Raw genomic sequence first — 244,082 nt, 5'->3', positions numbered from 1 at the left:
CCCACCACTGGGCAGCTGAGCCTAGAACCTTCCACCCAGCAGACCCCTGGTGGCCCAGGACCAAGCAGTCTGACTCAGGCTGCCATCTCCATGGTGATACCCTGGGACAGGCAACCCCTGCAGCCTGCTGTCTCCCTCACTCCACAGCCCGACCCCTCACCACCACTGCAGCGATCAGCTCCAACACTCTGGCTCCCGTTCAAGGGAGGGGGCTAGAAGTGGCATCCCCCTGGCCCTGTGCCCTGGTGCTCAGGGCCTTGAACCTTCTGCCTGGAGCCCGAATGCCCCCTACCTCCCTGGGGTCAGCCCCAAACCCAGCCCAGCTGGTGGCCAGGACTGGCCAAGGAATCTGCTGCCCGAGGGCACTGGGGTTGGGCTTTCCTTGGCGCTCCGCACGCCGCCTTCTGAGCCAGGGCGGGAGGCCAGGCCACCTGTTTCCACGATGGTGGGTGGGCATGTTGCCCTGCTCGCTGATGTCCTGGGCATGGAGCCCACCACAGCTCCATCCTTGGCAGCATGGACCGTTCCTCCGGCGGGGATGGGGGAGGGTGTCCTGGTCCTTGGGGACACTGTGATGCGGGTGAGGCCGAGGGGAGGGTCCAGGCAGGTCTTGACTCTGAGCAAGATGGCCACGCAGGCCCAACAGAGGATCCAGCTGGTTCTGGGGCCCCAGTGTCTGGAGGCCCCTCTTGGCTCCTCTTGGTGACGATGGGATGACTCTCAGGGGCTCTGTCCTCTGGTGCCGAGGCACGCGGAGCAAAGACGCAAGGTCGGGTAGGAAAGATCCTTTTATTGGGGTGGACACGGAGCACGCACTAGTCCATGATAAAATGACTTAAGAGAAAGATCCAGAAGGGCTGACTTCTCCCCCTTACTCGAGCTCAGAGCAAGGTCTGGGCACAGAATAGGTCCCGGTGGAACTCGAGACAAGGCAAAGTCTTTAAGGCCCGGACCGGGAGGTGGGCGCTGGGAGAAGGGCCCCCACCCTTGCCGGCCGGCCGCAGCGGGGTCCTGGCTCTGGACCCTTGTAGACACGCTCCAGTTTTCCAGAGGAGAACTGGGGGGCAAGAGGAGGAAGGGGAGGGGACAGGGGGAGGTGAGTAACAACGTTTTTGTTTTTGTTTTAAAGCGTCTACCAACATCACACTACTGGGTCTGGCGTCCCCTGTAACCATCGCTTGGTGCGTTTTACAGCATAAATAAAAACTCAAGGAAAATAAATACATTGGCTCCTATGAGGTTGGAAGTGGTGTGGAAGGGGTATGGGCGGGCCGGCGAAGGGGTGGGGCGGGGTCGCTTACACAAGGCAGGTGGGCAAGGAGCAGACAAGATGGGAGGCGCCTGAGGGGGGCGTGAGTCTTAAGTGTCCTCGTGCATGTCCGGGCTGTCGGTCCGCGCGACCTTGCGGGGCGGCGCCGAGCTCTCGCCCTCTAGCTCCACTTGCTCCTGGTCTCTCTTCTTGGCGGCATTCTGGGGGGCAGGGGAGCAGAGCAGCCATGAGCTTCCCCATGGGGGAGCGCCTAAAGTCTGAGGCTGCTTCTGCAGCTCCAGGGCTCCAGTGCCTCCCTGAGCTGGGCCTGGGCTGATCCAGGGCCCCTGGCCGGGCAGACCCTTCTGTCCCCTGAACCTGCCCTGCCGAGCCACTGGGGACCCCAGCCTATGACAGGCGCATCATGGAGTCACCACGACGTCTCAGTGAACCCCCACGTGGCCCATTTCTCAGACAGAGATGTCACCCGCTGTGCCGGAGGGTGAAGGGCACTCAAGAGCCGCCTGGGGAGGCCCCCGAATTGCCATAGAAAAGGAAAGTGTGCTGACTTGGGAAAAGTTCCTTCCCTCGCTGGTGGGGAGCAAGGCTTGTGGAGCCCGGGGGCTGGGGTGTTCCGAGCAGTCACTGCATCATGGAGTCCCTGTCAACCTAGCCCAGAGCAGGTCACTGTCCAGTGGTCAGCATTAGAGGAAATAAGACCACCTGACCATGTGGCAAAACTACACAGGCAGATTTTCAAGACAGCAAAAAAAATCCTGTCCGAAAGATGGGCCTTTGTGGGGAAGATGACTTTTCACCTCAGATACACACCCCAGTGGGGCCTGAATTTCTTAATCACGTGAGCCTTTCATCATTGAATGAAGATTAAGTAACAGCACCCACGTCCACCTGCCACCGGTGCCGTGCTCCCCACACCCTCTGGGGAGCCAGGCCTCTCAGCACAGCTTACCAAGCCCCTGCCTGTCCCCAGGCACCAGAGCCCCATGGCCTCGGCACAGCCCTTCTCTCCTCTAGAGCATTCTTCCCTCTCCTGGATCATCTGGCAAACTCCTACCCAGCCCACGCGGCCCAACCTGAACACTCAGTCCCCTAGTCACCAGCGCTCTTCCCCAACTCAGCCCCCGCTGGGCACTGCGTCCCTCCCCGAGGCCCAGCACCCACCCCCACGCGCTTTACCTTTTTGTCCCATTGCTGATGTAGGTAGCGCAAAAGAATGTTTGTTTTCTCTGTCACGATGACTGAGGAGGAAAGACAAAGCTGTAGGGAGAAGCTGGCCACCCCAGCTGGCACCGCCTTCCCTTACATGGCCTCTGGACTGTCTGGGTGGACTCTCTGGGACTCAAGTCACACGCCCAACCCAGGAGCAGATTCCCAGAAGCCAAAAAGCCCCCAACCTGAGCACTGCCACTAGCAGCAGCCCGAGCCAGCTGCCGTGACGGGGTCCCAGCTTCCCAGGTGGAGTCTGAAGCGAGCTCAGATTCCACCCTCGGGCAGGGAACGAGCCCCGGCCTGCCATCTCCTATTTGCCCAGACAGACAGGAGCACAGATCCACGTGACCGAGCCCCAGTGACTGCAGAGTGAGCGGAGAAAGGTCCGGGGTTCTTTTTCACAGTTAAAAGAACACACCAGGACCACAACAAATAACCATGAGATCCCCCTGTTCTGCGGGCTCCAAGCCTCTCCCTGCAGGTCCCTCTTCCAGACACTCACTCCCCAGGCTGCCCACCTGGAGGGAGCCAGGTGGGGCCCATCTGACTCAATGGGGTCAGACTGTAGATGCCGGTGGGGAGATCAGGAGGGTCCCAGGGCAAGGCAGGCTTCCGGCTGCTCCCAAGGGCTGGGAGTGGCCCAGCTTCCTACAGTCCCCTCTTGTACCACCCCATGGCCTTTCCCCTCACCAGCTGGGATGGCACAGGACAGCAGCCACTTACTCTGTTCAGACGGGTACTCCCTAGTGGGCAGGTAGACTGAGGGACGTCGGTTCTGCAAGAGGGGTGGGAAGGCATGGGTTAGGAGAGTGGGCGGGTCTTCGGTCTCCACACACCTCAACTTGGCACCCTCACTCCCAGGCAGATTAAAAGACATGCAACGATTTCGAGTGGGGCTGGGCTTGAAGCTTGGTCTCTGTTCCAGACAAGACTCTGACCCTCGGGCTGCACGTCATCCCGACCCTTTCCCTCGAGGCAGCTTATGGCCTACGTACTCACCGAGGCTTTGCACACAGAGTCGGCATGAAATCTACTAAAATTGCTTTTGTTGTAGACAGGCAGTCCTTTCAGAAAATCTGCCTGGAAGACAGGAAGATGGTGAGTGAGAAACCGGGTGGCAGGCTGGGCTGCCCCCAGAGCACCCGGGGCAGGGCGGGCTACCAGACAGCTTCCGCTTCCTTCTTTCTGTCCCATTGGTCACGTTTTCTAGAACTCGCCCTTGGGCTGGCCACCTGATGTGTCTACTCTTAGGAGCAAACAACCCCGGGGTTAGGGCTCGTTCTCCCATGAAAGTGAAAGTGTTAGCTGTTCAGTCGTGGCTGACTCTTTTGCGACCGCATGGACTGTAGCCTGCCAGGCTCCTCTGTCCATGGAATTCTCCAGACAAGAATATTGGAGTGGGTAGCCATTTCCTTCTCTGGGGGACCACCAGCCCAGGGGTTGAACCCAGGTCTCTCGCACTGCAGGCAGATTCTTTACCATCTGAGTTAACTAGGAATGCCCAGTCCTCACACCAGCCCCATCACTGTGCGACCCCATGGACTATACAGTCCACAGAATTCTCCAGGCCAGAATACTGGAGTGGGTAGCCCTTCCCTTCTCCAGGGAATCTTCCCAACTCAGGGATCAAACCCAGGTTTCTCGCATTGCAGGTGGATTCTTTACCATCTGATCTACAAGGGGAGCCCAAGAATACTGGAGTGGGTAGCTTATCCCTTCTCCAGCAGATCTTCCCGACCCAGGAATCGAACCAGGGTCTCCTGCACTGCAGGCGGATTCTTTACCAACTGAGCTATCAGGGAAGTCCAAGAGGTGTGGGGAAATTGAGGCTCAAAAAGGAACAGACACTTATGTCAAGTCAGGAGTGAGCAGCGGGGTGGGGAACTGGTCCCAGGCCATCCAACTGCAGACCTGCCTTCTGTGCTTGTTGGAGATAAAACTCCTGGTCTCATCTCCATTTAGGCATCTCTGATAGAGTCCTGGGATGGAGAGAGACTTGTCTGCCCTAAGACACCCTGTGACAATGCATGGAGCTGGCGGAGCAGGAGCCTGGGCGAAGGGGAAAGGGCAGCTGGGACTCAGAGGCTGCATGCACACAGGACCCAGACAGAGCCCAGGGTCAACCCAGCTTCCAAGTCTTGTGAAAACTCAGAAACCTAAGTTTCAGTCTGTCAGTGCTAGCTTTTTAAACCTGGTTGAACTCTTTTCTTTGTTATGACCAGTGCATTTCTCAAGAAAATGCACTGGTCATAACAAACACCCTCTTCCAACAACACAAGAGAAGACGCTATACGTGGACATCAACAGATGGTCAACACCGAAATCAGATTGATTATGTTCTTTGCAGCCAAAGATGGAGAAGCTCTATACAGTCAGCAAAAACAAGACCAGGAGCTGACTGTGGCTCAGACCATGAACTTCTTATTGCCAAATTCGACTTAAATTGAAGAAAGTAGGGAAAACCACTAGACCATTCAGGTATGACCTAAATCAAATCCCTTATGATTATACAGTGGAAGTGAGAAATAGATTTAAGGGCCTAGATCTGATAGATAGAGTGCCTGATGAACTATGGATGGAGGTTCGTGACATTGTACAGGAGACAGGGATCAAGACCATCCCCATGGAAAAGAAATGCAAAAAAGCAAAATGGCTGTCTGGGCAGGCCTTACAAATAGCTGTGAAAAGAAGAGAAGCGAAAAGCAAAGGAGCAAAGGAAAGATACAAGCATCTGAATGCAGAGTTTCAAAGAATAGCAAGAAGAGATAAGAAAGCCTTCTTCAGCGATCCATGCAAAGAAATAGAGGAAAACAACAGAATGGGAAAGACTAGAGATCTCTTCAAGAAAATTAGAGATACCAAGGGAACATTTCATGCAAAGGTGGGCTCGATAAAGGACAGAAATGGTATGGACCTAACAGAAGCAGAAGATATTAAGAAGAGGGGGCAAGAATACACAGAAGAACTGTAGAAAAAAGATCTTCACGACCCCGATAATCACGATGGTGTGATCACTGACCTAGAGCCAGACATCCTGGAATGTGAAGTCAAGTGGGCCTTAGAAAGCATCACTATGAACAAAGCTAATGGAGGTGATAGAATTCCAGTTGAGCTATTCCAAATCCTGAAAGATGATGCTGTGAAAGTGCTGCACTCAATATGCCAGCAAATTTGGAAAACTCAGCAGTGGCCACAGGACTGGAAAAGGTCAGTTTTCATTCCAATCCCAAAGAAAGGCAATGCCAAAGAATGCTCAAACTACCGCACAATTGCACTCATCTCACATGCTAGTAAAGTAATGCTCAAAATTCTCCAAGCCAGGCTTCAGCAATATGTGAACCGTGAACTTCCTGATGCTCAAGCTGGTTTTAGAAAAGGCAGAGGAACCAGAGATCAAGTTGCCAACATCCGCTGGATCATGGAAAAAGCAAGAGAGTTCCAGAAAAACATCTATTTCTGCTTTATTGACTATGCCAAAGCCTTTGACTGTGTGGATCACAATAAACTGTGGAGAATTCTGAAAGAGATGGGAATACCAGACCACCTGATCTGCCTCTTGAGAAATTTGTATGCAGGTCAGGAAGCAACAGTCAGAACTGGACATGGAACAATAGACTGGTTCCAAATAGGAAAAGGAGTACATCAAGGCTGTATATTGTCATCCTGTTTATTTAACCTATATGCAGAGTACATCATGAGAAACGCTGGACTGAAAGAAACACAAGCTGGAATCAAGATTGCCGGGAGAAATATCAATAACCTCAGATATGCAGATGACACCACCCTTATGGCAGAAAGTGAAGAGGAACTCAAAAGCCTCTTGATGAAAGTGAAAGAGGAGAGCGAAAAAGTTGGCTTAAAGCTCAACACTCAGAAAACGAAGATCATGGCATCTGGTCTCATCACTTCATGGGAAATAGATGGGGAAACAGTGGAAACAGTGTCAGACTTTATTTTGGGGGGCTCAAAAATCACTGCAGATGGTGACTGCAGCCATGAGATTAAAAGATGCTTACTCCTTGGAAGGAAAGTTATGACCAACTTAGATAGCATATTCAAAAGCAGAGACATTACTTTGCCAACAAAGGTCCGTCTAGTCAAGGCTATGGTTTTTCCTGTGGTCATGTATGGATGTGAGAGTTGGACTGTGAAGAAGGCTGAGCGCCGAAGAATTGATGCTTTTGAACTGTGGTGTTGGAGAAGACTCTTGAGAGTCCCTTGGACTGCAAGGAGATCCAACCAGTCCATTCTGAAGATCAGCCCTGGGATTTCTTTGGAAGGAATGATGCTAAAGCTGAAACTCCAGTACTTTGGCCACCTCATGCGAAGAGTTGACTCATTGGAAAAGACTCTGATGCTGGGAGGGATTGGGGGCAAGAGGAGAAGGGGACGACACAGGATGAGATGGCTGGATAGCATCACCGATTCGATGGACGTGAGTCTGGGTGAACTCCGGGAGTTGGTGATGGACAGGGAGGCCTGGTGTGCTGCAATTCATGGGGCCGCAAAGAGTCGGACACGACTGAGTGACTGATCTGATCTGATCTGAGCTCTTCGTCAAACACTGTGGGGACGACGGTCAGTTCGGGAGCTGCTCCTGGGGTCCCCACATCCAAAGGCTGCTTTGTGAGGGAAGAATGCCTGGGGAGAGGGTGGGCAGAAGCCTAAAGGGAGCAGGTTGGCCACCCCTGCCCCCTCACACCCCACTGCCTGGGGCAGGGGCTCAGGCGCCAGAAGCTTTAGGTCTGCAAGGTGCCAGGGAGCCAGCAACGGCATTCACCCATGGCCCTGACTCGTGGAAAGTCCTTTTTCCCTGGCATGCTGGCACCAGCTGTGTGCTCCGGAAGGGGAAGACCCTGACTCTGGGTGGGGGTCAGGTCTCTGGCCACAAGATGTGAGGAACAAAGGCCAACAGAAGCTGTGTCCGCCTCAGAAAACCGAGGCACAAGAGCCTTGGGGAGAAACGACAGCTGAGAGCCTGGGGCAATGACTGACGTCCAGCAGAGCAGGACAGCAACACTGCCTTCAGGCCTGGAGGGGTACAGAGGGGGAGGACCAGGGCCCCCCCAAGCTGGAGGCACCCCCTCATACAGTCGAGGAAACTGAGGCAGAAAGCTCACATGACACTCGTCAGAGGTCCCCCAGCCCCAAAGGGAAACAAGAAGCTGGCTGAATCCAGGTCTGCCCAGTCTTGGAGGTAAGCTCCTGTTCCCGTGACGCCAGTGCCCCAACTTCCCCGCCTAAAAGCCGAGGCTCAGAGCCTGCAGGCCATGTGAACCTTCCCTCGGGTGTTCTGCTGCCGTGCCTGTCTCCTGCGGGTTGCGCCCTCGGGGAAGCCGCCATTAGGGGATCCCCCATCCCCCTCTGGGGCAGGCAGGAACAGGGTTTTTCACCTCGTGGGACCAACCTCTCCCTCTGCTGGGCCTAAGCAAGACGGCAGCGGGATGAGCCTCCTGCTCCCACCGAGGAGGCGGCCCTCATATCTGAGTGACCTACTGCCCCGAAGTCAGCCCAGAGCCCCTCACACGTGCCTTCCCTGTCCCAGGACCCCTGCCTCAGCTCAGTTCCAGACCATGGGATCTGCTTCATCCATCTGGCAGGCTTTTCTCAGGACCCAGCCATGTGGCGGGCCCCACGCCAGGCACGAGGGCACTGCAGGGAGCCACAGCAGTCCCACCCCCGGCCCCTGGGAACAGCCAGTGCATGGGGACACGGGTGTGGATCAAAGAGCGTGTGGTGAAAGCCGAGTGGCCACAAGGACAGGGCACCACGAGGTGCCACGTGAGGCCCATGACAGCAGCGGAGGGGGTGGGGAGGAGGCCCAGACGCAGTGATGCAGGCCTCAGACCTGAAAGGAGAGGACGGGGTCCCCCTCCACAGCCCTGGCGGGGCTTAGCCCATGCCAGCCTGCTGCCACACTCCTCCCCAGCCTCAGCCACCCTCCACCAATGCCCCTCCGTTTTCCATGGGGGAACACCCACCAACCTCTCCAGCCAGCTCAAACCCCGCCTCCCCCTTACCTCTCCCCACACCTTGGGAGCCATGCTCACACCCACCCCAACGAGGCCATCTGTTTACACGCCCAGCTCCTTCATGGACTGTCCCCTCCCTGAGGCAGAGGGCAGGGCTGGCTCAACCCTGGGCCCCTGACAGGGATCACATGCGGCCGGGTGGCAGAGTGGTGAGAGGCTCCGGAGCCCCAGGCTTGCACTGAATGCTGGACGGGCCTCTCCCTGGCTGTGTGACCTGGGGCGGGTGAACTCCCAGTCTGGCTGTTCCTGCTGTGAACCAGGGTTGTTCTGAGCTCCAGTAAGACAACATGGAGAAATAGCTTTATCCAGAGCAGCCCTGAGGTGGTAGCATCAACTGAGCATTATTAGCAGCAGTGCGTCTGTGCTGAATAAATTAATGTAGATGGGATGACCTGTACTTCCTGTTAGCTGAGCAGGAAAATGAAGCCTCAGACACAGGGAGAAATCCTCACCTCAGCAAGACAAATCCCAGCTACAGCTGGGCCCAGAAGCTGTCCACTGCTTCAGCAAACACTCACTGAGTATCGGTGCGCCAGTCCCTGTGCAGGCAGCCTGCCAGTGACCCAACCAAAGCAAGATGAGGAAAAGAAATGGTGTGCAGAAAACAGAGACACGGGGGTCTCCTGCAGTCAGAAAGGGGCCCTCTGGCGGATGATATTCCTGGGAGGATGAGAATTCCAGGCAGAAGGAGTAACAGGCGCAAAGCCCCTGGAGTGGCAGGGACTTGGAATGTGAAGATGTGAAAACAAGCCCACAGTGGCTGGAGCTCATGGGGAGAGGGGTGAAGTGGGTACAGATGAGGCCACAGAGGTAAGCAGGGGGACTTTGGAGGCTGAGCGGGGAGGTGGGTTTCATTGGGGTGACAGCAGGAAGCTCCCGGAATGTTTTGTAAGCGAGATGGTGGTATTATCTGATTGACATATTTAAAAGCGCCCTCTGGTTCTTGGTGCATTACAGACTGCCAGTGGGGCAGGATGGAGGCAAGGAGACCAGGTAGGAGGCTGGCAGGCGTTCAGGCGGGAGGTGGCAGTGCCTGGACCAGGGTGGGGAGCCATGGATAGATTCAGAATTGTTCTGGTGGCTGAGCCAACAGAACCCTCTTTAGGGACTGAACGCAGGCAATAAGGTTGCAGCGAGCAATCGAAGATAACTCCCAGGCCTGGGGACCTACCTGCTAGGAACCAACTTACCACTTTCCCATACTCTTCCTGACAAGAAGTCATGACATCCTAAGGACTACACCTTTAAGTCCAGGGATAGTGCTATTTGATTTGCCCTGACAAAAGCTTCAACCACCTCTGTCAGCCCTGGGGATGCCAAATAGTGGGGGGAATGGAGGGGACTTCAGCCCAACTCTAAGGCTGGGTCCCACTTCACAGGTGAAAAGACTGAACCCCAGAGAACCACCAGACACAAACCCCAGGATGACTGAGTGGCCCAAGGGGGATTTTAACCTCCCAACTACACGCTGGCATCATCCCCACTTCAAGATGAGGAGACAGCTGGGAGAGAAAGTCACCATCCCCGAGTCACCCAGCTTATCTGCTGAGCGTTTACTGTCCCAAGCCCTTTAAGACGTCAGTTCCCTAAATTATCACAACCCGATGAGGTCTGGACTATTGCTACCCCCATTTAGCAGGGAAAGGGCCTGGTGATTGGAGAGATAAAGTTGCTCCCTCTTCCAGCTGGTCGGGGCCGGAATGTCGGGGGTGGGGTTAGGGCTCTGAGGGACCAGGGCAGTTCGCGATGTCGCACTTCCTTCCGCGACAAAGCCCCGCTTGTCACTATGTCAAGCCCCCTCCCCGCCTCGAGGCTCAGGCCGGCCTCCCAAACCCTCCCGAACTGAAAAGGCCCAGGCCCGGGGCGCGGAGTACTAGGCCTGAGTTCCGGGGTCTGGGGGACCCCATCCCCATCCACCAGGCGATTTCCGGGGGGACCCGCGACCCGGAAATGAATGAGTTGTCAGGGCCTGGAAGCCTAAAAAAGGTCAGGGGTCGAAGATGGAGCCAGGGTGGGGTGAGCAGGAAGCTCACAGCAGGGTCCGGGGGGATCGAAGGTCACAGGTCAGATGGAGGGGCGGGGCCGGGCCCGAGGGGGCCGGGTAGGGCGGTGAGGGGCCTCAGGGATTACTGGAAATGGGTGGGCCCGCGGCGCCATTTTGTCGAGCGGAGGGGGAATACGGCCCTGCCGGCCACTCTCACCATCTTCTGTTTCCTCCGTCACCGCCTCAGCCACCGCCTCAGCCGCCGCCACCGCCACCACAGCCGCCTTCTTAGCCGCCGCCGCACAGTAACTTCCAGCCACTGCGCAGCCTAAGCTGATGGTGCGACCGCCCTTCCATCATTGGTCTGCCCTCTGGCTCCGCCTCCAAGTTACGCGGCCTTTGCGCCCCCCCATTGGCCAGATCCGGCCATACCACTCGCCCATTGGTCGTCACGCCTCCTCCTTCGTGGTCAAGTTACGTTGAGAGAGCAAAACCCCGCCCGAGACTTGCAAGCTGAGAGCGGTGAAATCGGAAATGGGTGGAGGCCGGGTCCCCAAAGCCCCTTGGGATTTGTAGTCCGCAATACCTGGAGGTCCCGCCGCTCTCTAACATTTGCTACGCTTTTTCATATGGTGGTTCATGGGGTTCTCACAGCAGCCCTGGAAGGATGGGCACCCGCCGTAACACTCCCAGCCTCTTCCCCAGGGTTCCAACCTTTTAGGTTTCAGCATATCTAAACTGGAATGTGAAGTCAAGTGGGCCTTAGAAAGCATCACTATGAACAAAGCTAGTGGAGGTGATAGAATTCCAGTTGAGCTATTCCAAATCCTGAAAGATGATGCTGTGAAAGTGCTGCACTCAATATGCCAGCAAATTTGGAAAACTCAGCAGTGGCCACAGGACTGGAAAAGGTCAGTTTTCATTCCAATCCCAAAGAAAGGCAATGCCAAAGAATGCTCAAACTACCGCACAATTGCACTCATCTCACACGCTAGTAAAGTAATGCTCAAAATTCTCCAAGCCAGGCTTCAGCAATATGAACTGTGAACTTCCTGATGTTCAAGCTGGTTTTAGAAAAGGCAGAGGAACCAGAGATCAAGTTGCCAACATCCGCTGGATCATGGAAAAAGCAAGAGAGTTCCAGAAAAACATCTATTTCTGCTTTATTGACTATGCCAAAGCCTTTGACTGTGTGGATCACAATAAACTGTGGAGAATTCTGAAAGAGATGGGAATACCAGACCACCTGATCTGCCTCTTGAGAAATTTGTATGCAGGTCAGGAAGCAACAGTCAGAACTGGACATGGAACAATAGACCGGTTCCAAATAGGAAAAGGAGGATGTCAAGGCTGTATATTGTCACCCTGCTTATTTAACTTCTATGCAGAGTACATCATGAGAAACACTGGACTGAAAGAAACACAAGCTGGAATCAAGATTGCCGGGAGAAATATCAACAATCTCAGATATGCAGATGACACCACCCTTATGGCAGAAAGTGAAGAGGAACTAAAAAGCCTCTTGATGAAAGTGAAAGTGGAGAGTGAAAAAGTTGGCTTAAAGCTCAACATTCAGAAAACGAAGATCATGGCATCCGGTCCCATCACTTCATGGGAAATAGATGGGGAAACAGTGTCAGACTTTATTTTTGGGGGCTCAAAAATCACTGCAGATGGTGACTGCAGCCATGAAATTAAAAGACACTTACTCCTTGGAAGGAAAGTTACGACCAACCTAGATAGCATATTCAAAAGCAGAGACATTACTTTGCCAACAAAGGTTCGTCTAGTCAAGGCTATGGTTTTTCTTGTGGTCATGTATGGATGTGAGAGTGGACTGTGAAGAAGGCTGAGCGCTCAAGAATTGATGCCTTTGAACTGTGGTGTTGGAGAAGACTCTTGAGAGTCCCTTGGACTGCAAGGAGATCCAACCAGTCCATTCTGAAAGAGATCAGCCCTGGGATTTCTTTGGAAGGAATGATGCTAAAGCTGAAACTCCAGTACTTTGGCCACCTCATGCGAAGAGTTGACTCATTGGAAAAGACTCTGATGCTGGGAGGGATTGGGGGCAGGAGGAGAAGGGGACGACAGAGGATGAGATGGCTGGATGGCATCACTGACTCGATGGATGTGAGTCTGGGTGAACTCCGGGAGTTGGTGATGGACAGGGAGGCCTGGTGTGCTGCGATTCATGGGGTCGCAAGGAGTCGGACACGACTGAGTGACTGAACTGAACTGAACTGAAACTTCCCCACTAGTCGTTTGACTATCTTTGAACTGACGGAATAGACTATCTCTGAAACACTTCCCATGGCTCCCCAGTAGCCCAAAGATCCAGTCCCGCCTCCTTGCCCCAAAATTCTGGGACTCTTCGGCCTCCTTCGTCCACCTTTTATCCTGACTCGTCCAATCTCTCCTTTTGGACCACCTTCTCGAAGAAGCCTTGTCTTACTGCCTTCTTCCCAAGGCAAGGTCCAGTGCCTCCTCTGGGCTTCTACAATCCTCACGATCATCCTCCCAGCCCTGACTCCATGGTGAACTGAGTCCAAATTGCCTGGGTATGAAGAAGCCCCACAAACCCCACCCCCAGCCTACAGCCTGGATACAAGGACTTTTTGAGGAAATACTCAGTAAGTTACAGAATATTATTACTCCAACAACACGGAGAAGGAAATGACAACCCACTCCAGTATACTTGCCTGGAAAATCCCATGGACAGAGAAGCCTGGCAGGCTATAGTCCATGGGGTTGCAAAGAGTCTGACTCGACTTAACAACTAAACCACCAACAACAACATAGCAAAGAAGAAATGAGCATCTCATTTTAAGGATGAATCTACTTTATTTTTGGCCACGCCACCCAGCATACAGGATTGAACCTGCCCCCGTGCAGTTGGGAAAGTTAAGAATCTTAACCACTTGGACTACCGGAGAAGTCCCTTTTTACAGGAACCAAAAGAACCTCAGAGGGCTAAGGTCTTGCTCCAGATCACAGTGCCCATACCCAAGGGGCATGTGGAGAGTTCAAACCCCTTCCACCGCTCACAAGCCTTCCTAGAACTTGTGGGAATTATGACATTTTATAAGACAAGTGAAAATTTGAACATTTATTAGACTTTTAACAACATAAAGGAATTGTTGACTTTTTTAAGCTGAGAAAAGTTTTGTTAATATGTGTTAATGGAACCTTATTTTGGAGAGGTGCATTCTGAAATATTTAGATCTGCCTCACAGGAGAGGGCAGGACGAATTGTGAATACAGCTATGTACGGGGTTACAAAAGTGTTCGCTGTACCATCTGTGGACTATTGCTCCAAAGTCTTCCTAATTCAAGAGCGTAAAAAGGCACTCTGGCAAGGTCTGACTTCCCATTCCCTCTTCGAGAAACCTAGAGAAGGATTCATGTCCGTCCCAGTAGTCCCTGCTCCCCAGTTCAGTTCAGTCGCTTAGTCGTGTCCGACTCTTTGCTCCCCAACTCTCCACAAAAACAGCCGCAGACTAAGCGAGGGAAATGCTTTAATGGGGAGATCCAGCCGCCACGTCGCACTCCTCAATGGCTCAATGATTTTCGACCCTTGTGCATGCGGCGAAGAATGACCTGGACGCCGTTTGGCGTGCTCAAGCGCCGGATCCAACCATGCTTATTCTTGCGTTTGATGTTGCTTGGCTGATACTCGTTCCCGCGCGTCCTGCCCCTGGTCTGCTGAATGACGGGGAGTCTCCGGGTGTCGGGGAGCCCCAGCCAGGCCCGGGAACCCTGGAGCCACCTGCGGGAGCAGAGAGACGGAGAGAAAGGTCAGAGGGGGCGCTGTGTGACTTCCGCGTGGAGCTCAAAGCCGGGAGGGAGCCTGAAAGGAAAAGGTACTCGAGGAGTTCGCAGGGCACTGGAAGGTCATGCGACTGGTAAATACCTGGAGGCAGCCCTCGACGCCGCTCTTACTCCCAGATTTGAGAAGCTGTCCCCATGAAGACTCACCTGCCACCCAGCAGCCCCGCTGACCTACTGACGGGGCCCAACAGGCAACCGACCGATCCGACCGAGAAAGCCATGTTCAGCCGCAGCACACCGTCAGTTTCCAGCTATTCCGCAGCCTATAGGCTCCGCAGCTGCGGAACGAGGGCTTCTGGGAAATGTAGTTTCTTCTACAGCGGAGCCCACATTTCCCTGGGCATTGTTGTAGTTCTACGTAGACTCAACGCACCTCTGGCGTGAGCGTCCTTGCCCTCAGGAGAGTGTAGTTCTTCTTCTGGACCAGCAGGCGGCAGGCGAACGGCGCCTTCTCCGCATGCGCTTGCCTACAAAACATTATTTCCCTGGGTCTGCTGGGAGTTGTAGTTTCTTCTCTGGTAGACCTGCAGAGGGTGCCCGGGGGCGACGGTGGCGCAGCTGGTGGCAGCCTCAGGAAACGGCTGGTTCAATCTCCCACCCCCAGAGGGAGCAAGGCAGATGGCGCACAGCTGGCTGGCAGCTTTCCTTTCGCCTCAGCCAAGTCTCCGCCCCTTGGCGGGGAGCCCAGGAGGTCTGAGATGGAGTTGGCTGGATGTCCTTGGGGTGGTCATTCAGTTTCTCAATCTGCAGAACTCAAGGATTGCAGGCTTGCCCTTGGTGGTGTCCCCGTTCAGTCTCTATTTTTCTAATACTCGTACCTGAGCTCTTTCCCTTCTTACGTACCCTCTATGGCGCCTTATTGCCCCAGGGAAAATATTTGACAGGCATTTGAAGCCTGCCTTCGACATACACACACACCCTCCCTCCTTTGCTTGGTGCTCTCCTGTTCATCTTTTAAAAATCCTCTTCAGATACTCTCCTTTCCCCGACTCCAGTCCCTCCCTCTGGTCCAACCCGCCCCCGCCCCGCAGCATCACCCACCTTGGGGAGGGGGCGGGGAATTTTTTTTCTGCATGAATAAAACTGTAGTCTCCCAGGAGCACCCTGAGTGGGCAAGAGTGGGTGGCTGGACCTAATCCAGCTCCGGCAGCAAATTCCAGGGGATAGGAGTGGGCAAGGGATGGTTAACCCCTTGTCATCTGAAGCCCATCCTACCTCCACCATCATTTAGCAAACCACTACAATACGACAGCAGTACAATAATAATGTCAATAACATATGGAGCACTTTCCTCGCTAAGAGTTTTAACACATGCGGGAGAGGGAATTAATTTCATAAAGAAATAAATGGAGTCTCAGGGAAGGGACTTGCCCAAGGTCATATATCAGCAAACGGCAGAAGCTGAATTTGAATTGTGGGCTCTCTGGCTCCAGCTGGGACCAGAGTCACCAGTTAAATTGACTAACAGTTAAAATGGCCTATCTGTGAAACTAATTCCTAATAGCTCCAAGATACCTGTTTAATGGTTTAAAGAACAACTATTTGCAGGACTTGGAGTCACATAGTCCCAAGTCCCATCTCTGCTCCTCCAGCTTACTTTGTGACCTTGTGCCCTTTATGAGCCTGTTTCCTCGCCTTTTGCAATTTCCTTTGCAAATGGCAAAGATCTGCGATATTGTAGAAAGAAAAGGTGAGCTTAGAGAAAGGGGCATTGGGGCGACGTGTAGAGGAGACAGGCCAGTACGGAGGCTGAGGCTAGCCGAGGAAATCCTCTTTGCAGCGAGGAGGGCTCCGGTTGCTACCTCCCAGGGGCCCGGAAGTCCTCAGTTTCCGACCCCTTCTCGGCTTTGGACCAGGCCCAATCTCTCCTTCCACCTCCGTAAACCCCTGAGCTGGGCGGGGCCGTTGCCCCAAGAGCCCGCCCTAATCCCGGAGCTTCCGAGTCTGATTGGCAGTCTAACTAGGCCAGGTCACTACGCAGCTGCGATTGGCCGAGACGCCAGTCAGTCGGCTCACGGTCCCGCCCAGGGAGACACTTAAAGGGCCGGCTTGCTCGGAGGTAGCGGGATGTCCCCGTGCTGACCGCCCCGGGCCCGTGCCAGCCCGCTTAGACGTGCCCGGGCAGACCCCTCGCCACCATGTAAACGGCGCCTGCAGGCGGACGCTGGCTTCTCTGCCCGGGACCCCTCTGCCCTGCCCCGGGTCCCAGGGCCCTCGATGAGGTGAGCAGGGAGAGGACCGTGGGAAAGGGACATTGAGGCCCCTAGATCTTTCACTTTGGAGGGGGTGTCCACAAAGCCCGCCCTCGGGCTCTTAGAAAGCCGCGGTGCCCCAGTGGCCTCGATCCCGCCACAGGGCTGACGGGCACCCAGGAGATGAGGGCCTGGCTCTGTGGAAGGGGGCTGGCATGGCGCATTTGCGCCCCCCTTCGCAATTCCGGGTTGGAACCCCGCCGGAGGCGGGGGGTGCGGCCTGTTCCCCCTCCACCAGCAAGTATGGGCTACCGCAGGCTGGAATTTCGGCGTTCATTATCCCCGCGGAGCCCAGGATGGGGACGGGGAAGGGTTGGTCCCATCATCAGGGCCTAAACAATGGGGGTGCGCTGCACGGGTATCCCCCTCGAGTTATGTAACTGCCTGCAGTTGCCATGGCCACGGCGGGGCGGGGGGTGGCCCAGGGAGCGGGAATGGAGGCCTGGAGGCCCCCAGCCAGGGCTCCATCCTCACCTCCACCACTGGAGGCTGTGTATCACATTCCCTAGAATCCAGGGTACTGACCAGTGGGGACATAGCAGCTTCTTTCCAGAGTGTCTGGGCCTCAGCTTGTTGGTCTGTGAAACAGACCCATTGCACCCATGATCTTAGGGAGCTGGGTAAGGCCTTCTGGAGCTCAGTCCTGAAACTCCTCTCCCAGGGACTTAACTTTAAGAAACCACGTTTAGAGGTCTGGGATGGGGGCTCATTGTTGGGATCTGCATATTTTTAAGGTATCTTTGGAGCCTTCAAGTTATGCTGGTTTAGTGAAAGTGAGTTAACAAAAGAGTGCATGAGTGAATGAATGGACAAATGAATGAACGGATTTAGGAAGGCATAAGTTATAAACCTGAGCTGGAGGGTCCTCAGGGATGGGTCACATTTGCCACAATGTCCCTTTCTCCAGGAAGCCCCCCAACCCCCAATTCTACCACCTTCCCCATGGATGCCTCTTGTTGTCAGCCATAGCCACAGCCTTCTCTTTGAGGTAGACTAGGCTGACCCACGGGGCTGGCTGACCACCACACAGGCACTGAACAGACAAAACATCTCAGTCCGTGCCTGGTTCTGAACACCCCTAAACTGGGGCCTAGACAGGGCCTCCCAGTGCAGCTCACCCACCCCAGGTATAGAGAGTGGGTAGTGTGGGCATGAAGGGCTTCCTATTCAGACAGCCTCTGACCTGGCTGTCACCCCCACTCACAGGACACACCATGCTGACCGGCGTGACCGATGGGATCTTTTGCTGCCTGCTGGGCGCGCCACCCAATGCAGTAGGGCCACTGGAGAGCGTGGAGTCCAGCGATGGCTACACATTTGTGGAGGTCAAACCTGGCCGTGTGCTGCGGGTAAAGCATGCGGGACCCGCTCCGGCCCCGACCCCACCTCCGCCACTGTCGGACGCCGCCCAGGGGGACCAGTCCGGCTTGGTCCGCTGCCAGCGCAGAATCACCGTGTACCGCAATGGGCGGTTACTGGTGGAGAACCTGGGCCGGGCACCACGAGCTGACCTCCTGCACGGGCAGAATGGCTCCGGGGAGCCACCAGCCGCCCTTGAGGTAGAGCTGGCGGACCCAGCGGGCAGCGATGGCCGCTCGGTCCCAGGCAGTGCTGGGAGCGGCAGTGGTGGCTGGCGGCGGCGAGCCCGACGCCCCAAGCGGACCATCCACATTGACTGTGAGAAGCGCATCACCAGCTGTAAGGGCGCCCAGGCTGACGTGGTGCTCTTTTTCATCCACGGTGTCGGCGGTTCCCTGGCCATCTGGAAGGAACAGCTGGACTTCTTTGTGCGTCTGGGCTACGAGGTGGTGGCGCCTGACCTGGCCGGCCACGGGGCCAGCTCAGCGCCCCAAGTGGCCGCCGCCTACACCTTCTATGCACTGGCGGAGGACATGCGTGCAATCTTCAAGCGCTATGCCAAGAAGCGCAACGTGCTCATTGGGCATTCCTATGGGTGAGCCAATGCTGCGGTGGGGATGAGGGTGAGGGGTGGGGACTGGCAGGAACCACACCCACTCGCAAAATATTGATTTCCCTTTTTGAAAAATCCCACTAACATCTACAACACATGGACTCCTGCCACAAATACTGTTGTTTCACGTTGTTTTAAAGCAGTGTCTCCATCCCTGAACTAGCACGATGGTCTAGTGATGACTGTGGCAATCAAAAATGCCTGTAGATAGTGCCAAGGTCCTCTGCTGGGCAGAATCACCCCTAGCTGAAAACCACTGTCTTCTATTAAATTCAAGAATTGCTCTGGAGACCCAAAGGGCTCTAAGCAAAGACTAATTGGAATCTCATAACTTTTGTTTACAAGGGTACAGTTTACTTTAATTCACTCTCCCTTAAGGGCTTCCCAGGTGGCATTAGTGGTAAAGAACCCTGGCTGCCAATGCAGGAGAGACTCAGGTTCAATCCCTGGCTTGGGAAGATCCCCTGGATGAGGGCATGGCAACCCACTCCAGTATTCTTGCCTGGAGAATCCTCCCAGACAGAGTAGCCTGGAGGGCTACAGTCCATAGAGGTGCAAAGAATCGAATCGGACATGACTGAAGTGACTTAATATGCATGTACTCTCCCTTAAAGGGGTGATAGATAATACCACCTGGGCATTTAGATGAGAGCCCACACCATGGAAGGCTCTGGGTCTTGGTGTCTGATCACTGCCAAGTGGTACCATTCTGTCCTTCACCTAGGATGAAAGGCAGGGTCTGATCAGCCAGCCAGGTTGAGAGCCATTGTTTTCGCGGTTGTAGTGCATGCAATTAGACAAGAAAAAGAAATGTTACATAAAAGAAAGGAAGGCCAGTAGCATAGCTCCTATTTGTTCATATGAAAACATACCCCAAAGCAGATGCTTACAATAATGACTCCTCCATTAAATGCGCACCCATGTGTGGAAACCCCTGTGACCCCATAACAATCCTATGAGGTCAGCACAGTTTCTGTGTCACAGATGTGGAGATGATATGTCAGAGGGGTTAAGGAGTTTGCCCGAGGACACACAGTGAGTCACTGGCACAGTCAAGTCCATTTTGACTTCTGCTTGTATCCTGTTCCTCTTTTTAGCAGGAGTCGGCGAACTTTTTCTCAAAGGGCCAAAGAGTAAATACTTTAGGTTTGCAGGCCTTATGGTTGGTCTTTGTTGAAACTTCACAAGCCTACCACTCTAGAAGGAGGAAAGCAGACATAATTGTAAACAAATTTACAATTGTTTGGGTGTGGCTTTGTTCCAGTAAATCTTTATTTATAAGCTATTGTACACATTTACAGAATTTTAAAGTGAAGTTTAACAACAGAAACAAGCAGCTAGCCCTCAGGCCGTCATTTGCCTAAACCCTGCTTTCAGGGTAATGAGAGGTACCTGCACCCTTCCACCTTGCATAAAGCAGGCAGATGAGACAAACCCAGAGGCCAATAAGAGAAGATCCTTAAAGGGAAGGTGAAGTGAAAATGAAAGTTGTTCAACTGTGTCCGACACTTAGTGACCCCATGGACTATATAGTCCATGGAATTCTCCAGGCCAGAATACTGGAGTGGGTAGCCTTTCCCTTCTCCAGGGGATCTTCCCAACTCAGGGATCGAACCCAGGTCTCCCGCATTGCAGGAGGATTCTTTACCAGCTGAGCCACAAGGGAAGCCCAAGAGTACTGGAGTGGGTAGCCTATCCTTCTCCAGCAGATCTTTCCAACCCAGGAATTAAACCGGGGTCTCCTGCATTGCAGGCAGATTTAAAGGGAAGGGATACACTGGAAACAGTGACATTCTCTGAGAAGCCAAAGGTTTTGTTTAATCAAATAGCTTTCCCAACACTTGACAATAAGTAATTCTCACCTCTTTGGGGGTTATGATGACTTTGAGGATCTGATAAAAGTTCTGTATTTGGATCCTTTCTCCAAAAGAAAAAAAATCCACCTTCAACACACACACACACACACAGTCGCACAATTTCAGGGCATTTGGGTTGCCCCTCCCTTCCCTCACCCCCATTTGGTGCTCATGCACCCCACGGGAAGAATCTTGGCCATCAAGGACCTGCCTCTGGGTGAGGGGAGGGCATTCACCCTCTCGCTGCTTGTATCCTGCTGACCGCTGCCTTTCGACCCTCCCCCCCATCTGCCTGTGGGGCAGCGTCTCCTTCTGCACGTTCCTGGCGCACGAGTACCCAGACCTGGTGCACAAGGTGATCATGATCAACGGCGGCGGGCCCACGGCCCTGGAGCCCAGCCTCTGCTCTGTCTTCAACATGCCCACGTGCGTCCTGCACTGTTTGTCGCCCTGCCTGGCCTGGAGCTTCCTCAAGTGAGTGACCCGGCCCTGCCCCAACATCTCCCCAAGCTGGATGGGAGGGGAGGCTACATGGCTGGGGCTGGCATGCGGAGCACCGCTGGTGGCTGAGATGGCCTGAGGGCTCCAGCGGTGCTCCCCACCCACCCCCCACCCCCAGGGCTGGCTTTGCCCGCCAAGGGGCCAAAGAAAAGCAGCTGCTGAAGGAGGGCAACGCGTTCAACGTGTCTTCCTTTGTGCTTCGGGCCATGATGAGCGGCCAGTACTGGCCCGAGGGCGACGAGGTCTACCACGCTGAGCTCACCGTGCCGGTTTTGCTTGTCCATGGCATGCACGACAAGTTTGTGCCAGTGGAGGAAGACCAGCGCATGGCTGAGGTATGGCACCCCAGTCACCACACCCCTCAAATCCCCCCTGCACAGCGCAGGGGGACTCTGCTCTGTGCTCCAGCCCCAGGGCCATCAGAGCTTAGATTGAGGGTCAAAGGTGGAGTCCAGAAAGTGGGGCTGCCTGGGACAGGAGTTTGGATTATGTGCTGTCCCCTCTGCCTGCTAAAAGGCAGCCTTCACCAGACCTCCCTGGCGGTCCAGTGGTTAGCACTTCACACTTCCACTGCAGGGGGCATGGGTTCGATCCTTCGTTGGGGAACTAGAATCCCACATGCCATGTGGTGTGGCCCAAAAGAAAAAAAAGGCACTCTTCACAGCTGGGATTTGTGATGGGCAACATAATCCTGCAAGAGAGTGAGTGGGAGTCTTTAGATCAGATTCCCCAGAAAGGGTCTTAGGATCCTTAGTGCTTAGAATAGCTCTGTACCATCGGTTCTTAACCAGGGAAGATTCTGCCCCACAGGGGACACTTGAAAATGTCTGCAGACATGTCATGACCGTGGGCAAGGGAGGTGCTTCTGGAACCTGGTGGGTGGGGGCCAGGGATGCTCTTCAGTTACCTATAGGGAGCAAGACAGCCCCACTGCAGAAAATGACCCAATGCCAAGTGTCTATCCTGTGGAGATTGAGAAACCTGACCTTAGCATGAGAGACTGTCCGTCTGTCACTCTCAGTGAGTTCCCACTGAGATGACTTTGCTCCCTAGAGATATTTGGCAATGTCTGGTTTTATTTTAATTTTATTATTATTTTATTTTTGACCATGCCATGCAACTTGTGGGATATTAGTTCCCCAACCAGGGATTGAACCTGAGCCCTCAGTAGTGAGAATGCAGAGTCCTACCCACTGGACCACCAGGGAATTCCCTGGAGAGATTTTTGTCACACTGTGGTGGGGGAGTGGGATGCTACAGCTGGCATCTAGTGGATTGAAGCTAGGGATGCTGTTCAACATCCTATAGTCCCCATCTCAGAGAATGATCCCGCCCCAAATGCCATGAGTGCCCAAGTTGAAAAATCCTGCTCTGGACATATTGTAGGCACTTAAGAAAGGCAAAATGAATGAATACTGAATTAGGCCCCAGCAGGGTGACAGGCCAAGCTTCATAGGCGGCGCTTGTGGTAAAGAACTTGCCTGCCAGGAGACTTAAGAGACACCAGTTCGATCCCTGGGTCAGGAAGATCCCCTGGAGGACGGTATGGCAACCTGTTCCAGTATTCTTGCTTGGAGAATCCCATGAACAGAGGAGCCTGGTGGGCTATAGCCCATAGAGTAGCAGAGAGTCAGATAGGACTGAAGCGACTTAAAACGCATGGAGGGTGACAGGCCATCCTCTAGCTCCCCCTTATATGGAAAAGAAGGAATATAGGGTAGATTGCAAGAAGGACTTCCTGATGCTGCAGGCCATACATAGATAGGGGTTGAGCGGCCCTGAGCTCCCGGGTCCTGGCTCTAGCCACTCTGAGCCCGCCTCCTCTGCAGATCCTGCTCCTGGCCTTCCTGAAGCTCATCGATGAAGGCAGTCACATGGTGATGCTGGAGTGTCCGGAGACCGTCAACACGCTGCTCCACGAATTCCTGCTCTGGGAGCCCGAGCCCTCGCCCAAGGCCCTGCCCGAGCCCCTGCCTGCGCCCCCAGAGGAAAAGAAGTAGCCACTGAGCTGGCCGGGTATCTCTTAGTGAGCCGAAGAACGGGAGGAAGAGTCCTGAACCGGCTTGGGTCCTGCAGCACGGACCAGGTGGGCGGGCCATTCGCTCCAGTGGGCGGGGTCAGGTCAGGGAGACACCCCCTGGCCGGCTGGGCCGGACGATGCGGCATTCGTGGGAGCCAAGTGGACACACTTGGATTCTGCTAGTCCTGTGGGGCCCATCGGTGTTTCGGGGCCGCAGCAGTGACCCCCGCGGAGGGTGACCTTGTACAGAAGCCCCCTCCCCCACAATGCCAGGGCCGAGGCAGGCCGCCACCCCGCTGTCTTCCGTGTCCGCCGTGCTTGATCCTAGGACCCACGAGCCCCACGGGGACTCTCGGGACCCCCGCCACAATGCCCGAGACCCCTGATCCCCCATTCCTTGGCGCTGGGAGCTATTGTTGCCCAAGTAGGGAGGGCTTGGGAGGGGGCTGGAGCCACCGAACCTGCACATCTCTTATTGTAACTCAATAAAAAGAAGTGACAATCTGAGCCTCCAGACTTGTGTTGGGTGACCACAGCATAGGGCCACCCTGAGCCTCAGTTTCCCCAAGTGTAGACTGAATTGACTCAAGTACCTCCCCTTCAGGGCTGACCCACAAAGACTTGAGGGTGTAGGTGGTCCAGGCTTGCTTTCCGAGTTCACCTCCCTTCTCAAAACACAGGGCCTGCTTGGGCAGCATTCCCGGAGCAGAAGACAGTCCCTGGAGAGGAGGAGAACCAACTGAGGTTGATGCTAAAGTTGAGATAAGGCTCAGTGGCCATTGCATCTGAATAGTGTAGCCATAATGGAGTGTCAGCTGTATGCAAAGCCCTATACTGAGTGCCTGATACCCATGGATTCATTGAATCCTCTTTACCTCACACCATACAGCAAGTTAGTACCTCTTTACTGTCCCATTTCATCTTATAACTTGGTTTTGGGTTCCTTTTGTCACAAAGACGATTTTTATTTTGAATCTATTTTTTGAATCCAGATTTCTCTGGATTTCTCTGCTCCATGGCCATCTATATTTTATTCTTAAAAAAAAAAAAAATATATATATATATATATATATATATATTTATTTATTTATTTATTTGGCTGCACTGGGTCTTAGTTGAGGCATGTGGGAATCTAGTTCCTTGACCAGGGATGGAACCCAGGCCCCCTGCATTGGGAGGGTGCAGTCTTAGCCACTGGACCACCAGGGAAGTCCCTATATTTTATTCTAATAATGTATGTATATCTAGGCTTACCATGTCATTTGTGTGGGTGGTGGGAGGAGAGATTTGTCACCTCAGTTGCTGCACCTTTGATCCTTTCCCCCCTGGTTTGCAAGCCCACCTTTAGCTTAAACTGGGGGTCTTCACAGGGACACTGTTGTCAGTTGGTAAATTCTGGAGACATTTTTGATGACCACAACTTGGGGGGAGATGTTCCTGGCATCTTGTGTGTTAATCCCAGAAATGCTGCCTGACACCCTACAGAACACAGGACATCCCCCAGTGCAAGGAGCAACTTGGCCTCAAAATCAGTAGGGCCAAGGTCGGGATACACTGTGTTAGACAAATTCCATCTCTTTTGGAACTTTTTTGGGGGGATGGTGGGGAGGGATGTCTTTGGATTCTTTCTGTGTATTCTTGGGACATGACATGCTGTTTTAAAGGGGCACTCAGAGAGAGAGATGTCATCAGCTCAGTTGAAAGAGTAGAGCCCAGGCTCAAGCCAGAGGCAGGTAGTCTTAATTATTACAACAGCCAGAGTAGCCATGGGCTCAGCAGTGGAGGCCAGGAGGCAGATGGACGCTTACCCCGCCCCCCTGCAGGGCCTGGTTGGCAGAGCCACAATGACAGGCAGGTGATGAACCCAATGAGGCAGTGGATCACTTCTGAAAAATTTAAATGACCCGGCCAATACCTCCCTAGGATAGTAGCTTGGCATTTACTGAAGCTCTTTGTGTAAAGTCGAGGTTAATCTCATTTTATAGCTGAAGACACAGATTCAGAGAAGCAACACAGAGGTTCCAGTCACACAGCGATCCAAGGAGGGCTGGTGTCTCACACCAACACTGTGACGACTTCTCCAGCTCTCAGTTCAGTTCAGTTCAGTCACTCAGTCGTGTCCGACTCTTTGTGACCCCATGGACTGCAGCATGCCAGGCTTCCCTGTCCATCACCAACTCCCGGATCTTGCTCAAACTCACGTCCATAGAGTCGGTGATGCCATCCAACCATCTCATCCTCTGTCGTTCCCTTCTCCTGCCTTCAATCTTTCCCATTATCAGGGTCTTTTCCAATGAGTCAGTTCTTCGCATCAGGTGGCCAAAGTATTGGAGTTTCAGCTTCAGCATCAGTCCTTCCAATGAATCTCCAGCTCTACCCACCCCTCAACACATAACACACCCCTCAGGAACATCCTGCATGCCCCCGCAACCCCGTTCCACCAGAAACTTTCCACCTGGGCTGCAAGGTCATCTCTGGGTCAGTAGGACTCAGAGCCAAACACTTTACCCCATGACGGTTTAATCTGATTCCCTCAATGACCCCCTGAGGTAGAATTTTGCACTTTCCTCATTGTGTACAACTTAGGAAATTGAGGCTCAGACAGAGAAATTACTGGTCCGAGGTCCCACAACTGGGAAGCAGCAACACTTGACTCTTGAGCTGGGCAGATTTCCTGCATATAGCTCAGGAACCCCTAGCACAACCTACACCGTGGGTCCTCTATATCAGGGAGATAAAAATGGTCACTTGTTTGCCCAGATAGGACTAAACTGCCAAAGCACTGACATGTTTCAAAGCACCATGTTCCAAAGAACCTTCTGGTCTACTTGTTCTTTTCCCACATCCCCTTATTCTCCTCCCATGACAGGGAGCTCACTATCTATCCAGCAGTTCCATCTGTAATAAAGTCCTCCCTTACCCCAAGGAGGAGATCTGTCTTGCTGCTCCCTTACCAGCCTTCTGGAGCTGGAGATGGGGGGTGGGGATGGGGGGCTGCTCTCAATGCAGGGGCAGCTGAAACATTCAAACACCTTGATCTCTACTTAGGTTACATGGCCAATTCCCTAGTGCTCAGGCACAAGCCTAGATGTCCTGGGGCCGTAGCTCTCGCTCACCCTCAGCCAGAAAGACAAGGAGGGCACGATGCAGCAGATGTACCCCCAGGCGGCGGCGCCGGGTCGGGGACCAGTCAGCCACCACTCCATAGCAGTGTCCTTGCTTCTGGTTAGTCAGCATCTGGATTCCTGGGGAGATTAGGAATAAGGTCATGACGGCAGCCTCCTGGAACTGCTGGCAGAAGTTTGTGCCAGGGAACCCACTGGGTACTGCCCTCAAGCAGGGATAAACCAATGGAGTAAAATATGTGCACATGCTGGTACATAGTTGGTGCTCAATAATTGCTCATTAGCTGAATGGACAGCTGTGATGGGGAAGGGGTCAGGGAATCAGTAGATCAAGTGCCCTTCCTGTGACCCCACCCCTACCCCACAAGCCAGGCACCTACCTAGAGCATCCACAAGACACGCTTCTCGAGTGTAAGCCTCTGCAGGGACCACATGCTGGAAGCAATGCAGGGAAACAATGCCACGACCAGTGGCCCAGATGTCCAAGATCCGGCGTACCTTGGGACAGGCCTGGAGGCAGCCAGGGCAGGGTCAGAGGTTTGCCCCACAATTCCCTCTACCTGCCCTTAGCTGGCCCACCCCTGCCACAAACCTGCTACTCATCCTCATACCTGTTTTCCTGGCCGTCTTCGGTGGCTAAGGGCCTCCCAGAGGTGAACATCTGGCCGGGCCCGTGTTCCCTTGCCCACGTAGAAGATGGCCTGGACAAAAATCCGAAGGCATTCAGCCAGAGTCATTGAGAAGGCTCGGGCTGGCAGGTCCTGAGTCTTCCTAGATGAAGTAGATGGCTCAGAGAGGGAAAAGTGACGAGAGTTGCCCCAGAGATAGTCCTTAATGACACAGAGCAAACTGAACCCATGTCCAGTGACCCCTTTTATAAAAGGCAGGGTGGGTAGCTGATCCCCAAGGACACTCAGCAGCTTGACATGGATCCAATTGCCTTTTACTGATAAGAAGCTGATGACCAGAGAGGGCCAGTTCCCTTCCTAAAGACACACAGCAGGACTTCCCTGGTAATACAGCGGATAAGCATCTACCTGCCGGTGCAGGGGACATGGACACAGGTTTGATTCCTGGTCTGGGAAGATTCCACATGCTGCGGAGCAACTAATCCTGGGGACCACAGCTACTGAAGCCTACAAGCTCTAGGGCCTGTGGGCCACAATTACTGAGCTTGTGTGCCCCAACTACTGAAGTCGCATGCCCTAGAGCCCACACGGCCCCAACTGTTGAGCCCGCATGCTCCAACTACTGAAGCCCTAGTGCCTAGAGCCTGTGCTCTACAAGAAGAGCACCCACTGCCACGAGAAGCCTGCGCGCCGCAATGGAGAGTAGCCCTGGCTTGCCACAACTAGAGAGAGCCCGCCTGCAGCAAAGAAGACCCAGTGTAGCCAAAAATAAATTAAAAAAAAAGAAAAGACACAGAGCAGGTAAGAACCAATCTCAGAATGTTCCAGCTCCCACTTCTGAGTCATTTCTGCTCCAAGTACCTGGGGTCCAGCAGCAGATATGTGAAGCTGGACTTCACGACCCCCTCCCGCCACCGTCTGGTGGGGTCTGGCCGCTCGAACTGCTGGGCAAGTGCATCTTCATCGGCTTGGGCATCTGGGATACGGCCTGTCCGCAGGGCTTCGGCCAGCTCTGGGCTGTGCCCTGAAAAGTCTGGGCCTGGGAAGGGAAACTGGGTCAAGAAAGACAAAGGAAAGAGTGGTTCCCAGAGATGAAGGGAGAAGTAGGTTGCACTCAGAGCCAAGGGATCTTGGAAGATTCCCGGAGACTCCTTGAACTCTGGATACTCACTAGGAGCAGCCTGGGCTTCTTTCAGCCGTCGGAGGTAGCGTGGCCGGGTGAAGGATGTGATGGGACCCGGGCTCTTGCCAAGCGCCCGGAGCCCTTGCAGCAGCTCCAGGTCAGACATGGTAGGGTCCGGTGGACACTGATCAGAGGGGCTGGGGTCCCTGCCCACTGTGGCGCTCGCCTCATCCTCTGTCAGCCAGAGGGCAGCCAAATCACCGTCGGGGGATAGCTGGTCCTCTCTTGTGATGTGGGTGTCAGAAGGTCCAGGCAGCAGTTCCCTAGGGGGACTATGGGTTGGGCTCCTGTCTGGGAAGAACTTGGGGGAGGGGGAATCATCTGGCAAGGTCAGAGTCAGAGCCTGCAGATGGGCATTTAGTTCTGCCTCCCTGTCCTCCATGAGGGGTTGATGCGCCAGCTGTAGGGTACCCAAAGACCTTGGCACCCTCTGGGAGAGTCGGACACCAGCCCAGGGGGAGGTGTGGCCAGTTAGGTCCTCAGCTCCTGAGGCCTCAACAGCGGTGACAAAGGAGGTCACCGAGCTGCAGTCCCAGCGCCCCAGGGGGGACTCCAATCCACCATCTGTGTCAGCAGTCTCAGGGTGGGCAAGCAGGCCGGGGGGTCCAGGGCCAGCCTCCAGGCTCACGTCCTTGCCGTCACCTGTGCCCAGTGTTGTAGAGTTCAGCATCACATGAGGAGGACCGGAGGGGCTGGTATCCAGCCTCTTTTCACAAGGGCCTGGGCCTGGAGCAGGGGGTAAGAGGGAAGTCAGAAAGGAGGGGAAGAGGAAGTGAGAGACAAAGATCAACGTCAGATCGGACAGAAACAGGAGGGTGCGATCACAAAGAGGAAGGAGCGAGGCAGAGGCAGAGACTGACCAGAGCCCCTGGTGGTGAAACCCTGGGCATTAGACGCAGAGATCTGCAAAGTTATATCAGAGGCTAACCACTCCCAGCCGCCCAGATACCACTCACCTCCAGGCTCTGGCTCGGGTTCTGGCTTCCGGGAGCCTTTCCAGGTCCGGGTTGGGGTCCTGGTCCGAGCCTCCAGCTCCCGAAGCAGACGGGCACAGTTCTGGTGCCCCTGCTGCTCCGCCAGGTCCAGAGGCAGGAATCCGTCCTGCAGGGGTGCGGTCAGTAGGGGGCGCCCCCTTCCCTCCCTCTCTTCCTCCTTTCCTTCCTCTTTCCCTCCGGGTTTGCCTTGCTACAGGCTGCGATGGGGCCCCCTACCTGGTCGCGGAGCGCGGGGTCCGCTCCCTGGCTCAGCAGCAGTTCCAGGCCCCGGCGACAGCCCCAGGCAGCGGCCACATGCAGCGGTGTCAGTGCCTCGGCCGATCTAGGGCATGAGCGGAGGAAGGGGTCAGTGAAGTATCTCCATCTCCGGGTCCGGGAGCCCTGGCTCTCAGCCCTCCATCTCTGCCCTCCAGCCTGAGATGCCACCCTTCGAACCTGCGCCCTCGAGCTGGGACCCAAACCTCTGCTGACTCTAGAGCTTCTACCGCCGGATCTGAAACTGATTCCCATTTTGACCCCGGCGCAATCTCATACCCTACCCTGGGTCTGGTACCCTGCCTCTGCCCTTGGACCCTCAAGATCCCTCCCCAGATCCCCTAAGCTTCGCTCCCCCGGGGATTGAGTCCGCATCCTTGGACGCCCTCTTCAGGACTGCCAGGTCTGGTCCTCGTACTCGGGAGACAGCTCTCGTTCACGGAAGACCCATCCTGAGCCCACACCCGGCCTCACCGAGCGTTGGGGTCCCCGCCTCGGCGCAGCAGGGCCTCGAGGCAACACAGACTCCGTAGGTGCTGGGCTCTGGCCGCCAGGTGCATGGCCGCCGCGCCATCCTCGAGTACCAGATTGGGGTCGGCACCGCGGCGCAGCAACTCCTCCACAGATCTAGGGACAGAAGGTCAGAGTGGACCTTGACGCTCGCCCCCTACCCCCACCCCTGGCCCGCCCACCCAGGCCCTGCCCTCACCGCAACTCCTCCTCCTGCAGCGCCGTCCGCAGCCGCCGCGCCAAACCTACAGCTGGGCCCATGCCCCGGCTGTCCCCTTGGGGCAGCCACCTGGTCACGCCGCCTGCCGGTTTCCAACTTCCCGCGGCGCCCTTGTGCGCACGCGCCGCTCCGCCCCTCGGCTCTCTTCTCCGCGCCTTGGTGCAGTGCAGCGACCCCAGCCAGGCTGACCGGCGCCGCATTGTCGCCCACATCGAGGGTCGGGAGCTTTAGTGCTGGTCCGAGCCCGCGACACCGAGTAGTGCCCAGGGCCAAGTGATGTTTGCTCAGGGCCAAATAATGTTTGGGGCCTCCGATAAGGGCCCGGGAGGGTGGAGGTCGCCATGTGTGCCCTATCTCTCAAAACGGTATAAACAAGAACACACCCTGTTGGAGGGGGTGGAGCTACGATCCCCGGGACCCGGTGGTGCCCACAGGGTACTGAGTCTTCCGGAACTGTCTGCCGAGGGGCACACAGCCCTGACAGTATGTAAGGTTTCAATTAACAGCTACTGCCTGCGGAGGCTCTGCGTCGCCCGTTTTCAGCCCTGCGGAGTCTGAAGTCCATTATTTTGGAGCCCTGGGCCTCTTAGGGTGTTAGTTTCCCTATATGCAGAATGGGAGAATAATCCCTTCCAGGCTGGTGTTAAGTTGAAAGAGGGGCCTGGCACACAGGTGCCCAGTAAATGCTCCTGGGAAGGTAAAGCTGTTTCTTGATAAAGCTATTTTCGTTTTATATGAAACTGAGAAAATCTAGCTGGTAAGATTTTTTTTTTTTTTTTTTTTCCACAACTGCTCATTATCCAGGAAGATCAAGTTGAGTGATGGACGTGTTATCTCTGTTTCCCTTTCTCTGGGGAGCACCCACACTATTTCCTGATGGAACTATAAACATCTCTTCCCAGAAAGGCTTGAGCGAGGCCTGGCCGATGAGAGCATTCCACAGTTCTGGTCCATGACTGACCCAAGCCAAGGCCTGTCATAGGGGCTGCTGTGAGAGCCCTCACGTCACCTGGGCTGGGATTTGCAGAGTGCTCAGCCATATTACCCCTTTCCACAGGTTGGGAGGAAAGCAAGGCACACTGAAAACCAACCATGCAGGGTGTTTCAGCTCTCCCCAAAGCAATGTCAGAGCACCTGGATACAGCCAAGCCTAAAGCTGCATCTCAGCTTCTTATCTACAAGAACCTAGCCATTCTCCTTTCAGTTCAGCGGGTGGGTTTTCTGTTACTTGCAACCCAGAAGATTTCAATGAACAGTGGACTTGGGTTAGGGAGTCTCAGATTTTTATTCTGATGACAAAAACACACAAAGCACAACAAAAATTACAGCTGAAAAACTTGGGAGTGGGAGGTGGGCTGGGAAACGGGGACTGGGTGTCTAGAGTCCCTGGGATGCTTCCTGGAATCTTAGGGTTCCTTCAGGGCTGCCCAGGTGCCTCAGATACTTCCTAGAACCCCCTCTGGGGGTCCCAAGGAGCCCAGTCTGAGAACCAGCGTTCAATGCCAAGGGTTTCATTGTACAAGAAGGTTGGATGTACAGAGATGGTTCAGACAGTGGCCTCAACCTCAGTGGCTTCATCATCCTCCTCCAGCAGGCTGTAGGAGGCATGGCTTTGGCAAGGCCGCTGCAGTGGATGAGCCAGCAGCTTGGCCATACAGTTGTGAAGCTCAAGGGCTGGCCCAGCCAGCGCCACTTCGTACTTATAACTGGTACCCTTGGTATCCAGGCTTCCCATGAAGGCAAACATGTCCTGTGGGGCCAAGGAAGGGCTGTTCATGCAGATGTTCTGCTGACAAGCCCTCCCTGTCTTGGAGGGCCTCCCAGGAGGGGCAGCAGGGATGAGTTCTGAAGGGTAAAGAGGAGTCTGCCAGGCAGAAACTATTCCCACATTCAGCAAACATTTCCTGCCACCCACCCACCCCAAGAGGTCTCAGAGCTGGAGCCCCTAGTCTGGAGAAGCACATGACCCCCAGCCCCCTGACACTGATCTACCCAGAGGAGCAGGGAAGGCTTCTCAGAGTAGGGACTTCCAGTTTGGGTACTGACATATAAGTAGGAGCTGGGCTCAACCCTCTCTGCTCACAGCTGGGTCAAGTGAGGCTCAGAGAGATAAGCGCCCGACTGGGGAAGCCATAACTAGTTCAGGGCTGGAATGTAAAGGACCAGCAGAGCCTGGCAAGGCAGGGAGGGAAGTGTGCTCCAGGCAGAGGGCACAGAGACAGAAAAAGCAGGAAGAGAGAGCAGCAGGGGATGTTGGGGATGAGGTGGACAGGACCCTACATGCTCCTGGGCCACTGTCTCAACAGCCCCATTAGTTCACTGCAGACAAGTGGGAAATCTTGGAATCTGACTGACCATGATCTAGAGGGGCCAGGGATGGTCAGGAGAAGGCTAATGGCAGAGTAGTCCATGAGTGGGCAGGGGCAGGTGGCTTCCCTCCTCCTGACCCCATAAGAGTACAGGCACCTCTGAGCCTGTTGCCAGGCACCACTGTGCCTGAGACATGCTGTGTGACCCTGGCCTGGTTTCTTGCCCTCTCTGAGCCTGCTCTTCCTCAGCACAGATCATAATCTAGGGGGTTGGCATCAGATGCCCTGAAGGCCCTTACTGAAAAGGGCCTCCTTTCCCTTAGGGCTGGGGCAGGTGGGTTCGGAGCCCTCCCACATACATCCACCTGCCGCCCACACTCGCGATGGCCTCTCACCTTCCAGCTCATTTCCTCCTCCTTCTCGTCAGCGCCGTTGTGGATGTAAACAACATCAAAGAAGAAATACGGGCACTGGAACATTTTCTGCAGGGGAAGAAAGGTAGCCTTCGGGACTAGGGTCACCCCATGGCCCCATGACCACAAATCTCTAGATTCCGGGAACCTGATTCTAGGTACCCCAGCACCTGTGGTCAGGAAGTCCCTCCTAGTATCTAACCACCTTCGTGCTGGCTGCAGGCATCCTTCCTTCTCCCGGGTCTCACTCACCTTCATGGGCTCTGTCAGGGAGAACTGGGGCTGGCAGGGTGGACGGCTATAGACCAGGATGGTTCGGACCACATAGGGCGGCGGGATCGTCTGCACGTTCTCCGTGACTGGCAGCTCAGTCTTCTGCTGGCTGTGCAGCAGGAAGGGGGGAGGGTCAGAGTGCACCCTGGTGGCCCACCCTTCTCGTCCCCCCAGGAGAGCCCAGCTCCTCACCAGCTGTGTGAGGTCGCACCTGACCCCTCCCAAGCTCACTGTTGCCTCTGAGCCTTTCCCCATGCTGTTCCCTCTGCCCTGGCACCCCCCCAGCCTCACCTTTCTGCCTGACCTTGCCTGCTCCATCAGAGATTTTGCTGACCCCCAGAGCCAGAGCTTGCTCGGATTACAACTGCAGAGTCTGGTCACCACGACAGTGACCATATGGCCCACAAAGCCAAAAATGTTTCCTATCTGGCCCTTTAAAGAAAAAGTTTGCTGCCCTGCAGTTAAAACAAAGTAGTGGCAGACCACTGGGCTGTCAGAACATAAGCCAGAGGAAGTTCCTTGGTGGTCCAGATGTTAAGAATCTGCCTTGCATTACAAGGGACACTGGCTGGATCCCTGGTCTGGGAAGATCCCACATGCCACAGAGCAACTATACCCACGTGCCACAACTACAGAGCCCGTGTTCCAGAGCCCAAAAGTTGTAACTACTGTGCCCACGTGCTGCATCTACTAAAGCCTGTCACCTAGAGCCCGAGCTCTGGAACAAGAGACGCCGCTGCAGTGAGAAGCCCGCTCACTGCAACTAGAGAAAGCCGAGACCCAGCACAGTCAAAAAGAAATACATAAATAAACAAATTTGAAGGGAAAAAAAAGAAAGTAACACAGAGGGCAGGATTGAAAAAGAACCTCTTTTGCAAAAATGCTTTCAGACAGGTAAGTGAGCAACTGTTCCAGGGGGAAAGGATGAGAAAGGAAGCCTTTCGGCCTCCCGAAAGGACTATTTCTGGGTTGTTTGGAGCTTTTACCCAGAAGGGGTTCTTCTCTTCAAAGGTGAGTAATAATTTCCCCTTGGGGGACTTACATGAGGCTGAAGAGACCTTCCAGATCTGGTGGGAATGCTAAGGAGAGCAGTGCAGTGTGGGTAGACAGAAGTGGGTGGTTTCCCTCCTCCAGAGCCTGGGAGAGTACACGTGCCTCTGAGCCTGTTGCCAGGAGACACGCTATGTGACTCTGTTCCAGTCGCTTGCCCTCTCTGAGCTTGTTTTCCCTCAGCACAGATCATAAACTAGGGGGCTGGAATCAGATGACCTGAAAGCCCTTAGTGACTCAAAGCCCCCCTTTCCCTCGGGACTGGGGCCATTCTCCTCCCTGCATGGAAAGGATACTGAAAGTGGAACAGGAAGCTGTTTCCAGGTCATAGAGGCAGCTGCAGAGTTCACGGGGGTCCGAGGTCAGGCCAGACAGCTGCAGGGAAGACTGAAACTCAGTGCGGTGCTCTCTCACCCCTGGGGGACCCCAGCGGAACCAGTCTTGCCCCCCAGCCTCACCCAAGCAGTGTCGTCGTTCACCACCACCAGTGCAAATTCATGGCTCTTGTCAATTTTGTGTTTTGTCCGCACGAACATCTCGATCATTTTCTGGGAGACGTTGAGGGCGTTGGTTTTGGAGCTGGGGTGAGAGCGAGGCGGTGGTTAAGGCCCAGGTCATGCAGCCGGGCAGGTGGTAGAGCCCAGCCACAAACCCAGCCCAGCTGACTCTCTCCAGCTCTTGCCCTCACTGAATGGGTCCCTCTGGCCAGCCGGGGCCTCACATCTGATCCAGAGGAGGCACCCCACCTTGGCTCAATCATGGGTCATCAGGAATGCCAGGGAAGGGGAGGTAGGCTTGTGCTCAGGCCCTGCTGCCTGATCCCAATGAGACTTGGCTGCTCACAGGCCAGGACTTTGGAGTCAGCCAGGTCTCACTCTGAATCTGGCTCTGCCCATTTGCCAGGAGGCCTTGGGCAATTAACCTTGCTTCTCGGAGTTTCCAAGTCATGGCTGTGACATGGGTGGAGTGTGACAGCTGTCAAGTGCTGAGAACAGAACCCCAGTGGGCTGCAGCGGTAACATTACCAGTTATCACGGTTACTCTCCAATCCCTCCAGGACCCAGGAGTTAGTCTCAGAGAGACAACCCTGCATTTTGGGGGCTGGGCTCCTCCCAGCCATGGTGGCAAACTCCAGCCCCCAAATAACCCCTCTTACCCATTGAATGACTCAAGCTTTGGCAGCGCCATTTCCTCTGACAGGTCCAGGCAGATGATCTGCAACAAATTTGGAGGCTAGTGAGAGCTGTGACCAGCAGTACCTGGCAACTGGATGTCATTGCAGGCCCCCATGCCACTCTGCTGGCCCTCTCCCTCTCTATGGGAGAAGGCTATATGATGACTCCCAGTTCCCAGCCAATCCATCCACTCTAGAAGGAGGCAGCTGAGGGACTTCCCTGGGGGTCCAGTGGTTAAGAATCCGCCTTCCAATGCAGCGGACAAAGGTTTGACCCCTGGTCAAGGAACTCAGATCCCACATGCCACAGGGCTACTGAATCCACTTCAGTTGTGTCCAGCTCTTTACGACCCCACGGACTGTAGCCCTCCAGGCTCCTCTGTCCATCGTATTCTCCATGTAAGAACACTGGAGTGAGTTACCATGCCCTTCTCCCAGGGATCTTCCTGACCCATGGATTGAACCAGCGTCTCCTGCACTGGTAGGTGGATTCTTTACCACTGAACCACTTGGGAAGCCCAGCTGCCCTAGGACACTAATAAAAAGGGACTGTTTTCCAGAGTGAATCCTAAAGACTGACATTTAACCCAAGGTTCCCTAACATCTCAAAGCCACAGGCCAAGCCTCTCACTTACCACTTTCTCTGGACAGTTGACCCTTGGGGTCCGCACCTGGACCTCTGGGGCTGGTGGAGGCACCTGCCACGGCTTGGGACCGGCTCCTGGAGGGTTGGCGGTCCCATCATCAGCACTGGCCGCCTCGCCCTCACCCTCACTGCGGCTGCCCACACTGGTCTGAGCCCCCAGCGCCCGGTCCTCAGCCCCCTCAGGGTTGGAGCGAGTGCGGGGCCTGGGCTCAGCTGACTGCTCCTCTTCCTCCTCCTCTTCTTCCTCCTCTTCCGTGGGACAGCTGGGCTCCGCCACCTCCATGGCTCCGGAGTGGCTGGATGCAGCAGGGATGAGGGAAGCCAGGATCCTTTCCCTAGGGCTTTTAAAAGCATTTGGTTACTGGGCAGAACAGGTCATAAGCCGCTTACTGACAATAAGTCATTCCGCTCAGGGACTCAGTTTTCTCATCTGTAGGATGGGTGCCTTTTACACTTATCAACCCAGCATCCACTCTGATTTGAGATAAGAGCCTCCCCCTTTTTTTCGTAGAGCTAACCCCTTCTCTCCCCGTTTTGGCTAGGGTGCTCATCTGGCCACCATGAATGGCTCAGAGATGAGGACATGACCCAGAACACGCCAGAGAGGGGCAGTTCCGAATTGCAGGACTGGGAGGTTACAAGTCCAAAGCTGCTAGGAGCCTCTCTTGCTTCCAAGAGGGGAAAGAGAGCTTGCCTGAAGTGATGCTCACCCAGAAAATGAAAGACTTCTCAGCGCCCGGATCCAGCTATGCCTAAATTCCCTTTCTTGCTTAAGCCAGACTGAGTTGGGGGTTCTGTCACCTGAAACTGAAAATGTCTTGGTGAAATAAGGATACAAACTTCCAGGGTTCTCCCCTCCGTAGTGACTGCTTAGGCGGTGTCTGCACACTGCAGAGGAGATCTGGGTGTTACAATTCCTTTGCGGAAAAACGGGGCGCCAGTGGAACAGTTTGCCTGTCTGGGCAATGGGTGAGGGGTGCCGGGGATGATATCTGAGCGCCTTGCAGCCCCCATAATCTCTAAGGAAAGCATAGCTGCAGCAAGAGAGATGGAGGTTAGACTGCAGGAGAAACTAGAGCTGAAGGCGGAAGCCTCAGAGCAAGTGAGGGGCTGAATTTCTGGGGCTAAGGAAGTTGGGCCTTTAAGGACGGATCCCGCACGCTTTCACCACCCAGCTTCTGCTCACCGTTGCCTGAGCCTCCTTCCTACTCATCCGCCGACCCGCTAGGAAGCCGCCATCTTTAGCAGCCGGAAGTAGTGCGGCGCGGCGCGGTCACACCTACTGGGAACTGTAGTTCAGCGGCCGAAAGCCGAGCGAAGAGATGAATGGGACGAGAGCCTTGAAAGCTGATAGGCTGAGATTGTGCTAGGAGGCGGGGTTTGGATTGTGATAGGCTGGAGTGGGAGTCGAGGGGGGCGGGATCTGGGATGCGATTGGCTAACGTGAGACAAGGAGGAGCTTTTATGTTTCTGGCCGATTCAGATTCGGTGGTCAGCCCTTCTAACGTGATAGGCTGAATCGAGGCAGAGTGGAGTAGGATTTACAATGGGAAAGGCTCAGAAAAATGGAGAAGACCTAGTTTACCGTGTGATTAAACAAAGTGGAGCTGAATTGGGCGGGATTTAGAAGAGGAGGGGCTGATTAGTGATTGATGAACTTGACCGAAACTCAGTGAGGGGAATTTTGCGGCAGAGGTGGGCGTGGTCCAGAACCCAAGGCCCCTCCCGATTATTTAAATCAGCTCCTTATTTTACAGATATTTGCAAAAATTACCAAGCCAGAACTATTTCAAGCCATCCTTCTTTTCTTCATGCACACTTCTCCCCTCAGCTCCATAACCACCTAAAAACTGAGCCTCAGTTTCTTGGTAAAATCTGTTAAGCCTGCCCACATCAGCTAAGCTCCGGTTCAAAGAGAGCCCGGAGGGGCTGTGTAAAATGAACCTTGAAGGATGGAGAATTTGCTGAAAAAACAAGAGGGGTAAGGTCATTCCAGGCAGAAGGAACTGCCTGGGCAACGGTCTGTAGGTTTTGAGGAGCTTTGGAGCTGTGAAAGTCTCTCATCAGCTAATGTAGCTGGAGCAGAGGCTAAGAGTGAGAATCTTTTTTTTTTTTTTTTTTTTAAGCAGGCCCGACCCTGCTTAGCCTCGGCGATCAGACGAGATCAGGCGCCTTCAGGCTGATATGGCCGGAACCAAGAGTGAGAATCTTAATGTTCACCCTCACGTCAGAAAATTGCCAACTTCTCTCGCTACGACTTTTGAGGGCACGGAGGCAGGAAGATTCAGCCTCGTAGAGTCTGTCAGTAGAACCAGAAAGGTTCAGACTACCCCAGGCTATGCACAGTATACATAAAAAGCACGAGAAAGGAAGGGGTGTTTCAGGCAATGGTTAAGGCATGGCCAAAGGCACCAGGGTGTGAGGGAATTAAAAAGCTTCAGCTGTTCATGGAAGAGGTTGTCGTGGCTAGAGACGGGAGTACACATTGGTGCCACCCGCAGGCATAATTTTGTTAAAGACCTTGAATGCCAAGCTGAAGAGCGTGAAATGTTTCCCAAGGGCAATGGGGGAGCCATGGAGGGTGTATGAACCAGGGAGGTGAACAGTGAGATGTCTGTCTCTGAGTCATGGGTGGGGAAGGGAGTGGAGGTGTGGGAGCCCTGGGAGGGAGCTGGGCTCGCATCCACGCTGGGGAGGAGAGGCTTGAGCTCTGACTATGGATGGAGATGAGGAAGAGGCCCTTTAGAGGTGGATGCAGGAAAAATGAGCAGGATGTAGGAATCATCTGGGATCTGAGGAATTCAGCATTTATGGAGGAGAAACATAGGAAGCAGAGATGGGGTGGTCAGAGAGGCAGTAGGGAACAAGGAGGGTGCCTTATGATTCAGTTCTCTGATGGTGCCTGCCCATATGCAAATTGGTTGTTAAAATGTCCATAACTCTGGTGTGTATATATATGTACATGTGTGTATATATGTGTGTATATGTATGTGTATGAGGAGGGCATGGCAACCCACTCCAGTATTCTTGCCTGGAGAATCCCCATGGACAGAGGAGCCTGCTGGGCTACAGTCCAAGGGCTCACAAAGAGTCAGACACGATTGAGTGACTAAGCACATATATGTATATATATATATATACACACACACATGTACATGTATACAATGTGTATATGTATATATATACTGGAATATTACTGAGCCACGAAACAGAATGACATTTGCAGCAACATAGATGGACCTGGAGATTATCATTCTACATGAAGCGAGTCAGACAAAGACAAAGATATGATATCACTTATAATGCTGTTTAGTCGCTCAGTTGTGTCTGACTCTTTGTGACCCCATGGATTGTAGCCCACCAGGCTCCTCTGTCCCTGGGATTTTCCAGACAAGAATACTGGAGTGGGTTGCCATGTCCTCCTCCAGGGATATCACTTATATGTGGAATCTTAAAAAATGATACAAGGCTTCCCTGGTGGCTCAGTGGTAAAGAATCTGCCTGTCAATGCAGGAGAGATTGGTGCGATCTCTGGTCCAGGAAGATCGACATGCCATGGAGCAACTGAGCCCATGCTCCACAGCTGAGCCCATGCTCCACTGAGCCTGTGCTCTGGAGCCCAGGAGCCACAACTACTGAGCTCATGAGCTGCAACTACAGAAGCCTGTGTGCCTCAAAACTGCTCCGCAACAAGAGAAGCCATGGCAATGAGAAGCCCACTCACCTCAAATAGAGGAAAAAGTTGACGCAGCAGTGAAGACCCAGCATAGCCATAAATAAATAAATAAAATTTTTTTAATTTAAAAATAAAATACAAGGTGTGCAGTTAAATTTGGGGGAAAAATGATTCAAATGATCTTATTTACAAAACAGAAATAGACTCACAGACATAAGAAAGCAAATTTATAGTTACCAAAGGGGAAGCGGGGGAGAGAAAAATTAGGAGTTGGAGATTATCAGGTACACACCATATACAATAAACAACGAGGACCTACATAATGCACAGGGAATTATATTCAGTATCTTGTAATCCTATAATGGAAAGAACCTGAGAAAGAATAAAAAAGAATTTGTAATGTTCTAAAAGAAAAGAATAAAAATAAAAAACTTTGCTGCATACCTGAAACTAATACAACATTGTAACTCAGCTATATTTCAGAAATTTTTTTTTTTGCTTTGAAACAAAACAAAAACCTCCCATGACACTGAAGGCAGACAAAGAAACTGAGGCTCAGAAGGGACCGTCGATTGCTCAGGGGTCCCAACCCCAGGTCTGTCTGTGACTTGGAGTGGAACGAGAACGCTGACACTGAAGGGACAGTCAGAGCAAAGAAGTTCCCAGGGAAGCCAGGTGAAGAGCATCAGCCCAGAGCGGTACTCTAGCTTCCAAGAAATAAAATCTAAGGGTCAGAGTTGGAGGAGCCATGGCCTTGGGAGCAGAGGCGAGGAGGGACTGACATCTCGGGAGCTGGCCTTGTGTCCTGTTGCTGGGGCTGGAGGAAGCCTCTGCCCTTGATGAGGAAACTACACAATAGCAAGTCACATGGCTGGGGATGGGGCTTCCTGTTTCCCGGCCCCTCCCAGGCTGGCCTTGGCCAGCCCGAGCTTGAGCGGGCAGTGGCCAGAGTGACCCCAAGAATGTCGCAGGACTTGGTTTTCTGACCAAGGTACCCCCCAGGAGGATAGGGGAGTAGAGCGGGCTGAGGGCACCAAATCCCAGGATTAGAATCTATGGTTCAGGAGAGCCCTGGGGAGGAGAGAGGACTGTTGAATTCCTCCCAAACCCGGATAGGGGAGGGAGGGCAGCAAAGAGAGAGAGGAAAATAAAGGAGACAGAAAAGAAGAGATTAGGGCAACCTTGAGAGGTAGTGAGCTGACCATCAGGGGAGGCATTCAAATGTGCCAAATCCACATTGATAACTCAAGATCCCTTTGGAGAAGTGAAATCAGTGCCCATTTCCCAGAAGAGGAAATTGAGGTTGTCATTTGCTTTGATCTGAAGTCAGGTTGTGGTTTTAGCGGGTGAGGATAAAGGAGGATTCAGAAGACACTGATTTCTGGATAACAATGAGTGCCAGGGCCACACGGCCCCGAAGCCGGCGAGGGAGACACGCTTTGCCCGTAAGTGTTCCCCCTTCCTGCCACACCCAACCCTGCAAGACTCCAGCACCCAGATCTGCTTGGCTCAGAGCTCAGCCCTGGGGATCATTTGTAGGGTGAGCTGGACCCTGTGGCAGAGAGTTCAGAGGAGGCTGAGGCAGCCAGTGGGAGCTCTGAGCCGGGCCCTGTGGCATCTCAAGATAGCACCAAGCTGGAACTGTTGGGCCCTGAGGTGGAGGTCAAAGGGCAGGGCTTGGAGAGCAGGTAAGGCCCACTTGGTCTGTGTCCCCCACTGCAGGCCTGGCACATCTTTCCGACCCACAGATGTTTTTTATGTCCCTCCCTGACACACACATGCCATGTCTCCCATTGCCCTTGGCCTGACTTTCAAGGCCCTGCAGCCCTAGCCTTGTTACGAACCCTCTGTGTGTTAGCTACCCCAGATGACCCCATTTCCAGAAATTTCCATCTCTCACCTCTTCACAGGACTGACAAAGAAGTTGATGGGGACTCTAGCAGGGGACCAGCCCCAGCCCCTGAGGGGCGGCCCCGTGAGGAAACCCACCAGGCCCCAGAGGCAGCCCCACAGGATGGGGAGGGCGTCCCCTCTGGACCTGATATATTTCAGACTCTCCAGCAAGCGCTGAGCTCTCTGGAAGCAGCCGCTGCTGCCTGGCGCCACCGGCCCCCAAACTGTCCTGGGCCAGTGGAGGCAAAGGATGGAAGCGAGGGGGCACCAAAGCCCTGCTTGGAGCAAGAGGGGGCTGGGAGTTGCCAGCGGGAGGCAGCCCGATTGGCTGAAAGGAACGCCTGGCTGCGTTTGGCCTTGGGCAGCCGGGAGGATGAGCTGATCCGCACACAGAAGTTCCTGCAGGCCTTCCAGGCTGAGAAGGAGATGCTGCAGAGAGAGGTGAGTAGGGCAGGGCTGCCTCCCAGGGATCCCTGGTGGGAGGGAGGCAGGCCTGGCAGAAGACACATTGAATCATTTGTTCATTTGTGAAGATTTTTTTTGAGCTTTGACTTGCCTTGCTGTTGTTCAGTCGCTTAGTCGTGTCCAACTCTTTGCAATCCCATGGACTGCAGCATTCCAGGCTTCTCTGTCTTTCAGCATCTCCCAGAGTTTGCTCAAACTTATGTCCATTGAGTCGGTGATGCTATCTAACCATCTCATCCTCTGTCACCCTCTTCTCCTCCTGCCTTCAATCTTTCCCAGCATCAGGGTCGTTTCCAATGAGTCGGCTCTTTGTATCAGATGGCCAAAGTATTCAACTTCAGCATTAGTCCTTCCAATGAGTATTCAGGGCTGATTTCTTTTAGGATTGACTGGTTTGATCTCCTTGCTGTCCAAGGAATTCTCAAGAGTCTTTTCCAACACCACAGTTCAAAAGCATCAATTCTTTGGCGCTCAGCTTTCCTTATGGTCCAACTCTCATATCCATAATTGACTACTGGAAAAACCATAGCTTGACTATATGGACCTTTGTCCACAACCCCAAAGAGACAAAGATCCCTTGCAACTTTAGTTAAGAGGATCAGAGAGGCCCACCGAAGAAATGACACTTGAATAAAGACCACAAGGAGGCAAGGAAGGAACCATGTAAGGAACTGGGGAAGAGCATTTTAGGCAAAAGGAACAGTATATGCAAAGGCTGGAGGTTGGAGTGTGATTAGTGTGTTCAAGAAACAGTGAGGAGGCCAGTATAGGGCTGAGCAGGCGGAGACAAGTGTACCGAGGTGTTGGGAGCGGATCCCGGAGGGCCTTGTGGGCCTCAAGGAGGATTTGAACCTTTGCTCTGAGTGAGGTGGGAGGCACGGAGAGCTCTGAGCAAACAAAGGTGGAGACCTAATGCAGGTGCTCACAGGCGCCCTCTGGCGACTTTGGGAGGAACAGCTTGTGGGGGGAAAAGGTGGAATCTTGGCCATCCAGGAGGCGGCAACGTTGTGGAGACTGTGAGAACTGGGCAGATTGAGGGGAATGCTGAAGATGGAGCTGGCAGGTGGGATGTTAAAGCTAGAGAGGGGCTGAGGACGAGACCTGGACTGGGCGCCTTAGAGACTGGAAGTGAGACGTAGGGAGCCTGTGGGAGGGGCAGGTTTGGAGGAAGGGAGACCAGAGCTCTTAGGCCTTAATCAGCTCAAGATGCCATGAGCCACCCACATGGGGTCATTAAAGGGACAGTTTTACGTCTGAGTCCAGAGCCCAGGTGATGTCAGGGCAGGAGGGACACAGATGGTGAGACCTGGGCTGCGGAAGCCCAGCGCAAGGAGTGGAGCCCATTTTTCAGCTGGGAAAGAGAAGTCTTTTTTAAAAAAATTTTACTTCCCTGACCCCTCCCCCCAAACTCTGGCAACCACCAACATGTTCCCTGTATCTGTGAGTTCAGTTTTTTAAAATTTGAACCTATCATCTATCTGTGCCCTGCTGCATGGCTTGCGGGATCTCGGTTCCTGACCAGGGGTTGAACCCCAGGCCACAGCAGTAAAAGCACCAAGTCCTAACCACTGGGTCACCAGGGAACTCCCTTGTTTTATTTTAGACTCCACTTATAAGTGAGATCATGTACTACTTGTCTTTGTCTGGCTGACTTAGTTCACTTAGCATGGTGCCTTTAAGGTCCTTCTGTGTGCGTGCTAAGTCACTTCAGTCGTGTCCAACTCTTTGTGACCCCATGGACTGTAGCCCACCAGGTTCCTCTGTCCATGGAATTCTCCAAGCAAGAATACTGGAGTGAGTTGCCATTTCCTCCTCCAGGGGATCTTCCCGACCCAGGGATCGAACCCACGTCTCCTGCGGCTCCTACACTAAGGTCCTTCTATATTGTCCCAAATGGCAAGATTCCTATTTTACAGATGAATAATATTTAATTCTAAAAGTATACTTACTACATCTTATCCATTTATCCATCAGTGGACACTTAGGTTGCTTCTGTGTCTTGGCTCTTGTAAATAATGCTGCAATGAATGTGCGGGTACAGATGTCTTTTCGAGTTAGCATTTCGGTTTCCTTCAGAGAAATACCCAGAAATGGAATTGCTGTATCATATAGTTGTTCTATTTTTACTTTTTTGAGGAACTGCCATACTTTTTTCCATAGTGATTGTACCCATTTACATTCTCAACAACAGTGCATGAAGGTTCCCTTTTCTCCACATCTTCGCCTACACTTATCTTTTGCGTTCTTTTTTTCTTTTGGTCATGCCACTCAGTAAGGCATGCAAGATCTTAGTTCCCCCGACCAGTGATCAAACCCTTGCTTCCTGCAGTGGAAGCACGGAGTCCTAACCACTGGACTTCCAGAGAAGTCCCTTTCTTGGCTTTTTGATGCTTTCCATTCTAACTGATGTAAGGTGGTATCTCATTGTGGTTTTGATTTGCATTTTCCTAAGGATTAGTGAGGTTTCCCCAGTGGCTCAGCAGTAAAGAATCAGCCTGCAATCCAAGAGCCACAGGAGACATGGGTTCAATCTCTGGGTCTGGAAGATCCCCTGGAGGAGAGCATGGCAACCCACTCCAATATATTTTCTTTTTTTTTTGCCTGGAGAATCCCATGGACTCTCATGCCAGAGGATCCTGGCAGGCTACAGTCCATAGGGTCGCAAAGAGTCAGACACGACTGAAGTGACTGAGCATGCACGCATGCAAAGATTAGTGATGATGAGCATCTTTTCATGTACCCGTTGGACATCTGGAAAGAGAAGTCTTGATTCAGGGACTGCATGACTGAATGGCTGACCAAGTCATGGCTGAATGACTTGCCCAAGGTTGTACAAGAAGCTATTTGGCAGGATGAGAATCTGGGGGGTCCTACCTTCCAGCTAGTGCTCTTGCCACTGCTCCAAGAACAGGTCTTAGGGAAGAATAGCAGGTGGTTGGAGCCACCCCAGTCTTACACTCCCCATTTCCCCACAGGTCCAGGAGCTGCAGGATTCCCTGCTGAGGCTGGAGCCCTTTTCACCTCCTTCCTGTGACCAAGCAGGTGGCTCAGGTAGTGGTTCCAGCAGCTCTGGGGCTGATGGAGAGACCTGGGGCTCACAGGTGAGTGTGTGAAGCTAAAAACCATGGTCTGTTTCAGATCCTTAGGATTTGGGGCCATGAGACTCAAATCCTGGTCATGTGATCCAATAGCCTCGGGGATTGCAAAAGGCCTAAACCCATGATGCTGGGCTCTCAATGAAAATTCTGGGTGAATCAAGTCACCCCTTTTTGACAGGATCCCTTCTCCCGGGCTCACCCCCTGCTCCGGCGCCTGCAGAGTGATTCCAGCACCCAGATGCTTGGGTCCCTCCCAACCCAGCCCCTTGCGCCTGAGATGCACGTCATGGAAGCCCAGATGGAGAAACTCCGAGGGTAAGAGTCACAAATGCTGAGCTCATAAGGGCACTGGTGCCGCCCAGCTGGGATATAAAGCCAAGAGTCTGGAGCTGGAGTGGGGGTGGGGTGGGGAAGGGTGGAAATCCATGGTGTCCTAACTGCCCTTCAAAGTCACTCACTTTTCCCTTTTCCCCCACCTCCGGAGGCAGGAACATTGAGAAGCTCAAATGCTTCAACCGTCTGCTGTCAGCTGTGCTCCAGGAGTACAAGGGCCGGTGTGAGGGCCTCAGCATGCAGCTGGGCCAGCAGGAGGCTGAGGCCACCGCGCTGCGTCTAGCCTTGCAGTATAGGTCAGTGCACCCCACCCACGACTCACTGCCTGGGAAGGAAATGGATATCCTCAAAGGACAGTCCTACTTCCCAGAGAGAAATGGAGCCCTCTCTGAAAAGTATTTGCCCTTGCCGTGGAAATTAACTTAAGCCAATTTCCGTCCCAGAGTGCTGAAGGAATTTACAAACTCCCAGGGTTGGGGTTAGGAGGAGGAGTGACAGTTCCAAGTGGGGATATCACCTACGTAGCAGGACGGGTATGCTGGAGTGCTCAGAACTGCTGTCCCACAGTGAACACTGTGAGGAGGCATATAGCGCCTTACTCACTCTCCGGGAGGCAGACTCAGGAGCTGGAAAAGAAGCCTTCGTGGATGACTTGGAGGCAGCTGAGAAGGAAGCTCAGAGGCTCCTAGTCCAAGAGAAGGCTGCCATGGATGGAGTGACACTGCAGGATCCATATCCAAGGTGCCCTTGGGAACCCTGGGGACTGGGTGGGCCAGTGAGTGGGGCTCTGGTTGCAGAATGGGGCTCCCAGAACTGGCCCTATATTGGGGGTTGGCGTGGCTCCTATGGTTGGCATTAGGCCTGCTGGAGTTGGCTGTTTTCTACTCAACAAAGTTGACATGGTGGTGACAGCCATTGGGGTTGGTATAGGACCCAACCAGGGTGGCATGAATATGGATAGTGGTGCCCACTGATTAGGTGGTATGATGGTACTTAATGGGGTTGGCATGATGATGGTACCCATAGGGGTTGTCATAATGCTGCATAACAGGGTTGGCAGGTTGAGCAGTGTTGCTCATTGAGTTGGTGTGATGGCTTCCCTGTGATGGTGTGAGTGACTGTGCCCATTGGCATGGTGGCTTTCATTCATCATTCATCACTGATGAATGATCATCAGTGGGCTGATGTTGCCTGTTTGGGTTTACATTATGGTGCCCACCATGTTAGTTTGACCATGCCTACCACAGATGGCCTTGGAAGGAACCGTCATGGTCAGTAAGATGGAAGATGACAAAGCCCACCAGGATTGCCATGAAGTTAGCGTAGCCATGCTGAGCAGAGTTCACACAGGCCTCTTCTGTCTTCCGTAGTCCCGAAGGCAGCAGTGTGGATAAGCCCACCTCACAGGAGGTAGCTTCCCAGCTCCAGGGCTATGTTCAGCGTCTCCAGGAACGCCGTGCTCTGGTGAAGATTCCCTCCGAGCCTGGCTCCACCTGGGTGCCCATATCTACCGTGCCCCATGCAGAAGCCATGGTGCAGGCCATTCTGGGGACCCAGCCTGGCCCAGCCCTACCCCGGTTGGAGAAGATGCAGATCCAGCAGGACCTGGCGGCCACACGGGTACACATGGGCTGTGGTCACTGTGTCAATCTTTCCTGGTGGGACCAAATCCTTTGCTGAGTCTGAGTGAGATGCAATTAGGGGACCAAATAGTAAGGAAGAGTTTTGCTGGATATTGTTTGAAATTTGTAACCTGGCATGAAAGAGCTGGGGGCTTTTCTGGTGACTCAGGTGGTAAAGAATCCGCCTGCCAATGCAAGAGACATGAGTTTGATCCCTGGGTCGGGATGATCCCCTGGAGAAGGGAATGGCACCCCACTCCAGTAGTCTTGCCTGGAGAATTCCATGGACAGAGGAGCCTGGCGGGCTACAGTTCATGGGGTTGCAAAAGAGTCAGACATGACTGAGCAGCTATCACACACATCAAAGAGCTGAGGTTCTGAATTTGGAGAAACTCCAGACGCTACCATTGAGTTTCTACTTGACTTTGTCTAAGACACTTGCTGTCTCTGAATGGCTATTTCTACAGCTGTAGTTTTTTATGGAAGGATTTTTCCTATCATGCAAGATCAAGGTAAGGGTTAGGATTCTTGCCTGAGCAGCCCTCAGTGGGCACCTCTTAGAGGCTCAGTTTTCTCAACAGTTGACCTTCAAGGCACAAATTTTCTACCCTCTCCTTGGTCTCTCAGGAGACTCTAGAGGACCTGATGCTGCGGCTACAGCTGGTGCGGCGGGAAAAGCGGGCTCTGGAACTGCGGGAGGCTGCCCTCCGAGCCCAGGGCCCAGCCCACGTGCTCCTGCTGGAGCAGCTGCGCTGGGAGCGGGCACAGCTTCGGACTGGCGAGGCCAACAGCAGTGGTGGAGACAGCAGTGGAGGTGGGAGCACTGGAGATGAAGAGGAGTGGCCCCAGGTGAGTGACCCTGCCTTGGCCTGGTAGGGATAGCAGTATACTACTGGATATGTGGTCCTGGTTAATCCTAGCCTCCTTGGAGCCTCAGTTTCCATTTCTGCACCAAAAAAAGGAGTTGAATGGTAAAAATGCATGTGAAAGTTCACGCTTGTACTTCGGAGTTTCTTTCTTTGAGAGCATTGAGCCCAATAAGCCCCAAGGGATTTAGTGTCTTCCAGTCACACCTGTCCCTTCTACTTCCCACCCCCAGGCTATTCATACTCCCCGTTTCCCACTCCAACAGCTCCAGGTCATGCTTCATATTTTCCTAAAATTTGGCTCCAGCTTACTCCCTGAGGCTTTCCTTCTTGCCCCTACTGTCTAATCATATCTATCCTCTGTTTTAAAGCCTTAGAGGCGTCTGGAACCCTCCTTTGAATCATCTCTTCTACCTCCATGCCTTTCTAAGTGCTATGCCCCTGCCAGGAACACCAGTCACTTTCCTCTTTATCTAAGTCCTTGACTTCCTACAGGTCTGAGGTTGGACATCACCTCCTCTAGGAAGTCCCTGTGAACTGCCTGAAAATGAGATCTCTTGTTATTTATTTCCCTTGTTAGGGAACAACTGTATCCTTATTGGGGTATCTCATAAGACTGGGGGCTCTGTAAGAGCAGGGACTGTAGCCACCACAGTCTGTGATGACTTCAGTGTCCAGCTTGGGCTGAACACACTCTCAGCCTAGGTCAATGTCACTACCCTCCCTTCTGCCTCCCTCAGGGTCCTCCTGCTGTCCCTGGTGGCAGCAGGGGTATTGATGGAGGCCAAGTGAGCAAAATGCAGGACCCCGAAGAATTGACCCAGGAACTGTCAGCATCACTGACTCGGTGTGTGGCCTGGGTACTGTGCTGGGGTGTGTTTGGCCTGGGTGGGGGTAATATGTGAGAGCCCACTGGGGTGTTGTGTACAGTGGAGGACCGGGTGTACAGTTGTATTCACATGGAAACATCTTGGGCAGGTGGGTGGGAGTGGGGAAGGCAGACAGGAGTGGCTATGTCTGTGAGCTCCTCTCTCTCCACCCTTGTACCAGGGCTCTGGGGCTGCGGGAGCAGCTGCAGTCTCTGCGGGAAGAGCTAGAAGAGGTGGCTCGGAAGGGACGAGCCAGACGTGCTCAGAGTGCTGAGCTGAACAGTGATTTATGCAAAGCTCACAGGTGGGTCTCTCTGTGTAACCTCAGAGGCATCCCTGGCTCTCTCTGGGCCACAGCTTCCCCCCGTAAGGTGGGTGGCAGGTTCAATCCATTCCACACCTCCTCTGGTGCCTGATGTGTGTCAGCCCCTGCTGAGTGATGCTGGGACCCCCGGAAGATCCAATCTCAAAGACTTCCTGTCTGGGGCTGGGAGTACATAGCCCTTGTCTTGGGTGGAATGGGGGGCTGTTTCCTGGCTCAGCCTCCTTCTCCCTTCAGCACCTTGGTCATGGCCTTCCGAGGTGCCCACCGGAAGCAAGAAGAGCAACGGCGGAAGCTGGAGCAGCAGATGACACTAATGGAAGCCCGACAGGCAGAGGAGCTGGCAGTGCTAGAAGCCACTGCAAGGGCCCTAGAGAGGTCCAGACTTCCCTGCCCGCCTTCGCGGCCTGGGGAGACCTTTCTCTAGGCCCTACTCTGGCTGTGTCTGGACATGCCAGATAGTTGTGCTAGGTCACATCATAAACTGTTCTGGAGTGACATTGTGTCCTGTGGCATGACTTTGCATGTTGAGGCATGTTCTGTGTGATGAGGGCTGATATATCTGAGTGTCTGGGGTTTGATGGGGAGAGGGCTGGCATTTGAGAAAGACACTGTATCTTTGGTCTGACCCCACGTGGCATGTGAAAAGACGTCAGAAGGATCATGGCAGAAGCAACTTGGGCTGTGGAGACAGGATTCCCATGACTGGCTGGGGGCATTCAGGGTTCAGTGAGGTTACATAGCCAGAGCTGAAATTCCAACCCTTATCTGTCTCCAGAAGCCAAGCAACGTGTCTACTGGGGCAGGGCACACTTTCCCCTGCCCGCCTGCTTCCCAAGGAAATGCTAGGTTTGTTCTGAAGGATATTCCCGAGAGGAAGATACCCATAACCCAGAAGGAAGACTGAGGCCTGAACAGTTCAGCATGTGAAATATTAGCTGGAAGAGCACTGATCCCTGAGTGGAGGGAGGGGGAAGGGGGAATCAGAGGTGGCCTTAGAACTTGCATTCAAAGAATGTGGCGCTAAGGTAAAGGGCTTTAGGGTGGTGAGCAAAGGGAAGAAACTCTGCAAGTGAGAGATCTCAGGGGCGTTATACAGTTGTTGTTGAGGAACTCAGGTTTGCTAACTATGGGCAAAGAAGTACACTGCCCTAGAGCGTCTGGATGGCTCTTGGCCAGTCTGAAAAGTTGCCAGTTTCACCTGCATGAGATGGGAGCTCTGGGAGGTGCCAGTGTCAGATTAATAGCAGGCAAGTGATTAGCATCTTATTTACATAGGCAACGCCCCCTGCCCTTCCAGAGGAGTCTGGCAGAGTTGGGAAAGGGGGTTAGGCTCGACACAGACGCCCCGGATTAGTGGCCAGCTGTCCCCTCCTGGGTGGTAGCTGAAATTCAAGACGCGGATTAGATAGATTTTCATTCCCAGCCTGGTGGGGGTGAGGTTCGTGGTGGGGGCGGGGGGGGGGGGTGGTGGTTCCAGGCAGCACCTGTGCAGGTGTGTGCGCGGCGCGGCTGCCTCTCCCGGCAGGGCAAGGCTGACCTGAGGTCGGCGCTTGTCAGCCGCCGAGACTCAACCTGGTCCTCCTCAACCTGGATCCACAGGAGCCTCGGGCCAGCGCTGGGGTCTGGTGACCTTCGAACCATAAGCACAATCTCCGGACCGAGGCAGGCTTTGCAGAAAGCAGGGAAACTCAGGCGGGCAAGGTCGCCCGTAGCCCGGCAGAGGACCCGACTGTACGACCCTCTTGTCCGTTTCCCCGAGTCTCACTAGGTTGCCCGTGGCGGAGGGTGGGGGGTGGGGTGGGGTGGGGCCGGGAGGAAGCAAGGTCACCTGTTGGAAGGTGGGGAAGGAGTTCGCCCCGGCGGTGGGGGCGGGAGCTGAGGTCGCCGTTGGGGGGCGGGGGCAGGTTCCCAGGCCACCGGGAGCCGGGTCTTGCTGTTCCCACGGGTGCCCGGCAGCAGATGGGCCCAGGCCTCTTTGTCCCTGGTCGCGGCCTCTGCAAGGTCAAATGTCACCGCGGGGCCGCGGGCAGGGGTCAGGTGGGCGGGGCCGGACCTCAGCACTACCCCTCGACCCGGGCCTCCAGGGGCTGCGGGGGCTATAGAGCTCCTGGGCGGAGGCGGGGCAGCCCCCCTGAAAGGTTGGATCACCTCGAGGTTCCGCAATCTGTGGCATACCTTCTTCCAATCTGCCCCCGGACCCCTCCCCTAGGCTTGTGTCCCTCAAACTCTAGTTCCCTGTCCCCTCCCTTCTCCGAGCCCCCTCTGACTCCTTGAGCCTTCTTTTCCTTACAAGTCTCTGGCTCTCATCTCTGAGACACCCACCTCCACGTCCGCCCCCATCGAGGATACTAAACAGTTCAGACCAGGGACCTAAGACACCCATCGTCACCCCAAATACCCAGCTAGCGCCTCCCATTCCTGGGCCGCCGAACCAAAGTGTCCTCTCTCTTTAAAAAAAAAAAAAAAAAAAATTTGGTTGCCCCGGGTCATGGTTGCTGCATGCGTGATCTTTACTTGGGACATCTGAGATCTTAATTCCCTGACCAGGGATCAACCCCATGTCCCCTGCAGTGGAAGCACGGAGCCCTAACCACTGGACTGTCAGGACCTAAAGCGTCCTCTTTAACCATTCAAGTCTAACGCAGGTTATGGGGCAGAGAACTCCACTCTAGTCAGACCCTTGGAAAGTCCTTCCTCATGTCTAACCCTAGTGCTTCTTGCTTTCTGTACTTGCTAAAACGTACCCCCCCCCGCCCCCCCCCCCCGGCCCCCCACCTCATACCCAGCCACACCCTCCCCAGGAGGCCCAGAGGCCCAGGGCTGGGCATCCATTGCCTGGCTTCTCCAGAACCTTGGTATCCTGTTAACTGCAGCAAGATCTCCAAACATCTCCAGCCCTTGTCAGGGAGGATGCCCCTCAGACATCAACTGGAGAGGGGGATGGCTTTTCTCAAGGACCCTTCCTGAGAGAGGAGGGTGTAGGGGCCGGTGGGGGCAGAGGACCTTTCTCTCCTGCCTGCAGCCCTTAGAGGCCCAGCCACGTGTCCGAGTGTCCAGCTTAGCCCAGGGCAGGGCGGGAGATAAGGCCTGGACCTTCAGGACTCCAAGGTGAAAGGTCACTGCAGGAAGGGCTTTTCCAGCCGGTTAAAGGTTAACAGGCTCAGAAGCAAGGCTCAGGTTTCTTTGCCCAGGGCGGCCAGGAGAGCATACAAAGGGTGTTTAATATATGCTGGCTGCCGCTACCCGGGGTCTTGGAGGCAGTGACATGGAGGCAGAGCAGCAGCTGGGAAACTCTGGGGAGCCTGGAAGAGACATCTGTAGTCCAGTCGGCCCCTGGTCAAGCTCTTTCTGTGAAGCATAGAAAGAAAAGGAAATTAAAGGGGAAAGGGGGCAGGCCGCCGTCAGGGGTGGTGGGCATTCCTGTTGCCTCCAGCCTCGCTGGGCGGGTGGGCGCCCTGCCCCCAGAAGCCTGAAATTCTGGAGAGGGGCCCCCTGACCTCGCGCCCCTGCCGGCCGCAGACCACAACATCCCTTCCCCCCCGGAGATTCCGAACACCAGGTGTTAGCCCAAGCAGAGAAAGGGTGGGGTGGGGGTCGGACGCCGCGACTTTCTGGAAGAGGAAGCAAACACAATCCATCATGCAACTGTGCAAAGAAATGCCCCAGGAGGGGTGTGTGTGGTGTGTGTGGTGTGTGTGGTGTGTGTGGTGTGTGTGAACTGCGTAGGGGCGTGCCCCCCGGTGCAACCGGCCCCCCATTATTGCTTCTGCCGGGAATGCAAGGGGGTGGTGCCGAGGGGCGCCTCGAGGGCGGTTGAGCTACACAACTTCCAAGGCCGGAGGTGGAGGGGAGGGCCTTAGAGAGACATCTTGGCGAGGCTGCGGAAGGGCAGAGGGCAGCAATGGCCCAGGCTCCCGCCGCGGCCCGGCAGGGGTTAAGGCTGGAGCCGGGCGAGGACGGGGGTGGGAGTGGGGTGAGCGAGGGAGGGGAGGGAGGAGGGTCAGGCCTTGCGGCCCCGCGCTCCGCCCTAGCCCCTCCCGCCGGCCGGGGCGCCGGGCGCCGCGCACGGCCACCCATGTCCTTATAAGGGCGGCCGTCGCCGGGGCAACGAGCGCCCGCCCCCAGCCCGCGGCGCGCGCCCCTGCCCCCGCCCCCGCCCCCCGCCCGCCCCGCGAATGGAACGTTGTGTGTCAAACCGGCCGCAGCGCGAGGCCGGCGCGCGGGGTCGGCGGCGAGAGCGAGGCTCGGGCTCAGGCACAGGCCCAGGCCGGGCGGGCGCGGCCGCAGCGGGGGCGGCAGCTCGGGAAGCGCCGGCCCGCGGTCCTGCAGGCCCCGAGCGGCCGCCGGGGGCCCTGGGGGACTCAGGGGGTGAGGTGACCGGCCCCGGCGCACGCTCGCCGCCCCTCCCCCCCGCCGCGGGCGGCCGCGCAACTTGCGGCCAAACTTTCCCCCCGGCCTCCCGCGCTCGGATGGCAGCCCGCTAAGTTGGCCGCAGCCCTTGGCCGAGCGGCGGCCAGGCCGGAGGGCACCCCCTGCGCTGCCTGGGCCGGGCCATGGCCCGAGCTCCCCCGCCGGGGCCCCAGGGCGGCGGGGCGCGAGTCCCCGGGGCCCCCGGCCAGCACCTCTAGCGCGCCCCCCCGGTCCGGGGCCCGGCCCCGCGCACGCGTGGGAAAGTTGACCTGGAACCGGCCCGACCAGTTCCGCCCGGGCGCGCGGACCGGCCGCAGGAAGTTGCTGCAAAACTTTTTTGGGGGGTGCAACCGTGTGACCCCCGCGCACCGGGACCGGATGCGCGCCGGTTAGGGTCCCCCGGGCCGAGAGGTGTGCCCCGAGGGAGAAACGCGGAGGGGGCGCCCCGGCCCCGCTGCCTGGGGGCTATGGCCATGGTGACCGGCGGCTGGGGCGGCCCCGGGGGCGGCGGCGACACGAATGGCGTGGACAAGGCGGGCGGCTACCCGCGCGCGGCGGAGGAAGATTCGGCCTCACCCCCCGGTGCCGCCAGCGACGCTGAGCCAGGCGACGAGGAGCGGCCGGGGCTGCAGGTGGACTGCGTGGTGTGCGGGGACAAGTCGAGCGGCAAGCACTACGGCGTCTTCACCTGCGAGGGCTGCAAGAGCTTCTTCAAGCGGAGCATCCGCCGCAACCTCAGCTACACCTGCCGGTGAGCCCCCTCTCAGCGCACCGCCGCCGGCACCCGGGCCGGGCCTCTGACCTGCTCGGTCACCTTGGGCCTGGCGCTGACCTTCCCTGGTTTTCTACTTCCCGTCAGAGATCGGGGCACAGGTCCCTCGCCCCCTCTCCATCACATTCCTGAGATTGTGTATACAGTCGGCGCTGTATCGGTGCAGGTCCCCCTATCAGGTGGTCCCTGGCGGCTTCCGCCCCAGTTACTCGCTCCTCCTTCCTCCCTTCCTTTTCTCCGGAGAGGGGTCAGCTCTGCGCTGTGAGGGGTTGGGGTGCTGTCAGGGGTGGGTCCCTAATCCCAGGGCATCCCTTCCCTTGGGAATCTCGGCGCGCCGGGGACCGGGTGGGGATCGAACGTGGAACTTGGACTGTGGAGCTCACAGCGTCCGGGGGCCATTGTCTGCGGCCGCGCGGATCGATACGGCGCGCCCTTGGGGTCAAATATCACTTCCAAAGTCGCCCTGACTACTGAGGCGGCGGCTGGAGCGAAACTAGGTGGCACAGGGCGGCTTCCTTCGCATGGGGCGGGGGGAGAGGGACACTTCTGCTGTGGGGGTTGGGCCTGCCCGTCAGGGGGAACCCCCATGGGCGCTCTCTGGGCCCTGGGTCACCGGAAACTGCTGCGAGAGAGGTCCGAGGTGGCGGCTGGATTTGACCGTATCTTGGCTGCTTCAGCCCCGCAACCCCCTCTACACGCCCCCAGCTAGGAGTAGGTGCAGAATTGGGATCCTGGAAAATCCCTGAAACTTTTGTCGGTTCTGAGACTGGGTGGGGATGAATGTTTCCAAGAAGCAGCCCTAGGCTGTCCTAGGTTGGAGTCCCCACTGGCCGGGTGTGACCTGGCTAGCTTTTCTGGTTCCCGACGGGGCATTACGTCTAGGGGAGAAGCTGCTGGCACTGGGTGTCCGGTCCAGGACCCCGCCTTTCACATCACTTTTTGCTGAGTCCCCTTTTCCTCCATTGACAAACCCCTACTCTGCATCCTCCAGGAACATGCTTGGTCTCTGGAGAGCCCGTTTGGAGGGTCCCATTTTCCACACGGGCAAAACTAAGGCCCAGAAAGCTCTTGGCACCTGCCCTGGGTCACCCAGGGAGAGACCTGCCCACTTGGGGCTTAGCAAGAGAACTGTGGGGTTGGGAAGGTGGGGAGCCAGGCAAGTCTGGGTCAGGACCTCCCCAGGGGGAGCTGCTGTTGGAGGGCTTGTTGGCAGGGCTACTGGGTGGGGCCCTGGGTACCTGAAGCAGGAATTTGGCCCCAGATCTGGCCTGTTGGGGGCGGCTCTGTATGGCGCGGAGCTGGCTTACTCCCTCCTCCAATGCTAACTGGGCCACCAGACTTTGGCCTCATTCTTGTTGCTGGAATAACTGTGTGCTCTCTGGCCGGGTCTTTAGGGAGGGCAGGGGAGGGGCTCAGGTGGTTTGGGGGTCCCAGAGGCTTCCTTAGAGTGGGAGCACCAAGGCCAGGGAGAGGGACCTGGTTCGGCACTGGCACGTTCTTGAGAAGGTCTGTGTTGTGTAACCGGGAGAAGTTACTGCTTCTCTCTGAGCCTCAGGTTGAATCAACAAAGACCCCTCGGGGCCTGACGTGGGTGGTTTGATGCCAGTACCCTAGAAAAGACCCCAGTTCCAAGCCCAGCCTTCTCCCAGTTTGAGGGAGATACAGTGAGACACAGGTGTCCCAGTATGTGGTGTCTGGGTTGGGCTAAAGGGAGGGATGGTCTGGGGTCCCAGGAGGAACAAGGAGCTCTGCCTGAGGGTCAGAGAGGAAGGCCACAGGAGGTGGACCTTGAAACATGAGGGGTTTAGCAGGTAGAAGCGAAGGGCACTCCTGCAGAGAGTGTGGCTCCAGCAAACACTCAGTGGCAGGATTGGGGATCAGTGATGTAATGTGAGACCACCCAGGCATGGGAGAAGTTAGAGCCAAGTGGGTCAGAAATTCTGGAGTGAAAGTAATGGGGAACCATGGAAGAAGGTGTGTAAGCAAGAGGGCAATGATCAAATGGGACTGAAAGCCAGAAGCCCAGGGAGAAGGCAGAGTTGGACTGTGGGGTCTGGCAAAGCATGTGCTGTTTAGGTGGGATAACAGGTAGAACTTACTGTTTTCCCATCTGGAGGGGCAGAAGATCTCTCCTGACTCTACAACTGGGGAAGTTGAGGCAGAAGGTTCAGGGCCTCCCCTGAAGTCTCCGGGACCCGAGCCAGGCCCCTGCCTGCCTGCCCCAAGCCTGGCTGTTTCCACCCGGCTGCCCAGGACCCTCCCACTGCCTGCCTGCTGGGCTTTGTTCTGGTTCTGCCTGAGCTCCCTTTGCCCTAGTAGGGCCTCTTCCTGGGGGCTCGGAGGCTGGTGCTGCAGGACACAGAGGCCCTCTGGAGCTTCACCTCTTCAAAATTGGCCACTGGGACTCCCAGGTGGGGCCTGAGTCTTGACACCCCCCCAACCTGCACTCCCAATTTTCTCCAGAATGAGTGCATCCCATATAGAATTGGCCTCTGGCCTCCCAATTCCAGATGAGGAAACCAAGGCTCAGTGGAGGAGTGGCTGCCCAAGGGTCAGGCCTTAGGTGTCCGCAGCTAAGATGTGTTTGACTTTTTAACTTCATTAAGTATTTGTCTTACCTTGTGACTAGCTCTGAGTACCCGATTGGTGCCCAGCTGGGACTCCAGCCCTTGGTTTAGGCCTCAAAAGGCTCAGAGGAGAGAGAGATGGAGGGAACATAGAACAGGGGCCAAGGGAAAAAGGGCGCTGGGGACATTGGAAGAACAAAGGCCTGAACCTTTCAACTTGTGACTGACCTTGGACGGAACTCGTTGCTTCAGAGGGCGGGGCCATGTGTCCTGTCCCTGGAAAAGGCACCAGCAATCCCCGAGGACCCCCTGGAGGAAGTTTCTTGGGCTCAGTTAGGTGTTGGATGGTCTTTCTAGAGAAGGGTTTGACATCTTGGAGGGGTACAGGAGTTCATTCATTCATTCCTTCGTTTGTTCTTACATTGATGGTGGCCTCGTGCCAGGCAGTAATGTTGGGGCCCCATGGTGCTGTGACCCCAAAGAGGACTGGCCTGGGTTCTCATCTCTTAGTCAACTCACAAAGTCTTGCTTGGTGACCATGTTCCTTCTCTGCTCTCACAGTGCCCTGGGACAAAGACCCTGTCCCCTGGCCTGACAAGGACCAAGTAAAATGTAACTGGAAAACTTTTGGGTGTCATTGTCATTCTGCCAGGAACTGCCTCTGGTCACCTGGGGAACTTGTATTCATCCTTCAAAACCCAGTTCCAACATAACCCTCCCTGGCATGCTAATCCACTTTGCCACAGACTGATCTTCATCTGTCTCCACTCCCCCAGATTGTCCTTTCCTCTTTGCACACCTGCAGGCTTAACCTTTGTGCCACTTTGGGGTCATCTGCCCAGCCCAGGTTGTTGGTAGGGATGGGGGTTGGTCCTGATGGTTCCCAGGTGCAACCTTCTAAGACGTCTCACAAAGTGGCTCCCAGGCCAGAATGTAGGTGTCATGGTGACTCCCTTGGTGACCTCTGCATGCCCACAGGTCTAACCGTGACTGCCAGATCGACCAGCATCACCGGAACCAGTGCCAATACTGCCGCCTCAAGAAGTGCTTCCGGGTGGGCATGAGGAAGGAAGGTGAGTACTCGCTGGGGTGGGGTGGGCAGAGGGTGAACAAGCAGCCTGCCCTTTGCTCCCTCTCTTGGGGTCTGGGAGCCATGGAGGGTGGGGTCTGGCGCCTGCTAACCTCGTTACCACCGATCCTGAGATCCCGTGGGCCTGGATCTGGCCCTGGGCTGGAGGAATCCAATTATCTGTGGCTGCCTGGTGGCTGAGGCAGAACTGGGCTGCAAGGGGCTCCCCGACTTTGGCCCATGTTAGAACCTTTCTCCCCACCACCTCTCCCAACCCGGCCTAAGGAACAGGGAACCTGAAGTTAACCCCGGTAACCCTCTGCCCTCTATCCTGGCCACCACTTTCTGAACAATGATGTACTTTTTTTTTTGATTTGCTTTCCCTCCACCCTCTCTGCCTTGTGTTTGCCCAAGGCAGGAACTCACCCGACTAAGGCAAAGGGCAGCTCACCCTTCCGCCTGACCGGGGATGCTGGGAGCCAGAGGGAGGCCCAGCCTCTTGTCCTTGCCCTGGGGACTTGGGTGGATCTGTGCAGGGCAGCTAGGTCTAGAACTCCACCGATCACTCTTAGAATTCAGGTGGAACCTATAGACTTCTGCACGAAGCACTGGGCTAGGGAGCAGAATCCGGCCCACTTCAATGTCGGCTCCAAGGCTGGACTTCGTGTCTCTGCCTGGACTCTTATCAGCCAGGCTGGCAGTTCTTCTCTGTGTCTAAAAGCTGAGTCTCTCCTGCTTTATTGTTGGTTTCTTCTCTGCTGAGTCTCTGTGAAAGAAGCTGGGAACAGCTGCCCAGAATCTTTCTCTTAAGATCATCTGATCACTCTCTTTGGTCATGTGAAGTTGGGGGTGACTGTCCATACCCCCACCCCCGCAACCTGGATTTTGTCTCCACTTGTGAATTTGACCTAAAATCCACATCAAATCCAGGCTTCAGATCTTCAGAGTCTCGAGGTGGAAATAATAAATCTCAGATCATGACCCGAACACAGCCCTCTCTTGGCCTTTGCACAGGTGGCTCCCTCTGTCTGGAACACCTCTCCCAGACACCTACATGGCTTCCTCTCTCACCTTCTTTTAAGATTTGCTGAAACACACCTCCTCCGAGAAGCCCTCCTGATTACCCTTTGCAACCCCTTTATTCGGGCCATCTATCTTGCTTTATAATTTGCTTGCTCCTCCATCAGAATGTCTGCTCCTCAAGGTCAGAAACTTTTGTCTGTCTTGTTTTCTGACACATCCCCAGAGCCTACACCAGGTTCTAAAACATAGAAGGTGCTTAATGTTTCTTGGCTTGAGTTACTATCCATTTAGCTCTTACTATGAGACCCTGGTTCGATTCCTGGGTTGGGAATATCTACTGGAGAAGGGATAGGCTACCCACTCTAGTATTCTTAGGCTTCCCTTGTGGCTTAGCTGGTAGAGAATCCACCTGCAATGTGGGAGACCTGGGTTCAATCCCTGAGTTGGGAAGATCCCCTGGAGAAGGGAAAGGCTACCCACTCCAGTGTTCTGGCCTGGAGAAGTCATGGACTGTGTAGTCCATGGGGTCCCAAAGAGTCGGACACGATTGAGTGACTTTCATTTTCATGTTCCAAAAGCTACTCCAAGCCGGTTAGATACATTCTCATTTAATTCAGTGATTGGTGTTATCATCGTCATGATTATCAACTGCATACTTTTATGGGTGGGGAAAGAGTACAGAGAGCAATCTAATTGTGGTTGGGATTTGAACCCACACAGTCTGGGCTTAATGGGGAGGAAGAGCTGGGAAGGGGTTCTCAGGAAGCAGGAACAGCAAATGCAAAGACCCTGAGGTGGCCGGGTGATGGATGAATGATGGCAGTGGGCTTTAGAACCAAGTGAGCCAGAGGTTAATTGGGATTCATTGTTGGAGAAGGCAATGGCACCCCACTCCAGTACTGTTGCCTGGAAAATCCCATGGACGGAGGAGCCTGGTAGGCTGCGGTCCATGGGGTCGCTAAGAGTCTGACACGACTGAGCGACTTCACTTTCACTTTTCACTTTCATGCATTGGAGAAGGAAATGGCAACCCACTCCAATGTTCTTGCCTGGAGAATCCCAGGGATGGGGGAGCCTGGTGGGATGACGTCTATGGAGTCACACAGAGTCGGACACGACTGAAGCGACTTAGCAGTTGGCCCTCAACCCAGCTACACCCATTTGACAGACAGAGGCTCCTGGGACTTCAAATCACATGGGATAAGGCTTGAACGCTGCTTCCCTGATCAGCTCTGCTAGCCCTCAGCTCCCACTTGGGTCCCTCTCCCGCTCTGCTCCATGGTGGGTTGACCAGAAGTTCATGGAGGTGATGAGACTTGGGCATGTCACCTCATTAAAGCTTATTAATTAGTCTCTGCTGGGCATCCAGCCCAGTCAGCCCCTCCACCCTGCCCACTGTGGCATGGGCCAGGCTGGCATGCAGCCACCCTTCCTCCTTGCACCTCAGCTTTCCTCTTGTCACCTACGTGATCCCTGGGGGCACTGGCCAAGGCCAGCACTTGGTCCTTCCCCATCACAGGCAAAGCTACTGATGGAATCTCAGGTTTACTGAGCACCTGCTACTGACCGGGTTCAATCCCTGGGTCAGGATCCCCTGAAGAAGGGAATGGCTACCCGCTCCAGGGTTCTTGGATGGAGAATCCCATGGACAGAGGAGCCTTACGGCCTATAGTCCGTGGGATCGCAAGGAGTCGGACACGACTGAGCAACAAACACTACTTTTTGCTAACAGCGACTTTTTGCTACTGACCAGGATTTCATTCTTAACATTGAGGTCACTGCAGAGGCCCAGGCAGATGAGACCTGCTCTAGGGGGCCATGACCTGGAGGGTGGGGCTGGGAGGTGGAGAAATATCCTACTTCCATAGGAGAGATCAGTGCCAGCTCCTACTGATCACTTGTTTGAGGGGTAGGCTGGCTATGTGCCCATGTCCTAGGAAGGTGCTTGCCCCCCCTAGACCCATTATCAGCTCTTAGACTCCTATGATTGACAGATGAGGACATGATTGATAGGTCTGGCTTCCCTGGCTGCAGAGGGGAGCTCACACAGTCCAGAAGAGGGGGAGGCGGGTATGTGAATTAGCCCTCACCCAGTGGTCCTATTTCCACCTGAGATGCCCCCCCCAACCCCGCACTTCCTTCTCTGAAAGAAGTAGCCTGATGGTGGCTGGACATGACCTCAGGGCACAAGGGTGGAGCAAGGTGGGGCCTGCAAGACCTTGGCCTCTGTCCTCCCAACAAGCATTGTGCCCATGAGGTAGGGATTGGGGGTTCAGGGAAAGGCTGAGTTGGGGTCTTGGAGGGGAGGGAATGAGTAACCCTCTGATAATTTTATCTCCAACCTTTCTTCCTCCCTATTTGCCCCACCCCATGACTCGGGGTACCCACTTTCCCCCTACTTCCTCCCCGCCTTCCTCACACCCCACGCTCCCCTCTCTGGTTTCCCGTGTCCTCACTCCCCATCTTCTGATTCTTGCCCCGCTCCCTGTCCCCACTCCCCTCCTCCCTCTCCTGTACCTTCCGCATTTCTTGCGGGCTGGCAATCTCCCTCCCCCTTCTCCTCCTCCCCACCCCCTCATCTCTATCTCCCCTTCACAGCGGTGCAGCGCGGCCGAATTCCGCACTCGCTACCGGGCACTGTGGCAGCCTCCTCGGGCAGCCCTCCTGGCTCTGCGCTGGCCGTGGCCGGCGGAGACCTCTTCCCGGGGCAGCCGGTGTCGGAGCTGATCGCGCAGCTGCTGCGTGCCGAGCCCTATCCCGCGGCGGCCGGGCGCTTCGGTGCAGGAGCCGCGGGCGCTTTCGGAGCCGGGAGCGGCGCGGCGGGCGCGGTGCTGGGCATCGACAATGTGTGTGAGCTGGCGGCGCGGCTGCTCTTCAGCACCGTGGAGTGGGCGCGCCACGCGCCCTTCTTCCCCGAGCTGCCGGTGGCCGACCAGGTGGCGCTGCTGCGCCTCAGCTGGAGCGAGCTCTTCGTGCTGAACGCGGCGCAGGCAGCGCTGCCCCTGCACACGGCGCCGCTGCTGGCCGCCGCCGGCCTGCATGCCGCGCCCATGGCCGCCGAGCGTGCCGTGGCCTTCATGGACCAGGTGCGCGCCTTCCAGGAACAGGTGGACAAACTGGGCCGTTTGCAGGTTGACTCCGCGGAGTATGGCTGCCTCAAGGCCATCGCGCTCTTCACACCTGGTGAGACGCCCTGGAATGGGGGGGCTCTGGCCTGGGGAGGGGCTGGGTGGCGGAGGGGAGAGACCTAGCTCCTGACCTTGACCCCCTTAGTCCTCCACTTCCGGATCTACAGCTAGCCAGACTTGCGTCCCTGCATGCGCCTTTAGCGCTGTTGGGGGACAGTGGAGGAAGCGATGCAGGCGGTCTGACACCGTCTGTGATGGCCCCACTCCCTGACCCCAGGCCTTCATAAGAACTTTGATCCCCCACGGCTCCATGTCTTAAGGCCCCACAGCCTCCCCCCTTGATTCTCAGGCTCCCTGAGACCCCCCCCCCTTCACCCCCTCATCAAGGTGTTCATCGTGCTCAGTGGGCACTGACGTGCTCAGTGGGCACTGACGGCAGAATGACAGGTGGGGGGCCGCGGGAGGGGAGGTCTGCCCACTTGGCTCTGTCCGTCACTTACTGATTTCCGTTCTCCCTGAACTCTGTGACCCTCATCTGCCAAATCAGGATGCTCCTCTTGTTACTGACCACTTAATGGAGGACTGCCTTCCACTTACGAAAGGCAGGGGTTCTCTGACACCTGGTTCTGGGGTCTCCTGGGCCCTTCGCTCCCTGATTCCTAGGACCCTAGACCACTGACCCAGGGCTCCCAACCTGCCCCCCCACCCCCGGAAGGCCTTCAGGGGCCACCCACAGCAGAGCTGGATCGGGTAGGGTGTGTGGCTTGAAGCCCCTCCCACCTAGGGGCGGAGGCATCTTAGTTCCTTCCTAGTCTTCAGTAACCGCCAAAGCCCTGCTTTATTGTGGTGGGAGTGGTGGCATAGCAGACTCTGCATTTTGCAAGGAGGTCCCACTAGGTGTCTCCTGGAACTAAGGATGCGGAGCCAGACCCAGGCTACTCTGGGAGGTGGCTTTTATCCAATAATACGGCTTTGCCCCTCTTTACTTACCCAGGACATTTTCTCTGCCCTGACATTCATAGGGCTCTCACCTGTCACCTTCACTCACAAGGGAGGTCTGTTTAGTATGTCTGAATACCCTCTCTAGGCTTTGCTTTTCTTCCCAAGTCCCCTTGCCAGCCCCCTCTTCCCCTTGAGCTTTTTGTTTGGGGTGTTTTCAGCCTCACCTCCTGGCATGCAGAATTTCCCTAACCAGAGACTGAAGGCAGCCCCTGCAGTGGAAGTGCAGTCTTAACCACTAGACCACCAGGGAATTCCTTCCTCCTCAAGCTTGATTAGAACCTGTCTCCCTGTTAAATGCCTTAGTCAGGGCCCTTCCACCCTTGAGACATCACGACCTGCACTCCGTGTCATCATCCTCAGATGAGGCCACCTTAATATCTCTTGGGGACCAACAGTGCCTTAGATATTAGACACCCCATTTGTGCGCTGGGTCCTGTCTCCCCTCCCTTGAGTGCCCTCCTCTGTACCAACAGCCCTGAGTGGTGTCCCCTAGCCCCGGTCAGCCCTGGGGTCCTGTGTCCTCCTGCCACTTCTTCTTCTGACCTTGCCCTTGTCCCTTAGATGCCTGCGGCCTCTCAGACCCAGCGCATGTGGAGAGCCTGCAGGAGAAGGCGCAGGTGGCCCTCACCGAGTATGTGCGGGCCCAGTACCCATCGCAGCCCCAGCGCTTTGGGCGCCTGCTGCTGCGGCTCCCTGCCTTGCGTGCCGTCCCGGCCTCCCTCATCTCCCAGCTGTTCTTCATGCGCCTGGTGGGCAAGACGCCCATCGAGACGCTGATCCGAGACATGCTGCTGTCAGGAAGTACCTTCAACTGGCCCTACGGCTCAGGCCAGTGACCAGACAGGGCCAGGTCTGCAGACCTCAAGGGACACGGATGCTCAGGCCTCCGGGGCGGGGGAGGGTGCTCCCCCGGACAGAGGACCCTGGCTTCCCTCCTCAGACTCCTATTTTTTAAAGACTGTGAAATGTTTGTCTTTTCTGTTTTCTAAATGATCATGAAACCAAAAAGAGACTGATTTGTCTAGACTCCAGTCAAGTCTTCCCCAGAAACCCTGATGAAAATGAGGGGTGAGACAGAGGGTCCAATCCCAGGACAGCCTTGTCCCTTGGTACCCCAAGAATAAACTCGTGGGGGTGTGGCTTCTCTGGTGTGATGGGCAAAGTCCTGGCGTCTGGACTGGAGGGGCAGCTGCAGCCAGGCAGGGGTGATGAGTGCCAGACTGATCCTCTGGACACGTAATCCATGTTGGACACTACATGATGGATGAATCACGGCCAATAATAAAGAAGTTTCCTACCTGCACAGTCTCCATCATCTTAGTCGGGGGAGGGATGACACAGAAGGCACCCTACCATGGGGACCCACTCCCAGCCCAGCTGGAACACCTACAACCTAACAGCCCTACTTGCTGGTTTTTTAAAATGTGTTTGTGTGGGATAGTTTTGTGTGGAAACAGGCTGGAAGGGGAGGCCAGAGGTCAGCCAATGAGTTTGTAGGAGTTGGGCTGAGCAGATGAATTTAGATTCTGGCCTATGAAAGTGAGCCTCATACATTCACACAAACCCTGGACTAAGTACTTTATTGTTCTTCCTTTTTTAGCTGCACCACACGGCTTATGAGATGTTAGTTCCCCGACCATGCCAAGGCCTAACCCACCGGACTGGCAGGGAAGTCCCTTTGTTTTCTTTGGTCAACCCTTAATCATGGTGTCTGGGCCCCAGTGTCCTTGGGAGAAATGTTTGGGGCGAGTTCTGTCCCTTGATCTCAGCCCAGATAGAGCCCTCCATTTCGCTGGCCACAGCGACTGGTTTAGGGAGGGCATGTGGCCCAGAGCTGGCCAGTGAGATTCAATGGCAGGATGGAAATTAGGATAAAGCAGAGCCAAAAAGGAGACCAATTTCACAGGATACTTTTGGAGCCCCTGGATCAAGCCACATCTGAAACCCTTGGGCATTTCAGTTCCATGAGCCCAGACTTCCCCTTCTGTGCCTGAGCCAGTTTAAATTTTTTTTGTTACACGTAATTAAAAAACTTTTAGAAATTGGCATTTAGAAGATGGAGACCTCTAAGGTCAGACCTTGAAATGTGGACTTAATTGAGGTGATATGGGGTGATGCAGGGCACCAGGGGGCGTGCCAGCCTGGCCTCAGAAGGTTGTGGCCCAGTTCTGTAGTAGGAAAGGCATCTGTGGAATTTATGCCAGGACTGTGGCTCTAGGGGATGGGTAGAAAGGGCCCAGATGGTGGTGTGGGTGGCACCTTTTGGCCCTGACTGAAGGCTTGTCAAGTGAAGACAAATTTATCAATCATGGTCCTTTGAAAACAGGGAAGAACCGGGGTCTCACCCTGTAGGTTGGGCTAGGGCTTAGCCATAAAGCAGCCTCAGCCCTCCAGAATGTTCCCCATTGGAACCCTCATCTCCCCCATGTCCATCTCGGGACATCTGGGAAGACGGAAACAAATGAGTGAAGGTCTCTTGGGTGTGCCCTGTCCCCAGAAGGGGACTGAGGTTGGAATGGGATGAAGCTCTCCCACTGGCAGCTGGGCTGGTTTCTGCCCTGGGTGGGTGTTTTCTGAGAGGTCCTGTGCACAAGTGAATGTCCACTCCAGCCGGCTGGACAGCAATGCACTGTTTCTCAGATTCACAGGACGTCTGTGGACTGACCAAGACCATGGTGTCTGTCCTGCTTCCAGTTGGTCAGAGACTTGGATGCTTGTCCAGGCCTGATTGCTGAGCTTCTACAAAACCCAAACCTCTGTTGCTGGAAGAAGACATCTTGAGCCTCTCTGGTTGTCAGGACACCTGTTGGGGTCCAGCCCCCTCTCCTTGCTCTATCACAGTGGGCTCTCTTTCTGAGGACATGTGTTCTTGAGGACCGATCCTGGGGCTGAGACCTCTCTGTGACCCAGTGGCTGGCACTGCCTTCCTTGCCTGCAGCCTGCCTAACTGCCCCTGTGCTCTGGGAGGCCAAGGCTCAAAGAAAGCTCCTGGGCTACCATCACTGGGCTTCACATGGAGCCTGGTCCTACCTGTGCTCCATCCATGCTACCCAGAGCCTGGCACGGCATGGACATTAGGGGACCCTCCTGGCTGAGGGGGTGACACTAATGGTTGACCCCTCAGCTTCCTACTCTTGGAGACTCTTGGAAGCCATTTGAGACTCTTGGAGCCCCCTGGATAGACTAGGGTTCACAGTCTACTCAGAGACCCTGGCCAATTCCCTTGCTCAGGAAGAACAATTTTTTGGTGACGAGTGAAACCAGGAGTTTTAAGTGGCAGTAGGTACTTAATAAATGTTTATTCCACTGGAATGGAGAGCAGGACCCACTTCCAGGGGATGGACTGGGATGTAGGGTCTCCATGGAAGTCCTGCAGGAGGTTCTGGGAAGCCTTGCTGGAAGAGGGGCCATCAGATCTAGGCCTCAAAGGCGAAGGCATTTAAAATCAGGCATGGCTACCCCAGGCTGGGCAACAGTAACAGCAAAGATCAGGAGGGAAGAAAAGAAGGAAGGGCAGCGTAGGGCCTCCCACTTCGTTGGTTCCCTCTATTCGCCAGGACACTCAGAAGTACACAGAGCCCTCGCTGTCTCCTTGGTCATCAAATTTCTGGATCTGTGTCTTGAGGTGCCTTAGTTTGCCCTTCAGGTAATGGCAGCGAGCCTGCTTGTCCAAGAAGCTGGGGTCCTGAGCAGGGTGAGATCCAGGGAAGTCTTTATGGCAGTCTGGCCTATGCCTCTCAAGCTGCTTGAGCTTTCATCTTTTCCTCTCTGAACCTTAGTTTTCTTTCCATGAAACTGGGCACAAGTGCCCAGCCTCATGGGAGTGTGAGTATGTGGAGGGGGGGGGGCGGGGGGTGGTGCAAAGGCCAGGCTGTAGGACTCAAGAGGCACAACTCACCATCTGCTTCTTCTCAAATTCCCTCCAGACACGGGCAGCAACATGGGCCTCCTTCTGCCAGAGGAGAAGGAAGCGGGTGCTCAGGGAGCACAGGACCCAAGGAGGGATGGGGAAACAGGTTCAGACAAGGTGGACCTTGTCAAGGGCTGACCTTGGCCCATGTGATGTGGTGCCCGCCCAGCCTGGACGAGGAAGAGGCCCAGAGATCTGAACCCATTGGGCTTCCAGAGGCCAGGCTTAGGCCACTTGCAAGGGATGTAGGGTGAGGGTTTCCACCTGGTGCTGACCTGGCTTCGGGGTCTGGGCAGTGAGTTCAGCAGGGCCTCCAGCTGCTGGAGCTTTGCCTGTGCAGAGCCCACCTCCTGCTGGAGCTCCAAGAACTCTGGGTACTGGTCCTGAAACACCGCAGCATAGCGGCTCCGATCCTTTGCAGTGCTCACTGGTGGGTACTTACTACCAGGTTGAAAGGGGGTCAAAGTATGAGTGGAAAGAAATCTTTTCCACAATCACTGTAATTTGCTTTTCTTTGTCTCTGTTGGGCTCCCTGCCCCAAATGCCCTTCTCTTTTTACTATTTGGTAAACTCTTACTCTTCCCTTGTAGCTCAGTTGGTAAAGAATCTGCAGGAGACCCAGGTTTGATTCCCGGGTCAGGAAGATCCCCTGGAGAAGGAAATGGCAGCCCACTCCAGTATTCTTGCCTGGAGAATCCCATGGACAGAGGAGCCTGGCAGGCTACAGTCCATGGGGTCCTAAGAGTCAGACACAACTTGGCGACTAAACCACCAAACTCTTACTCGCTTGTCAAAGTCCCAGCCTCAGTGCCCCTTCCCTGTTCCATGAAATTAGGAACCACTCACAGCTCATAGTCAGGCACGGGGTGGGGCCTAGGCACATGTCTCTCGCAGATGGCTCTAGTAGACTTCTTGGTGCCCAGGAGGGCCCGGGAGGGGAGTTCATCCTCAAATACAATCTTCTTGGGCTTTGTCCTGTGGGCTCCGGGCTGGGGCTGGTACACAGTTGGGGGAGCGCTGGGTTTGAGGCCTCTAGACACCAGCCGCTGCAGAAGGCGCAGGAATCATGGTTTGGAGTTAACGAGGGTTAGCCGGCATCCCTTAAAGAGGGGGAAATGAATCCTATGCCTGGGCTCGGCCTCGGAACCCTCCTCCCTTTTAGACTCACCGGAGGGCCAGGGCCAGGCGGACGGGTCTGCAGGTTCCCCCGGGAGCCATGGGTCCGGGGGGGCTCTCGGGTGGGCATCGGCTTGGGGACGGCGCCGCTCCGGCGTCCCCGGGCAGGTGTACGGGTCCTGCGGGGAGAGCCGTGAACAGCGTGTGGCGGGGATGGTCGGCGGGCGGACTGTGGACACAGCAGGGGGACATAATTGGAGGTGGGACGGTGGGAGGACTCACTGGGAGGCGGCTCCCGGAGCGGCCAACTACTTTACCCGTTACGCTTTCTCAATTTCCGCCCTCATTTGCATAGACGCACGCCATTGGCCTCAGGGAGCCCCAGGCCCGCCGCCGGCTGCGTAACCCGGAAGAGCGCTATGCAAATAATCCGTTACGTACCGCGCAGCCCAGGATTGGCTCGCGTTAACCCCGGCGCGGCCCGCAATCTCTCCCGCAGGGCGAGGCGGAGTCCAGGGACAGCACCCCCGAGAAGACCGTTGGGATCTCCGGTCCGGTGGCGGCCCGCACGAACCACTCCTGCCTGGGGTCACCTGTCCCAGTGTTTGGGGCTCCGACTCTAGGTCCGCTCCCGAAGTCCGTGTGGTGCATTAACTACAGGCTGGAGTCCACTGTCTAGGTCGCTCCGCTTGCCAGGGGAGGGGCCTCGGTATATAGGGCGGGGCTGGCGGTGAGGGGGCGGGCCGGGGGAACCCGGAAGCGGACCCACACCCTGGCGGTGAGACTGACGGAGAAAGCTAGCTGCTGTGTATTTAGGGCCGGTAACTCACCCTTTCTGACCCTCAGTTTATTTGGAGAACTTTCGGCAGAGAATGAGATGGTTAGACAGCATCACCGACTCAATGGACAGAAGTCTGAGGAAACTCCGGGAGACAGTGGAGCCTGGCGTGGTGCAATCCATGGGGTCGCAAAGAGACCGACACGACTTAGCGACTGAACAGCAGCACCGACTTATCTATTTACTTGAGTGAGTGAGTGAAGTCGCTCAGTCGTGTCCGACTCTTTGCGACCCCATGGACTGTAGCCCACCAGGTTCCTCCATCCATGGAATTTTCTAGGCAAGAGTACTGGAGTGGGTTACCATTTCCTTCTCCAGCGGATCTTCCCGACCTGGGGATCGAACCCGTGTCTCCCGCATTGCGGGCAGACGCTTTACCGTCTGAGCCACCAGGGAATCGCATCTATTTACTTAGCGGTTATATTTTTAAAATAGTTCTTTAAATAAGCACTGGAGGCATGTTTAGAGAATTCACATAGAAAAGAAGCGTAGCGCAGAGTGAATTTCTTACCCACCCTTATTCCCAGAGGCCACGGTTAATTGTATCTCCTTTCGGAGAGATTCGAAGTCAATGACAAATCTTCCTTACTACGGACAATACTATAGAAAAAAGATTCAAGGGCACATTTCTTTGGCCAATTGTGCAGGCTTATGTAGGATGAATTCCTAGAAGTGAAACTTCCCAGAATCCACGGGGGAAAGACCTGTGTATTTTAATTTGGAGAGAGATTGTCAAACAGATTGAACTGACTTGGAAAAGACTGTGAAGCTGGGAAAGTTTGAAGGCAAAAGAAGAGGGTGGCCGAGGATGAGATGGTTACATAGCATCACCGACATAACTTTGAACAAACTCTGGTAGATCGTGGAGGACAGAGGAGCCTGGCGTGCTGAAGTCCATAGGGTCACAAAGAGCCGAACACAACTTAGCGACTGAACAGCATCAATTGTTAAGTTGTTTTTCAGTGAGCTTCTGCCAATAATGCTCTAATCAGCTGGTTTTCCCACAACCTTTGCAACCTCAATGGCATCACAGTTTCCTGTACATGTACTTTCAAAGTTTTAAATCTTGCCTAATCTGGTGAGTGAAAAAATTCAGAAACCATTGTATTTGTTTTCCTGTTTATTTCCTGCAAAATTTTTTTTTCTTGTTGGCTTTTAGGAGCTTTTTATATATTAAGGGTGTTGATTTAACCAGATAGTGTATCTTTGCTGTTACTATTATAAATGGGATCTTCCAATATATTTTGCAACTTTGTTTTTTGCATATAGGAAGTTAATTTAAATATTCATTAACCCCCTTGTTGGTTTACTAAATTTTCTTACTGAAATAGCTAGCTGTTTTAGTTTGCTTGGATCTTTTTATATAGACAAATTTATCTTCTATGAGTAATTTTACTTCTTTCATTTTTTTTGTTGTCTACTTGCATTGACTAGCACCTCCAGACAATATTAAATCATTGGAGGAGATGGGTGGACTGTGAGTATCCCTCCACTCCAGCTCAGTTTAGTTTCTTCACTTTGACGGTAAAACTTCTAGTATTTGCCCATTAAACTCAACACTGCCTTTGGCTTGAGATTTTTCCGTTCAATGAGGAAATGCTCGTTATTTTTAATTGAGACTTTGTGTAATGGATGCTGTGAATAGTACCGTTTCACTCTGATTTTGCTTCCTGATGCATTAATACGGCTATTAACATGCTTCCTAATACTGAACCATCTCTGAGTCACAAGCAGGAGCCTCCTTCTTATGGTCTATTTTTAAAGAGTTGCCACTAGAGCTTTCATAAAGCTTTAAAAACTGCCACCAGAATTTTAAAAGGTATTAGTGGTGGTTTTACACCTATGCTGATGCAGTGGGGGTGGGGCCCACACGGACAACTCCATGCGTGTTCCACAGGCACCTTCTGTCCACCCTTCCTTTCCAAGCTTCTTCAGTCACTCCTCTCACAGACTTTGCTCTTGACATCTGGAGTGGGGATAAGCAGAACCCAGGACCCATAATTCCTCTGGACTCATACTCCATGATCCCTTCCAGGGTCCCAACTCCAACGCCCACCCAAACTATGACCTGGGCAGGCAGGGTCGCCACTGATTTTCTTGTGTTTGCTGAGTGACTGTGTGAAGCACCTGCAGTGTCCTGAGACTTTCGGCTGTGGCTGGGCTAAGCCTTGTCTCTAAATTACTACTTTCAATCCCAAGGAAAGCCCAGCACTGACACCCTGAGAGGGTAATAGGCAGGAAGGCTAGGGGTCCCCAGATGGAGGAAATAGGTTGCAAGTGTCAGACATTTTTTTTTTCTCTCTCTTAAGTGGCAGGAGGAAACAAACTACAAGTGTCAGACATTTTCCCCTTCTCTATGCAAAATTAAAAGGTTTCTTTAAAAATTTTGTGTTGCCATGATGACACCTGGTTCCACCTGAAATTAACTCTTCTCAAACCTTGAGCTAACCAATGCGTTTTTCTTATGGAAATGTTTTTCTTAAGCTATGTTAATGAACTATGTACTTACCTTAGACTCTGTCTTTCATCAAGTAGGTTCTGCCTAAGACTCAGAAAACCAGCATGTTTTACTCACGGAAATGTTCTCTTAAGCTATGTTAATGCAACTGTGTATTTGCTTGGAAATCTGCCTTTCTTCAAGATTCACGTCAATTTTTTTTAAGGAATTTATTTGGTCGCAAGAGGTCTTCGTTGAGGCGTGTGGAATCTAGTTCCCTGACCACGGACTGAACCTGGGCCCCCTGCATTGGAAGCATAGACTCTTAACCACTGGGCCACCAGGGAAGTCCCCATGTCAACTGTTGTATGGCCTGGGATGACTCACCTTGTGCCAGTGTTATCGCAAAATGCATGTTGTGGGTGAGGGGCCGGGTGCCACTCTGAGTTTTCAGACATTTCCTTTTCTCTAATTAGCAGCTTACTAATAGGTATATTAACTTCTTGCTGAAAACTAGCAAGTTAATAAAACTTTATTACACAAAATTTCTGAGCGGTCAAGCCTTGTCACTGGCTCTGGATCAAATTCATCTCCTCCAGAGGCCAAGAATCCCGGCGTCGTTCATAGCTCAAAAGAGACAACTTTTCAACCCTTCCTACAGGCTGACCTCCAGGCATGGGCCCACTCCTCCTCAACCCTCCAGACCTTACCTTGACTCCACAGGAATGTGTTTGGCTCTGACTCCATCAGATTGGGAGTTCTTGGGGCCCCTATGGGCCCTGCCTTGTCCAGTGTGAAGTAGGTACCTGGGGGGCGGGGAGCAGAAATGGGAGGCAGGCTTGTGACTCACCTCCCCCAGCTGCCTGACCTCCTTCCTCCCCTGGTCCTGTACTCTCTGCAGCTCTCATGGGGCTCCAAGGGCCTTCCCATCATGTTGCCAACCCCAAAAGGTATCACCCCTGGACAGGGTGGAGGGCAGAGAGAGCACAGGTGACACAGGCCGGGCCAAGTCTTTATTTGAGTTTGGGCATGATGCGGATGAAGAGGATCATGCTGATGAAGATGAAGCAGACGACTATGAGCATGGCCCAGAGCAGCCAGTTGACCGACTTCTGTGTGTGCTGCTCCAGCCGCTCGGATTCCGTCTTCAGCTTTTCCAGGTTCTGGTCAGCCATCTTGAGTGAGTGTGACAGGGTCTGTGGGTGAGGCAGGGGGAGGTGTCAACAGGACTGGGTCCAAGTGTTGCCTCTTTCTACTGCAGTGGGGTAAATCTATACTTCTTGGCCCTTGCTAGTGCTATTTCCTCTTCTGGGAATGCCATTTTTGACTTCTGCCAAACTCCTATTCATCCAGCTAAGTCCCAGCCATAGGGACCTTCTTCTGGGAAGCCTTCTTTGATGCCCCAAACCAGAGGCTCTAGGGTTCCCAGAGTCCTCATACCTGGTTGTCCTTCTTGATGACACTCTGGGCAGCCAGTGTGTTGGTCTTGAGGCTCCGGGCCAGGCCGAGCATCTCCTCTGCCAGCTTCTCCTGGAGGTTCTGGTGTCGCTGCAGGACAAGGTCTAGCTCGGCTGCTGACTGCTTCTCATCCCTTGGTGTGGGCCCTGATGCCCCACTGACCCCACAGATGGGTAGACCAGTGGGTATGAGATCAGGGGATGGGGGAAGGAGGGAAGAGACCAACATGTTTTCAAGGGACCTAGAGATTATAGTTCCAGCTACCGCGCTGCTTGGGGTTCTTTCTCCTTTTTTGCTTTGGCTTCTGGGAAAAGCATCCTCAGAAGTGGCTGTTCGTTAAGTGTTTTTTTTTTTTTTTTAATTTTATTATTATTATTACTGGCTGCACCGCTCAGCCTGCAGGATCTTTTTCTCCAACCAGGGATTGAACCCGGGCCCTTGGCAGTGAAAGCACACAGTCCTCAGTACTGGATCACTGGGGTTCCCGATTGGTGTTTAGATGCTCATGGTTGTGCTTTAGTGGTCCAAGCTTTGCCCAACTCCCCTCTCCCCACAATGCTGCCCAAGGGCTGAAGATACTCACGTTCTCTTCCTCACATCCAGTTCAGGCTCTGAAAGCAAAACAAGCCAAGCAGGCAAAAAGGAAGAAATGGTTTGCTGTTTTCCAGTTTACTGACCATTGCCCGGGATGTGTCTGCTACTCACAAGGCCATTTCCCATTCTGTCTGTCGCACAGCAGGTGCAGGAAGTCTTCCTCATCAGGGCTCCCCCAGGCCCCAGGTCCCCCCTCTAGCCAGCCTTAGTCACTTGGGCTGGGAGTGTCCAATTCTGTCTCCTCTAGGGCCCCTTCCTCTGTCCTGACACCCTCTTCAAGTATGGTAAGGCCCCTGGGCACAGTTTCCCCGGGCTGTGCACACCCTGTGGGAGCCAGGTTAGGCACGAGGGATGTGGGGCACTAAGAATACATGTATGTCCCAGGCCTTGAGTCCTGTTCTGCTCATGCTGTCTCACCTTCACTAGAGTCCTGTGGGAAAAAAGGAGAGGCACAGAATCACCAACCATGCCATGCCCCCAGACCTGTCCTTTCTGCTTTCAGAAACTCCCCACCCTCAATCAGGACCCTGGACAAGTCCTATGACCTTTGAGGCTCAGTTTCCTCATCTATAAACTGAAAACAAGGGTTCATATTTTGAAGGGTATTTTTCAGATCCACAGAAAGTGCTCATAGAAGTATCTGTCATCCTATTTCACAGCTGAAAAAACTCACTTATGTGTGGTGAGGCGGGGCCAAACCTTGCTCCGGGCCAACTCTGGGGCTTTTAAGTGTAGATGTGCCATTTTTGCCATGTACCAAAACTCTTACTAATCTAGTAAAGCCCTGGCCACGATGCCTGTCTGTTGGGAAGCCTTGTCTGATGGTCCAGGTCCTGTCTGTTGGGTATCCTAGTCCCTGCACCGGAAGTGTTTGTTGTTCTGGCCACCTCCATGCACAAAGTCCTGTCCCCAGCTGAAGTTTTCCCGGGACTAGGGAGGGAGCCCTACCGTGCCTAGCAGCTCACTCCGCATTTCACTGGTGTACCGAGCCCGTGACTGTAGGTGCACTGTCTTCGTAGCGGGTACCCGTTCCCTTGCTGTAGTTGGTACTCGGCCAGGGGCCAGGAACTGGTTGGCTAGTGCCTTCTCTGAGGAGGAGGTCTGCAGAAGCGGGAAGGGAGCAGTCACCAGAGGGGCAGGCCCCAGGTGAGCATGACGGTTGACCAGGCAGAAGTGCCCCTGCTTACCAGTTTCTCTGCCTGCAGCATTCCCTTCAGAAAATCTACCTTCCGAGAATATTCATTGAGCACCTCGGAAGCCGGTTTGCTGGAAGGGGAGAAGAGGAAAAGGAAAGCCTACTGTGCCCAGTTGAGGGGAGGTTCTTAGTGGGAACTTGGTCTCCAGTAGGAGACTCAATTTTGAACCACTTGTGGCCGCTTGCACTCACCTCGCCTGTGCTTTCAGGGCCTGCAGCATGTCCTCGAGAGCTCCCACGTACTGGGGACAAAAAGGGGGGGGTGTCAGCCCAGTCCTCCCCCCTACCCCGACATCCTGCTTAGAGAGATCAGAGCCAACAAGGGGCGAGGCCAGGATGGGGGCGGGGTTGAAACAGGAGGAGCCAATTATCAGGGGGAGGGACCAGCTGAGCCCCAGGGAGAAGGCGGGAGAGCAGCAGGTGGACGTGGCCGGAACCAACCGGAAGGGGCGTGGCCACGCTGGCTGGCGAGGCGGGGGACTCGGGCCCGGTGGCCTCTAGATGCGGGGACCACTCTCTTGGATTCGGGGTTTACGAGGAAACACGAGATTCCCTACCTTTTCTAGACGCCACTCGTCCGGGTCCCGTTTCTCCGCTGCCATCGCCTCGCAGCGGCACAGCAGCCGCACCAGGTTCAGCTCCAGCCTCGACGCTGCCATCACCACCCAGTGGTACTCCGCCCCTTCCGCCGGCGCCATCTTAAGAGATGGCGGAAGTGCCCTCCGTGGCCTCTTTCCGGTCGGAAGTGCCCTGTTCGTTTGCTGTCCCATTCTTGTTTAGGGTGGCGGAAGTAATGTCTTCTTTCAATGCGAGACACCATCCCGTCTGCATTTACTCCGGGATGAACCGCTTGCTTATTCTTGCGAGCGTCTTGATCCTTCCGGAAAGGTTGAAAGGATCAAGTCCTTCGGTGCCAGAAGACCCACATGCAAAGCGTGAAGTGCTCATTACTCCCCCTCCTCAAAATTCGTACCCTTCTCTCCACTCCTTCCTGAGTTTTTCCCACTCTGAGCCTTCTGCATCCAGGCAGTCTTCTCTGAATTCACGAGGAGAGGCCCTGACCTGGGATTTAGGAACCCAAGACTTAGGGGCTATTATTTCCGGTCCCAGCCCTGACCCTGACTCCACCTCCCGTCGTAGCCTTTTGCGAGTTTCTTAACTTTTTCTGGACCTGTTCCCCCTACGGTCTGGCAGTGACATGAGCTAAACCTGGGAGCGTGAGGTGTGGCTGGGTCACCCTCAACGCCCAGACCCCCGTGGACAGAACCCCACCCGCGTCCTCAAGAAGTCAAGGCCTCTTGTTCGAGTCTCCTTCTGTGGGCCCTCCGAGTGAGGATGGGGACATCATAGGGGCTGAAGTCTGGTGTACATCCCTCAACTATCTCCCCATCCTTCAGGTTACCTGTGTTCAGGTCACATCAGTGGCCTTGGTGCCCTGTAAGTACCGTGGATGAGTCTAAACTCAAACTCAGGTTATTGATGGGGTGGCGGGCTGGGGGTGGTGGTGCCGGGGAGCGGCTCTAGAGCCAGACAGGGCTTCCCAAGTGGCTCAGTGATAAAGAATCCACCTGTCAGTGCAGGAGACACAGGAGACGCGGGTTCGACCCCCGTGTCAGGAAGATCCCCTGGGGAAGGAAATGGCAACCCACTCCAGTATGCTTGCCTGGGAAATTCCATGGACAGAGGAGCCTGGTGGGCTACAGTCCATGGGGTGGCAAAGAGTCGGACATGACTGAGCACACATCCAGACATGCATGAACCAGACAGGGCAGGGTCTGAATCCCAGGCCACCCCATCCCAGCTGTGTGGCCTTGGACTAGACCACCAACTTCAGCATGTGCCACTTAAACTCAGGTCTGTCACAGTCTCTTAACTCCCCCACACCTACAAACCCCATCTGCCAACCAATTACAACTGCCGATCTGGTTGCAACCTGGGAGCTTCTCTACTGGTGGTGATGGTGGTGGTGCTGTTGCTTCAGGCTCTAGTGGATCCACCAGGACTGACTCCCCACCCCACAAGGCAGATGGCCCCTTCAGCTGACATTTAAGCCCCTGCTGGGGAAGGGCTAGGCGTGACAGGAGGCAGCTCCCAGGACAGCAGGCTGTCCTCACTTCATGTGACTCTACCATAAGCTGCCTGCTTCCGCAGCTTTCTGGATCAATAAGAAGCACTTCCAGGGATTCCCCTGGTGGTCCGGTCAAGCTTCCACTGCAGGGGGTGTGGGTTTGATCCCTGTCAGGGAACTAGGATCCTATAAGCTGCATGGCACAGCCAAAAAATAAGCCCACTTCGCTTGTGTTAAATTCCAACAGGACTTGGCTGGAGGAATGATGGAAGTCCTCCCAGACAAAGGGGCTCAATCCTTGCTCTGCACCATCGCCATTTTTGGCTGAGGCTGCATGCCTGACCCCCGCCCCCACCCTTGAGCCTGTCTGAGTAGGAACTGAATACAGACACCTCTTAGGCACTTTTTCTTTATTTCACATGGCCTGTGGGTGTCTCTTGTCCCAGACCTGGCACCGTGTGTCCAGGTGCTGGGAGAGTGGGCTGAGCCTGAGAGGGGAATGCCCCTCTCTGCAGATGCCCAGACTGTCACTGTAGATTTGCAGAGACATACAAGCCCAGGCCTTGCCCTCCCCACCCGTGAACGGTCCTGAGTTACGGGCTCCTGTTCTGCCACATGGGGCTGGCAGTGCCAAGGTGGTCTTCTCTGTCCGGGGCACAACAGACCGAGGAGTGATGGCCACATTCGCGTATCCCTGGAATAATGTGAGGTCTGTGGTGCCTGGAGTGGAGGCTGCCTACCATCGTGTGTCCTGGCTCTAGCCAACAGTCTTGATCACCACGGAAGGCTCCACTGTTCCCTTGAATGGGCCAGATAGCCACTGGCCGGGCCGCAGTACAGGGCAGTCAGGGGCCACAAGTGTCCAAACCCCTCATGCAGAGTCCTTGCCCTCGGCCCCCTCAGCTGTCCCTCAGCGTGGGTCTGAGCCTCCGAAGCTTGGCGGCTATGTGGGCTTGCTCTGAAGACTCACATCCAGGTTATAAGGAAGATGCAGGGAGTTAATATAAAAGTTTGTACATACACATATAAAAACAATTTGGTCTTCTGTTAAGGCTGTTACAGTTTAAACTTATGTAAACCACACACAAAGAAACAGTGACCTTGAAAACGTACAAAAGGGGAGCTGGGAGATGCTGGGCTGCCTGCCATGATTCGGTGCTCTGATCGGGCGCCTCCGTGTGACGTGGGGGCTCAGCAAGGGTGGCCAGGCCTCAGCCAGCCTCTCCCCGCCTGAATTCACTTGGAGCCAGTGCCCACCTCACATCACTCTCGGAGCTTTCCATTCTGGATCCTTCTCAGATTGCTGAATGCTGGCTCTGGAGCTCCGGTGCCCAGCTCGGGGACTGGGCCATCCTTGCATGTGCGGATGCTGGCAGCTGAGGGCCCTCAGCCATTGGCCTGGCCCGAGGAAGAGGGCAGGCAGTAGGTTGGGGGATCCGAATACCTCCGCTTGGCCCCAGGCGGCCGATCATCCTTGTCCAGGGGCTCCTGAGGGCCCTGAATGGGCAGGTGAGTGCCTGGCGTGATATACACGGAGTGTACCTGGTCTGGGCGGCGGGCCGGTGGCTCTCGGCGCCTCACCATGGTGGCAGCTTCCTGGGTACCAGGCGCCCGGCCAGGGAGATAGGAGGGCAGGCCAGGCGGAAGCTTGATGTTGGCCGTGGGCATGATCGGGGTCCGCCGGGGGGTCTTCACTCTGACCGTCATGAAGGACGACGGCCTTCGTCGAGGAGGGGCGGCCGCCTCGGGGAGGGGGCTCGGGGTGGGCGCGCCGGGGCAGGGGAGAGCAGGCGCGGGGGGCCCTTTTGAGAGACAGATGGCAGGGTTACTGCAGCTTCAGGACCGGCAGATGGACCCTCGCCCGGGGGCCTGCTGGGTGTGGACACGGGAAGGAAAAAAGCAGACTCTACCTTAATACTGACCTTCGGAGGCCCCCCGCCCAGCCCGCTCTTCCAACAGGCTCTCGGTGCTGGCCGACGTCTCTGAGTCCAGGTTCTCCTCATCGGAGCCCCGAGGGTCCAGCTCTGGCAGCCGATACGTGATGTCCTCCCTGGGGATGAAGGGGGCACAGTGTCCAAGCCTGCTCCATGGTGAAGGACTGCCCCGTGGAAAAGTGCCAGGCCAGTAGGGGACAGAGTAGGTTATTCTGCTCCTTGATGGGACTCTCTGCTCCCTAGCATCCCAAACCACACCCCACCCCAGATGCCCCTGGCTCAGTGAAGTTCATGTGAGCAAAGGGTCAGATTGGAGGGAAACCAGGCATCTGTGACTTAGCTAGCGAGGAGTTTCTGTCTCAGGACCTTAGCACATGCTGTCCCTTCTGTCTGGAGTGCCCCAGCCTACTCCTAAGGACAGGGTGCCCAGGTGGCCCGGATTACACCCGACCTCCTGGCATAATTTGTCAACTGCATCTCTGTTCATACTTCCACCCTGACTGGACAATAAATTGGTGGATCACCCTAGCTGAGGCCAACTTTAGGTTCAGGCATCATCCTTGTGTCCTCTCCTTTCCCTGTGGACCACCATGATGGCCAAGTGGGGGGTTTAAACAGTCCTAGGCTGTGTTATAGGACAGCAGTGCCCCAAGATTGGACCCTGGACCACAGGGCTGAGCCTAGCCCATCAACCTCCTAACAGCCAGACTCCCTCTAGTGGAGGGGCCAGTGGACGGAGACCAGATAGGGCAGCTGAGGGTGGTGAGGGATCAGAGCGACACTTGCTTCTCCTCTTTGATGGACTGGATCCGCTCGATTAGGATCTCCTTCTCCCGATCCTCATCGCCACCAGCTGCTTCCTCCTCCTGCAGCACCCCCAGCTCCTCCGGGCCACTGCTGCTGCTCCCCCGGGCCTTGGGGTTCTTCATCTGCAAAGAGATGCAGCATGTCTGGCCAGCCCCTCTGGGTGCTTGCAGATGCGGACAGGGTGGTACGAGCAGCTCTGGGGGAGGTTAGTTCTGACATGGAAATCTAGGCTTAGGCTTCTCTGGGGATCATGCGGGGACCCAATGGCCAGTACTTGGCTGATTAGTTGTCTTCAGCACAGGCGATCAGCAGGCAATGAGGTTTCCCCAGCATGCACTTCCGGAGGTTAGGACACGCTCGGCCTATTCTACGAGGACCCTAGGGGCCAAGAGGAACCCCAGCATGCACCGCACCGGGAGACATGTGAGGAGGATGGACCGTAGGTGTACATACCAGGACCCCCTCATAGGGAGACGAAAACCCCAGTTTGAGAGGCCATGGCTGGGGGAGAGATGAAGAGAGGGTGACCACACAGGGCCATGACCAGGGCATAAGTGTTAGTCATGGGCATAAGGCATGTCTGACTGTGGGGACAAGGACAGGGTTCTCCCACAGGAACCTGAGACTGGCCCCTTATCCTCCTTTCCGCCCCCCCCACCCTAAGCCTCTTCTGCTGTGGGTGTTTCCCTGTGGGCGGGGCCTAGGGTTGTGGCTGGAGAATGACCAAGAACCCTACCAAGTAGGTGACAGGTTTCTCCCCCACTGCTGAGAGGAACAGCCGACCTTGAGGCTGGTCTAGGATGGTGGTCTTTTGGCCGAGGTGAGGAATTGGCCCCTAACCATGCTGCCACGAGGCCCCAGGTCAGGCTGTGGCCAAGGATGTGTGCTGGAAGTGTGCGCTGGGCAGACAAGTGAGACTCCGCCCACCGCCCGAACCCCGCCCCCGCCCAGCTCCACCCACCAAAGCCCCGCCCAGCATAGCTCACAGCATTCTGGCGCAGCAGAGAAAGCCTTCGGCAGGCCATGCTCTCAGCAGCCTCTAGCTGGCTGATCTCCTCCATCTTCACTTTGTACTTCCTCATCTGTTCTTTGATCAGCATCTCCACGCACCTGTGGAGAAGGCTGCTCGGCTACCGGCCCGGGATGGGGGCGGGGGATGGCCAACGTGAGGGCCCCACATCTAGAGAGATGCTGGCCAAAGACTGGGGCATGGTGGCTGAGACAGAGACCCAGAGACCAGGCAGGGCTACAGGCAAGGCTGTGGCTCCCATCGTGGCCCTGGTTCACTCACTGTGTGATCTCGTGCAGTTCACCCCACCTCTCTGAGCCTGAATCCGTCTAAATAAGCCTCCTCCTTTGAAGGAGGAAGTAGAGTACCATGTGGGCCGTTTACCCCATGGGCTGTAGGCAGCTGGCCCCAAGGGCTCTAGAAGTCAGTTGTGACCCAAGACACATCTGCTCAGTGGTCAGGCCAGCCTGGAATGGTTGCTGGCCGGTGGAATGGTCAATACCAGGGCAGGGAGGGCGTGGTGGGATGGGATGGGGTCAGTTTGGATGGAGAGGCAGTCAGGACAGGTCTCCTACTGTCAATCACAGATTAAAAAAAAAAAAGTACCAAGTTATGTGCTGGAAGAAAATCTGTCAACACCACAGGGCTGGCTGCCCGCATAGTGTCAGGGCCTCAGCGGGCTCTCCCCTCTGCCTGCCAGCTGCTGTTTATGCCTGGGGGAGTGCACGGTCAGGCACAGCCCTCAGGCCTGCCTGTGTTCACCTCGTGACACCACTCTGGGTGACAAGCTCTTCCTTTTACAACTCACCGCCTAAACAGTGTCCTCTTAGTGATGGACGTCTGCTGGCGCCCTTCTGAGTCCTTTTTCTTTCATTCATTTTAATTTTTTATGGCCATACTGTGCAGCATGAGAGATCCTAGTTCCCTGACCAGGGATCGAACCTGAGCCCCTTGTGTTGGAAGCTTGGAGTCTTAACCACTGGACTGTCAGGGAAGTCCACCCTCCTGAAGAACTTTCTGAGAATTTTGAAGATCATTTGGTGGGAAGAAGGAACCTTGAGACTATTGCTCCTTTTTGCTGCCGGTTCCCACTGCTCCCAGAGGCTGGGAATGTGGGGTTCACCATCTGTCCCTCACCCTGGACTGGGGATGAGGCATTTCTCCCCGGTTTTTGGGTTTTCACCCTCAAAAGAACTCAGGAGTGATGCTCTTGCTGCTGGAGGGGAGATGCTGCCAGGCCTCCTCCTGGGTCTGGACGTGTGTCAGCCTCAGGATGCCCCCACAGGGCCCGGCTGCTTCCTGCCCTTGTCTGTCACAAGAGCACTGTTCGCCCATCACAGCAGCCAGCGCACATGTGGACTTTGTCAGGAGTTTGGGTTTAGTATGACTTCCTACATGACTTCAGAAGAAAAGAAGGAAGGGTAGAGAGAGCAAATGAAGTCCATGTAGGACCCCAGTGCTCAGGACACCTCCTGGGGTAGTGGTGGTGGTTTAGCTGCTAAGTCGTGTCTGACTCTTTGCAACTCCACGGACTGTAGCCCGCCTGGTTCCTCTGTCCATGGGATTTCCCAGGCAAGAATACTGGAGGGGGTTGCCATTTCCTTCTCCAGGGGACCTTCTCCACCCAGGGACTGAACCTGTGTCTCCTGCATTACAGGGGGATTCTGTATTCAGTGAGGAATCAGCGAAGTCCTCCTGGGGCGGGGGGGGGGTGGTGTGTGTGTGTGTCTGTGTGTGTGTTTGGTTGCACTATGTCTTAGTTGCAGTACATGGGATCTAGTTCTCTGACGAGGGATCGAACCCGGGCCCCCTGAATTGGGAGTGCAAAGTCCCCTGGGGTATGTTCTTCTGAGTTTTTCTCTGCGGGCACATTTACATGTTACCGAGGCTAGGCCATCCTAGGATTCTGGAGCAGGCTGTCCTGTTCAGTTGTGGGGTCCCTGGCTGGGTTGCTCTGGGTGTGTGTTGGGGGTGGGGGCTGCCCAGTCCTGGCACTCACGTGGTGATTTTGAGGACATCCTTCATGCTGATCAGGGGGTCTGAGTTGTCGGGGCATCGCAGGAGGCAGGGTGCGAAGATGATGGCCAGCGCGCTGGGTGACATGCGGTTCACATCCTCGAGCAGGGCCACCCTGTGTGGCAAGCGGCAGTTAGGGGGTGGCTGCAGGGAGACCCCAAACCAGAGTCCAGAGGCTGGGGGGTCACTGTGGGGAAACTGCTGCTGCAGGTGGGAGGTGAGAAATGCTGGTTTCTGCGGGGTGGAGAGAAAGGTCCACAAAAAAGCTGGACCCCCCAACACAGGCTCATGCCTTGGCAGGGAGCCACCCCCAGAGAACACTACAGCGGGGCTCTCGCTGGGACCCCACTCCCCAGACAGCCAGCAATTAGGGCACGGGCACTTGCTTGACCAAGTGGAAGATGAGCCGCTCCAGGGAGTTGTGGTTGGCTTCTGGCAGGTGCTCCAGGACGGCGTAGATGGCAGCCAGCTGCTCCTGCTTCTCTGGGAGCTCTAGGAGGGTCCCGGGTGTCAGCGCCTCGTGGCCCCCACTCGATGGACCCCAGGGCGCCTGCAGCCTCCCACCGTGTAGGGCCTGGGGCAGTGTGTGTGGCAAGGAGGCAGGGCCACAGAGCGGTCCTGGGCCCAGCCAAGGCCTCGTTTTCTCAGCTGGGGAGACGGGGGTCCCTCCTCCCTGACTGGCCATAGCCGAGGCTCAAGCCTCTGACCCCTGCCCTCGACCAACCGCCCGCCCTCACCACAGTGGTGGGGACTCACCGACGGCATGGAGGAAATCACCATACTGGGCGAAGGTCATGAGGGGCTCAGGCAGCTCCCGCAGCCACTGCTTGAGCACCCCGGTGATGGCGTGGATGGGGAAGTTCTCCAGTTTGACTGCCGTGGGGTCTGCAGGGTGGGCGCACGGGCCGGTGAGCGTGAGGAAGGGGGGCGGGCTGAGCCTGGGGCCCCAGGTGGCGCCCTCCCACCCTTGACACTTACCTGGCTCCGTCCCCTGCCTCCCCCAGCACCCACCTCCCACATGCATGCTCAGTTGTTCCCTTGAGTCTGACTCTTTGTGACACCATGGACCGTAGCCCACCAGGCTCCTCTGTCCATGGATTTCCCAGGCAAGCATACTGGAGTGGGTTGTCATTTCCTTCTCCAGGGCATCTTCCTAACCCAGGGACGAAACCCAGGTCTCCTGCACTGGAGGCAGATTCTTTACTGCCTGAGCCACCAGGGAAGCCCACCCACCTCCCCCAGCACCTACCTGTCTGCAGCGCCTGCCGGAGCTCCCTTGTGCGGTTGGCGGCACCCGACTTGCGGTAGAGGCCCTCGGTGTACAAGCCGTGCATCTCCACGTGTTCCAGAAGCTTCTCCAGCACGATGGGCACTGAGACCTTGTCGCTGGTCAGGCTGTCCACGCACACGCCAAAGTGGCCCGACTCAGCGCCTGGATCAGTCTGTGATGGGGAGTGGGACGGGTCAGGCCTGGGCTGGCTGCCTTCCCCGTCATCCCCTGGGCCTCCTCTGTGGCCTCCGTCCCTCCCTGCCCCTCATTCTCCCTTGCAGACCCGCCAGAGGTGCTGGGCTGTGGAGGTCCCTTGACGGCCGCTGGCAAGGGGTCTCTAAGTAAAGTGCCGCAGTGCAGCACTGAGGACCCCACCTCCCCTGTGTGCAGGGGGAGGGGGAGTGGGGCCGGGGTCTGAGATGCGCACAAGCCCGCTCCCAGCTTTGGGGGGCGCCCAGGTGCTGACAGGACCAGCGCCCCGCCGCCAGCTCTGCGCTCTGGCCTGATGACCAGCCTTTCCCCCACATCTCTCAGGACGGCCTCCCTCGGGTATTCTGGGAAGTTCCCAGCCTCAGCAGGCTCACCTTCTTCCCGCACACGATGGAGCAGGCCTGAATCTTGTGCATACACTTCTTGTGGCAGGTGGTCTTGCACACTAGGAGGTCATGGTGGGGGTGGTGGGAGAGGGTGGTCACCAACAGTGCCACAGGGACTCGGGGTCCTGCGGCTGCCTGTCCCGGGGTCTTGGGACAGTGACAACCACCTAGGCATTTATTATGGACACGAGGTGGCAGGCTCCTCACACAGGCCGAGGGGAGAGGAAATTACCCTGGCCTGGAAGGAAAGCCAGCCCTGACTGGTTCTGGCAGGAACACAGACGTGCTAGAGGCCTGTCTGGCCCGGCCTGGGCTTCCAGGGGACGACTGGGTTCCCACCCAGGCTTGGTCACCTCCTGGCTGCCCGACTGGGGGCCAGCTGGGTCATTCTGGGCTGCACTTGTCTCTCAGGGTCCCTGTGGGGACTGACTGGCCTTGCCTGGCACATGAGGAGGGGCTGGCAGTTCAGGCAGTGAGGGCAACAAGAACAAATACGGCCCAGGGGGACTTGGCCAGGTGGATGTGCATAGGGGTGGCTGCGGAGTTGGGGGAGGCCTTGGGGTCGGCTGAGGACCGGCCTCTGACCAGCACGACAGTAGCGGTGGGGTGTGAGTGGGTGAGGCGCGGCCTCACTGCCCCGTGGTGAGGGGCACTGTTCTTTTTTTCTGCGTATTTATTTTCGGCCGCATCCTTTGGTATGTGGAACTTCCCTGACCAGGAATCAAACCTGTGCCCCCTGCATTGGAAAGGTGGAATCTTAACCATTGGACCACCAGGGAAGTCTGGGGGCGGTGTTCTGAAAAGACTGGTCCTGTAGCTGGGCTGAAGCCCCACAGTGAGGGGCTGGGGATGCAGTCGGGGCGGGGGTCAGAGGGTGTGGGGCGGGCATCCAGGGGGGCCTGGGGGTAGGTCAGGGGGTGCGATGGGGCAGGGGGCCAGGGGAGGGGCACTCACCGCTGCAGAGCAGGGCCTTGTCCATAAGCCAGATGTAGGAGAGGCACTGCTCACAGGACTGGGGGATGCTCACTTGGTAGCTGACAAACACGTGCCCATTGTGCTGCAGGACCTGGGGTGGTGGGGGCGGGGGGTGCTGAGTGGGCACCACAGGGGCACCACTTGGTGGGGACGCCTCCCATGGCATCTCAGGATGGGGATCCCTTAGGGCTGGGTGGGAAAACGCATGCTTCCCTGGGTGCGTGCGCACGCACACACACACCCATGCACACGAGGACACGCATACTCACAGCGCGTTCCTGCTTCCGCTTTTTCTTCTGAGCTTTGCTCTGCTGTGAGAGAGCACAAAGGCCAGGTCTGTGTGGGGCCCCCTGGAGATACCCCCGCAGCGACATGCCGGCACAGGGACCCTCCCGCACACGGAGCGGCCGCACCCACCTTGGGAGGCTCGAAGTCGTTCTTGGTGTGCCCGCGAGTGAACTCATCCAGCAGCGACTGGAAGAGGTTGAGGACCAGGTTGGTGTCCTTCTCGCCGCGCTCGGCTGCCAGGTTGCTCACGACGATCTGGTAGTTCTCCATGAGGTCCTTGTAGCCCACGTGGATCTTCCCGTTCTGTGGGAACGCAGGCTGTGACCCTCCCGTAGGACGGATGGATGGCGGTGCCCAGGCTGGGGAGGGGTGGGAGCTGCCTCGGGACCCCTCCCCGGGTCTGGGCTGCACGTACGGGCACGGAGTACATGGTCTTGAGGTTACTCCGGAACTTCTCGGTGGCTTCGATGAATAAGCTTTCAATGGGAGTCTTCTGGGAACGCAGGTCGTTCACCTGGAGAGGGAAGGAGAGACCCGCTGACCCCGCGTTGCCTGGAGCCAGGCATCTGGGTGGTCACCGCTCTGCCCTGTCCCAGGTCCTTCCTTGGCTCCCCTGGGAACCATTCGGGCCCTCCTGTCAACCCTGGTTTCTCTGGGATCACTTACTGTGGGTGTTGAGCAGCAATCCTGGCCTCCCCCAATAGATGCTGGGAACGCTTCCCAGTTGTGAGAACCAAAACCATCTGCAGATGTTGCCAAGTGTCCCCTAGAGGCAGACTCAGCCCTGGCCGAGAAACCCTGGTTTAAAAGGGCCCTTCCTGCTGCCCGGCACAGGCGCTTACTCCTGGCCACAGCCCAGGACTGGGGCTGCCTCACATAGCCTGATCATCTTAACCCTTTATTGTTCCTATCAGCCTGATGGCGCCCTCTGAAGCTCTCAAATGCTGCTCTGTTGGCTGTGGGGCTGCCTGAAACTGAGGTGTGAATACACCTGATTTCTTTACCTTTACTGCACACATGTGACTAAGTCAAGTCAGTTGCGACCCCATGGACTGTAGCCCGCCAGGCTCCTCTGTCCATGGGATTCTCCAAGCAAGAATACTGGAGTGGGTTGCCATGCCCTCTTCCAAGGGATCTTCCTGACTCAAGGATGCAGCCCTCATCTCTCACACCTCCAGCACTGGCAGGTGGGTTCTTTACCATTAGTGCCACCTGGGAAGCCCCTCTAGTACACAGTAAGTGCTCAATCATTGCCTTGCACTGAATGCATTTTGTAAAAAAAAATTTTTTTAAATTAATTAATTTGCCTGTGCTGGGTCTTGGGAGCTTCCTAGGTGGCTCAGTGGTAAAGAATCAGCCTAAAATTGAGGAGATGTAAGAGAATTGGCTTGGATCCCTGAGTCAGGAAGATCCCCGGGAAAAGGAAATCGCTACCCAGTCTTGCCTGGAAAATTAGTCCACAGGGTTGCAGAGTGTCAGACACAACCGAGCATGCACGCAAGCTGGGTTTTAGTTGTGGCGTGTGGGATCTAGCTCCCTGACCAGGCATCACACCTGGGTCCCCTGCATCGGGAGCTCAGTGTCTTAATTGCTGGACCACCAGGGAGGTCCCCAAAAGTGTTCTAGATAAAGTAATTTGTGCACGATCAACTGCAGTTGCGTGGTAGGGCGAGGAACAGCCTGGCGGCACTTGTGTGTCTGCTGTTCTGTTTAGAGGGTCGTTCTGGAGGCCAGTGCTTCCTCACGTGGAGGAAGCAGGAAACTGCCCCAAGGGGCACTGTGAGACAGCAAACCAAGTGTCTTCAGTCGGCAGATCGCAAATGTCCTGGCAGGAGCCGCAGGATAAAACGCATCTGCCAGGCGCCCAGCCCACGTGTGCACACGCCCGTGTACGCGCGACGATTTCAGTGGGTGAAGCGTGGGGCTGGGTCCCAGAATCAGATGCTTCGGGTTGACACGGCTCCTCACACTCTGTGCAGTCCTTGTAGGAAGGCACACATTTGCCGGCGTGTCAGTATGTGTACAGAACAGGACGACTGCAGGCTACAAGTCATCTCACGGGAATCCTAGCTGGGTTTTGTAGAAAACCAGCAGATGCCAAACACAGACAGAAGCATGTGATCTCTAGAACCTTCTGTGTGTTGGAACCACGGACCCGGCCTTTCTGTCCCCACACGATAAGGGCTTTGGTGTGAAAACTACCAAGGGGCAGCGGCCCTGGGGGGTCTGGGGCCGCTCTGCGTGGGACCCCTGCCCCCAGTGTTCCTGGCCCAGGGCCCCACCGCCCACCTTGTTGAGCAGGAATTCATCCAGGTACTTGAGCTCATTGGCGTTGGTGATCTTGCGGAACACGGACTCTCGCCACTTCTCCGACACCGTGATTTTACCAATCTTGAGGTTTCGGTTCTTCTTCCCTTTGCCTCCCGGCTCCTTGGGGTGCTTCTCACCTGTGGCATGACGGTGCTGGTGGCTGGAGGGGACTGGAGGGGTGGGGAAGGGGGCAGGAGAGGCTGGTAAGCGTGGTGGGTTTCTGGGGAGGACGCGGTCACCAGCATGGGGAACCAGGGCCCCATGCCCCGCACACTGAGTTCTGTGGCCAGAAAGTGCCTCTGGGGATGGGGACCAGCCTGAAACTGTGTGACCAGGGCTCAGCCCACAGCTGACTCAGGTCCCCGCCTGGGACGATCCTCAGTGGACCCAGGGGCTCTGCTCTCCATCTCTGAATCTGGGAATCACCAACCTTCTAGATTCTTCTTTGTGGTGGCAGCTTCCAGGATGGCTTGCCCAGGTATGGCGCTCTCCGTCTCTTCTCCACCCTCTGGGCTGAATTTCTTATCCTTGTTCTTGTGAAGGAAAAGTCTTTTAAACGTGGATCTATAGGAGAAAATAGGGGGCTCTGCTTAAGTCTCAGGAAATGAAGGCAGATTTGAGGCCAAAGGGTCAACCTGCTGTTAATGAGAAATAGCCCTTTCACTGGTCACCAATGGCAGGGGATCCCATTAAAAATAAAGTTGGCTTGTGTGAACTGACAGGGGAGTCGGGTGGAAGAGTGAGATACCGAGCAGATGTCACAGTGTGACCCCATTTTCACATGTAAAGAAAACTGAGGACTTCCTTGGTAGGCCAGTGGTTAAGAGTCTGCCTTTAAGTTCAGGGGATCTGGGTTCTGTCCCTGGTTGGGGAACCAAGATCCTGCATGCCTCAGGGCAGCTGAGCCCACTCGCCGCAGCTACTGAGCCCTCACGCTCTGCAGCCCTTGAGCCACAACTAGGGAAGGTCATGTGCCACAGCAGAGGAGAGACAGAGAAAAATCCCGCTCTCCTCCCTCCCCCAAGATATTTTTATAGGCACAAGGTTTCTGTGGGGGGACTCAAAGAATAAACCCAAAATCATATACTGTGGATGCTGGGTGTGTGATGGGGTGAATGATGACCACCCGCCAAAGATTTGTTCATGTGCTAACCCTCAGGGCCTGTGAGCATGACCTTATCTGGGAAAAGGGTCTTTACAGATATGACCACATGCTATGGACTGAATGTGTCCTCCTAAATCTGTATACTGAAGCCTAACTCCCAGTGTGATGGTGTTAGGGATGCTGTGATAGTTTGGGAGGTAATTAGGTCACGAGGGTGGCGCCCTCATGAATGGGATTAGTGCCCTTTTAAGAGACTCGAAGAGCTCCCTTGCCACTTCCTCCGTGTGAGGACGCTGTGAGAAGGCCTCTATGAACCAGATACCAAATCTGCTGGCACCTTGACCTTGGACTTCCAGCCTCCAGCTCAGTCTGTGGTGTTTTGTTACAGGGGCCTGCATGGACTAAGGCACTGAACAAAGGATCTTAAGATTCCCAGTCATCCTGGATTACCCATATGGGCTCTAAAGCCAGTGACAAGTTATCTTCATAAGAGACAGAAAGTGACTTCCCGGGTGGCTCAGTGGTAAAGAATCTGCCTTCCAATGCAGGGGACGCAGGTTTGATCCCTGGTTGGGGAACTAAGATCTCACATGCCTCACGGCAACTAAGCCCAGCACTGCAACTACTGAGCCTGCGCATAGCAACCGAGACCCAGCGCAGCCAGAAAAAAAGAGAAGAAACGGGAGAGGAGAAGAGTGTCACGTGAAGACGGAGGCTGAGACTGGGGGAGGGGGTGCAGCCACAAGCCAAGGAGTGCCTGCAGCCCCCAGAAGCTGGAAGAGGCAAGGAGGGGTCCCTCCTTGAGATTCTTTGGAGGGATACACGGCCCTGCTCACGTCCTGATTTCACACTTCTGGCCTCCAGAAAAATGAGAGAGTATGTTCCTGTTGTTTGAAGCGTCCCTGTTTCTGGTACTTTGTTTTGGCGGTGGGGGTCTCCCCAGAGTGGGGGGCTCTCTTCCCACTGCAGTCCGCTCATTATCCTCAGGCTCGCATTCACTGTTTGATCAAAGCTCCCCAGTCCCAGGGCCCAACGTCTCTGCTCTGTGAACCGCCTACATCTCTGTGGCAGGGACTTTTTGGGGATAAAGCTGTGACCGATTTTGTGATTCAAAGACCTGGAGGGTTCCCTGACATGGGGATGGGGGTGCTGGGAGCTAGTGATGATTCTGTTCATGCGTGCTGACTCGCTTTGGTCGTGTCGGACTCTGCGACCCTATGGACTGGAGCCCACCAGGTTCCTCTGTGCATGGGATTCTCGAGGCAAGAATATTGGAATGGGTTGCCACGCCCTCCTCCACGGGATCTTCCCGACCCAGGGATTGAGACTGAGTCTCTTATGTCTCCTGCATTAGCAGGTGGGTTCTTTATCACTGGTGCAACCTGGGAAGCCCGGTAATGACTCCATAAATGGCCAAAGGGACACTGCCTGTGGCCTCAGGGGTGACCCACACTGTCTCCATGCTTCAGTGGGAATCATTTCATCCCGATGCAGCAACAATCTGTGCTCCACGTGGGTTTCTCTTCATGGAACTGCCAAGTAAATGCCCCCCAACTGAGCTTCCTGAGTGTAACTGGCTTATGGGAATTCCCTGGCAGTCCAGTGGTGAAGACTCGGCACCTTCACTGCTGAGGGGTCAGAGTCAATCCCTGGTCAGTGCACTAAGAGCCTGCAAACCGAGTGCCCAAAAAAAGCAGCAGCAGCAAGAGCGGGATTGGCTTAGGAGACTAGACTGCTCTGAGACTGAAGGCCCTGGACATGCTGGGTGTACCCAAGCCCACCCCCAAACCCTACACCTACTTAGACTCGGCGGAGCCTGGGGACAGGCTGGCGTCTGTCCCTGAGGCTGCGTCGGCCGACTTCTTTTTCTGGATGGCCAGCTTCTTCGTGCTGGGCTCCCCATCTGTTTCTGCAGAAGGCTGTAGGGGAGTGGGGCTGGGTGAGCAGAGGCAGGCGGCCTCGCTAGAGGGAAAGCAGGGACTCCCCCGGTGCCGTCGTGCCTTCTATCCACCGTTCGCTTCTGGTGGTGCCAGGGCAGCTGAGACAGAAGTGGGCTCGGACCCTCAGGGGTGGGAACCGCCGCCTGAAGCTTTACCTGAGTCTTGGTCTGGGATGGAGACAGGAGGAGCTTGGAGATGTCACTCGTGGAAAAGGAAACGCGCCTCTCCCTGTGAGATCACAGAAATGTGGCTTTTACTGACAAGGGTGAGCAGGAGACATGTGGGGTTGTCAGGACTGGGGGCGGGGTGGTGCTACCGCCATCTGGTGGGTGGAAACCGGGGATGCTGCTCTGTACCTCAAGGGGTTCAGGACGGCCCCCACCACAGAGATGGAGCCAGCCCCAGAGGCCTGTCACCCCGGGGCCAAGAAAGCCTGTCCTAGAGGAAGGTCTGTGTCTTCCTCCACCTCTTCTTTCCTTTGGAGAAGCCAGCCTCTGCGACAAGGGGCTGGGTCTTGGAGTCACTGATATTTAGCTTACTAGGGGTCCAGGGTCTACAGTTTTTCCAGTAGTCACATGTGGATGTGAAAGTTGGACCATAAAGAAGGCTGAGCACTGAAGAATGGATGCTTTTGAACTATGGTGTTCAAGAAGACTCCTGAGAGTCCCTTGGACTGCAAGGAGATCGAACCAATCAATCTTAAAGGAAATCAACGTTGGATATTCACTGGAAGGACTGATACTGAAGCTCCAATACTTTGGCCACGTGATGTGAAGAGCCAAAGCATTGGAAAAGACCCTGAAGCTGGGAAAGACTAAGGGCAGGAGGAGAAGGGGGTGACAGAGGATGAGATGGTTGGATAGCATCATTGACTCAATGGACATGAGTTTGAGCAAACTGTGGGAGATGGTGAAGGACAGGGAAGCCTGACGAGGTGCAGTCCATGGGGTTGTGAAGAACTGGCCACAACTTAGCCAATGAACGAGGAGAAGAAGGGGCCCACGTGTGTCGGCAGCTGCTCCTGCAACCTGTAGGTGTATGTGCGCAAGCACCCCACCCTGCTGATGAGGAAGCAGGTCCAGGCAGGCTGCAGAGGGGGACCTCAAGCCGAGGGGCCACCCCCCACAAGGCTGCAGAGGGGGGACCTCAAGCCGAGGGGCCACCCCACACAGGGCTGCAGAGGGGGGACCTCAAGCCGAGGGGCCACCCCCCACAGGGCTGCAGAGGGGGGACCTCAAGCCGAGGGGCCACCCCCCACAAGGCTGCAGAGGGGGGCCTCAAGCTGAGGGGCCACCCCCCACAAGGCTGCAGAGGGGGGAACCTCAAGCCGAGGGGCCACGCCCCCACCAGGCTGCAGGCTTTCTGTGTGAATAGGGATCATTTGGGCAGGGCCTTTGTCTTTCCCAACCTTTCCTCCAGTCCCCTGCTTCTCTGGGGCTGCTGCCCGACTGCTGTCGGCTCTCGGGGCCTGAACCACATGTGTTTCTGAGATGCATGATGCTGTGCACGGCTGTGCAGCCACCCCCACTTCCCCAGCATCCCCAGCCCTCGCTCGGACAAAGGAGGGTGCAGGCTTACTCTGTGGGCGTGAGGGTGGCCCCCACGGCCCGGTGCCGCTCACTGAGGTCCAGGGACTGACTCAGCATGGTGTTGCTGCCCGTGGTCATCAGCTTTTTGCCCCGCCACAGCTCTACGGCGTTGGCCAGCCGCTCAGTGTCAGGATCCCGGTACCGCTGAATCTGTGTGGAGCCTCCAGGACTGTCAGGCCTCTCCTGGGCCCTGGGGCCGATCCCCGGCTTGCTCTTGTCCTTGGGGGTCTCCGGGGTGGCACTAGGACCCAGTACGGTGACCCTGCTGTCCAGGGCCAGGCTGGTGGGTCGTTCCTCGTGGCTGGGCCTGGGGCTCCCAGCCTGGGCTGCTCCCGAGTCCAGGCTGCTCGGCGCGGCCTGTGGGGGCACCTGAGGCTGCTTCTTGGGGGCCGCCATCTCCATCTCAGTCCTGGCATCCGAAGGGCTTTCATCTTCCCTGCCCTCCTTTCTGTCTTCTGGGAGGCTCTCCTCTGACCCTGGGACAGCCTTTCCAGAAAGTTCTCTGAGGGTGTGCTCATCCTTGCAGGACTGGATGTGCTTGTTCTGGAGCTTCACGTGCTCCAGCCCCCGCTGTCGCCGTGACTCACGCTTCTCTCGGCTGCGGGGCACTTTCTCTCGACCTTCAGCTGCGTGTTTCTGGGTTGGGGGCGCCTTCTCCACGCTCGGGACCTCCTTCTCAGGTTGGCAGCTCTCGGCTGGGAGAGCCCCATCGCTGAGGCACACCTCGGGCTCCAGGTCCAAAGGCTTGCCCTCTGTGGAGGGTTCTAGGCCCTGCTCGGGTTCTGGCCCAGCTGCCTGGGCCAGTCCGGCCTCGACGGTTTCCTTCTTCGCGGCTTGCTCGGCTTCCCTCTCCTTCTCTTCAGCTTTCTGCTTCTCCTCCACCATCCGGCTGAAGCTGGTGGGGTGGGGGAGGAAAGGAGGTGGGTTTAGGAGCAAATCCACCCAGGGCATTGGGGAACCCTGTTCCACCTGCAGGTACAGGGTTGGGGGGGGCCAGGCTCCCCCTCTGCCAAGGGGTGTGACCCTGGCCCCTAGAGATGCTTCTGGAAAGGTGGACCCATCCTCAGCCAGGAAAGGGGGGAGACAGGGAATAGCCTCATGTTGTCATGGGCACTGCTGCCTAATGGAAGACCTGGGGGCGGGCACAGGAAGCGTCGGCGAGGCCTACAGCACCCTTGTACTCAGGTCTGCTCAGCCCACTTGGTAGTGAGCGAGACCGAGGTGGTGTACTGACTACTGACACTTTTTCCAGTGAAAAAAGTGAAAAGTGCTGGTTGCTCAGTTGGTCCGACTCTATATGAACTGTACCCCATGGACTGTAGCCCGCCAGGCTCCTCTGTCCATGGGATTCTCCAGGCAAGAATACTGGAGTGGGTAGTCATTTCTTTCTCCAGGGTATCTTCCTGACCCAGGGATTGAACCTGGGTCTCCTGCATTGCAGGTGAATTCTTTACCATCTGAGCCATCAGGGTCAGGGGGACCTTTATGAGGTTTGTTGCAGGAGGGATCTGTTCAGAACTCCCTGAATTCCTCTGGGGTCCCTGGCCTGGTGGACTCCCTGTGAGTGGGGACAAGGGGGCCCCCCTGAGGGTTGGTCCCGGTGGCCTGAACCCTCTGAGTCCAGGTGTTCTGCTCAGTGGCTGGGGGTGGGCAGGTGCAGTAGGCGGGTGGGGGGGTCCTCTGGCAGAGACTGAGTGCTACCAATGGTGACCTGGGGTTGCCATAGGTGCCACCTACCAGCCCTGGAGTGTCTCTCTAGGGCCCAGTGTGCCCAGACCGGCTAGACGCCTGCCAGCCCCTCCTCAGCCTCCCTGCATCCAGACAGGGACATCCTGACAGCTCTACCGGCCAGGTGATATCTCAGGTAGCACTTGAGTGTTGAGTGGGTGGAATGTTCTGGGGGGTTGGGTGGGGGGGTGCTTGGTCCCATTCTGCTCACCTCTTGCGCTGCAGGTGCCCCCGACAGAGGCTCTGGAGGCGGATGATGCTCTGTCTCTGGCGCTGGTAGGCTGCCCGCTGCCGGTAGCCCCTCCACACGGCCTGGAGGAACACGGCTGCCTGCGTCCTCTCCAGTGCCCGGCGGACGCAGTAGGACCGCCAGCAGGCCTGAGAGTGGAGGGGGCGTTCAGGGGCTGGGTGTGCGTGGCCCCGGCTAGCCTTGCCACCCGCCCCGTGGGCCCCCTTAGCACCTGGATCGTGATGGCCGCCTGCCGCATCTGCAGGAAGTGCCTGCGCTCCAGCACCATCCGGAACCAGCTCTGTAGCATCAGGATCTTCCGCACGACCTCCTGGTGCAGTGTCTCCTGCAGGGCCTGCCGCTCGGTCTCCTTCAGGAAGACCTGGGGTGGGCACAGGAAGCGTCAGTGAGGCGTCCAGCACCCCTGGACTCAGGTCTGCTCAGCCCACTTGGTAGTGAGCGAGACCGAGCTGGTGTACTGACTACTGACCTGAGCAAGACGGGTTTTTTTTTAAAAAAAAAATTCATGTTGAGATAGAATTCCCATAACATAAAATGAACTGTTTAAAGTGAATAATTTGGTGGCATTTGGTACTTTCATGATATTGTGCAGCTGTCACCTCTATCCAGCTACGAAACATGTCATCACTCCCAAGGGAAACTCCGAATCCATTAGTAGTCACTTCCTAATCCCCATCCCTCAGCCCCTGGCAACCCCTAATCTGCTTTGTCTTATTTTTAGAATTTTTGGGGGGTCACATCACACAGCATGTTGAATCTTAGCTCCCGAACCAGGATTGAACCTGCATCCCTTGCATTGGAAGTGCAGAGTCTTAACCACTGGAGCACCAGGGAAGCCCCCGCTTTCCGTTTTTATTGATTTACCTGTTCTGGACGTTTCATATAAACTGGATCATACACTACAGGGCCTTTCGTGCCTGGCTTCTTCCACTCAGAGTTAACAGTTTCAAGGCTCACCACGCAAGTGTGTATCGGAGCTGAATAAGATTCTGCTACGTGAAAGGCCCACATTTTATTCATCCATCATCTGCTCATGGACACAGGGCTTGCCCTTTGGCAATTCTGACTAGAACTGTGCCGCTATGAATGTACACGCACTAGGATTTGTTTGCACGTGTTTTCAGTTCTTTTGGGTTCATACCTAGGAGAGGAACTGCTGGGTCATCCGGTAACTCTACATGATTGACTTGCTGGGGTGCTGTGAGACATCACAGAGTTACTGACCAGTCCCTTGAACACCCTGTGCTACGGTGTGATGGTTCCTAGCCTACAAATGAGACACTGATGCCTGAGCCCCACACCTTAGGCCTGTCCCTCTGCCTTCCAGGAAGAAATAACGTGCTGCTCCCAAAGAAATGTACTTCCTCAGCAGAGCCCTTATTTTCCAGGGAGTGGCGTGGGCTGTGCGAGGACCCCGTGTGGAGTGGAAGACATGGGTACAAGGGCCCTCTGAGGGCTGCGATTGCTGACCTTGGTCTTGCCGATCTGGTAGCTCCTCTTGTCTATGTCCATCTTCTCCAGCAGGGCAGAGATGACCTCCCTGCAGGGCTGGGCATTCTTCGGGAGAAGCACCTGGAACTGCTCTGTGAAATCCTGGGTGATTTTGGGTAAGAAAGGAGAATCTACGTGAGGGTTTCTGCCACCAGAAAGAACAGGGCTCTAGCCACTCCCCGGTCAAGTCGTTTCCAAAGCCAGAACTTGGATTGATGTGAATAGTGTTGACAAAACTGAGATCTGGGACTTTGTGAAATAGTCTGAAGCTTAAGAAAGGCTGTCGCAGACACAGAGCACTGGATCTTTCAGTCAGTGGGAGAGTGGTCATCATCACGAGGACCTGCTGGTTGCTGGCGTTGTCGGGGGAGAGCCAGAAGATGAAGTTGACTCTGGGGGGCTCACAGTCTGTGATTCATTAGAGAGCTGAACCACAGCTGGAGGTATGCCTTTTTTTCACTGCATGTGGGATCTAAGTTTCCCGACCAGGGACTGAATCTGCATTCCCTGCAGTAGAAGAGCAGCATCCTAACTACTGGACCACAAGGAAAATTCCCAGGGTATGCCCCCTGACCTTTTTTTGGCCATGCTGTGCAGCATGTGAGATGCTATGTCCCCAGTCAGGGATCAAACCTGTGCCCCCTGCATTGGGAGCATGGAGTCTTAACCACTGGACCATCAGAGAAGTCCTGGTATGCCCTTTCTAAGTAAACAGTTATGCTGAATTTTTAATAGCCAATCATGAGTGAAACACATCAGCATTTTCTCCCTTTTGGGCAATTTGCCTTTCCTGTTTATGCAGATCAGAAAGATGATATTCCTGTTTCTCTGGATGAGAAGAGGCAGGCATGCCACAATGAAGCCATGTACCTGAGGCCATGCAGGTTAACCTCCACATCTAGGTTCAGGCCCAATGCTCACTCAAGCACTGCACAGCTGCTGCCAGCTCCCCGTATACGCCAAGGGTTCTCCACCTGGGCCATGCTAACCCCTGGGGATGTTTGGTGTTAAATGGAGACATCTTGGGTTGTTAGAACTCAGGGGAATAGTGTTCCTGGCATCTTGTGGGTGGAGGCCAGGGATGCTATTCAATACACAATGGTGCACAGGGTGGCCCTCACCACAGAGCATGACCCAGCCCCAACCGTCAATGGTGACATAGATGAAAATCTGTTGAAATTTCATCTTCACCAGTTTGGTGTTACTAGTGATTCTCTGGTTTCTAAAAAGCCCAGGGACCCTGAAGTCATTTCTTTGGGTCTCAGTTTCCATATTGGGAAAACCGGAACCAGGGCCCCCTTGCAGCTGGTTGGCAGAATAAAAAAGCTGGGTATAAAAGTGTCTATTACAAGCATAGAGACAAGACAATATCTTGTAATAACCTGTAATGGAAAATAATCTGAAAAATAATATATATGTGTATGTATAACTGAATCACCTCGCTGGATACCTGAAACACTGTAAGTCAACTATACTTCAATAAAATATATATGTCAAAAAAAAATTAAGATTGGAGAAAGAAAAAAAAGTGCCTATTACAGAAAATGCTCAATAAAGGGCCAAGTTACACAGGGATCTGCTTGTGTGATTCCCTCTTCCCTGTCTGGTTTAACAAGCCTCCTGTGAGGAACTAGGCCCACCCCCCCTACTATGAGAAAGAACGATCTGGTACAAATACCAACAGCTATTGTTGTCAGTCGCTTAGTCGTGTCCGACTTTTTTGCAGACCCCCATGGACTTCAGCCCGCCAGGCTCATCTGTCCATGAGATTTCCCAGGCAAGAATACTGGAGTCGATTGCCATTTCCTTCTCCTGGGGATCTTCCTTACTCGGGGATCAGTATCAGGGTGGAGAAACCCTGATGGAAAGTAACCTGCCAGGCTCAGGCTACGGAGAAGTGCTCTCTCTGGAGGTGGCCAGTGTCCCCGATAGCCATACGCATGCGTGAGTGTGTCCTACCTGGAATGAGTACTTGGCACTGTAGCCTGACCTCCGAATCCGCACAGTCTCCAGCATGCCTGTGTAGCGCAGCTGCTGCAGCACCAGCTCATCATCGAAACACAGCTCTTTCTGAAACGGGATCGAGCGATCAGGGAAGACGTATGCAGGTGGCTGGGGACAGGCAGCCCTGGGAGGAAGTGCTGATTCCCAAGTGACTGCCATCCCTCTGGATGATAGGTACGGATGCAGTCAGCGCACACCCATGGGCTGGGGCTGGTCTGGGAATTGTCCCCAGCCTGGCAGCTGCGGGCACCTGGTTTTTTTCTTTGCCCCAGTCATGCTTTTTGAAATAAAGAGGTGGGGCTGCTCAGCAGTGATACCTGAGGCATTCATCTCTTCTAGGAAACATGGCATCTGATCTGCTCTATTCCTTGCTGTCCAGGAGACAGATAATACTTCTCACTGCCTAACTTAAGATAACTTGGTGCAAAGATTTATTTCCTAAAGGCCCCTTCCCAAACCTATGTTGAACTCATACCCTGTGCCAGGGATTAGAACGAGTACTGGGGATCTAGCAGAAAGAACACATGGCTGGGCCGTGGGAGGTGTTACAGGAGAGGGGACCCTAGACCACGCCTTGAGAGCTGAGAAGAGGACAGGTAGGGGAGGAGGGCAGGAGGCAGCTAGGTGAAAACCCAGAGGAAAAAGGGGAGCCCAAGCCATGGACAGCAGGGAGGTGCTTGCTGCTGGAGGGCTGGGGGTGAGAGGGAGGAGAGGCTGAAACGAGGTGGGTTCAGTGAGCTTCCAGCCCAGAGCTCAGGGGCCTGGACTCCATGCTGGTGCATATTATTTAAGTGGAGGGAGGGAAGAGAAGGGCATGAGGCGAGGGATGTCATGACAGGGTAGGAGGTGCTTCTGTATTTGGTGGGCTCTCCAAGACTGGAGAGAATGCTACTCAGTACCCTAAAGAGCACAGAACAGATGCTCAACAGCAAGGAATAGGCTGTGAGCATGGGTCCAGAGCAGGAGTTGGTGGAGTGTCTTCTGAGTAGTCCAACATTGAGGCAAAATCCAAACAGGTGGGGCAAGTGGGCCTGATTCTGCAGCTGGTGGAAGGTGGGGGTGGGGACAGAAACTTCTGAGATGCCGTCGCTGGGGGACCAGGAATGGGGTGGGGGAGGAGGAGACAGCCTGGGTCCAGGTCCTCGCCTGGTGATGGTGAAGCCTTGGCACCTGGCAGGGCCAAGCTGGGCTTTGGAGGTTAGCGGAACATCCCAGGAGCAAGGAAGAGGAACAGAAACAGAAGAGCAGAGACAGAGAGTGTGGGTGAACAGTCACCAGGATGTCCTTGCTCAGAGATCCACTCATGCCTGGAAGAGAGCCCAGGTCCTGAATGGCTCCAGCAAAGTTCTCGAGGGCACAGAATCACCAGTGGACCTCTGGGGTGAAGAAAGCCTGGCAGCAGGGGCTGAACTGGCTGCTGGTGCCCCGCTCTGGTGCTCAGTCCTCCCAGGAAGTTCAGGATGAGCAACAGGCTCTGGGCTCCTGTTTTCTGACCTCAACCTCTCCCATCTGGCACATTTTCTGCGCTGACTGCTTTGGGGATATAGTTGAAGAGCACCCTGACCTGTCTGTCCTCAAGCCAACTTTCTCTGGAGCCCCTCCATGTTCCAGTGCATGTATGTGTACTCAGTTGCTTCAGTCGTGTCTGACTCTTTGCAACCCCATGGACTGTAGCCCGCCAGGCTCCTCTGTCCATGGAATTCTCCAGGCTAGAATACTGGAGTGGGTTGCCGTGCCTTCCTCCAGGGGAATCTTCCCGATCCAGGGATCGAACCTGCGTCTCTTGCATTGCAGGTGGATTCTCTTACTGCTGAGCCACTGGGGAATCCCCCACGTTCCAGAGACTGTCTCTATTCCTGGCTGGTCACTACATGGCCCTGGCTGTCTCCTTCTGATCCCTGTCACCCCCTGCTAGCTAGAGCACACTTTTAAAATACGTGTCCAACGAGGCCAGGAACCCTGGCTGGTAGCAGAACCAGCTTCCTCCAGTCCTCGGAACCTGTGTGGACACTTGCTTCCTCCAGGTGGATACTCTCCTGACCAACCCTCCTGACTCCCAGCACTCCCCCACCCCTAGACACACAGTAACACTCCCTGCCAGTCTCCAGACCTGGGCTTGGCTTTCGCCTCCCTGGAGATGGGGGGGACCCCTTACCTTCTCGGCGTTGGAGCGGATGCAGCGGATGAAGAAGGGCTCTGCCTTCCCTAGTGTCTCCAGGAGCTTATTCAGGGAAGTCTGAGGAGAGAGAGAGGGGAAGGTGTTGGGCTGGGACCCCCTCGGGGGCACATCCCTCAAGGGAAGGCGATCCAGGTCACCTTCCTGAATCAACGGGGGTGCATCTGTGCTGACAGGGAACAGGGGAGGTTTCAGCAGGAGGCTGTGCTAACGCAGAGGGCCCCCAAGGGAGCTGTGGGTCCCCAGGGCTGAGGGCCGCCATGTTTCTGTCTCAGGTGAAAGGGGCGGGGAAGGTGGTGGGATCAGATTAACTCTTTTAGGGATTTAAATCACATGTCAAAGGAGGCCAAGAACCCTGGTTAGTAACAGAACCCGTCTCCTCCTGCCCCCACGGACATGTCAGCACCAGCTGGCGGCCACCCTCTTATCAGAGGTTGAGCTCTGCAGGGCCTCACTTCCAAGTGCCTAAATTCTAAGAATCCCAAACTGTTCCTTTTGTTCCTTCAGCCTTAGAGGTACAAGCTCCTGCCCACGGTTACTATCTCAATAGTCTCTCTCTGTTCCCCTTCTGCCTTTTCAGTCCTCTAGTACCTGTTTAACCAGTTCCATATGTTAAATTCTCTGATTAAAAAAAAAAAAAGTCAGCCACAGAAGGGATCATGGTTGCAGTGATTTTGGTCTCTGGCCTGCTATTTCCAACAGGGCATTGTGGGAGTTTCTAAATGATGTAATTATATATATATACATAAATAAAAGCTGAAGTGGAAACAAAAAACTTAGATTGTGCAGAATGCGAAGGAACAGAAAAGTTAATGGTGAGAGTCTGCGGCCATCTGTTGTTTAGCTGCTAACTCATGTCCGACTCATGCAACCCCATTGACTGTAGCCCACTTGGCTCCTCTGTCCATGGAATTTTCCAGGCAAGAATACTGGAGTGGGTTGCCATTTCCTCCTCCAGGGGATCTTCCTGACTCAGGGATTGAACCTGCATCTCTTGCATTGGCAGGTGGATTCTTTACCACTGAGCCACTAGGGAAGCCCTCACTGGCCATTGGACCCCATTGAAAGAAAGAAAAAAGTGTCCCTGAGCTTCCTGGCAACCAGGGAAAACAGGGAAATGTGATCTAAGGACACAGTTCAGTGTTCACATTAACTCACACGCTGACTCATGACTCTTTTAAGATGGTGCTTCTCCACCGAGGGTGACTGTGTTCCCCCAGGGAGCCTTGGCACTATCTGGAGACGTTTTGGTAGTCATGTCTGGACAATGCTACCGGCATCTGGTGGGTGGAGGCCAGCAACGCTGCTCAGCGGCCCACAGCACACTGGATGGCCCTCACCATGGAGAATGACCTAACCCCAAATGGCAAACGGTGCTGCGGTCAGAACGCTGGGGATAATGAGAAGCTCCCTGTGCTGGGTTAGTTTTGGCCCACCCATGTGAGTGCCAGGCAGAGCTCAGCACCCCCTTCCACCCCCCCGGGCCACCCACCTGGAACTGGGCACTGATGCTGGGCGGCTTCTTCTTCTTGTGAAGGTGTAGCAGGGACTTGGTGGTACGGTCATGCAGGGTCATACTGATAATCAGCTTCAGGGATTTGGAGTCCAGCAGGTTCTAGGACAGAATCGCAGGGTCTGGCCTGCCCTCCCAAAGCCCCAGAGGGCACTGGGAGGCATCTTGTGCTGCCCCAGAGCCAGGATAATGCCCCCCTGGGGTGGCAGCTCTTAGGCTCAGTCTGGGGGCTGTGCTGTCAGAGACGGGGTTGGGACAGGAGGGCCTGGCAGGCAGCGGCGGTGACCTGACCGGGGGCTGAGCCTAAGCTGCGACCTGTGGATGGTGCCACCTCCTAGAGGGCTGATTACGTTCACCTGTGGCCTGAGTGCCCAGAAACCAAGAGCTACAAGTGCTGGCTTCCCTCCAAGCACCCATGTTGCTGTGAGTGCTCATCCGGCCAGTCCTCCTGTGGGCCAGCCCTCACTGTCGATACGAGCTGGGGGCACCAGTGCTGTCCCACCTGTTGGCCAGACCGAGTGGACCGAGCGGTCGCTCGCTCTAATTTCAGAATCTCTCAGCACGCTGTACGTGCAGACTAGACAGGGCGCTTGGGTGTACCTGACCCAAGGCTGGCTGCTGGGGTCTAGGCTGCCAGCGATGCACAGCTGCCCCCTTCCCAACATGACCACCCTGGCTGACAGGCCTTGTCTCCCTGGATGCCCAGGAGGTGACGAAGCCCGTCCCACCCTCTTGGAGTTGGCTTGCAGCTAACGACACCCAATGTGGGGATATGACAGGAGGGTCCCATCGCCTCTTGGTGAGATAAGCTCTGCGATACGACTGCCACTCCTGGGTTCCCCGGGATCTGGCTGAGCCCACTTCCTGCCCTCCCCCACCTCAGGTTTCTCCTGGGAGTTCCCTGCTGTACACCACTTGTGCAGAGACCACATCACAGGCCTGCTTCTAGAAAACCCAAACAAAGACCCCTCTGTGTCATTTAAACAGGAGATAGTTTTTCAGAAGGGAAAGGGGAGAGGGAAGGAAAGAGAAGGAATTAGAGAAGCTCGAGAAGGTAAAAGCCCCCGCCCCAACCCACTTTCTAGAATCAAGACGCGAGCCAGCTGCTCGCGAGGCGGTGCTGGGTGGTGCTGTGTGTGTTTACCTTTGGAATGATCTGCTTTTGTTTGATACCTTTACTTTTCCTGTCAAAATATTAAAAATGGTTTTGTGAACAGAAGGAACACAGTGTCTGGCTCTGGGTTAGTTCAGCAAGCCACGCCTTGCGGGTTAGATGGAGCGAGAACAGAGAGAGCGACAGAGTCCGGAGGCACAAGTGCAACGAGGCCACCGCCTCGCCAGGGACTGTGCATACCTGCCTCACCGGGCCAGCGGCTGCCTCCGCGGTGGCAGGGGCCCCTGGGTGTCGGGGGGAGCTGGTGGATCTCACAGAATGACGGTGAGAGGTCCCAAAGGGGCTTCGAGGGACCCCATGCAGCTCTGAGCCTACCAGGTGTCCCAGCTCTATTTGCTAGACGTTGGGAACCATCAAAGCGGTCTGAAGACCCTTCTGGAGCCCCTGCCCTGGTGGCCGGGTCAGGGGCCTGTCTCTCGAAGAACTGAGACAGGGCCTGTGTGTATGGGTGCCTTATGGACGTGAACTGGCAGAAGGCTAAAAAATGAAAGCTGATCTTTTCGGCCGAGGGAGGGGGGGAAGCCCACACATCCTTAGACACTTTATGGAATCTTGCAGACAAGAAAAGATTTTTTTAAAAATTGCAGCCTGGGCAGTTGCTAAGACCCGCTGAGGAAATGGCTCCCTGCGGATCTGCCAGAGGCTTGGCTCCGAGGCTCTTTGTGTCGTTTCACGTTTGTCCCCGTGGGTGGAACGAGGCATCATAAAAATGACTTTGCAAACAGGCATCACTGCAGGCACAAGCTTTGTTCTCGGGGGCCTGAGCCCTGAGCAGCTGGTGCCCACTGGTTGAGGCGGCTGCCTGCTGGGTAGGAGGGTATGAAAACTGTCACCCCTGCTTTGCAGACAGAGGGTGAATGCTCACAGCACTCAGGTCAAACAGTGATTGGGGGGGTCCAAATCTCATCTGTGTGGCTTCCGGCCCTTTCTACCACATCACACCCACAAAGCAGGGTCATGGGATGCGCAGAGGTCCTCAGGATTGCACACCCTGACTCTGAGGCTTCTTTATAAGCTCATAGTGACAAAGGCCGGGGCGGGAGGAAGCAAGCCTTGCTCGGCAGGTTTGGGGGCAGAAAATCAGCTGCTCCGTGGCAGGAGCGTTGCTGGGAAGCTGTGCTGGACACTGGGGGGCTGGCGAGGGTTTGGGTCAGGGTGCAGACACTAGGGCGGGAGTATGCCGAGGGCCACTTAGCAACGGCGGCGTGAGGACAGGACCACAAGACAGCGGCACGGGCAGCGGCTCATTCAGTGTCATGGGAAGCCCCTGTGGGCGGGGGTGGGGTGGGGTGGGGTCTGGGGCGGGAGGCGCTCGTTGCACTTGTGGGGGAGAGGGGGTGCCCACAACCTTGGGGGGGACTCACAGGATGAAGGTGCGGGGTTTCTGGAGCCGATTGAGGGACTGAAGAAGCTTACGGGGGTCGTCACCCTGCCAGGGCAATCCTTTGATACTCCGGATGATTTGGTCATGCAAATCGCTGGGGGGGAGGGGGTGCAGTGACAGAGAGAAGACAGAGTTAGAGCAGTGGGCCCGCCACCTCAGGGTCCCTGGCACGGTCGGGACCGTCTCCAGGCCACTGGAGCCAAAACATGCAACCTGGGGAAGGTCTGAAGGCTGCTGCCACTCCCTCCTGCATGGAGAAGTCAGGGTTCGGCCACCCCAAGGAGGCTCCGCCCTCCTCTGGTGGTGGGGGAGGGGCTGGGGACACGTGGGGCTGAACAGAATTTGCAACACGGCATCTCGGATCACTGGAAAAGGCCTCGTGTTTAAGAGCCTGTTGGGTCTATAAAAAGCACCCAGGGGCCACCGAAAACAGGAGACCCAGGAGGGTTCTGTGGGAAGCAGCAGGTGGGTTTCTCATGACGGTTCTGTGGCTACATGTCTGCCTCCTTGTCGGCTTCAAGAAATGTCTTGGGAGGAATGAAGTGGAACTCACACAGGTGTTATAACTGGGGTGATGCTTGGCTATTCCGACTGGGGTCGGGGCTTGACTGGCATCTGGAGGTGGAGGCCAGGGAGGCTGCCCCACTCCTTGCAGCACCCAGGACGGCCCCACCACAGCGTGGCCTGGCAGAGGCCCAAGGGAGAAGCTCTAGCTGAAGATATTTACCCCCAGAATTCAATCTTATTAACTGTGTTCTGTTCAGTCACTGTGGGTTTAGGGCTGAGTGGACGTTTTAGGTGTGAGAATGACAATGCCTTAGGGACAAAAATCGAATGCTCTGAAAATGGGACATTCGCGAACAATGTCTTGACACAAATGTCTAGGGCAGAATGTCTAGAAATGAGGGAGCGATGACTGCAGGATGATCTGGGAGTCTGTCTCTCTTTTTAAAAAAATTTCCTTATTCCAAGGGACTTCCTTGGTGGTTCAGGGACTAAGACTCCATGCTCCCAATGCAAGGGGTCCAGATTTGATCCCTGGTCAAGGAACTAGATCCCACATGTTTCAACTAAGAACTGGTACAGTTAAGTAAATAAAAAGATTAAAATAACACTTCTTCATTGCAGTTACTTGAATACATGTTTAAGCTCTGAGCAGTTGACCTGGGAAGACCCCGATCGGCAGCCCCTTGCCTGTGTGCCATGCACCATGCCCAGGGCCGGATGGCCGCACTCACCTCTGCTCCTTCACCCTCCAGGGAGGCACCAAGCAAAGACAACAGAGGGGCTGCATGTCACCTCTGCACCCTGAGCGGCCAGTGCAGCGCCCGCTCCCTACGATGACGATGAAGCCCCTGGCTTCAGCCCACACCCCCCGATCAGGCCAAATCTGGCGAGAGCGCCCCTGGCTTGCTGATCCCCTCTCTTCTGGCTCTGAACACTGTGCTTGCTGAGCGCCTTGGGATGATGGCTTCTCAGGGCGTGCCTCCCTGGTCTTGGGTTCCAAGGCCCTTGCTTCTACTTACTTCTTGCTTTCATAGAAAGCAATGATGTCTTCAAAAGCGTTAATATCGAACTCCTCAGAGCCGTCAAATGAGAAATCTAGCATTGAGCAGCTGAAAGGGAGAATCTGTATAAACTAAATGTGCTTTTGCGGGTGGGACCTATAGCCCCAGGGCTAGGCCTTGGGGAGACTGAGTGGGTCAGGGGCCACTCTGAAATACGGGGCAGTGTTTTTCTTTTTCTCTCTTGCCTTCTTTGGGGTGAAAAAGCTGTTTTAAAAGCGCATCTTTAAAAAAAAAAAAAAACAACGCATCTTTTTATCAAGAGGGAGGGGACACAGGTATACCTATGGCTGATTTGTGTTGATGTTTGGCAGAAACCAACACAATACTGTAAAGCAATTATCCTTCAATTAGAAGAAAAAAAATCAAAATGTATCTTTTTAAAAGGAGAAAAATGGCACACTGCCTTCAGACAAATGGCACAGGATCACTTACCTAGGAGCTATCTCTAACTCTACTCATAAGCTTTCATGAACCTCTTGAGGGGGGTTTTCTTACAAAGTGCTCAAAAAACAAAATGACTTTTTCATGTTTCAAAATTCAGGGGCTTGCTCCTTGGGAATTTTGCTGAGTCTTAAGAAAGAGCCTGGGGACTTTGCTGCCTCAGGGCCTTCGCAGCAGCTGTCCCGCAGGTCAGCACACACTGCTTGTCTTGTCTGGTCCAACTAGTCCCTTCTCAGTGTAGTCTGCCTGGCTTGGCTCTCACAAGCTGCCTGAAGGGTCCCTCCCCTGGCTTTGTCATGGCCTCAGATGGCTATAGAGCATGACCTTTTATACCCTGCCTTCCTAGAAGCACAAGCCTGCTCACTTTTACACTCAGTACCAACTGGGGTATCTGGAGGAACCCTGACCATCAGTAGGTGGCCATAGAACACCTCTGTGTCATCTTAGAGGCAACAACGCATCTGTGTTTTTGACTGAGAGTAAAGTAACTTAGCAGACTGGTGTTTGGGACATCCTGGTCAGGCTAAGGGAGGAAGTGCTCTTAAATCAAGCTTGCTGCTCTGCGAGACCAGCAGCCTTTTGGCCCCGCCCGCCAACGGTCACAACCGGCCCTGAAAAGGATCCTTTGTAAACTAAGCCGCCCACATCCCCCCAAACAGATGATGCACAAGGTTGGCCTCTCTGTGTGCAGAAATGCGGCCACCAGATGCCGCTGCGTCTGGGTGTTTCTGATTCAAGCGGTTGCCGGGTTCCTTATTCAGGTCAACCCTGACCTGGGTTCAGGGTGTCGGGTTTCTGGCGCCGTTTTAAACAACGCCGCTGCCTACAGGCTCCAGCTGGGACAAATCAAGATCTCGCTCACCGGTACAGTTTTTCTGACGGGGTGCTGGCTCCTCTCTGTAGTTCTCCCAGGTGACCTTGGGCACCAGAGCTGTCCAGACCTGCTGGGGAGACAGAGCACATGAAGTTTTGAGGTGAGGGCTGCTTGGAGCTGAAGGGCTTCTTAACTTCAACCCGATTTAAAAAAAAAGGAGGGGGTAGGGGGGCTGACACTCAAATTTGGGCACAGCGGGGAACTATGAAATGTTCCATTTCCTCCCCAAACAGCACCATCTATTTCCTAAAACAGATGCCCCAGGACTTTTGCACATGCTGCCCGCCCCCATGGCCAGCCACCCTGCCCACCCTGTCTGGCCCAAATGGTACTGTCTCAATGTAGTAGCTTTAACCTTTCAATCCTCCTTTAACCAACACCCCAGCCTTCCTAAAATGGAACCCTGGGGCTGGCATCTGGAGCTGAGTGATCCTGGGAGTCGCTCAGCCCTTCTGGGTGTCAGGCTGTTCTCACAGAAAAACAGGAACACACCTTCTTGCTGTGTGAGGATGGGCAGGTTAAATTATATATCCCGCTACAAATCTTCTGTTTTGCAAGATCAAAAGCTTGGGAGCTAATTTACGATAGCCAAGACATGAAAGCAACCTAAATATCTATCAACAGATGGATGGATAGGGGAGACATGGTATAACTATACAATGAAATATGACTCAGCCATAAAAAAGAATCCAACAATGCTGTTTGCAGGTACATGGGTGGACCTAAAGATGATCCTACCAAATGCAGTGCCGTCAAATAAAGACAAATTTTATATGGGTATCACTTACATGTGGCATCAGAAAAAATACCACAGATGAATTTATATACTAAATAGACTCACAGACATAGAAAACAAACCTATGGTTACTGAAGGGAAAGGATGGGGAGAGGAATAAATTAGGAGTTTGGAATTAGCAGATACAAACTCTTACATATGAAATAAACCACAAAGCCCTCCTATATAGCAGTGGGAACTACAGTCAATATCTTGTAATAAACTATTGTGTGCCAAGTTGCTTCAGTGTGGCTGACTCTCTGTGACCACATGGACTGTAGGCTGCCAGGCTCCCCTGTCCATGGGATTCTCCAGGCAAGAATACTGGAGTGGGTTGCCACGCCCTCCTCCGGGGGACCTACCCGACCCAGGGGCTGAACCCATATCTCTTACATCTCCTGTACTGGCAGGCAGGTTCTTTATCACTAGTGCGAAAGAAAAAAAAAAGTTTGGGGAACAAGACAGACGTGCTGGTTGCACAACCTCAGGAATGTGCTAAATGTGATGAAATCTTACACTGCGCAATGGACTCTGAGCACCCCCTTCTTGACAGTGACACAGGGAGCCTCCTACCTGCAGCCTTCTCAGCTCTCTCGGCCCGCAGGCGCCCAGCCTCCCGGAGCACGGCCATGGCCTGGATGGCGGCCCGGAGCACCGCCCAGCGGAACACGGCCACAGGGTCCATGCCGATGAGCTCCCGCACGTAGGAGCTGTCACTGCCCCGCAGGAGGGCCACAATGTCTGGCCGCATGTAGTCCATGTTCTTCTCTCGGAAGTCCTGGTATGGGGAGGATGGTAAGAAGGGTGGTGGGTGGTCCCTTGATAGTGTTGGCTGAGGCCCTGGGGTCAGCTCGGGAAAGGCTGGGTGGGGAGCGGGACCCATTTCCACGACAGAGAGGGGGTTCCTGCCCATGGGGCCCTCGAAAGCAGAGCCAGGGGTTTGACACTGGGTCTGAGCGCCCTGGAACCTCGCCAAGCAAAAGCAATAAAGAGGGGGCATAGAGCAAGCATCTGAAGGAAAGGATCTCCAGGGTACCCAGGGGTCCCATTCCCATCCCCTGAGCGGAGCACAACTTGATTGACAGTGGAGACAGAAGGCTACGTACCTTGATCTGATATTTCACCTTCCCTGCAAAGTGCTGGATGATGAAGGCTGGCTCCATGACGGGGGTGCCGAGGAAGTATCTGTTGTCCTCGTGCTGCTGTTTGAACTTGGCCAGCAGAGTCTGGCTTGTGGCGTGCGGAAAGCTGGGAAGAGCACGGGAGACCTTTAACTGCAGGAACTGCAGCCGGTCACCTGCTCTGTATTGGCAGGTTGCAGGCCTTCCGTGGAGGAGGCGGGCAGGTGCTCGGGCTGCAGTGGCCTGGGCACGAGGCTGAGGGCAAAGTGATGCCCTCAGGGCTGGGGAGCAAACTTGAAACAGGCAGGGCAGCCAGTGCCCCGGCCCATGTGAACATCTGGTCTAGGGAAGATTGTGCCCGGGGCCCATCATGGGCAGCTCCTGGAATAATCCCGGGACGGGGGTGGCTTCCGGTCTCGGGTGCATCTGTACCTGGGTCTTGCCCACGCTCCCGTTAGAGGCAGGGGCTGGGAGACGGACGAAACAGGGAGGTGAGCGGGGCCTCACTAAGGGAGCCGCTGTATCTGGCTATTTCGGCCTCCCAGGAAGGAAATGCCGCAGCCGGCTTTGGCATCCAGCCTGAGCCCTGCCTCACTGCAAACTCGGGCAGCAAGGTATGCCTCCGAACCCCTGATGCCTGGGTTTCATGGCTTAACAGGGCGTAGAGGGGGAGACCCTGTAGCTATGAGGTACATCATTGCCAGGGTCAGGGTGTGGAGAGCAAGAGACCCGTTCACTTGGTTGTGGAAACAAATAACATCTTCACACGCTATTTTAGAAAATCCAATTCAGTGCCCCCCAAGCCCCTCTAAAATCATAATGAACTAAAACAATTAGATTTTATTTTTTTAAATCTTGATTTTTTTGGGGGGGGCTCACCATGGACTTTTTTTTTTTGGCATCCATTTTTATTTATTTTTTGGCCATGTCCCAAAGCACGCAGGATCTTAGCTCCCCAACCAGGGATTGAACCTGTGCCCCCTGCATTGGAAACACAGAGTCTTAACCACTGGACTGCCAGAGAGGCCCCCTAAAATAGCAAGATTTTAAACAAAGACAAATCCGACCAGGCTCAGCCCGGTCCTGCCTTGCATGCCTATCCCAGATCTGGCTCTGGGGAGTTTGCTGGGAGGGACAATGAACCCTTCCAAGTGCCCTGCTCCTTCCCTTATCTGAATGTTTTCTCCCTGGATTCTGGCCTAGAATGGATGTGTCTGTCCTGGATGGGACTCAGCTTGAGGCAGGTGGTGAGCCCTATTCACCCCAGGCCTGAGGGGACGCCGGCAGCAAACGAGGGGCCTGATAAAAGCTGCTGATAAAGAGACTTTCCAGTGGATAAGGACCCACCTTGCAATGCAGGAGATGCAGGTTCCATCCCTGGACAGGGAACTAAAATCCCATGTGTCAAGGAGCAACTAAGTCTTCGTGCCGCAACTACTGAGCCCTGGAGCCACAGCTCGAGAGTCTGTGCACCTCAACGGGAGACCCCACAGGATGCGACAAAGGTCTCACATGCTGCGACCAGGACCCGACACAGTCAAAAGTAACCCAAACCCTCAAGACGGGTCTGCGCCCTGACACACTGAACCTGCGAATGTGGCCTTAGATGCAGCCAAGTCAAGACGAGCTCTTGAGGGGGCTCTACTGGCACTCCAGTGGCTAGGACTCGGGACTTTCACAACTGAGGGCTCATGTTCAACCCATGGTTGGGGAACTAAGACCTCACAAGCTGTATGACACAGTCCCCACTCTCCCCTAGAAAGATGAGGTCATTAGAGTGGGTACTAATCTAATAGACTGGAGTCTTTATAAGAAGAGGAGATGAAGCAGAAGGACAGAAGATGATGTGACTACAGAGGCAGAGACTGGAGTCACGCGGCCACAAGCCAAGAACACCTGGAGCCCCCGGAAGGTGGAAGATGCAAAGAAGTCTCCTCCTTGGAGGGAGGGTGGCCCTCCCACACCTTGGTTTTGGCCCATCAAGGCTGATTTTGTGCTTCTGGTCTCCAGAACTGTGAGAGAATAAATTTCTGTTGTTTTAGGCTGTCCTGCGATTTCTGGAACTCTGGCTGAGTGACCAAGCACAAAGCACCTTAAAAACACCCTCTCCAGCCCTCATCATGTCTTGTGGATGAGGGCCGGCAGGCTTGATGGAGCATCTTGTATCCAGGGCCCTGATTCCACCCCCTGCCCTTTGTAAGGCTGCACCAAGCCTGTGACTGGCTTCTAGATTCAGGTCCCACAAGTCTTTCCCAAAGACTCCTGGGAGGGCGAGGGTGTGTTCCTGAATTCACAGCTCTTGTGAGTGTTGATAGTTCTCTGGTGAATGGCAAATGTGGGGTCAGGATTTGTAGCCACACGAATCTGAGCAACCCAGAAGTTCCTGGGATGGAATGGATTCAAGTAAGGCCCTGGGGCTGCAGATCCGGATGCATGGACACTCACTTGCTCTCTTCGTCCAGCAGATAGAAGAGGCCAGTGGGCTTCTTGCTGATCAGGTGGATGCAGCCCACGTTGTCTGTGTAGTCAATGTTGTGCCAAGAGATCCCTTCGCTCTGGTACTCCTCCTGCAGGGTTCAAGGGGCATCTGTTACGTTCAGCATTTCAGGGACACAGTAACGTCTACGTAGCACATGTCCTATGTAAAAAAACTTTATTTATATATGCACATACATATTTATATATAAACGTGCAAATAACATAGAATGCGTATTAATATACCAATAGAAATACATCAATAAATACATAAAATTATTTGATAAGTAAACAATTAGCAACAGGGAACAGGAATGCACATTCTCAAAGATCTTCAGTAAGTCCTCTACATATGAACCTTCAGGTGGCGAACCTTCAAAGCTGTGACTGTGCGTTCACATGTCCAATCATGTGAGTGAGCTCACGTGTCTGGTGCACACTGCCACCTACGCACACCCTCTGTAAGTGGCTGTGCAGCTCGCCCTCTGCCTTCTGCGGCTGACAATCTTCAGTTCTGTCATCTCCCACCTCCCCTCTCTCCTCCAGTCAGTAACTCTTCTTGCCGACTCACTCCATGCCAGCCCCCGTATGCCAGCTGTTGTACTGTACTACTGTACTTTTCAAAGTACTAGAAGATTAAAGATATCTTCTCCCTTTTTTGCGTTTGTTTTTTTATGTATTATCTGTGTGAAAATTATTCTAAACCTGAAACAGTACAGGTTTGTTTTAACTGGGTGTGTGTGTGTGTGTGCGCTCAGTCGCATCTGACTCTTGGTGACCCGATGGACTACAGTCCCCACCAGGCTCCTTTGGCTATGGGATTTTCTAGGCAAGAAAACTGGAGTGGGTTGCCATTTCCTCCTCTAGGGGATCACCCCAACCCAGGGATAGAACTTGCGTCTCTCCGGCACTGGCAGGAAGATTCTTTACCACAGCACCACCTGGAAAACCCAGTTAGGTGCCTAGGCTAACTCTGACTTACTTTGTTTGTACTATCAGAACAGAACTCGTTCATGATGTAGGGGACTTACTGCATAAAACCAGAGTGCTTAAAAATCACGCTTAAAATCACCCAGGGGTCAGCAAACTTTCTTTGTAAAGAGCCAGATGGCAAATATATTAGGCTTTACAAGTTAGATGGTGTCTGCATGATACTCAGCTTTGCTCTTGTAGCATGAAAGGAGACACAGATGCTGTGTTGACAAAGGGGTGTGGCTATGTGCCAGTAATCTGGGGCAGCCCCTGCTCTTATATGAATGTCCCGACAATCATATAATATGAGAGACCCATATCACTTTGAACTTTCTAACAGCCATGTTTAAAAATGTGAAAAGAAAGCAGGTGCAGTTAACTTAAACAATACAGTTAACTTAACCCAATACACCCAAGGTGTATGATGTATGTCAACATCATGACATGTGATTTAACTGACATAAAAAATTACAAACATGGCCTTTTACCAGCGAGACAAAAATGCCTTTTCTTTTATTTTCTGGCCATGCAGCATGGCATGCAGGCTCTCAGGTCCTGGACCAGGGCTAGAACTCATGCTCATTACAGGGGAGCTGACTGTGGCTCAGACCATGAGCTCCTTATTGCAAGATGAACACTTAAATTGAAGAAAGTAGGGAGAACCATGAGACCATTCAGGTATGACCTAAATCAAACCCCTTACAGTGGAAGTGACAAATAGTTTCAAGGGATTAGATCTGAGAGAGTGCCTGAAGAACTATGGACAGAGGTTCGTGACATTGTACGTGAGGCAGGGATCAACACCATCCCCGAGAAAAAGAAATTCAAAAAGATTTGCAAAATGGTTGTCTGAGGAGGCCTTACAAATAGCTGAGAAAAGAAGAGAAGTGAAAGGCAAAGGAGAAAAGGAAAGATACACCCATCTGAATGCAGAGTTCCAAAGAATAGCACAGAGAGATAAGAAAGCCTTCCTCAGTGATCAATGCAAATAAATAAGAGGAAAACAATAGAATGGGAAAGACTAGAGATCTCTTCAAGAAAGTTAGTGATACCAAGGAAACATTTCATGCAAAGATGGGCACAATAAAGGACAGAAATGGTATGGACCTAAAAGAAGCAGAAGATTATAAGAAGACGTGGCAAGAATACACAGAAGAACTGTACAAAAAGATCTTCACGACCCAGACAACCACAATGGTGTGATCACTCACCTACAACCAGGCATCCTGGAATGAGAAATCAAGTGGGCCTTGGGAAGCATCACTACAAACAAAGCCAGTGGAGGTGATGGAATTCTAGTTGAGCTATTTCAAATCCTAAAAGATGATGTTGTTAAAGTGATGCACTCAATATGCCAGCAAATTTGGAAAACTCAGCAGTGGCCACAGGGCTGGAAAGTGTTTTCATTTCAATTCCAAAGAAAGGCAATGTCAAAGAATGTTCAAACTACCACACAATTGCACACATCACACACACTAGCAAAGTAATGCTCAAAATTCTCTAAGCCAGCCTTCAACAGTATGTGAATTGTGAAGTTCCAGATATTCAGGCTAGATTTAGAAAAGGCAGAGGAGCCAGAAATCAAATTGCCAACATCTGTTGGAGCATCAAAAAAGCAAGAGTTCCAGAAAAAACATCTAGCTTTGCTTTTTTGACTACGACAAAGCCTTTGACTGGGTGGATCACAATAAACTGTGGAAAATTCTTAAAGAGATGGGACTATCAGACCACTATACCTGCCTCCTGAAAAATCTGTATGCAGGTCAAGAAGCAACAGTTAGAACTGGACATGGAACAATGGACTAATTCCAAACAAGGAAAGGAGTACGTCAAGGTTGTATATTGTCACCCTGCTTATTTAACTTATATGCAGAGTATATCATGCGAAAAGCCAGGATGGATGAAGCACAAGCTGGAATCAAGATTGCCGGGAGAAATACCAATAATCTCAGATACACAGATGACACCACCCTTATGGCAGAAACTGAAGAAGAACTAAAGATTAGCCTCTTGATGAAAGTGAAAGAGGAGAGTGAAAAAGTTGGCTTAAAACTCAACATTCAGAAGACTAAGATCACGGGATCCAGTCCCATCACTTTCAGGCAAATAGATGGGGAAACAATGAAAACAGTGACAGACTTTATTTTTTGGGGCTCCCAATTCACTGCAAATGGTGACTGCAGCCATGAAATTAAAAGACGCTTGCTTCTTGGAAGAAAAGCTATGACCAACCTACACCACATATTAAAAAGCAGAGACACTACCTTGCCAACAAAGGTCCATCTAGTCAAAGCTATGGTTTTTCCAGTAGTCATGTATGGATGTGAGAGTTGGATCATAAAGAAAGCTGAGTGCCAAAGAATTAATGCTTCTGAACTGTGGTGTTGGAGAAGACTCTTGAGAGTCCCTTGGACTGCAAGGAGGTTAGGGTTAGGGTTAGGGATAAGGTTAGGGTTAGGTTTAGGAAAAAACCCTAACCTAAAGGAAAATCAGTCCTGAATATTCATTGGAAGGACTGATGCTGAAGCTGAAACTCCAATACTTTGGCTACCTGATGTGAAGAACTGACTCACTGTAAAAGACCCTGATGCTGGGAAAGATTGAAGGCAGAAGGAGAAGGGGACAACAGAGGATAAGATGGTTGGATGGCATCACTGACTCAACGGTCATGAGTCTGAGCAAGCTTCAGGAGTTGGTGATGGACAGGGAAGCCTGGCGTGCTGCAGTCCGTGGGGGTCACAAAGAATTGGACTGAGCAACTGAACTCCGTGCAGGGGAATGTGGAGTCTTTTTTTAATGATTATGGAAATTATCTTTATGTATTAAAAAAACCCACAACTTTTTATCTTATTGGAATATAGCAGATTCACAATGCTGTGGTAGTTACAGACGCACAGCAGAGACTCAGCCATACAGATACGTGTATCCGTTCTTCCCCAACTCCTCCCACCCAGGCTGCCCAGGAAGCGTGCAGTCTTAACCACTGGACGCCAGGGAAGTCCCCCAAAGGCCTCTCTCCCCTGTGCTGTATCTTTGCAATCTGCTATGTCTTTTGCTCTTCCTACGCAACTCCATTTGGACCAGCCACATTTCAAGTGAGAAATGTGAGTTTCAGCTAAAAGACATAATAATAAGATTAGCTAAGTATTAGCTAAATATAGGGGCTTCTTTGGTGGCTCAGACGGTAAAGAATCCACCTGCAATGCAGGAGACCTGGGTTTGATCCCTGGGTTGGGAAGAACCCCTGGATAAGGGAATGGCAAGCCACTCTAGTATTCTTGCCTGGAGAATTCTATGGACAGAAGAGCCTGGTGGGCTATAGTCCATGGGGTCCCAAAGAGTCAGACACGACTGAAGGACTAACACTTGCACTTTCACATATACATGTGTGTAAACCCATCAGTTTTCTTTCCTCATCAGAATCCACCATAGGAAGGACAATACTTGGGTAAAGAAGGCTGGTTATTTTGAAGTGAAAACACCTATTACATGGGATATCTTCACTGCTGACTGAAGCAAATCCTTACAAGGCAACTCAGCTTGTCTCCCATTGAATCAACTTTCACATCTGAGCAGAGAGAAAGTACAACACTCGCCTGTGGCGTCAAATATCCCTGCCTTTTGCCTCATCTGGGGCTGGGTGGGAATGTTCTCGGACTCTCCCTTTTTTGCAGAGAAAAATTCTGGGGCGGGTTTGATGACAAACCAGGCCCCCAAGGTCCCCAGGGGGATCCCGGTTCTGGCTCATTCCCTTCCTCCTAGGACTGGATGGGTGAATAAGCTGGTATTTCCTTACCTGCTCTAGCTTGAAAATGTGCTGGTTGAAGTAATACTGGAGTTGCTCATTGGCGTAGTTGATGCAGAACTGCTCAAAACTGTTCCTCTCGAAGTCTTCAAAGCCAAAGATGTCGAGGACTCCGATAGACAGGCACTGGGGGAGATGGCGAGAATGGTTATTACTGGTGAGTACTCCCTTGGCAGCAACCTGTCTGATGCTAAGGGTCTTAGAACCTGTGATATTTTTTTTTCAAACTTTAAAGTTTGTATTTTGTATTGGGGTATAGCCAATTAACAATGCTGTGATAGTTTCAAGTGAACTGCGAAGGGACTCAGCCTCACATACACTTGTATTCTTCTCTCCTCAACCCCCTCCCATCCAGGCTGGCACGTAACACTGAGTAGATACAACCTGCAATATTAAACAAAGAGCCCTGTGTTTTTGACTTCTGTTTGGGGCTGCACTGCGTGGCCTGCAGGATCTTAGTTCCCCAACCAGGTATTGAACCCGTGCCCCCTGCAGTGGAAGTGGAGAGTCTTAACCACTGGACCAACAGGGAAGTCCCAGAGTCCCCTGTTTTCTCTGCACTGGGCCCTGAGAACCGCATCCTGTTGGTTCCCTGGGGCTGCTGAGGGGAGAAACCGGCCTCACGCCTGACCGACTGCAGCCAGGGTCACAGGCTACCAGCTGAGGAGGTGTGGCCCTCACCGAGACAGACTCTTCCATGTCCTTCTTGTTGAGGAGAGCGTGGTTGATCCGCAGCACGATCCAATCGAACAGCGCGCTGTACAGTGACTTGGCCATGGAGTCACGGGCGGTGATGGCCTGTGGGCACGGAGTTTGGGGTGGGGGTCACACCTCGGCAAGGTGCGCCCCCGAGGTCTGTGCACAGGGAGGTCAAGATGGTGACTTGAAACACTCAGCTCCTCTGATACCTCCCCTTCTCACTCTGCCTGCCGTCCTGTCCGCTCGGACGCCCTTGCACACCAGAGCATGAAGCCCTGACATGGCAGCCTGGGGTCTGGCCAAGTCTTTCTCGTGGGACGGCCTGCTCCTCAGAGGACCCTGGGGACTGCTGGGGTGGGCATATGGGCTCAGGGAGGGTGCTGTGGGAGAATAACCAGGAGCTTGGGCTGGGTTCAACCCCTGCGGTTCTGGGAGCACCATGGGCCAGGCCACTGTGTGCCTAAAAGCGGTGATTGATATTTACAATTTTTTAAAAAGGCTCATTGGGGTCTAATTGACCTACAAGAAATTCCTTCTTTGTATGCTCTCAGATCTAAGCTGCGACAGGACTTACTCAGCCTGCTATCAAGACCTAGATAACGAGGTCCTCTGGTTTTGTGGAAATGGAGCTGCGTAGGGTGCTGCCCTGTGCCTGGCCTTCATCTCCCTTGCTCAGCTCAGTGCCCCCGGGGAGCAGCTGGCTGTGGACTCCAGTGACCTGTGGCACCTGTCACATACCACGGCTGAGCACCTTTGCCCACAGGGGCTCCAACTGTCTAGGTATCCATTTTAGATTCTTGAGCAGCTTCTCCCATGAGCTAAAAATACCCCCCTGCCCCCGTGGCTAGGTACTTTCCTGATGCTCCCCAACCTGCAAGTCTAGAGGTGTAAAAACGCAAGAAAAATATGCCACAGAGAAAACACAGACTGGGGCAAAGGCTAGAGAGAGGCGTCTTATCAACATGTAGGGACCCACGCAACAGTTATAAAGGTCACACTCTAACCCAGGGGTCAGCAAGCTTTCTTGGGCAAGGGCCCATGAGTCAACATGATCAGCTTTGTAGGACAGCTCTGCCACTGCAGCAGATCATCATGTGCATGAATGGTCGTGGTCAAGTGCCAATAAAGTTTTATTGACAGAAGCAGGAAGTGGGCTGGGTTTGGCTTGCAAGCTGCAGGTGGCTGTCCTCTGCTGGTAAGAACCAGTGTGCCCACTAAACAGCTCAACACAGAGATCATCACACGTGGCTCTAGCTCTGTCCCTTGAGCTGTATAAGCTGGTTTGAGCTTCCAAGGTTCTCCTCTGTCAAACTATGCTGTTAAATGCTCAGTTGTATCCGACTCTTTTGTGACTTCAAGGACTGTAGTCCGACAGGCTCCTCTGTCCATGGAATTTCCCAGGCAAGAATACTGGAGTGGGTTACCCTATCCTTCTCCAGGGGATCTTTCTGACCCAGGGATAGAGCCAGTGCCTCCTGTGTCTCCTGCATTGCAGGTGGATTCTTTACCATCTGAGCCATGAGGGAGGTCAAATTAGGGGCAGGAAAATGACCACCCATGCCAGCTATTTCTGAAGGCTCTCCCTATCCCCACCCTGAGCACCCATGTTTTTGGGCCTGGGCACCCCATGAGAACCCAGGGCAGCACTCACCTCGCTGAGACTATAGGGAAGGATGAGTTTGTCGTTGGAGGTCACTGTTTTTCTTTTGGTCAGAACTTCCACCAAGATTTCTCGCTTCACCTGTTTCAAGGTCAAGGAGGAAGAGGGGTGGGGAAGGACAAATTAGGAGTTTAGGATTAACAGATACATTTAATCTATATAACATATATAAACAGCAAGGTCCTACTGTATAGCACAGAGAACTATATTTAATATCCTGTAATAACCTATAATGGAAAAGAATTTTAAAAAGAACATATGCACATATGTTGTTGCTGCTGTTGTTTAGTCACTAAGTTGTGTCTGACTCTTCTGTGACACCATGGACTGTAGCCCACCAGGCTCCTCTGTCCATGGGGATTCTCCAGGCAAGAATACTGGGGTGGGTTGCCATGCCCTCCTCCAAGGGATCTTCCCAACCCAGGGATGGAACCCAGGTCTCTCACATTGCAGGCAGATTCTTTACCTACTGAGCCACCAGGATAACCCAAAAATACTGTAGTGGCTAACCTACTCCTTCTCCAGGGGAACTTTCTGACCTAGGAATCAAACCAGGGTCTTCTGCATTGTAGGCAGATTCTTTACCAGCTGAGCCACCAGGGAAGCCCATATGCAGATAAATATTCATACATACACATACATGACCCACTTTATACCGGAAACCCAACATTGTAAGCCAACTGTATGCTTCAATTAAAAATAAATAAATAAAAGCTTAAAAAAAAAAAAGGGAGGAGAGAAAAGCTGGAGAGCTTGTTGACTAGATCTGTGTGTCACTGAGGCAAGGCATGAGGAGGGCGGAAGAAGGACCCCCCGGCAGCTGGGCCAGGAAGTGGGCCCAGAGCCCACCCCCAGGGCTGCCAACCCACAGTGTGTGGAACACCGGTGTGCCTCAGAATGTTCGCACCCACAGGCTTGCTCGATGGCCTAGACTGTGGTCACACAGGCCTGGGTGTCACTGCAGCCCTCCGGCCCAGGTGCTGCCTGTGTTTATAGCTGTCGCTGCTGGAGTGGGTCCCTGGTCTGGGTGCAAGGGCGAAGCGACGAGACTGCTCCTCCCTGACTGCCAAGCCCTGTCCACGGGGAGTCAAGAGTTGGGCCGGGGGAGCTGTCTCCATCTCCTGGCAGACGTACTCGTTCATTCCCATGAGCACGACAGGAGCTGGGGCTCCGGCAGGCAGGTGTACTTTAAAGAGCCACAAATGGAACACACGTTCAGAAAATAGCCTCGGCATCACAGGCATTTGGGGCTGGGTCCTTCTTTGAGCTTCCCCAGTGGCTCAGATGGTAAAGAATCTGCCTGCAACACGGGAGACCCAGGTTCGATCCCTGGGTTGGGAAGATCCCCTGGAGAAGGGAATGGCAACCCACTCCAGTATGCATGCCTGGAGAATTCCATGGACAGAGGAGGCTGGTTGGCTATGGTCCATGGGGTCGCAAAGAGTTGGACATGACTGAGTGACTAATGCTGCTTCTTTGCTGTGGGGGCTGTCCTGTGCATTCTGTTAAATAGCATCCCCTACCCACCAGATGACACTAGTACCCCCTAAATGACTCCAGACATTGTCCAGTGCTCCTGGGGTTGAGGGCAAGTGGACAAGGGGATGGTCCAACCACAAAATGACCTTGCTGATCAAATGATGATTTTTTTTTTTTAATCATAGTTGATTTACAACATTATGTTAGTTTCAGGTATACAGCAAACTGATTCAGTTATATAAATATATAAAAAACCTTGATGGGCCATTCCAGGGAGGGGCTGAGATGGGAGATGGCCCTTCCCAGAAGGAAGATGCGTCGAAAAGATACCTGCACCCCAATGTTACGGCAGCACTATTTACAACAGCCAAGACACGGAGCAACCTAAATGTCCATCAACAGGTGAAAACGGGTAACGGAAATGTGGCATGAATATGCACGGAATAGTACTCTGCCAGAAAAAGAATGAGATAATGCCATTTGCAGCAATAAGGAGAGACACAGATTTTCATACTAAGGGAAGTAAGTCAGACAGAGAAAGACAAACACCACGTGACATTGCTTACGTGCGGATTCTTTAAAAAAACGATACAAATGAACATATTTACAAATCAGAAATAGAATCACAGGCACAGAAAACAAGCTTATGGTTATCAAAGGGGAAGGGGCAGAGAGAAGGATCAATTAGGAGCTTGGGATTAAAGTATACACACATACATAAAACAGACAATCAACTATACAGCGTATAGCACAGGGAACTACACTCAGTATCTTGTAGTAACTTATAAAAGAATATATATAGAACTGAATCATTTTGTTCTACACCTGAAAGCAACACAACATTGTAAAACGACTATATTTCAATTAAAAAAAAATAAAAGGAGATGAAGAAGAGATGGTCCTTGAGGGTATTATGTTAAGTGAAGTAAGTCAGAAAAAGACAAGTACCATATGATACCGCTTATATGCAGAATCTTTAAAAAATGATACAAATGTACTTATGTACAAAACAGAAACACAACAGATCCACAGACACAGAAAATAAACTTACGGTTACCAAAGGGGCAAGGGTAGGGGGAGGCATAATTAGGAGCTTAGGATTAAAATATATACGTTATTATAAATAAAATAATCAACTGCATAGCATACAGCACAGGGAACTATATCAATATCTTATAACGAAAAAGGATCTAAAAAAGATTATATGTAGAACTGAATCATTTTGCTGTACACTTGAAAGTAATACAACATTGTAAATCAACTATATTTCAATTTAAAAAAAAAAAAAGGAAATGAAGAGGGGATGGACCTTGAGGGTATTATGTTAACGGATATGTCAGACAAAGACATACTGTGTGATCTCCCTTATATGTAGAATAAAAAAAAAAAAAAAAGAAGAAGAAAACACCCCTCAAACCTCCCAAACTCACAGATACAGAGAGCAGACAGGGGAAGCGTGTGAAGGGGGTGCAAAGGCACAGACTTTCGGTTGTAAGATGTCATGAGAAGGTAGTGTGCAGCAGGGTGACAGCGGCTAATGTGACCGTACTGCATAAATGCAAGCGGCCGAGAGAATCGATCTTGGAAGTTCTCATCCCAAGAGAGAACAAATCCCACAGCCACCGAGGTGACAAGCGTTAACTAGCCTTCTTGTGGTGGCCATTTGGCAACAGATACTACAGATACTGAATCACTCATGCTGTCCATCTGAAGCTAAAACCAATCATCGCTCGATTAAAAAAAGAAAAGAAATGAGGAAGGGACACGGCAGAGACGGCGGGGGAGGAAGCAGCTGACAGAGGCTCAGCCAGCGCAGGAAGCCTGGGCCTCGGTGGGCGGCCCCTGTGGCTGAGGCCCGGGACAGTACCTTCAGGAGCTGCGACAGCGTGTCCAGCGCCTCGGGGGGCCCGACCTCCAGGCCTTCGTCTCGGCCCGTGGCTCTCTTCCGGTAAGTGATGTTGCCTAGGTACAAGATGGCTGAGAGGATGGAAAAAATCCTGGGGAGAGAAGGAGCCAAGGTTGGGGCACGTCCCCAGTCCCAAGACAGCAGAAGCTTCCAGTGAACTGCGCTCAAGTTTCCAGCGACCTGGGCTGTATTCGTAAAACCAGCCATTCCAGTCAGAACACGCGAACTCCGAAAGATGTCCACTCCTCTGCTGGCCACTCTCTGTCAAACAGGACTTTGGAGGCATGTAGCTCTATTTTTTTTTGGTGGTAGTGGTGTTGGGAGAGCTTAAAAATTTTCTTATGGAGGCATCACCAAAAAAAAAAAATGCACACAGTTCCCCAAGTGTAGTTGCTGTTTTCTTTTTCAGCCACGCTGTGAGGCATATGGGATTTTAGTCACCCGACCAGGGATCGAACCTGCACTCCCTGCATTTGAAGTGTGGAGTCGTAACTACTGGACCGCCAGGGAATTCCGTCCCCAAGTGTTGAGTTTGATGAAGTATCACCAAATGCAGAGATGCTTGTGACTGGCACTCAGACCAAAAAAACAGAACAACATTTCAGGCCCTGGACCCTCCGTAGCTTCCAAAGAGAAACCGCTGTCCTGACATCTAACACCATCCGTGAACGTGACTTTGGTGAAATCACTTGTACTTACATCGGGCCTGTCATAGAAAAGGTGTAAGGTGGGGGAGTCATGTGTGTTACTGCATGGAGCATTGTTCATTCTTTTTTTTTTGAAAAGATTTACTAATATATTTTTCTTTTGCTCTGCCCAAGCTGCATGGCATGTGGGATGTCAGTTCCCTGATCAGGGACAGAAACTGGATCCCTTGCAGTGGAGTCCTAACCACTGGACCACCGAGGGAAGCTCCCACATTCTTTATTCTTAATGCTGCCACTTCTCAGCCCTGGCACTGCTGGTACCTGGCTTCTACCCACCTGGCCCCTCCGACCACACCTGCAGTATGACACTCAAAAGAGTCATCAGGCAAGGCCAAGTGTCCCCTGGGAGCACAATCAGAACCCCAGTAAGAACCACTGCTGTGCAGGGTTGGTGCCTGGCCAACTGGGACCTTCTTCTGCATAGCCCCTGAGCTGAGGATGGTTCTTAAGCTTTTAAAGGGTCATTAAGAAAACAGAATGTAAAGAACATGCCACAGAGATTGAGTGGCCCATGAAGCTGAAAAACATTTGCTGTCTCCAGAAAGTGTGCCAACTCCTGCAGGGATATACTGTAACGCATTGATTTATTTATCTCTGGTTGGTGGGCATTTGGGAGGGTTTCCTGGGGTTGGGGGCTGTTATAGACGAGGCTGCTGTGTGCATTCCTGTGCGTGCCTCTGGCCAAGCATGTGTATATGTTTGGTTGTGTACACGCATCGGCAGTAGAAGCTGCCCAATGGTTGTCCACAGGGCTTGGCCCCGTGGTGTCCTCCTGGCAGCATGCTGGGCAGAGGCATCCCCTCTGGGTGTCCCGGTCACCCGGGAAGGCGTGGAGAATGCTCTGAGTGGTTTTGAAGAATTAAAATAATTTTTAATTGTGGTCAAAAACACATCATATAAAATTCACTTTCTTGGCTGTTTTTAAGCATATGGCTCCATAATCTGAAGTATACCCACATTGTTGGACAAAAGCCTTGTGGTTTTTTTTGTTTTGGGTAAATATACCTGAGTAAATTTTCTTTTATTAGATTTTTTTTTCTGCCTCTATTGAGATAGTGTAGCTTTTCTGCTAATTAACAAAATCTGTTAATTAGTCTACTAATGAAGAAATTAAGATTTTTAAATGATGGAGGAATTCCCTGGTGGTTCAGTGGTTAAAACTCCACGCTTTGACTGCTGAGGGCCCAGGTTCGATTTCTGGTCCGGGAACTAAGATCTTACAAGCTGCGAGGGTGCGGTCGAAAAAAAAGAAAAGGATTTTTAAATGATGAATGACCTTTGAAAAGCCCTGTTTTTGTTTTTTTAAATATTTATTTATTTACTTGGCTGCACTTGGTCTTAGGAGCAGCATGTGGGATCTAGTTCCCCAACCAGGGACCGAACTGGGGCCCCCTGCCATGGGAGCGTGCAGAGTCTTAGCCCCTGACCACCAGGGGAGCCCCGCCCTGCGGTTTTAACTGGCATCTCCCAGTGCCTAATGGTGACAGTCCTCTGTCACTCGGGCTACTCTCCTTAGCGAGGTTCCCACCGGGGGTAGGTCAGATCTCTGAGTGACCGGTAACTTCAGTTAGGGGGAGGTGCCTGGCTGGGCCCACCCACTTACTGCTTCTTGGTGGCAGGAAGGAAGCCCACCATCTCCATGGCCTGCTTGAGTCTTTCGAAGTCATGCTTCAGGTCCTCTCCATCTTCGATCTTCAAGTTATGCTGAAAAACAAAGTCGGCAGTGCTCTGGGTACTTCTGGGCTGGGGAGGGTGGTGTGTGAGGATGATTTTGGCTGGAAGCGATGGGGCAGGGCTGGGGAGGCAGGGAATGAATGGGCTCCTTTATGCCGCCCCGCTCTGGGCCTCCTTGGAGCTGGTTTGGGGGCTGGAGAGGGCCAAGGCGGACGGCCTCTGACCCCCTGGCAGAGCGTAAACAGCCCGTGGGGAACAGAGGCCGCGTTTGTGGTTGGGGCTTGAGGCTATTTACCTGGTTGAGGTAGAAATAATCTTCAGGCTGCTTGAGCTGAAATTCCCGACGCTCTTCCTCGCTGACGCCAAGTAACAAATAATAAAACACGTGGTAGTTCCTGTAGGTCAAAATTAGGAGAAAAAAGTTGTTTTTGGAGGCTGAGCGATAGCTACTCGTCAAACCACTACTAATATTGCTTTGGAGACCAGGCCAGGGAGGAAAAAGCACCTCGATTATGTACAAATTGGAGACAATAAGTCGATTCTTATGATCTTTTTTAAAAAAAAAAAAACAAACTCCAAAAATCAAACCACGAGCTTCTCCAGTGAGTAGATTCCTCAGAGGGTGGGCACCTCTCACTCATTGGTGGACCAGAGATGATGCTAATCTGACCACATTTCAGCAGACACCCAAGCACCCACTCCAGGGAGAAGCCCCAGGGAGGCACAAAAATAAGCAGGAGAAAGTGGCAAAGCTCATGCTCATAGGAGATCCATCAGGGCCTCCTGTAGATACTCCCCGCCTCAGGACATCTGCTTTTCTCCTTCATAGGGAAGAAGGCAGACATCCGGGATCATCAAGGAAATACCCCCCTACCTCTCATCCTTCTCCTGAGAGACCAGGCGAGACTTTTCAAGCAGGTACTTTTCGACAACCGCTCTGTCATCAAGCAGAAAAAGAACCAAGTGTTACACGCTAATGCCGTTTCCCTGAAGAACAAGAATGATTCATGACTGTGGTAAAGCCAGCTGCAGATTAACAACCTTGGACCCAAGGTAAGCACAGGGACAAAAGGGTGATAGCTCTGAGTGTCGTAAACAAGCAACCTAAATGTCGTAAATACTATTTCATTCTTAAGGTAAACACTGTTGTCGTAAATGCACCTCACCCTACTGCTAGAATCTATAAAAATAAGGGACCTGGGCTGGCCACTTCTGCCCTACACACCGGATGTGGGCTGACAGTTGTGTGGAAGCCCAACCTGGCATCACTCGGGATGGCCCCGGGGGTGGCAGGAATTGAAATGATTAGACCCATGTACTCACGAATAACACTGGAAGGTTGAACCCTGCTTCCACCATCTCCCCAGCCATGAAGTGTTTCTCCAATTGAAAATTGATATACAAGATAATGGATTCACTTTTCTATTCTTCTTAAAACAGCTTTACTGATGATTGTATATGATCAACTATACATACTCAAAAGCATGCACCTAGATGAGTTTTTCACTGGGTCCTTCCATAATCTGTACATAATTTTCAAAACCAGCTTTAGAAGGTATAGCTGATGCACAACAGATATAACGTGTGTGAGTGCATGAGCTGTGACACATGTGAATCCCTGAGAGCCCACCACCATGACCAAGACAACGAACACATCCATAATCCCGAGAAGACTCCTTGGGGCCTCTGTCATTCCTCCCTGCCATCCACCCCCGAGCAGCCATGGACCAGCCCCTCTAAAGATTACTTTGGATTTTCTAGAATTAAAAAAAAAAAAACCCAAAAAACCAAAACACTCATTTAGTATGTATAGTTAACTCTTGAATAACACAAGTTTGAACTGTGGGTCCACTTATAGGTGGATATTTTTTTCAATAGCAAATGCCGTAGTCCTATATCATCTGCAGTTGGTTGAATCCACAATGTGGAACCACAGCTATTAAGGAGCTGGGGAACTGGGGGAACCTCGGATATACAGGGCCGACTTGAAGCTATCTGCAGATTTCTGACTAACCCCTGCATTGTTCAAGGGTCAGTTGGATACTGAATCTGCCTTCTTTCACTCAACTCAGTGGTTCTGAGATTCTGCCACTTGGGAGCATGTATCAGAACTTCATTCTTCTTTATGGCTAAGTAAGGGCTTCCCAGGTAGCTCAGTACTAAAGAATCTGCCTGCCAATGCAGGAGGCGTGGGTTCAATCCCTGGGTGAGGAAGATCCCCTGGAGGAGGAAATGGCACCCCACTCCAGTATTCTTGCCTGAAGAATCCCATGGACAGAGGAGGCTGGTAGATTATCCATGGGGTGGCAAAGACTCAGACACGACTGAGCAAATTGGCACAACAGCCTACATGTCTGCTGCTGCTAAGTCGCGTCAGTCGTGTCCAACTCTGTGTGACCCCATAGACGGCAGCCCACCAGGCTCCGCTGGCCCTGGGATTCTCCAGGCAAGAACACCGGAGTGGGTTACCATTTCCTTCTCCAATGCATGAAAGTGAAAAGTGAAAGTGAAGTCGCTCAGTTGTGTCTGACTCTTAGCGACCCCATGGACTGCAGCCCACCAGGCTCCTCCGTCCATGGGATTTTCCAGGCAAGAGTACTGGAGTGGGGTGCCATTGCCTTCTCCGTGTCTACATGTCTAGACACACATTTTGTTTATCTGTTTATCACTTGACGGACATGTGCGGGGCCCGGGGCCCTGAGGCTGTGTTGGTCCTGGGGCAGGAAAGGGGTACTCACACAGCCACACCCGCAATGTTAGTAGAGACGTAAGACATTTCTTGGAGCTCTACTGCGAGGTTCTAGGCACTGTTTTGCTGAGATTAAATACACTGGATTTAAATGCCCTCCGGGAGGGGCACTGTGGCTCCCACTGATGGAGGAGGTCTTAACGTGTTGTCCAGGACCCCAGAGGAGGGGGGTGGCCTGGTGGGGACCTGACTCTCATGGGATCTGCTATCATCAAGTATGTGAGCTGTACAGCTCTGCAGGTCACCCTCATCTGAGTTCATCCTGTAATACAGAAGAGGGAGCTGGGGATTAGGGCCCTGGTCCCAGGCCTGCTGAATGCTTCCAGACTGCCTCCAGGACGGCAGTCTTCTGGCTGCAGCCTTGTGCAAGCGCACACACACACTGAATGGATGGATGCATGCGCACACACCCTGCACACATGGGTTTCCAAAGGCTCAGCATGCGCGCGTCCTCTCTGCTTTCAAACTCCTATTTTCTTCCATTCCCTCCTCTGAGCAGTAACTTGTAGTTCTCAGCAGTTTTGTTTTCCTGGGCAGGGAGGCTGCCTCTGGTCCTAGACTCACGTTTCCATCTCTATCTGTGGCCAATTCTCTGTGCTGTCTCGACACATGGGCAAGGACAGTGTCCCCTCAGGGGCACCGAGTGTCATCTAACGGGCCACAGCCTTTGGTGATTACTCGTGAAGCTGGGCCCCTACATGGGTGATCTTGTACACAGCCAGGGATCCCCTCCATACTGAGCCCGTGATCCCACAGGAACACGAGGCCTTGCAAATTGGGGAACTGGGGGGAGGTGTGGACTGCCCTTGACCCTTGGCCTTGTTGGAAAGCGGCATCGAAAAGTGTCACCTGCCCAAAAGCAGAACCAGGTCTGGGCCTGCTCCCTGCAAGCTGGTGGCAGCCACTCCCTGGACAGGAAGTGCACCTCCTTCCACCCAGCGTGGGCAGGCCACCATCAAGGGCTGAGGCAGGACCTCCTTTCCTGAATCCGAGGCCATCGACAGGACTCTGCAGCTGATCTATGAGATCCAGTGACCCAGGACCACAGCTGCCCTGAGCCTGACAAGAGCCGAGGTGGGCAGGGCAGGCTGGCTGCTTAGCTGAGGGCCAGTCCTGCTGATGTGCTGGGCCAAACGGTGGCCCCCAGAAGACACGTCCACCTGGAGCGTGTGGCTGTGATTCTGAAAAAACACTTTTGCAGATGGAATTAAGTGAAGGACCTGGAGATGGGGTTTCCTCGGGGGCTCAGCTGGTAAAGAATCTGCCTGCAGTGCGGGAGACCCAGGTTTGATCCTTGGGTGGGAAAGATCTTCTGGAGAAGGAAATGGCAACCCACTGCAGTATTCTTGCCTGGGAAATCCCAGGGACAGAAGAGCCAGGCACGCTACAGTCCACAGGGTCGCAAGAGTTGGACACAACTGAGCGACTAACACTCTCATCTTTTTTTTCTAGAGATGAGATCCTCCTCCATGGTCCAGATGAGCCCTAAACCCAAGGACAAGTATCCCAGAAGACAGAAGAGGAGATCATAGAGAAATTCAGGGGAGAAGACCACATGGAGACTGAAGCAAAGACTGGGGTGATGGGGCTACAAGCCAAGGGCACTGGGGCCCCCAGAAGCTGGAAGAGGCCAGGAGGGATCCTCGCCTAGAGCCTCTGGAGGGAGCATGGCCCTTCCCACACCTTGATCTTGGACTTCTGGCCTCCAGAAGCACGAGAGAATAATTGTTTTGTGCTCCTATTGTTGTGTGCTGACTGGTCTGTGATACTCTGTTTCAGCAGCCATGGGACATGAAATGGAGAGCACAGGAAGGACTGATCTTGGGGTAGAACAGGGGCATCGAGGCTCCCACTGGCAGCAAAGGCCCTGGCTTCTGGCCTGCAGAGCCAGTCCGGGACCCAGGAAGATGTGAGGCAGCCTCTTGGTGTCTCTGCTCCCAAGGGAGCTGCTGGAACGAAAAACAATTTGTTTATGCATCTTGTACTTAGTAAGATACCATGGGCTTCCCCTGATAGTCAGAGGCTCTGCAATGTGCAGATACAATACATGGGAGAAAACCAGATTTAAAATAAGGAGGGAGGGGGAATTCCCTGGCAGTCCACTGGTTAGGACTCTGTGATTTCACTGCTGTGGCCCAGGTTCAACCCCTGGTTGGGGAATTAACATCCCAGAAGCCTGGAAGCACAGAAGAGTAGGATAGAATAGAATAAAATAAAGAGTGAAGGTCTTTCTGGAGAAAGGGCTGAGACCTGCGGGGCAAGTGGGGGAAGGAGAGTGGTTCTGCCCACGCAGAGACCAAGCTGGGCCCAGTAGCAGTTGGGAAGGGACTACTGGATGGCCCATGGAAGGCGGGGGCCATGGGGAGAACTGCCCAGTCTTGAGTGTCCCTGAAGGGCTGAATGAAGGGCAAGAGGAGATGTTGCCTTTATCGAGGGTCTCTCTCCCAACATCACTTAAGAGCCTGGGCAGAGGGGAAAAAGGAAAGAAGCCAGAGGTTGAAGGATCTGGGAAGAAAACATTTCTGTCCTTGTCTTGAACATGCACCATCAACTGAGATGATCATCAGTCAGGTTTAGGCTTATTTTTTTGGCCATACTGTGAGGCATGTAGGATCTTAGTTCCCTGACTGGGGATTGGACCCGTCCCCCTGCAGTGGAAGCATGGAGTCTTAAAACCACTGGACCAATGGGGAAGTCCCAGTCAGATTTAGATGGACAGAAGAACCCAGGTATTTTGAAATCAGTTCTCCTGGAGGACCTCTGCCTCCCCGAAACACATGAGCCTTCTTGTGGCCTCCATGGGCCTGTTGCTTGGATCTCCCCGCATCTAACATTTAAGGATTCTTATTCTACCGCTCAGAACATCACCTGGAGCCTTTGCAAATCCCACCGCCACTGTGGACTCTCACACCACAATGTGGAGCGGGAAGGGTTCCTTTAAGTCACCAGGCAATGGACATTGTGCCCAAATGTCTTTCTTTATCCCCCACTGTGAAATAGTTTTATGGCTCATAAGACCTTTGCGTGTTAAACAAAAATCCAAAACACTATGCAGTATTAAGTCACAATTATATTTTTTTAACTACTTGAAACTACTCAGAACGTACATCTTAATAGGAAAAAAATCCTACAGTATTAACTGCGGAAATCACAGTATGACCAAATAGGTAATTCCTTGTAACATCAACTCATTGCATAAGGCTTCCAGGTATTTTCTATTAGCATAACATTGCACAGGATACAAATAAACACAATTTCTTTTTTGTTTTTTTGGGGAACACAATTTCAAAGTTGCACATTTAGTTGAAGTAACTGTACCTTCACCTAAGGAACTCACATTCTGGCACAAAATGTAAATCTGTTTTAACTTCCGCCTGGCAGTCAACTTCACAATCCAGCTACCAACTATGAACTCATTTATCTCCTCATCCACCCAGCCATCCAAACCACCCATCAGTCTATATACTCACTTATGAATCCACCCATCTACCAATGATCCCATCTATCTATCCATGAATCAAACCACCCCTCCATCCTTCTATCTGTTCATCCATGAACCTACCCACCCATCATCCACCCATCTATGAATCTACCCATCCTTCTATCCACCCACCCACCCTGGAATCCATCCATCAGTCCACGTCCCATCCCTCCCTCCCTCCATCCCCCTCACCTGCCTACTTTCAGCACTTCCCTGGACAACTGCCTTACTTTGCTACCTAGCATCATGTCTCCTTCCAGCTAAAGCTAAAGGGGCACATTTGGCAAATGCCAGAGTCCACATCAACTCTTCCTAGACCCAGGGAATTAGAAACATCAAGATCGGGAAATTGGTGTGCCCTCGCCTGCTCTTGGCAAATCCCATCATGCTAGGAACTCTAGCTCATTGTACTTAACTTAGTGGATGCCTCAATGTCCTAGGCGATGCCCTGCGGCAGGTAGGTTTGGTTATGAAGGTGCTGCCCTCCTCCCCCACCCACACTTCCTGCCACCTCTCAGACTTTCATATCAATGACTGAAAATCATACTTGTTTCCCTGCATGATTCACAAATGCCTGCAAGATCGTGACTTCAGCATTCAGTTCCCTGCTGGCTCAGTCCTGGGTCCCCGCTGCAGGGAAGCCCAAGACCCCAGACTGACGGTGGAGTGCACAGCGTGGGCACCAGCTGACTCACCCTCGCACGATGCCGCTCTCCAGGTAGTTGACCTGGATGAATTTCCCAAATCGGCTGGAATTGTTGTTGTGGGCTGTTTTAGCATTTCCAAAAGCCTGCGAGGAAAACAAAAGCAGGTTTTCAGATTGTGAGGATAAAATTCCTACAGGCCTCAGCCTGGAGGCTCCCTCAGGGTGTTGTAGACCATGGTTCACTGGAAGTCACTCACAGACTCCAGGTGACACCCAGAAAACACACAGATAGGCAGCCCCAGCGCGTCCCAAGTATGTGTGTGCACGCTCAGTTGCGCCCAACTCTGAGTCCCCATGGACTGTACCCACCAGGCTCCTCTGTCCATGGGATTCTTTGGGCAAGAACACTGGAGTGGGTTGTCATTTCCTCCTCTGAGAGATCTGCCCGACACAGGGATCGAACCCATGTCTCCTGCGGCTCCCACACTGGCAGGCAGATTCTTTACCACTGAGCCATAGGGGCTTCCCACACCTCTCATGGGCTTGCTCTTTACCTCTGTGTTGACGTGAAGGAGGGGCTCAAGTTCTAAGTCCTGGACATTGGAAACACCAATCATAGGATTTTTTTTTTCAGTAGTAACTGTTCACGTAGAAAACTCTGGCTTGTGGTCAAATCCAGTCCACTGTATGTTTTTGTACTGCCTGTGAGCCAAGAGTGGTTTTTACATTTGTAAATGGTTTAAAAAAAAACAACCCAAAAAACCCAAGAAAAGTAATATTTCCTGCCATGTAAAAATCCTATTCAAGTTTCAGCATCCAGAAATGAAGCGTCCTGGCACACAGCCAGGCCTGTTCATTCACCGACCACCTACCACTGTCTTTGTGCTGTGACAGCAGGGAGCTATGACAGAGACCATCTGGCCCGCAAAGCCAGAAAATATTTACTATCCAGAATATTTATTTTCCAGAAGGAGTTTGCTGGGTGCTGGGTTGATACCAGCTCCAGGCCAGCTGCCAGCCTGCTTGTGAGGAAGCAGATGTGGGGACACGTCCCCTCCTGGAGGGTCTTGCAATACCGTGGCATGACAAGCTGGTTGACAGCAATTTAAAAAAAAAAATTAGGGTCAAAGTGACATAACATAAAACTAAGTTTCAAAAGTAAACACTTCGGTGGCGTGCACTACATTCACAATGCTGTCCAACCATCACCTCTGTTTAGTTCCAGAACATTTCTATCACCCCAACAGGAGACCCATCCTCCTCAGCAGTTACTCCCCAGGCCCTGGTAACCACCAATCTGCTTCCTGTCTCTCGGGATTTATTTGCCTGGTCTGGACACTTCACGTTAAGTGGGGGCACACACTAGATAGCCTTTCGTGTCTGGCTTCTTTCACTCAGCATGATGCTTCTGGGGTCCATCCTCGTCGTGGTGTGAATCAGGGCTTCATTCCCAAGACACAGAGGAAGTGTGCGCAGTACTCAGAGCCCACGGCTTGGCAGTGCCCCCCGGGGTCTACCACATGACCACCATCCAGATGAAAACAAGAGAACACCCTCTGTGCCCCACTCAGGTTCCTGGGGTTACCTCTTTCCCACATGGTACCCAGATAAGGGGAGGCTCGGTGGAGTCTTGGGGGAGCCTGGGGCAGGAGAAGTACCTGGGGAGTGGTGGTCCCTGTTTCAGGGAGTGACAGGCTAAAAGCAGCAAGGGTGGTGAGGCTGGGCAGAGGAGGGACGAGAGGCAGAGAGGGGATGGGGCGGGGGTGTCGCACGAGGAAAGGGAAGCTTGGCAATAGCGAAAAAGGTGTCAGGCTCACGCTGTTCCCGTTTGAGGAGGCTGAGCCCGGCAGGGAGGCCACAGCTCGGAGGAGGTGGGAAGGCCACTGCCAAGGTCTGCTGTGGGGTGGGGTGTGTATCTGCAGGTCTGGTGAGGTGGGGGACAAGGGCAGGGTGGACAGAGGTGACCAGGCTCTCAGGGAGACACCGAGAGGAGTTTGGATTTTCTCCAAGCGCTCATTTAGCAGGCAGGATGGATGCAGGTCAATCACTGATGAGCTTCCAACTCGATGCCTGGAGGCAGAAGCCCCACAGAAAAGCATCTGCTGGAAGGCCACAGACACTTCCTCAGAAAACGGCTCCATTCAGTGGAGCCTGCGATCAGGGCAGCAGCCCCCGCTGGGCTCATGCACTGGTCATGCTCCCGGCTGACGAGGTCACGGGATGTGTGACTTCCTGCCGATGCCCCTGGGGCTCCAGACCCCAGAACTGGGCATTGCTGTAGAATCTGAACCAACCACCAGACTGCCAAGCAGGGGACGAGTGATTGAGGGAGAAGAGGTCTCAGGGAGGAAACCAGGCCCAATTGTACAGGGGGTACCTTCAGGGCTCAGACAGTAAAGAATCTGCCTGCAATTCAGGAGACCAGGGTTCAATCCCTGGGTCGGGAAGATCCCCTCACGGAGGGAATGGCAACCCACTCCAGTCTTCTTGCCTGGAAAATTCCATGGACAGAGGAGCCTGGCGGCCTACAGACCATAGGGTCCCCAAGAGTCGGACACAACTGAGAGACTAACTTGCAGGGTAGGGGGGCACTTTGAGGGGAGGGGTCTTCACCTGGCTGTGTGGTGGTGGAATCTAGCCCGACGAGGTGCTTTCCAGAGTCAGACAGCGGCCACAGAGCCCCTTTCTCTTCTTCACAGGGTCTGGATGTGTGTGACTGAGCTCTAGGCCAGCTGCTGGGGCCCGGGCCCCCATCTGCTCTGCCCTCCCGGGTGTCTGTGGAACCCAGTGCAGGGTCCTCGGCCTCGGCGCTGCTGACACTCGGGGAGCGGTCACTCTCTGGGGCAGGGCTGTCCTGCGCACTGCAGGGTATCGAGGTCATTCCTGGTCTCTACCCGCCAGAGGCCGGCAGCATGTGGGACAACCCCAGAAGTCCCCACAGGGACTTGCCTGCTGGCCCAGGAGTTAAGCATCTGCCTTGCACTGCAAGGGGCGCGGGTTTAATCCCTGGTTGGGGATCTGAGATTCCACACGCCTCATAGCAACTAAGCCTGTACCCTGTAACTACGGAGCCTGAGGGCTCTGGAGCCTATGTGCCACCACCACTGAAGCCCAAGTGACACAACTATAGAGCCCGTGTGCCGCAGTGAAAGATTCCACATGATGCAACTAAGACCTGATTTGTTGTTCAGTTGCTAAGTCGTGTCTGACTCTTTGCGACCCCATGGACTGCAGCACACCAGGCTTCCCTGTCCTTCACTATCTCCTGGAGTTTGCTCAGATTCAAGTCCATCTAGTCGGTGATGCTATCTAATCATCTCATCCTCTGCTGTGATGCAGTCAAATAAATAAGAAAAAAAAAGTCCCCAGCGAGAGCTGAATTGCTGGGGGTTGAGAAGCACAGATGAAGGTAAAAGGTGTTTGTAGGAGCAGGTTGTCTGGGGCTCCCTCCTGTAATCAAGGCCCCCATATGTGCTGTAGGCCCTCATGGGCCCCCTGGTGAAGAAAACTGTCTATCCAGATTTTAATCTCCTGTTTCCCTTATGTTCAGCCTTTGGGGTAAACCCCACAGGCTCTTGAGCCACAGCTCTGGGAAAAGCAGACGGCAGATCCGTCTCCTCCTTTCCTTCCAGACCCTGCAGGGTGGTGTCTGAGCTGAGGACAGGCCTGCTTTGTGATAAAATGAGCTCCCACGAGTGAGCATGCAAAGTGCTGCCTGTCCTAACTACAAACAGATGGTGAGGGGGGTGCCTGACCCCGAGTGACACCCCTCCAGGGGCAAGTCCTGAGTCGCCGTGGTGGCTGGGTTCAAGGCCTGCCACAGAGACACCCCAGCAATGCACATTTCCACCCAGAGGAGCCACGGTGGTCCCTTATGAATGTGCGACACGTCTCTGGTGAGTTTTAAGGAAACATCCAGGCCCAGCGTCCTGGGGACCAGAGGGGATGTCTTTGGGACCAGCTCTCTGGTTCTGCGATTACCAGCACGGTGACCTCATGCGTCTGGTATGTGGTCTCAACACACTGCGACTTTTCAAAACTGATCTAAAAATATCCGGTTGGTGCTATTATACGTCCGTCGGAGGAGGAGGAGGAAATGCTGGCCTGGCACCCGAAGCGAGGGGAGCTATTGTGTAGCTGTTCCCGGGGCCGGCCAGGGGTGTGCAAGGCCTTCAAGCTCAGGGTGGTTGGTGTGCCCGGTGGATCATGTGGGGCTGGAGATAAAGGGGAGGGAGGAAGTGGGACCCGGGTGCCAGCAGTGATGTGATGTGAGCTGGCTCTGGGGCAAGGGCAGCCACAAGCTCGTGCTGTCTTCCCGGCACGCCAGACGATCCACAGCCCTGGCAAAGCACTATTTGGGAGAGGACTCTACTTTCTCAGAAATGCTGTTTCCCCTCCCTTTATAATATAAAAGACGTGTTTCTTTTTCCTTTTTTTCCTCCTTTATGTCTTTTCTTTTGGCCATGCCATGCTGCATGCGGGATCTTACTTCCCTGACCAGGGATTGAACCCGTGCCCCCCTGTGTTGGGGGCGTGGAGTCTTAACCACTGGACCACCAGGGAAGTCCTATAAAAGATATGTTTCTAATATAAAGTATATGCTTTGAAAAAAACATATAGAACCATGCTAAAAGTTTACCAAATAAAAGGAAAAAAACCATAAAGAGAGGATCCATTAATCCAACCCCACCTCCAGTCACGGTTTCTAGGTTTAAATGAATGCAGCAGGAGCACCCTGGCCTTCTTGGACCTTCTGCTCCCCAGGTACCACCTCCACCCCTGCCCGGGATGCTGTCAGCCGGGGGAAGTCTGGCTGTCTTTTAACTGCTCTTGTCTTTGAGGTTCTTCTTCTGCGAGATTCAAAAGGTTTTATTAATTTTTTTCTTCTTCTAAATTTTTGGCCATGCTGTCTAGCATGTGGGATCTTATTAACAGCTCTCCGACCAGGGATTGAACATATGACACCTGCAGTTGGAAGTCTGGAGTCTTAACCACTGGACTGTCAGGGAAATGCCTGAATGAGGATTTTTAAACCAAAGATATCCAAGGTTGAGCAGCCTACGTAGCCAGAAATTTCTATAAAGTGCATTTGCTATCTCAAGAGGGTGGGTCTTCTCTCTGTTGGAATGCATGGTCAATATTTTAGTAAGAATGGCGATGTAACATTAAGGTATGTGGTATGTGCCTGTGGTATGTGCCAGCCACACGCCAGATATGTGCCATATCGCCTGTGGTATGTGCCAGCCACACGCCAGGCTTGCGACTCTTTCTTTTGCTTGAATTCCTCCAAGGGACAGACCTGGCCTTCCCCGTTTCTGATGAGGAAGCAGGAGCAGAGAGGTCAGCTGACCTCTCTGAAGTCCAAGAACAGGTGGGTGGCGTGGCTGTGGGCTGGAAACCAGGGCCTCTACTGTGAGGCACCCCCTGGCTGTCTGGCAACCAGGCAGGCAGATGCCCCAGCCCCAAGCTCACATCTGGCCTCTGTACATCCCACAAGAAAACCAGACAAGCTTCGATGGACTGCATTAGGCAAACAATGTTTAGCTTTCAGATTTCAAAAGTGAAAAGCCCCATGGAATGAGATCACCAAGGCAAGCATGCTTGCTATCTCCTGTGTTGATAGGTGAGTCTCAAGTCAGGGGGTAGGCTGGGGGGAGGATTTCCCCTGGAGAGAAGTTCTCCAGCCTCACCCTTGCAGGGTGGTGGTCCTTCCAGCTAAGTAGAGGTGGCCTGAAAATGGTAACTCCATCGCCCCCCAGATATACCTGTGGCTGTCTTCAATCGCTGTAGTGAATTCATCTTGGTTGTGGGGCTGGCTTTGTTTCCTGATCTAGCTATGGGGACCCATCCCCCTGGCCCCTTCCCAACTGTACGTGGTGCTTTTATACACGTGGTTTCATTTATTCACTTGACAACAATGTACTGGTGGCCATGTGCCTGGCACCATTCTAGTCTCAGGGATTCCCCTCCCTGGTGGGGCTCCGACAGGGACATTCCGAGCGTTCACCTTGGCCGTGGCTGGGATGTCACCGCCTCTGGACTTCCTGGAGGCTGCCCACTGCCTCCCATGACCTTGATGTTGCCCTGCCCCCTGCAGTGCCAGGTGGGGGCAGAGCCTCTGTCCCGCCCCCCCGAGACCACGAACCACTCCACACAGGATTTCCAAATCTCGTGTCCAGTCCAGGTCACACACCAAGACAGAGGAGTGACTGGTGGTGCCAGGAGAGGCTGCCAGGTAAGACAACTCAAGCAAATATTAGGCTACCGTGAAGCCTAAAGGCAGGGCTGAAAGACAGACTGGCTTCCACTCGCCCTCTTGTTATAGCCGTGCTCGGGGGTACAGAGAGCAACACCCGAGAGTGATCGGGAACTAGGCCTGGAACTCCAGTTGTTTACCCAAGTGCTCTCCAAGTTCCAGGATTTCTATGTGATTGTGTCTGTCTGGGGACACAAGCGACTGTCACATCTGCAGAAGGAGGCCTGGGAGGCGTCCCACGGCCCCTGGACCTGGGCGCCCAGGAAATGTGCTTGGCTGAGTCTACTGAGCAAACAGCCCCGGGGGGGCATCCAGTCAGCCTGGGGCTTTCCTGTGTGGAAATGCCGGGAAAATAACGCCCCTGGGTGTGTGCGGGGTGGAGGGCTACCTCTGATGAGGAACCCAGGAGAACAGCTCCACATCGACAGGGAATTCCAGTGGGTCCCTGTGGTCCTGGGCTGGGGGGCTGTGCCAAGAGGGACAAATTAGTTTGCTGCTCATGAGTTTCAAGTTCCTCTTCTGTAAAACGAGGGGGTAAACCCTGCCTTCTCAGGTTGTTTGAGGACGAAAGGCGCTCTGTGTGAACCAGGGGCGGGCCAACTTGTCCTGTGAAGGGCCAGCTAGTAAGTATATGCGTCGCCGGTGGAGTGTGAAGCAGTCACAGATGACCTGGGCCAGCTAGTAAGTATTTGGGTCGCGGTGGAGTGTGAAGCAGTCACAGATGACCTGTCCACAAATGCGCGTGGCCATGGGGAGGATGCCTGTGTAATGCTTAGGAATGGGCGGGGGTCAGGCTTAGACGTGGACCTCCACCAGGGTCAGCAAATTACGGCCAGCCACCTGTTTCTGTGTGGTGTGCGAGCTAAAAATGGCAGTCACATTTTTTTTTTTTTTGCCATACTGCTTGGCATGTGGGATCTTAGTTCCCCAACCAGGGACTGAACGTGCCCGCAGCACTGGAGGTGTGAAGTCTTAACCACTGGATAGCCAGGGAAGTCCCAGTTGTTACATTTTTAAACACTTGAAAAAATCAAAACAGTACGTTCCCACACATGAAAGTGACAGGAAATTCAACTTTCAGCAACCATGAATAAGGTTCTGCTGGCGCACGTTCATGTCCGTTTACAGGTAGTCTGTGTCTGCTTCTGAGTTGTGCTGGGGGAGATTGCTCCGGCAGAGAAGATACTGACACTTGGACCCTTTACAGGAAAGGTGTGTCGGCCACTGTACTAGGGGCTCTTGGTGAAACGCCTCCTTCTTCCAAAAGGGGCCAGGGCAGTGCTGAGGCAGGGAGAGGACGTCAACACTCTGACATACAAGATGCGCACGAGAGGGCCTGAGTTGCCTAAGCTGACTGGTTTCCTCGCAAAGATGTGGCAAGGACACAGAGAAGTGGGACCAGGAAGCACGGAGGGCAGAAGGGGCCAGCGGAGTCACAGGCTCAGAGGGGCTGCGTGGGAGGGACAGAAAAGCGAGCTCCTTGAGGATGGGCGTGGATGGGGTGGGAGGTGGGGAAGGAGAAGCTAGGCCAACGTGACTCCCACAGCGCTGATGCTGTGCAGGGAATGGGTGGAGGGAGACGGAGCCAGGGAGGGTGAGGACAAGACGACAGTGGGAGACTCCCTGGCAGTCTGTACTCCCAGTGCAGAAAGTCGAGACTTTGGTCCCTGGTCTGGGAACTAAGATCCCACGTGCTGTGTGGCATGGCTGAGAAAAAGGATGACAATGGGAAGTGGGTGGCAATGATGGTGAGAGGTGGTGGCTGTGGGGCAGAAGATTGGACCCCCCAATTACCAGGTCAGCCCACACAGGTGACAGCTGCAGGCTCACTGGGCCTGTGGGTGTAGAGCAGGAAGTAGAATGATCACCCCCAACCTCATGCTCCTCGACTCACAGATGAGGAAGTGGAGGGTTTTTAGGGCCCAGCTGACATCCAGCTTTAGCTTGGGTTCTGTTCTTTCCCTGTTGCCCACAGGGCTTGGGATACCCGGTAGGCTCCCTCTAGCCAGCTGCCCGCTGGACAGACAGATGGGTAGATGGCAGGCATGTAAAGAGAGTCTCGTGCTGATGAGACATGACACTGACTCCCGCTCCGTGCCCCCAGCTCCTAACAGACTCTGTCACTCTAACCCGGAAGGGCACTGGCTGTCAGCCACAGATGTGAGCAGAAACCCTGAAAAACACACCAAGGGTTCCTGGGCCCAGGATGAGGCCCTTTGAGATGGACAGATTCTTACCAGGGGCTGAAGTTTCACGGTGGACGGTGCCAGGGGGTGGGTGGGGGGGAGGCAGGGTTATGGAATCTCAGGGAAAAAAAAAAGAAACCAAGTATGAAACAAGTTATTGTACGTTGTATTTCACTAAATTTTGGTTTAGGTTATAAATGAAACCACGTGCTAGATTACAGAAGAATAAAGAACAAATTAAACTTTGATGGGGGAGGGTCTTGCTTGGTTCTTACTGCACCAAAAATATGGGAGGAACTGATGAATTCCCGAGGGCTTGTCTTATCCATTTGACACTCTCTAGGCTTCCCTGGTGGCTCAGATGGTAAAGAATCTGCCTGCAACGCAGGACACCTGGGTTTGATCCCTGGGTCGGGAAGATCCCCTGGAGAAGGGAAAGGCAACCCACTCCAGTATGCATGCCTGGAGAATTCCATGGACAGAGGAGCCTGCAGGCTATAGTCCATGGGGCCACAGAGTCAGACACGACTGAGCAACTAACACTTCACTCTCTCTGCGGTGTACTTGGTTCTTTTTCTCAGGTTTTTGAGTTGGGATGTTAATTCATTTACTTTCATTTATTCCTATTTATGGACATAAAGTATTTATGGTTACAAACTGTCCTGCTGTTACTGCTTTAAATACATCCCACGGATTCTGATACTATACGGTTTCAATTGATGGTTTTTAGAATATCTGTAATCTTGGTTTATGGGCTCCCCTGATGGCTCAGCAATAGAGAATCTGCCTGCCAATGCAGGAGACACAGGAGACGCAGGTTCGATCCCTGGGTCAGCAAGATCCCCTAGAGAAGGAAATGGCAACCCACTCCAGTATCCTTAACTGGGGAATCCCATAGACAGAGGAGCCTGGCAGGCTATAGTCCATAGGGTCGCAATGAGTCAGACACGACTGAGTGACTAAACTACCACCAATTTTGGTTTATAGATTCCCCCTTTATCTAAGAGTTAACAGAGGTTACTGTTTCTTTAAAACAAATTTCCATATGAAAGGGCCTTAAAAATTAATTCTAGTTTTACAGTATTATGAAGAGAACTAACTGATGATAGTATTTCTACTTTTGGAAGCTCTAAGATGCTTTCTCTGTGACTTGACATAGGGATGACTACTTCCACAAATACTTAAGATTTATTCTCATAATGGAGTGAAGGGTTTGTGACAGGGCCCAAAGATCTGCCTAAATGTGAGGTCTGGGCATGTTACAGCCCTGTCTATTTGCTGACTGCTCAAGGAGCCTTATGTTATGTTTTCATCTATTTCTCCCAGTATCTTTTATAATTTCTGCTTTGTAAAAGCAGCTGCTGTGCTGTGATGCATAGATACAGACAACGATTATACCTTGAGAGTGTAAACTGAGGGTTTTGGCCTGATGGGGAATCTCCCTCATCATACACTGTTCAGAGGCCCCAGCTCTCCCTTTTACACATCAAACCTGCAGCTGTGTTATATCCCGTTTCCATCTGTCTGCTACATCTCTGTGCCTGTCCCTTTATTTTTAGCTTCCTGAACTACTTTGGTCTGGGTGTGTTTCGTTCGTAAAGCATGGAGTTGAACTTCGCCTGGTGAACCCAGCTGAAAACTCCCTTCAGGCAGAGTGCACCTATGTAAAGTTAGCAACACAATGGACTCATTCCCTCCGGAAGCTCAGGCTTCCATCCTTGGCTCTCTTTCCCATCTGCTGCTCCTGGGTGTGGCTGAGTAACTGGAGGTCAGAGCAATTCTCCGGGTCACTTTTGATAACTTCCTGCGATCATGCACCTTTCGCAAGATTTTTCAACCTCTCTTTGCACTGATTTATTTTGTATTTGTGTGGTGGGATGATCTGGGAAGGAGGACCCCGCAGGCCTGGTGGGCTGGAAGGAGTCACGCACAGGCTGAGCTGAGCGGGGGAGGTGTGAGTGGAGGGCTAGTTCTGTAAGTGGGTGGTGGCTCACTATGGAAGTTCCTTTTAGGATGAGGTTTGCTTCCGTGTGCATGTATGTTAGTCACTCAGCCACGTCCAAGTCTTCTGCAACCCCACGGACTATAGCCTGCCAGGCTCCTCTGTCCACGGGATTTCCCAGGTGAGAATACTGGAGTGGGTTGCCATTTCCTATTCCAGGGGAAAAGGAAATGGCAAATTTCCTTTGCTTCCCTGTATGAATTTCTGTACAAATTAGGACTTCCCTGGTGGCTCAGACGGTAAAGAATCTGCCTGCAATGCGGAAGACCTGGGTTCGATCCCTGGGTCTGGAAGATACCCTGGAGAAGGAAATGGCAACCCACTGGAGAATTCTATGGACAGAGGAGCCTGGCGGGCTACAGTCCATGGGGTCACAAAGAGTTGGACATGACCAAGCAACTAACATTTTCACAAATCTCAAGCTGCACGGTGCTGCTGCTGAGAGCAGTAAGGACTCTTAATACGTTCCATGCAGTAAAACTAAGCATTTGCCCTTGTGAGGAAAGGTGAGCTCCCAAGGGTGGGCTGGAGGGAGAGACTAGAGTCTGAGAGCATCCCTCCACTCTCCCTACAGGCCCTATAGCTTCTCTCCAAGCCCTCCGGGACAGGGAAGGGGAAGGGGAAGGGACGGGAGGGGGAAGGGGAAGGTCCCTCCCCCCCCCCCCCCCCCCCCGCCTCCCCCGCCCCCGCTGGCTACTCTTGGGTCCACCCTCCATACCTGGGTTGAGCAAAGCTGTCTTCCTGGGGCTCCCCCGCTTACAACAGTGAGGAAAAAGAGAACTGTCAAGATTCCTCTGCCTTGCCCCATGAGTCACCTCTACCATGCTGCTCTGGTAGGTTGCGATAAGGGAGAGGAAAAGTTGAGAATCCAAGTATGGGCTGTAGGGACTTGTTAAAGATGCAGACTTGGGCCCATTCCAGACCTGCAGGATTTCTGGAAAGGCTAGGAAATCTAAATTTTTAAACCAGAGCCTGAGGGTGTTCTGATCCCTGGAAGGGTGAGAACTACTGCTCTAGGGTTTCCTATGAGAGCGAAGGCTCTCTAGAGAGAAATAAAGCAAGAGGACACCTGCTTATACCCTTCCCTCTTTCCTGAACATCTAGAGTAAGGGTCTTGATAATCAGAAGCAGGACAGAGCAAAGAGCTCCGTGCTCAGTATACTTAATCAGGGCGCTCCGCCAGGGGCTCAGCAGTAAAGAATCTGCCTGCAGTGCAGGAGACACAGTAGACTCAGGTTTGATCCGCGTGTCAGGAAGATCCCCTGAAGAAGGAAATGGCGACCCACTCCAATGTTCTTGCCTGGAGAATCCCATGGACAGAGGAGCCTAACAGGCTACAGTCTACAGGGTCATGAAGAGTCGGACACGACTGAAGCAACTTAGCACGCATACTTAATCAGATGGTTTTCCTAATGCTTAGCCCCAAGAGATGGGAAACTGTCATAGTCCAGGGTTTCACTGACAGCAGCCTCTCCCCACCTGCACCCCAACAACAGACGGGTCCAGTTCTCAGCGTGCCTCCACTTGGTAGCCTTGTTCAGCTAGGCACAGTAACATGGAGGGAAAGTGAGCAGAAACCAGGCCCCCGGATGATGCAGAAACAGGTGCAGGAGGAGAGAAAATCACTATCCAGAGCCACCTTCCAGCTTTGACTCCTCATAGCCCTGGAAGGTAAGGGGCTGTTTAGGAAACCGAGTTCAGTGGCTGGGCCCCAGTCGTGCGTGGGCCCCTCGGGAAGCCGGTACCCTGGACACCACTCTGACTGCTGGACACTGTCACCTGCGTGCGCCAGCGGGGCCGCCGGCCGGAGCCCGGGCACTAGCAGGAACATTGCAGAGGAAGCGACGACAGGATATGGCGACAGCGAGCACGCAGGCAACAGAGGAAAGCACCAAAGAACGCTGATGATGCTAAGCTGATGGACGCCGGGAAGCGCGGGAGGGCGGGGATGCGTCAGGTCGAAGTTCACTGTGTGAGGATCCCACCTGAGATCTGCTCTGCGTATCTCATGGACATGGTGGGAGCCTGTCTGTGCGACAGACCTGGCCTGTGCGGGATCGTCTATGGACCTCCTTCCCTCCACACACACAAGTCAAGTCTGGCTCGACATCCTTCTTCTTCTCTAAAAACCTTTTAATTTTAAAATAGTTTTAGACTTACCAGTAAGTTCTAAGAATATCACAGAGGGTTCCCAAGGGCCCCACGCTCGGTGTCTCCCACTGTCAATATAATGATGGCACATTTGCCATAAAAAGTGAACAAAACCAATACGGACTGACCCTGGGTGTGAGCTGTTGTGTCTGACTCTTCGTGACCCCAGGGACTGTAGCCCACCAGGCTCCTCTGTCCAGGGGTTCTCCAGGCAAGAATACTGGAGTGGGTTGGGAAGTGGGATCTCCCCGACCCAGGGACTGAACTCGGGTCTCCTGCATCTCCTGAATTGCAGGCAGGTTCTCTAAAGCTCAGCCACCAGGGAAGCCGATACTGACTGATGCATTATTACGAAACTAAGCTTGCATTCATTCAGATGTCCTCATTTCCCCCCTAATGTTGTTTTCTATCCCAGTTATCACATGTTACATGGGCTTCCCTGGTGGCTCAGTTGATAAAGAATCTGCCCGCAAAGCGGGAGACCTGGGTCCAATCCCTGGCTTGGGAAGTTCCCTTGGAGAAGGAAATGGCTACCCACTCCACTATTCTGGCCTGGAGAATTCACTATACAGTCCATGGGGTCACAAAGAGTTGGACATGACTGAGCGATTTTCATTCTCATCACGTTACATTCAGTCCTCCCACATCAAGTATCTCAGGCTTATTTTTGAGACCTTAACAGTCTTAAGGAGGATGGGGGTGAGTATATTTTAGGATGTCCTTCAATCTGGTTATCGGTTCTCTTTTTAACAAAGCATTTATTTTATTTGGTTGCACCAGATCTTCTTGTGGTATGTGGAATCTTTAGTTCCCCAACCAGGGGCTGAACAAACGCCCCCTGCGTTGGGAGCCTGGAGTCTTAGCCACTGGACCACTGGGGAAGCCCCCAGTCTGGGTATCTCTGATGCTGCTCTCCCACTGCCTGTTTTTGTAAATGACGTTTTATTGACAAATGGCCGCACTGTTCATCTATGTCCTGTCTGCGGCTGCTTTTGCTCTACGATGCGGGGTGAGTAGCTGCAAGCTAAGTAGCTGTGATACAGACTGAGCGGCTGTGAAATCTGGAAATGCTAATTAACGTGGCCCTTTACAGAACCAGTTTACAGACCCCTGGGGTAAACTACTATACCAGAGCTTAAGTGTGAACGGCTGAATCCAGGAGACATTCCACAGGAACAGCCACTGCGAACCTGCTCTGGCCGATTTTATTATCTTTCAGTCCTGGGGGAGGGTTTTGCCAATTCACAACGAAATGAAACATTCTCTGGGTGGAAATGGTGATGTTAAAGGTAAGTGGCTGGCTGAAACATTTTGGAGCACTTCCACACTTGCTGGAGAAATTTTACCTAAAGGGGCTCAGGTCCAACCTCATGCCGGTCCTGTGTCCTGTTGCAGGGTCGGCGGCTTCCGTGGGGCCCCGGGAGATGGAGCTCGGGCGCGCTGGGGGCCACCCCAGAGGTCAGAGCCAACAGGACTGGCTCTGGGATGGCTGCACTTGTGCCCGCCAACTGCGAGATCGATGGGAAGGAACCCAAGAGGCTGATGTGGCAGGACCTACTGTTGATTAGTTGCTCAGTCATGTCCGACTCTTGTGACCCCATGGATTGTAGCCCGCCAGGCTCCTCTGTCCATGGGATTTCCCAGGAGAGAATACTGGAGTGGGTTGCCATTTCCTTTTCCAGGGAGACTTCCCAACCTAGGGAGTGAACCTGTGTCTCCCACATCTCCTGCACTGGCAGACGGATTCTTTACCACTGAGCCACCGGAAGCCCATGGTGGGACCTGATGGGGAGCATTCCGGACGTGTACGTTGCTGTCACTCAGTCGTGTCCAACTCTTTGCCACCCCGTGGACTGTAGCCCACCAGGCTTCCCTGTCCTTCACCATCTCCTAGAGTGTGCTCAAACTCATGTCCATTGAGTCGGTGATGCCACCCAACCATCTCATCCTGTCACCCTCTTCTCCTCCCGCCCTCAATCTTTCCCAGCAGCAGGATCTTTTCCAGTGAGTCAGCTCTTCACATAAGGTGGCCAAAGTATTTAAGCTTCAGTCCTTGCAATGAATATTCAGGCTTTAATTGTGGTAAAATTTACTGTTTTAATGTACGATTTGGTGGTGTCTGGCAGGTCTGCTATGTCGGGCAGCCGTCATCTCTATCGCGTTCCAGAACGCTTCATTACCCCAAAGGAAACCTTGTGCCCGTAAGCAGCCACTCCCCACTTCCACTCCCCCAGCCCCTGGCGACCACTAATCTGGTCTCTGTCTCCTTGGATCTGCCTGTTGCAGACACTTCATGTCGATGGGATCAGAAGGATGTGGCCCTGTGTGTCTGGCTTCTTTCACTCAGCATCTTTTAAAAAGTGTCTCCCATCTTTTTAAATTTTTTTCAAATATTTATTTGGCTTCATTGGCTTGTAGTTATGGTGTGCAGGCTCAGCTGCTCTGCGGCACATGGGATTTTAGTTCCCCGACCAGGGATGGAAACTTAACGCAGGTTAAGAATGCAAGTTCTTAACCGCTGGACCACCAGTGAAGTCCCTCCCATCTTCTTTAAGGGGCAGCTCTGGAGCAGGCATCGAAGGCCACCCATGCACAGGGGGGCTTAGATCCCCACGAGGTGTCCCCCCCAGCCTCAGCATTGCCATGACCGCACCACCGTGCCTGCTTCCTCCCTGCTCTGCCACAGCTGAAATCTGGGGCTGCTGGGTGACACGAGCTGCTGCAGGAAACTAATGGGCCCTGAGCACCAGAGGGCCTCTCGGAGCTTCAGGGACTGTGCTGGTGCTGTGCTAGGAGCCTGCTGGCCTTGGGACCTTCTGGAGCTCTCCTCTGCCTCTCCCAGGAAGCCTCGGGGGCGGACCTAGCTAGATGATGGTGCAGGAGGGTGCGGCATGTGCAAAGGCCCTGGGGCAGGGGAGAGCAGCAGGCAGCATGGAGAGGTCAGCTTGCTGTAGGTCACATGGCATCTACGCAGCCGAGCTAGGCTTCCGGGCAGAGTTAGCTCTTTGCCCAGAGGCCCTGGAGGTGGTCAGTTTTGCAGGGAGGGGTGCAGTCACGTGCTGACGGGGAAGAGCTGGTCCAGGCACTTTGGCAGAACTGGAGACACTCCTCCAGGGCTGCGTGCCCTTGTTACCTTCTCTCCCACCTCCCCCTCCGCCCCCCCAACCTCACCAACATTGATACGTCCATCAAGCTGTTCTGTGCAGGCAGTGGCTCCTGGATCTACATGGCCCCTTGAAAGACCCCGTCCAGAACCCCAGGCCTGATTTTCAACTGCACATCCTAAAGACCCCTAAACTAGAGCAGGTGTCTTGGCCTCGGCTGATACAGGCTTCTGGGGACATATCATTCTTCGCAGAAGGGCTGTTCTGTGAATTGTAGGATGTTCAGCAGCACCCTTGGTCAACAAAAGAACATCTCCAGGGACTTCCCTGGCGGTCCAGTGGTTAAGACTCTGCTTTGCAATGTGGGAGACTCAGGTTCGATCCCTGGTCAGGGAACTAAGATACCACATGAGAGGAGCAACTGATCCCATGTGCCAAAACTAAGAACTGATGCAGCCAAATAAATATTAAAGAAAAAAAAATCTCCAGGTGTTTCCAAATGTCCCCTGGTGGTAGAATCAGCCTTGGCTGAGAAATGAGCCTTAGACTCTGCTAAGAAATTAAAAAACTGGCTGCTTTGCATACCCCTGGACAAAACTCTAATTCAAAAAGATACACGCACCCCTATGTTCATAGCAGCACTCTTCACAACAGCCAAGACATGGAAACAGCCTACATGTCCACCAACCGAAGAACGGCTAAAGAAGACGTGGTGCATGTATACCATGGAATACTACTCAGCCACGGAAACCAACGACTTAATGCCATTTGCAGCACTATGCACGCAACTAGAGATGATCATACTAGATGAAGTGAGCCAAGAAGAGAAAGACAAATACCATGTGATATCACTTATATGTGGAATCCAAAATATGGCACCAATAAATCTATCTACAAAATGGAAACAGATTTGCAGACACAGGGATCAGACTTGGGCTTGCCCGGGGGGTGTGGGGTGGGGGAGGGCAGGACTGGGGGTTTGGAATTAGCAGATATAAACTATTATACATACGATGGGTGAACAACAAGGTCCCACTGTAAAGCACAGGGAACCACATTCAACAAAACCATTAAAAACCAAGCCCGTGCGCAGCCACCACTGAGCCCATACCCCCAGAGCCTGCACTCTGAACGAAGAGTAGCTTCCACTCACCGCAACCAGAGAAAGCACGAGCGCAGCAGTGAAGACCCAGTGCAACCCAAAGTAAACTTCTTAAAAAACAAAAGGAGGGCAAGACGTCTGGAGAGAGCAACGTGGAAACCTACGCTACCATATGTGAAATAGAGTGCCAATGGGGATTTGCGGTATGACTCGGGGAACTCAAACAGGGGCTCTGTATCAGCCTAGAGAGGTGGGATGGGGAGGGAGATGGAGAGGAGGTTCAAGAGGGAGGGGACATACGTTTACCTATGGCTGATTCTTGTTGATGTTTGGCAGAAGACAACAAAATTCTGTAAGGTAATTATCCTTCAATTAAAAAAAAAAAGTCTGTATGTGTACAACTGAGTCACTCTGCTGTACAAGCAAAGATGGGCACGACACTGTAAGTTAACTATGAAAGAAAGTGAAAGTGTCAGTCACTCAGTCGTGTCTGACTCTTTGTGACCCCCATGGACTGTGGGCTGCCAGGCTCCTCCGTCCACGGGATTCTCCAGGCGAGAATACTAAAGTGGGTTGCCATTCCCCTCTCCAGGGGATCTTCTTGACCCAGGGTTTAAACCCAGGTCTCCTGCATTGCAGGCAGAATCTTTACACCATCTGAGCCACCAGGCAAACTTCAATTTAAAAACATCGGCTGTCCCAGAGATCCCTGGACCCTCAGGAAGGGCTAAGTAGAACTTTGTAAATTCTCATAGGTGGCTGTGACTTACTCTCCCGTAAACGGGTGAGGATTACATTGAACATTTCTTGACAGCTCACACCACGGAAGACTTTGAGCCCAGGCACCTGACCATTGCCAGGGGGTGGCCATTTCCCCCTCCACCCAGGAGGAGCTGGTCAACAGTTACGAGCTGGGGTCAGAGGACTGATCAGTGGCTGGGTGGTGGACCGAGAGCCTTGAGTTTGACCTCCTGGCCTTTCCAAAAGACAGGTCACTTCCATGGGCCTCAGGTAACTGAGGTGTTGCTGGGCCTGGCCTTGGGAGCTGGCTGCGGCCAGCAGTGGCTGAATGACACAGAAGCAAACTTCCAGAGGGAAACTACCCAGTGATGCTGGGGACAGGGCCCTGAAGCTGCTCCATCCTGGATAATCACCAGGAAACAAATCGGCTGCCAGGCCCTGTGGTTGCCTGATGTCTGGCCGCATCCCCGCGCCAAAGAGTGAGGCAGATGTAGCTGATGGGCTGATGGATGGTGGACAGACACTCTCATCGTGCCCCCCGCCCCACTCCACCAGCCCTGATATAGCAAAGTGCCCAGAACATTCGGAAAGGGCGGTGGCTGTGGCAGGGGTGTCCCGGGCCCGGAGCTACGCTTTGCCTTTTAATCAACTCTTTTTGCAAATTCCAAGGAGGCCTTTCTGGGTGCTTAAAATACAACCATAATTTCACTCTTCTCTTAGACGCAATGTTCCCCAAAATATAACTTTCACTTTGGTCTAAAATAGCCTCAGATGACTGCAAGGCGTCAGGGCTCTGCACTCTTAGGCAGCAAGCCAGAGAGGCAGCCTTGCAGGTCTGCGAGGCATGGGAGGGCAGAGAGTGCCTGTGGACTATGTCTTCCAGGTGGCTGTCCCCTCCCTAACACTTCCAGGGACCCCCTGACAAAAAGGCACAGGCAATAACAGCTGTAGGGCACCCTGATCCTCTCCACACCCCCAAAGACAACATCTCATCTTTCTGTACCCCCTCCTGCTCTGGTGTGGCCTTACTTCTCAGCTGGGCAGTCTGCAGGCTGTCACTCTGCCTCGGATCCCTCCTTCCAATCAAGTGGTTCCTTAACGCGGCTCCCGCCATTTTCCGCATCTTGTGACATCCCTGTGGTGAACTGGGAACACCCACGCCTGCTGATATGTACTAAGCACCAGGGCTGGGAACACAGCCACCCCCTAGCCCGGGCTACGAGAAGCTTGTCCCCACGCTCATCTCTCTGGCTGAACTATCTGCGTGCCGTGAACTCCAGGGCCTCCTTCTGGGCACACATCTGGCACCCCGATGCTAGCTTCCTCCAGGGGTGCTGTGGCCCTCAGTGTACGCTGCTGGCCTGGCCCACCAGCCTCAGTGAGTTCACGCTGGCTCTCCCAGCAGCTTGTGGAGGGTCCAGGGGCTGGTGGGGGGGAAGGGCAGGGTTGGGAGGCACTGGGGTCTTGCTTGCTGTCTTCATCCCACTATGCCTGGCAGATTGTGTTGCCCTGCAGGCAGGATGCAGGTGGCCTCAGGGCCCAGGGTGTGGCTGGAAAGCCTCCGAGGGCCCCTCCGTGAAATGAAAGATCGGGAGGGGGCCCCACATGGCCCCCACCGTGGTCAGCCAGACCTCAAACACCCTGGCCGCACAAGTGAGCCCAGCTGCCTGTGGGACAGACAGCACTGGAGAAGGAGAGTGAAAGCTGAAAGGTGAACTTATGAGATGAACTTCTGGGACATCTACATGCAAGCCCTTCCTTTCTGACCCCTCAAAGATGGCTTACAGACTCCTCTGTGGGTAGATGTACATTAGTGGATATATGTGGGCTTCCCTTGTGGCTCAGACGGTAAAGCATCTGCCTACAATGTGGGAGACCCAGGTTATAATATATATAAGGCACAGACCAATGCAAAAAGATTTCAGTTGGGTGATAGGGATCATCTGGAACCAGTGTGGGAACTTGGCTTCCTTAGGTCTGGGAAGGGAGAACAGAGCAGAAGTCAGATGTGTGCACAGAGAAAGTAACTGGAATGTTCTAGAATGTTCCATGTGTGCAAAGTGTGAGGGGGTCAGCAAACCGCTCTCGTAAAGGGTCAGATGTTCAATGGTCACCATCAGGGGACCATATGATGTCTCTGTCACAACTCTTTTGAGAGGTGCCACGGATGATACATACATGAGCAGGCATAGCTGTGTGCCAATAACACTTTACGTGTAGAAGCAGGCAGATTTAACCTGTGGGATCTAGTCTGCCAAGCCCTGGTACACACAAAAATTATATCTCAGATAAGGAAAATGATACTAAAAAAGTGAAGCAATATATGAAAAAAGCCAAGTACATGAGGTGAAATCAAAAGCTACAATAAAATACGTCACAATTCTGCCAAGGGGTGGGCGGGGGGGTGGGGGGGGGGTGGGGGGGCGTGGCAGTGCAGATAACCTTGCTTGTTCTCCGGCAGTGAAAACCACCAGGGCAGTCTTGGTTTGTTTCCTGTTGGGGAGTTGCTTAAAGAAGAGGTGAACCACAGTCAGCGCCTGGTGTGAGGTTCAGAAAGTCACCCCCAGGAGGACAGGGATGGGAGGGGGTGACCAAATTTCAGTGCAGAGAAACCAGCATGAAATGCAACAGAAATCTGCTGAAGTTCTTTCATGACATTTGCCTGAAAGAAAGCCTGCAGGGAGCATGTGACTTCTCAGCTCTGGGGGGTCACCACATGGGTGACTGCATTTTTTCTTTTTCTTTTGCATTGACGAGCAGCTTTTCAAATAACATTTGAAGACTTTGCCCTAAGCACAAACTTGGATGGAAAACCCAACCCTCATATCTGAATGAGCTTTGCTATTGGTGAGGAAGATGGAGGAGGGACTACCCTGGTGGTCCAGTGGCTAAGAATCAGCCTGCAAATGCAGGGGACATGGGTTCGATCCCTGGTCCGGGAAGATCCCACATGCCCCGAAGCAACGAAGCCCTGCGCCACAGCTACTGAGCACGTGCTCTGAAACAAGAGCAGCCACTGCAATGAGAAGCCTGTGCACTGCAACTAGAGAGGAGCCCCTGTCTGCCTCAGCCAGAGAAAGCCCGTGCGCGTGCAGCAATGAAGACCCAATGTGGCCACACACACAAAAAAGGATCGAGGTTTCTGGTGATGGGTGGGCAGTTCTCCTGGTTGTGGCTGGCCATAGGGCGGGAAGCAGCACCAGCCGCCCGTTCCCAGGAACGAAGCAGATCGCCAGCCAGAAACAGCATCTCCGCCCACCACCTGGCCTGTGCTGAGCTGACGAGATAGAACTGAACAGAGCTGAGGTGACGTGTAACCACAATGGCACAATGTCACAGAGCCCCATCAAATCTCAACCCATCTGGGCACCGGACAACCATTAACAGTGAAATCAATCTTTGCCTGCAGTCGGCCTAGAACTTCTCAACTGAGGAGATTCTGCCCCTCAGGGGATGCTTGGTGATATCTGGAGATGTTTATGACCGTCCTGACCGAGGGAGGGGGTGCCACTGGCATCTGGTGGGTGGAGGCCAGGGATGCTGCTCAACAGCTGATAGTGCACGGGGACAGTCCCCATCCCCAACATCAGCGGTGCAGAAGTGCAGCCTAGGTCCCCAGGTGTTTCCATCTGTGAGGCGTGAGGCTGGTCCCGCACGAGGCCTCCTTCACCCTCTCTCATCCTCCGTGTGATAGGCCCTGCTGCCAACCCCCCCGACCCTGGGTTGTGGCTTCCGCTCCTGCCCTCTCTCAGCCTGCTCTGCCAACATAGGGCCTTCCCAGTGACTTCTTTCAACATCCTGGGGAGGCCACGCGGGGGGACAGAAGCTGCCAGACATTCTGTTGCCTGCGCCCAGGGGCCGCCCTGCCAGGGCCTCCCTCGCAGGCTCTCGAGTAGCTCAGCCTCCTGGCCTCACGGACCCCCGCCCCCCTTCCCTGTCTCCCTGTCACGTCCACCTTCCTGGGCGTCCACCCTGGCCTGGCTCTCACTCCCCTTCTTCCCACCCTGACATTCACGTTGCTGACATTCTAGCCACCAAGCCTCAAGGCCAGCCTTAGGCCAGCCGAGCCTTGACCACTGGCTGGGGTCAGGGGACGTCTGGCTGGCACATCTTGCCCTGGAGTACCCCAGGTTGCTACCCTAGACTCTCCCGAGCCTAATTCCACCACCTCCCCACCCAGTTAGCTGCCTGCTGACACCTGACACTCCCCATCAGCAGATCATGGAAACACCCCCAAACGCCTTTGTATTCACGTACAGGAGATAATCTGGCCTCTGGGTTCCTATGATCCTGGAGACAGACAGACACGCACCAGATAAAGGCTCCCAGCCCTGACACCCCTTTTGCTTTGAATGCCCTGGGCCCTGTATGGGTTTGGGGGGGTGGTTTGCGCAGCACATGACACCAGTGATTTCCCTCCTTCTATCCCGATCCTGAGTGTCCTCTATGCTGTGGCCCATGCCCCTAGAATGGTCCCGAGACCTGTCTGTGGCCACATGCCCCTTTCTCAACATTCAATCTTCCTGACAAACTCACCTCCTCCCGTAGCTAACAAGCAAAACCAGGAGGTGCCCCAGCTTGCTGCAGGTCCCCACATGACTGGACAACCTCTACGGCCCGACAAGTGCTGGGGTCCAGAGGGCTCTGTGTTCCTGGCACATCCCTTGGATAAAGCCTCTCCCCTAGACCACAGTCCTCACCAGCATCCTGGGAGAAGCCACAGGCAGCACACGCAGCCATCTCCGACCCCGCCTCTTCCTCCCCTTGGACTGTCTACTTTGATCGGATGCCTCGGCTCAAGAACCCTGGCCTGCTTTCCGAGGCCCCTGGTGGCCTGCCCTACACATTCGCTCCCCACTGCTCCCAAACGCCAGATGCCTTCTGGCCACCAGGCTCTTAGCAGATGCGGCAGGCCCACGCAGATGCGTGACACCGATGGACAGTCGTAGGTGTGTCTGCTGGCACCCATCCAGCCCTTGGCATGCCCCTGAGGCCTGCATACCTGGAGCAGGCTGCTGGCCAGGGCTCCACTCTCCTCCCGGGCTTGGCTCAGTCAACCCCGAAAAGTCTCCAGCGGGATCACCTCCATGTCTGCCTGGTACCCCCTACCCTCGTGTTATGGGCAGAGAAGGATGCTGGCCTGGCTGGGGCAGGGAAGGGACCCAGAGCCCAGGAGAAAACTCAACTGCAGAGTCAGCCAGACAAAGGAGTGAAATGCTGAGAAAGCTTGTGAAAGATAAATAAAATGTGGTCTTATCTGTAGAGCAGACTATTACTCAGCCAGAGAAAGGAACGAAGCACTGACACACGCTGCAGCGAGGACGTGTGTGTATTTACTGCTCAGTGGTGTCTGACTCCCTGTGGCCTCATGGACTGCCGGCCACCAGGCTCCTCTGTCCATGGGATTCTCCAGGCAAGAATACTGGAGTGCCCTCCTCCAGGGGATCTTTCTGACCCAGGGATTGAACCCGCATCTCCTGCATTACAGGTGGATTCTTTACCATCGGAGACACCAGTGACGCACAGATAAACCTGGAAAAAAACCAAGCTGAGTGCAAGGAATCAGACACAAAGACCACAACCTGTATGACCCCATGAAACGTCCAGAAATGCCCAGAACAGGCAAACTCGCAGAGCCAGAAAGCAGATCAGGGGCTGGAGGAGGGGGAATGGGGAGTGACTGCTGATGGTTTCCTCCGGGGTGACAGAAACGTTCTGGTACTAGAGGTGGAGGTGGCACCACACTGGGAATGTACTAAAAGCACTATATTGTTTACTGGAAATGGGTGAGTTTTATCTTAACAAAGCTCTTCAACAGAAAAACCTAAGCAAAGAGGCACACCCCTGGCTCTGGAACCTTCTATCATTCCAGCTGAGTGGCTCTGCCCACGTGCCCTCAATGATGGGCAAGGACTGGCCCATCCTTGCCTTGTGGGAGGGAGGGACATGGTTTGTGCAGGTATCCGTATGAGGAAAGGTCAAGGTGAATGGTGGGCGGCATGTTGATTCGGGATGACATGCCCAGGTAGCTGGCAGGTGCTGCCAGGGGACAGACCAACAGTGGCTGATGGGTGGGTGGGAGGGAGGCTGGAGGAGTCTGGGGTCAGGTGATTTTGGGTCTGTGGGACCCTCAGTGGGGGCTGGTGCTCAGGACCCCAGGCTGGCACAGTCCCAGGACATGCTCTTTTAGGGTCCCTGCGGGGGGGTCAGGGGCAGCAGAAAGCTCCGAGAGCCCACTGTCCTGTCACTGTCCTCCCGCAGATGTACCCAACAGCTAGGGGGCCATCTCCCAGCCTTCCCTCTCTGTGTGGGCCAGGCCACGGTGGCTACATGGAGGCGCTGAAACCTCAGCTTCTGGCCGTTTGGGAAAAGAGTCCAGCCAGCAAGGATCCTCGTTTCATTTCTGCTTTCGAAATTAAAACCCTGTGTGCGTTGGCGAATATTAGTGGTGACTGTTACTGTTAAGGACAGAGAGAACCCGAGCCTAAGCACCGCCCCCATCTGCAGCCCTGATGCCAAGGCAGAGGGGCACATCCCAGGTAGGCTGTGCGGCCAGACCCGTGGCCAGTGCCAGGGCTGCAGCACCGAGTCGCCAGGTTCTTAGAGGGCATATGGCATGGGTCACGGCCCCGACTGCACGGCCCGGCTAGCCTGTCTTCTGCACCTTCAGCATTTCTGAGCTGGAACAGCAGCCCTGCGTGGATGCCGTGTTTCCGGGGGTGGTTCGCAGGGCGGCCGCAGGGCAGCTGAGCGACACCGTGTGAAGTGGTGACAATGACAGTTAGCTGTGGCGGGCGGACAGACCAGCTGATTGCAACCGGCTTTCCACGCTGCCCCCTTCCTGTTTTCTGGTCAGAATTGCAGAGCAAGTTTGCAGCCTGCGCCCGGGGGGGGCGCCCGGCGACACCCAAACCTCAAAACAACTCAACTTCTCCTTTCAGGGAGCTGACAAAAAGTCCCAGTCGGCTTTCTGTGGCCTCAGCCAAGCTGAGAGAGGAAATCTTTTTCACGAAGATGCAGAGGGGTACCCAGGCTCAGGCTGGGTGTTAAGCGTGGTCCGGCTGTGGCTGCCTGCGGTGTGGCCTGGGGCACCCAGACTGTTCTGGGTGGACTCACATCCCTCAGAAAGATATGCCCAACTCCTTATCCCTGGAGTCTGGGAGTGGGACCTTCTTTGGAAATAGGGTCTCTGCAGATGGAATTAATGGACTTCCCTGGTGGCCCAGTGGTAAAGAATCCACTTGCCAATGCAGGAGACACAGGTTCAATCCCTGGGTCAGGAAGATCCCCTGGAGAAGGCATGGCATGGCAACCCACTCCAGTGTTCTTGCCAGGAGAATCCCATGGACAGAGGAGCCTCGAGGGCTACAGTCCGTGTGGCACAAGAGACGGACAAAAGACTGAGCGAATAAACAGCAGGTGGAATTAAGGGAAGGATCTGGAGGTGAGATCGTCTTGGATTTAGGGTAGGCCCTAAATCCAATGAGACAGTGCCCTTCTAAGAGAAAGGAGAGTGCTTGCTTCGGCATCACATATCCTGCAATTGTGACGATGCAGAGGTCAGCATGGCTCCTGTGCAAGGATGACATGTAAATTCGTGAAGCATTCCATAGTTTGGGAAGCTGTGGGACATATATACAATGGAATATCACTTAGCTATCAAAACGAATGTATTTGAGTCAGTTCCAATGAGGTGGATGAACCTAGTGCCTCTTATACAGAATGAAATAAGTCAGAAAGAGAAAAACAAATGTCGTATATTAATGCATATATATGGAATCTAGAGACAGAGTACTGATGATTCTATCTGCAGGGCAGCAAAGGAGACACAGACATAAAGAACAGACTTGTGGACACAGCGGGGGAAGGAGAGGGTGGGACGACTAGAGAGAGTGGCGTGGAAACATACACAGTACCATGTGTAAACCAGACAGCCAGTGGGGGCTTGCTGTATGGCTCAGGGAACCCGAAGCCAGGGCTCTGTGACAGCCTAGAGGGGCGGGATGGGGAGGGAGGGGCCATATGCATACCTGCAGCTGATTCATGTTGACGGATGGCAGAAACCAACACAATATTGTAAAGCAATTAGCCTCTAACTAAAAACCTTACACAGTTAAATTTTAAAAATTAAATAAATAAAATTAATACTTATTTGTTAACAAAAAAAAGAGAGAGAGAGAAAGGAGATTCAAGATAGAGAGACAGATGGGGAGAAGACCATATGGAAACAGCAGCTGAGCCTGGAGTGATGTGGCCACAAGCCAAGGAACACCAGAGAGGCGGCCACCAGAAACCAGGAGAGAGATGTGGGAAGGACTCTCCATGGGGGCCTTCAGGAGCAGCCCATCCTGTCCAGACCTTGATTTCAGACATCTAGCCCCGAGAAATGCGAGAGAAGACATCTCTGTTGTTTTAAGAGCCCCACCTCCAACTCTGTCCCGTTTATGCTGCCCTGGGATGGCAGCCCCAGGACATTTACACACCAGCACGCCTCTCTGGGGCTCTGTTTTCTGGTCTTTAAAACGAGCAGAGCTGCTGTGACTCCTCAGAGAGGTGATGACGACTGTGGCACCTGAAGCCTGACACCCCAGGGGCCTGAAGGCTTGACAGCTAATTATTCCTGTTATTAGCAAGGAACTCTCAGGCTTCCCTGCTGGCTCAGGGGTAGAGAATCTGCCTGCCGAAGCAGGAAACATGGGTTCAACCCCTGATCCGGGAGGATTTCACATGCCTCGGAGCAACTAAACCTGTGTGCCACAGCTACTGCAACTGTGCTCTAGAGCCTGGGAGCCGCAACTGCTGAGCCCATGTGCCACGACTGCTGAATCCCCTGCACCCCGAAGCCCAAGCTCCACAAGCAGAGAAGCCAGTGCAGTGAGAAGCCTGCACACAACTAGAGAGCACCTCTGCTCGCCACAACTAAGAAAAGCCTGAGCAGCAACAAAGCCCAAGCATGGCCAAAACAAAGAAGGAAAACTACATATCACATACTGTATTAGAAAAAAAAGTAACTCTCAAGTTAGCCCAGAATGGTTGGGACTGACTTATGGACAATTCTAAGCCATCAACACTTGAAAGAAACAGTGCCTGGGTCTCGTGGGACCACCAGCTGTGACTAAGGCAGCTATTCTCACCCAGGGAGACTCGGCTGGCACTTGGTGATGTCTGGGGACACTCTGTGGTTGTCGCCAGTGGGGGCATGGGGTGCTATTGGCATCAGGTGGCTGGAGGCCAGGGGTGCAGCTCAGCACCCTGCAATGCACAGGATGGCCCCCAGCCTGGAGTGACCCAGCCCGAGATGTCAGCGGTCCTTTGGCTGCACAGCCCAGCTTGAAACTAAAACCACCTTCTCTCTTTCCAAACGGTTGCCTCAGGAAGCACATTTATGGCCAAGACATGTCTTTGGCTCGAGTCTGTTTTGGAAGCTGGCATGGGCTCCTCCCTCCTAAAACCCCTGGAGAAACTGAGCCTCCCCGGCTCACACTCTCGAGGCTTGAGGGATGCAGCTGGGCGAGGTCAGAGGCGTCTGACTCACCAGGTGCAGACACCCGCCATGGAGGTGACTAACAGCCCTCAAAGAAAGGGCCAGAACCCTCTGGGGCAATAGCAGGGGAGGAGCACGGAGGCCAGCAGAGGAAGGAGGGGTCCCCAGGATGGCCCCTGGGGAGGAAGGCATGAGACACAGTCAGCTGTCACTTGGCAGGGTGTTGCTATGGACCGACTTATGTCCCCCCCACAGAAGGCTTGTATATATCATCTTGACACCGGAACCTGTGAACGTGGCCTTATATGGAAATGGGTCTCTGTTGACGTAATTAGTCAGGATGAAGTCATCCTGGATCGGGGCCGGTCCTAAACCCAATGACTGGCGTCTTTAGGGGAAGAGAAGGCGGTGTGATGACAGAGACCGGGATTATAGTGATGTGGCCACGAGCCCAGGAGCGCCTGCCCGGAGCCCCGGAAGCTGCAAGAGGCACGGAAGCATCCTTTCCTAGAGCCTTTGGAGGGAGCGAGGCTCCGCCCACACCTAGCTTCAGATTCCAGGCCTCCGGAACTGTTGGAGGGAGGGAATTCCTCTCTTTGACGCCAACGAGCCTGTGATGCTTTTGCGGCACTAGGAACTTCATTCTGGTGCCCGAGATGCTCCTCATCTAGAAAGGAGGCTAGCTGTGGTGTCCGCGCTGCTCCCCGGCTGTGCTGCATTGAACTTGGGGCTTGGCATCCTCATCACACCTTGGTGTGGCCCGCCCCCGCCTGCCTGGATCTGTGAGGGGTGAATGGTCCACTTGGCAGATCGCCACGCTCAGGAAATGCTGGGTCTGCTCTCTTGTTCCTGTCCCCAGTTCTAAAGTTATTGAGTGTCTGCACCATTTTATCCGGCCACTGCTGGGAGGACAGTGGGGCCCAGTGGTTGAGACTCTGCACCTCCAATGCGGGGGCCTTGGGTTCGATCCCTGGTGGGGGAACCAGGAGCCCACGTCATGAGTGGCACAACCAAGTAAATAAATAATTTTTTTTTGAAGCTAGGATACCCTCCATAGCTCCCATAACACACAGTACCCACCCTGCAATCCTGCAAGGCCTTGAATGACCTGTCACCTCCCTGTCCCCACCGCCTTCTGCTCTGCCCCTTCTCACTCCACTCTGACCCCTTCTCAGGCCCTCTAGGACCCCTGACTTTCCCTTCCACACGCCAGGCACGGTCCAAGCCTCCTGGACTTTGCTCTGGCTGTGTTCTCCTTCCAGGCCTGGCTCACATCACCTTCTCTCCTCGTTTCCCTACCCATTCTTCCTTAAGCCCACCACTGTTCTTTTTAAAAAAAAAAAAAAGTCTATTTTTAATTGGAGAATAATTGCTTTACGATATTGTGCTGGTTTCTGCCATCCATCAACATGAATCAGCCACAGGTATACATATGTCCTCTCCCTCTTGAACCTCCGTCCCACCTCCCACCCCATCCCACCCCTCTAGGGGGTCACAGAGCACCGCACTGAGCTCCCTGCATCACGCAGCAAATTCCCACTACCTATTTTGCATATGGTAACGTATATGTTTCAATGCTACTCTCCCAATTCGTCCCAGCCTCTCCATCCCCACTGTGTTCACCAGTCTGTTCTTGGTCTGCGGCTCCACTGCTGCCCCGCAGATAGGTTCATTGGTACCATCTTCCTAGATCCTACAGACGTGTGCTAATGTACCACATTTGTTTTTCTTTTTCTGACTCACTTCACTCTCTGTTCTTTTTCCTTTGTTTGCTTTTGGCCATGCCATGCAGCATGTGGGATCTTAGCTTCCCAAGGACTGAACCCCTGCCCCCTACACTGGAAGCACAGAGACTTAACCACTGGATTGCCGACTTGTTCTTACTGGCTCGTAGCTCACACTCGAGACCCACTGTCTCTCTCTCTGCCTGCTCCTTGCCACTAGCCCGCAGCTCCCTGTGGGCAGGCCTCTGTGGCGGTTGTGGCCACTGCATAGCCCAGCGCCAGAACAGCGCCTGCACGTGAAGTATTTGAGGGAGGAATGGATGAGAGGAGGGAACGCACGCAGGGAACACGGTATCGATAAGAAAAGTGTCCATTCCCTGGGAGTTTTTAAAACACGCTTGCCCCCCCCCCAAAAAAAAAGCCAAGCAATCTTTACGTTATGTGCATAGAAGAAGACAGAAATAGGCCATGTGTGCTGGCGTGGGGCCCAGCTGGACAGCCCCGGCTAGTTTCTGGTTGATGATCTCAGAGATCGTCAGAGAGGAAGAGGAACTGAAACGCACTCAGCAGGCGCAGTCTAGATGGGATTTCACTGAATTCCGGCTACTTAGAAGCCAGAGGTCAATGCTTCAGGGTCGGTGGGGGTCTAGGGTTCTATGGATGGACTGTGGCACACCCAGGGGTTGTCACTCGGAACATGGAGACATGAGGTCTCGGACCGAGCAAAGATGCAGAGGAGCCTTAGGACCAGTATGTAGTCCTAGGCCAGCAATGCTGGGCTGAGAGGATGACAAACGGTGACTCCAGCCATCCGGCACCCTGGAAAAGGGAAAACTGCGGACAGCGGGGCTTCCCAGGCGGTGCAGTGGTAAGGACGCCACCTGCCAACGCAGGAGGCACAGAAGACGTGGGCTCAATCCCTCGCTCGGGAAGACCCCCTGCAGTGGGAAATGGCAACCCAATTCAGTATTCTTGCCTGGAGAATGCCATGGACACAGGAGCCTGTGGGTTACAGTCCCTGGGGTCACAAAGAGTCAGATATGACTAGGTGTGTGCACGCGCGTGTGCACAAACACACACACACACACGGAGACGGTAACAGGCTCAGTGGTTTCCAGGAGCTGAAGGGAGGTTGGGGGACAAACAGGCAGAACACGAGGGACTTCTAAGGCAGTGTAGCTACTCTATGATCCTCACGGTGGACACATGACCTTGTGCATCTGTCCAAACTCGCAGCATGTGCAATGCTGAGTGGATCCTAATGCACACCGTGCACTGTCGTTAATAATACTGCGTCAGTGTTGGCTCACCAATAGTAAACAAATACACCAGGCCAACACAACACATTAATGACAGAGGGAAGTGTGTGTGTTGGGAGGTGGCGGGAGAATATAGCAACTCTCTGGACCACCTGTTCAATGTTTCTATAAACCTAAAACCGCTCAAAGACATAGCATAATTTGTTGGTTTTTTTCTGTAATGTCGGAAAAACCCGAATGAACTTTTGGGTCAACCAAAATGTTGCTATATTTAATAAAATCTAACTATTTAAGGTTAAATTTCATACTCGAAATTATTTAATCGTTGTAAAATCTTATTAGAAGCAGAAAGAAAGAAAGCAGGGTCTCAGACCCCAAACCCAGAGGTGCACACCCCTGGGCCCCCACGTGGCCCTGGCTCTCACCAGGAGACAACAGTTAAGCTATGTTCTGAGATGTGGCAGCATCCTGTCCGAAGACTCCAGGGGTGAGGGCCACTGGGACCACTCCCACTGCCCTGTGTCCAGAGGCTCATCCACAGTGATGCGGCTGTGACCCCTGTGGCGTCCGGCCGATGCAGACACTGGAGAGGGCGCAGGAGGCTGGGGTGCTAGGTGGCCCCCTCCTCTGGTTGGTCCCCAGCCACCAGGCCTGCACTCACCTCGCTGGCTTCTTTCTACCCCACAGCCCCACCCTCACCAGAAACACCGTGCACAAACTATTCAGTTTGGACACGCCACCCTTTCCTTTCTGGGACCCAGCGTGCAGAGTGCCACCCCTCCAGACATGAGGAGTACATTAAGAGGACACTGAGTCATCGATCAGGACTCGTTATTTTCTATATCTGAGGCTTTGACACCTGGGGCCTGGCTGACCCCGCGGGGATTCCTAGACAGAAGAAAGGACCCTCCTACGAGCATGCCTTCCAAACACAGACCAACCGTTTTAGAGCCCACACCGTCCCCCGCTACCTCTGTCATTCTGTTTTCACCCTCAAGGCTGCTCTCCCCAGGCCCTGAACCACCCAGGGGAGACCATTCAACTAGGCCAGTCCTTATGCCCCCAAACTCCGAAATTATTCACACCAGCCAATCCTATGCCTGCTTGCCCTGACTCACTGGACCTTCTCCACGGAAACCATGACACAGACTCCTGCCTACACCCTCCCCTGGCTCTCGCTGCTTCTGATGGACCCTGGTGCCTCCCTGTGTGGCCCTGCCCAGGGCACGCTGAACCTCCTGTTTCTGAGGAATCGTGACTGTAACTGCCTTCTCCAAGGCCGCTGCGGTGCTGTATCTGAATGATCATGGAGTCTGCATGTGAAGGCCCCCTCCCGCTGACCGGCCCCCACTTACCTCCAGCACGGGGCCAGCGCCGAGGATGGTCCTCTCGACACCGCTGGCGTAGCCCTTCTGGCTCAGGGCGGTGAGGCAGTGGATGAGGAAGTTGGTGCTCTGCGTCTTGCCCGAGCCGCTCTCGCCCGAGATGACGATGCACTGGTTGATGTGCTTCCGGAGCATGGCATAGTAGGCCACGTCGGCCAGCGCGAACACATGAGGCTCCAGCTTGCCCAGCTGCTGGTTCTCGTACATCTTCACGTACTTCGGGTTGTAGATGGGGAGGAACTTGAAGGGGTTGACGGCTACAAGGATGCTGCCGGCGTACGTGTAGATCTTCTGCTGCAGGAAGCGGTGCCTGAGGTTCTTCAGGAGGTTCTCCTCCGTCAGCTCGGGGAGGTTGCACAGGTCGTCAAAGTCTGCCTGTGGCCGGGGCAGGAGGCCGCGCTCCACCAGGCGCCGAGTGGCCGTGGCCTGGGAGGCAAGCTGCATGTGCAAGTACTTGATGGTCCCGTCGGGGTCGCGCTCCTGCAGCAGGAAGTAGTAGCCGTCCTCCCGAGGGTGCTCGTCGTGCGCCCGCCGCGGCCACAGCAGCACGCGGTGCACGGGCGAGTCGCTGGCGTCCAGCACCCACTCCTCCCCACCCGTCTCCTTGACCTCCACCAGCACGTAGCGCTTGCTGCCGTCCAGCTGCAGGCGGGCGACGGCGTCCTGGATGACGTCGGACGTGGTGCTGTCCTTGGTGGCCGGCACGCGGCATGAGGCCAGGGGTGGGGCCTGGCTCTCGCTGGTGGCCAGCTGCGGGTAGATGTGCAGGTGGTATGCCGCCTGCCCCCGGCGGCCGGCGCTGCCCGCCTCGTTCACACTCATCCTGCCGGCAGCCTGGCCTCAGCATGCCTCCCGGGCTCGGGGCGCGCGTCCTGGAGCTGGAAGGGAGGGGTGGCACCGTCAGAGGGGGTGGAGGGCGGAGGGGTGGGGCAACACTGACGCCCACGGCCTGGATCCATGGGCTGTCCTGAAGCCAGAAAGGCCAAGGAGTCTCGTCCGTCTTTAACATGACCCTGACTTCAGGTTCGTGGCTCCCACAGAGCGACATCACTGGAGTCTGTCCACATCCCAGGCTGTATCCCTGCCTACCAGCCTCTCAACCCTCAAGTCCAGGGACCACAGCCATCTCTCAGCTCAGTCCTTCCTGGCCTCTCCTCTATGACAAATACTCCTCTGGCAAGTTCCCAAGCAGATGAAAACTCAGCCCCACATGCCTTGGTTACATCCTCCAAACACAAGAGGGGCAGAGAGGGGAAGGGTGGGATGAGCAAGACTGACCTTGCCTGGAAACTCAGGGACCGCGAAACCCCACTGAGGAGGATGAAGTCAGGGAGCGCCCCCGCCCCCCCCCCCAAAAAAAAACTTGCTCCAGAGAACTCTTCAGTGGAGATTAACTTCTAGAACCCACAACTCCATTCTCATCATGACGAGAACATCTGGCAGACCCAGATCGGAGGCCTCCTACAGGAGTTCTGGTCAATTCTCCCCAAGGCTGTGAAAGACTGAGGAGCCGCCCCAGCCAGAGGAAACTGGGGAGCTGTGATGACTGAAAGTCCCAGGGTTGTCTGCACAGGGTCATGATGGGAGAGAAGACGTGAAGGAAGAACCGGTGATGTCTGAATAAGGTCAGGTGGTTGGTGAATAGCAGTGTGTTGGTGTCAGTTTCTTAGTTGTACAAACGTACCCTGAGAGTGTGAGGTGTTCACATTCAGGCAACATGGGTGAGGGGTTCAGGGGACTCCCTGTTTGGTCTTTGCAACTTTTCTGGAAACCTAAAATGACTTCCTTGGTCGTCCAGTGGTTAAGAATCCACCTTGCAAGGAAGGGGATGTGGGTTCGATTCCCGGTCCAGGAACTGAGATCCCACATGCAGCTAAGCCCACAGGCTCTGGAGCCCACGCTGCACAACAAAGGTGTGCTTCAGCTAACTGACGCGGTCAGATGCGTATTTTAGAGGATGACCCCAGCAGAAACAGCCTATTTAGAAAAAAACAATTGCTCCTGAAGACATTTTGAGAAAAGAAAAAAGGCAGTCAATGCTGGCAACAGCTCGCTTTTGTGTCTTGAGGCGAGAGGCAGGAACGCAGTGTGGGTCACGCAGGGCTGACTGTGCGCCACCCGAGTGTGGCTGCAGATACAAAGATGAACCAGACCTTGGCTCAGAGCCCAGTGGGAGATGCCAATATGCAAACAGATGCGAGAGGTTATCAACCATGAGCGTGAGAAACTACTCTCCCCGAGAGCCAGAGAAGGCTTTAGGGAAGTGGTGCCATCTGAGAGGGGTTCTACAGGATGAAGAGGCATTCGTTTAACAGGAAGGCAAAGGAGGGAAGAGAGTGTGGTAGGCCCAATGTCTATTTTTGTAAAAAAAAAAAAAAAAGTTTCACTGGAATGAAGCTCTGCCCATTCATGCCCATACTATTTACATCTGCCTTTGTTATAACAACACAATTACGACAGAGACTGGTAACCTGAAGGCCTAGAAAGTTGAACATGTTTTCTTCCCAGTCCTTTGTAGCAACAGTAGGCTGAGGTCTGCATGACTCAGCCCTGTGGACACGAGGGGCCACAGAGGCTGTGATGATCTGGACTCTGGGAAACTGAGTCCTACCGCAGTGCTAGGAGGGCAGGCGACAGGCCAGGCTGAACAAAGCAGACATAATGAAGCAGCCACAAACAGGGAGGCAGGTAGAGGCAGCCCGCAGGAAGGCTGGAGTAGACGGGGACATTTCATTTCCTACACTTTCCCTCAAATTATTAAGGAACATTGGTATCTTTCCTTCCAGCTTAATATTCAACAGATGTTACACGTTTTAATAAAGCCTGAATTGCTCTTAATGGGATATGTTGGTACATATGAACATGTCTCCCTGTCATGAAATATGCTCTGAAACATGATTTCTGAGTTCCTGGACACACAACGTTGTGTAGAACTCTTGAGAATTTCTTTGGAATCAGTTAACTCATGCAGAATCAGCAGATAAATGGATGTGAACATTGCTAAGCGTCTTTCCTCAAAATGCCACAGTATCCGCAGAAAAATGATGAACGATAGAAACACTTTGGCAGTTTCCTTAAAAGTTAGTATATGCCTAGTGGCTGACCCACTCCTAGCGATGGAACCACTCCTGGGAGTTATTCCAGAAACACGAAGCAGATGTTCATACACAGACTGTACACAAATGGTCTCACTGACACCATTTCTAAAAGCCCCAGACTAGAAACACCGTCAGTGCACACAAACCGGTGACTGGACGAATAAACCAGCCACACAATGAACATGACTCACCTGTGAGAATGGACCGACCTCTGACCCTCACAACAGCAGAGAACACCACAGAACAATCCTGGAATCTGAGTGCTGAGTGAAAGAGCGAAGATGGAAAGGAATATATAGAGACCCCAAATTCCACTCCTAGGTATGAACCCCAAGGACTTAAAGACAGGTATCCACACAGATACTTGTACACATGCGTTCACAACAACCCTATTAGCCAAAAGGTGGAAAACACCCAAATTTCCATCAGCTGATGAAAGAGTGGAACGGTCCTTGCTACAATGTGGACGAACCCTGAAAACATCACGCTGTTACAGGACTCTACTAGGAAATGCCCAGAATGGGTAAATCCATAGGCATGGCAAAACCACAGACTAGTGGTTGCCAGGGGCTGGGGAGTGAGGTGGGGGAATGGGGAGAAACTACTGATGGATGCAGGGTTTCCTTTTGGGGTGATGGAAGAGTTCTGGAGCTACACAGAGGTGATGGCTGCACAACATTATGAACATGCTAAATATCAATGAACTGCTCACTTTAATGTTACATGAATGCTGTATGTTAATTTACTGTGATGTGAATTTCACCTCAATAAAAATTTCAAAGCAGTATATATATATCACATGATTCCACATGCTCCCGACCCTTGAACAACACGGGTTTGAACTCCGTGGCTCCACTTACACGCATATTTTTTTCACTATATGTGTACTTGGCATGTTTAGTTGCTCAGTCGTGTCCGACTCTTTGTGAACCCACGGACTGTTGCCCGCCAGGCTCCTCTGTCCATGGGATTTCCCAGGCAAGAACACTGGAGTGGGCTACCATGCCCTCCTCCAGGGGATCTTCCTGACTCAGGGATAGAACCTGCGTCTCCTGCATTGGCAGGTGGATTCTTTACTACTGGGCCATTCTTTACTAGTGAAGCACACACACATTATAGACGTTAGTACCACATGACCTGTGGCTGGCTGAATCCCAGGGTGGAGTGCTGTGTGTAACTGTAAAGTGATACATGGATTTTGACTGTGTGTGTGTATGGAGGTCTGCATCCTTAAACCCCACATTGTTCAAGGGTCAACTGTACAGAAATTTCTAGAAAATGCAAACTAATCTACAGAGACAGAAAGCTGACTGTTGGCTGCTTGAGGGAGGGTGACAGGGTGGGAGGACAAAGGAGCTGGGGAGACTTTTCGGGCGATGGATGTGCTCTTTATCCTGCTGGTAGTTGTGGACTCCTGGGAGCTTGCATGTGTCACAACTCATCCAATTACACACTTCAAATTAGTGCCATTTATAGTGTATAGAAACCTGTATGCAGGTCGGGAAGCAACAGTTAGAACTGCACATGGAACAACAGGCTGGTTCCAAATAGGAAAAGGAGTACGTCAAGGCTGTATGTTGTCAACCTGCTTATTTACCTTCTATATAGGATAAAGAGCTGTACAAAAAAGATCTTCACGACCCAGATAATCACAATGGTGTGATCACTAACCTAGAGCCAGACATCCTGGAATGTGAAGTCAAGTGGGCCTTAGAAAGCATCACTACGAACAAAGCTAGTGGAGGTGATGGAATTCCAGTTGAGCTATTCCAAATCCTGAAAGATGATGCTGTGAAAGTGCTGCACTCAATATGCCAGCAAATTTGGAAAACTCAGCAGTGGCCACAGGACTGGAAAAAGGTCCGTTTTCATTCCAATCCCAAAGAAAGGCAATGCCAAAGAATGCTCAAACTACCGCACAATTGCACTCATCTCACACGCTAGTAAAGTAATGCTCAAAATTCTCCAAGCCAGGCTTCAGCAATATGTGAACTGTGAACTTCCTGATGTGCAAGCTGGTTTTAGAAAAGGCAGAGGAACCAGAGATCAAATTGCCAACATCCGCTGGATCATGGAAAAAGCAAGAGAGTTCCAGAAAAACATCTATTTCTGCTTTATTGACTATGCCAAAGCCTTTGACTGTGTGGATCACAATAAACTGTGGAAAATTGTGAAAGAGATGGGAATACCAGACCACCTGATCTGCCTCTTGAGAAATCTGTATGCAGGTCAGGAAGCAACAGTTAGAACTGGACATGGAACAACAGACTGGTTCCAAATAGGAAAACGAGTACGTCAAGGCTGTATATTGTCACCCTGCTTATTTAACATACATGCAGAGTACATCATGAGAAACGCTGGACTGGAAGAAACACAAGCTGGAATCAAGATTGCCGGGAGAAATCTCAATAACCTCAGATATGCAGACGACACCACCCTTATGGCAGAAAGTGAAGAGGAACTCAAAAGCCTCTTGATGAAAGTGAAAGAGGAGAGTGAAAAAGTTGGCTTAAAGCTCAACACTCAGAAAACGAAGATCATGGCATCCGGTCCCACCACTTCATGGGAAATAGATGGGGAAACAGCGTCAGACTTTATTTTTCTGGGCTCCAAAATCACTACAGATGGTGACTGCAGCCATGAAATTAAAAGACGTTTACTCCTTGGAAGGAAGGTTATGACCAACCTAGATAGCATATTCAAAAGCAGAGACATTACTTTGCCAACAAAGGCTCGTCTAGTCAAGGCTATGGTTTTTCCTGTGGTCATGTATGGATGTGAGAGTTGGACTGTGAAGAAGGCTGAACACTGAAGAATTGATGCTTTTGAACTGTGATGTTGGAGAAGACTCTTGAGAGTCCTTGGACTGCAAGGAGATCCAACCAGTCCATTCTGAAGGAGATCAGCCCTGGGATTTCTTTGGAAGGAATGATGCTAAGGCTGAAACTCCAGTACTTTGGCCACCTCATGTGAAGAGTTGACTCATTGGAAAAGACTCTGATGCTGGGAAGGATTGGGGGCAGGAGGAGAAGGGGACGACAGAGGATGAGATGGCTGGATGGCATCACTGACTCGATGGATGTGAGTCTCAGTGAACTCCGGGAGTTGGTGATGGACAGGGAGGCCTGGCGTGCTGCGATTCATGGGGTCGCAAAGAGTCGGACACGACTGAGCGACTGATCTGATCTGATACAGAGTACATCATGAGAAACGCTGGGCTGGAAGAAACACAAGCTGGAATCAAGACTGCTGGGAGAAATATCAATAACCTCAGATATGCAGATGACACCACCCTTATGGCAGAAAGTGAAGAGGAACTAAGGAGGCTCTTGATGAAAGTGAAAGAGGAGAGTGAAAAAGCTGGCTTAAAGCTCAACATTCAGAAAACGAAGATCATGGCATCTGGTCCCATCACTTCATGGGAAATAGATGGGGAAACAGTGGAAACAGTGTCAGACTTTATTTTTTTGGGCTTCAAATCACTGCAGATGGTGACTGCAGCCATGAAATGAAAAGACGCTTACTCCTTGGAAGAAAAGTTATGACCAACCTAGACGGCATATTGAAAAGCAGAGACATTACTTTGCCAACAAAGGTTCGTCTAGTCAAGGCTATGGTTTTTCCTGTGGTCATGTATGGATGTGAGAGTTGGACTGTGAAGAAAGCCGAGTGCCAAAGAATTGATGCTTTTGAACTGTGGTGTTGGAGAAGACTCTTGAGAGTCCCTTGGACTGCAAGGAGATCCAACCAGTCCATTCTGAAGGAGATCATCCCTGGGATTTCTTTGGAAGGAATGATGCTGAAGCTGAAACTCCAGTACTTTGGCCACCTCATGCGAAGAGTTGACTCATTGGAAAAGACTCTGATGCTGGGAGGGATTGGGGGCAGGAGGAGAAGGGGACGACAGAAGATGAGATGGCTGGATGGCATCACTGATTCGATGGACGTTGAGTCTGAGTGAACTCCGGGAGTTGGTGATGGACAGGGAGGCCTGGCGTGCTGTGATTCATGGGGTCGCAAAGAGTCGGACACGAGTGAGTGACTGAACTGAACTGAACTGAACTGAGGGTATAACTGTATAGCCAATAAGGCTATTTAGGGACATCGTGGTGGTCTGGCAGCTAGGACTCTGAGCTCTCTACCCTGTCCCTGCCTCCAACCCCAATGCAGGGGGCCTGGGTTTGATCCCTGGTTGAGGAACTAGATCCCACATGGCACCTAAGACCTGGTCCAGCCAAATAATTAAATACAAAATAAATATTACAAAAAGCTGTTTATGTATGGCTGAGCCCTTCACTGTTCATGTGAAACTATGGTAACATTGTTTGTTAATCGGCCATAGGCCAATATAAAATAAAAAGTTAAAAAAAAAAAAGCGCTGTTTTTAAAAGTATGTGAAACTATGAAAGGAAGCAGTTCCCTAGGAATAAAACTTTTTGGAACTTCTTGCTTTCTTTCCAAAATGCCCAATTCTTGAGCCATGTCACCAAGCTCCTTGGATGCCACTGCAAGGAAAACGGCTTGGAATCTATGAGCTTGCCTATGCTCAGAGGTATCGCCCACTTGACCGTCCCCCAGAAACAATGAGAGCTGATCTCAGGACGTTCCTGGGGAGCACCACAAGGCCCGGGCATCTGTGCACCTCTGAGCAGGTGAGACAGGTAAGAGTGTACACTGTAGATCTGCACCTTAATCCCGGTCATGTGAATGCATGTGTGTGCTCGTGAACATACACCGAGCATGAATGTGAGCACACATGTGCGGACGCAGGCACACAGGCATCAACACGCACTCACATCCAACCACGCTCACACCCGTGCACGCACAAACACAGACAATGAGTACAAACAGAGTTTCATCTGAATATACCCACACTCATGTGAGTGTAGACGCATGACCCAGGGCTTCAGGCAGAGACCGCCCCGCTGTGACGCACACTTGTGGAAATGTGACCCACGTGCACCACAACTTCCAGGGCATCGATCCAGCTCGAGAATGGGCGAGGGTGGGGAGGGCTCCGGATGGCCTCAAGCCCAAGCAGCTTGGCTGCAAGTGACACAAAGGGCACGTGAGTACATCTGTTCTCTCCTCCCAGCAGACACCGTGCTGAGCCAGAAGCCACCAGGGCTGACCAGGGTCTGGATGATGCTTGGATAGGCTGAGGGCTGCGTGGCCCACATCTGCCAGGGCTGCCTGGTCATCAGACACCCTTGGAGCCCCACGGGGGACTTTTATTGCTCTGGGCCCCTTGCTGAAAGGCGCAGGAGACCCCACGCTCAGAGAATGGAGTTTGTGAGGACAGTCACAGGCCCGGCTGATACGCACCCCACCCCCAGGCCAGGAGGAAGTAGATAAGGCTTGCTCAAGGCGCCTGCTGACCGCTGGAGCTGCAGGGGAAGAGGCGGGCCAAAGAGAAGGGGTGGGGCAGGGCAGAGGCCAGCTGGGGCCCCTTGCAGGAGCCCCCGCAGGGCCCGCCTGACCCAGCCCGAAGCAGCTGCCCCTCCAGGCCCCACCACATCTGCATCCTGGGAAAATTCCCCCTGCACCTGCCTGTGGGCCCTCCCAGCACCCAACCAGCCTCACCTGAGCCCACACTCTCCTCTCAGAGTGGCTCCTTTTACCCCTCCCCAGGGGGAGGGCCCTCCCACTGAAATAACTCATTTGTCTGAAAAACAAGAGACACTAGTAAATTCTCTAGCCCAGGGTCCAGTTCCGAGTTCCATCCTCACTTCCAGGCAGCCTGAAGCCAGCCCTTCCTGCTCCTTCCCCCGCCTCGGTTAGCCATCACCCCTCACCGCCCCAGCCTTGGTCTGCCATCACCCCCTGTTGTTTCTGCCCACCCCCGCTCCCCGACACCTCCATCTGCCATCCCCCTACACAGTTGAAACCACAGCTCCCCTTCCCAAAGATGCTACCAAGCTCCTGCCAGTCACGCCTTTCCTGGTCCTGCACACTTGCTTGGCAGCCCTGGGGGCCAGGTGGCACCTGAACCTACCCCTGGGGCCCACCCACTCTGCTGTACTCCCCCTTCAGTGGCTAAGCTGCTGCCCAGGGAAGCCCACCCCACCTCTTGCCCCAAACACCCAAGGGTGTTTGCTCCCTGCTCCTCCCACTGACCACATCCTGTCTGCTGTCCCCAGAACAGCTTCTCTTTTCACCAGGACGACGGGAGGACCCCTGAGGGACCCCTGCCTCCATCCCTCGGGGCCGCTGCAACGGAGCCCCTGGCAATATCGGTCTAGGTGTGAGTGTCCCAGTGCAGAGCCCCCTGGGGCCTCCCTCCGGCCAGCCCTCCGCTCCTGGCCGTCAACCCCCATGCAGCAGAGCCCCTCTTCGGTAGGTCGGCGGCCACCAGGAAGCAATTCCTGGACATGCTTTGGCTACTTCTCACTCAGCCAGGCCCAGGCTCACAGGGCAGACCTTGCAGGGCCCCATCAGTCATGGAAAAGCTGCCCAAAGCCCCCAGCCCACAGTGGGAAGTCTGGTTCCCGCAGCCCGGGCTACAAGCCCAAGAATCACTGACCAGGCCACTGCCAGGGGCTGGCACCCTGCCCTCCCCTCCCTCTCAAACAGAGGCAGGCACCACCTCGCTGCCTCCTTCCAGTGCCATCCGTGTCCCCTTCCTCATTCTCAGGTTGGGATGTCCCTGGGACCCCTCCAGCAGACTCTCAGAAGCTCTGCTCCCAATGCAGCGTACCCTCGTAGATCCAGAACCCCCCCATTCTCTAGGTGGTACCATTTTAACCTGGACACTTGGCTGATCTGATCCCCTCTAGAGCCTCACTTTGAAGGCCCCTGACTCCCTCTTCCCAAGTGACTTCTGGAGAGGCCCCCCCAACCCTCCCCGCTACAGTGCCAGAGAGAGAGGTTGGCCCGGAGTAGCCTCACTGGCATTGAGGATTAAGATTTTTCTCAACCTGTGGCTATCCGTGGGCACAGAAGAGTGTTTTGTCACATTTAATCCTCTGACTGTCAGGCTGGGTTTTTGGAGAATTAAGTGTATTCAGTAATGATTTGTTTATGGAAGCTGTTTAATGTCAGTCGCCCATTTTTCCCCCACTGAACCCTGCCTACCCAGCTTTGTTTTGGAGCAGCTCTTTGTATAGGAAGAGTATGATGTCTTCACGATGTCTGATGAACTTAATTCATACCAACTTACTTTAAAAAAAAAACATTTATTTTTAGCTGTGCTGGGTCTTCATTGCTGTGCGGGCTCTTTGCTCTCCAGTTGTGGTGCGCGGGCTTCTCACTGTGGTGGTCTCTCTGGTTGTGGAGCAGGGCTCCAGGGCAAGTGAGCTCAACAGTTGTGGCTTCTGGGCTCTAGACTGCAGGCTCAACAATTGTGGTGCACGGCTGAGCTGCCCCACGGCATGTGGCATCTTCCTGGACCAGGGATCGAACCCGTGTCTCCTGCACTGGCAGGCGGATTCTTTACCACTGACCCACCAGGAAAGCCCATACCAATTTACTTCTGTGTGTGCTGTTTCTTGATCCAGATACCACATTTTATGAGCAGACGCATCTGTGGGTCGTTTCTCCCATGATGTCGGCACCTACTCTTCTCCCAGATTGGATGAACATGGAACCACACTCTGTCTTCCTCTCCCTGCCTGGACTTACTCGCCACATTTAAGCCTTTATTCATTTGGAAGTTATACTGGAGGGTGTAACAGTTTCCTAGGGCTACTCTAACAAAGGACTGTAAACCAGGTGGCTTAAAACAATACGTACTGTCTTGCCTTTCTGGATGAGCCCAAAAATCAAGGCGTGGGCAGCGCTGGTTCCTCCAGGAGATCCTGAGCGAGAAACCTTCCTGTGTCTCATCTTGGCTTCTGGCGATGCTTGCCTCTCCTTGGCTGCTAGCTGCACCACTCTGATGTCTTTGGAGGCCTTCTCTGTCTCTGTGTCCTCCCCTCTTCTTATGAAAACATCAGATACTGGATTCAGGATACAGACTCCGTGAGATCTTTAATTACATCCGCCAAGACCTTATTATTATTACTTTTTAACATTTGTCTATTCACTTTTGGCTGCACTGGGCCTCAGCTGTGGCATGCAGGATCTTTACTGCGGCACACGAGATTTTTCTCTGGTGTGTGGGCTTCTCCCTAGGTGTGGCTTGAGCTCCAGAGCACGGAGTGGCTCAGTAGTTGAGGCACTTGGGCTCAGCTGCCCCGCAGCATGTGGGATTTCAGTTCCCCAACTAGGGATCGAACCTGCGTTCCCTGCAATGGAAGGCGGATTCTTAACCAATGGGCCACCAGGGGAGTCCTAAGACCTGATTTCTAATCAAAGTCACATTCTAAGGTTCTGGGTGGGACATGAATTTAGGGGGAAACCAATCAACCCAGCATGGTGTGGGAGGTGAAGGGAGGATCCAGATGAGCTTCAAAGAATGAAATAAGTGTTTTCCTGCTTTTTCTTAAAGAATCTGTCTCTCCCCTGATCAGGGAGCTTCTTGTTAAAGAAGATAAGTGAAGTTACGTTACACACGCGTGGGTCTGCCCCTGGGCTGCTGGTACCTGCGTGGCGTGGTGCTGTGATGACCACAGCTTCGGGGGATGTCCTTGAGCAGTGGACATCAGCTCACGGAGGCGCTCAGCTGACTTCTCTGGCTTTTACACATGCCTTCCGCACAGAGTCCAAACACAGCCTGAGACCTGGAAGCCAGTCACACTGTAGCTTAAGGTCTTGTCCCAAGTGCCTGTGAAACCTGCACCCCAGGAAGCCCCAGACTGTGTCTGGAATGAAAGGAAGCAGGTCTGGGGCTGAGGAACTGGGGGCCCTGGGTCCCCAGGAGGGATGGCTCAGCAAAGCAGCAACTGTACACTATGGCCGTGTGTCGGGCACGGCAGGTCCCGAAAACCTATGTCTGTCTTTGATTCAAACCACTGCTCCCAGTGTCCCCAAGTTAAAAACCTATTCTGCCTTCTGACCAGTGCTCATGGAAGCACATGCAGTGTGAACAGGAAGGAAAACCCATCCCTGAACTGAGAGGATCTATCTACCTGGAACTTGGAGGACAATTATGTGCTCATCACTAAATCGAAGTCAAACTGCAGACTCTAACATTCCTGGATGAAAGAGCCAAAGGTGGACTTGAAATGCCCACTGAAGGACGAGTGGAGGGACTCCCCTGGTGGTCCAGTGGTTAAGAAACCTCCTACTATGCAGGGGACAAGGGGTTGACCCTTGGTTCGGGAAGATCCCACACGCAGTGCAGCAACTAAGGCCGTGCGCCGCAATTACTGAGCCTGCACTCTAGCGCCTGCAAGCCACAATTACTGAGCCCGTGTGCCACAATTACTGAAGCTCACGTGCCTACAGCCCAAGCCCTGCAACCAGAGAAGCCACCGTAAGGAGAAGCCCTTGTGCTGCAACAAAGAGTAGCTCTTGCTTGCTGCAACTAGAGAAAGCCGTGGGCAGCAATGAAGATCCGGTAAAGCCGAAAATATAAAAAAAAAGGACGAGTGGATAAACAAATCGTAGTCCATCCACCCAGTGGACTATTATGCTGCCATAAAAAGGAACGGCACTCTTAGGCAAACTACAAGGCGGACGAACCTCCAGAGCATCATGCCGAGTGAAAGAAGCCAGACACCAAGGATAATCCCATTGACAATGAAATGTCAGAACAGGCAGATCCACAGAGACAGAGGGCAGACGAGTGGCTGCTGGAGGCTGGGGAAGAAGGGATCAGGACTGACCGCTGATGGGCGCCAGGTTTACTTTAGGGGTGACAGAAAGGTTCTGGAACTCGACAGAGGTGGTGGCTGCAGAACACTGGGGAGTCACTCCCTCTTAACTTTCAGCCAGTCTTCTGCACAATAACAAGAATTCCCGCCAAAACACCTGAATGGTGAAAAATGAAAAGGCTTTGGCAAACACCACACCAGTGTCCCTTCTGGGCTCTAAGGAGAGGTGAGCCTCAGTTCAGGGCCTTTCTCAGAGAAAGGAGGTGCAGGGAGGAGGCGGAGGCGCCCCACAGTCCAGCGCTGGGGGCAAGGGACAAATGTGAAAGAGCCGCTCTCTCTAGTCCGGCCAAGGCCTCATGCGTGAAAAAGCCCACATTCTGCCGATCGGCTTGGCGAAAGATTCGGAACTGACTGGAAAATGAGGCGGATGGGGCCCTCTAGAAAGTGTAGCATAGCTGCTTCGTTTATATAAGGCCATAATTTGAAGCCACATGTTTACTGGATGAAATCATCCTCAAGCTAAAAGGAGGAGGCCAGGGTTACGGCACCATCAGTTGGGATGCTGTTTTGGAGGCAGTGAGTTTCCACTTTTCCAGGCGTGTTTCCTTGAGCCTGCTGGGATTTTTTTTTTTTAAGGAAATGATGACATGAAGTTATTGGTAAGATGGACCTGCCGAGAAACAGCTACAAAAGAAGCATGTTTCTCAGTCTTGGCGGCTCAGAGTTGTAAGACAGCTTAGGGCTTAAGTAAGAGGTGGGGGAATGTGGCCACAGGCCATGGAGCCCCCAGAAGCTGGAAGGGGCAAGGAAGGGTCCTCCACCCACCCCCAGAGTCTCTGAAGACAGTCATGGACCTGCTGATGCTCCAGTTTTGGACTTCTGGCCTCCAGAACTTCAAGGGAATCAATTTCTATCATTTAAGCCATGCAAGCTTGTGGTGCCAATTTACAGAAGCCCCAGGACATGGGTCCAAGGTGTTGTGTGCACAAGGTGCTGAGTTCCCCGAGAGAGGCCGTGATCAGGAAGTGCCACCACCTCTCTTCCGCTTCTTTTAAAAACCCCCGGAGAAGCGCCTCCCAAACACCCTCTCGTGACTGTCCCTTTCTCTCTTAACTCATCCCTTGGCCTTCTAGTCTGGCCCAACCAGTCTGAGTCTTAGAAAAAGCTCTTTCTCCCAGGCCCATGCTGGGGCAACCTGGTCCATTCATCTCTTCCCGAGGCTGATCCTTCTTGGAGCCTGCTGCTACATCCCCAAAGAGGATGTCTTCTTTCAAAATCCGTGCAGTCAACAAATGTTTCTCTGCTGCCCACCCCGCCGGGCTGGGCCAGGCAGCTGGTAAAATAGGGAATGAGAATGTGGCGATGAGGTCTGACCTTCAGGCAACCTGACAGATCAACCCACTAGCAAAGAGGCATTTCCAACAGTAACGGTGCTTTTGGAAAGAAAAAGCACAGTGTATTCAAGCAGCAGCTCTCAACTGTGGGGTGGGTGAGGGAGTGATCCTGCCCCACCCCACGGGACACTTGGCAAAGGCTGGAGACATTTTTGGTTGTCACCCCTGGGGGGAGGGGAGAGACTTCTGGCATCTGGTGGGTGGAGACCTGGGACTCTGCTCAACACCCTGCAGCGTGCGGGATGTCCCCCACAGCAGAGAGTGGTCTGGTCTTGGATGGCAGTGGTGCTGCCACAGGGGTGGAAACTGACCAGAGCAGGGTGGTCACTTTGGACCAGCTGGGGGGTGGCGCAGGGGAGTGCCCAGTGGAGAGAGCTGCCTAGGCCTGCGCAGTGCGAGGGGATGGATGGGCTGAGCGTAGCGATGGCAGCCTAGGCGAGGGCGGTGATCTCCAAGGGCAGGGGCAGCCAGGGCTGGCCTCGGAACAAGGGGACCAGTGTGGCTGGTAGGGCCGAGGCTGGAGGGGGAGGGGCCGGGGTCAGGAAGGTCAGATCCCACAGGGCCTTGTGAATGTGGGAAGGAGTCTAGATTTTCCTGCAAGGCTGACAGGGAGCCCTGGGGGGGTTGGAGGCAGAGAGGACCAAGACACAGTGACATCAGGAAAGGATCAGCCAGGCCTAGTGTGGCAGGCAGAGCAGGGGGAGGGAGGAGGGGTACTGGGCAGCCCCTGCAGGTGTGACAGGTCAGGGGGACTGACGGGGGCTTGGGTCTGGTCCCTGGGTCAGGTGGGGTCTGATTACAAGGGGACAGCAGACCTACAAGCCCCTGTAGGGGCTGGGATCTGGGTCCTTCCCTACAGACCAGTGAAGACTCAGAAAGTCTTCTGGGAAGCAGGTCTGGGCAGGCAGAGGGGGGCCCTTTGCGACCCCCACTCTCTGATCACACAGTCCACCTGTCACTGTGCCCATGTGGAAAGCCACCTTGAGAGCCTAATATGGGCAGAGCTGTGGCGACAACACACAAAGGCCCTGCCTGAGACCAGGCGAGCAGCCCCCAGAGGACAAGGGAACTCCGCTTGGCCCCTGGTGGCTCAGATGGTAAAGAATCCACCTGCAGGGCAGGAAACCCAGGTTCGATCCCTAGGTCGGGGAGTTCTCCTGGAGGAGGGCATGGCAACCCACTCCAGTATTCTTGCCTGGAGAATCCCATAGACAGAGGAGCCTGGTGGGCTACGGTCCATGGGGTCGCAAAGAGTTGGACAAGACTGGGCAACTAACACTTTTTTTTTTCACTTTCACAGAGCCTCAGGTAGGGCTTTGGGGGTTGCAGTGCTAGCTCCATCATGGTGGGGGTGGGGCGTGGGAGGGCGTGATCTTCTCCTAGGGGACACCTGACATATATGGAGACATTTTTGGTTGTCACAACTTGTGGGGGGGGTGCAACTCACAACTGGTGGGTGGAGGCTGGGGTCACTACTGAACACCCTGATGGGCAAGAAGGCCCCACCACAGACTATGACCCAGCCCCAGTCAGCACCAATGCCAAGGCTGAGAAAAGATGGTTTGAATAAATAAAAAAACAAAAGTTTGCACACTTTAGGGTCTCTCCAGGGCCTCAAAGGCATGTAAGATGCTCGCATGATTCCAACTCCGTGTTCACCTGACCACACAATATACAGAAGGAGGGAGCAGGAGAAGGCGTGAGAGGGAGACGGCCTGGTGGGGTAACTGCCCGAGCTGCTGGGGTCACCTCTCCCTGTCAAGTCACCGTTTCCACTTTCAGACACGTATTCCTTAGCCTCTCCATCTTCATCCTCTCCTCTTCCTGCTAATCCAGGGGGCAGACTCCCTGAGGTCTACGGCGCAGGCTGCTATGCTCTTAACATTGTGTGCCGCCTGTTTCTTTGTGTGCATCATGTGGCATGCCGGATAGTGGCTCCCCAACCAGGGACTGAACCCGCACCCCTTGCATTGGAAGTGGGGGGTCGTCACCACTGGTCGACCAGGGAAGTCCTGTGTGTCACTGTTCTGATAAACAGCATTTCTACATGACAGCCAGGGACTCTGGCCATCTTCCCAAGCAGTGGCCTTGGAGCCTGGCACACTCGCCAGGAAATGAAAGCCCCTGGGTGCACCCATGGGACCTGAGATGCAAAAATCTCCAAATCTTCTCTGCTCGGCTCCCCAGGTTCCATCTACCCTTGAATGGGATGGAGACGCTCTGAGAGATGAGTGGGAAGATCCTGGCAGAGCCCTCCTGGTCGTGATGCCGTTTGCACCCCATTCGCGAGAAGGCAGCAGTAGCGTCAGGGCTCCAACTCTTTCTCTTCATCAGCCACTTCAGGCCAGGCCCAGGTTCCAAATCCACCCAGTGCCAGGCACTTCACAGCCCTCACCAGGCTGGGAATCTGACTTTAGTGGGCATGACTGCTGACCAGACACCTGTGCTTGGGCAGAGAGACCAGGGCTACTCCTGTTGCTCAGCACACCTGAGATCGCCAAATCTGTCCCAGGCTTGTGGACATTTCTTGTGGAATGATTTTCAAGTCTTCCAGAAACTTCTTTTGTCTCATCACCTGTGGAAGCAGCTGGTCCCAAAGTCACTTTGTTCCATGAACGGAGTTGATTTTGGACTCCCCCTCTAGAGTCTGGCAAAACTGAGGACAGGGACCCCCATATACCTCAATTATAAACTTTGGCTAGCCCCTGGGTGGGCACACACTGTCTCCCAGGTCTGGCTCTAAACACATCCCTAATAAAGTCCCACAAGATCCGCTCCCCATGAGTCATGTTCTTGCCTCTCTATAGTCACTTCAAGTATAAGGACATGTGCAAGATCTGGAAAATTCCCTAAGAGGGCACTTCCAAAGGTGACGTGGCCAACCTGCCCATCTCCCCTACAGTGTTTGTTTCAGTGAATGAGACAAAACTGAATCAACTTTTCTCTATCTGGATGATTATCTATCAAAAATTCCCTTATTAAATGAAATTTCCCTTACTAAATTCATTTCATAAAAAATGAAACCTGTCTTCTACCCAGTGTCCTGAACCGTGTCCCCCGCCAACCCTCTGCTGGCCCCCATAGGGTTTCCCTGGTGGCTCAGAGGTAAAGAATCTGCCTGTAATGCAGGAGACTCGGGTTCGAATCCTGGGTTGGGAAGATCCATGGAAGAGGAAATGGCAACCCACTCCAGTATTCCTGCCAGGAAAATCCCATGGACAGAGGAGCCTGGAAGGCTGCACTCCATATGGTCACAGAGTCAGACACCACTGAGCATGCACCTGCCCCCCACAATTCATTATATTGAAGTCCTACTGTTCCAAGGACCTCAAAATGCGACTGTACTTGGACATAGGACTTTTAAAGAGGTGATTCAGCTAAAATGAGGTCACTAGGATGGGCACTGATCCAAAGGGGCAACTGGACATGGACTCGCACAGAAGGAAGATGCGGTGAAGACTCAGAGAGAAGACGGCGAGAGACAAGCCGAGGAGAGAGGCCTGCGTGCATCCTTCGCTCGTGGCCCCTGGAAGGAACCAACCTTCACACCTTGATCTGGATTTCTGGCCCCCAGATCCACAAGACAATATGCTTCTGTTGCTTGCGCGACCCAGCTTGTAGCACTTTGCTACGGTGGCCCCAGGAAACCCGCACAGGCGGCGGCGACAGTCATGAAATGCTCGGAGCTGGTTCCCTCTTACGCACACAACCTCAAGGAACAGGGCAGAGCTGGGATGTAAACCAATGAGTCAGCCCAGGACAGCTTATTCACTGCTCCGACTAAGCCACAGGCTGAACGCTTGAATCACTGCTTTATTTATCATCGGGACTCAGGCTCAGAGTCCCGACGAGGAAATGAGTAGAACCCAAACTCATCCATCGGCTGCGTTTTTGAGACGTGCCTAATCTCTGGGGCCCTTTTGGGGCCAAAATGAAACAGGCGACGAGGTGACGTGGGGGTCTCTGAGCTGCAGCCGGCAGCGGGCTGGCTTGCTGGGGGCCCCGGCCGCGCTCAGACAGAGCCCTTTGTTCTGTTTCTCCGTCTCTGGGACGAGGGCAGAGAGAAGGGCCTGTCTTGCTCGGCGGGGAGGCCGAGCAGGGGCTGCCTGGCACAGTTGATTGGGGATGCTGGCTACACAAAGGGCCGGTGGATGGGGGCTGGGGCAAGGCGGCCTTCAGAAGGGGTTGGATGGCCCCAGAGTGTGCCCTTTCTGCCCCCGGAGTTAAAGCAGCAGTGTCAAGGTCGGGGAACAAGCAGAGGAGGATGCACAGAGAGCAAAAGTTAGCCTGTGCTTGAGAACGGACCCGTGTCTGGAGCCAGGAGGGCAAATGAGAGAAGATAACGCAGCTTCGAGAGCCACAGTCATCTGGGGCTGCCTCCAAAGTAGCTCTTTGAGAAGAGAATCGAATACCTCTAATCTCGGAAGAAAAGCAACCATTTGTTCTGAGACAAGGACGGTGCCTGCAGAAATCCAGGTCAGTGGGAAGACAAAGAAGAGAAAGACAATGGCATTTGCTGTGGCAGCGAATGGCGAGTGCTCCAGCTTACCTCCTCTTCCTCCTCCGTGCAACATTCTCAGGGCACGTTCCCTAACTCCCCCTTGGTCCATTCCCAGTGGTGTCTCCTTTTTATCGGGACGCCAGATTAAGAACTGAGTGGACGGCAGAATTCAGTTGCTGGCCTCTTTTCCCCACGCCTGCTCTTGGCAGCAATTTGCTGGGAGCCCAACAAACACCAAAGAGTCACTGAGGTGATGGTAGGCCTGGTGGCAGGAACCAGCTTTTACTGGAGAGTTCCCGTCCCTGGGGGCACACACAAACCATGTCTGGAGACACTTTGGCTGTCACAACTTGAGGTGGGCATATGCTACTAGCATCTTGCGTGTGAAGGCGAGGGCTGCTGCTCTACATCCTGTGATGCACAGGGTGGCCCCCACAGCAAAGAAGGACCTGGCCCCAGATGTCAATGGGGCTGCAGTCGGGACACCGTTCCAATAATTGGGTCTTTAGCAAACTGAGCTTTCTAATGATCCTTCACGCTTCTGGAAAGCACAGGGAGCCCTCTCTGAAGTCATCACCTTCCTGAGCCTCAGTTTCTATATCTAGTAAACGGGAACCACAGTCTCCCTGCTGATGCCTAGCAGAGTAAGAGAGTTGGGTATGAAAGTGTCTATCACAGAAGATGTTCAATGAAGAGCCACACAGGGACGTACTTATGTGGTTCCCTCTTCCGGCTTGGTTCAACACCTCCGTATCCTTCAAGCCTTGGCTTGCGGCCAGCCATCTCTTCTGAGGAAACCTGCTGGAATCCCCTATGCCCTGAAGCTTGAGCTGGTCATTCCTGATTCTGTCCCCACAACTTCTTGTGTCATCTCTGCTACTGAACTGACCAGTTACTGTGAACTCCATCATGCCTGTGGGGGGGGGGGGGGTGGACCACTAGAATGTCCCTCCATCAGGGCACGAGGGCTCATCCCTGGCACTCAGTCCACTGTGTCTGACACAGTCAGCCCTTGCTTTACTGAACTCTGGACCCACTCAAGACACACAACTTCAGGAAGACAAGGAATGGGAAGCAGTACGTTAACAAGCCCCCCTCCCCCAGGGATAGAGAACAGATCCTACAGTGAAATAGAAAAGGGTGATTCCCAAGTCCCCTCCTGCTTCTCTGAGTCACAGGCCTGGACTCAACAGAGGGTCTCACCCAGAGATTTTCAGCCAGAAGGATGCAGCTGAAACCCTGGGAACGGGTACGACGTGTGAGAACACGTTTGGCACTGCAATTTTCTACATGGAAGATAAGGGAGTGGTACAATAATCATTTTGAGATATATACTGTAGGATGGAAAAACGGGATTACTGCAGTGGGGCTGCATAAAATTAGAGGAGGCTGCGCGCTAGAGAAGCCAAGGTTTGGGTTTCAAAGTTGAGAAACACTGACTAGGCCAACCTGTTCGTTTTGCAGGTGGAGAAAGACAAGAAGATTTGATTGGCGGTTAGAACCCCCAACACAGGACCCTCCATGAGAGTGTGCCTGGCCACACTCCTGGTACAGGAAGGAGACAATAGCAGGGCTTTGGAACCAGAAGATTCTGGTCCAGTTCATGAAGGGAGAGGGCGAGGGCAGGGGGGATGGGGCGGTGGGGTGGCGGGGGAGTCCTAGCCAGGGCAAGTCCAAACGCAAAATCTGCAGGAGGCATGACTGTGGGCTCTAATCATGTGTTCTGGGGAAACAAGGCTGAGAGTCTCGCTTACAAAAGTTCCCTGAAGGCCAGAACATTTTGGAAGTGTTCGGGTGGTTATCTTTCCGTGGCCTTCTTCACATTCAAGCTATCCAGACTCCTGTCCTGAACATGCTATAAATCCAGGCTCTCTAGCCCTTCTAGCAGATTCCAGACAAGGATCCCCAGGGTTGGGAAAGAAAAGAAATGAATGCTGATCAAAACCATTTACTGCAGGGACTTCCCCTGGTGGTCTAGTGTTTGGGACTCCGAGCTTCTGATGCAGGGGACCTAGATTCAATCTCTGGTTGGGGAACTAAGATGCCACATGCTGTGTGATGCAGTCAAATTAAATAAAAAAAAAATTAAAAAAAAAAAAAAAGCAAACTGTTAGCACAAGGCCCTTGCCAGAGCCAGGCCCATCAGACAACTTTTGCAGCTGGCCATGTCACCTTCCATGCTCCCGGATGCCTTGAGGGTCTGGGGACTCTAAGACTAGGACATACCTCAGGAAGATAGGATCTGGTACGCTTCAACTGTAAGGCACAATGTCCCCCAGCAGCTCCCACCTCAGACAGAGGTGTGGGAGAGGCTTTTCCTTAAAGATTGCTGGTCTACAGAGCGCCCACCAGAGGCTGTGCCTGTCCTGGGTTGAGCTCTGCGCCGCTGGAGAACAAATTTCCTGTATGTCATTTTACCCATTTAAGTCCAAGGATGCAACTGGGAGGAGGTGGTGACAGCCTAGCACATGTGGGTGTGTGCACACCCACCCCTGTCGCCTCTGAAACCCAGTTCCGGCCCCAAAGCGGGGGCCCAAGAGCTCCTTCCTTGCTCCCTAGAATCCCCAGGCTCCAGCCAGTCCAGTCTTAGAAGGAGCGTGCTGGGTTTTCAAGTTCTGAATATCGCTCAGAAGGCGCTGGGACTAGCCTGGCTCACCCAGCAGTTGAGGGGTGATATCAGTAACAGGCTGAATCAAGAGGGGAAGATGCGTCCCCTCCTCAAATCTCCATGGGGTGTACGCCAACATCTGAACGGGGCCACTCTAGTCCTGTCCTTCCCTCCTCCCCTACCTCTCCCTGGACCAGACCTCAGTTTTCGCCATGGCTTCTACCCCTTTTCTGCCTCCTCTCCCATCCCCCATTTCCCCTCGTACCGGCGGCCACGGCACCAGTGGGTCCAGAGCCCCTCGCATTTACTGAGCACCCAGTGAGTCGCAGGCGCTGCCCTCCCGCAGGCACCATCCGTCTACCTCTTCACCGTAAGCAGACGCCCCCAGGCCGACCTACACCTCTTCCTCCCAACGCACCCCGGCTGTTCCCCGACCGGCCTCGCTCCTCTCAACCCCCAGCCTGGGCCTCTCAACCCCGCCTCCTTGCCGTTCTCTCTCCCAGCCCCGTTTCCTGCGACCCCCCAACTACCACTTAAGCCACGTCCTCTTCAGAGAAGCTGCTCAAAGCCACAAGATCTGCCCTCACACCCGCCCAAAAACTCCCTCACCAGGCCCGTCACATCAACTTTCTCCTTTATCGTCCGGTTCCCACTCCGTCTCCTGCAAACTCTCCAAGACCCTCAAGCTCATTCCCGCCCCCTCGACCCCTGCCTTCGCGAGACCCCTCCCCACTAACCCTTAGTCCCATCTTTCTCTGCAAGGCAGCCCGCCGGTGCGAGCTTCGAGATAGAACATTCAACCCGCGGCCGCCAGGCACTCACCTGGGCCTCGGCCGCCGCGCGCCGCCGGTCCCCGGCCAGGTCCCCGCCCGGCCGCCAGCCCGCTGCTAGTCTGGCCGCTCCGCCCCGCCGCGCCCGCCGCTCCCCCGCGCGCTCCAGCTTCCGGGTTCCGGAGGGGCGGGCCTGGGGGGGCGTGACGCAAAGCGCCAGGGGGCGGAGGGCCACGAATCTCCGCCCATCGCTTCCGACTTCTTGCCCGCGCCCCCGCCCCCTGCCGCTGGTGGGCGAAACCAAGTGTGAGGGGAGGCCATAGAGACGCGCGCGCAGGAGGCGACCGCTCTACTCACGGTCACCCCTCTTGCGGCGTCGCGATATGGCCTGGTCCGGGAGAGGGCGGGGGATTCGACTTGAGAGGCCGGCCTTTGAGTTGAAGGCGGGAAAATGGCGGATTCCTCGGGGCGGGGCGCTGGGTAAGTTGTGGCGCTGCAGGCCTGGATTTGTGGGTGTCAGGTGGAGGGCTGTAGTCGAGGGCTGGGGACAGAGGGGCCGCAGAGCTGGGGAGGTAAATGTCCTCGGGTTGAGTTCGAATCTGAGCCCCTCCCCAAGAACCACCGAGATGCGCGGGTTCTGGGAGGTGGGACGCGGCCTTGTGCATGCTGGGGAGCGTGGACGCAGGACCCGAGGACGAGTTCGAGTCCCTGGTCAGAAGTTTCCATCCGGGGTGTTCTCCGGCGGGTGACTTAACCTCTCTCTGCCTCGCTTTCCTCCCTGGAGAAACCCGGCTGATCACGCCGCCGCCTAGTGTGAGGTTTAAAAGCGTTTAGAGCCGTGCCTCGCCACTAAATGTGATTCGTAGTTCTTCCAGTTATCTTTTCTGTAGTGGACAGCTGTTGAACCGCTGAAATATCTCCTTTCATTTACTTTTTTTTTTTAATCCTATGTTCCTCATTTACAAATGAGCTTAGGGAGGAAAGATCATTTGCCCAGGCTCACATAGCAAGAGACAGATGTGGAATACTTACCCCTTGCCAGGTGTGATTCCGGGTGTCAAATTAAAAAACAGTCACAACCTGAAAGTTGAGAGTTATGTTTTATTCAGCGGAAATTTTTAGGACTTAAGCCTGGGAGGCAGCATCTCAAGTAACCGTGAGAAAATTGCTCTGAAGGGACAGGGAGGAGTCAAGTTAGATGAAAATTTGTGTTGAGGCAGTCTGAGTTCGAGTTGGAAAAGAATTTCCACACAGCATTTCAGAAGAGAGTGAGCAGAGATAATAAGGGCGCTGCAAATGCAGCGAGTGGGTTGACAGGTTTCATGGATTAATAGCCAAGTTTTATAGACTTAAGACCAAGAAAATTCCTGCTGGAAGGCTGGCGTTAGGTGATTGGTCAGGGCACCTTAGGGTGAGTACAGCTGTGGGCGTTTTTGCCTAATTCGGGGTCTGGAAGCCTGCTGGTGATGATCATGGCGGGTGGGCTTTTAGCAGTGGTTACAAAGGGGCTCAGTCAATTTCAGAGGTGACCTTGGTTCTGGGCTTCGTGTCTATGGCTTTGGTGCAAGGCCTCCAACCTGTGGCCTGGGGGAAGGACTCAACAGTTGGTAACAAAGGGCAGATAGCCTGAACATCGAGAGATTATTGTGAATTAAAGAAAACCTGGTGTCTCAAATAAAGGAATCTAGCGCTTTTATATGTAGGGAAAGATGCAAGATTCTGCTAAGTCACTTCAGTCGTGTCCGACTCTGTGCAACCCCATAGACGGCAGCCCACCAGGCTTCCCCGCCCCTGGGATTCACCAGGCAAGAACACTGGAATGCGTTGCCATTTCCTTCTCCAGTGGATGAATGTGAAAAGTGAAAGTGAAGTTGCTCAGTTGTGTCCGACTCTTCTCAACCCCATGGACTGCAGCCTTCCAGGCTCCTCTGTCCATGGGATTTTCCAGGCAAGAGTACTGGAGTGGGGTGCCATTGCCTTCTCCGGCAAGATTCTGGGCTCACTGAAATCATTCCTTTCAGAGTCATCTCAACTATCTAGGGCCAGTATCCTGCACTGAGTTCTTCAGGGCTCCCCATATGGAGTGGCTGTGGTCTAATGGCTGCTGGGTTGCCTAGGTATTTGTCTCCTTCCTGCGTGCCCTGGAGGGCTGGAATCATTGATGACTGGGATGTCCTTGTTTATTGATATGACAGGAAATACTCCATGTCTCACAAGGCTTTGTGTATTCCACCAATGTTTATTGTGCCTGTGCGCATGAAAATTTAGTGGGCCGCCTAAAGTCACTTGTGTTTATTCCACAGCCCCTTGTCCTAACGGAAATTGACATTAGCCTCTCTGAAGTTCGGGGGAAGTGCTTGAGGCTGGGCACAGATGTAGTGCCACCCTTTCCCCAACCCTCAGGTCCCTGCAGGTTTGGCCTAAGTTCCTTTGTTTTGTCTCCAGAGCCCTGGCGCAGACCCCAGAGAGAATCTGTGTGTGTGTGTGTGTGTGTGTCTAAGTCTCTTCAGTCATGTCTGACTCTTTGAGGCTCTGTGGACTGTAGCCTGTCAGGCTCCTCTGTCCATGGGATTCTCCAGGCAAGAATACTGGAGTGGGTTGCCATGCCCTCCTCCAGGGGATCTTCCCAACCCAGGGATCGAGCCCGCATCTCTTCTATCTCCTGCATTGACAGGCAGGTTCTTTACCACTAGCACCATCTGAGTAGCCCAGAGGGAATCTTTACTCTGTCCCTTTCCAGCTCTGAGACTCCCTAGGGGTGACCTGTATAAATCCCAGGTCCTTGTCTGGAAAACAAAGAGAAAGCAGGCCAACAGTTAGGTGTCTGCGGGGTTGGGAACATTCCATGAAGGAGCAGAGCGCCTGGCGCCCAGCCAGCATTTGTTAAGTTGCCTCTCCCCACTGTGGCTTGGAGGCACCCCCAGCCCTGGCTTGGGTCTCACCTTGCATCAGAACCCATAACACGGAAGGGGGCTACAGTGAGCTGAAAAGGGGCCCAGCACCGCTGTTGCCAGTGGAGCCTGTCTGTGACCTCAGGAGGATTGACAGTGGCCAGACCCCTGCTTGGCATCCCGCTGTAGTGGTCTCTGCCATACATCAACTCAAATCAGTCATATTTACGTATATATATCCTTCTCTCTTGAGCACTCTGCTTTCTGTCTCTATGGATTAGCCTGTCCTGGATATTTCCTATCAGTGGAATCATGCGACACATGACATTAAGTGCCTGGCTTCTTTGACTCAGGACAACATTTTTGAGATTTATTTGTTTCAACACGTATCAGTACTTCATTCCTTTTTAGGGTTGAGTAATATTCAGGGTTCATTTTTTATTTAAAATTTTGTCTTGGGGTATAGCCGATTAACAGTGTTGTGATGGTTTCAGGTGAACAGCGAACGGACTAGCCATACACAAACATGTATTCATTCTCCCCCTAACTGCCATCAGGGTTCGTAATTTTTTGACCGGAGTTTTGCAGCAGCCCTGCCTCCCACGCTGCCGATCACTTGTTGACCGCTTCGGGGCCCCCCAGCCTTGGTAGTGCTGACATCTGCAGGAGGGTCCTCTCTGTGGTGGGCGCCGTCCTGTGTGTTGCAGGGCGTTGAGCACTGGTCTCCCCCACTAGGCCGATAGCAGTCCCCTCTGTTGTGACCATCGTGGGTGTTTAGACACCGCCAAATGTCCCCTAGGAATCAGAATTGCCCTCCCGCGAGCACTGCTGAGTTACTCGTCTGACTGTTTATCAAGTGCCTCCTGCCCGCCTGGCTCCTGGGACTCAGTGTTTCCCCATCCCTCACCCCCTCCTCAAATTGCCTTCTCCAGCTAAGCCATAGGGCTCGTATTGTTTAGTTGCTAAGCTGTGTCCGACTCTTTTGCGACTCCAGGCCTCCCATCCATGAGATTTTCCCAGGCAAGAATACTGGAGTGGTTGCCATTTCCTCCTCCAGAGGGTCCCGACTCGGGGATCCATCCCACATTTCCTCCATTGTCAGGTGGATTCTTTACTCCTGAGACATTGGGGCTTATCGATTCCAGTTTCCGCATCATTCTCTGTGCCCTTGACCTTGATGGTCTCTGGGAATGTCCTTCCTCATGTATGTGAGTTAATGGTGCTTGTCACTCACCCCCAACCCCCACCCCTTTCCCTGCCTTGGGCTTTCCCTCTTCGCACTTGCCTGGTAGGAAATTGCTGGTTATCCCTCTCAGAGAAGAAACCTAGACTGCTGTTCACCGTGTATCCTCAGTGGTATACAGTTGGCGCACAAACACCCGATGAATTAATGAAGTTGAGATCGTTCAGACTCGGCAAAAATGCTCGATCTCGGGCCTTCCCTGGTGGTCCAGCAGTTAAAACTCTGCACTTGCGTCACAGGGGGCTTGGGTTCAATCCCTGGTGGGGGGACTAAGGTCCCATATGCCACATGGCACAGCCAACAAAAAAAAGCTTGCTCTTCTCAGGCGTTTTCCCTGGGTGACAAGGCTGGGACTCAGTATCCCTCGTCCCGTGGAGATGGCCCCGCCTTGCAGAGATGGGCAAGAGGGGTGGGTGCTGGGACAAGGCTGTCCCAAGGAAGCCCAGCCTCCTGGGTGGCTTCCCAGAGCTTTTTATCCACCTGCATTAACAAGACCCCCCCCCCCCCCCGTTTCTCTCTTTTAGGAAGCCTCCTGCAGTGGGCCCCAGTACTGCTAGGGGTGCTAGGAGCAAAGGAAGAACACAAGGTGAGTAACATGGGAGAATCTATCTTTTGAAATGGAATCCACTGAAATTAAGTGATTTTTGGACTTCTGTGGAACTTCTAATGCAGGGGGCACTGATCAGGGAACTAGGATCCTACATGTTGCTGGCTTGGCCAGAAAAAAAAAGTGATTACCCCGTTTCCCCCGCCGCCCGCAGTAAGTACTTCTGGGGAAAAAAGAAAAAGGAAAAAAACAGGTCAGAGCAGGAAAGCTGGGGCTTTCCTTCTTTCTAGTCACACCTTTGGGGACCCTGAGTTTGGTCACCCAGCCCTGAGGGGTGTTGTTCAGGGCAGTGGGCCTTTCTGGCCATGGGGGTCTCGGGCTGTGCCCAGGACACACCCACTTGTAAGAGTGGGTGAGGAGAGTCTGAGCTGAATTTGTTATAAAACATCAAAGTTTGTTTCTGAATAAGTGTGTCAGTCTCTCGGGGGTACCCACCTGTCTGATGTCCACCTGTGTGTCTGGGGTCACCGTCAACAGCCCTCCTTGACTCTTGGGTCTTGACTCTACCAGTTTGGGTGGTAGACCCAAGGTTCTCACACATTGCAGCTCAAGGCTCTGTTACGCTGAAGTATTTTTATGCCCTGCATCAGTGTGGATCTCAGAGAATTTGGAGCAGAATTCTAGTTCCCCAGTGACTGGAGGTTTATGTCACCTGGTCCGTAAAATCTGTCCTATTTACACATGGTCTAGTTCTTGGGCACAAATTATATCCTTCCTTGTAACATTGCTTCTTTGGAAAACCCACCGCTGTTGAGAACAAGCAGGTGCATTCTAGTTTTCCAGCAACTTGAAACTGCTTTTCAATTGTGCAGGGAACCCAGAATCTCCTTCCTAGATGAGTCAACTCCTTTGCTGATGGTATTAGACCCAGCGCGTTCTGGTCTCCTCCACCTGGAACTGGGGGTGTGCTTCGCCCCAGTCCCTTGCTGGACACCTGGTGGCAGATCCCAGGTGTGGCTTGATTCTCTACCCTGGACCCTGCCTGCTCTGACCTGGACCCTCGGTGCCTCCTGCCTGACTGAGTGAGCCCACTCTCCCTGCAGGCACGGCTCTTCCCTGCCTGGGGCACGCCTGGGTGACTACCAGCTCTACCTCCAGCCTGCTAGCTTGAGGAACAGGGGACACGGGACCCACAAGGGGCCTGGAGGCGCTCAGCCTTCAGCAGCTCTTGGACCCACAAGACAGCCTGCTGTAGCTGCCGCAGGGCGGTGAGCCTGGGGACAGTGCGTCAGAGAGGAGGGTGCAGCCAGTGTGCTGCCCACTGCCGCTGCCTCAGGACGAGCACTGAGGATGGCCCGCCGGGCTCGGAGCTAGGGCATCTCAGGGAGCTGGCCGGAAGGAATTTCCTCGTGATCGTGAGGGCCAGACTGGGGAGTGGGGGGATTCCAGGGAAGCAGAGAGGAGAGGAGGAGCCGGTATAGTAAAGGGGAGCAGAAAAGTGGGAGGGGGCAGGGGTTGGAGTGGAGAGAGAATGAACAGTGAGACCCCTGGGGAGAGGAAGTGGGGTGATATAGGGCGGGGCTGGGGGAGTAGGTTTGCCTAACTGGTTGAGGGCTGGGCCCAGCCCCCAGAGTTGGGGGTTCGTTTTACCCCCAAGCACGGAAGTCCCGTCACATGGGGGAGCCCAGGTTATGGCCCTGAGGTTGAGAGGCAGCTAGATGCCCAGATGGGAGGACCTCCTGGGACTGCTTCTGTCTTGCCAGTGATTAGGGAAGATGTCTCCAGCTGACTGGAGGGATGGCCCCGGGGTAGGAGGTGGAGGTCAGAGCAGAGGACTGGGGTTGAGCACTGGGTGTGAAGTGAGAGCCCCTGGGGGATGGAGGGGACATGTGGGCTTCCTCCATCCGCTTTCGGCGTTCCGGGGTCAGGTGTGGAAGGGGACCTGGGGCTGGACTTTCACCAAGGAATATGGCTGTGTTCCAGAGGGGTATTGGTACTGAGTCTCGGGGCGCAGTCCTGAACTAAGAGTGCGTTTGGGGGATGTAAAAGGCAGTACCATGATTGGGTCATAGGTGGGCCTGGGTGGGAGAAGGGCACTTGGGGTCACAGCACACAGAGCAAGTTGGGGCAGGAGGAGAAGGTAAACAGGTGGCCATCTTTGCCTTTTTTCTTTTTCTGGCCAAGCGGCAGGGTTTGTGGGATCTCAGTTCCCCCAGCAGGGATTGAACCCGGAGTCCTAACTTCTGCACAGCCAGGGAATTCTCAGGTGGCCGCCTTGGAAGCTCTTTCTTCCTTTCCCTGCCCTGCTCTGCCCTGAGCCCACTTTCTGTTCTGACTGTTGGCACATACTCATGCCCTTTGTTGTTTTTTTTTAAATAATTGTGTCTACCTGTTTATTTTTGGCTGTGCTGGATCTTCCTTGCTGCCTGGGCTCTTCTCTGGTCTCAGTGAGCAGGGGCTACGCTCTAATTGTGGTGCTCAGGCTTGTCACTGCAGTGGCTTCTCTGTTGCCGAACACAGGCTACAGGGTGCTGGGGGCTTCAGTGGTTCCCGGGCTGTAGAGCACAGGCTCGGTGCACCAGCTTAGTTGCTCCAAGCCATGTGGGATCAGGGATTGAACCCGGGTTTCCTGCATTAGCAGGTGGATTCCAGGGAAGCCCCCTTGCTCTTCCTTGATCGTAGTTTCTTGGGTCTCCGTGGCTCCGCCTCTAGTCCAAGCGCTTGTGTACAGTGTGTGTGTGTGTTCCATCAATCAGTCGTGTCCAACTCTTTGTGACCCTTTGGACTAGCCTGCTGGGCTCCGCTGTCCATGGATTTCCTAGGCAAGAATACCGGAGTGGGTAGCCATTCCCTTCTCCAGGGGATCTTCCTGACCGAGGGATCAAATCCACGTCTCCTGCGCCTCCTGCATTGGCAGGCACATTCTTTACGGCTGAATCACCTGGGAAGCCCTTATATACAGGAGGTATCTCCTACGTCTTCTTGTATACAAAAGATGTCTCATACATGCTCAAAGCTGAGCAGGACGGGCTGACAGTGCCCAGCTTTCGGGGTGGGGTGTGGGCATCCTGGGCACCTGGTGGATCCTTAACACTGCATGCCGTAGTTTTATTATAAACCAACTGTGTGTCCCTTGCAGGTGGAAGAATAGTGGAGTCGCGGTACTTGCAGTATGAAAAGAAAGCCCCCAGAAAGGTAACACATAACGTCCATTTGAAACCGTTCTGAACTTGGAGTTCTGAGACAAGTTGCAGCAGCCAGACACCGCCTGGTCCTGAAGGAAGCGTTTCAGGGCTGTGGCCCAGTTTGCCTCTGGGACGGTCACGCCCTTCGCGCCAGTGCACGGATCTCTCTTGTGGGTGGCTGATCGCTTTGAGTATCCCTTGTGCAAGGCCACGAGCTCTAGTGAATCATAAAGTTATTCCTGTCTCTCAACACAGTAATTCCTTTCTGGATTCTGTCCTGAAGCCGTTCCTTCTAATGCCTGGCACACAGTTCTCTGGCCTTGGCTGGTGTCATAAAAAATACCTGGAGGGTGTGAGAGAAAGACCATGGGGAAAAATGACGTGCCTGAATCGCCCAGCGTTACAGGAAGGGCTTAGTGACTTACCTTCTAGCCGCACCACGGGAATGATGAAACCACTGAAAATGACAGCAGAAAACATTTAATACTTTGAGAACCTGCTTTGTGTGGTGTTCAGTGAGAACAGTCATTAGATTACCCAGTGACCTTTTTGTTTCAGCGTGTACGGACCGCCAGTGTGTGTAAAGTTTTTGTTATCCCGTTTTCCAAATCTTTGTTTATGATTTGGAAAAAATCGTAAGATTTGGTAAAGTTTAGTTAAATATTTATTTCTACTGCCTTTCTTTTATTCTGGTAGGGTGAATGGCAGGTTCTTTCTTTTTTTTTTTATTTTTTATTTATTTTTTTTAGGTTCTTTCTTAATTAACGTGATTTAAGACCGGGCTTGAAGGAAAAGGATACTTTTGTGCCAACTGATACGCTTCTTGGAGTGATTTTTTTCTTTTTTATGGACTTAATTTTTTTTAGAGCAGTTTGAGTTTCAAAGCAAAACTGAGTGGAGAGTACAGAGATTTCCCATCCATACCCCCACCCCACCCCCTCACGTGCCTATCCTGTCTGTCATCAGCATCTCACACTGGAGTATGGCGTGTTTACAGCCTAGGAACCTAAAATGATGCATCTGGACCCAGAGTCCGTGGTTTACATTATTGAAGTTATTTTCAACAAAGGCTAACAGTCCACACTTCATAATTTTAAAATTCCTGGACAGCTTGGTTACAGCACCCCCATGTGTCTACATGCTTATATAGTATTTTAGATTTTTAAGAGCTTCTCCATTTTCTTTTTTTTTAATCTTTTAAATTAAGGTGTAGTTTCCATAAAGGAAGCATCACTCTTTTCAGCATATAATTCTGTGAGTTTTGACCAGTGCGTGCAGTCACAAAGGCACCACCGTCAAGATGGAGAAGTCTGTCACCCCCGAGACCCCTTGTGCTCTGATGGAACCGGCCCTTCCCCATCCGAGGCAACCACGATTTGTTTTCTGTCCCTGTAGCTCGGCTTTTCCAGAAGATCTTTTAAAAGGTACCACCCAGGTTGCAGCCTCTTGCGGACTGGCTGCTTTCCCGTAAAGGTCCGCCTGCCTGCCTCTGTACAGTTAGCGTGGGCTCCTGTGCTGGCTGATGGACATTCCACTGCATGGATGGACCGCAGTGTGCTCAGCCATTCCCTGGCCAAGGACACTGGGTTTCTTTCCCGTTTTTGACACTTATGAATAAAGCCACCTTAAACATTGCTGTTCAGGATTTTGCATGGATGTGATTGCAGTTCTCCCAAGAGTGGAATTATAAGGGAATTGTATGTTTGACTTTGTAAAACTGCCCGACTTATCCAGAGAGGCTGCAGCCACAGAGGAGAGCCATTACTGTAAGATGACACCATCCTAGTGGGTGCGAATGGCTATCTCACTGTGGTTTTAAATTGCATCTCCATAACAACTGATGATACTGAGCATCTTTTCATGTACTTATTGACCATTCCTATATCTTTGGTGATGTGTCCATTCAGATCTTTTGCCCATTTAAAAAAATTAGATTGTTTTTTTTTTCTCATCCTTGAGTTGTGAGAGCTCTTTCTGTGTCCTCGATATCAACCCTTTGTGGTGATTTGCAAATATTTTTTTTCCAGTGTATGACTTGGCTTTCCGTTCTCTTAAGTGTCTTGTAAACAGCAGAAGTTCTCACTTTTGATGAAGTTTATCAATTTCTGCTTTTATGGAATGTGCTTTTCGTGTCTTATCTAAGAAACCTTTGCCTCAGCCAAGATCACAAACATTTTCTCCCATTTCTGCAGTGAGTTTTATAGTTTTAGGTTTTACGTTTAGGTCTGGGATCCATTTTGAATTAATTTTTGTATCTGCAGTGATGATGAAATTCAAGTTCATTTTTAAAAAAGTGTACAGACGTCCTCATATTCCAGCGCCATTTGTTGAAATGACTCTCCTTTCCTTATTGTATTGTCTTATCACGTCTGTTGCAAAGCAGTAGACTATACATGTGTATATCATTTTTAGACTGTTCTTTTCTACTTTTCTATGTGTCTGTCCTTTGGCCATTTATACACTGCCCAGATTATACAGTTTTGTAGGAAGTCTTAGCGTTGGGTCCTGTGAATTTTCCCACTCTGTTCTTTTCCAAAACTGGTACTTCTAGTTCCTTTGCCTTTCTGTACAAATTTCAGACTTATAATGCCATTTCCTACCAAAATTTCTGGAATTTTAATTATATTGAATCTGTGCATCAGTTTAGGGAGAATAACATCCTAAAAACACCCAAGTCTTTCAGTCCATGAACATGATATTCCTCTCCATTTATTTGTTTTTGTTAGATTTATTTCATCAGTATTTTGTAATTCTCAGCATACAGATCTTCTCCATGTTTGGTTAGGTTTATACCTAAGTATTTGGTGGTTTTAATGCTGTTATACAAGATACAGTCTTTTCTTTCTTTCTTTAATTTGTTTCTTTTGTGATGAGATTTTATTAATTTTTTAAATTAAGAAATAATTCACGTATAACATTGTATTGGTTTTAGGTGTCCAGCACACTGGGGGGCTTCCTAGGTGGCTTAGGGTACAAGAATCCACTGGCAATGCAGGAAGCCCAGACTTGATCCCTGGGTTCAGGAAGATCCCCTGGAGGAGGAGATGGCAACCCGTTCAGTATTCATGCCTGGATAATCCTATGGACAGAGGAGCCTGGTGGGCTACAGTCCATGGGGTCACAAAGTTGTTCATTGCTAGAAGTATCTTTTTATATTGGCCCTGTGTCCTGCAAATTTGCTAAACTTACTTTCTAGTTTTAGCAGTGCTTCTAAACCTCTTTTGGGATTTTCTATGTGAAGTATCCTGTCTGCAAGAAGGGAGTTTTCTTTTTTTTTTTTGCAACTTGCTTGGCTTTTATTTCTTATTCTCAGACCTCTGTTGGGAGGCTGAATAGGAGTGGTGTCTGTACATCAAAATGTTTTCACTCTTTACAAGATTTTCTTTTTGCTTTTATATTACTATGACGGCTTGCCAGCTGCAACTGTTGCTTGCTTTTGTATAATTTTTGAAGAGTAAGACCTTTACAGAAGCTTTGTTTATTTTGACTACCAAATTAATATGTTCTCTGTGTAAAACTGGGCAATACTAAAAAGTATATAGAAAATCAATCATCTGTAATCTGCCATGTCAGATATTACCACCAGCAAATTTTTGATAGTTTCCTATGTTCAACGGATATGAAGGTATCTTTTGAAAAAAGTAACATTTATCGTCTATGTGCGGGCGTGCATGCTAAGTTGCTTCACTCGTGTCCGACTCTTTGTGGCCCCATGGACTGTAGCCTGCCTGGCTCCTCTGCCCATGGGATCCTCCAGGCAAGAATGTTGGCGTGGGTTGCCATGCCTTCCTCCAGGGGATCTTCCCAACCCAGGGAATGAACCACATCTCTTATGTCTCCTGCATTGGCAGGCGGGTTCCTTACCACTAGCGCCGCCTGGGAAGCCTTCATCCTGTATATATGCAGTTAAGTGTCAGAACTCCTTGAGTCTATCCCCTTGCCTCCAAGTAAGAGCAAATGCAGGCTTTGCAGATGGCAGGAAGGAAGGTGTCTTGTCCCCTGAAGGTCGTATATTCCCCTAACAGGCTCCTGCAGCAGATGCATTAAAGGCCGGTGGGACGATGCCTGCAGGTGGAACAAAATCCAGCCAGCTCCAAAAGAGCAAAGGTGGGTAAAGATGCAGGGAGAGTTTGAAAGAGCTCCAAGGCTCAGAGGGTGATGAGCATGGTGGAGAATTTTGTTTCTAAGTATGCTGGGTTAAAACTCCCTTTCCTTCATGGGGAGCATGAAGGAAAGGAACTAGGCAGAGAGTTTCAGTATGAAGACTGATCTGGGATGTGTGAGGAGCTGAAAGGGATGGCAGAGGAATGAGGGGGCCCGTCCCTTCCTGCCTTTGTGGCCCCAGAGAAGAGCCACATTGCCATCATGGTGCTCCCTTGTGGCACCAGTTCCTTGCTCATGTGGCCATTTCCCACCAGAGCTCTGAGAGCAGGACTTTCAGAGAGGGTATGAGGCCGCATCCTCCTGCCTCTCACTATCTTTGGTTGGATCGTCTTCTAAAAGCTTTCACCAGCGCGATACGAAAACTTTCACATTTTCTGATTGTAGACGTGTCATGTGTTGGGTATTTAAAAAATGGGTAATGGGGACTTCCTTAGCAGTCCAGTGGTTAAGACTGAGCTTCCAGTGCGGGGCGGGGGTCGGGGGGTGGGGCACGAGTTCGAGCACTGGTTGGGGAACTAAGATCCCACATGCCGTGTGACCAGAGGAAAGGGGAGTGTAGCCCAGGAGGGCAGAAGCTCACCCGTGACCTGCCATTCAGAGGACCATAACTGGAGTGTTTGCTGCCCAGTCCTGGTCAGTGTGCTCATTCTGGAAGCTGGGGAAGGCTGCTCCCCAAAGTAGCGCATCATCCAGCTCTGTGCCTGCCTCACCGGCGGGAGTGGGCAGCTCTCTTCTCTTGTAGAAGAGTAATTCACAAAAAGCAAAACTTTCTTGGCCCACGAACCCTCATTCAAAATGGCAATAACTTTGAGTCCCATAGGAGAAAACTAAATATGTCCTTTTATGACTTAAATTTCCTGCTTTATTGTTTAGATCAAGAGTCAGCAAAACTTTTCTGAGCCAGTGGTAAATATTTTAGACTTTGCAGGCCAGACAGCCTCTGTCACTAAACAGTTAACTCTGCCTTTCGCAGCGTGAAAACAGCCACAAACCGTGTGTACACAAATGGGCTTGTCTGTGTCCTAATAGAACTTTATTAACAAACACGGGAAGTGGGCCGGATTTGGCCTGCAGGCTACAACTTGCTGATCCTGTTCTAGCTGTTTGTCAGAACAGTTATTCTGTTCCTTGACCCAGGCGTGACTGAGAAGCGGGCACACGGAGCTGGAGCCAGCCTTTTAGTCTTCTGTCATGCAGCTGGGTTGAGGGCCATGTGTGAAGCTGGGAAAGCTGGCATGGTCAGAGGGGTCAAAAACTGGGCCTGCCACATTTACAACTCAGGGTTCTCAGCTGGGGTTATTGAGGCCGGTGGTGTGGGATGCTGGTGGGTGGAGGCCAGGGATTGACACCCTCAGAGCACAGGATGGCCCCACAAAAAAGAATGATCTGCGCCCCCATGTCAGTAGTGCCAAGACAGAATTGTAATTTAAACATAGCCATGACAGTTTAGAGGGACTGCTTGAGTTCCATTGTATGCCTTGATCGGAAATTAGTTTTCTTAATGGAAATGCTCTACATGCAGATGACAGAACATTCAACCAGTGGAAACAGAAATCTCCTGCCTCTAGTTCCCGTTCCTCACCCAGGAGGCAGCCAGCTGTTCCTGATAGATTTTTGTCTAATGAGCATTTTTTTTAAATTTAAACACAAAAGGTACCACCATTTATACTTTTTGTCACTTTACTCGTTTCCTCAACTGCACAGTTCTTCATTGAAGAGTTTTGTTTACTTGCTAACATGACTGTATTTTACATACTATTTGCTCATTCTGCAGCCTCCTGGAAACCTTGTTTAATTGAAACCTGCCGTTCACCAAGTGCCCATTTTAGACAGTACAGGGTGTAATTTCACATTTTTAAATAGAGGCTAAAAAATGAAGCTACAAGAGAAAGAGAGAAAAAGAGCAGAGGGCAGAACATGTATATTGCATGCTATTAGACTCTTGGCCTTCTCTGGTGACTCAGACGGAGAAGAATCTGCCTGCAGTGCAGGAGACCAAGGTTCGATCCCTGGGTTGGAAAGATCCCCTAGGAGAAGGGAATGGCTATTCCACTCCAGTGTTGTTGTCTGGAGAATTCTCTGAGCAAAGCACCTTGTTTGTTTATTTATACGTTTATTTTTTTTTTCTTTATTTTTGACTGTACCACACAGCTTTCAGGATCTTGGTTCTGCAACCAGGGGTCAAGCCCAGGGCCCTAGCAGTGAGAGCGTGGATTCCTCACCACTGGACTGCCAGGGCATTCCCTATTTTTATATTTTTATGAGGGATAATTGATTTACAGTGCTGTATGAGTTTCAGTTGTACAGCCCAGTGATTTAGTTGTACGTATACATCTATGTCTTGTCTTTTTCCTATTCTTTTCCCTTATAGGTCTTTACAAACTACTGAGTGTAGTTCTCTGCTGTAGAGTAGGTCCTAGGTCTGTTTCTGTTTTGTACATTCATATGTACACAGCATCCTTTATTTAAACTAAGCAGAAAGGCTTATTTGTGTCTTTTGGTCCTAAAGAATGCCTCTCTTTTCTAGTTCTACTTTAAAATATATTCAAGTTGGTGGGTGGGAATTTCCAAAGGTTTTTCAGCCTTCTCTACTGCTTCTTTGCAAGAAACTGAGTTTTTGGAAGCAGGTGATATTGCAGAGAAAAGTTTGCTGCTTCCAGGCTTCCACATCTTGCTAACTGTGCTGACTCCTGGGAATTCTCCTTGGGTCCCATAGATGGCAGTGGGCTTGACAAAGGCAACCTGCAGTCTACCTTGCTGGAGGGGCATGACACTGCCTTGTCTGACCTGGATCTCTCAGCCATTCACGGTAAGTCGTCCACTGTCCCCGTCCATTCCCCCGCTGGGGGTTGCAGTGCATCCCTGAGGGCTTCCAAAACCTGCTCTTCTCACCCTAGAAACACTTATTTTTTTAAAGTGTAGTTGATTTACAATGTTGTGTAAGTTTCAGATACATAATACAGTGATTCATATATATATATAAAGATTATGTAGATTCTTTTTCAGACTATTTTTCCATATACGTTATTATAAAATACTGAGTATAGTTTCCTTACTGTACAGTAGGTCCTTATAGGGATCTATTTTATATGTTAATTCCAACCTCCTAATTTATCCCCCCAACCTTTCCTCTTTGGTAACCATAAGTTTGTTTTCTATATGTCAGTGGGTCTGTTTCCATTTTGTGTATAAGTTCATTTTTTTTTTTAGATTCCACATTAAGTGATATCATATGATATTTGTCTTTCTGTCTTGACTTCATTTAGTATGATAATCTCTGGGTCCATCCATGTTGCTGCAAATACAATTATTTCATTCTTTTTATGGCCTAATAGTATTCCATTGTAGATATATACTAGTGCTAGTCGCTTGGTCATGTCTGACTCTTTGCGACCCTGTGGACTGTAGCCCGCCAAGCTCCTCCATCCACGAGATTTTCCAGGCAAGAAATCTGGAGTGGGTTGCCATGTCCTTCTCCAGGGGATCTTTCCAACCCAGGAATCGCACCCAGGTCTCCTGCATTGCAGGCAGACTCTTTACCATCTGAGCTGCTAGGAAAGCCCCAGATACATGCTACCTCTTCTTTATCCATTCATCTGTCAATGGACATTCAGTTGCTTCCATGTTTTGGCTCTTGTAAATAGTGCTGCAGTGAACTTTAGGTGGCCTGTGTCTTTTCACTTTATGGATAACACTTTTCTTCATCTTAGATAAAAGTGTGGTCCGAAAGACTCCACAACTAAAAAAAAAGTCAAAGAAAGCCGAGTTGTCATCCTCTTCTGTTGTGAGTGAAAAGAGCCCAGTAAGTGTCTGAAATGAGAGGGAAGCCGCCGCTGCAGGTTGGCTAAATCTGTTTCAGCTCCTGCCTTGTGCCAGGTGCCCCTTGATGCCTTGCTCCAGGAGCAAACAAGCCAGCTGTGCCTTTCAGGACAAAAGCCCACGACATTATTAGAGGATTTACAGAGTTCCATCTTCCCAAGTATACACCTATGGGAGGAAATACAAATTCAGGGTCATGTGAAAAATGAGCCTGGGGTCTGATTTTCTGGTGCCACGCTAGGGTGGTCTACAGGCCAGGTCCCGACCATGGCAGGGAGGGTGGCTGGGCTGTGGTCTCGCCTGCGGGGGAGCCCCGAGTCCTGGTTCTGGTGGGTCGCCGGGTTGGTGGGTGCCCTCCAGCTGGCAGAAGACCACCCACCTGCCAGAAAGGGACCAAAGAGCACCCTTGTCCTGTCACAGAGGCCCCAGAAGACTAAGTGGGAAAAGAGGCCGCCTGGGGACACAGTCGAGAAGCGGTAGAGTGCTCGTGTGAAGACAGCACATGTGGGCGAGGGTTCTGCCCCTTCTCTCCCAGGGGGACAGAACTGGATTTACACCAGTTCTCGGGGAACCAGGAGTATCTTTTTCTTCTCCTGAAGGATCTGTCACAAGCAATGGAAATGATGGAGTCCCAGACTCTCCTTCTGACCCTGCTGACCGTGAAGGTAAGGATGAAGCCTCTTTTCATGTACGTCGCAGATGGAAGGGTGGCCGCTGTCAGCCACAGAGGCAAGGTCCCCTCTGGCCTGAACTTTTGTTTTGTATTTCCCAGATGGAGAATGGCCTGTCTGCATTCGAAGAACAGGCAGAAAAGAACCTAGAAATATTGTGTAAAGAGAAGGAGAAACTCCAGAAAAAGGCTTATGAGTTGAAGCGCAGGCTTCTCCTCTGTCAGAAGAAGAAGGAGCTGGAGGATTTCCTGGATGTACAGGTCAGGGGTGACCACGGCCTCCAAGCCTCATGTCCCAGCAGCATCAGTCCTTTGGGGAGGGTTGGAGAGAGCCTTTATTGTGAGTGTCCCTCCTCATTTGGCTTCAACTCTGTATTTCTGTGTGGCGGTTTATCAGAGGATGTGACAGTAATGTTAGAACCGACCTGCAAATGGGCCTGTCTCTTTAACACACACGGGCCCTGGGAGGCTTCTCTGGCGGTCCACTGGCTAACACTGCACCTTCGATGCACGGGGCACGCATTCCATCCCTGGTTGGAAACTAAGGTCCCACATGCCATGGGGTGTGGCCGAAAAAAAAAAGTGAGACATGCTCTGGCCAGCCCAGGTGGGCCCGAGTGCTGGTGGGAGATGCAGGCTTGGTGCTGAATGGACAGGAATGTCCACGTCAAGGAAGGTCACAGTGAACCCTGGGAACCTAGGAAGGCTCGACCAGGAAACGGGGCTCCTCACCCAGTAAATGTGTGTGCTGGGGCCACCATAACAAAGGACCACAGGTGGGGTGGCAGCTTAAACAACTGGCACTTACTCTCCCTTCCTTCTGGAGGCTGTGCATCCGAGAGCAAGGTGTCAGCAGGGTGGGTTCCATCCGAGGGCCGTGAGGGAAGGAATGTCCCAGGCTCTGTCCTTGGCTTGTCGGCGGGCATCTTCTCCCTGTGTCTCATTGTTAGCTGGCCTTCTCCCCGTGAGCGTCAGTCTCTATATTGCCCCCTTTTATGAGGACACCTGTCATACTGATCAGGGCCCAGCTTAATGACCCCACCTTAACTGGATTACCTCTATAAAGTCTCCAAGTCAGGTCATGTTCTGAGGTGCTGAGGGTTGGGGTATCAACCAAGGAATTTGTGAGAACAAGTCCAGCCCGTGACACTCTGCACATGCTTGTGAGTGTTCCCTGTGGCCCAGCCCCAAGCTGAAAACGGGGTCCCTGTCCTCCTGGACCTCACAGTAGAAAAAAAAGAAAAGATAATCACGTAAAGGAATCCTTAAAACCCCCAGATAGCGTGTACGAGGAAAGAAGGCTTGGTGGGCACGGCCTCGGTGGGTGGAGGCCTGTCAACTCTGGGCTCTGAAGCAGGAGGGCCCAGCCTTCCTGGATCCACTGGGATCCCAGTCAAGGGCTCAGCCTTGGAACATGCTGGAAGGCCAGCACGTGTTCCTGGTGAGGAGGCCTGGGCCACCTTGCTACTGGCCGGCTGGGACTCGGGAGAGCCCACCACACCCTTGGAAGCTTCCCAGGGAGACCTGGGAGGACCAGTGCTGTGTCTTCTTTATTAAGGTTTGTCTAATCAAGTGTTTTAAATGGTGCTGCCAGTTTCTTAAATGATGGTATCCACATCACTGACTCAATGGGTACGAAACTGAGCAAACTCTGAGAGGTAGTGGAGGGCAGAGGAGCCTGGCATGCTCTGGTCCACGGGGTTGTAAAGAGTCGGACACAACTTAGTGACTGAACAACAACAATCAATTTCTTTATTTTTATTTTATTTTACTCTTGCCTGCGCTGTGCAGCCCGTGGGATCTGAGATTCCCCAACCCGGGATCGAACCCGCATCCCCCGCAGTGGAAGCACTCCAAGTGTGGAGTCTTCGCCTCTGGACCCCCAGGGAAGTCCCAGAACAGTGCCGAGTCTTTACCTCACACGTGCCGTCCGGTGAACTTGCAGGGAGGGGAGCGCAGGGCTCGGACTCACAGGCTCTTCCCTCCCTGCCTGCAGATTGAGATGCTGAGCCCCTTGGAGGCTGTGGCCAGCCGCTTTCGGGAACAGTACAAGACATTTGCGATAGCCCTGGACACCACACGGCACGAGCTGCCCGTGAAATCAGTCCACCTGGATGGAGACAGGCAGCTCTTCTTAGGTAAGAGCTGGGGTGGCTGTGGGGCAAGTGGCAGGACAAGCCACTGGTGCGTGTTGGCGTCTCCTGTGTCCTGGGTACCTTTATCCCTCAATGTCCTGTCACAGGCCTCCTTGCAAGTAGATGGTGTGTCCCCCGTCAAATGGCAGAGGATGCGGGGGGCCGGCGAGGCTGACATTGTTTAGGGTCGGGTCCTGAGTCAGAGCTGCATTGGGATTTGAACCCAGGTTTGTAGGATGACCCTTCAGTGATCTTCTGTCCTGAAAGGCGTGCAGGGAGCCTGCCATCTCTCAGCCTTGGGCAGATCTAGTAACGTGCTTTGGCAGCTGGGAAACCACAGGGCCACCACCCCCTACCTTGTCCTGTCTTCTGAGCAGAGCAGAGATGGGCGCTCCCATCTCCGTAGGGCGTTCCCATTTCCCGTAGGGCGTTGGATCTAATACTTCACTTGAAGAAGCTGACATGTGTGAAGAGCACCATCCAAGACCCTACGGTTCTCTTTAGAACAAGTCTCTTTCTCAAGCAAGTTTTCAGCTGCCCTAGAGTTTGCCTCCTTCCTTCCTTCCTCTCACTTTCTGTCTCCCTTCCTTCCTTCCTCATTTAAGTATAATTGCATTACAGTGTTGTGTTAATTTCTGCTGTACAGAAAAGTGATTCAGCTATGCGTGTGTGCTCAGTCTTGTCTGACTCTTTGCTACCACGTGGACTGTGGCCCACCAGGCTCCTCTGTCCATGGGATTCTCTAGGCAAGAGTACTGGAGTGGGCTGCCATTTCTTCCTCCGGGGATCTTCCTGACCCAGGGATCGAACCCAGGTCTCCTGCTTTGGCAGAGAGGTTCTTTACTGCTGAGCCACCAGGGGAGCCCAATTCACTCTACATATATGTATATATACAGTCACTTTTCATGTTTTCTTCCATTGTGGTTATGGAGAAGGAAATGGCAACCCACTCCAGTATTCTTGACTGGAGAATTCCAGGGACAGAGGGGCCTGGTGGGCTGTCGTCCGTGGGGTTGCACAGTCAGACACAACTGCAGGATTTGGCAGCTGTTATGGCTAATGACAGGATACTGCATGTACTTCCCCGTGCTGTACAGTAGGACCATGTTGTTTAACCATTCTATATATACTTTGCTTGCATCTACTAATCCCAAACTTCTTATTCAGTGATCAATGCAAAGAAATAGACGAAAACAACAGAATGGGAAAGACTAGAGATCTCTTCAAGAAAATTAGAGATACCAAGGGAACGTTTCGTGCAAAGATGGGCTCAGTAAAGGACAGAAATGGTATGGACCTAACAGAAGACATTAAGAAGAGGTGGAAAAAATACACAGAAGAATTATACAGAAAAGGTCTTCATGACTGAGACAACCATGATAGTGTGATCACTTACCTACAGCCAGATATCCTGGAATGTGAAGTCAGGTGGGCCTTAGGAAGCATCACTATGAACAAAGCTAGTGATGGAATTCTAGTTGAGCTATTTCAAATCCTAAAAGATGGTGTTGTAAAAGTGCTGCACTCAATATGCCAGCAAATTTGGAAACTTCAGCAGTGGCCACAGGACTGGAAAAGGTCAGTTTTCATTCCAATCCCAAAGAAAGGCAATGCCAAAGAATGCTCAAACTACCACACAATTGCACTCATCTCACACACTAGCAAAGTAATGCTCAAAATTCTCCAAGCCAGGCTGCAACAGTACATAAACTGTGAACTTCCAGATGTTCAAGCTGGATTTAGAAAAGACAGAGGAGCCAGAGATCAAATTGCAAACATCTGTTGGATCATCAAAAAAGTAAGAGTTCCAGAAAAACATCTATTTCTGCTTTATTGACTATGCCAAAGCCTTTGACTGTGTGGATCACAACAAATTGGAAAAGTCTTCAAGAGATGGGAATACCAGACCACCTGACCTGGCTCCTGAGAAATCTATATGCAGGTCAAGAAGCAACAGTTAGAACTGGACATGGAACAACAGACTGGTTCCAAGTTGGATAAAGAGTACGTCAAGGCTGTATATTGTCACCCTGCTTATTTAACTTATATGCAGAGTACATCATGTGAAATGCCGGGCTGGATGAAGCACAAGCTGGAATCAAGATTGCCAGGAGAAATATCAATTACTTCAGATACACAGATGACACCACCCTTATGGCAGAACATGAAGAAGAACTAAAGAGCCTCTTGATGAAAGTGAAAGAGGAGAGTGAAAAAGTTGGCTTAAAACGCAACATTCCTACTATTATGGCATCCAGTCCCATCATTTCATTGCAAATAGATAGGGAAACAATGGAAACAGTGACAGACTTTATTTTTGGGGGGCTCCAAAATACTGCAGATAGTAACTTCAGCCATGAAATTAAAAGACCCTTGCTCCTTGGAGGAAAAGCTATGACCAACTTACACAGCATATTAAAAAGCCAGAGATATTACTTTGCTGACAAAGGTCCATCTAGTTAAAGCTATGGTTTTTCCAGTTGTCACGTATGGATGTGAGAGTTGGACCATAAAGAAAGCTGAGTACTGAAGAATTGATGCTTTTGAACTGTGGTATTGCAGAAGACTCTTGAAAGTCCCTTGGACTGCAAGGAGATCCAATCAGTCCATCCTAAAGGAAATCAGTCCTGAATATTCATTGGAAGGACTGATGCTGAAGCGCCAGTACTTTGGCCACCTGATTTGAAGAATTGACTCATTGGAAAAGACCCTGATGCTGGAAAAGACTGAAGGTGTGAGGAGAAGGGGATGACAGAGGACGAGATGGTTGGATGGCATCACCAACTTGATGGACGTGAGTTTGAGCAAGTTCCGGGAGTTGGTGATGGGCAGGGTGGCCTGGCATGCTGTAGTCCGTGGGGTCACAAAGAGTTGGACACGACTGAGCAACTAAACTGAACTGAATCCCAGACTTCACTCTGCCTCTCTCCTAACCCATTGCTGCTTGGTAACCACCATCTATTCTCTGTGTCCGTGAATCTGTTTCTGTTTTGTAGATGAGTTCATTTGCACCCTTTTTTTTTACTTCCCACACATAACGGGTGACATGATATCTGTCTTTGTTTGGCTTACTGCGCCGAGTATGATAGCTTCTGGGTCCATCCATGTTGCTGCGGTGGCACAGTTCATTCTTTTTTATGACTGAGTAGTATTGCATTGTGTATATGTACCACATCATCTTCATTTATTCATCTGTTGGTGGACATTTAGGTTGCTTCTGGGTCTTGGCTATTGTGAGTAGTGCTGCTATGAAGATAGGAGTGCATGTATCTTTTTGAATTAAAGTTTTGTCTAGATAAATGCCCAGGAGTGAAATTGCTGGTTCACATGGCATAGAGTTGGGTAATTTCTAAGCTGAGCTCTCATGAGCCACTTGAATATATTTTGTTTGAAGCTGATGTAAAATCAAGCCTTTTCCAATGTGAAATAGTCTATGTATGACACAGGACCTTGAAAAATGAGCCTTGTTGAACCATCATCCATGTCCAGGTTTCTAATTTTATTTGTAACTCTCGGTCTCCATGTCTGATAAATTCCTTAGATTGTTGGGAGGAGTTGGGCTTAGGGACTGTTAGAGTTTCCTAGGGCTTCTGTAACAAAATAGCATAAATGGGGTGGCTGAAAACAACAGATATGTGTTCCCTCCGAGTTGAAGGGGCCACATTGGGGTTGGATGCTTCTGGAATCTCTGGTGGAGAATGTATCCCCTGCCTCTCTCCTGGCTTCAGTGTGCTGGCAGGTGTTGGCTGGTGGAGCATTTCTCCAAACACTGCCTCTCTCTTTTTTTTCCAGCTGTTCCTTTTGTTTTATTTATTTTGCACTTAATTATTTATTTTCTTTTTGGCTGCGCTGGGTCTTTATGGTTTTCTCTAGTTGTCGTGAGCAGGGGGCTGCTCTCTCGGTTCTGCGTGCAGGCTTCTTTCTGACCACGGGCTGTAGGCGCACGGTCCTCAGTAGTTGGGCGTACGGCTTAATTGCCCCGAGGCAAGTGAAGGTTGGACCAGTGTCCCTTGTGTTGGCAGGCGGTTCCCTGCCCTCTGGACCGCCAGGGAAATCCCCATTGTCATTAAGTTTATTTTGGCTTTGTTTTTTGTTTGTTATCACAGTGTTGCGGCACCACCTCTGTCTTCACAGGGCCTTGTTTCTGAGACTCCTTGTCTAAACTCTCCCCTTCTTACAAGAACACCAGTGGCTGCATTAGGCCCCTCTCTAATGACCTCCTTCTAACTCAGTTACATCTCTGGAGACGTCATTTCCAGTTAGGTTGTGTTCACAGGTACCTGAGATTAAGACCTGAACATGGCTTTTAGGGAGGACACAGTTGAGTCTCTCGGGAAAGAAGATGTGTGTTTATAAGAACCCTTACAAGGGTCCCCAAGTGTCACAACGTACAGTTGCGACATGTAGTGTTGGGACTTGTACCAGACTCAGAGATGCTGGTTTTGCTAGAGCAGGTGGGGGACCCAGTGCTGTTGCAGGCGGCTTCCCACATGGGGCTAGGTGGGGAGGAGGTGCAGAAATGGTGGGACTGGGGACTGGAAACCACGGGTTTGTTCTTAAGTTCCTTCTCGCCCAGATCGTCTCTGTCTTACGCATTCGTTTCTGTAGCGAGGACAGCAGTATGCCCTCTTAGAGTTTCCGTAACTTCCTGCATGGCAGACACACCTGACCCCCGGTCTCCGACCCCTGTGATCTCAGGCAAAGGGGCCCAGAGGCGGTGCCAGTGCACGAATGTCTTCTTTCACTGCCCTTTCTTCCTTTGAGCCTTTCACGATTCTGGCATCACATGAGAGCATTCCAGCAAAAGGAGAAAAATCTAGTTGGCCACCTAGTTCGTGTGTCCATTGCTTGGGGCTCCTTGAAAGGTGCCATGGTTGGCAACCCTTTTTTCCCTCCAGACGAGTTGCAGCAGGAATTGAAGACCACACGCCATCTGCTGGGAGAACTTGGTATTGGCAGCTCAGAAGACAATGCGAAGGCCTTTAACGTGCTGAGGGAACTCAGGGAGGTGATCCAGAAGAAGGACCTGGAGCTCCGAAGGTATTGCAGAAAATAGCTCAAGAAAAAGACAGCACCCCTCCCTGCCACCTCCCCTTCAGCAGAGAGGGGCTGTTGGCAGCTGCCCTGTGGAGGGTGTGCTGTACCCCAGACGGTGGGCGGCTCTGATATTTCCAGGGGCCAAGGGTATGAAGGTCCAGCAAGGCAGGGAGAGAGCAAGATTCTTGGGACCCAAGAATACCCCGGTGTGTGTTCTTTTTCTAAGAAATTTTTTGTTTTGGTTGTTGGATGTGGACGGTTTTAAAGTCCTTATTGAATTTGTTACAACATTGCTTCTGTTTGATATTTTTCGTTTTTTTGGCACAGAGGCATGTGGGATCTTAGCGCCCCAACCAGGGGTTGAATCCACACCCCTTGCATTGGAGGGTGAAGTCTTAACACTGGACCACCAGGGAAGTCCCCTGTGAGTGTTCTTGAGCAGCCACAATAGAAAGGGGCGATCATTGCCCAGGGTAGGAGCACATCAGGGACCCTAGGGTTGGTCTTGATGTGTTTTTCAGAATAGGGGCTTTGAGAGATCTTGGGACTTCTTATTAATGTCTGAATACATGTAGAAAAGCCGCAGGTGGTAACGGTGGCTTTCACGAACAGGCACCCTTGTGTAACCAGGGCCCAGGTCCATACAGCCGATGGCCAGTCCCACCAAGCTGCCTGCCTGCCCCCACCCACGGGACTTTTCTAATCGTGGGGCTTTCCTCCACCTCTTCCAAAAGAGAATCTAGTTTTCTTCTCCTTTATGATGTCAAATGTACTTCCTGAGGTGCCTGAAAAGTTTGAAAGGTCCTCATGACAAATACCACCTGCTATGGCATCGCCTCCCTCTGTGTGCCTGGGGTGAAATCAGACACGCCAAAGGATTCTAGGTCACCAGGGTCACAGGAGTAAATGGAAAACACACGAATGGGAAAGCATGTTTTATGCCGGCTTCCCCACCGCTGTTTACGTCATGTGATCCCTGGGACGGTGCCCCATTCATGGCTCTGCCTCCCGCCCTTTGGATGGTTCCTTGCACAGTGTTGGTACTCCTTAAATATTTGTCGAGTAAACGACTCTTCCTTCACACCTGGCCAGTCCTGTTCTAGGGGCTTTGCTGTTTGAGTTCTGCTCAGACAAATCTTACTCACCTGTGCTTTCCCACAAGCCCAAGGAGGGTCATCCTGAACCTGTCTCCCCCGTGTGGCAGCCTCATAGGCGCTCGGGCAGGCTGGTTGGGGTGGTGAAAAGATTCCATCATCTTCTTGTTGATGCAGGAGCGTCGACCAGGTTCTGGAACTTTCCGCCGAGGCAAGTAAAGAGGCAGCTTTAATCAACCAGGATGTCTGGGAAGAGGCCCAGGGCCCTGAGGCCCTCAGCCGGTGGTACTTTAATCCCAAGGAGGCCACTGACGGGGAAACTCAGGAGGAGATCAGGAGCCCCTTGGGCCACGATGAACTGTGAATCCACATGCAGAGTGTGTCCCCACCCCAAGCAAGGACATGCCTACACCCCATGGGGAAGGACGCACGTCCTGTGCCCCTTGTTCTGGGGGGCCGGGAACCTGCAGCGACCCCCCGGGTTCTTCAAACTTGAGCACTTTACGCACTTAGCCTAGCCGTATAGTTAATTTTGTGTGATAATCTCATTTGATAATTTAACAAATAAAAACTGTTTTGCAACGGAGCCTTGGCTTTTCTGTAAGGGGCAGAAGAAGGCGCATGTTGTCCCAGCTTTTTCTGAAAAGCTGGTCCTGAGCATCAGAACCTCCCAGACATTATGACCAGTTGACCCTTGAAAAGTGTGGGTTTGAACTGCAGGTCACTTATACATGGATCTTTTTCAGTAGTAAATACTACATGGTGATTTAGTTGCTAAGTCTTTTCTGACTCTTGTGACCCCATGGACTGTAGCCCACCAGGCTCCTCTGTCCATGGGATTTCCCAGGAAGGACACTGGAGTGGGTTGCCATTTCCTCCTCCAGGGGACCTTCTGAACCCGAGGACTGAGCTCACGCCTCCCGCGTTGCAGGTGGGTTCTTTACCACTGGCCACCAGGGGAGCTCACGCACTGTAGCATGGTGCAGGCCTCGGTTGGAAGAGTCCACGTTTCAGAACTTGTGGGTACGGAGGCGTAAATTCTGTGAAGATATTTGACTGTGGAGCCTCTAACCCAGTGCTGTTCGAGAATCAGTTGTGTTTCACTTTGAAGATGGCTTCATGCCCTTCAGTCACCGGGCAGTTCTGTTGAATAACCGGCAGCGAGTTAGGAGTTGGCCCTCGAATGGAAATTCTCCACGCAGTCCAGAGCCCTCGTGGCCGTGCTGGGGCACAGCTACAGGGGCTTGTGGCTGCCGTCTACACTCCACTCAGGACTGTGGCGCAGGGGGTGGGTCCAGCCCGCGTGCTGGCTGCCGTCCACACCACGTGGGCCCGGGCATTCTTCCTGGTTCCCGTGGCCTTGCCTCTGTTGGCATCTGGCACTTCCTGTCTACAAGCCTTCTGTGGTAGGACACCAGGGAGGGGGAGCGGTCCCCAGTGAGATGTAGGATCCATCCCCATGGCACTTATTTTTTGTTTATATTATTCTTAAGTTTTTATCATTGAAAAAATACTGTTATTTATCATTTTTTAAATTTACCGTTTAACTTTCGGCTGTGTGGGCTCTCGGACACAGGTTCAGTAGTTGCAGTACGTGGCCTGAGGTGCCCCTTGGCACGTGGGACCCGGGCCCCCTGCATTGGGAGCTCCAAGTCTTAGCACTGGACCACCAGGGAAGGCCCTGATGATGCTTTTAGGTTAAAGAAATGTGGCCTTTTTGCCCCTTTCCCCTTACCCTGCCAGCACCGCCCCTCCTCGCTGGGCCTCCGGGCCCCCGTCAGCAGGTGTGGATTTACACTTGTAGGTAGTGGTCCAGCTGTCCCCATCAGATGTGGGAGCCGTTCCCACAAAACCCGCAGTCTCCTCCCAGCAAGCTGGTTGAAACCTCCCGATTTGCATCCACACTCCCAACCCTTCCATTATATCTCCATTTGAAGCCCGCATGGGAGTTTCCCGTGGAGCTCCTATATCAGAGTCCCAGAAACGTCTCCACATCCTGACCCATTTTCTTCCACCATTTGTGTGGGCTCAAAAATTACAGTTCAGGTTCAGCTGCTCCGTGGCGCGTGGGGGACTTCGTTTCCTGACCAGGGATGGAAACTGCGTCCCTTGCGTTGGAAGGCGGGTTCTTAACCACTGGACCACCAGTGGAGTCTCTTGAATGGCACACTCGACGGTAGTAAGCACGTACATCGGTCGTCAGCACGTACACATACACAAGCCCCCGCAGCCTTCCCCGCTTCCACCAGCGACAGCCCAAACCCGTGGCCCTGTATTCAGGATATGTGTGTCTGATACTCTGCCACATGCTTTCTTTTCCCTCTGCTCTTCTTCCTCCTTTCTCTAGCAGCTTTCAGACTATTCATCTTCCCTGTAGTTCCCTTCATCTTTTAGTCTCTATTAAACAATTGTGAAATTATGCCACCCACTGTCTACAGTGGGCAGTGGTGTCCCACACGCCTCAATTTAGCAAGGGCTATGAAGCAACTTAGCACAAAAGCACCCCAGAGAGCTGCAGAATGAACAGATGGTATGTAAAATACGCTCTGTCGTGTGAAGAACTAAACTGAAAACTCTTCAAAGAACGACTATTCATTGTGAAAAGGAATCACGTGGACTGGTTCCCATGAATTTTTAAATGAAAATAAATCAAAATAACGTGTAGGGTGTGGAATGATTCGTGTTAACATTTCTAAAAGCCTGAAAAGAAACAAAAATGTGTTGAGAGAAGCTGTCTCTAGGGTGGAGTCTCTGGGAACCTTGAGGTGGGAGGAACGCTTGCTTGTGATTCTTGTTGCATTTTTGTGTTCCTTTGACATTTAGGTCAAATACTTTCTCATCTGCATGTATCACATTTCCACAAGAAAGTCATACAATGGAATTCAAGCAAACAGGCTCTTTTAAAAATATTTATTTTTATTTATTTACTTGGCTGCGCTGGGTCTCAGTTACAGCACGTGGTATCTTTGATCTTTGTTGCAGTATGTGGGAACCTCTAGGTGCAACATAGTGTTAGTCGTTCAGTCATGTCAATTCTTTGCGACTCCACGGACTGTACCCTGCCAGGCTCCTCTGTCCATGGGATTCTCCAGGCAAGAATACTGGAGTGGGTTGCCATTTCCTCCTCCAGGGGATCTTCCCAACCCAGGGATTGAATCCGGGTCTCCTGCATTGCCTCATGTTGAGATCTACTTGCCTGACCAGGGATTGAATTTGGGCTCCCTACCCTGGGAACATGGAGTCTTAGTCACTGGACCACCAGGAAAGCCCCCAAACGGGCTTTCTGAATTTTCGTGCTTACATTTAAGTTACGGTGTCTCCGTCTCAGCACTGTTGATGTTTGGAGCCAGATCATTTTTTGCAGTGGAGGCCGTCCTGCACACGCGGGGATGTTGAGCAGCATCCCTGCCCTTCCTTCGCCACATCCAGCAGCATTCCTCCAACCAAAGATGTGTCTGGACACTGCGCAGTGGCCCCGAGGGTTGGAACCACTCTGTGTGATAACCCCTATGATGGGAGGGGGTGCAGGCCCATTCCTTGTACCCTCCCCCACCCTCACCCCACCAGCCACACCGTCTTTCTCTGCTTCATTCATTAACGTCATTCATTCATTGCAAAAGAAAAGGCTAGAAGGCAGATCTGTGTGTCTGCTCCTCTGCCTTGACTGTGCTGAGAATGAGCACAAATGCTGGAAAAAATCTAAACCAGGGTTGGCAAACGACAGTGAACGTGAAAGTGTTAGTTGCTCAGTGGTGCCCAACTCTTTGCTACCTGATGGACTGGAGCCCACCAGGCTCCTCTGTCCATGGGATTCCCCTGGCAAGAATACTGGAGTGGATTGCCATGACTCCTCCAGGGGATCTTCCTGATTCAGGAAGCCTGAGTCACCTGGCTTTCCTGGCTCAACCTGGGTCTCCAGCATCTCAGGCAGATTCTTTACCATCTGAGCCATCAGGCGAACTTACACAGACTTCACGCCAAATCTGAGCCTTCTCCCATGACTGCACGAAAAATTGTATTGAAACGCAGTCACACCCTTTTTGTACAAATGGTCGGTGTTTGCTTTCACCCTCTGATGGCAAAGTTGTCTTTGTAATGAAGACCTTTAGGTCTGCAAAGCCTGAAGTACTTTCCATCTGATGTAGTAAAAATTTGCTGACCCTGATCTAAACAATAAAGTAGGAAATCTAAGTTATAAAAGAATGTAGTCAGTTTTTTTTTTCCTATGAGACTCAAAGCTGTCACCATTTTTGAGTGAAAGTTTATGGGCCAAGAAATAGATTTGCTTTTTGTGAATTGCTCCCATGCAAAAGAAGAGCTTCCCACTAGTGCTGGAGAGGCAGGCATGCAAGAGGTTGGACCAAGTGCTGTGCTGGGGAGGGCCTTCCCAGATTCCTTAGAGAATGAGCACACTGACTAGAAATGAACATCAGATATGCCAACAGCGATGGTCTGAGTCAGGTCATGAGAAAGCTTCTCCCCTCTTGGTCTACATTTTCCTTTTTTTTTGTAATGAGCACAAGTCAGGTGTACAACCAGAAAAACTATGGTTTCATATCAGTTTGTTGACGACTTATAGAAGGAGGGGTTAGGGTAAATTGTCATGGCAAATTGGAGATAAGAAGACACACCCCAAGGTAGTGCTCAAATTGTCTCTGAAAATCCTGCAGTCAGAGCACCCACAAAACAAATAATGCAAATAAGCAGTGTCAGTATTCTTGCCTCAAAAAATTCCATGGACAGAGAAACCCGGCCGGCTTACGGTCCAGGGGAGTGGCAGAGAGTCAGACACGACTGAGTGACGAACACACACACACACATACCATGGTGACACAGCTCTTCTCTAGAAGCACACTTCCTTCTCTAGGGAAGGAAGTGACCATCTCTGTGAGGGGAGTTATAACCGCCCTCTGCTCCCACCTCCTTCTTCCCAAGATCCTCCCTCTCCCCTTAACACCTCCCCAAGCCGCCATCACACCAAAACTCATTGCCAGCTCTTCTTCTGACACTTCCAGTAAGGGGAGAGGGATTTTTAATTTCATATCCCTGAAACCATGCTCATCACTACCTGAAAATCAGGGCTGCTTCATGCCCGCCTTCTCTATTATACCTTTGCGATGGCCTTCCTAGTTATATACACCAAAGAATTGGAAACAGGTTGTCTTAGACCGTCTGGGCTGCTATAACTGAATACCATAGACTGGGCAACTTACAAACTACAGAAACTATATTTCTGGCAGTTCTAGGTCTCCAAGATCAAGGCACCAGCAGATTCAGTATCTGGTGAGGGCTGCTTCCTGGTTCATAGACGGCGTCTTCTTGCTCTATCCTCACATGGTGGAAGGGGCAAGGGAACTCTCTGGGGTCTCCTCTATGAGGGCACTAATTCCAGGCACGGGGGCTCCAACCTCATGACCGAATCACACCAAAGACCACGTTGGGAGCTATCTGTCAAACTGGACAAAGTCAGCATGTGTTTCAGAACACAAAGGGTTAAAGGAAAGACTTTCAAACCTTCAGAGAAAGAAGAAACAGAAACGAAAGTCCTGGTGTCTGAATTCTCAGTAGCAACATGGGCAGCTGGAAAGGGATGGAACTAGACTTTGTCTGAGTGACACTCAGGTTTTTCAAAATGAAAAAATATCCTGGGGGCTCCATATACAGGCGGTGGAACTGACAAAAAGCAAGACAACAGTTGCCACACACAAATTGATGGTTACTTTCAAAAAGGAAGGTAATGTCAGGGAGTAGCAACACTTTAACCTGGGGGTGAGAACATAAGAACGAGTCTATTATTAACTGTTTTGACCTTTGCCTAGAAGGTTTTTTTTTTTTTTTTTTTTTTTAACACGTTTATTGAGATGTAATCCACACATCGCATAATTCATCCATTTAAATTGTATAATTAGGGGAAAGGAGGGAGGCTTAAGAGGGTGGGGATATATGTACACATGGACAAGATTCATGACATTGTACAGCAGAAACTGACACAACATCGTAAAGCAATTTTCCTCCAATAAAAAACTTTCAAAAATTAAAAAAATAAACGTGTGTGTGCTCAGTCATGTCCAACTCTTTGCAACCCCATGGACTGCAGCCCACCAGGCTCCTCTGTCCATGGAATTTTCCTGGTAAGCCTACTGGAATGGGTTGCTATTTCCTCCTCTAGAGGATCTTCCTGATCCAGGGATGGAAACTGTGTCTCCTACATTAGCGGGCAGATTCTGTACCACTGAGCCACCTGGAAAGTACCCCCTCCCCAAAATAAATAAAGTGTATCATTAAAGGGGGATATGGTGATGGTTGTACAGTCTGCTATCTCATTGTGGGCTTGATTTGTATTTCCGTAATGATTTGTGATGTTGAGAATCTTTTCAAATGCTACTGACCATTTGTATATCTTATTTGGAGAAGCGTTGTCTTGGTTTGTGCTGCTGTAATGAATCTGCTGTAAACTGAGGCTTGTTTAAACCAAGAGCTTATCCAGTGGTAATATATGGATGTGAGAGTTGGACCATAAAGAAAGCTGAGTGCCAAAGCATTGATGCTTTTGAACTGTGGTGTTGGAGAAGACTCTTGAGAGTCCCTTGGACTGCAAGGAGATCCAACCAGTCAATCCTAAAGGAAATCAGTCCTGAGTATTCATTGGAAGGACTGAGGCTGAAGATGCAACTCCAATACTTTGGCCACCTGATGTGAAGAACTGACTCATTGGGAAAAGACCCTGATGCTGGGAAAGTCTGAAGGCAGGAGGAGAAGGGGATGACAGAGGATGAGATAGTTAGATGGCATCACTGACTCGATGGACATGAATTTGAGCAAGCTCTGGGAGTTGGTGATGGCCAGGCAAGGCTGGCGTGCTGCAGTGCATGGGGTTGCAAAGAGTCAGACACAACTGAGTGACTGAACTGAACTGAGTGCTTAAACAGCAAACTTATTTTTCACAGTTTTGGAGGCTGAGGGAATCTGAGATCATGGTTAGGTTCTTGGTGAAGACCCTCTTCCTGATTTACAGATGGCCATTTTTCCCAGGTGGCACAGTGGTAAAGAACCCACCTCCCAAAGCAGGAGACTCAGGTTCAGTCCCTGGATTGGGAAGATCCCCTGGAGAAGGAAATGGCAACCCACTCCAGTATTTTTGCCTGGAAAATCCCGTAGACTGAGGAGCCTGGCATATTGCAGTCCATGAGGTCGCAAAGAGCTGGACACAACTGAGCACATGTGTACACACGTGCACACACACACACACACACACACACACATACACACATCTTTAGCTGTATCCTCACGTGGCAGAAAGGAGAAGGGAGAGAAGAGGTCACCTGCTCTCTGGTGTCTTCTTACAGTCTCATTCATGAGGATTCCATCCTTATGACTTAATCACTTCCCAACTTCTCAATCTCCTGATACCATCGCTTTGGATATTTTAATTTCCAACTGTGAATCTAGGGGGGACATGATATTTAGTCCATGGCAAATATCTATTCAGATCCTTTGTCCATTTTAAAAAAGATTTCACCTCTACAAGAGATCATTTGGTACTTGCCTTTCCCTGGTTTATTTCATTTCATTATTGCCATCAAGATCCACCCATATTGTCACAGATGGCAAGATTTCCTCCTTTTTTATGGCCAAATAATATCCCATTGCATATGTACATATCTTACATTTTCTTTATCCATGGACACTTAGGTTGCTTCTGTGTTGGCTACTGTAAGTAATGCTGCAGTGAAAATGAGGGTGCAACTATCTTTTTAAAAAACTATTTTCTTAAAAAAATTTTTTTTAATTGATTTGTTTTTGGCTGTGCTGAGTCTTAGTTGCTACATGCAGGCTTTCTCTAGTCGCAATGCTCAGGCTTCTCATTGCGGTGGTTTCTCTTGTGGCGTGAGGGCTCAGTAATTGTGGCATACGGGCTTGGTGGCTCCACAGCGTGTGAGATATTCCCAGACCGGCGATCAAACCCATGTCCCCTACATTGGCAGGCGGATTCTTAACCACTGGACCACCAGGGAAGTCCGCAGATATCTTTTGGAATTAGTGATTTTGTTTCCTTCAGATGAATACTCAGAAGTGGAATCGCTGAACCATGTGTTGTAACCTCTAGTCTGCACAGAATGGGCTGAGGTGGACAGAGGAGATGAGACCAGAAGGAAGAGGCCCCAGAGATGCAGTCCTGAGGTCACCTGTGTCTCCAGTTATCTTTGAGGTACCCACTCTGGACCAGGCACCTCCCTGGGTGATGAGCGGAAGCATCCTCTCTCTACAGTGTCCTCAGCTGGGTAGCAGTTCTGTTGAGGGGATGGCACTCAGGTCAGCTGGGAAGTAGGCAGGGGACCCAAAGTGGACAGCGCCCCTGCCCGTGACTGGGGTGGGGAGAAAAGCACCCTGAAGGACCACTGCCAGGCCAGATATTCAAGGAGGAGATGAGGAAGGGGGCTTGCAGGAATCAGAGCACATACTTATACAGCCTTTCTGCCTGACTTCCATCCCTTCCGTCTTCCCTTTTCTGATCCTGGTGCTGAAGTTCTCCCAATGGACTCTAGGAGGCAGCAAGTCCCCAGCTCGAAAGCGTCCACTTTTTCAGTCCCCCGGCCAGTTGTGTGCTGCTGCGGCCATCACCGATCAATTCAGATGAAACTGTTCATGTCTTTTCACAGTTTAAAAAAAAAGTCTTGATGCTCACATTGTATTTGTGTTTTAGTATTTCTTACATCTCAGACCTCTTTTGACAGTTTCATTGTAGAAAATTGAGATCATCGAAAGTAGAGTTGCAAATCATCAAAACCCGTCACCAGCGGCAGAGACAAGCACAACTCATATTCTGGAGCATATGATTCCATTCAAATTCCAGACAAAAATGAAGTGGAAATGCACCCTGGCGATATGCCATCTGCACTAGCATGGGCATCTTTTTGTGTCAAATGTCATCTCTCTTCATGGCTTTGTTTCATGTTTTCCTGTTGCACCGGAGTTGTAGGGGTGGGTGGTGAGCCCCAGCTCTCTCCCGGAACCTCTCAGCTCTGCACCCTGGATGGTCACCAGGCCTTGTGTGGTCTGTCTGACTATGTCATGTGGAACGTTCAAGTGGTGGTGAACGGTGGTGGAGTTTTGTTTGCTTGCTTGTTTGTTTTTTGGCTGCACTGAGCAGCGTGAGGGATTTCAGTTTTCTGACCAGGGATTAAACCTGTGCCTGCTGTGGTAGAAGCATGGAGTCGTAACCACTGGACCACCAGCAAAGTCCCATGATAGAGGTTTCAATTCTGGGGTTGTTGGTCTTCAAAGAGAATTCCGCATCCTGAGAAGGTTGAGTCTGTTTGGGGCGCTACCTGGAAGAGACATTAAAAGAACGAGATTGGCCCAAAGGACGAATGAGGCTCAGGCAGACACCTGGTCCTCATGGAGAATGTGCTTGGGTGCCATCGAAGGGTGAAATTTGCGCCCCTGCCCCAAGTTACCTCCGAATCCTGACACCTGGAACCTGTGACTGTGAATTTATTTGGAAAACGGTCTTTGCAGATGTAATAAAGTGAAGAATCTTGAGATCTGGGTAAGCCCTAAAGCCGATGACAAGTGTCCTTACAAAAGAAAGACAGAGGGAGATTTGAGACAGAGAAAGAAATTTGTCAAGACGGAGGCAGAAATTGGAGTGATACGGCCACAAGCTAAGGAGTGCTGGGAGCTCCCAGAAGTTTGAAGAAGCAAGAAGACACCTCTCCTAGACTTTGCAGGGCACATGGCCCTGCTGACATCTTTTTTGTTTCTTTTTTCTTTTTTTAAATAAAGAAAGATATAGGACTTCGCTGGTGGTTAAGAATCTGCCTGTCAAAGCAGGGGACACGGGTTTGATCCCTGGTCTGGGAAGATCGCACATGTCATGCAGCAACTAAGCCTGCGTGCTGCGAAGCCTGAGTCTGTGCTCCAGAGCCTGTGCTCTGCAACAAGAGATGCCATCGCAATGGGAGAATGGAAGGGAATAGTAGCTCCCACTTACCGCAACTAGAGGAAGCCTGTGCGCAAAAACGAAGAACCAGTGTAGCCAAAAATACATGCATAGTTTAAATATGTATAGTTTATTTGCAATGTTGTGTTAGTTTTAATGTATGGCAAAGTGATTCAGATAGAAATGTATATATATATTATATATATATGTATAATATATTCTTTTTCATATTTGGTTCCGTTCGGTTCAATCGCTCAGTCGTGTCCGACTCTTTGCGACCCCATGAACCGCAGCACGCCAGGGCTCCCTGTCCATCACCACCTCCCGGAGTTCACTCAGACTCACATCCATTGAGTCAGTGATGCCATCCAGCCATCTCATCCTCTGTCGTCCCCTTCTCCTCCTGCCCCCAATCCCTCCCAGCATCAGAGTCTTTTCCAGTGAGTCAACTCTTTGCATGAGGTGGTCAAAGTACTGGAGTTTCAGCTTTAGCATCATTTCTTCCAAAGAAATCTCAGGGCTGATCTCCTTCAGAATGGACTGGTTGGATCTCCTTGCAGTCCAAGGACTCTCAGACAACACCACAGTTCAAAAGCATCAATTCTTCAGTGCTCAGCCTTCTTCACAGTCCAACTCTCACATCCATACATGACCACAGGAAAAACCATAGCCTTGACTAGACGGACCGTTGTTGGCAAAGTAATGTCTCTGCTTTTGAATATGCTGTCTAGGTTGGTCATAACTTTCCTTCCAAGGAGTAAGCATCTTTTCATTTCATGGCTGCAGTCACCATCTGCAGTGATTTTGGAGCCCCCAAAAATAAAGTCTGACACTATTTCCACTGTTTCCCCATCTATTTCCCATGAAATGATGGGACCAGATGCCATGGTCTTCGTTTTCTGAATGTTGAGCTTTAAGCCAACTTTTTCACTATCCACTTTCACTTTCATCAAGAGGCTTTTTAGTTCCTCTTCACTTTCTGCCATAAGGGTGGTGTCATCTGCATATCTGAGGTTATTGATATTTCTTCCGGCAATCTTGATTCCAGCTTGTGTTTCTTCCAGTCCAGCGTTTCTCATGATGTACCCCGCATATAAGTTAAATAAGCAGGGTGACAATATACAGCCTTGACGTACTCGTTTTCCTATTTGGAACCAGTCTGTTGTTCCATGTCCAGTTCTAACTGTTGCTTCCTGACCTGCATACAGATTTCTCAAGAGGCAGATCAGGTGGTCTGGTATTCCCATCTCTTTCAGAATTTTCCACAGTTTATTGTGATCCACACAGTCAAACGCTTTGGCATAGTCAATAAAGCAGAAATAGATGTTTTTCTGGAACTCTCTTGCTTTTTCCATGATCCAGCGGATGTTGGCAACTTGATCTCTGGTTCCTCTGCCTTTTCTAAAACCAGCGTGAACATCAGGAAGTTCACGGTTCACATATTGCTGAAGCCTGGCTTGGAGAATTTTGAGCATTACTTTACTAGCGTGTGAGATGAATGCAATTGTGCGGTAGTTTGAGCATTCTTTGGCATTGCCTTTCTTTGCAATTGGAATGAAAACTGACCTTTTCCAGTCCTGTGGCCACTGCTGAGTTTTCCAAATTTGCTGGCATGTTGAGTGCAGCACTTTCACAGCATCATCTTTCAGGATTTGAAATAGCTCAACTGGAATTCTATCACCTCCTCTAGCTTTGTTCGTAGTGATGCTTTCTAAGTCCCACTTGACTTCACATTCCAGGATATCTGGCTCTAGGTAGTGATCACACCATCGTGATTATCTGGGTCATGAAGATCTTTTTTGTACAGTTCTTCTGTGTATTCTTGCCATCTCTTCTTAATATCTTCCGCTTCTGTTAGGTCCATACCATTTCTGTCCTTTATCGAGCCCATCTTTGCATGAAATGTTCCTTTGGTATCTCTGATTTTCTTGAAGAGATCTCTAGTCTTTCCCATTCTGTTGTTTTCCTCTATTTCTTTGCATTGATCGCTGAAGAAGGCTTTCTTATCTCTTCTTGCTATTCTTTGGAACTCTGCATTCAGATGTTTATATCTTTCCTTTTCTCCTTTGCTTTTCACTTCTCTTCTTTTCACAGCTATTTGTAAGGCCTCCCCAGACAGCTATTTTGCTTTTTTGCATTTCTTTTCCATGGGGATGGTCTTGATCCCTGTCTCCTGTACAATGTCACGAACCTCCATCCATAGTTCATCAGGCACTCTATCTATCAGATCTAGGCCCTTAAATCTATTTCTCACTTCCACTGTATAATCATAAGGGATTTGATTTAGGTCATACCTGAATGGTCTAGTGGTTTTCCCTAGTTTCGTCAATCATATTACTCCCCATTAATTGGTTATTACAAGGTACTGGATATATTTCCCTGTGCTATACAGTAAGTCCTTGTTGTTTATCTATTTTATATGTAGTGGCTTGATCTGCTAGACGCAGTCTCCTCATTTATCCCTCCCCACCCACTTCCCCTTCGGTAACCATAGATTGCTGGAGGTCAGACTTCTGAGCTCCACAACCGCAAGAGAATAAGTTTCTGTTGTTTGAAGCCACCAGGTGTGTAGCTGTTTGTGGCAACTGCCCTAGAAAACTAATCCAGGGTCCAGTCAGACACATGGGGAGAAGAGGGTGTCAGGGACCATTTCTGCCTCCTGACCTGCCCCCTTGATCTCAGGTGGCTGCAGCAGCTTTAAGAAAAGCTTCAGTTCCCGGCCAGAGATTGAGGTCAGGTCGTGGCAGTGAGACCACTGAATCCCAGCCACTGGACCAGGGGTCAGTGACAACGGCCCTGGCTTCTCAGTTTTGCAGAAAGGAGTTTCCACAAAGATAGAAAGTAGTGAAACAAAGTATTTTTTAGGAGTAAAAAATGAGTACAGTGCATGTGGCCAGACACACGGGCGGGCTCAAAGAGAGAGAGGCATTGAGTCACACCCTTGGGATAGTTTGATTTACTGTTATGGGGCATTTCTTTGGGGTTTCTTTTGGCCAATCATTTTGATTTGCCTGGCCCTGAGTCTGTATTTGGTATATCTCAGGATCCTTCCATGTATGTACGTGCATCTCTTAGCCAAGATGAATTCTAGTGAAGAGGATTATAGTAGTTGACATCACTTAGTGTGAGGTGATGTCCCATCCCTTTTTGACCTCCAAGGTCTTCTGCGCATGTGTATGGGGGAGGTCTCCTTAACTTCAAGAATGAGGGATATGTGGTCTTTTATCTCTTATCTGGGCAGGGTCCACCCTCCTCCATCATCCTGCTATTATGGAGTTTTTGTCCACAGGGGAGAAACTGTTCAGCCTGTTGTTGCTATTCAGTTGTGTCCGACAATTTGTAACCCCATAGACTGCAGCATACCAGGCTTCCCTGTCCTTCACTAACTCCCTGACTTTGCTCAAACTCATGTCCATCAAGTTGGTGATGCCATCCAACCATCTCATTCTCTGTCGCCCCCTTCTCCTGCCTTCAATTTTTCTCAGCATCGGGGTCTTTTCTAATGATTCGGCTCTTTGTATCAGGTGGCCAAAGTATTGGAGCAGCAGCTTCAGCATCAGTCCTTCCATGAGTATTCAGGGTTGATTTCCTTTAGTATTGCCTGGTTTGATCTCCTTGCCGTCCCAGGACTCTCAAGAGTCTTCTCCAGCACCATAGTTTGAAAGTGTCATTTCTTTGTTGCTCAGCCTTCTTTATGGTTCAACTCTCACGTCCATACATGGCCACTGGAAAAATCATAGCTTTGACTACATGGACCTTTGTTCGGCCTGGGGCCCCAGCTATCTCCTGCCTCACCCTCACTGCTCAGATTAGGGGTGGGGGTCCTCTGGCGTAAGGTTGTTTAGTGAGTCTGGACAAGCTGCAGCTTTCAAACTTCTCCGTTGGCTACCTTGATTCGAGGCAGGAGCGGTGGCTGGCAAGTGTAGGTGCTGGAGTGAACCGAGAGAGGTGGGGAGAGATAGACCCAGGCACACGAGAATGACTTGACGTGACTGGTGAGAGCTACGAGGGCCATTATCAGAACAAGGCCACATAATCTGAACCTGGACCATCTCACCTGCCATAACTCAAGTTCAGACACTCCTTTCCTAGGACCTGCCGCAGCCAGGGGCTGGGACGGTTTCCACAGGTAAATCACCGACTCCGCTTGACCCTGAGGAACGACAGTGAACTTGGATGGGGGTAGAGGTGAGACTGAACTTGACTCTCACCCCGCGGCACGCCTGGTAACCACAGGATGCGAAACTGCGTACAAACCCCTGTGTCCTTTTCTTTTGAAGTGAAATGCTGACTGGAGAGTGAATGATTGGGAGATATGAAGACGTGAAAACAAAGAAGAGCTGTTGGACTGGAGAACTGGTAACAGTTTAGACTATAATTCTGTCAGGTAACAGAATCCCGGAACTCTCAGCTCCCTGAAAGACATAAAGGCCTGACAAACACACCTATGTTTTTACAGGAAGCAGACGCCCACCAGATCAACACCGCCAGCCACAGAAACATAGACCCTGTTGTTATTTTTGTTTAGTCACTAAATTGTGTCCTACTCTTTTGCGGCCCCGTGGACTGTAGCCCGCCAGACTCCTCTGTCCGTGGGATTTCCCAGGCAAGAATCCTGGAGTGGGTTGCCATTTCCTTCTCCAGGGGATCTTCCCGAGCCAGTGATCCAACCCGCATCTCTTGTGTCTCCTGCATTGGCTACCTAGGAAGCTCAAGGTAGACCCTATGCTGGTTGAAACCAGAAGGTCAATGATGCCTGAAACTTCACCTGGATGCCAGCCAGTCACAGAATTGTCCCAGAGCTGCTCATGCCCTGCTCCGTGAGCACCATATAACTTGGACTCCATCACCGTGGGCCACACAGTCTTAAGGGCATCAGCTCCCTGTAGTCCCCTTTGCCTGGCAAAGCCTTAAAAGCGACTCTTTCTATTTCACCCAAAACTCTGTCTCCATGTTTCTGTTTGGCAGCTGTGAACAGAGGCCAAGTTTTGGCAAGAGATGGACAGCTTGGTTTCCCTGGGCCACACATCTGTTCCCTGCTAACAGGGGCCATGATGGCCCCTTTCAAGGACTCTGGCTTCTGTGCAGAAAGCACCCAGGTAGTTTTTTTGTTTTCTTTGCCTTGAATGAGCGCAGTGTGATAGACTCTACACATAACAAAACAGTGATCATTTTTGACGTTTGGAAGGGGCATTAAATGCATTCATCATGTTATATAGGGCTTCCCTGGTGGCTCAGATGGTAAAGAATCTGTCTGCAACACAGGAGACCCAGGTTCGATCCCTGGGTTCGGAAGATCCCCTGGAGAAGGTATAATCATCACCACTATCTATATGCAAGAGTTTTGCATCAACCCCGATATAAACTCTGCTCACCAAAAACTAACTCCCCATCCCCACATCTTCCCCTGCAAACCCCAGGATGCTAGGAATCTCGATTCTACTTTCCATCTCTATGGATTTGCCTATTCCAGGGACCTCATACAGGTGGAATCATGCAGTATCTGTCCTTCTCTGTCTGCTGCTGCTGCTGCCCTTAAGTCACTTCAGTCGTGTCCAACTCTGTGCGACCCCATAGACGGCAGCCTACCAGGCTCCCCCGTCCCTGGGATTCTCCAGGCAAGAACACTGGAGTGGGTTGCCATTTCCTTCTCCAATGTGTGAAAGTGAAGTCACTCAGTCGTGTCCGACTCTTCACAACCCCATGGACTGCAGCCCACCAGGCTCCGCCATTCATGGGATTTTTCAGGCCTGAGTACTGTAGTGAGGTGCCATTGCCTTCTCTGTCTAGCTTACTGAAATGTATTTTTTAAATGATCGAATTAACTATAAAGGGTGGTGTTGCTTGATCCCATGGCCTGACAGCCCCATCGAACAGGGAGACCCATTGACCGTGAGACCTGGGTTCCTTCCCTTCCTCCTCTGGTTGTGGCCAACACCCACGCCTGTTTCCATGAGGCAGCCGTGGACCAGGCCTGCTCTCCTGCCGAGAAGCCCTTTCACCCTGCTCCATCCACAGCCCACATTCCTGCCTTTTCTGGTTAATTGGAACTGATTGGGTTCCAGGGAGTTCCGGAAGCCCCCCTCAGCGATCGCTGAGAGCTCTGATGTCCTGAGGATTAGTTCAGTGAACCGTCGACCCTGAGCAATTAGGAGTTCCTGGCACAATGAGCACCGCCGTGGCGGATGCAGAACTCAGGTCAGGATGCCCTCACTGCAGACCCAGGTGGGGTTTGGCTGATGCTCAGGCGAATCCTGTGTGTGTGCATGCTAAGTCACTTCAGTGGTGTCTGAATCTTTGTGACCCTATGGACTGTAGCCTGCCAGGCTTCTCTGTCCATGGGATTCTCCAGGCAAGAATACTGGAGTGGGTTGCCATGCCCTCCTTCAGGGGATCTTTCTGACCCCTGGATCAAACCTGTGTCTTCTGTGGCTCCTGAATTGCAGGTGAATTCTTTACTGCTGAGCCACTGGGGAAGCCCAGGCATATACTAACATATCACTAATCCCCATCACAGGGGATCCATAGCTCTCATCTTTCCTCTTCTCTATGGTTCTCTTTCCTTCTCCTGAAGGAGATCCAACCAGTCTATACTAAAGGAAATCAGTCCTGAATGTTCATTGGAAGGACTGATGCTGAAGCTCCAATACTTTGACCACCTAATGTGAAGAACTGACTCATTGGAAAAGACCCTGATGCTGGGAAAGATTGAAGGTAGAAGGAGAAGGGGACCACAGAAGATGAGATGGTTGGACGGCATCACCAGCTTGGTGGAGAGGAGTTTGAGCAAGCTCCAGGAGTTGGTGATGGACGCCAGGGAAGCCTGGCATGCTGCAGTCTATGGGGTCAAAAAGAGTCAGACACGACTGAGTGACTGAACTGAACTGTGCTGAGTCAGAATGTTCTGGTTCATACGTGGGGGGGATTCAGTTTCCTCTCCTTTTGTGGGAGGAAGGGGTGCCCTCCCCTGCTGAAAAAGGCTTGTGGGATCTTAGTTCCCCAATCAGGGATTGAACCCAAGCACTGGCAGTGAAAGCGCCAAATCCTAACCACTGGACCCCCCAGGGAATTCCCTCCTCTCACTTTTAACATATTAGCAAAATAAGACTCTTGGAGACTGCTGTTTTCTCCCTCCAGTAATCACCCTAGAGCCATCACGGGCGCCCTTCTGATAAGCATGTGATGGGCACGATACTTTGGCAAACAATTTATTAACAGTGGAAGCCTGTTCTGTCTCCTGACTGCAGTGGGTTAGCTCACATGATCAGAGGCCACCAGGAGGTAGAGAAGAGAAGTTAGTCTAGCTCCAGCCTCTGAGACTGCAGGAAGAGATTCCACATGGCAGGCCCGGCACACACAGCCCTCAGCCTTCCCCAAGAGACGGACAGACACATATCATCTCTTGCTGCCTTGTGAGGAAGACATGGTCTCTGCTCCCAGTTGAATTGTGTCCCCTAAAAAAAGATATGTTGGGGGCTGCCCTGGTGGTCCAGTGGTTAAGAATCCACCTGTCAATGCCAGAGACACTCGTTCGAGCCCTGGTCCAGGAAGATCCCACATGCCACAGAGCAATTAAGCCCGTGCACCACAGCTACTGAAGCCCACACTCTAGAGTCCGAGAGCCGTGGCTACTGAGCCCGAGCGCTGCAACTACTGAAGCCTGCTTACCCAGAGCCCGTGCTCTGCAACAAGAGAGGCCACTGCATGAGAAACCTGCGCAGCACAGCTAGGGAGTAGCCCCTGCTCACTGCAACAGCTGCCTGCGTGCAGCGACAGACTCAGCACAGCCATGGAAAAGAAAAAAGCTGGAATCCTAACTCTCAGGACGTCAGTGTGTGGACTTAGTTGGAAACAGAGTCTTTGTAGATTTAAGCGGATTAAGATGAGATCCTTAGGGAAGGTCTGAGTCTCAAATGACTGGTGTCCATACAAGAAGGGGAAGTCTGGACACAAGAGACAAGCAGAGAGGGAAGACAGCATGAAGATGTAGGAGGCAGCTGTGTGAAGATAGAGACGGAGATGGGGGTGATGCAGTCACAAGCCAAGGCCAGCCGGAGCCCCCAGAAGCTAGACACTGCCCTCGCACCTTCAGAGGGAGCGCGGCCCAGCCTGTACCTTTATTTCAGACTTCCGGCCTCCAGAACTGTCAGAGAAGAAATTCCTGTTGTTTAATGCTACACCGTTCATGGCACTTTGCTACACAGCCCCAGGATACTGACCTAGCAGGTAAAAGCCAAGTGCTCCTGAAGCAGCGGATCTTTTAGGTACCCCTGCGCACTCCTCTCCCATTGGGAGGGTCAATCCCTACTCTGGATAGCACACCCAGCCGGGGTCCTGCCACAGACAAAGAAGTGGACTTCTAGAAATGCCCTTTCCTCCACTTGCCATGCTGAAATCTGCCCATTTGACTCATCAGGGCATATTTTAATGCAAGGCTTCATCACCACGTGAACTCTAACACCAAAAACAGATCACCAAGACAGCACAGGGAACTCTGCTCAGTGTTACGTGACAGACTGGAGGGGCGGAGTTTGGGGGAGAATGGATACATGTATATGTATGGCTGAGTCCCTTCCTGTTCACCTGAAAATATCAGAAAACATCACAACATTGTTAAACAGCTATACCCCAATACAAAACAAAATGTTCCAAAGGAAAAAAAAAAAAAAAGATTACAAAGAGACCCTGGTTATTTTTTCCATTTTCACCTCAGAAATCCTGTTTTTATCCTCACTAAAAGGTATGCCCAAATTTAGTGCTTTGCCTTTGTACATCTTCTGTTGGTTCCAAGCTCTTATAAAAAAAAATGTTATGCCTTTGGGAAGCATTCCTGCCTTTTCTTGTGTTTTAAAACAGAAAATATGCTTGTTGCAAAAAGTATGTGAGATGAAAAACGAGAATCCCTAGTTTCTCTCCAACAGTTTGGTGTGGCTCTTTCCTGATATGTGTTTATATCTCTGTGCACACTCATACACATGTGCATTCACACACACACACACACACACACACAGGACTATCATTCACTCAACCAAATGTGTAGAGAGTTGATCCGAAGATTCCTGCTCTAGTGGGGTTTATCTTCTAGTGAGGGGACATTGCCAAGACATGATAAACACAATAAATAAGATATATAGTACATCAGGGGGAATAAGTGCAGGCATACCTTGGGGATACTGTGAGTTTGGTTCCCGACCACTGCAATAAAGCAAATATCACAGTAAAGCAAGTCACATGAAATCTGTTGGTTTCCCAGTACACATGAAAGTTATGTATACACTGTATAGTAGCCTGTTCATATATTGGGCTGTGTGGGTCAGAGGGTGTCTGTCATCATTACTCAATTCTGCTGTTGTAGCTCAGGCACTATGGAAACTAAGCTATTTACAAAAACAAGCGGCAGATCAGATTGGCCTATAGGAAATAGGCCCCGGGTTTAAATAATAGCCTGGAGATGATTATAGTGTATCTCAAAACAGCAAAGCCATTTTTTTAAGCCCAAGTTTTCTGCATGTTGCCAGCCTTTAGTTAACTGAGTATAAGAAGACCTCAAAATAGTTACCCCGGAGAAGAGAATGGCAGCCCACTCCAGTATCCTTGCCTGGGAAATCCCATGGACAGAGGAGCCTAGTGGACTCCAGTCCATGGGGTTGCAAAGAGTCGGACATGACTTACAGACTAAACAACTATATATATGTTAACTGAGTCACTTTACAGCAGAAATTAAAACAACATTGTAAATCAACTATTATTTCAATTAAAAAAATACTTGTTCCTCTTCTTCTAAAAAAAAAATAAAGTTACTCTTTTGGCCTAAAAAGAGGCTTTCTCAAAGTATGCATAGTATCTGGTCTAATAGTGAAAGTGAAAAGTGCAAGTGTTAGTGGCTCAGTCGTGTCTGACTCTTTGCGACCCCATGGACTGTAGCCCGCCAGGCCCCTCTGTCCATGGAATTCTCCAGGCAAGAATCCTGGAGTAGGTAGCCATTACTTCTCCAGGAGATCTTCCTGGCTCAGGGACTGAACCCAGTCTCCTGAATTGCAGGCAGATTCTTTATCATCTGAGTCACCAGGGAAACCCTAATAGTAATTTGTAGCAATATTTGAAAATCTGCCAGTATCCTTAATTAACAGAAGTAGATTTATATGTCTTATCTACATTTAAGTTGTTAAAATAGAAAACAAGATACTTGTTGTGTGCCTTCCATAAATGCATCCAGTAAATGGAGAAATAAACTGGGATAAAAGCTGTTTTGAGTTATATTTGGAAAGGAAAAAAATTTCTACTCATACACTTGTTACTCAAACTTGATTGTGTAAATTTCAAAAAATAAACCTTACATTACCTTCAAGTTATAAATTTCAGACAAACTTCAAAAATATGAATAAAAGCACTGAATGCCATTTATTTTAAAAATAAAGAGTGCAATAGCATGATGTCTAAAAAACAACATACATATCTTAACTTTAAAATACCTGATTGCTAAAAAAAAAAAAGCTCACCATCGTCTGAGCCTCCAGTGAGCTGTGATAGTAACATCAAAGATCACTGATCACAGATCCCCATAAGCAAATATAAAAATGATGAAAAAGTGTGAAATATTGCAAGAATTACCAAAATATAACATGAAGTGGTTATATCTCGGTGGGACCTTCAGGGCTTCTCTGGTGGCTCAAACAGTAAAGAATCCACTTGCAATGTGGGAGACCTGGGTTCAATCCCTGGGTTGGGAAGATCCCCTGGAGGAGAGCATGGCAACCCACACCAGTACTTTTGCCTGGAGAATCCCATGGACAGAGGATCCTGGTGGGCTACAGTCCATGGGGTCACAGAGAGTCAGACACAACTGAGAGACTAAGCACACAGCATGAAGTGAGCAAATGCTGTTGGAAAAATGGCTTCAGTAGACTTGCCCAATGCAAAGTGGCCACAAACCTCCAATTTGTGAAAAATCTTGTGCAGTATCTTCAAAGTACAATAAAATGAGGTATTCCTGCACAATTGTCCCTCAATATCCAAGGGGGATTGGTTTTAGGACCGCCATGGGTACCAAAACCTGCAGATGCTCAAGTCCCTTATATAAACTGGTGTAGCACAGTAAGCCCTCTTTATTGGTGGGTTCCACATCCTCAGATACAAAGAGCTGATCATATTGGGAAAAAGTAAAAACAACAATAGCAACAACATGGGTGAGGAGATCAAGGAATCAGAACAGCAGTTGTATCTCTTACTGAGTAGGTGGTGAGTTTTGCCATGGGAGTATCCAGGTGAAGTATGTTACAGGTAGAGGGAACAGCCAGTGCAAAGCCCCTGGGGTAAGACTGCTATGGCCAGACCAGGAGCCTTCAGGGGGTTTGGAGCAGAGGAGTGAGGACTATGCCATTTGCTTGCACCGTTTGGTGTGATATCACCCAGAGTTGGCAAACTAAAGCCCCCAGGGCCAAATCTAGCCTGCAGCCTGTTTTTATAAATAAAGTTTTATTGGCACACAATCACTCTCATTTATATATTGTCTGTGGCCGCTTTCATGCTCCAATTGCAGAGTCAAGGCATTGTGAATTTCCTGTATTGAAGCCCTTTCTGTTAAAAGACCTCAAGTGACTTCTGTTTCCTGCCTTAATCCCTGAGTGATACATTACGTTATGACGCGTAATAAACTGTGATACATCCATAGAACCAGAACACAATTTCCGCCACCCTCAAGGCTGAATAACATTCTCCCTTGTTGCAAAGATGTTCATGTCCTAATCCTCAGAATCTGTAAATATCAGGTTTATGATGAAATGGACTTTCCAGGTGTGATTATGTTAAAGATTTTGAGATGATGGTGAGATAATTCTGGATTCGCAGGTATATCCTAAAGGTAATCACAGGTAAGTGTCCTTCTCAGAGGGAAGCAGAGGGTACTCTCCCACAGAAATAGAAGAGGTCAGGAAGGGGTCATATGGCCAGGAACACAGGCAGCCTTAGAGGCTCAGAGAGTCAAGAACAAAAGTTCTCCCCTTGAGTCTTTCTAAGGACTCAGCCCTGCTTATACCTTGACTTAGCCTGAAGACACTATTTTCAGATTTCTTACAAGACTCTTACAAGACTGCAAGAGAATAAATATGTGTGATTTTAAGCTGCCAGACTGGTGGTCATTTGTTACAGCAGGTGTAGGAAACAAATACAGACTATCTCGCAGGTTTTTCTTGCACTGAACCCTATGTCATGTATCTTTCCATGTCAGCATACATAGCTTTCCTTTGCTCTTTTTTATCAACTTGCTGATATTGCATTGTGCAGAGGGGACCTTAATTACTTAACCACTCTCCCTCCTGATGGCCCTTTAAGCTGTCTCCAAGGTTTCACTGTTGCCTGTCCAACTCCTGGAAGTTTCTTCACAGCGTGGTACTCGAGCCTTCATTAACTGCATTTGGTCTCGTTTCCTCTTTTTGATTGATTAAAAATGACTCATGTGTGTTCCTGATGAAAAGGGCCCTGGAGATTATCTGCCCCCCCACCCACCACCCCACCCCACACTCTGCTCCCTCCGTGACATTGGCCTGGGACCAGTTCCCAAACAGCTCACTCAGCAGATGTCTGATGATTTCAGAAAGGGAAAGGGTCGCAGGTCACGTCCGTCAACTCTCTGCTGAGCCCCCTTAGGATCACGCCTGTGGCGTTGCCCATCAAAGCCAAGTTCAGAGCCTTGACCACACCATGACCACACGGGCTTCCATCTTTATCATCCCTTCCACAGTGGGCCAGCTCAACTTACAAACCAAACAAACATTTTCCTGTCAGCGCCACATTTGCCCCCGAAAAGCTAGAAGCTTCTGGCCTTCGGGTCCAGAGCTGACTTGGCCACGCGCCAGCCATTTGTGCAGTCACACGGCCGCCTCTGCATCTGCCTCCCAGAGCTGCCTTGAGAGGCACGGGAACACGAGGCCGTGGGGATCAATGTGCACAGATTTGGCATCAGGGACGAACAGGGTGGGGGCGCAGATCTGTGGAGGTGCAAGGGGGGGCCCAGCAGTGACTGAGCCAAAGCAATTTGCAATGATTCTGTAATTCCGAAGCAGAGCAGGACATGTCTTCAAGAATTCTGAAGACATTTTATGCAAAATGACTTGTCAAATTACATGATGACCTTCGAATTTGTTGTTGTTCAATCGCTAAGTCGTATCTCTTTTCGACCCCATGAACTGTAGCACACCTGGTTTCCCTGTCCTTCACTATCTCCCAGAGCTTGCTCAAACTCATGTCCATTGAGTCAGTGATGCCATCCGACCATCTCATCCTCTGTCGCCCTCTTGTCCTTCTGCCCTCAATATTTTCCAGCATCAGGGTTATTTATGTGCTGTCTTTTTTAGCTGCCAGTGATTGGATCAGAGGGAAGTCACACAGGGGAAACATGATTTGGGGTACATCCTGATCTTTGTTTGTGAGCTGTTTCCTATGATGCTTTTCCACGTCCCACCCTCCACGGCCCTGAGCAATGTCTCTGCATCTCCTTTGACAGCAAAGCATCCAGGTGACACCTGACACCAAAGACCCTGTTTCCGAAGAAGATCATGTTCACGGGTTCCAGGGCAAGAATTAGGACTAGGATATAATTTTTGGCCGGGGGACATACTTCAACTCACTTACAGTGGCCAAGCTCTTTTTCCCTCCGATTTTCACAGCACTTACTACTTATTTATTTGACTGCATCAGGTCTTAGTTTAGGCATGCAGGATCTTTGCTGTGTCATGTGGGGTTTACTTGCAGCATGTGGACATGTGGGATCTTAGTTCCCCCACCAGAGGCTGAATCCCCGTCCCCTGCATTGTAAGGCGGATTCTTAATCACTGGACCACCAGAGAAGTCCCAGCGCTTACTTTTTTTTTAACTGATGAAATTTTTATAACAGCAAATTAATCTCAATATTATGAAACAGATCCTTTATGGTTTCACAGTAAAAAAGAGATTTTTCTCTTAGAGATTTGTGTCTTAATCAAAGCAGTGTAGATTTAAGTTAGGAACTGAGCTATGCTATTATGATGTAGTGAATGATCAGCAGCTGACTTAAGCTACGATATGAAAGGCAGAGTTCAGTCCACGCACTAATACCAATCGAGGATTATAAAAAAAATTAAGAGGCTCACAGATTAGCACATCCAACTGAAAAATAGCTCCTTGTTTATCTTTCTTTTTTTCTGATGAGAACAAAAGAGTCAAGTTCTTTGCTTTGTGCCCAGACTCAAGGTTGCCACCCCGGGGAATCCTTGCAAGGACGTGCTTAGTCGCTCAGTCATGTCCGATTCTTTGCAACCCCGTGGACTGTAGCCTGCCTGGCTCCTCTGTCCATGGGAGTTCCCAGGCAAGAACACTGGAGTGGGGTGCTGTTTCCTTCTCCCTTGTGAGTACAAGGGGTTGCATGCCTCCACACTCCCAGGAAGAGATTGGGCACGAAAGGCTGCTGCAAAAAGCCTTCCAAGCTGAACGTGTGAGCAGGGAGCTGAAGAGAGGCATGTTGCTGAGGGGTACGGGGGAAGGAGGGTGGTGGGATCCTGGTTTTGATACTGGGCTGCTGGGGTCCCCTGGATATGGCCTCCTCATCTGAGGACTGGGGATAACAGTCGACCTTGCTCAAAGTAGTTATGAGAAGAAAGAAAAATGATGTGATTCATACCCGGTATGTGAGGTTCAACCACAGTCACAAAGGCCAACCATTGTTATTATTATTTAGGAAGGTTTTAGTATTTATTCATTGGCTGCACCATACTGCAAATGGGGTCTTAGTTCCCTGACCAGGGATTGAACCCCATGTTCTCTACGGAGGAAGGGTGGTGTCTTAACTACTGGACTTCCAGGGAAGCTCTAACCGTTATTATTATTAATGCCATTTTTGATGGTGGTAGTCTTTTTTTATGTCTGAGACTTTGTGGGGCCCCTTGGGGTCCTCAGCAGAACCATGGTTGGCTTACTCCACCAACTCGGATAAGCTATGAAGGGTACCTCAGAAAGGAATCTTGATTACGTGATGCTGAGTGAGAGAAGCCAGGCCCCAGAGCCCACGAGTTGCATGATTCCATTTACATGAAATATTCAGAGCAGGCAAGTCTATAGCGACAACAGATTAGTGGTTGCCAGGGGCTGTAGCGGGATTGGAGAGTGAATAACAGGTCTCCTTTTGAGATGATGGGGATGCCCTGAAAGTAGGTTAAGGTGATAATTGCATAACTGTAAAATACAAAAAACCCACTGAATTGTACATTTGGAATGAGTGAACTTCCTCTTTAAAAAAAATTTTATTACAAGGACCTACTCTATAGCACAAGGAACTCTGCTCAATGTTATGTGGCAGCCTGGATGGGAGGAGATTTGGGGGAGAATGGATACATGTGTAGGGATGGCTGAGTCCCTTTGCTGTCCCCCTGAAACTATCCCAACATTGTTAACTGGCTATGTGTGTGTGCTCAGTCGTGGCTGACTCTTTGCGACCCTATGGACTATACAGTCCGTGGAATTCTCCAGGCTAGAATACTGGAATGGGTAGCTGTTCCCTTCCTTAGGGGATCTTCCCAACCCAGGGATCGAACCCAGGTCTCCCGCATTGCAGGCATATTCTTTACCAGTTGAGCCACAAGGAAAGCCCATTAATCGGATATACTCTAATACAAAATAAAAAGTTTAATTAAAAATTTTTATTTTTGTTGAAGTTTAGTAGATTCACAATGTTGTGTTAGGTGTACAGCAAAGTGATTCAGTTTTACGTACACACAGGCATCTTTTTTTTTCCTCAGATTCTTTCCTTTTATAGGTTATTATAGAATATTGAGTATACTTCCCTGTACTACACAGTATGTACTTGCTGGTTATCTGTTTTATATATAGTAGTGTGTATATCAGAGAAGGCAATGGCACCCCACTCCAGTACTCTTGCCTGGAAAATCCCATGGACGGAGGAGCCTGGTAGGCTTCAGTCCATGGGGTTGCGAAGAGTCGGACACGACTGAGCGACTTCACTTTCACTTTTCACATTCATGCATTGGAGAAGGAAATGGCAACCCACTCCAGTGTTCCTGCCTGGAGAATCCCAGGGACGGGGGAGCCTGGTGGGCTGCCGTCTATAGGGTCGCACAGAGTCGGACACGACTGAAGCGACTTAGCAGCAGCAGCAGTGTGTATACGTTAATCCCAAACTCCCTGTTCCCTTCCCCTTTGGTAACTATAGGTTTGTTTTCTATGTCTGTGAATCTGCTGTATTTCTGTTTTGCACGTCAGTTTATTTGTATCGTTTTTTAGATTTTTGTTTATTGATTTGGGGTCTTCCTCGCTGCTGGCGCGCTCTCTAGTTGTGACGGGAGTTGCCCGCCCTTCGTTGTGCTCGGGCTTCTCACTGCGGGGCCTTCTCTGGTTGTGGAACGTGGGCTCTAGGCACTCGGGCTTCAGTTACTCTTGCTTTCGGGCTCCGGGGCACAGGCTCAGAAGTTGTGGCACGAGGGCTTAGTTGCCCTCTGAAATCTTTCTGAACCGGGGATCAAATCCATGTCCCCTGCATTGGCAGGTGGGTTCTACATCAATAGACCACCAGGGAAGTCCTGTATCATTGTTAAAAGATTCCACATGTAAGCAATATCATAGGGTACATGTCTTTGCCTGACGTCATTTAGAATGATAATCTCTAGATCCATCCATATTGTGGCAAATGACATTATTTCATTCTTTTCTATGGCTGAGTAATACTCCATTGCATAACTATACCATATCTTCTTTATCCATTCATCAGCTGATGGACATTTCGGTTGCTTCCATGTCTTGGCTATTGGAAATTGTGCTGCTACGAACATTGGAGTGCATGTATCTTTTCAAATTACAGTTTTCTCAGACATATGCCAAGGAATGGGATTGCTAGATCGTACAATAGCTCTATTTTTAGTTTTTTGCGACTTCACTCTCAATTTTCACTTTCATGCATTGGAGAAGGAAATGGCAACCCACTCCAGCGTTCTTGCCTGAAGAATCCCAGGGACGGAGGAGCCTGGTAGGCTGCCGTCTATGGGGTTGCACAGAGTCGGACACGACTGAAGCGACTTAGCAGCAACAGCAGCAGCATACTGTTCTCCATAGTGGGTGCACCAATTTACATTCCTACCAATAGTGTAGAGTGTTCCTTTTCCTCTATAGCACCTCCAGCATTTATTATTTGTAGATTTTGTGAAGATGTCCAAGCTGATCAGTGTGAGGTGATAACTCACTGTGGTTTTGATTTGTGTTTCTATAATAATTAGCAATGTCAAGCATCTTTTCATGTGCCTTTTGGCCATCTGTATGTCTTTTTTGGAGAAATGTCTATTTAGATCTTCTGCCCATTTTTTGATTGGTTTGTATGAAAAGGGAAAAAGATACGACATTGAAAGATGAACTCCCCAGGTCAGTAGATGCACAATATGCTACTGGAGAAGAGCAGAGAAATAGCTTCAGAAAGAATGAAGAGGCTGAGCCAAAGTGAAAACAATACCCAGTTGTGGAGGTGACGGGTGATGGAAGTAAAGTCCAATGTTGTAAAGAACAATATTTTATAGGAACCTGGAATATAAGGTCCATGAATCAAGGTAAATTGGAAGTGGTCACACAGGAGATGGCAAGAATGAACATCAGCATTTTAGGAATCAGTGAACTAAAATGGACAGGAATAGGCGAATTTAATTCAGATAACCATTATATCTACTACTGTGGGCAAGAATCCCTTAGAAGAAATGCTATAGCCCTTATAGTCAACAAAGGAGTCTGAAATGCAGTACTTGGGTGCAATCTCAAAAATGACAGAATGGTGTCTGTTCATTTCCACGGCAAACCATTCAGTATCACAGTAATCTAAGTCTATGCCCCAACCAGTAATGCTGAAGAAGCTGAACGGCGCTATGAAGACCTACAAGACCTAGAACTAACACCAAAAAAGATGTCCTTTTCATCATAGGGGGCTGGAATGCAAAAGTAGGAAGTCAAGAGATCCCTGGAGTAACAGGAAGTTTGGCCTTGGAGTGCAAAATGAAGCAAGGCAAAGGCTAACAGACCTTTGCCAAGAGAACGCACTGCTCATAGCAAACACCCTCTTCCAACAACACAAGAGAAGACTCTACACATGGACATCACCAGATGGTCAACACCAAAATCAGATTGATTATATTCTTTGCAGTTGAAGATGGAGAAGCTGACTGTATGTCAGCAAAAAAAAGACCAGGAGCTGACTGTGGCTTAGATCATGAACTCCTTATTGCCAAATTCAGACTTAAATTGAAGAAAGTAGGGAAAACCACTAGACCATTCAGGTATGACCTAAATCAAATCCCTTATGATTATCCAGTGGAAGTGACAAATAGATTTAAGGGATTAGATCTGATAGACAGAATGCCTGAAGAACAATGGATGGAGGTTTGTGACATTGTATAGCAGGCAGTGATCAAAATCATCCCCAAGAAAAAGAAATGCAAAAAGGCAAAATGGTTGTCGAGGAGGCCTTACAAATAGCTGAGAAAAGAAGAGAAGTGAAAGGCAAAGGAGAAAAGGAAAGATGTATCCATGTGAATGCAGAGTTTCAAAGAAGAGAAAGGATAGAAAAGAAAGCCTTCCTAAGTGATCAATGCAAAGAAATAGGGGGGAAAATAGAGTGGGAAAGACTAGAGATCTCTTCAAGAAAATTAAGAGATAAGAAGGGAACATTTCATACAAAGATGGGCACAATAAAAGACAGAAATGGTATGGACCTAACAGAAGCAGAAGATATTAAGAGGTGGCAAGAATACACAGAAGAACTATATAAAAAAGGTCTTCACGACCCAGATAATCATGATGATGTGATCATTCAACTAGAGCCAGATATCCTAGAGTGCAAAGTCAAGTGGGCCTTGGGAAGCATCACTATGAACAAAGCTAGTGGCTTTGTTAGTGGAATTCCAGCTGAGCTATTTCAAATCCCAAAAGATGATGCTGTTAAAGTGCTGCACTCAATATGCGAGCAAATTTGGAAAACTCAGCAGTGGCAGCAGGAATGGAAAAGGTCAGTTTTCATTCCAATCCCAAAGAAAGACAATGCCAAAGAATGCTCAAACTACTGCACAATTGCACTCATCTCACACGCTAGCGAAGTAATGCTCAAAATTCTCCAAGCTAGGCTTTAACAGTATATGAACTGAGCACTTACAGATGTTCAAGCTGAATTTAGAAAAGGCCGATGAGCCAGAGATCAAATTGCCAACATCCACTGGATCACCGAAAAAGCAAGAGAGTTCCAGAAAAACATCTACTTCTGCTTCACTAACTACACTAAAGCCTTTGATGGACAGGGAAGCCTAGCGTGCTGCAGTCCATGGCGTCACAAAGAGTCAGAGATGACTGAGCGGCTGAGCTGAACTGATGAGCCGTTTGTGTATTTTGAAGATCAGTCCCTTGCTGGTCGCGTCATTTGCAAATATTTTCTCATTCTGTCAGTTGTCTTTTCATCTTGTTTATGGATCCCTTTGCTGTGCAAAAGCTTTTAAGTTTAATTCGGGCCCCTTTGTTTATATTTGTTTTCATTTCCATTACTCTAGGAGACGGGCCCCAAAAGATCTTGCTGCAGTTGTGTGGATTTGACTGTGTGGATCACAACAAACTGGAAAATTCTTCAAGAGATGGGAATACAAGACCACCTGACCTGCCTCCTGAGAAATCTGTATGCAGGTCAAGAAGCAACAGTTAGAACCAGACGTGAAACAACGGACTGGTTCCAAATTGGGAAAGGAGTACATCAAGGCTGTATACTGTCACCCTGCTTATTTAACTTCTATGCAGAGTACATCATGCAAAATGCTAGGCTGGATGAAGCACAAGCTGGAATCAAGACTGCTGGGAGAAATATCAATAACCTCAGATATGCAGATAACATCACCCTTATGGAAGAAAGTGAAGAGGAACTAAAGAGTCTCTTGATGAAGGTGAGAGAAGAGAGTGAAAAAGCTGGCTTAAAACTCAACATTCAAAAAACAAAGATCATGGCATCCGGTCTCTTCACTTCATGACAAATAGATGGGGAAACAATGGAAACAGTGACAGACTTTATTTCTTGGGCTCCAAAATCACTGCAGATGGTGCCTGAAGCCATGAAATTAAAAGATGCTTGCTCCTTGGAAGTAAAGCTATGACAAACATAGACAGTGTATTAAAAAGCAGAAACATTGCTTTGCTGACAAAGGCCCCTATAGTCAAGGCTATGGTTTTTCCAGTGGTCATGTATGGATATGAGAGTTGGACCATAAAGAAAGCTGAGCACTGAAGAATTGATGCTTTTGAACTGTGGTTTTGGAGAAGACTCTTGAGAGTCCCTTGGACTGCAAGGAGATCCAACCAGTCAATCCTAAAGGCAATCAGTCCTGAATAGTCACTGGAAGGACTGATGCTGAAGCTGAAACTCCAATACTTTGGCCAGCTGATGTAAAGAGCTGACTCACTGTAAAAGACCCTGATGCTGGGAAAGACTAAAGGCAAGAGGAAAAGGGGATGACAGAGAATGAGATGGTGGGATGGCATCACCAACGTGATGGACATGAGTTTGAGCAAGTTCTGGGAGTTGGTGATGGACAGGGAGGCCTGGTGTGCTGCAGTCCATGGGGTCACAAAGAGTCGTAGATGACTGAGCAGCTGAACTGAACTGATGAGCTGTTTGTGTATTTTGAAGATCAGTCCTTTGTTGGTCACGTCATTCGCAAATATTTTCTCTCATTATGTCAGTTGTCTTTTCATTTTGTTTATGGATCCCTTTGCTGTGCAAAAGCTTTTAATTCGGGCCCCTTTGTTTATGTTTGTTTCCATTTCCATTACTCTAGGAGACCCCCAAAAGATCTTGCTGCAATCTATGTCAAACAGTGTTGTGCCTATATTTTCCTCTAGAGTTTTGTAGTATCTGGTCTTACATTCAGGTAACCCGCCTGCCAATGCTGGAGACATAAGAGAAGTGAGTTCAATCTCCAGATTGGGAAGATCCCCTGGTGGAGGTCATGGCAACCCATGCCAATTTTCTTGCATGGAGGATCTTGTGGACAGAGAAGCCTGGCAGGCTACAGTCCTTGGGGTCGCAGAGTCAGACACAACTGAAGTGACTTAGGAGGCAAGCACACAGAGGCAGCAGCAGGGTAAGGCCTAACCCTGTAGCTGAGACCCGCTGGAGACGAGGCGGGTGAGGCGGGACCAGCTGCGGGAGGCAAGCGTGAACCATCTGGCTCACAGGACAGTGGGAGGCTGAGTGTTCAGGCTCGGGTGGGCCATGGGCTTGGGAGCCAGGATGCTGAGGGAGCCTCAGAAGGTGTCCACAAAAGCACAATGAACTGTTTCCTGCAAAGCAGCCCTCCTGGGAGCTGGTCCGTCCTGCTCCCACGCTGTCTGTGTCAAACCTGGGAAGCCACCCACCACACCACAGGAAGAGGTGTCCTCTTCAGACCATGGACTACACGCTGGGCTTGGGCTGGCTTTACATCTGGGTTTTGGTTCCCCCTGGTGCCCTGGGATGTGAGCTCTGGTCTCCGAGGTTCTGGAACTCACCTGTCAAAACAGATCTTCATAATGAGCTGCTGAAAGTTGGATTAACCTGGTGCGTCTTTAAACACTCTGCTCTCTGGCCTGGTAAATGGGGTCCATAGTACTTGATGAGAGAAAGGAAGAATGGGAAGGAGCAGTCACCTTACCTAGGGAGTGTCCGCACATATTCACCTCATCTGGGACTGTCTAACTTCACTTAGGGACTGTCTACCCCTGCCCACCTCACCTGGGGGCTGTCTACACCTGCCCACCTCACCTGGGGGCTGTCTACACCTGCCCACCTCACCTGGGGGCTGTCTACACCTGCCCACCTCACCTGGGGGCTGTCTACACCTGCCCACCCCACCTGGGGGCTGTCTACACCTGCCCACCTCACCTGGGGGCTGTCTACACCTGCCCACCTCACCTGGGGGCTGTCTACACCTGCCCACCTCACCTGGGGGCTGTCTACACCTGTCCACCTCACCTGGAGGCTGTCTATTTCTGTCCACCTCAGCTGGAGGCTGTCTACACCTCCTCACCTTACCTGGCGACTGTCTACCCCGTCTACCTCATCTGGAAGCTGTCTCCACCTGCCCACTTCACCCAAGGGGCCGTGTCTCTGTCCCCCCCCAACTGGGGGCTGCGTCAGAGGTGCTGTTGGCCCAGGGACTATCTCAGGCTCTGCCCCCTGCAGACTCAGTCTCCTGCACAGTGAGGTGAGTCCACCCACAGAGGAGTGGGTGCTTGGAACTGCTGGTGATCCGGTGACTCTTTAGTTCCTTCCTGGCCCAGGGTGTGTCCAGAACTTTCCTGGCACTGAGCTGGCATCTTCCCCAGGACAGAAACAGCCTGACTGGCAGGGCCAGGGCATTCACAGTGGCACTTTTATTTCCAGCCTGTTTGCCCAGAAGGGAGAACCAGCCAGGATGCCCATGTGGGGCTGGATAGTCTGGCCCTCAGTTTTCTCCTCCATCAAACTTCAGAGCAGGGATGCCATCTGAAGCGGGTTCCTGCTCTCACTTCTCAGGATCTTCCAAGAATGAATGATTAAGCCCAGGTCGAAGTCCAGGGGACAGACAAAGGTGCCAGCCACCTAGATGCCAGTGCCTAGAGGAGTCTGACCCTGGGCCATGCCGAGGGCTCTGGTGCTGGTAAGAAGGGCTGCAGGTGATGCCCTCCACTCCTCCCAGGACAGATGCAATGCCTCTGCATGGCAATCTTCCTGAAAATGTGTAGCCCTGGGTGATGCAAATGGGTGTGGACAGCCCCCAGGTCAGGTGGGCAGGTGCACACAGCACATGTTACGGGGACTCATTCGGAGGCATAGTTGCCCAGTTGGGGGAGTCCCCCAGGAGGGGCTTAGCAACTGTATTGCTGAACCCTATTCGCTGAACCCAGGGTAGGCAAGACACAAGCTAAGAGGCTGGAAGGAGACTTGAGGAGCCGTAGAAACTGCAGACACGGCACGACAGCCGTAACACAGGCTCCCTCCTGGCTGACGCAGCGGTCATAACATAACCATGGTGGCGGTGGTTTTGTCGCTAAGTCGTGTCCGACTCTTGTGATCCCATGGACTGTAGCCTGCCAGGCTCCTCTGTCCACGGGATTCTCCAGGTGAGAATACTGGAGTGGGTTGCCATTTCCTTCTCCAGGGGATCTTCCCAACCTAGGAATCGAACCCAGGTCTCCTGCACTGAAGGCAGATTCTTTACCGACTGAGCTACAAGGGAAGCCCTAACATAACCATAATGTAGCTATAATGTAGCCTTAATGTAACCTCATATAACACAACCATGATGTTGCTTTAGTGCAGCCCCAGCGTAGCAGCAGCCAGCGCTTTCATGGTGAAGTTCATACAGGCATACCACACAAAGCAGCTCGGGGCCAAGCGGGTACCTTGTGCCATGCGTGTGCAGTGCCATAAGAGATCTCAGCCACAGCACTATTGTGCAAAGTCATTGTTTACAAAACAGGGGGCGAGAGTGTGTAAGAGGGTGGGTCGAGAGAGCCTGACTGCTGCCATCTTGTTAAGGAACCCACAACAATGCTAAAGCACCTGGACAGTACGTGAAAGGAAGAAGGAGCCGCAGGGGTATAGACGGTGCATCAGTATGGGCGCCCCCACCCCCGGACGCAGGTGGCCCACAGGGGGATGCCAGGGGTCTGCCCCAGTGACAGTGCGGCTGTGTTCAGGCCCCAAGGGAGAGAGTCAAGCGTCTGATGATGATGAAGGATGTGTCTTTTGCTCTGAAGATGAAAACCCGGGAAACTGTGGTTTCCAGGAAATGATTCTGGGGACATACAACCAGACATTTCTGCTCTGAGGCTGCAATGGGTGCTCAGAAGTGCAGGCGACATCCCTGCAGGCCCTCAAGGCCATATGGATTCTGCCACAGCTGACCTGAGAACTGATGGGCCAGATGTGGCTTGCCTGGGGACTGCCTGCCCGTTACTGCCCTCCAGCTCCAGGGAGATGGGATGGACCCTGTTGGGCCAGGAGAGGAGCCTGGCTCAATCTCTGGGTCCCTCCACCCCAAGATAGCAACTGGATGCGTCCCCTCACCATTTCCTCATGCTACTTGGAGTGGGCAGGAGCTCCTTCCTGTCGACAGGACCGTGTGTGCCATTTCTGAGGCACACAGGAGCATCTGGGACAGCTGGATTCTCCCAAACCCAAAGTGGACGGAGTCGAAATGTACACTGCAGACCCCTTTGTCCTGCTAGCTCTGAGATGCTTCTGCTTCCTTGCAAAGTCTTGGCCCCGCATCCCATTCTCCTGCGTCTCCATTTTTAATGTATCTTTAATTTTTATTTTTGACTGTGGCTATGCGGCATGTGGGATCTTAGTTCCCTGACCAGGAATCAAACCCACGCCACCTGTAGTAGAAGTGTGGTAGAAGTGTAGAGTCTTAACTACCGGGCCACCAGGGAAGTGTTCCCTGTTTTAAAAATGTAACGGAACATAGCTAACATTTTCTAATAACTAAACAGAGTATCACCTTTAAAAATTGTGTGAAAATAATTTGAGAAACTGAAGCAGAAAATGAAACAGCAACAAATAAAATTATGTGCGTTCTAAACATCCAAAAAATCATGTTTCTATTTTTATAAGCAGATTGATTGATGTATACCTGACATTCTGCACGTATGTGAAGTATTTAGCTGTTTTTTTGTAATTAGCCATTTAAAATTTTGATTCATTAATTTTTTTGCTGCACTGGATCTTTGTTGCCTCGAGGACTTTTCTCTAGCTGCAGTGAGGGGGGCTACTCTTTGTTTTGGTGCGTGGGCTTCTCACTGCCGTGGCTTCTCTCGTTGCAGAGCACGGGCTCTCGGGCACGCGG

At 52.2% G+C, this 244,082-nt stretch overlaps 11 protein-coding genes and 1 non-coding gene across 41 annotated transcripts; 5 read left to right on the top strand and 7 right to left on the bottom strand.

The window, feature by feature from the left end:
• Positions 1-770: 770 nt before the first annotated feature.
• On the bottom strand, positions 771-10,832 carry DDA1 (DET1 and DDB1 associated 1). Its single transcript, XM_027548191.1, has 5 exons — positions 10,713-10,832; positions 3,479-3,559; positions 3,203-3,254; positions 2,447-2,508; positions 771-1,470 (listed from the first exon to the last, which is right to left on the bottom strand). Exons 1-5 carry the CDS (start codon positions 10,713-10,715, stop codon positions 1,360-1,362), a joined length of 309 nt encoding a protein of 102 aa, XP_027403992.1. The 5' UTR covers positions 10,716-10,832; the 3' UTR covers positions 771-1,359.
• Positions 10,833-13,316: 2,484 nt separating this feature from the next.
• On the bottom strand, positions 13,317-14,813 carry MRPL34 (mitochondrial ribosomal protein L34). Its single transcript, XM_027548180.1, has 2 exons — positions 14,471-14,813; positions 13,317-14,261 (listed from the first exon to the last, which is right to left on the bottom strand). Exons 1-2 carry the CDS (start codon positions 14,542-14,544, stop codon positions 14,045-14,047), a joined length of 291 nt encoding a protein of 96 aa, XP_027403981.1. The 5' UTR covers positions 14,545-14,813; the 3' UTR covers positions 13,317-14,044.
• A 1,516-nt stretch (positions 14,814-16,329) lies between these two features.
• Positions 16,330-23,431, top strand: ABHD8 (abhydrolase domain containing 8). Its single transcript, XM_027548179.1, has 5 exons — positions 16,330-16,545; positions 17,782-18,529; positions 20,707-20,877; positions 21,023-21,239; positions 22,734-23,431. The coding sequence occupies exons 2-5, from the start codon at positions 17,790-17,792 to the stop codon at positions 22,902-22,904; spliced, it is 1,299 nt and encodes a 432-aa protein (XP_027403980.1). The 5' UTR covers positions 16,330-16,545; positions 17,782-17,789; the 3' UTR covers positions 22,905-23,431.
• A 1,376-nt stretch (positions 23,432-24,807) lies between these two features.
• ANKLE1 (ankyrin repeat and LEM domain containing 1) lies at positions 24,808-31,026 on the bottom strand. 3 transcript variants are annotated; one of them, XM_027548172.1, is made up of 9 exons: positions 29,821-31,026; positions 29,586-29,738; positions 29,073-29,178; positions 28,818-28,962; positions 27,850-28,587; positions 27,540-27,717; positions 26,661-26,820; positions 26,430-26,559; positions 24,808-26,169 (listed from the first exon to the last, which is right to left on the bottom strand). In XM_027548172.1, exons 1-9 carry the CDS (start codon positions 30,051-30,053, stop codon positions 26,009-26,011), a joined length of 2,004 nt encoding a protein of 667 aa, XP_027403973.1. In that variant the 5' UTR covers positions 30,054-31,026; the 3' UTR covers positions 24,808-26,008. The 3 variants fall into 3 exon arrangements, with proteins under 3 accessions (XP_027403973.1, XP_027403974.1, XP_027403976.1); XM_027548173.1 differs by having other exon boundaries at positions 29,911-31,026; XM_027548175.1 differs by having other exon boundaries at positions 26,079-26,169; positions 26,661-26,750.
• An 81-nt stretch (positions 31,027-31,107) lies between these two features.
• On the bottom strand, positions 31,108-37,004 carry BABAM1 (BRISC and BRCA1 A complex member 1). Of its 3 annotated transcripts, none has more exons than XM_027548176.1 (10): positions 36,893-37,004; positions 36,417-36,513; positions 35,696-36,047; positions 35,043-35,101; positions 34,345-34,465; positions 34,183-34,261; positions 33,879-33,903; positions 32,816-32,945; positions 32,546-32,632; positions 31,108-31,591 (listed from the first exon to the last, which is right to left on the bottom strand). In XM_027548176.1, exons 3-10 carry the CDS (start codon positions 35,987-35,989, stop codon positions 31,388-31,390), a joined length of 999 nt encoding a protein of 332 aa, XP_027403977.1. In that variant the 5' UTR covers positions 35,990-36,047; positions 36,417-36,513; positions 36,893-37,004; the 3' UTR covers positions 31,108-31,387. The 3 variants fall into 3 exon arrangements, with proteins under 3 accessions (XP_027403977.1, XP_027403978.1, XP_027403979.1); XM_027548177.1 differs by having other exon boundaries at positions 36,417-36,507; positions 36,893-36,997; XM_027548178.1 differs by lacking the exon at positions 36,417-36,513 and having other exon boundaries at positions 36,893-36,972.
• Positions 37,005-40,264: 3,260 nt separating this feature from the next.
• USHBP1 (USH1 protein network component harmonin binding protein 1) lies at positions 40,265-49,348 on the top strand. Of its 2 annotated transcripts, none has more exons than XM_027548171.1 (13): positions 40,265-40,373; positions 40,726-40,827; positions 40,922-41,070; positions 41,293-41,716; positions 44,716-44,841; positions 45,017-45,153; positions 45,327-45,467; positions 45,739-45,912; positions 46,542-46,791; positions 47,421-47,642; positions 48,400-48,506; positions 48,710-48,832; positions 49,088-49,348. In XM_027548171.1, exons 2-13 carry the CDS (start codon positions 40,774-40,776, stop codon positions 49,275-49,277), a joined length of 2,097 nt encoding a protein of 698 aa, XP_027403972.1. In that variant the 5' UTR covers positions 40,265-40,373; positions 40,726-40,773; the 3' UTR covers positions 49,278-49,348. The 2 variants fall into 2 exon arrangements, with proteins under 2 accessions (XP_027403972.1, XP_027403971.1); XM_027548170.1 differs by having other exon boundaries at positions 40,268-40,373; positions 40,709-40,827.
• Positions 49,349-53,090: 3,742 nt separating this feature from the next.
• On the top strand, positions 53,091-64,127 carry NR2F6 (nuclear receptor subfamily 2 group F member 6). Its single transcript, XM_027548165.1, has 4 exons — positions 53,091-54,014; positions 57,581-57,675; positions 61,293-61,877; positions 63,386-64,127. The coding sequence occupies exons 1-4, from the start codon at positions 53,731-53,733 to the stop codon at positions 63,658-63,660; spliced, it is 1,239 nt and encodes a 412-aa protein (XP_027403966.1). The 5' UTR covers positions 53,091-53,730; the 3' UTR covers positions 63,661-64,127.
• Positions 64,128-66,103: 1,976 nt separating this feature from the next.
• Positions 66,104-68,567, bottom strand: OCEL1 (occludin/ELL domain containing 1). 4 transcript variants are annotated; one of them, XM_027548168.1, is made up of 6 exons: positions 68,292-68,567; positions 67,903-68,029; positions 67,581-67,780; positions 67,010-67,175; positions 66,723-66,776; positions 66,104-66,509 (listed from the first exon to the last, which is right to left on the bottom strand). In XM_027548168.1, exons 2-6 carry the CDS (start codon positions 67,978-67,980, stop codon positions 66,387-66,389), a joined length of 621 nt encoding a protein of 206 aa, XP_027403969.1. In that variant the 5' UTR covers positions 67,981-68,029; positions 68,292-68,567; the 3' UTR covers positions 66,104-66,386. The 4 variants fall into 4 exon arrangements, with proteins under 4 accessions (XP_027403969.1, XP_027403967.1, XP_027403970.1 ...); XM_027548166.1 differs by having other exon boundaries at positions 67,903-68,079; positions 68,292-68,566; XM_027548169.1 differs by lacking the exon at positions 68,292-68,567 and adding an exon at positions 68,133-68,202.
• Positions 68,568-72,116: 3,549 nt separating this feature from the next.
• USE1 (unconventional SNARE in the ER 1) lies at positions 72,117-75,070 on the bottom strand. The gene is made up of 8 exons (XM_027548163.1): positions 74,930-75,070; positions 74,565-74,614; positions 74,365-74,443; positions 74,126-74,278; positions 73,595-73,607; positions 73,167-73,194; positions 72,566-72,740; positions 72,117-72,321 (listed from the first exon to the last, which is right to left on the bottom strand). The coding sequence occupies exons 1-8, from the start codon at positions 75,068-75,070 to the stop codon at positions 72,139-72,141; spliced, it is 822 nt and encodes a 273-aa protein (XP_027403964.1). The 3' UTR covers positions 72,117-72,138.
• A 1,765-nt stretch (positions 75,071-76,835) lies between these two features.
• MYO9B (myosin IXB) lies at positions 76,836-184,620 on the bottom strand. 20 transcript variants are annotated; one of them, XM_027548143.1, is made up of 42 exons: positions 184,544-184,620; positions 162,396-163,303; positions 131,081-131,175; positions 125,030-125,092; positions 124,451-124,550; positions 124,085-124,185; positions 121,736-121,865; positions 118,381-118,470; positions 116,712-116,828; positions 116,022-116,156; positions 111,224-111,345; positions 108,764-108,905; positions 108,231-108,435; positions 106,871-106,952; positions 105,526-105,615; positions 103,980-104,093; positions 102,586-102,625; positions 101,421-101,543; positions 99,908-99,988; positions 97,708-97,818; positions 95,728-95,850; positions 94,469-94,618; positions 94,219-94,385; positions 92,269-93,174; positions 90,846-90,918; positions 90,551-90,669; positions 88,076-88,209; positions 87,625-87,815; positions 85,751-85,849; positions 85,465-85,638; positions 85,317-85,358; positions 85,027-85,138; positions 84,061-84,131; positions 83,456-83,648; positions 82,963-83,091; positions 82,593-82,698; positions 82,190-82,321; positions 80,168-80,291; positions 79,635-79,682; positions 79,161-79,303; positions 78,363-78,490; positions 76,836-78,242 (listed from the first exon to the last, which is right to left on the bottom strand). In XM_027548143.1, exons 2-42 carry the CDS (start codon positions 163,245-163,247, stop codon positions 77,827-77,829), a joined length of 6,573 nt encoding a protein of 2,190 aa, XP_027403944.1. In that variant the 5' UTR covers positions 163,248-163,303; positions 184,544-184,620; the 3' UTR covers positions 76,836-77,826. The 20 variants fall into 20 exon arrangements, 19 of the variants coding, with proteins under 19 accessions (XP_027403944.1, XP_027403945.1, XP_027403952.1 ...); XM_027548144.1 differs by having other exon boundaries at positions 106,871-106,949; XM_027548151.1 differs by lacking the exon at positions 103,980-104,093.
• LOC113896709 lies at positions 156,087-156,190 on the top strand. The gene has a single exon (XR_003512085.1). It is a non-coding gene; the product is annotated as a U6 spliceosomal RNA (small nuclear RNA).
• A 147-nt stretch (positions 184,621-184,767) lies between the features above and the next one.
• On the top strand, positions 184,768-209,862 carry HAUS8 (HAUS augmin like complex subunit 8). Of its 3 annotated transcripts, none has more exons than XM_027548140.1 (11): positions 184,768-184,971; positions 189,150-189,211; positions 192,312-192,367; positions 196,383-196,464; positions 199,238-199,330; positions 200,232-200,323; positions 200,940-201,005; positions 201,113-201,271; positions 203,007-203,148; positions 208,044-208,185; positions 209,454-209,862. In XM_027548140.1, exons 1-11 carry the CDS (start codon positions 184,943-184,945, stop codon positions 209,638-209,640), a joined length of 1,110 nt encoding a protein of 369 aa, XP_027403941.1. In that variant the 5' UTR covers positions 184,768-184,942; the 3' UTR covers positions 209,641-209,862. The 3 variants fall into 3 exon arrangements, with proteins under 3 accessions (XP_027403941.1, XP_027403943.1, XP_027403942.1); XM_027548142.1 differs by having other exon boundaries at positions 184,777-184,971; positions 193,107-196,464; XM_027548141.1 differs by lacking the exon at positions 199,238-199,330 and having other exon boundaries at positions 184,842-184,971.
• The last annotated feature ends 34,220 nt before the right edge of the window (positions 209,863-244,082 follow it).

This window comes from Bos indicus x Bos taurus, chromosome 7, assembly GCF_003369695.1.
Source record: "Bos indicus x Bos taurus breed Angus x Brahman F1 hybrid chromosome 7, Bos_hybrid_MaternalHap_v2.0, whole genome shotgun sequence".
Taxonomy (NCBI): domain Eukaryota; kingdom Metazoa; phylum Chordata; class Mammalia; order Artiodactyla; family Bovidae; genus Bos; species Bos indicus x Bos taurus.
This window is presented reverse-complemented; position numbering and strand designations above follow the sequence as displayed.

Coding starts and splice junctions, on each gene's coding strand:
- DDA1 (XM_027548191.1), bottom strand. Junction 3,255..3,478: donor ACTCTGTGTGCAAAGCCTCG/GTGAGTACGTAG, acceptor CCCCTCTTGCAG/AACCGACGTCCCTCAGTCTA. Junction 2,509..3,202: donor GGAGTACCCGTCTGAACAGA/GTAAGTGGCTGC, acceptor TTTCCTCCTCAG/TCATCGTGACAGAGAAAACA.
- MRPL34 (XM_027548180.1), bottom strand. CDS start 14,544: ATGGCTTTCTCGGTCGGATCGGTCGGTTGCCTGTTGGGCCCCGTCAGT. Junction 14,262..14,470: donor GCGGGGCTGCTGGGTGGCAG/GTGAGTCTTCAT, acceptor CTGCTCCCGCAG/GTGGCTCCAGGGTTCCCGGG.
- ABHD8 (XM_027548179.1), top strand. CDS start 17,790: ATGCTGACCGGCGTGACCGATGGGATCTTTTGCTGCCTGCTGGGCGCG. Junction 18,530..20,706: donor CTCATTGGGCATTCCTATGG/GTGAGCCAATGC, acceptor CCTGTGGGGCAG/CGTCTCCTTCTGCACGTTCC. Junction 21,240..22,733: donor AAGACCAGCGCATGGCTGAG/GTATGGCACCCC, acceptor CCTCCTCTGCAG/ATCCTGCTCCTGGCCTTCCT.
- ANKLE1 (XM_027548172.1), bottom strand. CDS start 30,053: ATGTGGGCGACAATGCGGCGCCGGTCAGCCTGGCTGGGGTCGCTGCAC. Junction 27,718..27,849: donor AGAAGCCCAGGCTGCTCCTA/GTGAGTATCCAG, acceptor TTCCCTTCCCAG/GCCCAGACTTTTCAGGGCAC. Junction 26,170..26,429: donor GTGTCTTGTGGATGCTCTAG/GTAGGTGCCTGG, acceptor TAATCTCCCCAG/GAATCCAGATGCTGACTAAC.
- BABAM1 (XM_027548176.1), bottom strand. CDS start 35,989: ATGGAGGTGGCGGAGCCCAGCTGTCCCACGGAAGAGGAGGAAGAAGAG. Junction 35,102..35,695: donor TCAACTGTCCAGAGAAAGTG/GTAAGTGAGAGG, acceptor AATTTGTTGCAG/ATCATCTGCCTGGACCTGTC. Junction 32,946..33,878: donor GAAGGTCTCTTCAGCCTCAT/GTAAGTCCCCCA, acceptor CCTGCTGCACAG/CCAGCAGAAGACTGAGCTGC.
- USHBP1 (XM_027548171.1), top strand. CDS start 40,774: ATGAGTGCCAGGGCCACACGGCCCCGAAGCCGGCGAGGGAGACACGCT. Junction 40,828..40,921: donor GAGGGAGACACGCTTTGCCC/GTAAGTGTTCCC, acceptor GATCATTTGTAG/GGTGAGCTGGACCCTGTGGC. Junction 48,507..48,709: donor CTGTCAGCATCACTGACTCG/GTGTGTGGCCTG, acceptor CCCTTGTACCAG/GGCTCTGGGGCTGCGGGAGC.
- NR2F6 (XM_027548165.1), top strand. CDS start 53,731: ATGGCCATGGTGACCGGCGGCTGGGGCGGCCCCGGGGGCGGCGGCGAC. Junction 54,015..57,580: donor AACCTCAGCTACACCTGCCG/GTGAGCCCCCTC, acceptor GCATGCCCACAG/GTCTAACCGTGACTGCCAGA. Junction 57,676..61,292: donor GGTGGGCATGAGGAAGGAAG/GTGAGTACTCGC, acceptor TCCCCTTCACAG/CGGTGCAGCGCGGCCGAATT.
- OCEL1 (XM_027548168.1), bottom strand. CDS start 67,980: ATGCCCACCCGAGAGCCCCCCCGGACCCATGGCTCCCGGGGGAACCTG. Junction 67,781..67,902: donor CGCCTGGCCCTGGCCCTCCG/GTGAGTCTAAAA, acceptor CGCCTTCTGCAG/CGGCTGGTGTCTAGAGGCCT. Junction 67,176..67,580: donor CCCGTGCCTGACTATGAGCT/GTGAGTGGTTCC, acceptor TCAACCTGGTAG/TAAGTACCCACCAGTGAGCA.
- USE1 (XM_027548163.1), bottom strand. CDS start 75,070: ATGGCGCCGGCGGAAGGGGCGGAGTACCACTGGGTGGTGATGGCAGCG. Junction 74,279..74,364: donor TGCTGCAGGCAGAGAAACTG/GTAAGCAGGGGC, acceptor CCGCTTCTGCAG/ACCTCCTCCTCAGAGAAGGC. Junction 72,741..73,166: donor CTGGATGTGAGGAAGAGAAC/GTGAGTATCTTC, acceptor CTGTGGGGTCAG/TGGGGCATCAGGGCCCACAC.
- MYO9B (XM_027548143.1), bottom strand. CDS start 163,247: ATGAGTGTGAACGAGGCGGGCAGCGCCGGCCGCCGGGGGCAGGCGGCA. Junction 97,819..99,907: donor TCCGCTCCAACGCCGAGAAG/GTAAGGGGTCCC, acceptor ATCCCGTTTCAG/AAAGAGCTGTGTTTCGATGA. Junction 85,639..85,750: donor AGACCATGTACTCCGTGCCC/GTACGTGCAGCC, acceptor GCGTTCCCACAG/AACGGGAAGATCCACGTGGG.
- HAUS8 (XM_027548140.1), top strand. CDS start 184,943: ATGGCGGATTCCTCGGGGCGGGGCGCTGG. Junction 201,006..201,112: donor TGACCCTGCTGACCGTGAAG/GTAAGGATGAAG, acceptor TGTATTTCCCAG/ATGGAGAATGGCCTGTCTGC. Junction 208,186..209,453: donor AAGGACCTGGAGCTCCGAAG/GTATTGCAGAAA, acceptor TTGTTGATGCAG/GAGCGTCGACCAGGTTCTGG.